This window comes from Acomys minous, assembly GCF_964271855.1.
Source record: "Acomys minous genome assembly, chromosome: 1".
In the NCBI taxonomy this organism is placed as follows: Eukaryota; Metazoa; Chordata; class Mammalia; order Rodentia; family Muridae; genus Acomys; species Acomys minous.
The window spans coordinates 142,549,237-142,804,207 of record NC_140483.1 but is presented as its reverse complement, the minus strand read 5'-3'; the positions used below and the strand labels follow the sequence as shown (position 1 = coordinate 142,804,207).

The 254,971-nt window shown below is 48.8% G+C and overlaps 2 protein-coding genes and 1 long non-coding RNA gene across 4 annotated transcripts; 1 reads left to right on the top strand and 2 right to left on the bottom strand.

Moving 5' to 3' along the window:
- Positions 1 to 23,217: 23,217 nt before the first annotated feature.
- On the bottom strand, positions 23,218 to 130,056 carry COL15A1 (collagen type XV alpha 1 chain). 2 transcript variants are annotated; one of them, XM_084791459.1, is made up of 40 exons: positions 129,656 to 130,056; positions 129,183 to 129,271; positions 93,175 to 93,722; positions 91,663 to 91,737; positions 90,028 to 90,108; positions 84,796 to 84,940; positions 81,626 to 81,735; positions 79,991 to 80,125; positions 78,862 to 78,999; positions 76,689 to 77,072; positions 76,178 to 76,306; positions 69,736 to 69,828; positions 68,311 to 68,436; positions 67,911 to 67,973; positions 59,475 to 59,510; positions 58,933 to 59,073; positions 58,681 to 58,749; positions 57,504 to 57,539; positions 57,325 to 57,408; positions 55,255 to 55,320; positions 52,856 to 52,891; positions 50,807 to 50,869; positions 48,371 to 48,439; positions 48,229 to 48,264; positions 45,275 to 45,328; positions 45,120 to 45,179; positions 44,456 to 44,524; positions 44,322 to 44,363; positions 40,929 to 40,974; positions 38,028 to 38,108; positions 37,521 to 37,570; positions 37,001 to 37,093; positions 36,252 to 36,396; positions 32,041 to 32,105; positions 29,505 to 29,633; positions 29,324 to 29,383; positions 28,633 to 28,692; positions 25,760 to 25,945; positions 25,425 to 25,540; positions 23,218 to 24,255 (listed from the first exon to the last, which is right to left on the bottom strand). In XM_084791459.1, coding segments are annotated over exons 1-40 (4,224 nt in total). In that variant the 5' UTR covers positions 129,658 to 130,056; the 3' UTR covers positions 23,218 to 24,041. The 2 variants fall into 2 exon arrangements, with proteins under 2 accessions (XP_084647585.1, XP_084647584.1); XM_084791458.1 differs by lacking the exon at positions 129,656 to 130,056 and adding an exon at positions 129,348 to 129,648.
- Positions 129,199 to 135,944, top strand: LOC311602849. The gene is made up of 3 exons (XR_014780877.1): positions 129,199 to 129,295; positions 132,046 to 132,170; positions 133,448 to 135,944. It is a non-coding gene; the product is annotated as an uncharacterized lncRNA (long non-coding RNA).
- Positions 135,945 to 206,819: 70,875 nt separating this feature from the next.
- On the bottom strand, positions 206,820 to 238,964 carry GALNT12 (polypeptide N-acetylgalactosaminyltransferase 12). The gene is made up of 12 exons (XM_084783881.1): positions 238,691 to 238,964; positions 233,585 to 233,773; positions 232,757 to 233,421; positions 225,570 to 225,739; positions 221,813 to 222,002; positions 218,557 to 218,742; positions 217,750 to 217,867; positions 216,271 to 216,447; positions 212,572 to 212,703; positions 210,992 to 211,105; positions 210,036 to 210,188; positions 206,820 to 207,406 (listed from the first exon to the last, which is right to left on the bottom strand). Exons 3-12 carry the CDS (start codon positions 233,140 to 233,142, stop codon positions 207,269 to 207,271), a joined length of 1,764 nt encoding a protein of 587 aa, XP_084640007.1. The 5' UTR covers positions 233,143 to 233,421; positions 233,585 to 233,773; positions 238,691 to 238,964; the 3' UTR covers positions 206,820 to 207,268.
- Between the last annotated feature and the right edge of the window lie 16,007 nt (positions 238,965 to 254,971).

Below are 254,971 nucleotides of genomic sequence, written 5' to 3'. Positions count from 1 at the left end.
CCTTTTGGTGTAGGGTGACTCCGTAGAGAATCTAATAACCTTTTGAATAGGGTAGATTATTGCTGGTATTTGACACTCCTGGTCACTAAACCCCAGAGACATCCAACACCTTTGTGACCAGTCACCAAAAACTGAAAACAGTCCCTCATTTGTAATGTCCACTAAGTAGAATGCCACACTGCTTCATTGAAAAGTACCACTGAGGCCAGGGGCTGAGGCAATGTGACTGGCTGAGCCCCAGGTGTCTGCCTTCTCTTGGGTGGAGTCAGGGCCAATGTTGTATTCGGTAACTTTCCAGACTCAGTGGCACCAGTGGCTGAGGAGTTAACTAAAGCTGTCCTCCAAGGAACTGTCACAGGGTTCCTATTACGGAAAGGACACTCTAGGGACAAAGACTGACAGCTGCTGATTGCCACTCTCTGGGGGAAAGCGAGTGCTCCCAAGAGAAAAGGACTGGACTACTCTCTCCTACCAACCACCTTCCAGCAACTAATCCATACACCTGGCTGAAAACCGACCATGTGTCCCCAGAGGTCCCTTGATCTCTGTTTTTCACCCTCCATGTGCTCCATGCTCTATAATCTCCAAGAGTATCTAGGAGTTCATTATGGGAGGGACTCAGCTTAGAAACTTGCTAGACCAAGCTAAAGCCGAAGGCAATATACATGGGCATACAGTATCTGGGGCACGTGAGTCCATCAGAACTAGGTCCTGTGGATTTCTGGGAAGGAGTGAAGAAGCCAGTAGCCTAGCCATCTTTGGATTCTGGGAGGGGCGGGTGAAGAGGAAGAAGGTAAGATCGCTGTTGAAGAGCTCCATCATCTTCGTGGGACCAAGGCTGAGCTACGCTAAGGTGTCCCACAGCCACAGAGCAAACGCCACGGCTGGGCTATCTTTCTGGGAGAGATTTCAGAGCATCTCTGTGTGAGATGAGCACACTGCTCAGGTGGGGCAGCTCATGTCAGCACCTCCAGCTCTGCTCCTGAGTCATCCTATCCTGTCCCCAAGGAACAGTTCGTGTCCTGTCTCTCAAGCTCTAAGAACGTAAGCAGCCCCCAGCCCTTCTTCCTTGCGATAAGGGAGTTGAGATGGTTAGGTACTTTCCAAAGGAATTTAGGCCAGAAGCTAAAGGAAATGGAAGAAAGTACCAGAGCTCCACCGATCTTATAGACTGAGTGTCCAAACTTCTAGAATGTTCTGCTCTGAATCATGTTTAAGAGTTCCATTTATTTATCTCTTAGATGAATTCCTCCCTCCTAAAAGAAAGAAAGAAAGAAAGAAAGAAAGAAAGAAAGAAAGAAAGAAAGAAAAGAAAAGAAAAGAATGCCCTGTGGAGGAGGCCAGCTTCCTGGGTGTACTTTTCTCTCTCTTCCTTGGTCTTCAAGAGCACCGGAGGGAAAGCTAAGGCAGGGCTCCTGCAGAGATAGGATCAAATAAACCAAATAACTCATCTATTCATCTCTTCCCTTCCTTTCTCCCTCCAGCATGCACAGCTCTCCCTTTCAGCCCATCTCTCCTATTTTAGTGAGGCAGATGGTCACATACAATTAATCACTCGTCCTACCCTTGTAACTCCAACATAGCCAGCTACCTCCTCACTCACTCATCCAAAAAAAAAAAAAAAAAAAAAAAAAGACAGACTCACTCACCCCCAAGCACTAAAGTCACTTGAGTTGTTGAGAACACGATTTTAGTGCTTCCAGAAGAGTTTATGTGTAAGACTTCTCTCCAGGTCTAGGTCAGGCCCTCCCCTTTCCTTTAGAGAGTAGAGCGCTCTGCACACTGGAGATAAAGCAGTGGACTTGGTGTTCTCCCTTCGCATCCCCACTACCAGGGTTCTGTGGAGAAGGCTCTGGGAGTCAGGCAGATGAGCCCATCTTGGTAGGTTAGTGTAGAACAGCAGTCAGGGGACTTTCCTGTTGTGCTTACGATGGAACAAGAGTTCAGGTGAGGTCACCTTTGTTCTTCCCTCTGGCCATCTTTAAGCACTGCTGCTTCTCACAAATCAGTCTGGGCCTTCTCTGGTCTATGTAGACCTCTCTCTGAATGATCAAATGCTTCCCTGCCTTATACCAGCATGGCCACGCTGGCTGATGACTCCCAAGTCTCTGTCTCCCTCCCTAGGAATTCAGCCCCCTACAGACATAAGACTTTCCAATATATGAGGTAATTTTTATGGGGTTAGAGCCTGAGAAGGTCCTGTGGTCACTAACAAAGCTTGCTTGCTTCTTGTTTGCTCCTTCCTTCCTTCCTTCCTTCCTTCCTTCCATTCTTTATTTTACTGTGATTTATTATTTGCTAAGCATACTTTCCCTAACAGTTTGTGCTTTCCTAAGATTTTTTCTCTTTGTACCCTTGACTGTCCTGGAACTTGCTCTGTAGAACCAACTAGATTCTCCTGTCTCTGCCTTCTAAACACTGGGATTAAAGACATGCACCAAGGCTGACACAGCTTTCTTGAGGGCAGCATACGTGGCTTTCTGATGATGTCACTTAGAAATTACTTTGTATCCTGTTTGTGACTGTTCTTGTCTCCTCTCCCAGAAGCCCTGCTTTCGGGTAGGAGTTGGGGGAATGGTGAACAGCCTTTTTGTGTCTCTGGCCACATATGGCTTCTCTAAAGCTCATGCTTGTATCATTCACAGGCCCATGAAGGGATTTGCTTGGCTTCCCAGAAAGATGGCTATCTCAATTAGCTGGTCGTGTGTATGTCCCGCTGTGGACAGGGAATGACATGTCCTAGTTGGTCTAGGCGAGGTTACTGCCCATTCCTGGGCCAGTCATGGTGCCCACTGAGTTAAGAATATTGTGCCTGGTTTAGGTCATCCATGGCTGCTCTTGGGGCCCATCCAAACCACAGACCATCCTTCAACGGTGGAGAGGGGAATAGACGGTAGGTGAGTAAGCAGCCACTGTCCTTGCAATGTTCCTCTTGAGCAATGGCTTGTGAAGAAGTTTTGAACATGGACCACAGAAACAAAAACATCTTACATTGTGACCTAGAATGATGGACACACACACACACACACACACACACACACACACACACACACACAAAATTGTCACAAAATATTATTTGCCTCTTGCTACTAGGAACACATTCTGGTGTTTTTGTAGTATTGGCTGCTTGGGAAAGTAATGCTCTTTTAAAAAATTCTATCCTGGACTCACTAAATTGACTCTGTAATTCATGATTGGGTCATCTGAGTATGCTTACCTCTCATCCCGTGTAGCTCTGGGAAGGGACCCCCGGGCACTGTGACTGTTGGGCAAGGTGGCCTCTCCCCTAACACCATTTTTTTTTAGCTTTTCAAAAACTGCTTCCTGTTGAAATTGTTGTGAAAATGTGGCATAAATTCTCCCGAAAATTGAGAGGGAAGTGTGTAAAGAAGTGGAAGCTGAGTTAATGGGCAGGAGTGGGTGGCACTTGTCACTGGCAGCTCAGAAGGAATATCATGCAGCAGAAGATGCCTGAATTCCACCACAGGGCTGTAGGGTCCAACAGCAAAGCTTTTCACTAGAACTTTCCTCCTGCTTAGACCAGATCTCTGGCTATGAAGGCTTCCTCTGTGGTGGCAAACTGGGCATGCACCACACCTGGGCATTCAAAGATGTTTTGTCACTCCGGTCATACATTTTTTCACATCTTGGAAGTGACATTGAACAAGGCAGTCTAGGGCCCTGTTAGACAAGACACTGTGTATATGGAAGGCATGGAAAGCTGATAAGAAAAACCAAGCCATGTACCTTTCATATAGAGTTCAGTGACACACGTGAACAAACGCTCTATTATTAACAACATATTCATGTGATAAAGACAAAATTCACAACAGAGGTTGGGAGTTTCAGAGAGAGAAAAAGCAAGAGACATAGAAGGGATTGAAAGAGTCTCGAAGTAAAGGACACCTTTTACGTCCTGATGTAAGAGGTCTTGGGCCTTGGGGTTAGCAATTTTGTGTACACAACCATTCACAGTACCTGGAATACATAGACATGAATCTCAGTGTACACAGAAAGAAATAAAGCGCCATAGACTCTATGCTTAAAGAGCTCACAGACATGAGTAGACAGACATCATCACAGCTGCTGTATTACACAACGAGACCATAAGGAATACCTAGAGGAATTCATTCTGCCTGCCTCCATGACCTTGGGTAAGTCACTTTCTTTCTTACGCTTTATTCTTTAGATACATTATGCATAGCATGCATATATCTGTATGTGTGTATATCATTTACATAGATGCATATATAATACACACATACACACATATATAGTAGGTTTATTATGAGAATCAACTAATATACATAATGCATGAGAAAATGTCTGACAAACTGTGAAACGCTGTAAAAAATGTGAGATAATATTATCACTCAGGGTAGCTTTGCCGCTAACCCTCTATTTCTTCTGTGAAACTGCTATCCACACAGTTTCATACTCAAGTGGCAGTCGGAAGGAAGCAGGTTGTAAGTGACTATAAATTATTCTCAATCTAACATATTTTGTGTCTAGCACGACGAGGGATGGAAATAAAGACCGTGGCTATTGCTGAATAGCTTGCCATTGTCAGAAATGGGGCTTGCTGCTTAAGAGAGCATGGGACGGGTAGACAAGAGGAGATGCGTTTGAGCTGGCAGCTTATGAGGGAGACGACTCTAGGTCAGCTTGCCAAGGGTCCTTTAATCCTGTCAGCAGCCCCTCACCATTAACCCCTGCACTCTCAGTGCCTGGGCCCAAGCACACACGAGGCACCCTCCCCAGCTCTGCGTGTTGCTGATGCTTTTGTTTTGAGACAGGGCCTCTTGTAGTGTGGGCCTGCCTCAAACTCACTACAGAGATGAAGAGGAGGATCGTGAGCTCCTGATCCTCCTGCCTCCACTCACCCATCATCTCCCCTGACTCTTTCTACCAGTTCTCTTCAAGCCAAGGAAGACGCGCACTCTGCCTCTGATGCAAACAGGGTAGACAGACACTCCTTCCGTATCACCAGACTTGCTCCTCTGCTGCGAGGGACACCTAATGCTGCCTCAGACAGACTCTGATTTCCTGGCCTTTGGCCATACCCATGCAAAGGCTCCACTTTGGTTCTTAGAGGCTCATTCTTAAGACTAAGATAGGAATTTGTGATTAGGGTGGAGGAGTCCAAGTTCAAGGGCCCTACAGTCACAGTGACTCTTTAAAGTGGTCCCTAGGGAGTCTTTCTCTTTGGGTTGACTGTGTCCCAGAGACTAGGAAAACGCTCTAGGTTGCAGTACGATCCAGCTGAACAGATGGCAGGTAATCTGTGACAAGTTTAATAAAGGGATTGTTTTTTAAAAAGGACCGGCAGGCTGAGAAGAAGCCACAGGGGAGACCACAGAACCCCAAAGGGCTCATCAAAGCACAAGCATCAGCAGCTCTAAACCCCCCTCTCCCCATGCCTGGACAGGGGAGGGGAAGGAGAGTTGCTCTGAGGCTGGGTTCTGTGCAGGGTGAGGCTGCATGATGACTGTGCTTTTCAACGCATGGGTGTGGCCTTCCCCTAAAGGTCCCACAGGTAACTGGGGCATATGTATCCTGAACACATGTCTTCCCCCTCTGACGCTCCAGGCAGGTGACTAAACTGATTTTTTTAAAAAAGTGAACAGACCAAGGAACCTGCTGTTATATTCTTGGGGAAGGAGATCAACTTGGAGGTACAGAGCCAATAACACTCTGACTCACACAGTTAAGGGGTGGGGGCAGGGGCAGCCTGCAAAGGCCAGGCTGGAGCGTCCCAGTACATCAGAAGAGATGGGTGGTGAGGTGAACCGAGATGGTGGAAAATACAGGAAAAGAAGACTCCCTGCCAAGACAAAGTTAGACCTCAGACGTTTAGGAACTGAAAAAGCCAGTGGAGGCAAGGTTACTTTGGGCAAAACCATGGCTTTAATAACTAAGCTCAAGGGCTCCACGTTTAAAGCCAAACAGCATCTGTATATTGCTGCCTCTCTGTAAGGCTATTTTGGCATGTAAGAATGGAACTCACCTAACCATTTCACTTGCAGCATCAGGTTGGAATTCTCCATCCATGTTGTCAAGGACATTTTGAAGTTCACAACAAACTCTCCATTGTTTACTTAGCCTGCATCACTGGTGGACAAGATGGCGGCAGTGTGGTGCAGCGATTTGAAAGACCTCTGAGCTAACTAGCCCATGTTCTACCTCTAGCTCACTGAGCCTGTAAGTCACCATAGGCCTGTTTCCGGCATCCGGTTTCTTTCTCTGGAGGGTGAGAGGGTTGATCTCGAGGTGCCTTCTGATTCTAGCACCTAGGGCTCTAACAAATGCCATGGCCAGGATGTGTCAGAACATTTAGCCCATTCTACTTGGCAGTGCGTGAGTCTGTGTTGCTCAGGTAACATCGCCTCTTTGAAATCGTCCTTTAAAAGTTTGTAATAGAGATACAAGGGAAACAAACTGCTTTCCAGGGGACTCATGCCCATTAAAACAAACCCAAGTGGACCGCGGCTAAAATGGCTCCGTCTGCCGCACTTCCTAATTTGTTTGGCTTTGGAGAATTAAATGGAGCAGGACTGAGGAAGGTGTGACACACCAGGATGAGTCACCACTTGATGAAGTTTCCTTCTCCAGGAGCCTCTGCGCTGGGTGACAAAGGTAGAGAGAGCCTGCCCTCCTCTCTTCATAGTTAGTAAAGCACTCCTCAGAGGAGGAGGGGGGGGGCGGGTGTCTGCACTTATTTCCTCATTACCAGCTTGGTCTCTTTAAGTTAGAAAAGAAAACAAAAACTAGTTTCCAAAAGCTCACTCGTCCTTGAAAGCCACTTTCTATCTGGCTTGTTCTAAGAGAGCTTTCTGCTGTCTGCCTGCACAGCCTCCCCTGCCCTTCCTCAGGGGAGGTGCAGTGGCCAGTTGTAGATTCTGGAGACCAGGCTGCAAAGACAACAGCAAGTTCCCAGACAACCCATCCCTGCTCTGTAGAACTGGTGGGAGACAAGAGAAAGGCTCAAACTCGGTTCCTTCTACCGTGCCCTTAGCATACAGATCACGCTGAGTGCTCAGCAGCTGGAGGTTTCTCCAAGCAGAAAGCAAGCATTGGACTGTTCAGCAGCCCCTTCAGCTGCTATCCTCTAACTCAATTGTTCTGGTGCTTTCTACCTGGAAATAGCATCACATCTCACAGGTTGAAGGACGGTCCACAAACTGACACCCCGTGGACCCCTTCCTGGCAGCTGTAAGCTGTAGGCAACATATGCTTCTCTCCCCATCCGTATAGACCCCAGTTTCCACGGCCACCTACTCGGCTTTGATTTGTTTGCTCGAGCATCTCACAAAACTCAAGGAAATACTTAGGCGTATTATAAAGGCTATTCCAAAGAGTGAGCATAAAAATCATGAAGGGAGTGGGGGAAGGGGCGCTGGAGAGATGGCTCAGTGGTTAAGAGCGCTGCCTGCTCTTCCAAAGGTCCTGGGTTCAATTCCCAGCAACCACATGGTGGCTCATGACCATCTATAATGTGATCTGGTGCCCTCTTCTGACCCCTGTAGGTGTACATGCAGGCAGAGCACTGTATACATAATAATAAAAAATAAATCTTAAAAAAAATCATGAAGGGTTTTTGGCTCTGTAGGACTCATGAGGAGACAAATGCAAGGTTCAAATTCAGATGTATGTAAAGGGGCATAGAGGGGAGACAGCAGAGACCAGAAATAGAGCATAGCGAGAGAGCAAGAGGACAGCAAGGGGGAGGGGATAGCTACCAAATTAGCAGGAATATTTGGGGTATAAGAAGGAGGAGTAGCTGGAGGGAGGGAAGTCCATGAGGAGGGTGTGGGGGGGGGGGAGGATATAGAAGAGGAGGTAAGAAGGGCTGGGATGCCAGTGTGGACTTTGAAATATGTACCAAGTACTTGTGGTGCTGAGGAACCCTGCAGGACTGACTGGGCTTCGATCTGCTGACAGCCACTCTAGCTATATGTCAGTAGGAGAACCAGATGACCCTTCTGTCAGAAGTAAGGGAAATGACTCCTTTGGGGTGGGGTTGGAGGGGGGAAAAACCTGTTTCACAAGTTCCTGAGTAATTCTGGTTTTTAACTCACCACCAGAAATCCTTCTTTAGTCTCGCTTGAGCCCATTTCTAGATATATGGACTGTTTGCGAGACCCAAACAGGAGATGCATGAGGCTTGAAATAGGAGAAAGATGCGGCGCTACCATGGCTGCAGCCTTGCCTAGCACCACCTTCCAGGATTCTCCATGTCTTTAGCTGTCTGGGAACTCTCTGAACTCTGTCCTGTTGGGTTTTCATGAAGACCTTATTGCATGGGTACTATTGAAGCAGAGAAAATTGGTGTAAAAACAGGGTTGGACAATAGGGTGTGTCTGACTATCCTGGGCGGGACAGCCCAGAAGGTTGCCTGTCAGATTCAATAGCATCTCTTGCTCAAGGCTACAGAGTAGGACCCATTCTCGAGTCCCGGTCTTATGAGCTGCTGTCAGGAGGGTAGATCAGAGAGTTCCTTTTCGCACACCCGCTCCCCATGGCCTGGAATTCAGGATCCTCCTACCTCCACTACTGAAATGCTGGCATTATGGGTATACATATTCCAAGATGCTTGGAAGAAGACGGGAGTATACGCCTTATCCTGAGGAAGAAAGATTACAGTTTCCAGAGAGGAGTATGAGGCAGGAACCACAGACACAATCCAAACACAACGTCACATACAGGCTCCAAGACTGGATGAAGACTGTGATCAAAGCGAGGCTGTTTGAAAGCAGGAAGTGAAAGCAGCTACCTGCAGCAACAAGTGCAGGGGTGTTGCTGATCTTTTTCCTTCCAGAACTGCAAAACTACTCTTCTGTGACAAGGGAGTGATGTGGTAGAGAGTAAGGAAGAAGTGCTTCGTTTTAAGCTGCCTGGGTCAGTGTGGGCCTTCCTAATGAGGCCAGCAAGCTGAGCTGATGGGAAATGGGTCCTCCTCTGTACCTATGCGGGGAAAGCAGGAGTCACACCAGAATGCAGGCCAGTTTGGGGTTGCCCAGTGGGTCCTCCCAATGTTCCCAAGAGCAGAGCAGATGGGTAGACCGGAAAAGCTTTCTCTCTCACGAGCAAAGTGAATCTTGGTCAAGTGGCCTGGAAAGCGGTTCTCAGTTACAACATCTTTTTCAGATGGCTTTGGCAAGCACAGGAGAGGTTCACCATGCATTGGTCTTAGGTGGCAAATGCATATGCCCAACAGACTACATCCTGATCAAATGATTGCTGCTTTTCAGTTACTCAGCATCTGTTTACTGAGCCATGACTAACTGGCAGATACTCTTCCAGACCCCAGGGATAGGATAATGAGCAAAACAAACAGAAGTATGAGCAAATTTCACCCTCATAGAGTCACTCCCATACCAGGAAATAGCATCACTATCCAGGCAGCCAGCCAGGCCCAGAGCCCAGGATTGTTGTTGTATCGTAACTAAGACTTTCCACCAAGCTTCCTTTTCTAATTTTATTCAAATCTATTTCTCTCACCTCCTCTGCTTTGGCCTAGTCCAAGACATCATCAGAAGCTCTTGGTGACATTACCACAACCATTTATCAGTTGTTTCATTCCTCCCCACAGTCCTGGCAGCACACAGAAGTCATACTGGTCACCCCAAACACACATCAGAGCATGTCCTACTAAAGCCAACAGATCTGCTAAGGTCCTATAGGCCAGATTGGTATATATGTCTCAGAAATAAAATTCATGTTATGGAAGGTAAAAGTGCCAAGGATTATTTTTGGGTTTTTCTTTTCTCCTTATAATAGACAATGTCAGAAGGAGCAGGGTGTGGTAGTGCGTGCTTGTCATCCTGGCACTTATAAGTGCAGGGGGAACAGGGGAGGTGCAGGGGCAGGAGTTCAGGGCTATCTTGGGCAACATGAGAGCCTGAAAAGAGACTGTGCTGGATAATTTAATGTCAACCTGATACAAGCTGAAGTGACCAGAGAAGCAAAAATCTCAATTAAATAAATGACTTGAGAAGAGTGGCCTGAGTGTAAGTCTATAGGGCATTTTCTTAATTAGTGATTGATGTGGAAGGGCCCAGTCCATTTTGAGTGGTGCCATCCCTGGGCTGGTGGTCCTGGGTCTATAAGAAGGCAGGTTGAACAGGCCAGGGGGAGCAAGCCAGTAAGCAGCACTCCTCCATGACCTCTGCATCAGCTCCTGCCTCCGGGTTCCAGCCCTGTTGGAGTTCCTGGCCTAACTTCCTTTAGGGATAGGATGTGGAAGTGTAAGCCAACTAAACCCTTGTCTTCCTGATTTGCTTTCTGGTCATGGGGTTTCATCATAGAAATAGTCACCCTAACTAGAACAAAGACCTAAATAAACCTAAATAAATAAATAATAAACAAAACAAAGCTGAGCCTGGTGATTCATTCCTGTAATCCTAGTCCCCTGAGAGGCTGAGGCAAAGGCTTCATAAGTTCAAAGCCTGCTTAGGCTACACGTCAAGTTCAAAGTTCAAGGGTAGTCTAGGAAGCATAAATTTGACCGTGTTTCAAATTAAAAAATAAAATAAAATAAAAAGAGGGCTAGGGATATATCCCAGTGGTAGAGTACTTGTCTAGCATGCATAAGGCCCTAAATCAATGCTCAACACTTCAAAAAATCAAAGGCTAGAGAGATGGCTAAGTGGTTAAGAATACATGCTGCTCTTCCAGAAAACCCTGCCTTAATTGCCAGCACCTTTATCAGGCCAAAGGTGAGCATCTGTAAATCTGGCTCCAGGGCATCTGGAGCTTTCTTCTGGCCTCTGCAGGTACCTAGACACCTGCCCCTCGCCCTGAAGTCCAGTTGTAAAAGCTATCAACAGCACCTTCTAAGAGCAACTATTGTGACCCTTCCCATTGTTCAAAAATAAAGATATTGCACAGTACATCTCCTGTAGTCTGGAAATACCAGCTGAAACTCAGTCGAGACAAAGAGGCTGTCAGTGAAACATCTTCTCAAGAGAGCTATCTGATGTGATGGCTAGGTCTGAAATGTCCCCCATAGGCTTGTGCATTTGAATACTTGGTCACCAGATGGTCACGCTGTTTGGGGAGGCTGCGATACCTTTGGGCCCTCTAGCCTAGCTAGCAGAAATGGGTCACTGAGGGTAGGTTCTGAAGGTGTTATGCACTTCTGCTTCTGGCTATGGCACCCTGCCTCCTGATGCGTCAAGGCGTGAGGAGCTGCCTTCCTGTGCTACCACCACTACAGTCGAGTCTTTCAAACCTCTCCACCTTTCCCCATCACGACAGACTTTATGTCCTGAAGCCATGAGCCAGAATAATTCTTTCCTCCCTTAGCTCATTTCTATTGGGTATTTGTTCACACCAACAAGAAACAGTTGTGAGAAAAATAATGAATACATCTGCCAGCTACAGCACCCCCTCCCACTCCCAGGGCTCACTGGCCCAGTCTTCATGAGATGCTCAGAACAGGATTAGAGGGAGAGACAGAGTCTTATCATTCATTTGCTTTGAGAATACTTCAGGATTCTTGATCAGAGGAGACCTTCCTCACAATGCCACTCTTGGTAAGATCTTGTCTTAGTTACTTTTTTTTTTTTTTTTACTGTTGTAAAGAGACACCATGACCTTTTAAAGGCAATTTATAAAGAAAGCATTTAATGGGGACTGCTTACAGTTTCAGGGGGTTAGAGTTCATGACTATTACGGCAGCAGGCAGGCAGGTGTGGCACATGAGCAGTGGCTCGGAGCTTGCATCTTATCCACAAGTTGGAGGCAGAGAGAGGAATAGTAACCTGGAATGGCAAGGACTTTTGAAACCTCAAAGCTCATGTCCTTCAGCAAGGCTGGCCACACCTCCTAGTCCTTACCAAATAGTTCCTCCAATTGGGGACCAAGTATTCAAAGATATGTACGTATTTAGATCATTCATTCAAGCCACCACAGAGCCCCCCAAATCTGGTGTGTAGGGGACCAGTCCTAGGAAGAAGGGCTAGTCTCGAAATGATATTCTATTGCCTTTGTGCTGAGGTAAGAAATAATTGGCTTTTTACATCAAGGTGAAAATGGGGGAAGAAGGGAGCTGATTGGAAAAGAGTCTGGCTAAACGTGGTTGATCAGTCAGGAAGTGGTCAGGTCTGAGCCTAGACGGTATTCCTCCCAGCATTTGAAGGCCCATCATGGGGAGGGCACTGGTGGTCTGGGCTAGTCAGAGAAGCAGCAACTGCTAACTTAGACAACCGGAGTTGTGGCTAAAAGAGTAGAGACTCTGGTCTTGTTTCCTTCCCTTTTTCTCCACCTCAGACACACAAGAAGAGCCTGGCACGAAGAAGGAAAGGGAGGGGACTCTTTCAGGCCCAGATCACACTCTCTCTAGACTATCTTCGTCCTTAAAAGGATGCCAGCTCATGAGAGCTGTGTGAGGATGGGACAAGGGATAAACACTGCAAGGAGATGGTAAGGTTGGGTCTCACAGGAGAATAGACAATAACCGGGAAGGTATGCAATCTTCCTGTGTCTGTCCTTTGTCTCTGGCCCATCCCCTTCCTCACCCTCTTTCCCTCAGGCTGAAATTTCCAAGATGCTGCCGCAACTGACTTCTAGCTTGGTGTAGATGAATCCTGTGAACAGGGAGGAAAAACACGAACTCAGTGTACTCTCCCTGCTTGCAGCAACACTTTTGTTGTGGGCTATCTCTCCCTTAAGACTCTGGGCCTAGCACAAGCAAAGTTTTATTTTCTGGTCCTAGCCTTCAAGCTCTGCAAACACATCCTTCTCTGTTCACCTGTCTTTTCGTAATGCCCGGACAGGCATTACTGTCCTCCATTCATTTCTTGTCTCTTCTACTATTCATATAATTAATTGTCCACATCAAATCCCTTTGGTTCAATTGGGCATGGTGGCATGTGCCTGTGATCCCAGCACTCAGGGAGGCAGAGGTAGGCTCTGTGAGTTTGAGGCCAGCCGGGTCTACAAAGGCAATCCAGAATAGCCAAGGCTACACAGAGACATCCTGTCTTGAAATCAAAGCAAAACAACAACAACAACAAAATCCCTTGGTTCAATTATTTAACATGCCATTTGTCTTTTGGGAGGACTTAACTAATGTCCTGGGGTCTTTAAAATCTATGCTGTAGGAGACTGTGCTGTAGAGGTCGAGGTGGAGAAGTCAGCCACTGCAAGAAATGACGTTGCTTTATATATACACCCGAATCAAGACACTTTAATAAGCTGACTGCAATCTTGTCTTAGACACCTTCCCTTCACACCAGCCTCTGCCTATGCCCCCTCTCCCTTTCCCCAGGCCCATTGCCTTGTCTTTTTAAAGTTTTCATGACTGTCTGAATTACTATACAATGTACTTGTTTACTTGTGTATTCTAGATACCACAAGGGACTACAGAGCCTCAAGGGAAGTTGTTCTTTTTCTCTCCTTCCATGTTTTAATTATTATTTATTAACTAATTAATAATCATTTAACCAGCACCAGGACCTGATTAAGAGAAATGGACCTCACCCGAGACCCTGGAGCTTCAGACAGACTGGATAGCTGGATGTCACTTTGGCTGTTGATCTTTAAGGAGGCAGTGAATATGTTTTATTGAGTTAGAATATCCCTGAAATTGTAAGCGAGGAACTACGTGTGTGTGTGTGTGTGTGTGTGTGTGTGTGTGTGTGTGTGCACGTATAAACTGTATATGTGTGTAGTGTTTAACACAAGGAATAGGATGCAAAAAGTGACTTTTCCTGAGAGAGAGAGATCTATGTAGCCAGATACCCTTGAGCTTCTGATTCTTCTGCCTCTGCCTCCCGACTTCTGGGATGGCAGGCCTGTGCTGCCACTCCTGGCTTATGTGGTGCTGGAGACTGAAGCCAGGGCCTTGTGTGTGGTAAGCAAGCTTTTCACCAACAAAGCTACACCCCCAGGCTCAGTGGCAGTTTTAACAGTCACTGTCATTTGCCCTTCATTTTTCTCATTTCTGAAGCATCTTTCTTTCCTTGAGGAACTGCCCCCAACACCGTCCATAAACACATATGCAGAGTATGGGGAGCTGAGATTGCTCAAATGTTCCTTTTGATTTAACTTATAACTAGAGAAATGTTCATATTGTCGGCATCAATTGTACTTGTGACATTTTCATAGCACATTATTCATTGTATCTGCATCTTAAAATTCAAATTTATAAATTGTATATAGGATCTTTTATAGTTTCACAGAACCTTTTATTTATTCGTTGAGAACTTCACATGTGTATATAATGCATCTTATTGGTACCCGCCTCCTACTTCCCCTAGAACCTTTTTTATTTTAAAAATGGCTTCTATGTCAGTAGTTTATATTTTCTCTATAATTATATTCATGTATGCTTTTCTTTCTTTTGCCATAAATATGCTTGCCAGACTTGCATGAGGTGTTTTTTGCCTTGGGCCAATAAACAAAATAAAAGCTAGTGAATGCTTTGACAGTCACTTTAATACTGGGATGGCCACTAAGTGACCAGTGGGAGTGTCCTGCTTTTATTTCTGTTGCTGTAATTAAATGTTCTCGACAAGAGCAACTTTAAGGAAGAAAGGATTTATATGGCTTATAGTTCCAGGTCACAGTCTGTCATTGCAGGGGAAACCAAGGACACTGAGGCAACTAGTCACCTCTACAGTCAAGAGAGAGGGAAATTCCTGCCTGCTTGCCTCGCCTTCTCCACTCACACAGCTCAAGGCTCAGCTTACAAAAAGGTGTAGCACATTTGGGGTGGGGCTTCTGACCTCAGTTAACCCAATTAAGAAATGTGGCTGCAGAGATGGCCTTGTTACATTTGTCAAGGACCCAAGTTCAGTTCCCAGCACCCCCACAGTGGCTCACAAACATCTATAACTCCAGGTTCAGGGACCTGACAACAACCTCTTGACTTCCAGGGGCTCCAGGCACGTACATGGTACACACACCTATCCACAGTCCAGACACTTCATACACATTATATGATAGGTAGATGGTAGACAGACGTGTGTGTGTGTGTGTGTGTGTGTGTGTGTGTGTGTGTGTGTGTGTGTGAAGCTCCCACAGACATGCCTACAACAGGCCAATCTGGTCTAGACAGTTCCTCAGCAATACTATTCTCAAATGATCCTAGAGTGTCTCAAGTTGACTGTTAAAAGCAGCCAGCACAGGGAGAAGAGCTACGCTGTACAGGATGGCGCACAATGTAAACCTTATGACTACTTCAGCCAGGGATTTTCTGTTTAATATTTCTGCATGGGGGGGTGACCATGGGTAATGGAAACTGCAGAAAACCAAACCCCTAGATCAGGAGGAATTAATGCATAGAACAAAATGGTGCCCAGGGCCCTGATGACGAGGGGTAGAAATGGCCTCCTGAGAGGTTGTTCCTATGTCAGCCTTCGCCCCCTTAGCCTTGCTGCAGCCACAGCTGCGATACGCGGTTCTGGTTTAAGTCCTGCTGCTCACATTCTACCTCAGGACACACCCACTTGCATTTTTCTGTGCCAGGAAGCTTAAGAGCAAACTCAGTCATTTTCCATTCCAACAATATATAGCCTAACACTATCCATCCTAACCATATACATTCTAACAACATCCTAGTAACATACACCCTAGCAACATACAGCCCATCTTGGTTCCTTCAACAAACACACTGTACATTTTTTTTATATATCCACTTTAGTTTCTTATTCAATGAAAATAAATGTGAAGTTATGGATTTAATATCTACTTACACTTTTCTAACACGTTAGAATAATAAAGTATAAGCCATCTCAGCTCAGATAACATACACACATTACACATCAGAAACCACTGCCTTGAACATAACTGTAATTTATTCTGGCTTTTTTCTTATTAGATTTCTATTATGGTTCCTTGTCCTCTACTGTCTGAGACTTCAGTTTCCTATCAATTTTCATTTTGTTATAATTTTCCAAAAGATTTTTCCATAGGTTGGATACCTAGATGGTGTAATTTTGAAATCCACCCCATCCCCCATGTGTGTGTATGCATGTGTGTGTATCTGCATATATATGTGTATATCTCTGTGTATATGTACATGTATGCATGTATCTCTGTGTTTGTGTGTGTGTATGTATCTGTGTATGTGTCTGTGTATGTATCTCTGTGCATGTGTGTGTATGTGTGTCTATATCTCTGTGTATGTGTATCTCTGTGTCTGTTTGTATGGGTGTATATATCTGTGTGTGTGTGTGTGTGTGTGTGTGTGTGTGTGTGTGTGTGTGCATCTGTCTGTCTGTGTGTCTGTATGTCTCTGTGTGTATCTCTGTGCATGTGTGTGTATGTGTGAGTATCTCTGTATGTGTATCTCTGTGTGTATGTGTATATGTATCTCTGTGTTTATGTGTGTGTCTATATCTCTGTGTATGTGTATCTCTGTGTCTGTATGGGTGTGTATATCTGTGTGTGTGTGTGTCTGTGCGTATATATCTCTGTGTCTGTGTATGTCTGTGTGTGTATCTCTGTGTGTATGTGTGTGTATATATCTCTGTAAATGTATCTCTGTATATGTATGTGTGAATCTCTCTCTTGTGTGTGTATGGAGATCAGAGGACAACCTTTTAGAATTGGTTCTTTCCTTCTACCATGGATATGAGGATGAAACTCAGATCCTCAGCAGCATTTTTACCCACTGAGCCATCTCACTGGCACCTTATTTTATCTCCAAGGACTGTTTCTGATTCTCCTAAATTTATCTAATTTATTATCCTCTAAAATTTCACTGAGAATACAAATTTGAATGTACAAAGTTGTCTCCTTTTTGTTATAACCACTCTTTTTAAATAGAAGCCATTGGTTCTGACCCATCTGCCAGTTCCTGCTTGAGAGCTGCTGGGAAGCCTCGGATGACTGACACGGCTGTTGCTGCTGCTGTTCATGAATATGAAAGTCTAGACATGAGCACCAGCGGGTCTGCTGAGGCTCTGCTCTGTGGCACAGGTGTCCAGGAGAGCCCCACCTCTTCCCAGCATGCCTCTGACTTCAGCTCCTGCTTGCATGGACTAGCAGTGAAAGAACAACTGGGGCCCAGGCCTGCTCTTTGCTGTAGTTGTTAGCTTTTTAGCCATGCCAGGTTCTGGCCTGACGGTGTGCTTCCCTTTCTACCAATGGCTTGCAAGTTGTCTCCTCACCCTTCTCCTCTTCCTCTTCCTCTTCCTCTTCCTTTTCTTCCTCCTTCCTCCACCTCCTCCTGTACCACATCTTCCTCCTCCTCCCTTCCTCCTCCTCCACCACTTTATTCCCTTCAGTCCTCTCATCTCAGTGAGGTTCTAAGAAGCTGTTGTGCTGGGCGTGGTGGTGCACGCCTTTAATCCTAGCACTCAGGAAGCAGAAGCAGAGGAATCTCTGAGTTCGAGGCCAGCTTGGTCTGCAGAGTGAGACAGCCGGGGCTACACAGAGAAACTCTGTCTTGCCTCCCCTCCCCCACCCAAAGGTATTATAATCTCAGATTGTTATCTCGAAATCAAACCTGAGTGGTTTCCTGTCAGACTGAACATGATATAACAAGGCTTCATGCACCACACATAAACCTTAAATTCCTGTAAGGGCAACTCTTGCCCTGAGAGTTGCCTGCTCTGCTTATGTGTGGCCAGCGAGAGTTTGACCCTGCGCCCTGTGCCCACTCTTTTCAGTAACAATTGGAGTTCCTCTGTTGTTCTGGAAAAGCCTAACCCTAGTATACTGACTGGTCCCTGTGTCACTTGAGACTGAAGGCAGGAAAGACAGACAGGTCAAGGATCAAAGAGAACACTTTATTAACCATTATGTTAATTATGGAAATATGGTCCTTGCTGGCAGCATGATCAGTTGGGTCCCCAAAATTTGGGTCAGAAAGAGGGTAGATTTGTGAGTGAGGTCAAAGTTGACTACATCCAGGATAGAACATACCCAGGTTTTCTTAAGACCTATGGAAGATTCAGGAATCTTTCTGGAAACAGGGTTCACTTGAAAAGCTCCATAAGTGGTTGGGGTGGAGCCATTCATTATAGTGTGCTGGCAAGTGATGCGGGGAAACACTGACTAGGGTAACCAGGGGCAACCACGGTGGCTATAACTCAAGATGGCTGCAGCCATTTTAAGCTGAATCCACAAATATGTAAATACCACAGCACCCTTGTTCTGTGGAAACCGAGGTTCTGGAAGACAAGTCTGAGTCCTGAGCAGAGAGTGGAAGCCAGCTACCCACAGTAACGGCTAGCTGTACTTTATGCCCTGCCATCCTTCCCTGTTTTGTTTCTTAAGGGGAGCCCTTCCCCTTTATAAGATGCTTACAAATGTGCCCCCTTAAAGGAGGGACCAGATCAGACTGATGTAGAATAGCTGGCTTTTTGGTAAACTGTCTCTTCCGGTATGAAGAATGTGCTAAGGAGGAAGCTAAAGTCCAGGAAGACATGATTCTGAGATAAGAGCAGCAATGCTGCAGAAGGTAAGAGCAAGCCAGCACAGCTCGAGCTCAAAGGAAGATAGCCACATGCATCAAACTCAGAAAGCCCAGGTAGTTAGACATTTAAAGATCAACATGAGGGGACAGAGAGATGGCTCCAGCCTTCAGAAAGCTTCCTGGTTTTGCAGAGGACTAGAGTTTAGATCCCACCTTGGGAACCACCTTGGCACCCACATTAGCACCCACATTGGGAAACTCATATCTGCCTGTAATTCCTGCTCCAGGGGATCCAACACTCTTCTGCCCTCCATGGTTGCTTGCATACACTTGCCCATATACAGAGAGATAAACACTCATATACAGAAATAAAAATTAAATAAATCTTTTTTTTTGAGACAAGGGTTCTCTGTGTAGCCTTGCCTGTCCTAGACTCTCTCTGTAGACCAGACTGACCTCGAACTCACAGCAATCTGACTGCTTCTGCCTCCCTGAGTCCTGGGATTACAGGCATGCACTATCATTTAAGAAGGTCCACTTGGTTTGATCCACTTGTCACTTTCCTTGGAAACACAACACCTTCCTTTCCCTCCCTTGCTCACACTCTTGGGGAGGTTTCAGTCCATTGTGGTGGGGAAGCATGGTGGTTAGACATGCTCCATCTGTGGCAGCAGAGGCACGAGACAGAGGCACATGGCTCAAAGGCCAACCCTCCAGCGACCTATCTGCCAGCCAGCCCCATCTCCTAAAGACTCTACAACCTTTAGAATAGTGCCACAGGCTGGGGACCAAGCATTCCCATCTTGATCCTTAGAGTTTCTTAATGTGATGGGTACTAAAGCGACAACCCGATCAACAACTGCTGAACAAAAGAGCTAGTCAAGAACATTTCAAAGGTTTACAACACAAAGAAATGATAAGTATCTGAGGAGATGTGAATGTCAATCATCCTGGTCTGACCTTTACACATGTAGTATTGAAATGTCACACTATATACACATCAAACGTATATATGATATCTTTGCATCAAGTGAAAATAATGCAAATATTTGTTGAACGAGAGAGTAAATAAATGACTTTCCAGGCCCCGGCTAGATGGTGGTGTCATTCACAGAGAGAGTGAGTAAATGTAGAAGGAGAAAAAAGAAGGGACTGGGCAAGCATGTTGTGTGTGTGGGTGGGTGGGGAGGGGGGATAGGAGGTCTGTTTCACAGTGTGACATGTGTCCCTGCTAACCCAAAGGAATCTAGCCCCAGTGTCAGCGATGAGTTCTAGAGGCTCTACAGAGAAAGATGACAAAAAACATTTTAGTTGCTGGATTGTGGGAAAAAGGAGTGACAAGCATGGCAGCTGGAGATTTAGGGTAAGGGACAGTGGATACTCACCAACAGCAGTCAGGAGAATACCAGTGAGGACAGGGTGAATCAGTCCTGGGCTTGAAGATGCACATAGGAGCTAGGTGAGTTGGAAGATACTGTCTAGCACCTCTGGGGGAAGAAAACTTGGCCCCTCCTGGAGACACCTGCACAGGCCACAGATGGCAGGCATACTGGTGAAGTGCTTGCTTGGGCTAAAACAGCACTCCCAGCATTCCCAGTGAGCTCATCCAGCAAAGGGTACTTCGTGTGCCTCCCTGTTGGTCAAAGCAAACCCTGAGTTGCAAGGAAGCATTAAGCGCAGGGATTATGTCCAGGAACTTGAAGAACTTGACAGTGATGCGTGGGCAGCAAATAGCAGAGGCGAAATTCAGACCCAGGCAAAGACTAGAGGACAATATGGAAGGCAAGACGGGGGAACCAGTCACTGGCCATTAAAGGGCTCTGAAGATGCTCTTTGGCTCCCTGGTGACTCAAGAGCTCAGAAGTAACCGGAAAAGTCTCTCTCCAGCTGCTAGGTTAAGGAAGATGGGGACAATACATTTGTCCCAACTGTCGGGTTCCTGAGAGCTGAGGGATGCAAATGGAATTCAGAACAGTCTGTGACATTAGAAATGGCTCGGTTGGGTTGTGTTTATCTCTTTATGCACACAACAACAATAAGAGAGGGGGAGGCCAGGAACTTGAGGGGGTTGTGGGAGGAGGTGGAGGAAGGAAAAGGGATGGGTGGTAATGATGTCATTATATTTTAAGTTTAAAATCTTGAAAAACAGGGGGCGGGGTTGGTGGACTTGAAAAATAGAGCCATCGTTTATGTTTGCGCCTCCATATTGAAACATGCCCATGGATATAAAATGGTTGTCCCAGATATTTTTGAGTGAATATGCAATTAACAAACATGGAGCTGATGCCATCTCTCCCTGTCTTCAGATCTTCTGGCTATGCTTAGCCCATTCGTTGTAGGATAAACGTTAGATGTTTCATCATAGAACTCAAGGCTGCCGTGGTATCACGACTGCCTGCTCTTCCACGCCCACACCACTCCATGCCTCTTACCAGGCCTGATGGATCTGTATTTTGATCTTCTCAATTCTCTGGTTATTTCAAAAAACCTTAGGCATTTTGGATGAAGGAAGTTTTTGTTGTTATTGTTGTTTGGGTTGGTTGGTTGGTTTTCTGTATGTATCACCTCCGACTGCCCATCACAACTCTGGACACCCAACTCAAGTGGGGCCAATAGCGGTCGTTTTTTAGGAGCTGATATAATCTCAGAGGGAGAGGAAGCCTTTCAGCTCTGCGGTTGTGCTCTTCGTTAGCAGAGGCGAATGCAAGCCTGAAGCTCTCTGCAGTCACCCCTGCCCCATGGAGGCAGCTTGTCTTTGCTTTGAAGGAAGGAGATGTAGACAGAGAAAAGCAGAAGCCAGCCAGCCAGCCAGCCAGATGGGTAGGTGACCCCAACCCAAGTGTTACATTGCCACGTTGAAGTCTGCATTCACCATCCCACTTTGTGGTTTCATGAACCACCTCGTTCCTCTTTTTATTTTTACTTTCTGTTTTCCTGAACCTTGACTAGTACTCAGCCAGGCTGAGTCCCCACCATTCTGTTTCTATCTTTTTCAGATTCAAGCGACACAGCACTCAGTCACGAATGGGACCCAGAGGATACTGGAAACCAGAGGGTGGTTCCTGTGACCCATTTTTTCATTTTACTAGATCTGTTCAGGCCACATATGATTCTGCAGATCTTCTTGGTACTGGCTGGAGCCCTATCACAGGAGCTGCCCAGTTATTTTGTTTCTTTGTCCCTCCCAAGTTGTTCTCCTCATGGGATCTGCTCTTTCCGATCCCCTCCCCCATCATGGGTTGGCAGCCTTTTCTGTCCCTCTGGCACTATTGCTGGATGGAAGATTCCAGAAGCCTGAAGCCATAGGCTTGATATCTGAAAGTCTTTGGTCCATACTTAGAGTACCCCCAAAGACCTCCAGTTTACAGAAGTTATTAGCAATGCCCAACAAATGTTCCCTCCCATGTTTGCCCTTAAATATGAGAGTTGGCTTAATAGCCTTCTAGTACCTCCAAGACTTCCAGGCAAACGAGTAGTGAAAGTTTGGAGACCCTTTGGCCACTATAATTTAGCCAGCTGAGTGTCAAATTTCAGATGTGAAGCTCACCAGCCATCCAGCAGGAGGGGTATGACACCAGGTAGGTAGGTCTAGGGAATGTCACAGTGGCATTGTGGAAAGGGAAGGGAAGGGAAGAGAAGGGAAAGAAAGGGAGGGGACACTTCATGATTAAGGCTTTCCTAAGATGGCACAGGCCATGACAGCATGGTCTATCAGAAGAGCCTGTGCAGCTTGCCTCAGAGACCATGAGGAAGACTAGACAGGTGGGCTTTGGCTTGTGACAGGAAAGACCAGGTGGAGGCTGATGTTCAGCCAAGAATCTTGACCAGCCAGCACTGGGTTGTATGGTTAGGCAGAGTGCATGGGGCTACATGTAACTCCAGGACTCCATCTGGAAGGGTAGGTGCTCCAGTGCGTGCAAGAGGGGCCAAGCCTCACCATCTTCTCCTAGGGTCAGGAGAGGTGGACGTCTCTTCCTGGCTTCTGTTCTCAGCTCTACTCTGCCTTGTCCTTTCTGTGGGCTCTGACTGAAGTGGGTGGCACCTCTGCCTCCTGACTCAGCATCGTCTTGTCCTCTTTCTCACGCCACTGCCATCTAAGCCACGCACTCCCTACCTGGAACTTGGCACTGTGTCCACCCTCACTCATCCACCCCTGGGGCTTTCCCCTGTAGCCATTTTCAGTTCGTGACTCAGTTAGAAAGATTCTAACTGCACTTCCTGCTGTGGATTCTGAAGTGGAGGCTCTGGGCTGCCAGTTTTATTTTGTTTTGTTTTTGTTCTTAATTTCCTTCCTACTTCGAGGATGTCGGAGGATGCAGTCACTATGGTGGCTTTCTGGGCCAGCCCCACTGAATGGGAGGAAATAGCTCTGCGTGCTTCTTGCCTACTAGTTATGTTTACAAAGTCATGCTTTTGGGGTGGAGAGGGGACCCAACAGGCAGCCACATCCAGTGGTGCCTTGGAAAGACTTTGGGCACCTGAGCCAGCCCTGCACATGCCAGCTATGTGACGGGACCCAGTAAGGCCCTGAGCCTCCTCTCTCTCTCTTTCTTTCTTCCTTCCTTCCTTCCTTTCTTTCTTCTTCCTTCATTTGTAAAGTGGAGGTTTAAAAGGATGCCCACTTTGCAGAGCTGGAGGACCTCGTTTCCTCGTGACTAACATTTACTAAATGTGTCCAACCCATTCTCCCTGGGGGAGACAGGAGAGCCCAAGGTCCTGCACTGTGACACCGGTGCAACCACAGCAGAGCTCAGGTCCCATTCAGATTCATCTGCTCCCACCTCATGCCCACCCAGGCCACTTTTGCCTCGGAAGGACCCAGAGGAAAGAAGAGAAACAGAAGAAAGCACCTGGAAAAGACGTCTTTATATTCTTACATGGAAAAGGATATCAAAGTCTGTAGCATAATGATACAGATTTGTCAGAAAACTCCCGACGAGCTCACTTCAGCTGCAGTCGTGATTCAAGACTGCCAAACGGAAATCACAAAATTGGGGTGGGGGTGGGAAGGAGGGCTAGCAAGGGGAAGGCAATGAATGATTCTGTGCTGTTTCTTCCCGAGAGTTTTAACTTTCCAGCAAGTCGGAGTTACATAAACAGATGCCACGCTCAGCTATGACTGGGTAAACATGCAAAGCTCTACAGCATGACGGGCAATAGTAGTTTAGGGGAGGGGACCGAATTAAAGCCTGGCAGAGGGTGAAAGTACAAGCGGGGCCTTTTGTTCTCTCTCTCGATGGACCGATGTGCGTGGACTCTCCAAGCTCTCAGTTCACACATAACTTAAGAAGGGGCCATGTGCCTAAAGCTGACCTTGTAAGCCAACACGAAGGCCATCTCATGCTCAACAGCCATGGTTGGAAGGAAGAAATTGCTCTCTGAGGAAAGCTCAGGGCAATTATGCGGGCCTCTGTTTTCAGACTGCCCTACTCTACGTCAGGGATTGTTCACACTGCGGGGGCTTCCTGCAGAACCTAGCACCAATATATGGACTGGATTTGACTTGTGTCTTTCCTTTTGAGTATATTGAGGTATGTTTTCTTTGGTTTCTCTTTTGACAAATGTGTAATATTAAAAACAACCTTGTAATATTTACAACATTTTAGACTTCAGTGTCAACTCTTCACATAAAGAAAAATTAGAAACTTCTTTAAGAATCATGGGAAGGTTATTACTTCCTAGTGTCTGTCATGAAACTGTTTTCGATACACAGAACGATTAGTCTATTAGCACAGCTATAAGCTTTCTGGTCCAGAATCTTCCCTGTGCTCAGCGGGGAGGCAAATCCCGTCACTGCCATGTCTGTGGTTCGCCAGGCTTCACAGTACTTGTCCACAAGACGGACGCCATGGAGGTTGGAGCCATGCCAAACAACCTTCTGGGGCCTAGAAAGGAATTTTATAGTGTCACCATTTAAACGGCATTTTAAATAACATGAAGCTCTTTATTTCTTTTTACTTTATTTTACAGTTGTGGGGAGAGGCGGGGGGGGGGTGGTCAGAGGTCAAACTGGATATCTTCCTCAATCGTCCCCCACCATAGGTTTAGAGGCAGAAAGTCTCTTAGTTAAATTGGGTGGCCAACAAACCTTAAGGACCCACCAGTTGCTACCACTCGGTGCAGGAGTTACAGATGCGTACCACTCTCTACTTGGCTATTGGATGAATAGTGGGGAGGTGACCCTAGGTATCATGCCTGTGCGGTAAGCCTTTACCCCTGAGCCATCACCCTAGTCCTTAAATAGTAACTCTTTGTGGCATAGCTTGGTGATTGAGTCAGCATACGCACAGTACACTGAGACCCATTCATCCTCACCCATAACCCATAGACCGATGCCAAACACGTCCTTTAGCCTTGTGGCTGTTACCAGCTCCCTATTTCCAGCCATACTCACTTGCAGTCATTTCCCAATGGCATCCTTCGTTTTTCACAAATCTGGACCATTGCTCCTGGGGCCACTTCTTCAGTAGCCTCTTTCACAGCCAGATCTATGGACTCCTTTACTTCCTAGGGGCCTCCTCCTCTTACAGGACTCTGGATTCCCAACCTCAAAAACAAATGTCTCTTCTATGCCCCAGCTATCTATTGCCCCTTAAAGTGTAGGTGCCATGTAGGTGTACTGCTGTGCGTCCACACATGTCTTGTGGCACAGGCACTGAAATTCTCAAACAATATATACTGTTTTCAAAGACTCAGGATGCCATTTATAGGACAAAGCTGTGGGGTCATGTGGAATGAGGTCACTGTCTACTGACTATTGTGTTTTTACCCACAGTCATGTGCACAACTGTCCTGTTGTATGTTTGTGATTTTCTACTCATCTGACCGGCAAGGGCACTGAGGCTTACAGCGTGAGATGCTTTGCCCAGGTCTTGTCATGATCTACCAGACCTGGGTCTTCTGGTTCCAAGGTCATGGCTTTCCTATGACTCAGCTACCTCACTGTGGCTTTTCATGGGCAGTATTCCAGGGGGGGCGTAGCTGATAAAAGATGTTAGAACACATCCTGAAAACACCTGTCATGCCACATAATAGGGCCCTTGCCTGCACTTACCAGGAGGGATCAGTCATCACGTCTCGGCCATCAAAGGAGTATATCGGAATGTGCGTATTGAACTGACCTCCATCACCGGAAAATATCGAGTCCCAGTTGTTAAAAAGCACTTGACCCTATGAAGACAAATGACACATTAGAATTTGTATGCCATTGGCCTACAACTAGGGTTTTGCTCATTCTTCAGGCTTCAGATGTCACCTCTGAAGTCCCCAGCTAAGAGGGAAGTGTGATTTGGAAAGAAGCAAGGTATGGCTTTGAGCTATGGTTGATGGTATGGAGTGGCAAACGCTCGGGTCACTTGGGGACACAGTGGCAACAGCATTTGTCTTTACCTTGAGGTTCACAATTGGAAGGCCGAATCTCTCTGCCTTCCTCACAACTGTGGAGAGATCCTGCAAGTGGGATGATCGGAAAGCTCGGAAGGTAGACAACATGCCCGCGGCCCTGGCCTGCTGGAAGCACTGGAAATCAGCTCGGATGTCCCCAGCCACTGGTGTGTTCAGAGCAACCAGGTGCAGCTAAAAGGAGTAAGACAGTGCAGTTAGCAGCCCCACCACCTTCTGTTCTGAGAAATAACTCCCGCTTCTGGCTGCAAGGTATAGCAGAGGCTTCTCAGGCAACTGTAATGACAGTGGAAATGCACGTCCCAGTGAAGACAGCCTCAGCACTTCAGCGAGCTCATTTCATCTCTGTGAACAGCCCTTGGGGTGGAGATGTCTTTCTTATATTTAAAAAGAAGGTGTAAAATTTTTCTTGGACCAAGTAAAGCCTTTTGGAGATCTGGTTCAAGCCTGCAGGCCACGCTTGAGCACTCTGGACGTGATCCCAGATCAGTCCTAGGCGTGGCTTCTAAGTCCTGGATCCCAAGCTTCCCACGGCTATCGCTGGCTGCCCTTTCTTCTTCCTGAGCAGATCAGGGGCTGATCATAGGAGCCACTCAGGGATGGACACACAGTCCATAGCCCAAGGATACTCAATGCCTCACTCCCTATCCCCATCTCAGGAAAGACAAGTTGGCACTGACCTCCAAATGCATGTCTCTTGCACTCCTCTTCCTAACCCCGGCCCCCCCAGAAAGTCACACATACCTCACACACAAATAGATATAATATGTTAAAATATTTTTTTAAAATCCAATACATAGCCAGGCGTGGTGGCACATGCCTTTAATCCTAGCACTCGGGAGGCAGAGGCAGGCAGATTGCTGTGAGTTCAAGGCCAGCATGGTCTACAAACGGAGTCCAGGACAGCCAAGGATACACAGAGAAACTCTGTCTCAAACCTCCCCCCCCCCCCGCCAAAATCTAATATATTGCTTTAAAACTCCATTAGCCACTTTACTAACTTCTTTTGGGGTTCATTGAAGGTTTACCTAAATTCACTTCTCTCTCCCTTGAGCATTTGCTCCTCAACTTCTTAGAACCTTCTTAGCCTGTGATCTCTCCTATAAATCCACCTTTCAGTCATTTTTGTGCCCTACCCCCAGTAGCCTTTGACTGCTAAGAACTTTGTCCTTTCTTTGTCTAGCCAGTGGCTTCTCCTTTGCCTCTCATGTTTTTTCCATCAGTTTCTCTTTGGTTCTGTCCTGCACAAATTCCCTTTGGGACTCCCACCATCCCCATTACAATGGCCATGGCTCTGCTGCAGGTCCCCAGGAAGGTTTCAGACATTCATAGCCTACCCCCTCATTCCCACTTTATCTTGGGTGTCCTGGGGCCACCTCAGACTTACTCTGCTGAACCCGAGGTCTTCTCTGGAGGTGTCAACATCCCACAAAGCATATGTCTGTGCTGTGTGGCTTGAGCCTTGCTCTTTGAAGGCCTTGGGCCTTTGACCCTATCCCCTGGATGCTCTCTTTTGGAGTGGAAATGAATAACTGGGCTAAGATACAGCATGGAGACTTTGAACTGACTTAGATGAATTGGGCTCTGCAGCCAGAAGGTAAGAGAGTTAGGACACAAGACGGTGCAGTGGCAACCGGGCGCTGTGTACAAGCTCATGTGTACTGTGTCTGCATGGCTGAGGCTAGACTGGGACAGGAAGAGAAACTCTTATACAAAGGGGTCGGTGGAAATAGCAAAGTGACTGAGAGCAGGGACCAAAGCTCCCAGGTTGGCTGTACATCCTCTGGTCAAGGTCTATGAAGTCCCCAGAGTGACAGGGACATGATCTTTATTTACACCAGTGAAAGAGTGGGGTGAGTCTGCAATCCCCGCTATGTCAGATGATGCCTGGTTTGGAGCCTGTGACCATTGGATCACCCCCAGTCTGACTTTGGGTGTCATCCTTAATCTCATTCTCATGACCGCACATGCAGCAGGTGACCAAACTGGCTTCTCCTATCTCTTCATGCTTCTCCAACTAGCCCTCTTCTCCAGTTTACTGCTTTGCACCCCTGCTTCTGCGCTTTCCAGTCCACTCGCGTGCTCAAACCAAAGTCGTTTCAAAACAGCACCACTTGCGTGCTCAAACCAAAGTCGTTTCAAAACCCCAATCTTACCACATACCCTTGTTCCACTTTCAACTTATCAGCAGCTCCCACCACTTGCAGGAAAGGGTGAAACTCCCTAGCTCTGGCTCTTGTTGACTTGTGCAGCCCAGATCTCTTCCTTTCTGTAAAATCTACTCCTCTGAGCAGGCTGAAGTGGGGCACAGGAAGGATCAGCGCACATACCCCACCCTCCCTTGATCCATCGTCCCTTCTGACCTCAATTCCTACTTTTCTTTTTCCTTGCCTGACTCACTCCTGAACTCCAGTGTCCTTTAGGTCCTCCAGAGTGACTTCCCTTGTCTTCCTGGTAACCCCAGCATCTTGGGGTTTGCCTCACTCAAACAGCTTAGAACGCTGTGATACAACTGTTTACTCTGGAAGTGTGCCTGGCTTCCTGGCTAGTTTTTAAGCAGTTGGGTGGTAAGCACTATAATATCAGGACTGGAGAGCACTGGCTGATCTTGCAAAGGACCGGCGTTCAGCAATTTCCAGCACTCACATCTTGGCTCACAATTGTTTGTAACTCCAGTTAGAAGGGATATGATTCCCTCTTCTGATGTGCACAAGCATCAGGCACACACATACACACACATAGACAAAAACCACTTATATGCATGAAATAAAATAAGTCCTAAAAAACAAAAAGAACTAGACACCAAGCACTTATGGGCACTCACTCATTATCTGCAAAGGAAGTGTATGAGTTGTACTTACAACAGGCCTCTCATAATTGGCACTTAAAATGGGGTTCAGTGGAGGCTGCGGCTGGTGCGGCTGTGACGTGAAAGAGGAAAGGTTAAAGTATGAACACACATTCAACCTGTTCCAGAGGACAACGAGGTATGAGTCTAATGCCCCCTGGCACGATGCTTTAAATATTTGGGCATTGCCTTTAACTGTGACTCTTAAGTGGGAGGCCTTTGATGGCCGAACACAAAAGTCATTAGGAAAAGAGGGAGCGTCCTCAAGATCTTTAAGATCTGTGCTGGGGAAGCAGAGGACCGCAGCTTAAAAGCCAACATGCTCACTTCTTCAAAGGTTCAGTTTGATAATCTGAAAATTGGGGTGATGGTAGTAGCCTTAAAGAGTTGCAATAGAATTCAATGACAGACTATGCTAGTTGCCTATGCTCTTTTACACCTGGCGGGTGTGGTGACACACACCTTTAACCTCAGCATTCAGGAGGTAGAGGAAGGTTGGTCTCTGTGAGTCACACACCAGCCAGGACTACTAGCGAGATCTTGTCTCAAAATAAGTAAGTGTGGGAGGAATGGGGGGGGGGGCGGGGGGGGCAGATGGAGAAAAGGATTCTGTCTCGAGGGTGGGGGGGAAGCTTGGTGCAGGGCCATCGGTGGGGGTGGGAGTCGGGGTGGGGGCTCAGGGAGCAGGCAGGGGAGCTACTCACATTTCTGGAAAGTGCCGGTGGTGGGGGACTGTCATCAGGAATGGGGATGAGTTCCCCCAACTGGAAGAGAAGGAGCACGCTGCAAATGAAACAGCTTCCAAGACAGAAAACTAATGGTGGGGGTTGTTTATGTTAGAGGGTGTTTGGAGGGGAAAGGGCTATAAGGAAGGTTAAGAATTACCTGTAATTTTTTCCAACCATCTCGGACACGAATGAAAAAGTCCCCACTGTCCCTCAGGTAGATGAATGTCCCTTCTATGACCAAGTGTGCTTTCTGCAGCATGTCATCCATGTTGCTGAGTGCCGTGACCTGTGCGATTATTTTACATTCCAAACCGTTACCAAGCAGTGGCAAAATGGGATGCACCCAGCCTTCTATACATAACCCCACATAGAGAAAAGGGGGCTGCTGCATTAGACAGTGCTATTTTACTAATAAACTTTGTTTTCTGGGTTTTGGCTCAAACCCAGGGCCAGCACATGCTAAGCAAGTGCCCTACCACAAGTGCTCTACCACTGAGCTACATCATCAGACCCTGGCTTCTCTCTCTCTCTCTCTCTCTCTCTCTCTCTCTCTCTCTCTCTCTCTCTCTCTCTCTCTCTCTGTGTGTGTGTGAATGTGTGTATATGTGTGTGAGCATATGCGAGTGTATGTATGTGTTAAGAGTGTGTGTTTGTGTGTAAGAGTGTGTGTGTATGTGTAAGGGTGCATGAGTATGTATATTTGTGTGTGTGTGAGTATGAGTGTTTGTGTGTGTGTGAGTGTGTGTGTGTATGTGTGTGTGTGTGTGTGTGTATGTGTGTGTGTGTGTGTGTGTAGGGAGGTGACAGAGGTAGACATGGTGTTTTCCATTATCACTTGTTCTTACCTTCTCTTTTGAGCCAGGGTCACTCACTGAGCCCGGCACTAACCGACTGGCTACCCTGGCCAGCCAGCAAGCTCTGGTGAACCACTTGTTTCTGATTCTACTCCCTTAGCACTAGGGTTACAGATGGTTTTAAAAGTGCATGCTGGCTGTCTGAACTGGGATCTCCACGCCTGTGTCACAGGCACTTTACGCACTCATCTGTCTCCTCAGCCCTAGGTTTTTTTGAGATGAGTTTTCACTATGGCCAGGACACGACTTGAACTCACAATCCATCTGCATCAAGCTGCCTGAGTGCTGGGATTTCAGGAGTAAGCTACCATGCTTGGCGAAGGGAGTGCTTTTCCATGAAACAAAAACATGCATTGCTTTGAACTACAAGTCTAAATGATTTTAAAAAAATGAATAAAAACACAAATGATAATTTTCTGTGAAGATAAAGATGTAACAACAGAGTTGTCTTTGCTGAGTTTTGGTTTTTAGCAAAATCATCAGTATATTGCTTTTTTTTTTTTTTTTTTTTTTTTTTTTTTTTTTTTGCCACTTGCATTGATTTCTAACACAGCTCTGTAGTAGCATCTACATTGCCTAATGGCATCATCTCACATTCCTTGGTGACTTTCAGATTCATTTCGGATACGAAATGCAAGCAAGTGGGCAATTACACTTAGCACACTTAGTCTTCAGTCTAGCTGGATGGCTGCAATATTAAATATGTGTTTAAAAACCGGGGGCGTACAGCGTCTCTGTCTCAAAAGTTGCCTAAAATAAGAATGGCAGCCGTTTAGCATATCTAGAAGCAGATTCAGGAAGCTGAAGCTGCAAAAATTATTCTGAATAGCACCAAGGCTCAAGGAACGATCAGCTGAGAGTTTCACTGAAACTGAGAAAAAAAATACAAAAAAACAAAAATAAAAACAAAAAAACCTAACAACAACAAAACCTTATCTCACTTTGATGATAATAATATCCATCAAAATGGCATAGAAACTCTCCCAAAGTAGCCGAATAGCCAAATTTTGTCATCTCCTAGACAGTTCTGTCTTTTGGAAGTCAATCTTTTTAAGAATGAAACCCAGTAACCACCAAAGAGTAGGACTGCTAACCGTCTGGTAGGCGTTGTCTGTCTCTCTGCACATTGTAACACCCCGGGCAGCCATACCCGCTGCAGTGCACAGCACCATGGGGCAATGAATGCACATGTGCCATGTTCCAGCTAGAGAGCCCAGGGCGAGTGCGACTAGCAAAGCACCTGTGCTGCTATTTACACACGTGTACATGCTGTTTACACATGTGCACATGCTATTTACACATGTGTGCATGCTGTTTTAAAAATAGAATACAACTGGGCTCATAGGCTCTATGAGTCATTTTGTTTTCTGTAGCTCTCTGGTGAACAAGTCATCTGAATAGGAAATAAATGATCATCTACTATTGGTGGAATGGCACATTCTATTATCATGGAACTTTCTTTCTTTCTTTCCTTATTTGCTTATTTATTTATTCATTCATTTAGACATAGGGTCTACTGTTATCCAAGACTGGCCTCTAATTTGTTGTATTTTCCAAGGTCAACCTTGCATTTCTGATTCTCCTGCCTCTACCTCCAAAGTGCTAGGGCAAGAGGCACGTGCCACCATGCCTGATTTTATGTGGTGCTAGAGGTCAAACCAAGGGCCTCTTCATGTTAGGCAAACAGTCTACCAACTGCAGTACATCTCCAGCCCCTGGCAGAGTTCTAACTTCAAAATAAAAGGGATCCCAGCACCCCCCCCCCCCCACCAAAACACTGTGGCCAGAGTCTGAAGTGAACTTATCCAACGTAGAATGGCTACTACCCAAGATACTGACCAAGTTTCTGGACCCAGGGAGTCCTGGCTGTCCTGGAGGGCCAGGTGGGCCTGGAAGAGCCACAGCTGGGACGAGACAAAAGAGAGAAGTTATATAAGGCATAGAGTCTGGTACAGGGGTCCCTGCTGACTCCAAGACGGGGCACTCAGAGTCTCTTCCATACTATGGCTATCCACCTGTGCAAGACATTACAGCTATACTGCCTGGCCTGGGGGAAGGGCTGAAATTCTTCACCATCACCCTGGATGAAGCTGTGGCCAGGACTTGTCAAGATTCTAAGTAAATCACATTGGTGGTTATTTGTCAAAGCCAGTTTGAGTCAAATTTTCTGTCACGTACCTGAAAATACCCTGACTCAACACTTATTCAAGAGACAAAGCATGAGGAAGTGGGCGACAAAGAGGAAAAGAAAGGGCTGGGCTGTGGGAAGAGACCAGGTTGGTGGTCCTAGGAGCACTGGTGTTGGGGCCAGGAAAAGACCAGGTTGCCAATAGCCAGCCGTACATTTAATGGAAGCAGCAAGCTCCCAAAAGTCATTTGTGTGACACCAGCAGACACCCCTTCTACTGCAGCATTCTCCCGGCATGCGAGTGACAACCAGGGCATCTCAGGCTAGGAGTGCACACTGCAAACTGCCCAGGGTTTCTCAGTTCTTGTAGTGTCAAAGGACCCCTAAAATCAGCTCAAGGCATCAGGCACAAGCCTGTAACCCCAACACTTGAGGAGGCAGAGGAGGGCGGATCTCTGTGAATTCAAGGTCAGCCTGGTCTACAAAACAAGTCCAAGACAGCCAAGGCTACACAGAGAAACTCTGTCTTAGAAAAATAAAAAATAAAACAGCTCAAGGGTGCCATACTGATCTCAAGGGGAAAAAAAATGAGGGAGCATGAGCCTCCAATTGAAAAGCCCCTGCCTCAGGCAAGCACATAAGTATTTGAATTTCCCCCCTTTGTTTTTCGTCTGCCTCTCTACGCCCATCCCCTTCAGCATCTGTAAAGCTCTTGGCAGATAAAAGGATGTCTCTGTAAGTCCTAGAAAACAGCTCCATTGAGTCTTCAGGACACTGCAGGCAAGTCTTTGGCTCCAACACAGGACTTGAATGTCCACACATAGGTGGTAAGTGGCCAGTGAAAACTGGGTCAGGGGACGACTTGGATTTGGGTTCCAGCCGTGTGTTTCCCAAGCATGAATGATCTTGACCAAGGCCTAAATCCTTTCTAAGCCTCTGTGTCTGCCTCCTTGGAGTTATGATAACATCCACTCCATCTCCCTGCAGCATTGCTGGGAAGACAATTTGGATTGTGTCTGTGCACGCGTTTTATAAATGGTGAGTTGTCATGCGTTATGTGAAAGGTGATCCCTGGCCAATGCAGCAAGGTGTCTGGATTGCCTGAGGTGGTGCTTCCGTGGACAACATTCTCTGCATCCTGCATTCGCCCTGCCAACCCTCTTTACCTCCTGCAGCGCCTAGTCATCCATCAAGGCCTTGTAGCCACATCTGGTTTTATCTCCCCAGCACCCTTCTTTGCAAGATCAAAGTCCTTATGGCCTTCTCTTGAAGTCTTTCCCTCCGCACCCACAACCATTCCCTTACAGAAATAGCTACTGTGTTCTCAAGTGGTGCTACCTCCTGACTACAGATGACTGGTCCAAAGTTAGCACCCAGCTCCAGACAGGCCAATGAGAATCTTTTCCTGGAACGGCCCTATCCTGAGACATTTCAGACTAAAGTGGAGAAAGAAGCTCATGATTTCCAGCTCACAGTGGAAGCACTAAGCTGTCAGCGATCATCTTCCCCTCTGTGCTGAGGGTGTGGTCTGTGCAGAGCTAGCATGAAGCTGGAACACAAAGAGAAGGCAAGAGACGGCCAGAGCATCCTTACATGGTGTAGTCTTAGGTTCCAGCTGGTCTTGGGTTCCAGTTGCTACAGGCTGATTGCAAAGCCCCTCCTTCCAGCCAGCAATCCCCCTGATCTGAGCCTTCTTTCTGTGTTCGGTCAGGAGAGCCAAGGCCATGTTAAAGCCAACCTCATGGCCACACTCTGCAAAGCTATCCCTGTTAGGCTCTGTGTGTCTTCACCAGGTGTGCTCCACTATACCTGGCTCATGCCAGTGCAACCAGCTAGGGACACCCCTGTACTTATTGCTGCCACTGGATGAAGGTGTGTTTCAGAGTTTTTTTTTTTAAGTTTTAGAATATTTACATATACCTGATTTATCTTGGGAATAAAGCTAATAAGTAATAAGCAAGTTTGTATTTTATTTATTAATTTTGGTGTGGCTCTGGGGCTTGACTTGAGGGCTTCTTGTATGCTAGAGAAGCACCTTACCATCAGAGAAAGCCTGGGCCCTCAATTTTTTAAATAATAATTTTAGACAATAAACATTTTTAAGATACAGAGTTTCCACCTGTGGCATCATGCTGATACTCATCAGGTTTTGGGTACCGGAGTACTTCCAACTTTGAGCTTTTGAGACTAGGGATGCTCAGCTTTATTGCCCATCATGGAATGTCCACAATATGCACATTAGGAAAAGCATAGGAGCTAAGGGTGTCTGGGCTCTGATCCTGAGGGCACCACTTACTAGCTATAAAATGATAATGAGGCTACTAGTCATCTTTGTGTGTGTGTGTGTGTGTGTGTGTGTGTGTGTGTGTGTGTGTGTGTGTGTGTGTTTGCACATGCACATATACCCAGGATATGTAGCGGCCAGAGGACAACCTCACGTGTTAGTCTCTCTCAGGTGCCACTTGTTTTTTGTTTTTAAGAAAGGGTCTCTCAGGAGCTTGCCAATTAGGCCTGGCTGGCTGACAGTGAGCCCCAGGGTTCTTCCTGTCCTCGACACTCCAGCACTGTGATTATAAGTGTGCACAACACCTGACTGTTTTGCATAAGTGTTGGAAAATTTGAATGCTCATGCTAGTACGATAAGCACTTCATGGGCTGAGTTTCCTCCCCAGGCCTCACTGTTAGTTTTTTTTTGAATTAGCAGGAAACTGCAGTAAAATGATCAGCAGACTCATTTTTTTGCACTTTCACCGTAGAAGTTCCAAGGGCTGAATGGAATTCTACCCCAAGAATGACAGTGAACCCTGGTCTTTCACTCAGTGAGCTCTATAGTTTTCTGTCAACCTGACACAAATTAAAGTCATCTGAGAGGAGAGAGCCTCAGTCAAGAAAATGCCTCCATAAGATCAGATTGTAAACAAGCTGGTAGGGCATTTTCTTAGTTAGCAAGTGATTGTGGGAGGGCTCACTCCATGGTGGGTGGTGCCAACCTTGGGCTGCTGGTCCTGGGTTCTATAAGAAAGCAGGCTGAGCAAGCCATGGGGAACAAGCCAGTTAGCAGCACCTCTGTATGACCTGTGCATCAGCTCCTGACTTCAGCTTCCTGCTCTGTTTGAGTTCCTGTCCTGGCTTCCTTCAATGATGGACTAGAGTGTGGAAGTGTAAGGCAAATAAACCCTTTCCTCTCCAACTAGAATATACGAAAAGATGCTCAGCATTATTACTCACAAGGGAAACTCAGAAAAACCAGAGTGAGCTAGCACCTCACAGCCATCAGGATGGAGACAGTGTAACCACAGGTGCTGGTGACAATGAGGGGAGGCTGGGACCCTTCCGTACCATGGAAGCAATGGAAACTGAGGCTGCTCTGGAGACTAGTCTGCCAGAGAGTTCCCAGTGACCCAGAGATTTCACTCTGTATGTGCCCCAGAGAACTGAGGCTGTATTTATACAAAACCTCAGACTCCAGTGTTCATGAGTAGCATTATACAAACAGCTGGAAAAATCAAAGCAACTCAAATACCACCAACAGATGGATAAATTATATATATATATATTATATATACATATACACACACACATAGGGTATATAACACACACAGTGTATATAACACACACACACACACACACACACACACACACACACACACACACGGGTATATTATTTGGCCAGAAAAAAAGGAGTGAAGAACTGAAACATACTACAACATGGATGAACCTTAACAACATCATCATGCTTCAGTACTGTGAGTGTTGTGTGTTATGATATCTGAATTATAGCCATCTTATAGAAGAAAGGAAGGCAGGCTCCACCCAGCACATAGCCATCCATTACACAGAGGCTTTAACGTGTGTCACCTAAGCGTGCCACCCTGAGCACAAACGTGGAGGCAGGAGGAACGAGGCGCCACTCAGTACTAACCTGCACCCAGGATGGCAGGAGGTCCTGGTGGCCCAGGGGGTCCTGGTGGTCCAGGAGCACCAGGTCTCCCAAAGCCAGGAGGACCAGGCAGGCCTGGAGTTCCCGGGGGTCCCTGGGGCCCGACAACAGCTTCTCCCTTCTGACCCTGTTAAGACAAGCACATAGTCATGGAGAAATCGCTCCTTTCATGAGGATGTTTGTAAAAGCCACTAATTCCAGGTGGTATCAGGCCCAGCGAGCAGCAGCCCAGATATGGGATCCAAAGACACCAGCGAGCCCAGGCATCCAGAGGACCTGGAGATATAGTCTGGCCTTCAGAGTGGAGAGGACTTGCCTCAAGCTTCAGTCAAGTTAGGTCAGAAACCTGGGGCAAACCTTGATCTCCTCTCATGGCTGGGTGACACTCCCATCTACAAAGACCAGGCCTGTGGGTAAGCTCTACCTTCAGTGAAACATCGGGAGAGCCAAAGAGTCCTTCTAAAGACATTGCTGGCACCTTCCATTCATCCCCTGAGATAGCCCCTCACTCTTGATAGCTCTGTTCATGGATGGTGCCTGGGGGTTCACTCAATGCACACAGCCTGAGCAGCTCTCAAGGCTGAGTCAATCAACCACATATGAGGGAAGCCTGCTCACCCCCAAGTCCTGCCTCCAGCACCTGTATCACCAATTTCAACTCTAAAATCACCTACTCACATTGGGGGCAGGCATAGGAAAAGCCAGAAGTCCCCCAAAGAATCACTACTCACAATCGAGCCTGGGTGTCCTGGGAGGCCTGGAGGCCCAGACACAAAGAGGTTGTTGCTGGGCTCTCCTCTGAAGGCTGCATCTCCACTCTCACCCTGAAAGAGAGACCATGGGAGGTTGCAGGAAGACTGGCCTGAGCCATTTCTTATGGAAACTGAGGCTGCTACAGGTTCAGTGGGGGGCACTGGAAACAGGACATTCCACCTGTTGGGAATGTCATTCCAGAACTCGTATGTTGCTGGCACCGGGAGGTGAAGTCTTTGGTTAAAGGAGTAATGTATGATCTAGTGAGTGTCCGTGCTACAGAAGCAAACCCTCTGCCATGTTTGTGCTGTCATGCTGTGTGGTCCCTGCACAGCCTCTTGTCTCTATAGAATCCCAAGCAGTATAGTTACTAGACCTCCAGAACCGTGTGCCGGAGAAACCGTTCTTCTCTCCAAGTTACCCAGCCTGTGGTAGTCAGTCATAGCAATGGCCAGCAGACTAGGCTAACAGACCAAATGTTCAGTAATGAATGTTCACCTTCAAGCTGTTGAGGAAATATCTCAGGTAAGCTGGATCAACCGGAGGGCCTGAAGAAGAAGAAATGCTTTGTAAGTTCACCGTCGTAATGGCACAGATTTCAAAGAGTTTCCAAGTTAGTAACTGTGGTTATCTCTTAATACAAGTGACACTGTGCTGGTATATTAGGGTTGAAACTAGGCACGGGGTATCTCCATCCTCATCAAGGTCTGACTACAAAGGGACTATAAGCTCCTGGGCAAGCCCCTGATTCTCTTTGTGCCATATGGACAACATTAGGAAGTCAGTCACCCTTGCACCCAGCCTATAGTTCTGGGTTAGGAAGCCAGCGTCCTGAGCACACTAGGCAAGTACTGCATCTTCAGCCTCAGCCCCTGGACTCCCCTTGACAACATTCTGCTTTGGACATGTCGAGCCTTCTCATCAGAACCCACAGCGCTTGTGGGCAGGGTGGCTGTGTAGTTAGCCTGACTTGGCAAAGCCTAGAGCGAGGGCAGGCGTACCTACCTGGTGGTCCTTGGGCTCCTTGGTCCCCCTTTTCTCCTTTTGACCCAGGAAGACCCCAGGACCCTTTCTCTCCTTTAACACCTGTCATTAAACATACACACATATGCACACGTTTAAGAAAAAAGAAAAATAGGTTGTGGAAAATCAACTTTTTGAACTAACCCCCTTAGCAAAATCCATCAGAGCAGGAGGCCACTGAGAAGCCAACAGGTAGACAAGAGAGGAGGACAGCAGGACCGTGCAGACAGGTCTCCAGAGCTTGACCCACTTCATGGTAATGTAGTGTTGCCACAGAGAAGAGGAACTAAGTGTTGAGCCCATCAGGGGCTGTTGTGACCAAGAAGGGACTGGCCTCACACTCCCTTGGGACCATTTGTGAATACCAATTGAGACCCAATGCCACCCCAGTCCCCAGTCTCATATCCCCTGGGCCTGTGCAGCCTGGTATCTTGAGGAGGAGATAAGTTTCCCAGGGGTGATGACACAGTGCAGCTAAGGGGGCTGAGTCATTCACTGGCTGGCTGAGGGAAAGAACACCCACAGCGGGTCACATGCCACCCGATGTGGCAGGAAGCAATGAGTCTGAGGGGCTGACCTTCTACACCCACCGTTTCCTCTACTCCTCATAGGATAGAGGCCTGTGGATAGAGGCTTAAAGAAAAGCAGTGTTTCCTTCCCCTTGGTGAGGGCTAACAGTGGATATGAGACCTCCTCATCCACGAACCCTAAAAAGTGAGGCAGATAAATCTTCCAGTGTTCTCTAGTCTAGAGACGGTGTCCTAAGGTTTGTAGGCGCAGGCTTCCTCAATGTAGGAGGAGGACCAAGAGCACCAAAGGTGTGATGGGACCCACTAGGGTCGCACACCACATGGCCCTTGGTGCCACTGATGCTGCAGAACCAGAGACTAAGGACAGAGGCAGAGGCCTGTAGGTTCCCACTGAGGCCACAGCCAGTAGCAAAGGAGAAGAACATGGCGAGAAGGCAACCACAGGTACTCCCTTGAGAGGCAAGAGCAACACCCTGAGTATTTATGGAATACCACCTCTCACCAGGCCTAGCGCCCCCAAGAAGTTCTGCTCCTGCCTGCCCCTCCTTCCATGGGAACCTCATAGGACAGGGAACACCTGATGACCTGATGATCTGAGAAGGCAAACCAAGCTCCCCTTCCTACCCAGGCCTACCACCACCACCACCACCACCAAATACCATAAATCATAATATAATAATAATAATAATAATAATAATAATAATAATAAGGAGGAGGAGGAGGAGGAGGAGGTGAAGAAGAAGAAGGAGAAAAAGAAGAAGAAGAAGAAGAAGAAGAAGAAGATGAAGAAGAAGAAGAAAAAGAAGAAGAAGAAGAAAAAGAAGAAGAAGAAGAAGAAGAAGAAGAAGAAGAAGAAGAAGAAGAAGAAGAAGAAGAAGAAGAAGAAGAAGAAGAAGAATTATTATAAAATAAGCCAAAGGCACAGTGGCAATCACCCCTTTAATCCCAGCTATCAGGTGTCAGAGGCAGGTGTATCTCTGAGTTTGAAGCCAGTCTTGTCTACATAGTGAGTTTCAGGCCAGCCAGAGCTACATAGGGAAATCTTGTATCAAATGACAACAAAATCCCATAGAAACAAGGTTCACCTGGCACCAAGGAGGAAGGGGCCTCGGAGCAAGTCTGAGCACTAAGTCAGAACATGGCCTGGACTTGGCAACCAAAGTGACAGAAAATGCAGAAAACACCATTAGGGAGACCTCTACCTAGCAGACTAGGTGACATGGCCAAGCTGCTAGGGGATTGCCGATAAAGTCTTTCTCTTGTTTAAATTGTGTTTCAATTCTCTGATCATAAACCAGATGTTGTGTGACAAGGCGGGGGGGGGGGTTGCTGCTTTCTTATGGCTGCCCCTCTCTGTATGCTCTTGGGAGGCTGAGCATGCTAACATTTGCTAAACCACCCCCAACCACCACTATCCCTGTCACACACACAGACATACACCGAACAAGGTTTCTCACTAGCTCCACCAGGAGGCTAGGAGAATGCAGGTTCTGGTGGACTGATGCAGGGCAGATGCCAACCTTGAACTTGTGATCTTTCTACCTCCACCTCTTGAGGGCTGGGATTATATGTGGGTATCACCATGCCCTGCCTCGCCCTCTCCTCATAGCACGGGGAATCAAATCTAAGTACTCACACATGCTAGGTGAGTGCTCTGCCACTGAGCTACACCCTGGCCTGGAGGTCTGCATTTCAAACATGCTTCCAGAAGATGCTTTTGTGAACACACTAATGGGAGGGTCTTCTGAGCTCTCGTAGTTCCTTCTTGGGTTAGCTGTGCAGGTGTGCACGTGTGTGTGTGTGTGTGTGTGTGTGTGTGTGTGTGTGTGTGTGTGTGCAATACCCATGAGTACAAATGTATGGGAAGACCAGAGGATGCCCTTAGCTAGCATTCCTTCAGTGTTGTTTACCTTGCTTTTAGAGATTCTGTAAGTAGGGTATTATGGTGACCAGTAAGCCCTTCTCTGTCTCCCAAGTTCTGAGATCACAAGAACAAACCACTAAGCCCAGTTGTCGTTATTGTTGTTGCTTGTAGGTTCTGGGGATTAAAGTCAGAACCTTGTGCCTTGCCTTTACCAGGCAAGCCATCCTTTCTGTCCTATAGTTAGATGTAATGGTCCTCTGAACAGATTAGCAACGAAATGAACAAAGGGAGCATTTCTTGCTCCCCAGGATGCACACAGGTACATGAGGAAACTAGACAGAGGTTTGCTCCTCAGCTCAGCTGCCACGTCTCCCACATGTCACCTTTCCTGACCACCTCATTTGTGGCCAGCACTAGACACATGTAAACATCTGCAGCCACTAGGTTAGCCATGTCCCAGAGAAATACAGTGAAGAAAAGAGTGTATACCGTGGAAAGTGACAAGCTCCGGGTCACCAGGGTGAGCAGTACCAACCTGGGGAGAGAGAAAGACCTGGTCAGACATGGGAAGTCACAATCCTGCAAACATCGTTTAGAGGAGGAAGCAACAACATAGGGCCAGGCTTGTATTTGGCCCCGGAGACCCAGGTCCCCCAGCATCCTCAACACAGACATCCCAGGCCTTCATTTGGGAAACCCATGGTGCAGCTGGACTAAAGTACACAGCACTGAGACTTCTGGCCAAAAAATCTCAGCAAAAAAGGAAGCCCAAGGCTTTCAGACAGCGTTTGTGAGAACACCTGCCAGTGCTGTGCATCTTGGCCTCCTTTCTTGTCAATTAGGATTGGCTTGTGCATGAAGCCAAGTGTCCAAGCCAACTCTGAGCCAGCAATGAAGCTGGGCCAGTGTTCTGCTTTGCTACTGACAGTAACCACAGACAGACATAGGCACAGGTCCTGGCAGAAGTGACAGTGATCAGTGACATTAGATTGTTACTGAGGTTGTCATTAGACTGGAGGCGCTATTATGGACTCCTCATTAGGTGACAGGGGTCTGGAATCCAAGTAGTTGCAGATAATATGATCCTCAGTTCTTTCCCATAGCCCTGTTGTTGTCTTCTTCTTCCTCTTCCCCCTCTTCTTCCTCTTCCTCCTCCTCTTCCTTTTCTTCCTCTTCTTCCTCTTCTGCTTCTTCCTCCTCCTTTTTCTTCTTTTCTTCTCTTCTTCCCCCCGACTCTGTATTGTGTCAATATTGTGTAGGTATGATTCATCTTTTTTTTTTTTTGACATTGGACTGGAGCTGGCCAGTGAGCCCAGGCATCCCCCTGTTTCCACCTCCCTGGCAATGGGATTACAAATGTGTAATAACATACTTGACTTTAAAAAACCAAACAACAACAAAAACAAAACAAAAAACAAAAACCCAAAACTCAGGTTCTGGGAATCAAACACAATTTTCTTACTTACACAACAAACACTTCACCAACTAAGCCATCTCCCCCAGGTCCCCATCTATTTGGGCAGAGCCACCTGCAAACTGAGTGTAATCCAAGAGAGGCATAAGGCACAGGTCCCGGCAGGAGTGACAGTGATCAGTGATCAGATCATTACTTAGGTTGTCATTAGATTGGAGGCACTGTTATGGACTCCTCATTAGGTGGCAGCGTCTGGAATCTAAGCACTTCTGGATAACACTCCTAGGCTTAGCTTCGTTTTTTGGTACTGTGATAGGAATCCCTAGCAGAGGCAACTTACGGAAGAAAGGATCTGTTTGCTTTACAACTCCGGGTTGCTGGGATGTCAAAGTGGCGTTGTAAGGAAGCAGATAGTCGCATGAAATCCAGAGTCAAGAGCAGAGAGCAAGGGATTCATGCATGCATGGAGTGCTCAGCTCACGGTCTCCACTCTCACATGGTTTAGAGTCTCTTGCCTGGGGTATGGCGCCACCCACAGTGGGCAGGTTTAGGAACTATTAGGTAATGCCCCATGGACAGGCCAAACCTATCTAGACAATCCCTCACTGAGACTCTCATCTCGGGCGATTCTTGCTTGTGCTCAGCCGACAATTAAAGGTGACCACCCCAGTCCACCTCCATCTTTTCGGCAGCTGGATGATGGTGTTCCGCCTGGATCCAGGATCTTTCTGTGCTTATGAGCAGAGATTGCAAGCTGCTTAGGGGTCATCATGAAAAGATGTTGGGAGGAGGAGGAAATCTTCCAGAAAAAAAAAAATATATAAGGACGGCCATAGCAGAGATTCTGGCTAAGCTGTATGGTGGGGGCGTAGACTGTCATGATGTTAAACAGCTGGAATCGGAAGGTGCTTGCAAAGTGCTAGGTGTGTTTCTGTTTGGTGATGTCCACTTTGAGGGCTGGGTAGGAAACATCCACGCCTCCGAATCCCATGCTGGCCCAGTGTGCCACAGAAATGAAAACAAAACAAAACTCACTCCAAACAGTCTGAGCCTAGCACTGACTTCACTCCATGACCTCGCCCCCTCCAGAGTGTGGCTATCACACAGGTCCCAGTATAGATCAGATAATTGCAGTAGCATTCCCACAATGCTATAAAGTCTGTGGTCGGCTGTCCCGTACTTGATGCACTGAGAGTGTTTGTGGGAGGTGGTGTTGAGGCTGAGCTCGGTGTTGGGAGGAGGGTCCAGCAGCGCTCACAGACAGTAGGATCCAGGCAGCCTACTGCCCCTGTGTGAGATGATGGGTGTACAGCTTCCTTGGAGTATTTTCAAAACCTGCGCTTGCGCCAGATGCCTCTCTACAGTTATCTGTGTAAACATGCCCTTGTGGTGTTGTCGGATTCACGTGGAGCTTCAGCACTGTACTCGGGTAGATCCCATGTTCTGCCTTCCGTCCGGGAAGGCTAGTGTGCTTGGCCCATGGGCTGCCCACTTGGATGCCTCAAAAGGTCAGACTTGAACATAAGCCTAGAGCAACACACAGCCAGCCAGCCTGCATCAATTAGAAGCATCAGAGACCATCCCTATCCCCACAGGAATCAATTCAAGCCCGCTTCAAAGAATATTTTGAAACGATAATTTGCAAACTTCAAAAAGCAGAGACCATGTCTGTTTCAGTCATCCCTGTGTCCCCAGGGCCTAGCAGAATCCTTGGCACTGGTGAGAGCTCAGTAAATATTTACTGAATGAATGAGAGAACGATTACTCACAGAGCCGTGACTCATGCCTGTCCCCGTATTTCCTCACAGAAATAAATGTCTCTCTATGATACTGGCAAAATCCTAGAGACAATGCTGCCAACTGCTGGAGGTCGGGGGGCGGGGGGGGGGGGGGGGAGGCATGCAACTGGGCAAGGGATCTCAGTGTCTGCACCTGCTTCCTGGTGACCAGGAGATCTGAGCTGTGGTCCAGCGGCCTCATGCCCTGTGACCTTGGCCTAGCCAGAGAGCTTCTGTGGGCAGCTTCTGTGTGCCTTTCCGTGATGGAGGGGAGAGATAACGCTTGCCTCTCCAAGTGGTATGGTGAGCAGTGACACAGGCCATGGGAAGGATGGAACAGAGTAGCTACAGACTTCAGCCACAAGTTCCCAGCACAGAGGCCATGAGTTGGCATGTTAAAAGGGGGTCTATTTTGCAATTTTATGCTCCTCCTGCCTATAGGGCCATGTGGTCTCACTAACAGAAGGCAAGTTAGCTGTACCAACCATATTCAAATAAGCCAGTGTGCAGATATTTCATTACCAGGGTCTATTTTCTAGAAATGTCTAGACCTTTAAAGGTCCACATGTGGATAGAAGATACCAGAGTGAACACACGGGGAAGGAAAGTGCTCAGGGCAAGATTGATCCGTTTCTCTGAATTGACACCGGTGCTCACCTCCTGCTGGAGACACACATGAGTGTTACTTACTGGTGTTTTGCAGTGTGGCCGGGCAGGTACAGGAAAAACAGCCTGTGGGAAGAGAATATGAGAAGTGAAGGCATCAGGAAACGATGGCCCCAGCTAAGGCCAGTCTGCTGCCCATTGCATGGTCCCTAACTTACACCTTTGATGTTGACCATAGCTCCAGGGGGTCCTGGGGGTCCTGGGGGTCCAGGTAGGCCAGGTGGACCCTGAAGGAAGAAAACAAAAGCTGCTACTGAGTTTGGGGATATGGGCATAAAAGGCAACTGCAGGATACAGTAGCCCATACACTCTGGGCTGGAAGGTGGGGGGGGAGGGGGCAGCATCTGAAGACAACCAACTTCTGCCCCATCCAGAGAACACGTCCACATCTGGGCCACACTGAAAGATGACAGTAAACCAGGAAGGAGACAGCAGAGCAGTGATGTCATCTTATGTTGACACCCACAAATAGTGAGGCCCAGAGAGGGGATACAACCTGCTCAAAGCCACACAACAGCTTGCAGAGGATAATAACTTGTAACCTAGATTCTGGTTCCCAGAGAAATGCTTGGTTAGGAGCTGCATTCCTGGGCCTGTGTGCAGGAGAGACAGACGCTCTCCAGCATGGAAGTGATCTGGGTGGCAAGGGACCCTCCTGAGAGTGAGATGGGGGCAGGGCCGACTGGGTAGACCTTGGGAGGAGATGCTGGAAGAAGGAAAATGGCACCCCTGAACGCGTATTCTGCAAAGCCCACTCACTGGGCCCTCTCTAACAGGGCCTCATGTGTCCTCCAGCGCCAGGGCAGGAGATGGGGGACTCACTGGCATCATGAGGCCGCGATCTCCTTTGGCACCCTTGAGGCCGTTCAGTCCTGGGCGACCCTGCAATGCACACAGACACCACAGTGAGCACTTGCTGTGGGCCAGCCCGGCTGCCACATGCCCCATCCTTTAGTGTGGGGAACACTAATACCTACAGGTCGTCCCGGGAAGCCAAATTCTCCTTTGTGTCCTGGTGGTCCTTTGGGTCCCTAGAAACAAAATAAACACCAGATGCCATAGCAGATGCTAGCAGATGCCATAACTCGGGGTCTGGAGATAATAGGAACGCCAGGCTTGCTCTCGCAGGAAGTGCGGCAGGGACTGGAGGCAGGAACCTGGGCAACAGTCCTGAAGTACCCACCTGGCCAGTTCCTGGACTCCTGCCTGTTCTTAGCCAGAAGTGTTTTTGCTCAGCCACTTCCGTTCCCCTGACTTTTCTGAAGGCTATACACCCAGGACCTAGCACCTCAGTCTGAGTGAAAGAAATAGCAAGAAACCAGTAGCTCCGTGCCTCATGTCTCAGGTGGCCACACGCTAGACTGGCTCAGAACGTGAAGCTTTGCCACTGGCCATACAACCTAGGGTCCCCATGTAATCCGTTCTGAATCCTGAAGCCCTGTCTCTCCATGTGCCAGTTTGCCCAAGAACTGGCTGCAGGATGGAGTTCCTGCCCAGCCCCTACCCATCTTGAAGCCCAACCTCAGCATGGTGCCTCAGTCCTCCTGCAGAGTCCCTGACCCATGGACCCTATTTCAGGGATGGTTTCCTGGGCCTATGTACTTCTTGAGGCCTGATCCAAGTTCCCGGCAGGAACTGTCTTGCCTACTGGGACCTGAAGAACGGCAGCTATAATTATGTCCGGGGAACCTCAAGCCCCTCTGCCCACCACCATTAACATAAAATCCCTGGCATATGACTCTTAGGGGAGGGAAAAGCAAAAATAGAGGGAGTTTCCAGGGCACGAGCCACTTGGTATGTGGTTTTTTGCAACACGTCCCAAGTGTGCATGTACACAGAGTATCCTGGCTCTCATTAAAGTGCAGATCAAGGGTGTCTGAACTGGTATCTGGGCTGGGGCCTGCAGCTCTGCATTTTTACCAAGCTCCCAGGTGATATTGGGGACGCTGGTCCACAGAGCACACTTTGAGTAAGAAGCCTTAGCGTATTTGTAAAAGAGTTGTAAGCTACAGTGGTCTCCAGGGCCATAGTTAGCCCAGATGGAAGCATTATGCAAATTAAAAGGTGCCCTTACTGCCTGTGTTTGGCAAGCTGTGCGCAAGCTGGCCTTCAGTGGGACACCCGCCATAGCCATCTGCAGCAGCCGGCTGGCCCCACCACTAACTGTTTGCATTTCCCATAGAACTGGAGGTTACTGGTGGTTAACCAGTTGGGAACAAGATTCTCCCACCTGCCTTCATGCTCAGTCCTTGTGCTCTATATTCGGTCTTTTCTGCCTGACTTCAGGGACCCAAAGCCTCAGGAGGCTTTCTGAAGGATGTACTGTGTTTGGAGCTCACAGGCATTCACTCAAGGGTGAACCTTTCTCCCCAGGCCTGAGGTTCAGCCTCTGTCAGACAGATACCCTGTGCAATTTGACAGTCCACTATGCTCCAACAAACAAACCCACAGATAGTAAAGAAATAAAAAGGGCAGCTTATCTTTTGAACGTTGTTTAGAGGGGTGGGGGGGGGGGTAAAGGAGGGAGTCTGGATACAAGGCCTACCAGGTTGGCCTCAAGTCTCCCGCCTGCCTCTTTCTTAAGTGTTACTTATCCTCTTTGAGCCCCCGTTTCCTTGTCTATAGACTGAGGGGTGGGAGGATGTCACGTGATCAGACCTGCAGGCTGTAAGCTGAAATGAGATGTCCCATAGGAAGCTTACACAGTACCCGACCGGATAATGGTGCTCCATACCATTTGGGGCGGGTGGGTGGGATCTGCATGATAGGGAAGTTGGGAGTTCCTCCTTGGGAGGAATAACTTATTAGTGTTCAGATGTGTGAATGTGCTACCTACTTCTAGACCAGCCAAGCCAATGGGCTAACTGTGGCCCTAGAGACCACTGTAGCTTACAACTCTTTTACAAATACGCTAAGGCTTCTTACTCAAAGTGCGCTCTGTGGACCAGCATCCCCAATATCACCTGGGAGCTTGGTAAAAATGCAGAGCTGAAGTACTATCTAGCATGAGTGCAATCCATTCAGTGTGCTGATGGGCAGAATGAAGCCGAGAGCGGGGGGGGGGGGGAGGGAGGGAGGGAGGGGGAGGCAGGGAAAGCAGGAGGGAGAGGGAGGGGTAGGGCATGCTCCAGTCCCATAGCAACAGAGCAGCAGACCCATCACTGCGTGACGTTCCTTCTGGGGCTCCCTGGCACCTGCCAAACTTCACCTGTTCTATTCTGCTTTCTGGACACAGAGCTATGCTGCATATCTGAGGCCCCCAAGAATCTGACCAGTGGAACATGGTCGCGTGGATGGTCATTACACGTTCTGGTCTCTTGCACTTTTTCCAGTCTTAGCCTGCCAGCTAGACAAAGTTCTTTCGACTCTGAATCTGGAACGCGTTGGAGTCGCTGCTTGAAGGGGAGAGGTCCAGCAGGAAGTAGCCACAGTGGGTTGTGTAAGAATGAGAAGTGAGATGCTCCTGTGTTTAACCACTAGGGGTTTGCTTGCTGTTGTTTAGGTTTATTTATTATTATATGTAAGAATGTTTTGCCTACATGTCTACATGTATGTATGTGTATCACGTGCATGCCTGGTGCCCACGGGAGCTAGAAGAGGGTGCCAGGTCCCCCTAGAACTGGAGTTATGAAATCTGGAAAGTAAGTCCGAGTCTTCTGCAAGAGCAGCAGGTGGTCTTAACCACTGAGCCGGCTCTCTTCTCCCCACACCCGCTTTGTTTGTTTTTGAGAAAGAGTCTCGTGTAGGCCTGGCAACCACTGAGAATTCTATGTCACTGTAGCTCACTTCCCACAAACATAGACACCTTGCTTTGCCACCTGTCACTGGATTACTCTTCATCAGTTCACAAGTAGAGCTCGATCTAAGTGAGCCAATGGATGATAAAGGTTTGAACCCTCGTCTCTCAACCCAGTGGAGAGACCCAGCTTACCATGGGTCCCGGGGCTCCGTGCATTCCAGGTTCACCCTAGAACAGGAGACAGATGCTTGTCATTCAGAAGACCTGCTTAAGATACAACCAGAGATGCAAGCCAAAGCTGACGTATGCCCTCAGGGTATGGTGCCAGGATTACCTTTCTCCCTTTCACCATTTCCAGAGGAATGTCCCCAGTCAGGATGGCACCGGGCTCTCCCTTCTCGCCCTGCAATGTAGAGAACCTTTTGAAATCCGGCCTCCTCCTGACACCTTGTTCAAGGGGTCATGAAGATTGTTCCATTCTGCCACTGTGACTTCTCACCTCCAGCCACACCCCTCCAGCCACACCCCTCCAGCACAGTCTCCGTACTAGATTATGACAGCCTCCTACATAGCGAAGTGTTTGCTCAGATCTTTCTTCCACGTTGTCCAAGGTACCTCTCCAAGCAGACCCTCAAGGTCTCTAACCAGGGACAGGTCTGGACCCTCATTCTCAGACCCCAGGATCCTGGCCCAGCATGGTTGTCTGCTTCTTGCCATAGGATGGCCTTCCAGGAACCTCTAGCTCATTAGATATTTGATAGTTTGCTTTCCTAATGACTTGAGATTTGTCCTCACTAAGAATCCTTATTGTTGTTTAAATGGCTGAAATGGGGGGGGGGGTATAATGCTATAAGCATGGAGCCTCTCTCCAACACAGGAGCCACCTGTTGTGATGTGCAGATGCCCTCTGTTCCCCAGGCCTCTCTGTAAGAAGCTTATTGGCTAGAGAGATCCTAGATGCTGGGAACAAGATGATGAGAGACTGCGATCGGGGTAAGGATACAGGATCCTGCTCCTAAATCCTGTCTTCAATAGGGTCATTTAGTATCCTGAGTCTTCCAGAGAGACATATGTGCAGAAAACAAGGCCACATGGAGAAACTGGCATCCTTCTAGGCCTCTACCTAGCCCTGGGCACCTGAGTTGGCCATAGAGCTAGCTCCTTTCCACAGTTGGAAGTAGCCAGGTAGGGAACCAAAGTGAGCAGAGAAGCCTCTCTCTCTGCATCCCCCAAAGCCTGCAGCTGACGTGTGGGTCTTACCGCTTTGCTGGCGAGGACAGGCAGTTCCGAACAGCAGGAAGAGGCAAGCACAAAAGCGTTAGAGGCAGAGTGACAGGAAGGGCAGTTGCTGGAAGGGCTGGAGTAGAGCCGCCTGGTGTCTGTCCCAGACATTCAGAGCAACAGTGGATTAGCAGGAGGAGCTATGGGACCTACAGTCTAGGTCCACCTATTTTTGCCACACAGAAAAAGGAGCATTGAAAGCAAGAACCGCCAGAGCCCACCCCTTCTCTGCAAGCTCGCAACAGCGAAAGCGCCCCAGACACCGCCACTCTCATGTGCTTCCAAACTTCGCCCACCATGTTGAGCTCTCTACTCCCCAGTGCTGAGGGCCTTAGGCTCCGGGGCCTCTTTCCATGTCCTGGGGCCGATGTGTCACATGGGGAAGAAGGACAAGAGAAAATTCCAATCCCCATTCCTCTTAAAGAAATTGCTCCTTCTAGATTTACCAGGGAGGCAGAGCCCCTACCCTGTGCAGCCTCCGAAACAGCAGGCTACTCTGCCTATCTGCACTTCTGCCCTATCTTTGTCTTCCTATAATACTTGGTATAAGAAACTGGCGCACCCCTTAGGACATCAAAAGATGAGAGAGGGAATCACAAACAGACGAGGGAACAAGTGAGCTTACTGAGGAGTCATTGCTGCCTATTTATGGATGTTCCTGTCCCCCGCAGCTATGAAAACTTACCAGGAAGTGGACTATAAGAGGCTGTGTGGGGGCTCAAAGGGAGGCCCTGAGCCCTGAGGTTCCCCAGAAGTGCCCCGCGTGACATTTACTCTAACTACGCAATGCCCCAACTTACAGTCGTCGAACATTGGGATTCATTTCATTCACTGAGTGTACATTGTTCCATCCAGCAAGTGTTTGGGGTGTCACTTGTGAACCAGACTCTGTACTAATCCCAGAATTCCAGAAAAGTCTGTTTCCGGGAAGCACATACAATAACCAGGAGACAGGACGTGTCACCCTGTGCGAACAGCATTCCTGAGGGTATTGAGCCATACTCTTTTTAGATGGGAGGAGGGCCAATCAACAACGCCAGCTGAGAGTGATGGCAAAAAGGCACAGGATTTCTTTGGGATGATTAAAGAAAAACATTCTATGGGCTGGAGAGATTGCTCAGAGGTTAAGAGCACTGGCTGCTCTTCCAGAGAACTCTCTATCCCCACCACCTACATAGCCCCCAAACAACCTCCATTATCTTCAGTTTCATGGGATTTTGTGCCCCTTTCTGTCCCCGGCAAGCACTGCATGCCTGTGGTACATAGACATACATGCAGACAAAATACTCATACATACAAAAAAAATAGAAAGAAAATAAATTTTAATTAAAGAAAGCATTCTAGAATTAGAGAGCAGCAATGGTTGTGAATCTTCTAAATGTCACTGAAACGCACTGTAGGAACTGTCTCCCCAAAAGGAAAACGTTGGCCGAATAGAAATGGCCAGCAAGTTACAATCCCATCCCCAGCCAGACACCTGGGCCCTTACCTGTTCTCCTTTTAGACCTGGGAAGCCGGGCACACCAGTGTCACCTTTCGGTCCTCTAGGGCCCTGCAAATAATCATTGGAGGGCACTGTGTTAGGGTTAGAAGGTTTTGCCCAAACAGCAAAAATATCTCTGTCTGTCTGTCTGTCTTTCCCTCCTTCTCTCTCTCTCTCTCTCCTCTCTTCCTCCTCCTCCTTTTCTTCCTCTCTCTCTGAAACTGTGGACGGGAGGCAACACTGAACACTGGTGGCCTGGAGAGCCCACACTGCTGCGGAGAATGAAACATACTCTAGGTGTTAGTCCAGTGGGACATGTTAGGGACCTGGCTAGGAAACCACTCCTCAGAAGCCTGGGCTTTTCCTTCCCAGGCCCTTGGTGCAGTTTCCACAGTGGGAGCTGAGGTTCCACTAGGTCAGCTCGCCTTTCCTCAGAAGGGTCTGACTATTTCTTTTTCTTCACTCCTTTGTTTTTTTCTTTTGGATGCTTTTAAAGTCTCCAGTCGAAGATGTCGCTTTCTTGCTCTTTTTCTAAAGCCTCTCTCCCGCTGGATGGCCACCTGCCACCAGATGGCTGACCTTCATGTTAGCTTCCCCTTTCTCCTCCTCCAGGCAGCTGTGAGATTTGTAGCTTGCCTCCTGAGTTTTCTTTCTAAATGCTAATAAAATGCCGTTGTTCTTCACTTGAATATGTTCTTAACTCTTTTGTTAATGAAAATGAGAATCCTGATTTCCACAGTGTATGATGGATCTGCTTCTGGAACTTCCCAAGACTTCCAGTACTGCTTCCTTCATGTCTTCTCCGAACGAGAGCTCGAACCTGTTCCTGCACCCTTAGGCAGCATCACTCCTTTGAACTTTGGTTTGCTCCAGGAGGGCAGACCGGGCCATGCTAATAGCTGGTCCATCTGGGCTAACTCACTCATTGCTGCCCTGGGTATCCTCTACCTCCCTGCCCAGCATTCACCCCACAGAGAGGGATCCAGCATTCTAGCCTGCCACTTACGGCTGGCTTTATATATATCATCTCCCACACCTTGCAGCTTTCCTTGACCTCCTCTGTAGTGTTAATGTTGGACTTTGAGTTTCTTTAAAAAACAAACAAACAAACAAACCACAGACATATTATGAGAATGTTTTTTGTCTTAATCCCAGGTGTGGGATATGGGGCTGCTTCAGACTGTCCACAGCAGTTGACTATGATTTGGCCCGTGCTCTAGCAGGGGTGTGATTCTTGCCACCAGCAGATAGTTCTGCTGTGATTGTGTGACATTTGGAATGCTGGGGACTTTTCAGAAGGTATATAAATGTTAGGGCCCTAAGAGACATGGTGGGTTGTTGGTTATTTGCTGTTGGTCACGGTTTGTTAAGTAGCCATGAGCAAAGAAGAAACAACAAGACCAAACTAGATATGGATGTGTGTGATGGTGCTGAAGCTCGGTCATACAGGAATGGATGTGTGTGATGGTGCTGAAGCTCGGTCATACAGGAATGGATGTGTGTGATGGTGCTGAAGCTCAGTCATATAGGAATGGATGTGTGTGATGGTGCTGAAGCTCGGTCATGCAGGAATGGATGTGTGTGATGGTGCTGAAGCTCGGTCATACAGGAATGGATGTGTGTGATGGTGCTGAAGCTTGGTCATACAGGAATGGATGTGTGTGATGGTGCTGAAGCTCAGTCATGCAGGAATGGATAAGTGTGATGGTGCTGAAGCTCAGTCATACAGGAATGGATGTGTGTGATGGTGCTGAAGCTCGGTCATGCAGGAATGGATGTGTGTGATGGTGCTGAAGCTTGGTCATACAGGAATGGCTGTGTGTGATGGTGCTGAAGCTCGGTCATACAGGAATGGATGTGTGTGATGGTGCTGAAGCTCAGTCATGCAGGAATGGATAAGTGTGATGGTGCTGAAGCTCAGTCATGCAGGAATGGATGTGTGTGATGGTACTGAAGCTCGGTCATGCAGGAATGGAGAAAACAACATACCAGCGAGAGGAACAGAATGAGCATAGTCGCTGAGCACAGATGGAAGCTAGCCACTGCAGTACTTACCGGAAATCCTGGCAGCCCCGGTATACCGTCTGGCCCCTGTAACACACCATAAATGGTTTTCAGAGTCAGTATTGTGCCTCAGGGGCCACAGACCCTTGGGAGGGCAAATGCCTAAGTCTGTTTTATCCAGTAGGGCCCACTGTTCCTCAGGGAACTGCCAAAAAGCTGAGCCTATTTCCACCCAGTGTGGATCACTGTCCCACTTTGTAGAAGGTAGTGCTGAGGCCTGGGAGGGAAAGTGCCACCCAGAGTCACACGGCTAGCTAACAGTAGAGGCAGGGATGGTCGTCAAGCACCCAGAGGTGCTTGCTGCTCCCCAGCCTGCCCCCATTCTTCACTGCTGCGTCCTCAGCAGGAAGTTCCTGGGGGTGATGGACAGTATAGGAACCTGGGCAAGTCAGCTCTGAAGATGGGCTTGAGGATAGGCTGAGAGGCTTGGGGAGAAGAGGTGCATGCCGGGAGCTTGACCTTTATTAAAGGGATGGGAGTCTTAAAGGGCCTGGCAAACAAGAATGTGCTTCATCACACTGGGTCACAACCCCCATTCCTGCCAACTCCAAGGACCAGATGGTATTAAAGGGACAGACAGGTCACATATAGATAGATGATAGATAGATAGATAGATAGATAGATAGATAGATAGATAGATAGATAGATAAACAGATAAACAAGAACTACATACAGGGGTTGGGAAGGTGGCTCAGCAGATAAAAGTGCTTGCTGCCAAACTTGATAATTTGAGTTCAATCCCTTGAACTTATATATTTAAAAAAAAAAAAAAAAGGTAGGAGTAGCAGGGCGGTGGTGGCACACTCCTTTAGTCCCAGCACTCTGGAGGCAGAGGCAGAGGCAGAGGCACAGGAAGGCAGACCTTTGTGAATTCGAGGCTAGCCTACTCTGCAAAGCAAGTCCAGGATATCCAGGGTTCTGTTACACAGAGAAACTCTGTCTCAAAGAAACAACAAAACAAAACAACAACAATAACAAAAAGGCAGGAGTGTACCAACTCTATCAATTTATCCTATGACCTTTATATGTACTCTGTGGCATGCACATGTCCCCTTTCATCACTCCTTCTTCACCACACACACAAATGCGCGCGCACACACACACACACACACACACACATTTTAATAAATTAAATTTTCGAAAGAACTAGTGCTCAAGGGCAGGGTTCAAGGGGATGAAGGTAATGACTTGAGTCCTCTCAGGAGGACGTTACCACAGAGTAAGCCTTAGGGATGAGGGGGACCTGGATTCACCCTCAGGGAGAAGACACTGAGCAGAAAGAAAGGAAGGATGGTGAAGCCTGGAATGCAGGTGCCAAGGGCCCAGGGCCCAGCAGCACAGAGATGCCACTCCTCATGTGTAGGCTGTCTCTCTTGGCTGCTGCCCACCCACTAGCACCCCAAGTCTCTCCCTAGCAGTTCCAGGGAGAACAAAGACCCCTATGAATGGGTTTTTGTCCAGGAGCTGCCCTGCCTTTGGATTATCCTTTTCAGAAGTAATCAATGGATGGGAGCCCTGTGGGACACAACACTGTAGACGGGGTGGAATGAGCTTCATGGCTGCTGCTCCACGGAAGAGAGCTGGGACAGAGGCATCGTCCAGAGAGCTGCAGTAATCTTGAGGTGTGTTCCAGGTCCTCCCCACCCCAACACGAATGGCCAGCATCCCTGGGGGCAGCAGGGTGGGCTGCCCCAGCGGGCATCTGCTATGCACAGTTGTGGGCTTGCCATGGTGTGACAAGCGCTTTCACCTCTCCTGCCTCATGTACGCTGTCCCAAAGCCTGGACAGAGAGCCAGGGGCTCTGAGCTGTCAGCAGAGAAGAGGCTAGACCCCAAGGTTCCTATGGCCAGCACTTTCCTCCTCCCTGGTGCCCATCAGATGGCATGGGAGTTTCCTGAACAGAGGGAAACCACTTCCGTCTTCTGGGAGCCTGTCAAGCATGGGTCGATGCTAAAGCCTCAAGGGGGACATGTGAGTTCCTTGTATATTGATTTCTTCATGTCTAAAATGATGTGAGAAAGGCTGAAGTGGGTCTCGTTCCTCCTGTGGCTCCAGTGTCCCATTAGCAGCAGCATTTTCTAAGAAATGAGACTGAGCAGATGCATGTAGGCCCACATTGCTCACACAACAGAGGCACCAGGTGCTTTCCAATCTCACACAGATGTCTGGTGCACCGGACTGAAAATTTCTGCTCCACTGTACACAACTCTGTGCACTGGAGTTAGTATTACAAAAGCCCCTAAAGATGCTGGCTCCCTTCCTTTCAACTTTGATAGTCTCTGGCTCTATGCTTCAGGAGCTAAAACGATTCCAGTCCAACCCAAGACTTTCCATGGGGGGCGTGGAATCTGGGTAAAAGCCTCACTCAAGAGCAGGCACAGATACAAACCGGAGGCCCCATGAGCTCAGGAATGTCCAAGAAATTCATGGATCCATTGGTGATGTTGATCAAAGACTGAAAGAGAAAAATTACCCAGTCAGGACAAAGGACAGCATGTGCTCCTCCTTGCTTCTGGCAAGGAGACCTTAGCTGAAGTCACCCAGCAGGGAGTACATTGATCACACCCCAAAGCCACTGCCAAACACACCCAACCCTCCCACTCCCCATCAAACAGTCCCAGCCTGCCTGTCACTTTCCCTTTTTAATTAACTTTAAAATTACCCAGGAGATGAATGCCTTCTCTCTTTTAAAATTGTAAGCATATGTATACATACATGCATACATACATACAAGTGTGTGCCCATATAAAGTGTGTGTGTGCATGTGCGTGTGTGTGTGTGTGTGTGTGTGCACATGTGTGTAAAATAACTCATGTATGTCATTATTTTATATAAATGGCATCAGGCCATGTGCTCCCCCCTTCAACGCATTCTTTTCTACTCAATCATCTTGTGTGGAGAGCTTTCCATGTGCAATTCTGGAAGACATCTATTTTTAGTTTGAGCAGACTGTCAGGGAGCCCTCCAAAGGGGCCGTGCAATTTACACTTCCCCCACAAATGCTCAAGAGTGTCAATTTCCCCACACACTTGGCGCTTTTAAATCATACTCTTTTTTTTTCCCCCCCCTCTTAACTCTGGTCAGTCTTTTTTCCAGGTCTTTGGGACTTTTCTTGGCCTTTCTCTTGTCTGCCTGCCTGGTTGGTATTCTCTTCGAAGTACCCATGGCTTTCCTCAAAGGCAGTGGCCTAGTATATGTGAATATCTGATGGGATAGAAGAAATGGATGGATGGGCAGGCAGGCGTACATCTGATCCAGCCACAGTTCACCTTCTCCCATTACTCCAGTCAGCCCCAAACCTGTCACCCACTGATAGTGAGTCCCTGGTGTGCTGGCATAGCCAGCACAGTCTGTCTCTTCCCTTGACTCGGGATGCTGCCGACACCCCTGCATCCTATCCTCTGTGCCCACCCAGGAAAACCCTTCTCCCCTGTGTAGGCCTGGCCTGAAGACACCTCCTCTGGGATGTCCTCCTTGATTTCTCATATCCCAACCCCCTTTCCTCCCCCTGCCCCCTCTCTATGGTCATGCTCCGTCCCACTCATCCTCTTAGTTGCCACGGGTACCTGCGTCTTAGTTATCTTTAAACCCTGGGCCTGAGGCAGACTGTATATGCACAAAGGTATGCATGAGCATATGCATGGAGGTAGGAACAGAGATTTAAATGACACTCAGGTGGGGACAGAAAGAAGACAAGGAGCACTTAGGAGGACAGGCATTACGAAGCCTTTGTTTCCAGATATGAATTAACAAAGACATCAAAATCACACATTACTACTTCTCTGGGATTGGAGGGTCAGAGCAGAGAGGGGCCTGGCTTGCTCACCTGTGTGGAGACCTTTCAGAGCGAAATTTTGTATCCGTTTATTATTAGTTTTTTGACACATTCCCAAAGAGCTATCCAATAAGCTCATCCAAAGATGCCCCCAACAAGAACTGGTTTTCAGGAGTATAACCCTGGCTTCTCTTGGTCCCTTTATATCCACCCTGGACAAAGGGGGATGCTGCCTGATGGCAGTTTGGGGGCATGCTCAGCACTGTCCTCCCCCTTGTCTGACTCTGGAGTTAGTGAGCTCCATATGTGGCTCCTCCACAGGGTTAAAGCCAGCGGGACTCTGCCAGCAGTGAAGGTGAACTCAGGCCAGTGACTCTGGCTTTAACTTCTCTTCTCAACTGGCTCAGAGTCTTTCTGGAGCACATATTTGGGCCTTCTTCAAGACCCCAGTACTTTCCAGGCTGCTGTCTGACCTCTGACCCTGCCAAACAGAAGAACAGACTCTGCAGGTCATATGTAGGAGAGTGGTGGCACGGAGAGGGTGGCAACAGATAGGTGAGCATGCTGGCAGGCCCAACACCCTGCATAGCCACCAACGCTGAAGTCCTGAAGGGACAGGTGACCTGCTGTCTCCTTAGGAAAGCAGAAAGCAATTGGCCAAGCTCCATCCTGGGTAATACTCACACTGGACAGGACCTCGACATGTCCAGGTGGCCCCCTGGGCCCAGGGGGACCCACAGTGCTGACTCCGTCAATTCCTGGTTCACCCTAGTTACAGCAGAGAGAAGTGAGAACTAAAGTAACAGCCCATGGATGACGCTCCTATAACCCGGAAAGACCCCGCCTCAGATGGGCTAACTCACCTTGAGGCCTTGCTCTCCTTTTTCTCCCTTGGGACCCTGACAAAAATAACCAAACAGATGAAGAAACAGTCTTTGGTTTTCTCTTGTTCACTGGCGCACTGCCTTCTTGCCATCTCTCCCTAAGATGGCCAGTGGATACTGTCCCAGGTGATGGGATCGAAGGGGGAGGGGAAAACTCCCATCTCCCAGCTCAGAAGAGAAGTCCCCACAGCGTCCCCCTGACCTTCCCCCCCCCCACCCCCATCCTCAGATCCTGTGTGTGCAGAAAGTTTTCTGTGCCAAAAGTTACTCTTTGGGCACTTGGCTCTGGGGTCCATGTGACAGAGATCATAATGTCCAGTGGAGTGTCCTCAGGCAGGCACACCACACAGGACAAGGGCGGTGCCTGCTGCCGATGAGTGAGTAGGCAGGGCACCTTCTGGGAGCACAGGGTTTTTTAAACGGGGCAAAGTGTATCTAACATGGTGGCAGGAAGCCATGAAACAGAGATGCTCCGTAGTGAGGAACTGGCCAGTGAAGACAGAGATGACTATCAAGTTCCCCTACATGACAGTCTGTGCAAAGCTTTCATGTGGCTCCCTGGAGAAAGAGCCCACTACGAGTACCTTACGCTATGAGTATCTTACATTATGAGCATTTTATACTGTGAGTACCTTACACTGTGAGTACCTTTGGTTTTTTGTTGGTTTGGTTTGGTTTGGTTTGGTTTGGTTTTTCAAGACAGGGTTTTTCTGTGTAGCCTTGACTGTCCTGGACTCACTTTGTAGACCAGGCTGGCCTCGAACTCATAGTGATCTGCTTGCCACTGCCTCCCAAGTGCTGGGATTAAAGGCATGTGCCACCACTGCCTGGCTTACACTGTGAGTACCTTATGCTGTGAGCATGTTATGCTATGAGTACCTTATGCTGTGAGCATCTTATGCTATGAGTATCTTACATTGTGAGTACCTGTGAGTATCTTACACTGTGATTACCTTACACTGTGAGCACCTTACTCTATGAGTACCTTACACTGTGAGTACCTTATGCTCTGAGCACCTTACGCTCTGAGCACCTTAAAGGCAGCACAGCTCGGGGGCAGAGTGAGTGCGAATCATCAAAAAGAGGCCCCAAGCCTCCTCCCCCAGGTGTGACAGCGGCACAGCCCTCATAAAAGCGTTCATAAAAGTCTACCTACACTCGGAGAAGTGGGTCCCAAGATTCTGGGTTTGTTCAACAGCTGGATGTCCCCAGAGCCTTCGATCTCCTGGGGGGAAGAAGACATAGCAAGGATTTCAGAGTTCATTGCCAGGCATCGGCTTGCATCAGGTGGGGACTTGGGGCTCACAGGGGACTCAGTAAAACCTCCACCCCGGGGTCAGTACCCAGTGCTCTATGGCTTCTAGCGGTCTTTACTATCTGTCACTCTTCAGCCGAAGGGCAAAAGTACCTCAAATCTGGTTTCTGTTGTACAACCCGGGCCTGGGGGCCCAGGGGGTCCAGGAGGCCCTGGCGGTCCCATGACCCCAGGAGTTCCAACTTCTCCATTCTTCCCTGGGGGCCCTGGTAAGCCTCGGTTGCCAGGATCACCCTGTGAGGAAAAACAGGTTAATTCCTAGCTGCAATCCCCCCACCCCCACCCCGGAGGGAACAGCAGGCACACCTGAGTCAGAAAGACGACTCCTTGAAGCTAATTAAGTTTAGAAATTCTCTGATGGGCGCCGCTTGGCGGCACAGAACAGCTGTCTCACTAATTGACAACCCCCTTGACTGCTGTGCTCACAGAGGAGTGAGGAAGGAGGAACATGGCAGCGGTTTGCTCCCCATCATCCCAGCTGACCTACCTCCCCCCCCCCGCCCCCCGCAACCCCAGCCTCCGCTCTGGGGAGGGCTTCTCTTTGCTCTGTGACATTTATGGGTTCACTCCACTAGCCCAGGGAGTACACTAATAGCAAAGGAAAGTGGAGGGAGGGAAGGGCTCCGCTCAATTACCTTCTCGCCAACCGAGCCATTAGGCCCTCTTGCTCCCTGAAACACAGGAACACAGGGGCCAATTAGGATGCAACACGCTAGGCTTGCTCAGAGAAAAATGCAGAATCCCAGACATGTGAGGAGCAGGATCCGACAACAGGATCGTTCTGTCTGGGTTTGGCTGACATCTCCAGGCTGAGCACATCACCACGGGTATCAGTCTACTGAACAAGTCAGGTCCAAACCTTGAGAAACCCATTCCTCAATAACTAACCAACCCCTCCTCCTTGAGGTTGAGCTAAGGCAGTTGGCACGAAGCTTGAGAGATCAAAGCAGTCTCCTGGAGACTCACAGCCTGGCAGCTGCCCCTGCCCCGCTCCTTGCCATGACAGGCATAAGGAGTGCTTCCAATTTTAAACCAAGGAAAGGAGAAGTGGTTCGTTTTGATTGTCAGCTTGGGTGGGTTGAGAAGCATGCTTCTGGGTGTGTTTGCAGGGCAGTCTCCAGAGAGCATCCACTAAGAGGAGAAGACCTGCCCTGACTGTGGGCAGCGCCATCCCATAAGCTTGGCGCCCTCGGGCCAAGTTGGAAGAAACAAGGAGCCAGCGCTAGCACAGCATCCACACCATCCTCTCTCCGCTGCCAGGAGAGTTCGCAGCTTTGTTCTGCCGTGTCATCTTGCTGCTGTGATTCTGCTTTACCATGGCCCAGATAGATGCAAATGATGGAGCTAGGCAGCTGGACTCGAACCTCTGGATAAAGCTGTTCTCCTGCAGGAGAAAGTCCAGCTATCATGTGGCCATGCAGATGCCGTGACATTGACTATGATGTGCCAGCCGCCAAAGACTATATCTTTCTTTGCCCATTTCCTGGGCTAGATCAAATCCATAGCAATAACCTACATAGGATGGGTGGGTGGTGAGTCTATGGTGGCTATCCTTAAATAAGACAGGAGTCACCTGGCCTTAAATAGGAATGTCAAGGTGAAAAAGACCGGAAGCTGAGAAGGCCTCAGCCACAGAGAGCGAAATGCACTGCATAGTAGTGAAGAAAGCAAAAGTGCACGTGGGGAGAGGGTGGGGGGGGGTGGGATGTGGTGCAGGAGGAAGCAGAGGTAGGGGTAACCCGGAAGGAAGCAGGAAGTAAGGATGCTCCAGGAGTCTCCAGCAAGGAGATAGGTTGAGTTTTTATATCAGGACAGCTGTGCAACCCTGGCCAGTTCCCTCACCTTCTAGGCGTAGCCCTGTCATAGAGCACCTGTGGCTGCCTTAAGACTATGAGAAGAAGAAGAGTTATTTTCAGGAGCAAAGAGAGGGCAGGGCCTACGATGTCCATGGGCACCAAAAATGAGATCAAGTTCTGAGGCACCCTGTCTGATGGACATTCCACCCTCCGTGCCCATTAGACACACAAAAGCATCAGAAGTGGCTACTTTCTGCTTCCTTAATGCTGTATGCCAACAGAGGCCTAAAAACTAAAACTGAGATGCCAATTTTGGAAGCAAACACATGGGAAGAATCACCGATCTGAGGAAAGGCAAGCCTATGAAGGAGACAAAGTCAACAAAAGAGCAAAGAAAGCAGTGCAACAAGATCTTTAATACTTTCAGAGAGAAAAAGGAAATATATAATATAATCACAAAACAAGAACAAACCATGATGAGATGAGAACAGTGGTTATGAAAAAGAACCAACTGGGGGCCATGGACATAAAAACATACCCTGGTTAAAAGGAAGAGCTCTAAGAGAAGAGACGTACCCTGAAAAGAAAATTAACAGAGAAGACCAGAGACCAGGCTACGTAATTGCTCACAAAAGAATAAAAGACCCGGAATAACTGACCAAATGGAGCTCAGAGGATAACCGGGAATTCCAAAAACTGATTAAACAGAATAAAGAAGAAAGAGACTAAAGAAAGCAGCATGTGGGCAAACAGCGATGGGCATTCCTCCACTTGACCTTAGCAGAAGCCCGAGGGGCTACGCGGAACATTTCTGAAAAAACAAAAAGCAGAAGTGCCACAATGCAGAGGTCTCCAGATCAAACAACACCACTCCACCCAAGGCTCTTTTAGTGCCAAGGGAATGAGAAAAGCCATCTTTCAAAGGGTCCATATCCAGTGACAATGCATGGGGGATCTCAATACTCCAAGCAGAGAAAAGCAACTCCTAAAATCTGCCAAAAGGAAAGGCAGATGGCTTTAGGTAGGCTGAGCCTGGGAGTGAAATCTGAGTTCATCCTCAATGCAGCAGAGATTACCTTCAAGTCCCAGGGGCAGATGGTTTTGAACCTACAATAGCACACAGCCCAATTAAGACAGGATATCATTATGTATGGTCTGGAATTCCCTATCTAGACCAGGCTGGCCTCAAACACATAGGCATCACCTGCCTCTGTCCACTGAGTGCTAGAACTAAAGACAGGCATCCTTTTAAACAGCTAAAATCTTGAAAGTTTGTGGTGGACAGACCTGCTCTGAAAACACTACAGGGATATGGTCCTGAGAGAACAGTTGAAGAAACACAGGACATAGGAAGCAAAGAAAGGTGGACAACTTGGCTACCTGTAGAACTACAAATTTACCCAAAAGACTGCCTAAGGCGGAATTGCTCTGTCCTCCTATCTGAGCCCAACACACTTCCTTGGCTCTGCCAAGACACAGGTCTAAAATCAGGGACAGAGTAATTATTCAGGTTCCTTCCAGCTGGCTCTGGGAACGCTTCCTAGGGATGCCTAAACAGCAAAGGTGAGAGCATGCCTGGGTAGCACGGCACAATGACAAGCCAGCCATAGGCCCACAGGCAGCCGTCCTTCCTCTCTTTCCAGGCTCTCTGCTCAGTGAAGGCTCAGGGTTCTGCTGGCGAGAGCTGTCCAACAGTGCGGGGAGGCAAGCATCTGGTGTGTGTGGAGCATGGGGGAGAGGCCCCACACCTCAGTAACAGCTCCTTGATTAAGAGCCCCCACTCAGTCCTTGGGCTAATGATGGGAACAGGGAAGGTGCTGTCAGGAAAAGTGTTGGGCCTGTTGGAGGCGGCCCCAGACTCCCAGGGCAGGGACAGCATGCTGGAGTGTACCGAATTGTCACATTCAGAAGCCTCTATAGCTGGACTTAGGCAATTTTTGAAGAAGCTCTGATGCCTACTAGCCTGAGGCACCAGGATGTCCTTGCTCTTTGGGGAGGTGGAAGGAAAAGGAATACTAATTTGAAGAAATAATCCATGGCCACAAATGGCCAACATGGGCAAACTGAGCAATTTCGTGTGACCTACCTGGGGCAGAAATGTGTCGCAAGTTACTGAGTCTCTATTTAGCTGCTAAATGTGGAGGCTGCAGTTTCTTATTTCTGTTCCTCTCTGGTGTGAGCAGTTACACATTGCACACTGCCTGCTTCAGTCCCATCTTAAGAAAAGGCCTTCCAGCCGTACATCAAACCACTAGCGGGGCTCTCATGAACCGTACTTAAAGTTGCCCGGTCTTTAAAATTTTTCAGCTGTGCTTCCAGTTGACCCCATTAAAATGAAGTATTATCATTAAGTGGAAAACTGTATTATTTCCAATTGCTTCCCCAAGTCCATTTAAGCCAAAATGCATCTTGCAGCAGAGCGGGAGGAAGGTTCTAGAAGCCACCGTAGTCCCTGGTCTGTCTCAGATTATTTTACTCTGCTTGAATAAGGTAGGGCTTGGGTCCAACCCACTGGCTCATAGGCATGATGGCCATCAGTTTGGAGCGTGAGCAGATTAGCCAAGAGGTGAAGTTAGGGTGAAAACTGAGACCTGTGATAAGTAGTTCAGGAACTACTCTGCACTTCTGAAATGGGACACACGCCACTCATTAGTGTAGTGTTTGAGTGTGTGTGTGTGTGTGTGTGTGTGTGTGTGTGTGTGTGTCTAAATTCCAACTAATAGAGCTATGTGGTTATAAGTGAGAAACTATAGATATCAACTCTGCAGCGGAATGAGTTACAACAGTGCCGTATGTCGTAAGATCAAAGTTTAGAATAAAAAAAAATGTTTTTTACTTTGAGACAAGGTCTCACTATGTAACCCTGGCTGGGGCTGGACTTCACCATGCAGGCCAGGCTAGCCTCAGACTCTTAGAGATCCTCCTGCCTCCACAGCACTAGGATTAAAGGCGTGAGCCACCGTATCTGTCCTGTAGTTTAGAATTCATGATGGTAAATAAATAAACAAGCTTGCTTAGCCTGAGAGTACTGAGACTGGTTAAGCACAGGTCTGGCCATGTCTATGGTGTTTCCAGAGAGGATTACATAAGGAAGGAGACCCCACCTTGAATCTGAGTGGCATGTCTCATACATAGTCTTGGGGTCCAGACAGAATAAAATTGGAAAAGGTAGAGCTCATAGCTCAAGCATGCATTCTGCTTTCTGGCCAGCAGGAGCTGCTCTGTACTGGCCCACCACAGATGCCCACCATGATGGCCCAGGCCTCTGACCCCTGACCCCTAACCCCTGTTCCACCATGGGCTCCTACTACGATGAGCTGAAATCTCTGAATATGAAAGCCAAAGTGAATTCTTCCGCCTTTTCTCAGGAGTTTTCTCACAGCAACAAGAAAGTTAACAGAATTCAGTATAAATTTTGGCTCCTTGTGGTAAACTGAATTATCAAGGGTACTACAAGAGACCAATACACAGGAACATGGAAGAAGCCAGCAGATGCATGGGCTTTTTTTTTTTTTTTTTCCTGCTGGGATTTCTTGCTGAGGTTCTTCAGGGTTTGATCATAGGTTTGGTAGCGACAATAATTTCAGCTCAGTCTCCCCTACAGACCGTTTTATGGACCCCCCTACCAGGCAAATGCTCTGCCAAAGCCACCTGATAACGAAAGAAAGAAGATGAGAAGCCAAGCCAAATGCTCTGACGTGCTGGACTCAAGCATGGTTGGTTTCTGGATTCTAGGCCAAAGCAGCTTGATGCTCAGAGTCTTCAGAGGACCCTGATGTTGTCATATGAGCTTCGCTCCAAAGCAGACTGGGGCAGCTATGAGAGAGGGGCGGAGGCGATGACGCCGTCCAGTTTCTCTTCTAATTTACGGGAAAGACAAGAGGTTGGGTCTACACTGACATTTCCAGCCCAGTGAGGTTATTCAAAGACAGCTCTTGGGAATTCAAGGTTGCCCAGCAATTCTGGGTAGTTGAGAAAACTTCAGAGCACAGACTCTTTGCTGTGTGGGTGTCTCAGAACCTTCTAAGGCTGAGGAATATCACGAATGCCCTGGATCCGAAGACCTCATGCTCTCAGTTCTGGCAGAATTGGAGGGAGAAGCTGCAGTGGATGTGATGTCCTGGGAGCTTGCTCTCTAGCAGGCTCCTCAGCTTCCCCAGCAGATGTTGTCTGCAGCTGGGGAAATAAGCCTTTATCACTGCCTTCTTCCTGGGATAACGGTGTCAGGGTTAGGTGTTCAGTTTAATATGGGGAAAATAAGAGATACTTCTGTTTATGCTAAACATCATAAATAATCTACTAGATACACTCTTAATGACCTTCTACACTTTGATGATAGGTTCATGCCTGAGGATAATGGTCATATAAACACATTAAATTTCCCAGACAAATATATTGAGTCTTATTCATTATGTGTGGTGGGAGGGTACCTCACTTTGAGCCAGGCATTGTAATGCACACATGTTAATTCCAGCACTTGGGAGGGAAAGGCTGGAGGATTAGAGGTGCGGGATACAAGGTCATCTTTAGCTCCTATGGAGTCTGAGGCCAGCCTGGGTGGCATGGGACCCATCCCCCAATTTGGATAATTCTCTGGGCTGTTCTGTGTGCCTGGCTAATAGCATGAGAAAAGGCTTCCTACGACTCAGTTTATCCAGCCGTGGGAGGTACTGTCTAGGCCTTGTCGGTAAGCATGTGTGGGCCAAAGATAGACACTGTGGCAAGGGTCAGGGGTCAAAAGTATCACTGGACCAATGTCTCATAAGGGCCCCGAGACACTCATTTCCTTTATGAATGAAGTCACATTTATGTGACTGTGTTCCAGACTGTGTGGTTTCCCTTCACTTCTCCAAATGCAAATATCCTGGTCCTTCTAGAATTGCTTTTGCTTAACCCAAAGGCTTCCGGTGTACTCAGTAAGCAGGAGGCCTCTTAACCAATCCCAGGAATAAGCCTGCAGAACAGGTCTCCAGCGGTTACCCAGGGCAAGGCCGGTCTTCCTGCCTGTGGCTCTGCTGAGCCAGCTGCAGCCAGCAGGGGTGTCAGTGTGCAGCACTTGCGTGTCTTCAAGTACAGACAGTGTGGGAGGTCTGGCTGCTGGTTTGTAGGAGCAGGCAAGGTAAGTGTGGGCTGGTAGGGGCTTCCTGCAGACCTAGATTTCTTATGAAACTGTTGGTTTGTATAAAACAAGTTTCCTAAAATTTCACAGTTGTTTCTTTTTCTGAGAAATTCATTTGCAACAAAAATCAGGTTACTCTTTCAGCTAAGCACACTCAAGGGCTAATGGAAACTGGGATTTGACTCAGTGACGGTGTCTTGGCAGGAAGCATTTGAACCGTGTTCATGTGGGTGATGCTCGGGGCCTCTGCCTGCTATCCAGTGGGTTCCTTGAACCTTCATTAATCCCATTAGCATATCACTAGTGCAATGTGTCTTGTTTTTATTTATTATCTCTCTTTGCAGAAAGAGCATGTCTTCACTGTGTCTGGGAAGGCTACAGGGCCATGAGTTGCCTTTCCCCAAGAGTACCAGCATGGACAGTAGGCAGACTGACAGGCCAAGGAAGACTAAAAGCAGGCTAACGAGAAATAACAGCTTAAAATGGAGCTTGAAGAATATTTCACTTATTCATGCAAGACTAACAGAAGCTGTGCAAGCTTGGAAGCATAGTCCCACTCTACGGTAGGATAAGGATGCGGGGTATGCAGTAGGACATGGGGTATGCAGTAGGACGTGGGGTGTGCAGTAGGACGTGGGGTATGCAGTAGGACGTGGGGTATGCAGTAGGACGTGGGGTATGCAGTAGGACGTGGGGTATGCAGTAGGACGTGGGGTGTGCAGGTAAGCTAGCACCTTCTATGTCATTGGCTAAGAATGACAGCAACATTAACTTTGTGGTCACAGAAAGAGGAAGAAAAAGAGGTCCTGGAAGAGTTGAGAGAAGTCAGGCATGATGGAATACTTCTATAATTCCAGCACTAGATGAGACCCTTCAGTGACGGGATCACAGGTTCGAGGCTAACCCAGGCTGTGTAGCATGACCTTATCTCCACAAACACCAGACAAAACACTAAACCCAAACAACAGAGTGAGGAGGGGGACACTGAGTATCTCCCTCACCTTATGCACAGCTACCCTCTCTGTGGTTTCAGCTCTCCAGTTAGCCACAGGCTAAAATTGTTAAATGGAAAATTCCAGAAATGAGCACTTCACAAGCTTTAGATTAAGCACCATTCTGAACAGCACAATGGAACCTTACAACTTCCTGCTCCATCTTTTCTAGGATATATGCAGTCCTGTGGTCCAGCATGTCCATGTTGTATCCCCTACCAGTCAGTAACTTAGCTGCCGTCTTGGTTATCAGACCTACTGCATAGTGTTATTCACCCACTCAGTAACTCTTGTTTTACTTAATAATAATGACTCCAAAGTGGTGATGCTAGTGATTTTATTATGGTATATTGTTATAATTGGTCTATTGTATCATTAATTCTTGCAGATAATATTTTACTGTGCTTAATTTGGAAACTAGATATGTATGTATGTGTGTATGTACAAGGAAAATAACAATATATATGTGCAGGGAAGGGTCTTGTAACATAACCCCTAGGATAAAGGAGGATCACTGTATCTGAACTGGGCCTTGACGACAAAAAGAAAGGGCATTCCAGGCAAGGCCGACACCACATGCAGAGGCTCAGAAGCTGGCAGAGATGAGCTTGCAGCAATGGGCTTATAGCTCAGAGCTGTACAAGTGAGCAGTGGGCCATGCATGCAGAGACAGATGGTACCAACCAAGAAGGGCATTAGGGCTTTACCCCACAGGGTGCCATGTTCTCAGGAGCTGGTGAGTGCCTGCTACATGAAGGGGGACAGGCACAGGTGGGGAGTGACTGTGGAGGAGAGGACATGAATTAGGGTCCTAACAGTACAGGGTGTGCAGGAAGAGAATGGGGTCAGGATGCACAGGAAGGCCATCGGTATGGAAGTTACTCTTGACAACTAGCCAGTGGTGACAGGGAAGCAAGGAGGAGAAGGGGAAGCCAGGAAAGGCCATTTAGACACAGGATGCAGGATGGATGGCAGCACTGCCATTCATGGAAGCCAGGGCACATAGGAGTGGGAAGGAGAAACAGATGAGGCAACTTTGAACCCGAATGGTGGGTCATCCAATAATGGTGACCAAAGGGAATAACAGAGGAAGCAATCCCAGGTTAGGGGCCAGAGAGTGGCCAGGCTGGCTCCCTGTCCTGGAGCCTCACGCCGTCTCCATACCTTCTCTCCTTTCATTCCAGGCTGGCCAGAGGCTCCAGTAAGTCCAGGCTGTCCCTCGGGGCCCTGGGGAATATCAGTGACTATCAGCTCACAGCAACTCTATCAAAAACCCATACAAAACTCCTACCTAGGAAGGACAGAAGATTAGGGAACTCAGGGCCATGAGCCCAAGACAAACATCCTCCTAGTATCCTGCGGTAGGTTCCAAAACCTCCATGGGCCGGCACACACCTCCACCCCCATATAAATCAGGAAAGCAGTGCATACAGTCCTTCCCTGGAGTCTCAGCAATGACATAGATGGGGCAGATTTTGGTCCCCAGCCTTGAGTAGGCCTGAGTCTGTAATCTGTGCGTGAAAGGAAGCCTATGGTCACAGGGGAGGAGGTTTCAGTTGCTCACCGGGGGTCCTGGCTCACCAGCGGCTCCATCCTCTCCAGGAGATCCAGGGGGTCCCATGAAAACATCAGTTCCTGGCTTTCCTGGAATCCCAGGTGATCCAGGTGGGCCTGGGGGGCCCGGAGGACCCTGAAAAACAGTGTGTTAGAAGTGATGAGGGAAGGTGAATATGCCAAGCATGCTTTCCGATCCTTTGCAACAATCTGATAAGGAAGAATTGGGGCTCCCATCTTGCACAGGGAGAAGCTGAGGGAGGCAAGATGACTCAGGGACACACACACACACACACACACGCACACACACACGCACACACACGCACACACACACGCACACACACACCTGAAAAGCAGGGGAGCTGGCATTTGAATATAAGACTTTCCAAGCAGACCACACCACTGTGCTTTCTCCCAAAGGGTATACATGATAAAGAGCCAATTATCTGGAATTCCAGAGGAGCCCTGGCTAATTCAGCTTTCTAACTGACCTTAAGGTCAGCCAAACAATCTGTGCTTGGCCTTGCCCTGAGATGCTTCCCAAAGTGGATTGTTCCCTCAGCCTCCGGCTGGGCTGTCAAATCTCACCAGCCCAGAATGTTCCTGGTAGATCCGCTGGACTTTTGCACCACCCATTCACTGAGCCCAGGGCCTTTCCAATCCTGGTCGTGAGTAACGGGCAGGGACAGCTAAGCGGCCCTTCAAGCTGGGACAGCACAGGCTCAGAGGAAGGGTTGGAGAGAGGGCTGGGCACAAGGACGGAGCAACAGCTGCATCTAAAACCAGCTTCATGCTGCTGTGGATCATTTAGAGAGGGCTGGTAGAACCTAGCCTTGGACAGTCCAGACGTGGCACAGGCACCAAGAAGGGGCCAAGAGCAGATGGGTGGGAGGAGGATTTCACACTGGAAACTGGGTGTTTAATGCTACCCAAACAGAGAAGAAACCAGGGAGATCCCTTCATAAATAGGGTAGGGTGGGAGGCATGGGTAGAGCGAAGGTCAATGAGCAAACTTGTTATGAAAGAGAAAGAAACAGATTCCAGACAAAGGAGGAAGGTGGAGAAGAGAGGCTCTCAAGACAAATCCAAGTTCATGCCAGGCATGGTGATACCCGCCTATAATCCCAACACTCAGGAGAAGAGGCAGGTGGATCGAGTTCGAGGCCAGCCTGGTCTACGAAGTGAATCCAGGACAGCCAAGGCTACACAGAGAAACCCTGACTCAAAACAAGCAAACAAAGAAAAATCCAAGTTCATACATGTTTAACATGAGGTGGAAATTTCAAACACGTACAAAGTTAAGGGGAATGTGTGATGGTTTCCATATACTCTGGCCAATAGTTCCCAAGGGGCCACTCTACTTTCACCAGCTCCTGTCCCCACAACCTTCCCTCTCAGGTCCCCAACACCAGCCCGTAGCATCCCTGATACTCACTCTCAACAGATCCTCCTTCTCCATAATGTCTCCAGAGCCCGAGCCCGCTTCCATGCCCCAAATGGGGCCAGAGCCCTCAGCCTCCACGCCTACCTGCAGAAAGAAGACATCTTGCATGTGGACTCAGGCATCCGCCTCCACGGACAACCACACCGCCCCAAGGGGTCCCATATTCTGTAGCCTAAAAAAGCCTATGGCCATCTGCCTTTCCAGCTGAGTCCTGCATCAGCTTCTCTGTGCTTCAGACGGCAGATGGCCCAGTCTCAACCTCCCTTCAACCCCTCTGTTTTCTCTCCAGACTTCCAGTGTGAAGCTATCCTAAAGGTAAGGACATGGGCATGTGTGTGTGTATATATATATACACATATATATGTGTGTGTGTGTGTGTGTGTGTGTGTGTATACACACATATATTGTGTATCCTGAGCTCTGACTGAGAGGTCCAAGGATGATGAGATTTGCAGGTTACAGCTAGGAACAGGAAAGTCACTTGCTATCAGAAGGGAGCTGTGGAGGTTTGAATGACAGCAGCCTCCATAGGCTCATATGTTTGAGCTCATAGATTCCTTTGTTCCCCTATATGGTTAGGGGAACCATTTGGGAAGGATTAGGAGGTGTGGCCTGTTGGAGGAGGTGTGTCATTGGGGGGTGGACTTCGAGGTTTCAAATGCCCACACTAGACCTAACCTGGATCCCTCTTGGCATGCAATTTGAGGATCAGATGTAAGCTCTCCTCTTCTCTGGCTCCATGCCTGCATGCCTACCACCGTGCTTCTCGACATAGTGATAATAGACTAACCCTCTGGAACTGTAAGCAAGAACCCCAATTAAATGCCTTCCTTTATAAGTTGCATTGGTCATGGCGTTTCCTTATAGCAATAGAACAGTACATAAGACAGTGGTAGTCATAGAGGGAAGGAGACCCATTGAAGGTTGTTGCTTTCATCTCATGGAGGAGGGATTACCACACAGCTAAACCCAGGGAGCTTGAGATGGCCAAGACAGGAAGCAGAGAGGGGCCCAGAGTGTTGTTTCCAGAGTGTCGTTCCTAGAGGTGGGAATCCCAGAAAGGGAGCAGGTCTTGAGTCAGGGTCTAGTTGGGAGTCCCTTCTTGGTCCCTCAGGGTCCAGGAAATATAATAAGTTAAATATGGAGCTGAGCCCTACAGGGCTTCAGAACAGTGGAAACCTGAATACTCACTGAAATAAACTCTGGGAAGTCTCCCTCCCCACAGCGTCATCCTAAAGAGACCCACAGGGTCAGTGAGGCATCTCCTCCCACTGCTCCCTTCCTCCCTATAGAAACTGCTCACCTTTGAGCTCTGAACCCAAACTGAAGAAAGCCATGATCTTCTATAAAGATGACCCAAGTCACCTGCCCCGTTACCCTGCCCTCTGCAACCGCCACTCCCCTGCTTCTCCGGGCTCAGTGGCCCTTTGTTCCCACATCACACTGGTAAGAGAAGGGGCATGGGTAAGCTGCACATGCAGATGCACATGGCATGACCCCTGGTGCTGCCTGAGGATTCCCCCAGCCCTTGTTTGGGCTCTTCCAGAGGCTTGGCATCCGGAACTGGTGAACTGTTCACCCCCACCCAGGCCTCTCTGGCTCGTGAGTCCTCCCGGATCTGCCTTCCTAAAGCCATGGGCTTCTCCAGGGAGCACCTCTAGCACCACAGCCTGGCATAACTGGTGTTCAGGAAATGTCTTCACGTAGCAGAAGTATCCAAGTGGGGAGGGGGGAAAGGTGGGGAGAATGAGAAAAGGGAGCCTATGGGATGTCAGCTGCCAAAAAGCCCCCCAGAGAAATGGCTGTCCTGACAAATCAGGTTAAAGGATGGATAGATGGATGAACAAAACAGAAGGAGGTGGAGAGGGACAGAATGTGGGTTCTGTGCGGCTTCTTCTTAGGGCTTCCTGCACCGCCCTTAGAGCCCTGCTGCCCTGACGTGGGGACCAAGGAGGACCCCAACACACACAGGTCACTGGCTTCCCTAAGGACTGATCTCCAAGAGAGTTGAAATCAAAGGCCTAGGGCCAGAGCAACAAAGGGGGGGGGCAGCCAAGCTGTCACCTGGGCCCAGAGCAGGAGGCCTGGGGGAATCACAGTGAGGTGGGAGTAGCTTGCCTTAGCAGTTCTTTCAGAACACAAGGTGTTGTCTGCAGTGATGGGCTGAGGCTGCATGGCCTTAGCAGCCCTTCATCCTGGCTGCTGCAACACAGGTTACCCCGATCACCCCAGCCTACAGATCTCCTGAGGTCCTCCAGCTGCAGAGAGACCCACCTAGGACCAGGGTCCTCTTCCTCATCAACTTCCTCCCAAGAGGAAACCCAGGGGCAGAGCATGTGACTCAGAAGGACCTTCCGTAAGAGATAGGGAAACTGAGGCCCGTAGAGACCAGTGGGCTTTGCTCACTAATTTCTGGGTCATGTCTGAAGATGGTGGTCTGGCTGTAGACAGCACAAAAACCCAGGCACAAAGTCCAAAGACCATGTTCTTGTCCCTCCTTCCGGGAGCTCTGTGACCACACGCGGTGTTTTAACCCTCTCTGAGCCCCATGTGATAAATAATTGCATGTAGCTAATTTATTTGAGCAAGTATGATGTGACAGGCAAAGTTTCCCACTCGTGAGCCATTTGAATCTCACAGCAGACCAAGAGGTAGGAACCACAGCTGTGGTCCTTGAGCTTTGCAGGAGTATGAAACAAGCAGGCATGAAGAAATTGGTTGCAGGTGAGCAGCCGAGTCCGGCTTGCCACTCAACTGTATCGCCTCTGTGATTCAAAATGATTCTGAGAATATTCCAGGGCAGGTGCTCTCGTGGCTGTCCTAACTGTGCTTTTAAGCTCCCTGCACAGGCACTGGGGCATCAGTTTCTGCTCATAGCGGGTGCCTGACACAGGTGCCTGTCAGTTATCTGTCTTCATGACTTCCATGCCAGGGTGTGGTGCTCTGGTAGTCATTGATTCACCTACCCCCTCTCCTCCCGCTTGTCTTCCTCTCCTTCCCTAACTCCTCCCCCTCCCCCCTCCTCCTTACACCCCTGCCTCCTCCATCCTCTTCTTAAAGATTTACAAAAGTCTGGGGCTAGAGAGATGTCTCAGCAGGTAAGACCAGCTGTTGCACAATCAGGTGGGTCAGAGTTTGGATCCCAGCACCCACTAACAATCTGGGTATCCTTTGCATGTCCGTAACTGTAGTTTGGGGAGGGGGGAGGTGGAGACAGAAGGGTTGATAGGGCTTGTTGGCCTTGAGTCTAGTTGAGAAAATGGGGAGCCACTCAGGTTCAGAGACGGACATTGCCTCAGAAGAACAGCTAAAGAGTGATGGAGGGACAGCTGGCGCCGCACTCTGGCCTCTACTCATGTGCATGCCACGCCCCTGGAATAAATACATTGATTAAAATACTTTTAAAAATGATGTTATAAAGCCTAGGCATGTAGCTCAGTGGCAGAAAGCTGGACTAGCATCAACAGGGATTTATGTTCACCTCTTAGCACTACAAAAACAAAACAAACACCAGTGTAAAAAAAAAAAACAAAACTATAAGTCCCAAAGCAAAGAGTAACAAAACACACTGGGAAGCTACCACACCCCTACAGTCCCCCGACTCTGAAGCAACGCTGCTAGAGCATGTATTTCCAAACAGTTAAGACCACACAGCACACTCAAGTTTAAAACCATCTTCTTTCACTTAGCAGGATGCGGTAAGCATTTTCCTCGGCGCTGAGTACAAATGAGAATAATTTTAATAACGTCTAATGTTCCGTTATTTGAATAGAATTTAATTCAATTAATCTCCTTTTGCTAGCTAATTAAATCAGACCCAAGTTCCCTCTATTATGGACAGATGTTAAGGTTAATATCCTAGTTAACAAATCCTTTGTTACGTATCAGGCTATCTCCATTGAGGGGGATTCTGGAAACCAAATTCCTGGTTGCAATTGTGTGGTGGTTAATTTCTGGTCGTTAATATGCAGTTTTATGGTCACTAATATGTGTGGACAGAGTTTCCCAGAAGCACTAGGCCCCACCCCCGGCCCACCAGTGTGACTGACCCCGCCAGTCCTGCCTTCTCAGAACAGAAGTCAAGACTATAAGGACGATTGGCCCAGTTTCTCCAAACCAATCAATGGCAAACAGAAAAAAGGAAGGTGGGGAAACAGATAAAACAACACCTGAGATAAATCTGTTAGGTCCAAAGGAGACTCCAATCCCTGAACTCCAAAAGGCAGCCCAAATATCCAAAAGGAGCTCAGCCTGACTAAGAGGATTTCTGGCAGTTACATGAAAGCCAGCAACCCTCAGGACCGTGTGAAGCTGGCTCCCCTCTAGCAAAAGGAATCATTTTCCTTACTTTGGACAGAAGGCACCTATGGCTACCTGTGGTGCCTGTTAGCATATCAAAGTGCATGCTGGCCTAGCCAATCACAGGCACCTGTTACACGCGGCAATCTCCCTCTCCACCTTCTCCCCTACCCTAAATTCCCTCCACCTTATGGGTTTCCATGCCGGGCCCCCACAGTTACTCATTCAATTTATAATGCTGCTCTTCTCAATCTCTGTCTCTGTCTCTGTCTCTGTCTCTGTCTCTGTCTCTGTCTCTGTCTCTGTCTCTCTCTCTCTCTCTGTCTCTCTCTGTCTCTCTCTCTCTCTCTCTCTCTCTCTCTCTCTCAACAAAAACATTCCCCTTAACCATACCATGGGGCAGTTATATCATCAACAGTATCAACAGCCATAATGTGCAGATAGAGGAGGTTTCACAGCCAAACTAAGTGCCAAGAGGAGTTGAGAAGTCAACCCGAGTGTTAGAGACCATGAAAAGGCTACTGTTGGTTTTGTTAGATGGGTCATATGTGATTACAATAAAAGCAAAACCGAACAGACAACACAAAGTTCCCAAGTTGGCAATGTGCAGTGAACTCTGCACGCGTTAAGTGACATGATGCTTAGGATTTCCCAGCAATGCCCCAGGCTTCTCCGAGTGGTAGGATGGAGGAGAGCTAAGGCTGATCAGCACAGGTTGGTGACTATGGGAGGTGACCATGCTGTTCTGAGTCCCTTTGTGAAGTCTCTAGATTTTCAATAAGAATGTTTTCAGCCAAGAGCAGGCTCTGCCTCTGCCTGATGTGGCACGCCAGGGAGCACTGGGGTTGACATTGCACAGACTGTGGAGTAAGGAGCAGAGGGGCCGGGGAAAGTGTTAGGGAGTCACAGTGCTCAGGGCATCTCAGGCAGCTGGGGACTCTCTGAGAGAGCCACCTTGAGGACAGACCTCTGGGAGTGCCAACCCAAGTCTCACTCCATCAAATGACTCCAGGCCTGTGGGCTTTGAGCTGCCTGGCTGTGTCTAACGGACTCTGGGGTTTGAATCCAGAGTCCTCATTCTTCTTTCTCTGCCAATGATGATGAGGAGACCTGGAGCCCTCACAATCAGGGCGTCTCTTGAAGTGGCCCCTCATCTCCTGCCTCTGTCAGGCTCAGGGTTTGTAGGAGGGTAACATTGCACAGGAGGAGCTGCCCAGGCCAGAGGGCCCAGGGTGAGCCCAGCCCTGTCTCTCAGATGGAACAGCCACCGCGTACCTCCTTCTCATCACACCTCATTGCTATCACTCAGAGTGGAGACCACACATCCCACAGGAGTCAAGGGCAACTCCAACCCCGAGACAGGAAGCCACACGGGCACCGGCTAGTCAGGGGAAGACGTTCTTGGGTAAGGGCCATTCAGGAGTCTCAGGGAGCTCTCGTGACCTCTGCAGCCCCTATCACAGGCCACTGCAGCACTGCGGCTGTGGGGCCACGTGGCTGGAGTGGTGGCTTTCAGAGTGTCACTCTATGAGCTGACACACCGAGGTGGGTCACCAGCAGGAGGTTCTCCTTGAGAACCATCTTCCCCCTGAAGGGCAGTTCATTCCCCAATTCATGCAGGCCTGAGTCTGAGTTGCCTGCTTTTTTGAGTCAGTGACAGTCCCTAAGCTGGCCACCGCAGGTACATATAGACGGTTCTGAACATCTTTTGACCTGACTCCACAACTGTCCTGTGCTGACCAGAGCTAGCCTGCAGACACCAAAGGAAGGACCAAGGTCAGGAGTAGCAGCCTACAGCCTCGGGCCCTCTGTTAGAAGGCCCCAGTGGGTCCACACACCATTCTGGCTCCATGCCTCTATAGTAGGCCCTGCTGTGGCCTACACTCAGTGTATATGCCCTAACATTGCTAATCTTGGTGCAATTACAAAGGCAACTGAAGACCTAATCAAGGTCCCTCTATCTTTACTTTTTGTCTTTTCTTACCCAAACTGCAGCCTCCTGGGGCTCATCAGGCCATAGGCCCTCAATACTGTCTTTAGAAACCAAGGCAAGAAGTGACCCTGAGAAGGTCAAGGTGGCCTTTCTTCACACTAAAACACCTACCAGCTCAGCCTAAACGCCCAGGACACTTACCAGAGTGACCTGCCTCTCAGGACCCACTGTGGGTGTGGGGAGTGGAGGCCCACTGGGGGGCGTGCTGCCAGATCCCTCCTCTTCGGTTCCCTCTGTGGAGGCCATCAAATCTTCCTCATCGGTGGGTGCCTGTGAAGGACATGAACCAGAGAGGTCATTGTGACCCCAGCCCATGAGGCTGGAGGATTGGAACTGTCACTTCTGTAGCAGCAGTCTGATGTCAAAACACTTTCTTAACTACCAGCTAAGCTCAGTCACAGAAGTGACTCCCTGAAACCCTTCCCACCCTTGGGACATTGATCTCTAGGAAAAGTCTTAGTCAAAGTTAGGTGGTAGCTGATTGGGACAAAACCCAGCAACCTGGCCCCTTTATCCCCTTTGTCACTGTCCCCCTCTCCTGTGCAGCTCTCACAACAGAGCTGAAGTTGTGTGTGCCTCTGCAGAGGGCCTTAACAGCTCCTGGCTCCGAATGTCTACATTTCTGTCAGAGAGGGTGCTAAATAGGACTTACAGTAGTAAACACTTGCTCAAGGACCACTGTGGGTGTCAGAGTGGCCTGGATGTCTGTAGGGCTCCCACTGGCTTGCTCAAGGACCATTGTGGGTGTCAGAGTGGCCTGGGTGTCTGTAGGGTCCCCACTGGCTTGCTCAAGGGCCACTGTGGGTGTCAGAGTGGCCTGGGTGTGTGTAGGGTCTCCGCTGGCTTGCTCAAGGGCCACTGTGGGTGTCAGAGTGGCCTGAGTGTCTGTAGCGTCCCCGCTGGCTTGCTCAAAGGCCATTGTGGGCGTGAAGCTATCCAGGCTGTCGTTGGCAGTCCCACTGGCTTCCTCTTCCTCGAAGGCACCGGGGGGCGCTTTGGACACAGCTGGGGATAACCATCCTTCACCTTTTGGACCCTGGAACAGAACTGGCATGAGATGTTGCCATGTGATCCCCACCCCCATTTCAGTGGCAGTGCACATGTGATAGAAGGAAAACCACTGGGCCAATCAGCTCTCAGCAGCTCCTCTGTCGTCCTCCCTGTACTCCCTGAGGGAGGACTGCACCGCGGTGTACAGGCCTCTGGGGCTGGGGCAGAACACACCTGGGCATCTTCAGCCCACCTCTGCAATCCATCTAGTATCTGGGCTTAGTTTGTATACTTCCAGTCACGGGGAGCTCATCGCCTCTCAGGCAGCCCTCATACTTCCAAACAGCTCTGCGAGCTGAGCTCCAGCTTCTGTTAAGCTAAGACTAGGTGGAGCTGGTCTCTGGTTTTCTCCTGCTGTGACATACACTATCCTTTAAGGAGGAAAACGGAACAAGAGAGGAAAAGGAAGGGCAAGGAGACACTTTGTTCTTTGAACTCCTCTGTGTAACAGTCCGGTGGCCTGGAGAACTCTGTCTCCAGCCTGTGTGGGTGCGAGAGCAGAGCACAAGGTCGCCTGCCCACTGTGCTGCAGACAGGAGAGCGAGCATGCCAGGAGCTTGGAGGTGGGTTGTTAACCTAGGCAGAGGCCCTGCTGCCTTCATGCACTCCCTCAGCAAATTAGTGTAGCACATACCACTTGAGAAAGGTAAAGCAGATCTGGGAAGTGGGGACTGCTAAGCCCTGTCCCCCCCCCCCCACCAGGCTCTGCTAGGGAGCCAGGCATGCACAACGGATGAAGCTTTTGACCAAATACAATTATGAAGAGGTCTTCCAAGGACAAGAACCTCCACAGCCCATGCCAGCACCTTCCTGTGAAAGTGCTGCTGGGCTGACTCTGCAGGTGAAGGGAGGGGAGGGACAAGCTCTCTGCAGCAAGGAGGGGCGTGGGAAGAGGCCACAAAGCAAGAAGAAACGGAGATAAGCTTGGAGTGGGAAGCTATGGCTCCGGTCTGGAACACTGAAGCCCCAGGTGCAGCTGAGAAGAAAGCCAGTGACCGGACCCTGCTAGGCTTCTCAAGGGAACTGGGTCAGTAGGTCAAGGTCAGGGAAACCTCCCAGAAAAGCAGGGGAATGGCTGGGGAAGGAGGTGGCTCAGGGGCGGGGCTAAGCTGGTGAATTACAGATTCAGGTAGAAAATCATGAGGGACCCTATTCCCATGGGACATGGGACAGAAGGAAGAGGGGGAAAAAATTCCAAATGAGGCAACTGGGGCAGGACTGTGCAATTGACATGAGGTGGGAACACAGGAGTGGCCGTGAGGAGGAGGGTTTGAATCTGATAGATAAAGAGCCTCTGTGCGGATGGTCACAGGGACAGACTGGTCCAACGTCCAGCTGGGCTGTGTATGTCCAGTTTTCTCTGCACTTCAGGCAGTATGACCTAGCCTAACCCTCACCCTGTTGTGCCTGCCTCTCTGCACCCTGCCAGCTCACAGCAGTGCCATCACCTCTTTCCCTCACAGGCAGACCATACCCTTGGCCGCTGGCCTCGGCTGGTGGGGACAATAGGCTCTGCACACAGCTCTGAGGCTCCTCCCTGTTCCTCTAATCACACAACTTGCCCCCTCTACCTCCACACCCTGCTAGAAAGTCCTGCCAGGCAAAGTCCCACCTCTGAACTAGCGTTGGTCAGAGAGGTGCTCCCCACCTCCCGCCCCTACACCCACACTCACCCCCCCAACACACACATACACACCCTAGACAGGAGCATCTGAGTCTACTGAGTGTAAGACAGACACTCCAACCAGGCTATTTCAGCTCTTTATATTCCTTACCAGACTGGCTTCTTCTCTTGGCTCCAGGGTTGGCCCTCCAGTGGGCACGCTGCCAGCCTCTGCATCCCCAGCAGTGCCGGTGGGCACCTCACCATCCCCTGATGCCGTTGCTGCTAGATTTTCTTCAGTCTCTGGATCCTGAATGGAAAGATATCCCAAAGGTCCAGGTTAGTGGACTACCACTGTGATCCATGTCTGCGGCTTTAGGGGACGGACAGCCAAGGACCCTCTTACACCTGTGTCCTGTCCCTCCCTCACCTTCAAAGTGCAGGCACATCTAAGACCAGGCCTTAGCCTCTGCCCTTACTAGTCTACAACTGCCAATCACCTGACTGCTTCCTGCCTCCTGCTGTAGCTCAGTACCTCCCGCATTTAAAGTTGCCCTCTCCAGCTGTCACTTAGAGTCATGCTCACAAAATCAAAAGATGCTTTTCAGCGCCCCCCACTCACTGAAACTTTTAAAAAGGGCTGACATCTTCATGGTCACCCCTGCTCTCCTGGATCTGGATTCAGTGCGCACACAATCCCTGTGTACCAGGTCAGCTTCCTCCATGCTTTCTCCACTTAGATGCCAGGGAGATCTTTCTAGAATTCTAAGCCTACTAAGATCTCTTCACCCTCTCTTATGCGTCAGTGGCCACTACCTCACTGAATGTTGCCGGACTCCTAAGCAGAAGCCTTCATGATCTGGGCCTCTCCAGCCGCACCTTCTCAGCTTCAGCTGACATCAGGGGGCCCCTGCTGACCCCACAGGCACCCCGTGTTCCTTCAGTTCCTGTGTGGGCCCTGGGCCTTTGTTCCTCTGGCTCCTGCCTATAACATCTATCTGCTTGGGCACTTTTCTCCAACTCCCAGGCTCACCTTCTACCTTTCTGACCTGCAAGATGGGCTATGGGCCTCTTTTCTATACTCACAGGGTATTTTGGGAATCCTTTGTCCCTTCACCACCGTATCTTGGGAACTCAGCCTCTCCTAATGACCATCATCCCTGGCAAGTGGGACTGGTGCCTGGTGTGGCATAGCACTCTGCAAACCTCTGCCAGTGAGTGAATAGCCCTGCAGACAGTGCCTGCTTCGACCAGGGATAAGCCCCAGCAGGGGAAGTGAAATGTATGCTCAAGCTACTCACTGGAGTGGCCACTTCCCTGGAGTTCTGGGTAGACATGGCCATGGTGGGCCCCCCAGTAGGCACACTGCTGATCTCTGCTTCCAGCGTAGTGGTGACAGGCACTCCGGCCTCCCCAGTTGCTGTTGCTGATAACCCCTGAAAATGAGGACATGGTGAGAGTCCCTGCCATTGGTCCCTTAGCTCTGATCAACGCGCTCATGGCTGGAGAGAACTGAGTGCCTGGGTCTCCCCTACATGCACCCTGACATCTGACATTCCAGCAGCCTCCTGACTTCAGGCTCATCTATCTTTGCGACTCTACCCCAGTCCCAGACCTTCAAAATCCAGGGGACAGAGGACATCTCCGAGCCATTGATTTCATGCAACATCTGTTTACACACTCAGTGACCACAGGTCACTGATGATTCCTGAGTCAGCTGGCTTCAGCTCTGGACAGTCTGTTTGGACACACAGCTCTACTGTGAGCACTCCTTCACACCCACCCAGACATAAGGATAATGACACAGCTCTCCTTGGTGCTTCTGCCGTGTGCAGGCAGAACTCGGTCTTCCTCAGGCCACTCCAGCCCTAACACACTTTTCTCTCTTTCTTTGTAATTTAGTTTCCTCTGGGCCATGAAAAGATTTCTACAAGGTCTCACAACAAATGGGGGAAATAGAAAGCTATGGCTACCAGTGTCATAAAGGGGGACATGTTTGCCAAGGATGATGGTGCACACCTTTAACCCCAGCACTCAGGAGACAGAGGCAGGTAGATCTCTGTAGATTTGAAGCCAGCCTGGTCTATATAGTGAATTTCAGGCCAGCCAGAGTTACATGGTGAGACCCTGGTTCAAAGCAAGGGGGTGGGGATGGCATGCTATTTTGGTTTTCTAGGGTTTTTTCGTGTGTGAGTATGTGTGTGTGTGTGTGTGTGTGTGTGTGTGTGTGTATGTGTGTGAGTGTGCGTATTGGAGCAGGTATGAGTGCATACGTGTGTGGAGGTGCATTTATACATAGGGGAACCCGTGGAGACCAGCGGTCAATCCTGGGAGTATCTTCCCATGGCTCCCCACCTTATTTTTGAGACAGAGTCTCTCACTAAATCCGGAGCTAGGGCCGAATGGCTACCAAGTTCCTAGGATCCTCTTGTCTGTCTCCCTGCTATCCATCCTGGGGTTACAGACATTCATCGCTGCACCCAGCTTTTACATGGTGTCCTGAGGACCCAAACTCGGGTCTTCACACTTGTGCACAAACTCTGGAGTTGAGAAGATGGCTCAGTGCCCCTACCAGACCAAGCATTTCTCAAATTGGCTTTATAGCTATGAAAGACAGTTGCTAAGAATACTGTGATCGTGCCTGTGCCTAACACTGTGGCTAACAGTCCTGATGGGACTGTGGTCTTTATAAGGATCCAGTACAAGATGATCACCACCGTGAGCACGCTGCACTCATCACCAAGCTGAGGTTGTTTCTCCTCCACCTATGCCTATGTAGCCCTGGTGCTTGACCACTGTGCATTCTCCATACCACAGGGACATCAGTCTTGATGACATTCAGCTAAAACCCCTTGGTGCCCCAGTCACCATCAAATGGGAAATAAGCAAACAAGCCTCCTTATTAGGCTATTAAATCAAATTTACCACTCACTCACCTGACTGTCAGTGACATTCAACAAGGTGCCATCCCCTGAGCCATCCTCAGTCCTGGGGTCCCCACTCACAACGTTGACCTCCAGTGTATCATTCAGAATTTCACCAGACCCTGCAGGAAGCAGAGATTGTGATGTCAACAACTCTGCTTTGCTGTCTTGGAGGAGAATGAGGCAACTCTGTACCTAGTGAGGTGTCCATGGTGCCACTACACAGGACAAATGAGGAAGAGGCAGCCTTGAAACCCCGGCAAGGCCCTAGGGTGAGGTGGCTTCCACCACGGGCTCTGTCACCTCCTGCTGCCTGGAATCCTGCTTTGCCACATCCCAGCATGTGATTCAGGACAAACGTTTAATCTGTGCCTCAAGTTCCTTCATCTACGAGTGAAGATCACGATTCCTACCTCAGAGAGCAGAAACTGTCCTGATGATTACATATTATCCAACCTAGCTGACAGAGGAAAGTGTTGGGGACAGCTCCTAGCGCATAGCAAGCCACTCACAGATGTTCACTAGCATTGGGGTTTTCTAGTCAAGGAACAGAAAGAGGACTACATATGAGTGCACATGTTTTACCATCATCCCGTGTGATTATTCTATTACATATCCATGTTGTGCACTTGTTATTATCCTAGCGCACATAGTACTTGTGTAGGTGTCTATATGTTTATGTGTTTATGCAGCTAAATCGCTGCCATGCTGAGTGTTGGCTTCTTCCAGATTACAGGAGGGCAAAGAGAAGAGATCATTACTTTGTTGTTTTTGTTGTCACTGCCATCCCCACAATTCTACATTGGTTGAATCATTACCACACACACTGGGGGCAGGGGGCGGGCCTCAAAAGATAAATGGAACCTTAAAGCAAAGGAGAGATGTCACTAAAATGAACGCATGCCCTTTATCCTGTAAGTCAAGCTGTCTCTTCTCTAGGAACTAGTCCACCAAGCTCCTGCCAGACCAGAATTCCTTATCACCCCAGGGCAGGAATCTTGCTCTAATCACAACTCTAAAATAATAATGATTATTATTAATTAGCTAGTATTGTTAGGAGTAGTGTTAAACACCGAGCCGAGGGTCTCACACAAGCTCAGTAAGAACTCTATCACTGAGCTGTATCTCTGGCCCTCTTTTTACACCTATATTTTGAGAAAGGGTCTCACTAAGTTCCCTAAGCTGTCCTTGAACTTGTTCTCTGTAGGCCTTGGGCTGGGATTACAGGCCTGTCTCAAAATTATTCCCCTTCTGACGAGGAGTAAAAGGGTAGTGTTTGGAGAGGCTTGTAAGCCAGGCAAGCTTGTCTCCAGACCAGACTTTCTCCATATGTGTAGCATTTACATATGCCCTAATGTCTCCAGCTGACTCTGCAATGTCACCTTTGACGCCCAAGGCTCCAGGCATTGGCCCTTGCCTGGGTCCTCCCTACTCTGACCACCAGAGGGCGCTGTGCAAACAGCTGCTGGCCCCCAGTGTCGCCCTGGATGGAGCTGGCCCACAAGCTGTCAGAAAGCATGACATAAACATGCCTCAAATATTGGAAGATTTTCCCCATACAGTCTTGGGGGTACAGTCTCGCTTCTCCCCATCATCCGGGATGTCTATTCATCAGGAGAAGGAGCACTTGAACCAGCTCTAGGGTTTCCCTTCGGTCTTTTGTCAGCTAGATGAGGAGCAAAGCTGTTCCTGGGTGAGAAGCTTAGTTCCGAGTCTTGGCCTCCATTCGCATCTTGCCTTCTTGGATGGAAAATCCACCCTATGCATTGCTGTACTCAGAGGTCCCAGTCCACCCCACAGTATCCACAAGTGATGATGCTTCTGTGTTGCCAGGAACATAGAAATCACATTGCATCCCACCCTCCCGTTTACCAGGAGGCAAGATGGTTACAACACCCCCATGGAGGATTAAGAAGGTTTGCAATCTCAGCCATGCCCCAGGCCCACAGCAAATAGACAGCCATGCAGGACTTCCTTCAAAGCTGGATCAGGCCCCTCCTGCCCTCCAGGCTTCCCACTGCCACCAGGACTCCTTAGTTTCATTGTGACTTTATTAAATTACTTACAATTTTCCCGTCTAGTACTCTCAGTGCCCTACCCACAGACTCCCCAAGTTAAGCTGTTAAACTCACACTCGTTGGCTGATGGCAAAAGCGAAGAAAAGAAGGATAATATTACTGGAAAAGATGTTTTGAAACACAAAAGTTCAACAGCAAGAATCAAAGCCACCTGCAGTCCTACCACACATTGGATGTTGTACCAAATGGGTAATGTATCCCACACACATGCAAATTACATGTATTCAAAGTGATGGCTGTCTCAGTTTTGAAATCTGCTTGTGTGGTGAAGTCTCTATAAGCATGTCTCTAAGTCATTAGAGCATCCTCACCACGTGGATGAAGGAGTTTGTACAACCAATCCCTGCCACAGGAAACTTGGATGAACAGTGCTGCTGGGAATGACCTTGCCCCTATAGCATAGAGCTCTGGCCCTGACTGCAGGGCTACAAATGGCCACCCTCTGAGAAAGGGTGTTCTCAGGCCTTGGGTGTGTGTTAATCTGCTGCTTAGGGGACCAGTGATGTTCTCTGGGCATTGCTTGTGCACCTTAGTATGGGTGGCAGAGGCAGAGGAGCAGCAGGTAGGGGCCTGAAGCTCACTCTCCTCTTTAGGTGGCCATTGACCTGCTGGGTGACCATGTCAGTCTCTGGCCATCGGTCAGCTGACCAGATCCTCTGAGACCCAGAGAGCTTGTGGCAGAGGTCAGAAGAACGGAGATGCTGAGATGAGGCTGGGAGCTCATGAGCATGTCGCCTACCCTTTTTCAGGGGCTGGCTTCTTCTACCTGTAAAATCATAGCAAGTCATATTGACTAGACTGCATAGTGGAACTGGAGACGTATGTACGCACTTGGCACACAGTAGGTGCTCAGTTAGCAGCAATGATTCCTTTAAGCCTTCCTACAGGGAAAACAGAGGGGATTCCAAAAGTCATAAGCTCAGATATTTGGAGAGAGATGAGAACAAGCGACAGCTCTGCCACACGGTCTTGGCTGGGTTACCTAATTTCCCTGTGACTCAGTTTCCCCATGCTGGGAAGAAGGGGAAAGGGAGGGTGACATGGTATGTCGCATGCATGTTGACTACGTGGTGACAGACCCAATTCTCACATGTCAGGACTTGCCTTGCTCAGGGATGCTGTACCCAATGACGCTCAGGTTGGTTTCCGGGGTGCCTTCTGGTGCCAGTTCACCAGAAAGCTCCGTGTCCTCAGCAGAGGAAAATGAAGTAGGAGGCACACTTATGGGATCAACATGCACTTCTTTAGGCTGAAGAGAGAAACATGTTTACTTTAAAATCATTTAAGTAAAAAAAAAAAAAAAGCGTTTACCTAACAGTGAAGCAAAAAACAAAACAAAACAAAAAACCAAACATCAAAAACAAAATAAAACAAAACAAAAGCAAAGTAATTTATCCACAGAATCCTGAATAATCCCAAATGCCTACACTGGTTATGTCTCTAGACAGCATCACACCTCCCAGGCCTGAAAGAGGTAGGTTCTGGGTGTAACTCCATCTCACTCACTTCCAGGGAGTCACTGCTGATCTCAGACTAAGGTCTCTAAGCTGGGAGACCACACTCCCATGATGCCTGGGTCTCAGGTCAGCACAGAGCAACACAGGATTCAGGGTGCAGGAGTAGTTATCTGGGTGAGTCAGGCTGTCTGGGGTTGAGGGGACCCAACAGCTGGAAATAAAGCAATTCAGAAATCCAGGCAGGAAACTTAATGCCGGCCCTAAATGTCTGGACGTCAGCCATGGATGATGGGAGCAGTTTGTGAGACCCGCGGTTGCCCGCTTTCAGTCTCTTTGTGTTTCTAAGCTATGGGTTACTGAGGTTTCAGGGACCAATTGTTACTATAGCACTCCTTGTGCATCCTCACAAAATCAGGGTCTTCTACTGTTAGACTCTACTGTGCAAACAGTGTATGTTTGGTCCATCACAGCAGGGAGGACTGTTAAGAGCCCTGTGACTTCAGAGTTCCAAGTTCTGTCCTTCCAGTGAGACTTGGATCAAATACCTGGCTTCTATTTAGTTGACTGACCTATTTCATATAAACCATATGGCCTCACTGGGCCTAAGCTTTCTCCTCTGTACGACGGAGACAAGAAGAGATGTTCTAAAGAGCGTGGAGGGATGGTTCAGTGGTTAAGACCACCAGCTGCTCATCCGGAGGACGCAGGTTCAAGTCCCAGAACCCGGTTGGTATCTTACAACTGGCTGTTAATTCAGGGGAGCTGATGCCCTCTCTGGCCTCTGTGGGCACTGCACACATATGATGCACACACTTAAATGTAGGCGGAACACCCATACACATAAAATAAAAATAAGTAGACCTGAAAAAAGAAAAAAAAAAGAAATGTCCTACAAATGCATAGGACTGTTTTCATAGTTTTAGTAGCAAAATATTCCGTATTACTAGAGAGCTGCATTGAGAGGAGCAAAGCCATGAAACAACGATTACGAGCACCAAGCCAGAGACGCTGCCAGCGATTTACTGCTGTGCCATCTCCAAGGCAATGGTGAAAGAAGGCTGTAAGGAACGGGCCTTGAAAGGGGGCAGAATTCCAGAAAACAGTATAGAGGGAATGTTGGAGGCATCAGGTCTTAGCCATCTGAGCTAGGTCAGAGCCATGGCTGAAGAAAAACTGTAGGCCAGAGCCTGTAGGAGCAGCACAATGGAGAATGGGCGTGGCCTCAAGGACAAGGACAGTGCTGAGGGCAGCTGGAAGAGTACAGACTAGGGACACTGGGGCCCAGCCCAGGAGCCTTGGGTGGAGCACTGAAAAAGCCAAAAAGGTAGGAGCTAGGTAGGGGTGCTGAAAGAGTGGGAACCCCCAGAAAAGGCAGCAAACCCGAGCTAGGACTGACCCACCCTGGGACGTGTATCTTCTTTCTCTATGGGGTTATAGGAGGAAGCTGTTTTCCATGGGTTCCTGGTGGAACTAGGAAAGCCCGTGGAAGGCCACCTGTAGCCTCCAGGAGGGCCAATGGCTGGAAGCAAGGGGACTTTGTAAGACAGGTGGGCCTAGGGATGGATACTTGGAGCAGGTGAGGCTGAGGCAATCAGGAAGGCAAGCCTGAAGCAGGTTGAGCTGTTACTCAAGGAGACCTCAGAGTCCTTGAGTAGCCTTTCAGCCAAACTCTAACTGGAGCTGAGCCAGGCAGCCATGGCCACCTGGGCCCTGCTTTGGGGAAAAGGGAGACTCGAGGGAGCTGACTCTGTGGAGAAAGTGATGTATCTCATCTTGAGCACAGGACTGTGCGCTTCAGAGGTAAGGTGGATGAGGAACCAAATATGGGCTGTGACAACTTAAGGTATTACAGAGGTATTTCTGTTTGCTTTTTCTTTTTTTTTTCTTTCTTTCTTTCTTTTTTTTTTTTTTTGTCCACCCTCACAGTCACAATAATATGTACCCATTCCACAGATAGGTTCCGGTGGACCCACTGTGTGCCAGGTTGTTGGCTGAACCCTGGGGCTGGAGAAAGGAATAGAGGACACAGTGTGTCTACCCTCCCCCGGCCAGGGCACTGAATGGACACAGACCAGCCCCTAGCACTGATTTCACGGACCACACAGGATAGCAGAAGCAAGAACCAAGCTGGGGAGGGGACATGGCAGTGAGTGGCCTCACAGGAGAGGATCTGGCCCGGATCCTGAGGTAGATAGGAATTTGCCAGAAGGAAGGAAGGAAGGGCGGGGTGGAGGTGGAGGTTCCAGGCGAACAGAACAGCACGGGGCTGTTGGGATTGGAAGTCCCAGATGGTATGTCTGGGAAGCCGGGAGCTCTTAGGTGTGGCTGGAAGAGGTCCTGGCTGTGGCTGGGAATTACCCTCGGAGCTCTCTGCCAACGCACGTTCTCGTTCTTCGCTCCAGACACACTGAGCATCCAGGGAAGGAGCCCAGGAGCCTTTTCGTTAAAGCCCTCACATTCACAACCAGGGCTGAGAAATAGGAGTTGATTGTAACTTAGCCGAAGATAAGTTTTCCTGGAATGCACAGGTGTGTGAGCAGCAGGAGAGGAGGCAGGTGCCCAGCCCTAACTGACAAGTGGGAGAGGGAGGGCTTGCAGGCGGCCTCTGGTTCTGTTTGCTGTTTAGGCCTGTGTCCTGGAGGGTAGCAAGCTACAAAGGCCGACCCGTGGGGAAGTGAGAGTCTGATCAAGAAGGAAGCCAGACAGAGAAAGAAGGGACTGTCTGAGACCGAGAGGGAAATTCCCCATGCTGTACGGGTAACTGCCAAAAAGAGCTGTGACTCCCTTCAGAGCAGAGTGACTGAGAGCACTCCAGGTCAAAAGCCTTAGATCTGGCTCTTTCATCTTCAGGTCATGTGGCCCCAATAACAACATAGTTGTTTCATGCCCGGTCCTGTGGAGAGACTTCAGAAGCTATCTCTGTGATCACACTGTAGGCAGAGTGCTCTCAGAGAGCGACCTCTGAGAGTGAGCGCATGCGTGGGTGGAGGGAACACCTGTAGAAGGACAGGAGAGCCCTGAGGATGGATCTGGCATGTAGGGTGCTGGGGACCAGCGGGGCTGGGCCTAGGGGAATCCTCCTAAAGCTGAACACAGCCATAGGGGATTTGCATAACAAGACCCCAGGAAGCAGGTGTGAAGGGGGTCCCCAAAAGAAACAGGAAACTCACAGTAATGCTGCATTGAGTCTGGCCATGAGCTCCCTGGCCAGGAATCCTCACCAGCTAGTTTGCAGTGCCTACCACAAGTTCCCACCCATCACTTCTGTGTGCCAAGGGCTACCTGAGTGTCTGGACCAGGCTTGCTCTGCTCTAACAGGGCAAGTGGTCTTGGAAAGGTCAGGTCTCCTGCTGAAGGCCAGTGGCCGGGAGCAGCACAGCTAAGACCTGCTCTGGGTAAGACTTGGATGTATAGCACTTCTCCCAAGTCCCTGAGACTTGGCCTTGAGACACAGCCTTGAGAAAGAAAAGAATGGGCTGCCCCAGAGACCCCCCCCAAGTGCACCACACCACCAGCCACTTTTCTTCCATCACTCCTCCCAGGTCCTCAGAGTTCGATGTCACACCCTCTCTGGGCTGATGCTGCCCCCCATCGCATATAAGTCCCTGTACCTGCAGTGTTGTTGTCATCATGTGCCATCTTCCTTGCAGGGTGTATGGAAGGAGTGACTTCCTATCCACAGAAACACTAGCTCTCTTCCCTTCTGCCTCCCCTATGCTTGTCCCAAGCTGGCTGTATCCACTTTCCCTTCCTAAATTCCTTCCCCACTCTCACTTTGTGACCGTCACACCCCTTAAACACTACTATCCTCTTCTGGCCCTCTCTGGGAACTGCTAGGTTGTTAGCACCTCTGTCTGAGTCAGCCTCCCTCTACATTGTCGATCTGGATGCCACAAAGTGGCATCAAGCTCAGATCCCTGAGCATGTGGCTGCTCACCTGTGCCCAGGATGTGCCCATGGGTGGCTAAGCACAATGGGCACACGGGACTCCAACATTGCCCCCAAGCAATGCATGGACTTCTGGATCCTTGGATTCCTCATCTCAGCCATGACTGGGTAAGGTCACAACCCCTCCTAGACCATAAACCCATGGGTAGGGGTCAGGAGACCTGTGTTCCAGCCTAGCCTGACCAGGTTCCCTCTCTGGATCTGCCTGCCCATTTGTAATATAGGCAGTTTGATATAGACATCTAAGTCTAAGTTCTTCTAGCTTTAGCAGACTATGGTTCTGTTCCACCACACCCATATCCCTGCTGCCCAAGGTCTATAAGGTACAGTCTCTGCCTCGTTTCTGCCTCTCTCCTTTCTATCAGAAGTGCCTTCACAGAGTGATGAAACCAGCCTGGGACCTTTCTCTGCTTGCAGCTCAGATGCTCTCTGCTAGTCTCAAAAAGTGCGGAGAAGGGTCCTTGCCATCCCATGGCCTGACTAAACACTTTGGAAACCCTTTCTCCTTCAGCTGCAGGACACAGTCCCAGGAGAAATGTGGACACCAGCATGAGGGCTGCTTTCCCATGGCTCCAAGGCAACACTGAGTACCATTCAGGGCTGTTTCCCTCAAGCCTGGCACTTTCTGAGAGTCAGCCCTGACTGCCTCACCTAGTTCTCCAGCGACTGATTGTATCATCACTCTGTAGAAGAGAGCTGAAGCTCAGAGGGTCTGAAAAAGTTCTCCAAAGCCGCAGAGCACATCTGTCTCTGCATGCCTTTCACAGTCATACGTGCCGGTGGCCCTGAGTAATTGGTGGCTTGCTTGCGTGTGGGTGTGAGGTAGCAAAGGACCCTCTTGACTCCCCCAGAGGATCTGGTACTCAGCCTCACATATCTGACAACAGCCTGGGACAGTTAACCCACTCACAAGAGCAGCACCCATGCTCACCGGGGCTTGAGTGTAGGTGACAGCTTCCATGATTTCAGCGACTTCATCCATCTCCTGAAGCCCACTGGCTTCTCCAGATGCCTATGAGGAGATAAGTCACACCACACACAAGTCAGGAGAGCAGGTTATATAGGAGTGGGGTAGTTGGGAAGGTCAGAGTCTGACAAGGAGACTCCTGTGGAGGAACTGTGTTCATGTATGTACATTTGCATGTGCGTGTATGTGTGCATTGCATACATGTATGTGTGTGACTGCATCTGTGTACATGCCTATGTACGTGGTATGCATGCATGTGTATATATATGCAAACGCTTGTATGCATGTGTATATATGTTTGTGTGATGCACATGCATACATGAATGGATACATGAGTACATGTACATGTGGTGTTTGTGCCTGTGTATATATGTGTGTACATGTATACAAACATGGGCATCAGAGACAGGGTAGGAAATGCAGTTCTATTTCTGCCCACACTATCGCTACAATCTGTGTTACTTCACCTTCCAAGCACGCCCAGGCCTCCTTTGCTCTCAGTTTGTGCAAGATGCTCACTGGAACCCATTCAGGGAACACTCATCCTAGGTGGCTTCCTACTGTGGCCTAACCCTCACAGCTAGCCCCCTCGTCATCCTAGGGGCCTGCGCTGTGGCTCCTAACCCTCACAGCTAGCCCCCTCGTCATCCTAGGGGCCTGCGCTGTGGCTCCTAACCCTCACAGCTAGCCCCCTCGTCATCCTAGGGGCCTGTGCTGTGGGTCCTGTGTTCTGGGACTTCTGGCTTGTTTATACATGAATGCAGAGCAGAGACAAAAGACAGCTCTCTTATTCTTCTCCCAGCTCCCCATAAATATGACTGACTCAGGAGTTCAGAAATTCAAGCAGGCCCAAATGCTACTTCTTGGGCACAGATTTTTTTTTTTTAACATTAAATTAATGAAACCAGCTTCCAATTTGTTCAGAAGTTGACATCACTTAAAGAGCAACGGTCTCAGGAAACACCACTCTGCATCTGGCTTTGGCACAAGGCTCCTGTCTTCCTGGAAGGCCCTTCAGACAGTGCCTCTCTCTGCCTGGCTTCCAGCTCCTCCTGCCCCTCCCGTTCCCTGACCTGCTGAGTTGGGTCTGAGGCTCTGTCACTAAGTTGTGTCTCCAAGTGTGTCAGATGTTGGAGGGAGAGAAAGATGGAAGGAAGGAAGGAGCCATCTTTCCTCCCGGGTCCCTACCCCCACCTCCATCTTAGGAATTGATTCACTTGCCAAGCATAAAATGAACCTAAATTTAGGTTCATTTTTATAGGACTTTACACCCAGAATATCTTAGCATTTTAGCTCTGATTTTAGAATCTTGACACCCTTCTTGGCAGGAAGGCTGGAAACCAGGCCATTGACTGCCACAGCCACAGGAACACCTTATAAGACACACAGCCCCCACTGCAAGGAGACGGCTGAAGAGCTTTAAAAAGTGAAAGAAAGCCAAAAGCCCAAAATAGGACTTGGGGCCCACGCTGGCCACGATGAGAGGCTTTTAGACTGCATGACGCTAAGGGGGAAGAATGGCTGGGCACCCAGCCTTCCCCTGGCTGGCTGGGGGATGGGCACACAGAGCCCTGGGTGGGGTGGGGAAGGAAGGCTCACCGAGGACTCCTGTGCTTCACACAGCTCTTCAGGGGTCCTGGGATCCGTATAGATGGTAAGGTGCTGTATGGAGCCCTGGGGAAGAGAGAGATCAGAGGCGCGCATCAGTTATGTGTGTACATCAGGATACGGGGAGTGAGGGAGGGCACTGTCTATGGAGGTGACAGGAATGCTGGCAGCCCCAGCTCCAGAACAGAGATAGTCACAGCGGCCCCCTCAAGTCTCCAGGGCCCCTCAGCTCAGCAGTAGGCCCGGAAGTGCGTCTTCCCTCTCCCACAGAGTTCAAGCCTTCCTCGCTAGTCATTCTTGTCACATGGAGACCTGCCAGCTGCCTCCCTGTCCCACTCCCACTGGCCCCCCCCCCCCCCCCCCGATCTGGTGCTCACTGGTCAAAAGCCAGCAAGTACACCTGTGACATGCGCACACAGCCTCTGGCATCTCCACTGTGCTGCAAATAAATTCAATTTCTGCCCTCTAGTGGTGTCTTTTTCTTTTTTTTTCTTTTTGGCCAGTTGCTTGGGGGTTTTGCTATTTTATTATTTTTATTTTATTGAGATAGGGTCTCGCTATGTAGCCCCGGCTGTCCTGAAACTCACTATGTAGACCAAGCTGGCCTTGAACTCACAGAGATCCACACGTTTCTAGAGCGCTGAGATTAAAGGTATGCTCTACCACACCTGGTTTTGAGACAGAATCTCAATCTGTAAGCTAACCTGGAACTCTCTCTGTAGCTCAGGCTGGCCTGGAACTCATGACACAAGGCAATCTGAGTAGTGGGATTTCAGGGATGAGCCATGGCTCTCATTTCCCTGGTGTGTCTGATCACCCTAGGGCCTAGGGGCATCCTGGCTCAGTATACATGTGCATTAAATGAAAACCCCTGACCACTTAGTTACTTTCTTTAGAATGTGCCAGTTATGGTAGTAAAGTCAGTCTTTGAGTATGTTTGTTTTAGGACACATTGTTCAAAAAAGGAAAGAAAAAAAAGGAAATGCTTCATTCCAGTCATTCAGATTCATCCATCTTTATAGAATTTATTTAAGCACCTTGCCATCCACATCCGGAAATTAGATTGTTTGAGATTAGCAAGCTTTACTCTTTTAAATCATGGCTTTCAATGAACAAAGTGCTTCTTACTATTTTCCCAGACAGGCGCCTATGACTTACTATGTAAGCCAGGCTGGCCAGGAATTCATGATCCTCCTGCTACAGTGTCCTGAGTGCTGAGATTGCACGATGCACCAGAAAGCCCAGCCTCAGGTTAAGTGGCCTTTATGTCCACACGCAGACAATACAACAGATCACAGGATACAGGACTGCCTACAGCCTGTAGCCTCCGTTTATTGCAGAGTACTGGGATCACTGGCTTCCTGGCCTAGGTCCCTTCCCTCTGTGTGTACATGTCTTTCGGGGGTATAAAAATAAAATAACAATGATCATTGCTCCTGCTTAGGGTGTAGGACTTCAGGTCCACAAGTTTCTCTGGTCTGAGGGGAGGGGACCGAAACTCACCGTAAATCTCTCCAGCCCCGTGGCTCCTGCATTGCCCACAAAGATTCCGGCGCTGGGCTCAAACGTCAGAGGCTGGGAAGACCTCTGGAAGAGGACGTGGCTGTGTTCCTCACAGTCCACGAGAAGAACCACTTCCTCGCCCTGGATGGTCACAGCAAAATGATTCCACCTGTTGGTCATCACTGGCATTGAGAAGACAGCAGCTTCCTGGGACACCTGGGAGCCCGGTTCAGTGTAGTAGAGGATAATGCGCTGGCGGCCGTCCTCCACACCGGAAAGCCGAAGGCCCAGGTAGATGACTTTCTGGAAAGCATCGGTGATGGCAAAGAGCATGCCTCCACGGGCGCTGTTAGGCTTCACCGCCACACCAATGGCGAAGTCCCTGAAGAAGGTATGTGGGATGAGGGTCCTGGCTGGGCGGCCGACATTGGCACCAGGTCCAAAGCTGTAGGCCGGAAAACCGCCGTAGCCGGTGACAAAGGACACAGATGAGGGTAATGGGACGCCGATGAGCTCTGTGAGGTCCAGGTGGTCCTGGGAAGCTGCCCCTGCAGGGAGGGAGAGAGGCTATGATTCCATTATGCTGGAACACGGAGGTGGGAGTCACAGCACAGCTGGATCCCATGGGAATCCACTGAAACAAGACTTTCTATCTGCCCGTGTGCCGGCAGTCCAGAAGAGGACGCTAGCCACTGCGTGGTTGCTGGGAATTGAACTCAGGACCTCTGGAAGAGCAGCCAGTGCTCTTAACTTCTGAGATATCTCTCCAGCCCCAAAACAAGAATTTCTAAATGACAGTTTCTCAAACTTCCAAAACAATCCCCCCAATAATATGTGATGTGCACTGTGCACAAAAACACGAATATAACTCAGAAACACCATTGCAGAAGGCACTGTGTTGACTGAATGCTCAGCAGGCCCTTGACTAGTTCCTCCTCCCTTTTAATTATTGTTTTTCCTCTTTTTAAAATTAAAACCATGCTGGAAAGACTCACTAATTGATTTGATTACTCACGAATGGGCGGTGAACTAAAGCTTGGGAAAAAAACATTTATAAATCACTTCTAGAATCTATTGTGCTTGCCCCCACCCCCACCCCCCATTAACTTGGAGATTTCTTTCGTTACTTAACAAAGTGAAATCAGATTGGATTGCTTTGCTTTAAATGAGGTCTTCTGTTTATGTGCCTCAGAGCATAGGGGAAAAGCAGGCACAGAGGGGAATGTTCCTGGGGGTCCAGCACAAGTGAACTTTGCATCATAGCGGTAACCACCACCACCACCACCAGCCGCAGCAGCAGTAACAGCAGGATCCACACACCTCTCTCTCTCTCTCTCTCTCTCTCCCCCTTTGTACCAGGCACTGCTCTTAGCTCTTTACACAATTAAGCTCATTTCATCCTCACAAAGAGCCCCATGAGGTTACATACTGTTATTTCCATTTACTTCTGAGACAATCAAGGCTGCTAGAAGCTAACAGATTTGCAAGCAAGATTCACATGCAGAGTTCAAACCTAGGGCCCCTGACCAGAGCTTGTGCTCTTCACCAGCACCCTTGGTAGGGTGACAGATCTCCATTGCAGTGGCCTGAAAAGGTCCTCAGATCTGACCACTGTCCCTGGACAAAAGCTCCAGGCTGGTCTAGTGACCTACACACATATTCCTGAGGTGATGCAGAAGTGACAGCAGCAAAGTGAGAGAGGAATGAGGTCTCTCCGGGAGAGGGGACTCATTCGGTGCCACTGGGCCAGCGGACAAGGCCTCAGAAACAAAGCTAGGGCCTGAGGATTTGACCAAGGCAGAGGACCCGAAGTGATGAGCCTCAGAATGAAGCGGCAGCAGAGGGCACGGCAGATCTCCTAGTGGCCACCTGGGTTCTAGCCAAAGGTCAGAGGCCCCTAGTCCATGGCTAAGAGTCTCCTGCTATCATATGAAGAAGTCAAAGGGCGACCCAAATCAATGATTAAGGCCACCACTCCTAGTTAGCTTCAACCGTCAACTTGACACAGCCCCGAGTTATCCGAGGGAGTCTCAATCGAAGGGTTCGCTCACTGTGGTCTGTGGGAGCATTTTCTTGACTGCTGATTGAGGCAGCGGGGTGAGCGTCTCACTGTGGGTGGTGTCAGCTCAAGGCAGGAGGTCCTGGACTGTATAAGCAAGCTAGCTGAGTCGGGCTCAGGGATCACTGAGTAAGCACCATTCCTCTGTGGTTTCCGCTTCAGGCTCCTGCCTTGCGCTCTTGCCCCAACTTTCCTCAATGACGAATAGTGTCTTGGGAGTGTTAAGATGACACAAACGCTTCACTCCTCCTTGAGATGCTTTTGGTCACGGAGTTTGTTACAGCAACAGAAAAGTAAAGTAGTCTACAAAACAAGTGTCAGGACAGCCAGGGCTACACAGAGAAACCCTGATTGAAAAACCAGAAGAAAGAAATAAAGAGGAAAGAGGGAGGTAAAAGGCAGGGAAGAGGGGGGAGAATGAATTAAAACTCCCTGGCTCAATACTTGCCTAACAAGACCCCCACGGCCCTCCTCTCTTCCAGTCCCAGTACTGAAAAAATATAAAAAGTAAAGGGTGATAGGCAGAAGTTGCACATGGCCGGAACTCAACAGAAGAGCCACCCCCAAGCTCTAGTAACCCTCGCTAGGCCACTTTCTCTGCCCTTCTTGGGATGCCAGGGTCATCATTTCTGTGCGTCTGTTGCATTTACTGGGTAAGCTGTGTCTGTAACAGAGAACAGAGCCACCCTGGATGCCTGTGACCCTCATATCAACGCCGGCACGCTGCCTATTTCTGTCTCTCAAGTCTCTCCCCACCCTCGACATTGTAATTTTTGGATTAATCCTTGTTGAAGCTGTGGTCCTGCACTTAGTACAGTACTCACGGGGTAGCTGAGTTGCAATGGGCAGAGTAGCTCTTCCAGTGATGGAGAGGAAAGTGTTTGTGGCTTTCCAGACCATGTTTCTATAGATTCCTTTATATCCACCTCCTGTGCTTATGAGTATAGGCCATCCCATCAAGCAGATGACAGGGACTTGTGGGTTACATAGGTCTGTTCACTTGCAATTTTACTGACTGCTGCTAAAGTGCTCTTTGACGATTCTGTATCACTGAGTGGCCTATTGTGCCCATGTTGAAGGTAGGCAGAGAGATTCAGTTGAAAGAGGTCCATAGGGCTTTTCAAATACTTATGCTTAATTTTTAACATTAGATCCAAAGAAGTATTCATTGTATTATTGTGTGTGTGTGTGTGTGTGTGTGTGTGTGTGTGTGTGTGTGTGTGTGTATTAAGGGACTCACTAGGTAGCCCTGGCTGGCGTGGTATTCACTGTAGACAAGGCTAGCCCAAAGTCAAAGACGTCTGACTGCCTCTGGTCCCCAGTGTCAGGACTAATAATGTGTGCCACCATGACTACAAGTATCCTCCAGAACAAACTTCACTGGAAACATGTCACAATCAAAGAGAGAAAATGATCATGTAGATTCCTCACTTAGGAGTCTTTTATGGACATCCATGGTCCTTAGCGTCAAGTTTCCATCCAGGGATTGAGAGGCCTTTTCAGTCTGAGCCCAGCCATGCTCCCTGCCCCCTAAAATAATGTACAATGGCTCCGAAAGTGTTCCTCTATTGTCACAGACCTACATCTACCTCTAGTCACTTGCTCCATCTGACCCAGTTATCTTTAGAATAACTCCTCCTGCTCCTGCTCCTCCTCCTCCTCCTCCTCCTCCTCCTCCTCCTCCTCCTAGAGGCTCAGCCCAGGCCTCCCTCCCCTACAGCCATTTCACCTCCAAAAGCCATAAGCTCTTCTTGATGGAACTGCACTGCAGGCCCCCTGCGTGCACACTGAGGTCCCACAGCAAAGCCCTTTCCCCATGTCCCCATTGGCTACTTGTTTCTACCCACAATGGATGATGAGGACAAGGGTTTCATCATTCATTGTTCCCAGGACCAAGCCCAGTGAACATGAGCGAATAAATGAGCAAACTGATGAGTCGACAGAAGGATGGACAGATGGATGGATGAATGGATGGATGAAAACTTCCAACCTTCTCATTTTACAGAACATGAACCCAAGGTTAATAACAGCGGGAAAGTGTCAATGGCCACAAAACCAAACTTAATTCACAAGTGAATGCTATCCTCTCCAGTTCACAGCTTGCTTTAAAACAGACAGACATCCATTGGAAGTAAATTGGGTTTGAGGCTTAAACTCCACAAGACATAAGTTAAAACAACAATAAGTCTGGTTACATTTAACTAGACAGAAAAAAATTTCTACAGAACAAAACTCATAATAGTGAATTGTTTGATAATTTAAAGACATAAATTTGGTTAAATTTGACTCTTAAAAATAAAGATCTGAGGACCAAAACATTTTTTTAGATCATAATAATATTAATCCCCAAAGTATCAGCTAAAAACCAAAAGCTTCAGAAAGAGCAGAATCTTGATATCACAGACAACAAGCTCACTTCTTTAACATGCAAAGTGAATGGGTAATGCCACACACTAACAGAAACATGAGCAAAGACTAGGAGGTTCTATCCACAGCAGAAGAAGCAAAAGCAGCTCCTATGTAAGTATGCAGAAAATATTTGACCTCATAATGAAAGAAGTGCAGGGGCTACAAGGCGAAGCCATTTTCCTTATCAGATTGGCAGCGATCAGAATGCTGGCTAATTGAAAATGCTGGCAAGCGGCCGAGGCAGCATGAGGCCCTCTCATGAACTTCTGGTGAGATCCTAAATTCTGTCACATCCATGAGATGCAGCCTGACATTTCTCAAAAGTTACAAATTCATATGAATTCTTTGACCCAGTATCAATAATAAAACATATTCATGAAAGGAAATCCAGTGTAGCCTTCCAAATAGTACGAGCAGTAATCAGAGCACAGGCAGTAAAAAGACAAAAATAATAAAGCACAGAATGCATAAGTATATAAAGGATATTGAAGCCCATAGTTATGTTCTACATAAGGTTCCATTCAATGATGAGTTACACGTGTAAGGTAGCCTAAGAGACTTTCCTGTCTAGAGGCCCCAAAGCTCTTGGTTCAAGAACACCCATGAAATTCTCAGTGCATAATCAATGTATGACTGTGCATGTATTAGAATATATTAGGATGTCCTCGGAAGGATATCCAAAAAGCTAGGGCTAGAGACTGTGTCCAGAGAAGGGAGCAGAGGCTGGAAGAGAAGAGCTATTCCTCTTTTCTGGGTACCTTTGTGACATTACACCACTCACTTGGTGTGAAAAATAAAGATATTTATTTACATATTCGAAACGGTTTGAATCCGTTTTTAGACATTTAACAACTCATGCCAGGCATAGTGGCATCTACCTTTAATCTCAGCATTCAGGAGACAGAGGCAGGGGGATTTCTGTGAATTTGAGGCCAGCCTGGTCTTCATCATGGGTTGCAGGATAGCCAGAGATACACAGAGAGAGTCTGTCTTGAAAGAAAGAAAGAAAGAAAGAAAGAAAGAAAGAAAGAAAGAAAGAAAGAAAGAAAGAAAGAAAGGGAAGGAAAGAAATTTAAAGGCATGCTTTTTGTTTTTTTTAATTGGGATGTAGCCATCTTTGTAAGAAAGAACAGAGGGAGAAGGAAGAGAAAGGACTTGAACACCCCACTTAGGTCTCCTCCCTCCCCACCACAGCACTAGATAAAATGAAGACCAAGCCCAGATAGCATGACTCCCCTTCTTTGTCTCATCCCCCCACTTACTGGGAGGGGGAAGCTTTCTGGTGGGGTGCTTTAGAATCTGCAGAACCTGTGGTTCCGTTGGGTAAATGGACTGGCTCACATCCAGTGGTCTATTTCCGAGTGGAGTTCCGGCGTCAGATGAGGGATGCGGGACACGGAGCAAGGGGTCATTTAAGCCAGCCCAGGCTTGCCCAGCTCAGACACTTCTAGACTTGCATGTGGCCGTCTTGTGAATTCCTATGTCCAGGCATCAGTTTAATGATTTTTTTTTCATAACCCTATCCAAAAACCTCCTTGTTTTATGGGCCAGGAGACTGATAGTAAAGAGGAAGAGGCATGGCCAGGAGGCCTAGCGACAGAATCTGAGGTTCCCCTGACTCCAAACCACAAGTCCCCAAGATCGCTGGCTCTGCAGCCTTTCCAGGCTCTGGCTGCTGGTGGGCCAGCTGGAGAGGATTAGGAAGGCTGCAGTGGAGGACGCCCTCAGCTTTGGTCAGAGCTGGCTTCCTCTCCAGCCTCTACCCTCTACCAAACATGCATTCTTTGGGTAGTGACCAGGGTGACAAGGGGACGTCCTACCCACTTCCCTTATGGAGATCCTATGAGGTGGTGACACGAAGTCCAAGTGACCAGCAAACTTGTACGTGCATGGTACACAGACGTAAGTGTAAGCAAAACACTCATACTAATAATAATAATAATAATAATAATAATAATAATAATAATAATAATAATAATAATGGTAACTTAGCAAACAGCATGTACAGCTTGCAAGGAAGGTGTGAAGCTAGCAAAAGCCATAGCCTGCAGCCACCTACCCTCCTCCTACCCTCATGCTAAGGTCTCAGACCTGCCAGAGAGGACAAGTGTGTAGGCTCTGGGCCGTAGGTCCTATTTCCACTGACTCTGGCCTCAGAGAGAGCCACAGAGTCTACTGCAAGCCCCAGCGTTCCAGCTTTGCTCTCAGCAGCCCCGCCTTCCTCCACATGCATGGTCCCATGGCGTGGTATGGCGGGGAACGACCCCTGGCCTGGAGTGACCCATGCTCAGGGCTGGGCCTGCGCCTGCTGGCTCGTTTTTCTCTGGCTTCCAGCGGAAAGGCCACCTGCTCAGGCAGCCACGAGGAGCCTGGGAGCCAAGAGAAACAAGCTTAGCAGTTTGGTCCATGTCTTGTCCTGGGATGGCTTTGTGCTGGGGGCAAAGGAGAGAGGGAGGTCACAGCTGGTGGGAAGAGATCTCTCCATCTTGGAGGGACAAGGCCTGGAAGGCTGGGAACACTGCTGGTGGGGGCTGTTAATAGGACTTCTGGCCTGGGGTCATTGAAGTGGCTCACACTTCTCACAGGGCAGCGTCATGTCTTGAGCAAAACCGTGTACTTAGAACAGTGAGCATACACTTCTCTCACTATTATAATTATCTTGTTATTTTCCCATACAGCTGTTACATTGGGCATCCAACTGGCATGCATGGGTCCCATCTGTGTCTGTGTCCATGCTCATATGTGTGTGTGTGTGTGTGTGTGTGTGTGTGTGTGTGTGTTCGTGAGCATGTTTGTATGAATGCATACGCATGTGCAGAAATCAGGGGTTAACCTGTCATTTCTCAGGAACCATCATCTCACTTTCTGAGCCTGGGTTTCTCACTGACACTTGCTGATTTGGCCAGGTTGGAGTGGACAAGGAGCTCCGAGGATCCATCTGTCTCTCCTGGGATTGCAAGCATTCTGCTTTGTTTTTGTTTGTTTGTTTGTTTTCTGTTTATTCATTTTGGTTTGGTTTGGTTCTGGGAATTGAACTCAGCACCTCATGCTTGTGTAGCAAGCTCTCTACCGACTGAGCTAACTCCCTAGCCCATCCTCTTTTTAAATTTTGAGCCAGGGTGTCATGATGTCATTCGGCCAGTGTGGATCTCATGACCCTCCCACTCCCATGGGCTGAGTGCTGACGTCATCGGCAACGCCGCCACAGCTGGTGGGTCCCATTCTTTCTAGCCTGCTCCTTCCGTCTGAGGTAATGCTCCACAGGTCTCCAAGCTTCTCAGGATACCACTCTTACTTCTTCCATGAAGCCTCCCGAGATTTCCAGACTGGCAAGGCCAGGCTCTCTCCTCTCTGTACTTGGCCCACACTCCAGGCAGCATGCATCTTTTCATTTCACATATGTCTCCACCATCTTGGGAGAGCCTTGAGTATCGGAGCTGGCGCCTACCCTCCCTGTTGACCCAGAAGGAATCCTCGCCTTCAGCTCAGGATGGCATTGCTGGCTGAGCCAACATCCAGGCTCCGAGTCTGAAGCCCCAGTGAGAGTCAGTAGGGCCAGGCTCCAGCCCCAAACCCTACAACCACCTGGATGCTCGCCCGTCATCTAGGCATGCAAGCTCCTTCCATCTCCCAGGGAGCCTCTTCGGAAGCCACACAGCCTCAGAGTGAGCCAAGCAGGAGAGATGGTGCTCAAGTGCATGTCCCAGCTGTGCTCGTGGGCAAACCGTTCCGCTTCTCTGACCTCAGTTTCCCTCTCTGCACAGGGTTGAACGAGATGGGCTGTCTGTGCATTGCTGCTGTTGGGCTTGCCGATACGGGAATCGAACTTCAGTGCTGCTCCTTTGCTTCTTTAATGCAAAGGAGTTGTTTCATTTCCCAGGGGCCACGTTCACATAAAGCCCTCCTCGCGCTGTGCCTCGTATAGTGCTGAAGATACAGAGGGATGCAAGCTATCTTGATGAAGCCTGTGGTCAGATGGTAGGGGAGGAGGGCTCCCCCTGTCAGAGGTCTAGGGGAGAGGAATAGGGCAGAAGAGGAATGAAGGGATAGTAATTGGGATGTAATGTAAAATAAATTACAATAAATAAAAAATTAAAAGAGAAAAAAGAAGCTCAGAGTCAGGGTAATGGAAAGCAGTTATCCATTCATGTTTCTTGCAAGCTCCAAAGCTCTCAATGGTATCTGGTAACCTGGTACCTTCGACCACTGAGTCAAAGTTCTATTCCAGACCCTTCTGGGACTAGGGATAGAAGCTAACATACATGGTGCTCGCTCTGTCTACAGTAGAGTGAGAGAGACACACACCGATTATCATCTTCTCTCCCCTCATGTCTTTCCTCCTCCTACTCTGCCTTCCTCTTTTTTCATGCTGTTTGCTAAGTTACCATTTTTTTTTTTTTACTTTTTTTTTTTTTGAGTGTTTTGCTTGCACTTATATTTGTGTACCACGCACGTGCAATTTCTGCAGAGGTCAGAAGAGGGCATCCCAGAATGACAAATGACAAATGGTTATGAGCCACCATGTGGATGCTGGGAGTTGAACCCAGGTCTTTTGCAGAGCAGTGGGTGCTCTTAACCACTGAGCCATCTCTCCAGGCCCTAATATTCTATTTTGCATCTTCTTGCCAGTATTTCCAGGCTCAGTTTGTTGTACCCCAAGACAACGAGCTCCTCTCTCGCCCTATAAACAGAGTCCCAGGTTACACACTCACAGGGTTTGGCAGAGCTGGCAGTCTGCAACGTGGCCTGGGGAAAAAAAGGACAGACAGAAACAGCCTGGGCCTTTTGCCCCTGGAAAATTCAGTTTAGTCTCCTCAGCGATTTCAGGGTGGCCCCTCCCCAGGGCGCAGGGAGGAGCCATCAGAAGGCTTTAGAGAAGGACCTTGCAGAGGAAAATCTGAGCAGTCCCCACAGGGTGCCACTTTCTTCCCAAGGGTCCAGTGCCAGTTTCTATGGAAACCAGAAAAGAATCCTAGCAGTGAAGAAACAAACTGGACTGGGCTCAGCATTTGGAGGAGATGAGAAGCAAAAATCCCTCTCCTCTCCTTCTCTCTGCCACAGGCTCCTGGGCACCTGCACCTTCCTTTGCTCTCCAGCCTCAGTTTCCCTTTCTGTGTATTGGACTAGATCAGCCTTTCATGTGTAGGGTTCTAAAGCGGTGCCCGGGGCTGGGCTGGGCTTTGGAGCCTGACGTCCCCAGGGAACTGTATCTGGCTTTGCAAAGCTTGATCCCACAGATGACCATCTGGGACCTGAGCCCAGGGCTCGCGCTCGTCAGCATTTAAGGCCCCTAGAGACTAAAGTGCTTTTCCTCTGGCACTGGGTCAAGGCTAGTCGCAGAGAAGTCCCAAGAGCCTTTCAATACAGCCAGGAACTCTCCACCACGGGCCCGACAGCGGCCCCTAGCGGCCTTACAAGGATCTGCGTCTTCTCCGAACTTCGGTCTGGGATCTGAGGGATATTGGGTGTGGCCTGAGGGATATTGGGTGTGCCCCGGGAACTGAGGTGAGGAGAACCTAGATGGCAACCACAAAGTGGTGTCCAGAGATATGAAAGTGGCTCAGGAGAGGATGCATGGTGCCAGGCCATACTCGGTGGCCATGCCGAGCCTAGAACCCAGAGACATAGCTCTTATCCTCTTTTCTGATTCAACGTGGATTGTCTAGGGAGGCAAAAATGTTCTTCCCCCCATATGGCCGCCCTTCCCACCCATGCTCAGGAAGCAGACAGAGCACTTTGCTGGCCTTCATACATGGTATATGTAGCCGCTCTGGTCAAGGACTCCCCGTGGTGGTTGTAGCCTGGGCTGGAGCCAGCAAACAGTCTGGGGGGTATGCAGGGGTGACTTTCCTTAGGAGCCTATCATCCTTAGGACCATGGGAGACCACCCTTCCAGGCCAGAACTCCTTGTGCTTACCTCAGCCACGCCCTCCAAACATAATGGAGTGGCCCTGTATCCTCTTCGTCCCTCCCAGCGATGCCCACCTTTCTTAGGATTGCTAATATATTTGGTTTTTCAGTTCTGAGTTCTGAATCTAGGGCTTCACACTAGGCAAAGCCTGCACTGCTGAGCTAACCCTCAGCTTTCTTCCCATTTTGAGACATGGTTTCACTAATGTGCCCAGTAGGCCTTGAACTTGTAAACCTCAGCCTCCCCATAGCTGAGACCGCATACATGCCTGTGAGACAGTAGGCCTATCTCACACTTTGCCCTGTCCTTCTGGACAACCATGCAGAAAGGTGGCCCCAGGGACTGTGGTGTGCCTAAAGCACCCCCTGGCCTGCAGTTTCTCTTGCTGTCACCCTCCGGAAAGACAAGACATGAGGAGTTTAGCAAGCTGCAGATTTCTGACAAAGAAAGCTCCCTCTCTGGGGAGAGTCTCCTCCAGTGCACACCCATCAAAGGCCACCCGGTCCCCGCTTGCTCACCTCCATGTGGAAGAGCTCACTCCTTTTCAACAGCTATAAGGAAGTTCTAAGTCTTCAAGGGCCTTTCTCATGCTGAGCTCACTGTGACTGCCTCACCCCAGCCCCACCAGCTGGCAGCGCTCTGCCCCCCTGGGACCACAGAAAGCCAACTTCCATATGGTGGTCTCTCAGCTGTCACAAGGATAACAGAAAGGGCATAAGCCTGAGAGACAGCTTCCATCACCAACTCCACACATGGGGTCAAGAGTCTCTTGCTTCTTCCAAGTCTCTGGCTCAGTATCTGCGAACTCGAGTCTGGGCTAAATGTTTTCCCAAGGCCCTTGCCAGGTCGGAGTGCCTCCAATCTCTCAGCCTCCTCATCTGTCTTCCAGTTTTTCTAACCACCCTAGACAGTCGTTGCTTCAGGCCTGGAAGAAATGACTCCTACGAGGACCAGAAGAACACAGTTCTCCCCTACAGACTTTCTGGTCTCTGGACAGTGTGGCCCGGCTAGCATTGGAAAGCCATCACGCCCTCAATAACGTCAGCACACTCTGCTGTGAGGGGTCTCAGACCCACCCTGAAGGGAAACTACAAGGACCCTCCAGTCTCAAGGGGCCCTGGTGCTCCCTGATGCCCTTCATGAGGGATGTGAACCCAACGCAGTCCAGGCCACACAGCATCAGTCTGCATCCAGCAAAGTGCAAGACAAACCTACCTCCCAAAGCATTTCTTAGAAGAATGTTTTCCTGTCAGGGAAAAGTCCTGGACCCACTTAGAAAGGAGACCTGGCCATGCAATGATCAAAGACCCCATTTTTCTGAGTTACAGAAGAGCATTTTTCTCCAAGTAAACTGAGAACGCCTCTTCCTTTTTCCGGTTTTCATATATAGCAAAAGAATTTTCCTTCTCAATGAAGTTACTGTGTCTATGTAAGCACTCCCCCAAGCAAGTGCGTTCTCTCTCTCTCTCTCTCTCTCTCTCTCTCTCTCTCTCTCTCTCTCTCTCTCTCTCCTTTTCTCCCTCCTTCTCCTCTGCTCTCGGCCTTTCCCTCCCTCTCCCCTTCTCCCCTCCCCCCATCTCCCGCTCTCTCTTCTGTTCTAATCCAAAGAGAGGACAGCTAATAAGGGTCTAGGGTCTGGGGTTTACAGCTACAGTTTGTTTCTCTTGTCTTATCTGGGAAGCTGCAGAAGTTACCTGCCCAGTAGTGCCCTCTCTGGCCTCCCAGTCACCCCTCACTTGCTCCTCCCATACTAGGGTAGCAAGGTGGGAACATTCCTTCCCTTCTCACCGAGAGACTCCTAGAGGATGAGGGGACAGCTGGCTCAAGAGAGGATCAGCAATGAGACAGGAAGAGGGCTCTGCATGCTTCATCCCTCTACCTCCAGTTCCCATGGGAACGCCATCTATGGCTCCCAGCACCTCACTCTCCTTCCATCTATGCACCCTCTTCCTGTGCACTTGCTATATCTTTTCTTGGGCCCACATGGACCACTCCAGATTATCTCTCAGTCCCCAGCAAAGGCTTAATGGAGGTGACCTGCAAATGAACTGAATGACAAAAAGCACTAGCATCCATGATGCTTTGCTATGGACTTGTTCCATACCCAGAACTCTTCAGCAGTTTGCTAGAGCAGCTCCTCTTTGTGCTTGACTCTATGAGGCAGAAGGTCCTATTAGCCCCCTTTACATTACATTTAGAAACCAGGATATACACGGCAGGATGATAAGGGCAGATGGGTCCAGCTTGTTCCCCTCCTGATCGGTCTCAAGGAAGTAGAATTGTTTGGGGATCTAGCTTAAGTAGGTTTGATGCCTTGTCCCAGGTGACAGCCACAGGCAAGGGCCAGTTTCAACACCAGACAGATATGGACTGGGTCCTGGGTCCGTCACTACCCAGTTGTGGACGGGCCACTTTGCCTCTCTGGCCTGGGATCTTCTGGTTTGTATAGTGTGGCTATTCTCACCCAAGGGCTGAGAATGTGAGCAGCATACCCTCAGTGAGGATTGCGCTAAACGTGGCCTGGCATGCATGGATCACTTGGTTTATAGTCAGGGGCCCAGATAAGTTGTTTTCTTGTTGACCCATTAACTCAACATATCGTGTCCCCGACTGGCTTTACAAGCATCTTACGGCTGTGAGCCACAAAAGAAAGAATGTGATTGGCCAGATAGAGCCAGAAAGAAATGAACTGCAGACATTAAGCTTGCAGAGCATGATCTTGCTCCTTCATTCTGAGGCTGGGCTTGTTTACGTTACCTAACATGTGCATTTGCATGTGTGAGTGTGTGCGCATGCACACACACACACACACACACACACACACACACACACACAGCAGAAACCGGGTCCCCACAAGATCCATATATGAGCCCCAGCAAGTGTGCAGTGAGCTCTGGGGTGACAGCCTTTGATCCTTCCTTCCCCAGCCTTCCCATACCTGATTAATGTGATGTCAAGTAGTCCAGAGACTGTGGAACAAGTGGCACAGTGGACCAGAACGATGTTGCCAAGGGCATCAGGGAAGAGCCTGCAGGCAACTTCTCTTAGTCTGAGGACTTTGCTTTTCCATTTGGGGAACAAAGGCTCTTTGAGTATGAGCAGGGCCTTGACTCCTGAAGATGACATCATCTATAATGAGTCATATGCCCCGCCCCCAACATACACACACAGGCTGCTCTGGAGGGCTTAGCTTGGGGCTCTTGGGGCAAAACAACCTCAGAGGAGAAGGGCCCTGCACATGTTAACTTCAGATTTCTGGCTTCTACAAACTGCATAATAAATTATTGCTGTTTTAGCCTAGTCACCTTGTGGTGTTTTGTGATAAGAGCTCTAGGTAACTCACACATCTCCCCACGCATGCCAAGCGCTATTCAATAGTCAATGCTCACAAGAGCCCAGCGAAGAAGTATTACAATGAACCCTGCTTTATCAACACAGAGATGGAATTGCAGAAGGATCCAGCCGCATACGTAAGGCTGAACCTGGACCTTTGTGGCCCGAACTCACAGCCCATCTGATATCCTAGGATACTAGAGGCCACAGGGGAGAAGTGTGACTCTGGACTGGGAATTTACTAGGTCTCAGGATCTACACTAAATGCCACAGATTTGGGGGATGGAGCCCTGCATACCACGCATTTACCAACCCTGAAAGTGTCTATGGCTCACACTCAAACTTGAGGTTGGCTCTGCCGCTGAGGCTAACATGGCATCCTACAGCCAGTCTTAAGGAGTCACGGAGCAGAGAGCAAGCAGTGCAGGCATCTGCTACAGGGAAGACCCAGACTCACAGTAGGAATCCAACTGCTGGGGAATCCAGCTGCCATAACGGAGAGATAGATACAGGAAGTGCCCCAGGACTATATGCGAAAGCTGAGCCTCCCTGTCACATAACAACACAGCAGCTGAGTAGCTTCCCAGCCAGGTTGACTGTGTGAATCACCAGATTTCACAGATAGGAAGCAGTGATGTCTCAGGGCCGGTGGGTGGGGGTGGGGGTGTGGAAGTGGGGGGGAGGGGGATGCCACATGTTCTGCACTGAGGAAAGGAGGCTGGCTGGCAAGAAGCTTATGTAGGGATGTCCCTGGAGGTATGTGGGTAGAGGAGGGACTTTAGCACACCTAGGCAATGTTGGGCAAGGGTTCTGGAGCCAGCCACGAGGAGTTGGTGGTTTCTCTGTGTTGCCCCAGGGAAGGGCTATCCAGTCTAGAGCAGAACAGATCCATTCCTCCTGAGGGGTCTGAGGCACCTGTTCCCTCAGCTTTGTCCCAGTTTGTCCTGTCTCACACAGAGTTAGAGATGGACAGACATCCGGGGAGGCCACTCCAGCTACAAGAGGAAGTGGGCCTAGTAGTCTCCCATTCTTCACGGAACCCCTTCTGCTCATCCACAAATGTATCACCCCGTTGTCCCCTGGCCTCCCGGAAGCCCCAGATTTTCACTTTCTGTTACTGTCTTTTTACTGGTCCATGTCTCCCATTGGCTTAAAGGTGCTGCAGAGGATGGTGATACCCTCTGTCTCTCCTGTAAAGCCTCCAGACTACCCTTACATATTCCCAACACAGGGCTTGTCTGAGAGTTGGCAAAAATCAAACAGCTGGTGGATGAATACATGGATGGATGGATGAAAAAATAACGTATAATAGAATCATCTTAGTGAATTCTGGACAAGAACAGCTGCATACCCACCTTAGCTCTGTCTATTTATTATCATTGATCATAAAGAACTCTCATGAAAGCCAAGCATTGTTCACCAACACCGACATTTACTTAACATGTACTTTATAACTACACCCCCATCTGACCCCTACTGTTTAGACATATTACAGTAACAATTAATATAGTTAATATCATATCAACAGCCACACATAGGCCAGCTGTTGACTCACTGGAGGGATGCAATCACACATTTGCAGCTGACCCTTAAGCAGGAGGCCTTGGAAAACATAGCCTTCTGCAAGATGGCAGCCAAGGGTTCTTTCTCCCTCTCCAGCTGGGCTGGGAGTGCCTCTGAGACACACTAACTTCTCAGACTTCAGATGACATTCCAGCCGCCTCCACCTTCCCTCCCCCTGGAACAATGTTCTGGGTGAGGCTTGTGACTAGCAGACACTTCCCCTTCTCCGTGCCTCTGTTGGGAAGGATGTTCATGGCCCATCCTAGTCCTGGACATCAGCTCAGGCCACTGGAAAAGATCAGCTGAGACTGTCTAGCCCTCCAGGCGCCAGGAGCAGAACTCTGAGATTCCCCGCTGCTCCTCTTGTATGGATAGAGCCCAACCTCATTAAAGAGATGACCATTGGATGGGTGTGGCATGGAGAGATGGGGGCGGGGTGAGAAAGTCATTATTGCGGAGCCTTCGTGACCTTAACTGTAAATGAAGCATGTCTTAGGGTGTCCCTAAGTGGTCAGCAAACCTCTCCAAGGTGGCCACCCACGGGGCTCAGCCCCTTTGGAACACAGACCCAGGGAGATCGGAGCACCAAGGAGGATGCAAAAGCAGCCCTCTCACCAATCACTTTATCCCAGTCAATGCCTGTGTCTATCCACAACCAGCATCCCTCGCCCAACCCTGCAAGGACTTGGCCTAGGCAGGGCTTGAAGGAATGGAGAAGAGAACTGGAGATTTTTCTCTCCAGTTAGTTCTCAGCCTAGTCATCAGTACCTCTAGCCCTGATGTAGAAGGCCTGAGTCTGGAGACCATGTGTCAAGGACAGGAAGGGACCTGCAGGACTCTCCACTTACTGAAAGTTCTAGGGAGTGGCCTGAAAGAGAGGCTAATTGAGACAGATCTAGAAGGAAGGCCAACTGAGGAAAGCTAAGATTTGAGTGGCCCAGGGAAGGAGAAAAAGAGATCGGCAAAGAACTGCCAGGAGTTATGGGACCAGAAAATATCAGGCCACCCACAGGCCAAGCACAGGCTAAACATATGAATACATTAAATCTGATGGGGCGAGGCCAGGTTCCCTGCTTTGGGTGAGGGAGGTTGAGGGTGAAGGAGATGGAGCCCGTTCGCCTTCTCTCTTCAGAGCAGAGGCCCTTGAACATCAGATCCGGGAGACTTTACATGACAGGCTTCCTCAGGGGGCTTCTGAAGAAAGCACCCCTGACCATTTTAGGAGGAATCCCTCCTCCTCCAGAGGTTTCGCTGGCAGTCAGCCCCCTTTCCTTTCCCTTGCCAAGGAGAGGGTGGGACTGGGTGACTTGGAATGCAGAGTGCAGGCGGGATTTTGGCAGTGGCAGGAGACACACTTGCCTGCAGTCTCTCAGCACTTGGCATGTATGCCCTGGGCAAATCAAGCTGTCCTGGGAACAGCCTAGGGCGTCCCGACAGATGCGCTAGTGTGGATCCAGGCAGGGCAGGCAAGCCGCTATAGCGGAACGAGCTCACAGCTGTAGCAGGCAGTGTGAAATCATGCTTACACTCTCTAAAGAAAAGAAAAGGGGGGGGGTCACCTTGAAATCTAGGAAGGATCTTGGAAAAATAGGGTCCAGGTCCCTAAGATGAGCAAAACATGGCCCAGGCTGATGGCATGATGGAGGCAAATATTTACAATGTCAAATTCCCAAACTACCCAGGCCACGCCCACCTGTGGCTCCAAAGAGAGGAGGGTTGGCAAAAAAAACGCCTTGTAAGGTGCTTGTAAGATGATCGCTGGAGAGATGTGTGCATTGAACCTGTCCAGGGGCTTGTGGTCCTCATGTAATGATTTGCATGTGTTGGTGAGGGGATAATCAGCAATTCTCATTAAAAAAAAAAACAAAAACAAAAAGTGTTCAGTGGTTGTTATCAAAGACACTACATCTTTGTAGAAATTTTCTGGCCCAATCATGCAGAGACCTGCCCTTAGCTGCTGGAGGAGAGCTTGGCTCTGAAATGGGATTTGAGTTTAAGGGAACAGCCAGGACAGATGGTGACCCTGAAGTCATATTTTGAAACAGGCTGACTCTTGTTTAACTCACATGAAAGGGCAGCTTGACAGTCTCCAAATGTTTGCCGGAGGAAGAGCTTGTGGTCTCTAGGATGCTGTGAGGGTATCCACAAGGTGCGAGAGGGGCCAGAAACTGAGTGAAGAGACAGGGACCTTGGAGGATGACCAGCCTCCCCCAGCAGGGTGCAGAGAAAAAGATACAGAAGTGGATGCCAGAGTGATCTGCCAGCAAGACCCTGCCCAATTGCTTCCTAAACAGGAACCTTGGGTTCACTCTCTAACTTCTCGGAATTTAAGTCTCTTTATGCAGGCACTGAGATGGTGCCATGTCTAGCTCTAAGGACTGCAGGGCAAGGTGAGTGCCAGGATTAGATGGTACCTACCACTGCTGGCTCCGGACACTCAGAAAGAGCAGGTTGGATGTAAGCCTGCTCCATAGCACAGGTGTCTACATTGAGCTCCTCACTTTGTCTGGGGAGCCCCAGGGCTTTGACATTTCAAGAGGCTCCCAGGCCTGCGGCTGCCCAGCACAGTGAGGTCCAAGGTCTCAGGAACACCCAGTGCTGGCTAGACACATTCCCCCACTGACTACCTCACACAGTCTGAAAGGTAGGATTTCTCCTCCTCTTCCTCCTCCTCTGTCCAGATGTGGATCCCACATCTGAGTAAGGTGCTCAGGTCACAGCACTAGTAAGTGATAGAGCTGGGATCTGAAGTTCATCTGCTGAACGGCCGCAGAACTCAGTGCAAGCCATGCTCCTGAGAGGAGGCAGACAGACAACTCACCTGTGCTCAAGTGTTCTTGAAAACTTCAAGAAAGGGGCTGCACTCACCCAGACATCAGAAGACACTTCTAGGCTAAGTTCTGACCATGGCTGTTCTCTCTGGGCCTTCTTTTTCCCATCTAAAATTTGGAAAAGCCTAAGTAAACAATCCCTAGCACCCAGCATATCCTGTCTTCTAGTTCCCCGTGGGGTCAAATGGTTGCTAGAGACGGACAGGACCCACAAGAAAGGAGGCCCAGACAGGCAAGGTACATCAATGGTAAACTGTGCTTTCGCCCACAAGGAGCCAGTGTGTGGCACAGACCACACTGGGTAGGAGGCTGCCTCCAAAGGGTGATTCTTCGAAATCTTGAGCTCGGGGCAGGACTGGCTGGATTCCTGCATGCATATTCATGAGATGGATTTTTCACATTCCACCCAAGCTTCCCATGTGAGAGCAGCCCCACTCACTTATTCCTGGAAAGGTAAACACAGATTGAGAAGGCAAGCTTCTGGAAGCCATCAACACACACACACACACACACACACACACACGCACACACACGTGTACACGCATACACACACACATGCACACACACGTGTACACGCATACACACACATACACACACACACACACACACACACACACACACACACACACACGCACACACACGTGTACACGCATACACACACACATGCACACACACGTGTACACGCATACACACACATACACACACACACACACACACACACACACACACACACACACACACACACGCACACACACGTGTACACGCATACACACACACATGCACACACACGTGTACACACATACACACACACATGCACACATACACACACACACATGCACACACACATGCACACACACGTGTACACGCATACACACACACACACACACACACACATACACATACACACACGCGCGCGCACATACTGCTGTTCAAGCAGCAAGCATTTATGGAGCACCTGCTGTATGGCAGGCACCAGTCCAGATGCTGGTGTCCAGAGACAAGGCCTTTGGAACTGAGAGTTCTCTTACCAGAGCTTTGGGCTCCACTGACCTCCAGGTCATCACAAAAAACATTAGTACATTTCCCTAAAACACATGTGTGCTATGAATGGAGAAAAAATTACACGAATAGGCTCCTATCAGTCCGGAACAATAACCTGTGCTTCTTCCGCAGTTCGGAAGCCTTAGTGCCACATAACACATCGAGCTTCCATATAGCTGCCCAAGCGTCTCATCGTCAAAGGGTGGGGGACACAACACCTGTGGGTCTCACTTAGCCAACGAGCCACAGGAGCTTGGAAACTCCGTGAGGGCCTCCCGCTTCAAAGCCCTTAGCTTTCACTTCATCACACACGCGTGTTTGTTTCTCTTAGAGATGCTCTGGATTATTCCCCGGTTGTGACTGGTCTCTTGTCCCAACTTCCCAACCGCTGAGTAAAGTACATGCTCCAGGAAATAAACAATGTGGCTCTTTGCAGGCCTTTGTCACCAGGCCAGGAACCACTGCACAGCAGTCTGAGAAGCCCTGTGGCCGAGGGAGCGCTGCAGGACTCTCTCCCCACAGGTGCAACTGTCTCAGAAGAACAAATTGCTCTTTCGGTCTTCCCACCCAGACACTCCCTGGAGGACCCAGCTCCCTTCTCTGTCTCAACAAAAAGACCTCAAGTCTCATTCTTGCTGCATGTTTCCATTCTCAACATCCTCCACAGAGGGAGGAACGGGATGGCATCTGGTACCCGCACTGTGCCCTGTGTCCCTCTCCTCTTCTCAGCCTTCAGTGGGCCTGGCCTGTGAGGAGCTCTTGCTCCTGGCTCGCGGCTGTAGCTCTGGCCCAGCTTCTTTAATGTTTTCTTTAAGTCTCTTAAGTTTGTCCATTTCCAGGCGCACAGGTGGGCACCCCATCCTCCACTGGAATCAGTACTTTTGTTGGCAGATAAGTGGCCCGTTTCTAGGTTGCTTAGCAACTTCTGACATCATCATCTGCAGCCCGTCAGGTGCTTACCAGTGGCAGCAGATATAGAAGGACCATCCGGTCTTCTCTCTCTCTCTCTCTCTCTCTCTCTCTCTCTCTCTCTCTCTCTCTCTCTCTCTCTCTCTCTCTCTCTGTGTGTGTGTGTGTGTGTGTGTGTGTGTGTGTGTGTGTGTGTGTGTGTCTTTCTCTCCTCTCTCTCTCACCTCTTTCTTGCACTCTCTCTAGGGGGCACCACCTTTCCCTTTCTCTCTCCTACTGTCTCTCTGTCTCTGTCTCTTTCTACCCTCACGGCCCACACAGGCCCTAACTCCTCTCCCCTTTTCCTCTCCCAAATAAATCTCTCCATATCAGGTCTGTTGCCTCTCACTCTATTTATTTATAATGATAACACCTTTCTCCTGTAGGCAGAGGTAGAAACATGGCAGGTAGACAAACTCGGAGTCCCACTTCTCCAGAACCCGAAGTCTTCAACCTATGCCAACCCCTGAGCTGTAAGCTCTGTATGGGACCTGAGGGAGTATGATACCGAGGCCAGGCTATTGATGGTCACTTCCTCTCAGGGACCCCCCACCCCACCCCGTATCCTTTTCCTTCATGTGCACTGGCCAAGGCAGGATGCTCTTTAAAACATTTCAAATTTTTATTTTATGTGCATGGGTATTTTGTCTGCCTGTGTGCCTATGTGCCACGTGAAGGCCACTAGAAGAGGCACTAGATCCCCTGGGGCTGGAGTTACAAACAGTAGTGATATGATTTGTGGGTGCCAGGAATTGAACCTGGTTCTCTAGAAGAACACCCAGTGCTCTTAAACACTGAGCTGTCTCTCCAGCCCCAGGAGGCTGCTTCTTAACTCTTCCTCCCTACTTGAATCCCTTCTACTGGAAATCTGCGCTGCTCAGCTCTACCCACCCAGCAGCCTTCCCTGACTAAATCTGTTCACCTTTCTTTCAGACCACATCTTACAAGTCACACTTTGGGGAGAGTTCCCCAATGCCCTTCATACAGACGAGGGTACCCAGGTGTGTGTTTTCTTGGGGAGCTGTACTTTTTTTTGAGACTAGGTCTTGCCATGTAGCCCAAGACTGCTTGAAACTTGTAAGCCTTCTGTCTTCTCTTCCTCCTGAGTACTAAGCTAAACGCATTCACTATCATGCCTGGCTCCTATTCTTCAGAATCCTGTTTGCCATTATCAGCATCAAAGGATTGTTTTTTTCAGAAATCGTTAGTGTGGGCATCCCCCACTGGAACCAGGTCTGCCTTGCCCATCATTTTATATCTGGCACATCATACATCACCTGGAATGCAGTAAGCAGACCAGAAATGTTTAAGAGAAAGTGAAGGAACGAATGAATGAGTTTGAAAAAACCTACCAGGCCTCCACAGATAGGATGGTCTTTTCTACCACAGTCTAGAACTTCGCATTTCTGTCCACCCAGCCAAACCTGACAAGTCTTTGCTTAGCAGCCTCAATTCTCCCACATATAATTCCAGCTGTTGCTCTCCCTGTCCCCGAGGGCTCAGCAATCCTAACCTCCACAGGCGAGTGACACTGACCTGGTCCTCAAGGTCCTTGGTGAAGTAGGCTTGCAGATGAATTCTGTCCCCTGACAGAATGAGCTAGTGTGAAATGAAGCCACATGAGAGCCTATGGGTGACACTGGGCCTGGACCTCGGCTCTGTTATCTGTAAGAATGTCATTAGATCATGCTGGTGCCCAGGCCACAATGCCTGCAGCAGCCTTTTCCCTCTCAAAGTTATCTAAAAGCAAGGCTTTGGGCTGGGCCTTGGGAGTCACTAGCTGACTGGCTTCCTGGTGCTAGGACCGCTCACCTGGAAAGTAACTTTACATCAACGGCGGTATTGGTAGTCACACATCCTGATCCCCACTCCCTTCCCTGATCCTACCTGGGAATCAAACCACCAGGCTTGTGCTGTGAAACCTCCCCACCCTTAGAGAGTTGTAAGAAGGGACCCTTACTTCTGCCTCGTGACTCTGATTTCCTCCTTTCGTGCTCTTGCCTGTCTGTCCATGGTATTAATAAGTATTCTAATAAACTCCATACTCCCAGAAGTTGTCTGTTTCACCCTCAACCCCCTTACGTGAGACTTTTCACCCTTTATTGAGTGTGTAGCACAATTACTGTCCTAAGACCTTGTGTGTGTGTGGAGGGGGCTGCATTTACTGATCACAGTAGCCTGAGATAAATCTTCTTCTTTGTTTGTTTGTTTGTTGTTTATTTGTTGTTGTTGTTTTGGTTTGGTTTTGGTTTTGGTTTTTTTGTTTTTGTTTTGGGGTTTTGTTGTTTTTTTTTTTTTTTTTTTTTTGAGACAGTGTTTCTCTATGTAGTCTTGGCTGTCCTGGACTCACTTTGTAGACCAGGCTGGCCTTGAGCTCACTGATATCCACTGGCCTCTGCTTTTCTGAGTGCTGGGATTAAAGTGTCCAGTTAATAAAATCCTATTCTTGTCTCTACTGTTATAGATAAAGAAACTAAGGTTTGGAGAGAATTATCCAGCCAGTACTTGTGGAGCCTGGAACCAAACCAGCTCTGCCAGACTCCTCACTGCCCAGCACTCACCCTTCCCTAGCCACAGAGCTCCGTGGATCACACTCTGGCCTCAAATGCATTGCCTAGGGGCATCTATAGCACAAAGCCTGATGCTGTTGCTCTGGGGCAGGATCCAGGACCCTGCGTTTCTAACAAGCTTGCTGGGATGCCCTTGCAGCTGCCTAAGGGACCACAGTTCAAGGGGGCAAATCTGTGAAAAGCGTAAGACTAGTAGGAATAAGAATGAGCATTTTATATCAGAGACCAGCAAGGAGTTCAGCAGGGCTGGAGCCGGAAGCCAGGAGAGATGGGACAGGAGCGGGTTTGGCTGTAGCCCAGGCAGTGTGCCGCTCAGCGCTGTGATGGAAAGCACAGAAGGGTTTGAAGAAGGGACACGCTAGGACATGTGCTTTGGACAAGCCTCTCTGCTTGCACAGAAATGAACCAGAGGTCAGAGAGAGGGGACGCCTGACTGTCAGAGACACGTGACCCCATGGGTGGCAAAGGGGGGAGTGGAACACAGTGGAGACATGCAGCAAATGTCACACAGGCAGAAGTCATGTCTCTCAAACACAGCCACCATTCTCTCCCCCACGCCAGAAGTGTCCCCGTTGTCCCTCAAACACAGACCCATAGCTGGCAGCAGGTGTGAACTCCCATTCCAACTGTCTGAACAGAACCAACCGCCCTTAAAAACATGCCCAGGAATCACTCTTTCCCACCCAGCCACATAGGCTTCGTCTCAGCCAGCTTTTCCCTGCTTCCACAGAGTGAACGGGACTTGGCCAGGCCTGGAACCAAGCAACTGGACCAAGAAGCCATTGCTGGGCCTCAGAGCAAAGCAGATGACATTCAGTCACAAATCTGATATTAGTTCACACTTGCAAAACCAACAAAACCAATTGTGTTTTTTAATCAGGAAACTTGAGTCCCAAAAGGGGTCAGGAGACTCTGAAATGGGGCCATCAGCTGGAGTCGGTTTAACTTGAGGTAAAATTAGAAAATTTGTCACATGGAAAAACTGTACAGAGAGAAATGATTCGTTTCTCCCTGTGCTTTCTGCAGGAGAATGAGTAATTTGGCATTTGGACTCGGCAGCCCGAGCAGCTGAAGTCTCTGTTTGGTACCAAATATACACAGTGGTCCGGCAGATTTGGGCCCTGCTCATGAATGGACCATCAGTGAGAGACAACGTGCTTGGGACCAGACGTCTGGGCTGGGCCCAGTTCAGTCACATGGATGCCTTCATTTGTCACGAAGTTGGGCCAAACTGAACACAGACATGCCAGAATGTTCTTGCTAATGGTGATGTAGGGTTCACCTGGTCTGACCGCTTCATTTCCCAGATGGGGAAACTGAGACCCAGGGAGGTATGGAGCTTGTCTGGGTAGAGAAAGAGCAAGAGAATGCCAGTACAGGCTCAGGCTGGTCTCTGATACAACCCTCCTGCTGGCCATAACTGCCTCCTGCATGTAGCGGGTGGCTGGGAAGTGTGTGTGTGTGTGTATGTGTGTGTGTGTGTGTGTGTGTGTGTGTGTGTGTGTGTGTGTGCACGCGCATGCGCTGGGGTGGGGGGAGGGTTCCATGAGGCAAGGTAGCATGAATGACTCCTTCAACAGGGTAGGTAGCCAAAATGCAGCCCCCAGGCCAGGCACAGGGCTAGGTGCTGGGGGTGTAACCCTCTGGGTCCTTGAGGAGTCCCACCTCACATTCCAAGCCTGAAGGCATGAGATTAGGGTGAGGAAAGCGACAGGCTGAGAAACCAGGCCAGAGCAGCACTTAGTAGGTTCACAGAGAGAGGAGGAATAATTGTATTCCCAGTCTAGTCCTGCTTTATCTATCATAAATTCATTGGCTCACATGAGCAAAGACTTAGCGTCATACAGCTCTGGAAGTTACACAGCCAACCCAGATCTTACTGTAATAAGACACAAGGTAGCACTTTTGGCCGTGGCAGCCATCTTCCAATAATTCACCCAAATGACATGCAAATCTACAAAGAGGGTGATATCATAGACATCAAGGGAATGGGCCCTGTTCAAAAAGGGATGCCCCATAAGTGTTACCATGGCAAAACTGGAAGAGTCTACAACGTCACCCAGCATGCTGTAGGCCTCATTGTGAACAAACAGGTTAAGGGCAAGATTCTCGCCAAGAGAATCAATGTACAGATTGAGCACATCAAGCACTCTAAGAGCAGGGCCATCTTCCTGAGTGTGTACAGGAAAATGGCCAGAAGGAGAAGGGCACCTGGCTTCAGCTGAAGCGCCAGCCTGCTCCACCCAGAGAAGCACTGTGTGAGGGCTGATGGGAAGGAGCCTAAGCTGCTGGAGCCTGTTCCGTATGAATTCACGGCCTGATGTGCACAAGGAAATAAAGGACCTGAACAGATAGGAAGAAAGAAAGAAAGAAAGAAAGAAAGAAAGAAAGAAAGAAAGAAAGAAAGAAAGAAAGAAAGAAGAAGGAAGGAAGGAAGAAGAAGGAAGGAAGGAAGAAGAAACAAGGTAGTACAAAATAGGGGTTTTTTCTAGAGGCTTTAAGGGAAAATCTGTGCCCTTGCTGTGTCCAGTCCCGTCAGCTGCCCACATTCTTTGGCTTGTGACTCATTCCTCAAACTCCAGGAGCAAAGAAGAAGGCTGGCCAGGTCTCCCTGATGCTGGTCACCACGCCTGCGTCTCCTCACTTCTACCTCTCTCTTCCACTAGGAGGACGCCATGGATCTCCTGGGTCCAACCAGATAATCCAGGGTGATGTCCCTTCACCTGTAACCTTAATTCCTCTTTGCCACATCACCTGCCTGATGCAGGGCTAGGGTGGGACATGGAGTCCTTTGGAAGGTTGTCACTCTGCCTGCTATAGTGACTATTGTGGGAGAGGTTTTAGATGGCCAGCTTAGTCAGAAACAATAGGCTACACTTCCCTTTGAGATCAGTTAAATGCAGGTTCTGATGTTCTGGGTTCCAAACGGGCCTGGAGAACCCTGACTTTCTGTGGAGTCTCCAGCTGGTGCTGGCTCATGGACCACACAGAATAGAAAGGTGCCAGAGACTGCAAAGGCTGCACTGTAGAGAGGAACACCAGGCTAGACACTGGATATAGGACAAACATGGGTGCTCTCCATTGAGCTGTGACTGAACTCTTTCCCACCAAAGGGCAACGGGGAGAGTTGGGTGCGTTTTATACACACACACACACACACACACACACACACACACACACACACTCATAATGCCACATATACGTACACTACACATACCTAAATGCGAGACACACACATGGACTCTTACTATATAGAAGCTTATATATATAAAAAATTTTATATATGAAACTCAGATGCATATAGGCATTGATATGCATATAATTTGCATACATTACATGTATATTTCTGTAACCAAAGTATTATTTAAACCATAGAACCTCATCAAACCCTTTCCCTCACTGATCAGGGATCTATTCAGAAGAGGAGGCAGATTTTAAGAGCCAGAGATGGTTGATTAGTCCAAGGACTCAGTGTCTTCCAGACACAACAGGGCTAGTGCTCATATGAGCTCATAGAGCCTGTGGCGGCACACACAAGACCTGCAGAGACTCACACCGGCAAAATCCCAGCACTGAGAGGGGAAGTGGGCACAAAGTCCCGCTCGTAACCAAAAAGCTGTTTGCAATCGATACCCACTGGAAAGGGGGAAATGCATTTTCTCCAGTGGAGTGTCACTGGGTTTATCAACCACACTCCAGGACAGACCCCATGCCCAGGAGCAGCTGGCCAACACAAGACCAGCTGTGCTGGGGATAGAGAGGCCACATCATAAGGTGCCAGAATTGTTTTTTTTTTTTCTCTCTCTCTCTCTCTTGTTGGTTTTCTTCTTGCTTTGACTTTTTTTTTTCCAAAAAGGGGGCCGGGGAGTTGAGGGAGGTGGGAAGGAGTTGGTAGGAATGTGATTAAAATATCTTGTATGAAATTTTTAATTAAAATACATAGAAAGCGCCATGTAATTGTGAGTCCACGAGAAGTCCTGTAAGTCCCAGAGTGCTGACCTAGAAGCCAGATCACCCTGTTTGTAGACGTGGCTCTGTTCTCAGTACAGCAGCTGAGCTCATCACTGTACCTCTCTGGGCTGGGCAAAAGGCTACTGCTAAGCAACCACAAGCCCATGTAACTGGAGGTGGAGAACCAGAGGGTACTGACGAGATGGTTAGTCATCAGCTGGATCCCAGAATCTCTATCCAGTGGATGGAACAGTTATAATTTCCCAGCAGGGAAAAACAAACATGGCTGGTTCTTCGGACAACACCTCCTTTAGCGGAGGCTGGTCTCAGACTCACTATGTAGCTAAGGATACTTTGAACTTCTATTCAGTACACCACCAGGTGGTTTATGCAGTACTGAGGAAATCCAGGTAAATAAAAAAAAAGTCCTACCTCCAAGAAACGTAGAGTAAGGTGGGATGGGGGTTAAGGAGGCATTGAACTTTGCCCTCAGTGTTAGACTCCTGACTCAACTCTGATCCTGTCCTAACTTACAGAGAAGAAAGACTGACATAGGTCACTCAAAGGGAAGGAGCAGAGCTAAGATTTGAACCCAGAACTCTGGAGACCAGAGGCATGAACATCATACCCTAAACCTCTCCCTGGGCACCACCTCTGCCACCTGGGTTGTGGTCAAATATAGACTCTCTCTGGGACTCAGGACCAGCTCCTTCTAAAGGAAACTGTGGGACTGAAGGATTTGCTTGCTCGTGTGTGTGTGTGTGTGTGTGTGTGTGTGTGTGTGTGTGTGTGTGTGTGTACGGGGTATGGGGCTGGGGAGAGGGGAGAGAGGGGGAATCTCACTATATAGCCTAGGCTGGTCTTGAACTCCTAGCAATTCTCCTGCCTCAGCCTCATAAGCGCAGAGATCACAGGTATTAGCTACCATGCCCAGCTTAGACTGGTTGTTGTTAATGCTGCTGCCCCTTGGCATTGATTGAACCTAAACCCCTCGGGTGTCTGGACCTCACCTCGGATGAGGGAGAATACTGGACATCAGTTCTTTTGGACTCTCTAGGGTGTTTCTAGGGGTTGTAGGTACCAAGTTTGTGACCTGCACATTGACATTCCAATTTTCTGAAAAATCTTCTAGCATTTACCACAGGCTTCTGCAAAATGGGTGAATGAATGAAGGGGCCCCATCTCCATTTGACTGAGGCAGAGACATGAGGAAGCAGTGTAGACCCTGGCCCCTTGGCTGTTGCTATTTTTTCATTTGAGCTTGAAGAGGCAGCAGGCCAGGTCAAAGGCAGGAGCCAGAGGCTTTCTCATTGGCTGTGGCCTGATGGTAAATTACCATGGCCCGGTGAAAGACCTCAACAAAACCTCCAGTGATTTGTTTTAGGAATTTTTGGTCACTAATAATCACAGTAGTGATCAAACAGAGATGTCATTGTAGTCACCACAGTAGAATTTATAATGAGCCAGCAGCAGCAGCTAGAGGCCTACAAGAGAACGCATTTCCCTGTGGCATCCGCACTGTGAAATGCTAGTTCAATCACGAAGACTATTAGAGAATGTTTAATGCTCCTGGGGAAGCATCTAGGTGATTATTAAGTGAAGAAATCTATCAACAAAAATATAATGTGCCAATGAGCTATTCACACTCTAACATATGTGCATGTTCATGTGCGGAAAACAAGTGTGAGAGTCCACCCAGTGTAAGCAGGCTTTCTTTCCTACTGAGTCACAAGATAACATGTGATCTTTATTTTAAAAAGGAATTTTCTTTTTTCTCTGGGTTTATATAATGACTGTGTCTTACTTTAAATCACTTTTATGGTATTTAAAAGAGTGTCTCTATTAAAGGTAATTGGGCATGGTACTGTGGTCCAACTCCAGTACTGGGGAAACAGGGATAGGGGGATCCTAGGACTCCCTGGCTAGATAGTACAGTCTACTTGGTGACTTCCAGGCCAGTGAGATAGTCTGTCTCAAACAAAACAAATAGAAAGACGTGGATGGCACCTGGGGATGACACTCAAGATTTTTCCTTTGAGAGAGAGAGAGAGAGAGAGAGAGAGAGAGAGAGAGAGAGAGAGACAGAGACAGACAGACAGACAGACAGACAGACAGGGAGAGAGAGACAGAGAGACAGAGAGATCACACTCTTCCATCTCCCCCATTTTCAGTGGAAATGGATGTCCCTAGTTTGGGAGTGCACAAGCTTACTGTCAATCTATGGGGACACTCAGAACAAGCCCTCAGCACATAAGCCACCTGTGACACTCAAGCTTCTGCTGCTGGCTTGTGAGCCTCTCCCAAGAGGAGCAGTGGCTCTGATGCTGCTCTGTAGCTACCCCATCTCCACTCAGCCCAGAGAGTTTCTGAGAGAGCAGGGGAGCTAGGAAATAGGGGAAGGAGAACAGCATCTCTAAGAGAAGCTGCAACAGAAAGGCAGACCATTTGAAGACATTGTCAGGAGAGCCCTTGTGGAGGAAGCTAGTTTAAAGAGGATATGGTCTTTTATCTGGGCTTTCTCTGAGTCCCTCATCAATAGGAAGGTCAACTCCTATGGAGGCCTAAGGCCAGCCTACTATCTGCAATCCAGACTCCAGCCAAGCTTTCCAAACCCAGAAAGGGAGCTCCCTAAATCCTAAAGCTAGAGTGCTGGTCAGTTAAGAACAGTGCTTTCACAACAGTCTTCTTCTGTCCTCATAGCACTATGGATACAAAAAGACTGAACTGGATTATAATGAACTGAGCTGAGTTTGTTGAGTTGGGTAGGGATAAGTTTGCTTGAGTTAGGTTGCATTCAGTAGAACCCAGTTGAGTTGGTTTGAGCTACACTGAGTTAGGTTGAACTGGATTGACCTAGATTGTGTTAAATTGAAATGAGAAGACTTGGACTGAACTTGGATGGATTGGTTTGGGCTGGACTGAGTTGGGTTGAATTGAATTTGGCTGGATTGGTTTGGGCTGGGCTGAGTTGGGACCAGTTATGCCATGCTGGTTAGCTGGACTACAGAATTGATTAGTTTTATTGGGTGGGGTTGGGTTGAGTTGAGTAGAACTGAGTGAGCTCTGATGGCATGTGGGCTGCACTCATTGAATTCCATTGACCCTCTTAACCTCTCATTATATCTTGCTCAGGAAGAGGTCTGGTTCTTCTTGTAGGCTCTCCTCTTATCCTAAACTGATTGTCCTTTCATACATGAGGAGCAGAAGCTGGTAATCCAGCAAACCCAACTCCTCTGAAGACCCCCGACACCATCTCAGCTTTCCTGGGCTTTGTTGGCAACAGCAGCTCCCTGGCCACCAACAACTGTGTGCTCAGACTACAAAGCACCACATGTTTATCCATTCTCCTCAGCCATTCATGTCTTTCACTCCCTTTGTCTACCCTCACTTACCCACACCAGTGTACTCCACGAGGCCAATCATATGCTGAGGCAATTATTCAACAAGCAACCTACTAAAGAATTCATGACTTGGACCGTTGTGACGGCTCAGGAGTCAAGGTGCTTGCTCCCAAGCCTGATGGCCTGGACCATCCCTAGGACCCCCATGATGGAAGGAAAACCAATTCAAGGAAGCTGTCTTCTGATCTCCACATATGCTCTGTGGCATGTGTGCATGCACAGACACACAATGAATGAATGAATGAATGAATGAATGAATGAATGGTGGTTCACACCTGCAATCCCAGAACTCTGGGAGGCAGAGGCAGGCAGATCACTTTGAATTTGAGGCCAGCCTGGTCTACAAAGTGAGTCCAGGCTAGCCAAATCTACACAGAGAAACCTTGTCTTTAAAGAAAACACACAAATTAACTAATTAATTAAATCAGAGAGTGGCATGACTGGCTTTCTGTCTAAGAAAGAGCCATATGCATATACAAAAAGCATCTGCTTCGTTCTGTTCTCAGACAAGCGAGAACTCCATGTCATTTAGACACTCCATAGTCAGGTTTCATGCTTTGTCACTCACATACACCGTAGTCGGGTACCATCCATGTCGCTCACACACACCACAGTGGGGTTCTACTTCATGACACCCTGGTCATTCAGACACCTTGAAGTTCCACTTCACAACGCTCAGATGGCTACCAATAGAAATAGACAGGAAGAAGTGTTGCTGATCTGTGCAAGCCCAATGTATGTTGCTAGCAGGAACCTAAAAGGGTGAAGCCACCATGGAGAATAATTTGAGATGCTCAAAATCACTTTACGTGGTCTTTGAGGCAGGGTCTTGCTGTGCAACCTGGGCTTCCCTTCACAGTCTGATGCCTCAGACCCATGTAAAAGTAAGGCACAGCCATGTGCATCTGTGATCTCAGTGCTGGGAGTGGAGGCAGGAGGGTCCCTGGGGCTTGCTGGACAGTAACTTTAGACTAATCTGTGGGCACCAGATTCAGTGAGAGACCCCATCTCCAGTATTTTAAAATGGTCAGTTCCACATCAGTGTTTAAAAGTCAGCCATGATGTCCAAATGGTTCATAAAATACAAAATGTTGATTAACCCAGACTGGAGAGATGTATCCATGGGTAAAGTGTCTGCCACGTAGGCATGAGGACCTGAGTCTCATCTGCAGCATCCATGTTAAGAACTGCGCATGGTGTGTGCTTGTAACACTAGCACTGGGCAGGTGGAGACAGGAAGATCCCTAGCGCTACCAGGGGAGACAGACTACATTAATAAGTGTGAGACCTTGCCTTAGAAAAAAAGCGATGCCTCTGCATGTGCATACAAACACAGATCCTCACACTCACACACAGAGATCCTCACACTCACACCCCTCAGACACACTCATACTCATTCTCTCTCTCTCTCTCTCTCTCTCTCTCTCTCTCTCTCTCTCTCTCTCTCACACACACACACACACACACACACACACACACACACACACACACGCACGCATAAAGAAAATACAAATTAAGGCTTCATTAAGATTCTAACTGGTGCCTGTTAGAAATGTTGACATTAAATGCAGTGATGAGTCTGGATGCCTGCCAGGATGCCGGTGTGGTTTGGTACAAACCCAGAGGAAGGCATGCCAGCAATACCTAGTTATCTAGAGAAAATCCACCCCTGTGACCCAGCACTACATCTATGTAGGAAACCAAAGGAAAATGCCTGCACATGTGTCCTGATATGCACATGAGAACAGTCACGCCACACTGTGAGATTCCACAGGTACATGGCAGCCTACGTGATGTTGGAGAGAAATGGAAAACCACAGTAGGTAGGTATAGTCACTGTGGAAATTATTACCCTACAGCGAAAATAAACTACTTGTCCAATGCCTGAATCTCAAAACCTTAATGTTCAGAGAAAGAATTAGAAAGGGCAAAATACATTCTTCATGGAAAAGGCTCCAAGTCAAGGAAGATAGAGCCTGGGTATTTAAGGATGCGTGTTTAGGTCATCAACGTCTCCTCCTCCTCCTCCTCCTCCTCCTCCTCCTCCTCCTCCTCCTCCTCCTCCTTCTTAATGAAGAGACGTGACAACTATAAAAGTCCAGGTGTCGATCACCCCAGAGAGGTGGGGAGCCACCTACTCCCAACCAAGGCAGAGCAAAGCTGGGCTGTCTGCTGGGCTGCATTTTCGGGGCACACTCTCCTAAATGGAGGTGTTCCCTAAGGAGAAAGCAAGAGAAGCAGAAGGCTTGCACACACCAGCACTCTATAAACAGGGACAACAGCGCCTGCTCGAGGAGCGGCGCTCAGCCTCCAGAACAGCAGCCATTTCAGCTCAGCTAACTTCACCAGGAGAGGAGCCTACAGTGCTGGCTTGCACCCTAGCCCTGACCCTTCCGAGACACAAGGAGCCATGGTAGCTACTCTCCACCGATGCAAGAAGAAGAGGAGGGTAGATGTAGGGTTGGATGTGACTTTTTCTCTCTACCTGTGAACTTGGAGCCCCTTGGGGGAAGTCTGAACCTGGCTCCTTCCTGTCCCCAGTTTGCAGGAGGCCTGGCTGACTGACTGGGTACTTGGTTTGTTTGCTGAACCAGATAATGTGAGTAAATAAGTCTCAAGCTGGGTAAATGCCATTTTGTTCCCCCAGTGTTCAAAACGAGAAGAAATACAGAGCTGAGCAGACCTTGCCCTCCTATCTCAAAGATGGAAAAACTGAGGCTCAGAAGAAGTCAGTCGTCTCGGCCTGAGTTTTCCAACACTCAAAACTCGAGAGTGGAGGGGCAACTAGGAAACTCACGAAGATCTACTTTCTAGTCAATCTACTCTCTGCAGATTTCCTGTGCACCTGTGTTCCATCCCCACCAGAGAAACTTTGTCCGCGGTGGCTTTCAGGGACAGCAAAGACAGCCAGCACCCAGAACATCTTTCCTGGGACATCCAGCACTGGATGGGGCAGGCGGGTAGCCTGTAAATGGCCAGGCTTTCTGGAAACCAGATAAGGAGTTGTCACCCATCTGACTCTAGATTCCTGCAAAGTGGGGGGGGGGGTTGTTCTTCCTAAAGCTCTCTTATTGAGGCCTGGTGGGCACCCCGGGCTGAAGGCAGTTAGATGAGTTAACGCATCCGTGTGGCCTCACAGCCACCACAGGCCAGTCTCGGATCATTCCACACAAAGTCCCCAGGAGCCCATTTTAGTCTCCCTTGCTTCTCTTCCTAGGCCTAAACAATGATGGGTAGCATCCATCTCTGTGGCTTTTCCTATTTAGAGATTGTGTTTAAATGGTCTCTGCTAGCGTGCACATTTTTGTCTGGCCACCTTCACTTACCACGGCGTGGCACGGATCCGTGCCTCCTCCCTTTTTATTGTTGGACAGTATTCCATGGAAAAGGATAGACCATGAATTACTCATTTAGCAGCTGATGAATCAGTTTGTTTCCACATTTTGCCTTTATGTATAATGCCGTTATGAATGGTCGCATAAAAGTTTTTGCGTGGGCGTATGATTTTTTTTCCCCCTTCACTTGAGTGGGCATTTAAGGAGTAGAATCACTTGATAGTAGTGCAATGAATGCTTAGTATTTAGGAAGTTGCCTGGGGAACACTGGGGAAATGAAACAACCTTACACAGTTTAGTGGTCAAGAGCATAAATCCTTCCAGTTGTACTCCCACCAATGACAGCCGTGTTCTCTTGGACAAAGGATTTTGCCTTGGTATCCTCGTCTGTGAGACTGCATCTGTGGATCTGGAGTCAACTCTGCTGGCTCCTGTAAAGCTATAAAGTCTTGGGGGTTGACTGAAATATAGTCTAGCTATGTAGCCCAGGCCTTAGCATTCCAGGTCCTGGGATTACAAGCATGTGCCTTCACATCTGGAAGGACCGCCCCCGCCCCCTCCCTCTTCCTAACAGCCAGCTGAGCAGTGGCCCTGTAAGAAGACTCTTTCCCAGGGTTCACAGACACGTGCAGGTTATCACAGATGTACCTTGGAACCACTGAGTGGCTTTAGGCAAACTGCATGCCCCTTCTGGGCCTCCTGTCTTAGGATGGAGATGACCCACAAAGCAGCAGCCTGTAAGAGCTTAAGTGATGCCCTGGGCTCCAGCCATGAGTAGGGCACTCCCATAGTTCATAGTTACAGCATTCACTGGAGAGTTTCTGCCTGGGAAACTTTCTTGATTGAATCCTAGGGTTGTTGACAGCAAAGTTTCTGGAGTAAGGGTCCTTGGATCAAATCCTGCCCTGGACACATAGAAAACTCTGGCTTGGGGCTTGGATTCGGTGTGCCCAGAACAGGATAGCTACCTACACTCCTCGGTCCCCAGCTCCTGGACTGATGACCCAGATGAAGACCCATTCAGAACTCATTTGATACAGGGCTAGGCAAGAGTTAGCCGTGTAAATTGCATGCAAGACCTATAGAGCTCAGGGCTCCAGGAGCCCTCTTCAGATCTCAGAGGGGCACTGAATGTAATCAGCTGCCCTCTGCCTCTGGCTTGGCAAAGCCTTATGTCATGTGGGAAATTGCAAGGTTTCCACACTGGCCATCCTTGAGAGAAGCCAGAACTCTGCTCCAAGTGCCCTTTGATCTGCAAGGAATGGCAGGCCCTGGCAGGAAAGGCTATCATTGTATCTGGGCCTCACTCCCTTGCAGGCCACAGGAGGGGTGGTACCAAGCTTCAAGTACCTAAGGAGTTAACAAGGCCACCAATCGCAGCCCAGCTTCCTCAGAACCAGGAGGTGCTTCCCAGCCTTGGCTTTTTTTTTTAATGGACTATGTGCTGATCTTCTAAGTCCAAAGGGGTGAGAGGCTGCTGTTCCAAAAGCCTAGTTCTGCTTAGTTCATAGTGCAAAGGCTGAGCAGGACAGAAACCTGCTCAATTGGGTTTGAGTTCTGGCTTTCAGAGTTGCCACTTTTTTCTCTTTTCTCCAAAATATCTCTCTCTCTCTCTCTCTCTCTCTCTCTCTCTCTCTCTCTCTCTCTCTCTCTCTCTCTCTCTCTCTCTCTCTCTCTCGTTTTTTGAGACAGGATTTCTCTGTGTAGCCTTGGCTGTCCTAGACTCATTTTGTAGACTAGCCTGGCCTCGAACTCACGTCGATCCGCTTGCCTCTACCTCCTGAGTGCTGGGATTTAAAGGCGCAGGTGCAGTGTACCGCCACGCCTGGCCTGGAGTTGCCACTTTCTAAGCCTCCCAGCCAAGGCTTCCCAACACACAAGTTCCTGCGAAGAGTAAGGCATCTTTCTGTCACTCATTTTCGCCTGCTAAGTACCCAGATGCATGGAAAGGGTGTTACTTAACATCTGTCCATCAGTCTTCACAACATCTCTGGGAAGTAAGAGGGTCTAGTTAATCCTCCGTTTCAGATGAGGAAACTGAGGCACTCAGAGTGAAAAGCATTGCTCACAGTCACCCAACAGAAGTGCGATTCATACCCAGATAGCTTTAATTCAGACTTTAACTCAGACCCTCTTTAATTCAACAGCTTCTGAGTCCTGGTCGGGGTGGGTGGGTAGGGGACTTCAACCCAGAGGGAGGGATCACTTGTCCTAGGCTTAGTTCATTCACAGAGCCTATGTCCCGCAGGGATGGGGACCTCTCTGAACCAAGCGCGCAATCGACTCCGTTATGTCAGGGGCGACCAGGGCGTCAGGGTGTCCTTGTCGGTGACCATGCTTTCTTTGGACCGAGTAGACATCTGACCTGCTCAACCCGGAGTCCGGAACGCAGGACCTCAGCGCGAAAGCCCAGAGCGCTTTAGGACTGTCCCTCTGACAATGTGGTGTCACTGTGCAGCCAAAGCCTGGGGAACCGCGTCCAACTCAGACACTCAGCATTCAGTGGCTGAGGAGATCGCCCCGGATCCCAGGAACCCGGGGCCGGGAGGATCCGAGACAAGACTGCCTGCGCGCCGCGCCAAGCAAGCACTCCCTTTTATGTCCAGGAATGAGGCGCCCGCGGCACCCAGGCGCGCAACCCGCGGCGGCGGCTTACCTGTCGCGGAGCGCGTCTGCAGGACAGCGAAGAGCAGCGCGGAGATGATGGAGAGCAGCCACCCCGGGCGCCGTCCCTGCGCAGTCCTCCTGCAAGAAGCGGTGACAGAGAAGGTGAGGTGACATCCGGGCAGCGAGACCAGGGTGCATAGGGCACGAGTCCTACCTGGGTATCATCGTGCAGCCGCCGGACCCCAGCTCCGCTTAGCCCGCGGAACAAAGGCGGCTCTCTGCCGCGACGGCGGGATCGGGTCTGCCGCCCTCGCCTGAGTCACCGCGCTCTGAAACCCGACTCCGCCGCGCCCTGCGCTCCCCCACGCGCGGTGCCCCACCTCGCCGCGGGTCCGCGCCGCGCCTTCCCACGCCCCCTTCTTCCCGCCACCTCAGGGCCTTATGTAACCCGCGAGGAAAGGTCCGCATGCAGACACAGGGGTCCGCAACCCGGGCCGGCTGTTATCGCTGGGGTTTCCTTACATGACAGAGCAGGCTACTGAAGCTCAAAGAGGAGAGGCAGTGTCCCAAAGCTACACAGCTGAAGTCGCTCCGGACTGCTGTGCCACACCCACAAGCCAGCCAGGATCCAGCTTGCATGCCCCAGAGTAGCGACAGGACTTTGGAGGCCTCGTGGTGTGTGCTCTGAACATTTTGGAATCCCAAATCCTTGACCAAGGCGCCTAGCCCTAAGAAACCTGATCTACCCTCCTCCCGCCTGTCCCCAAGTTAATGATGGAGGAACTGAAGTCCAGAGAAGGCAAGCAATTTCCCAAAGTATCCACCCAGAGAGCGGCACAGGGCAGGAAAAGCAATATAAAACAAACGGCAGAGTCTCAGGGCTGACCAGAGTACATAGAGTCAGGCGTGTGTGCCTGCTGGAGAGGAGTGACCAGTTAATTAACAAGCAACACAAAAGGCAGCTTAGCTCTTGGACACACTATCCCCAGGATTCCTTGCAGTTACTAGTGCACTGTGTGGAAAGTGGGGGTGAGGACACTTCCCTTCTCAAGCCAGGAAGGCCAGCACAGGACAGTGCTCACTGCATGTCCACCCTTTTGTTGGCACTGTGCTTATCATATGCTCGGAAGGCAAGGGCCAGGACAAGCAGGGCCATAGGTTTTTTTTTTCCTTTTCTTTTAATTAATTTATTCATATTATATCTTGATTGTTAGCCCTTCCCCTATTTCCTCCCATTCTTCCATCCCTCCCACTTCCCCCCTTCTCCCCTCCCCTATGTCTGTGATTGAGGGAGACCTCCTCCCCCTATATATGCTCTTAGAATATCGAGTCTCTTCTTGGTAACTTGCTATCCTTCCTCTGAGTGCCGCCAGGCCTCCCCATCTAGGGGATGTGGTCAGAAAAGGGGCACCAGAGTTCGTGTGAGAGTCAGATCTCACTCTCCACTCAACGGTGGAGAATATCATGTTCGTCGGCTAGGTCTTGGTAGGGGTTCGAAGTTTACTGCCTATTTCTCCTTGGCTGGTGCCTTGGTTTGAGGAGGACCCCAGGACCCAGATCTGCCTGTCATAAAGTTCTTCTTGTAGGTTTCCAGGACCCTGTGGGTCCTACTATTTCCCCATTCTTCCATGCTACTCTCGCCTAAAGTCTCAAATGGATGTCCTCTCCTCTGACCCACTTTCTTGGTAAGTAAAGTTTTTCATGGTACATATCCCTTGGACTAGTGTTAATAGGGCTTCCTCAAGACCCAGCTATCCCACTCCTTGGCATATCCCCAGAAAATGCCCTACCACACAACAGGGACATATGCTCAACCATGTTCATAGCTGCTTTATACATAATAGCCAGAACCATAGGTTTTTAAGGGACTGAGGTTATCAGGGGCCAAAATGACCCAAGAGCCAGGAGGGCCCCATGAAACTAGCAAGGAAGATAGGGCATTCTAAGGACACTGCCCACGTCAGGTGGCTTTGACATCTCACACTGTCTATGGGTTGACTCCCTTTGCAGCCTGGTGTGATGGGCATAACCTTTGTTTCAAATCGCCAACCTCAGGGAGCTGGCTTTCTCCAGTCTGTATTTCTCTATTATGTGCAAGGCAATCAGCTGGATCTGCAACCGACTTCCCAAATACATTTCACCTAAGGAGACTGCAGTACCCACGACTGTTCTGTCTGACAGAGCTGGCAGCTATGAACTGGTGGTCAGCGTTCCGTGTGGCCCGCAGACATATTTGGATGATTTGCTGGACAGTAGCCTCCAAGTTTTAAAAAAAAATGTTAATAATAACAATATATTTATAAATTATCAAATGTCCATTAAGACCCAGATTCTGAGGGGTTAGTGGGATGGCTCCGAGGTTAAGAGCATGTGCTGCTCTTGAAGATGAAGTTCCAGGTACCCGTATACAGTAGCCCACAACCATCTGTAACTCTAGGGACCTAACACCCTCCTCTAGCCCCTGTGGGCATGCCTTCACACATGTACATGCAGACACACACACAAATTGATAAATCCTTACTTAAAACCCTGATGTATGGATTTTTAAAATTCAGGCAAGCCTGCTGACATGGGGTCTGTATTCTCCAGGCCAAATTTTATTGGAATAAAATCAGTTAAGGCAATACTCTCCATAGACACCACAATGTCTCGTTTCTCCCAACAACAAGACAACGAGTCGGTCAGTATCACACTTCAAGTCTGTCTTTGCTCTTAGTACGTAAGAGTGGGACTGAGTTGAGAGCTCACCAACCTGTTCCAACAGGGCAAAGAAAAGATCTGTGGAGAAAGGAGGCCTGTTTAAGGGCAGATGGAGAAAAGCATATGTTTACTACAGAGATGAGGTTTACGTACACAGATAAGATGGGGTTACGCAACAAGCCTGGCCTGCCCCAGCTCTGTGTCGCCTGCAGGATGAAGGTATACCTGCATTCAATTGACTGGCTTGACTTGGTTCAACCGATCAGTGTTGGAGAATGCAGCAGATTCCTTTACAACTCTCTCAGAGAAGTCCTGGGGACACCTTTGTTGATTCTAGGTAAGTGCCCAGGATCCCAACTGCTCAGAATCTGAAGACCAAGGTCGCTGCAGTCCGTTCCCCGCATGGTAACTGAAAACAGACCCACGCCAACAGCACTCATCCGGCGCCTAATTCACCTGGGAAGCCAGACCACATTCATTGACAAGAAGACTATATGTTGGAATTTGGCCTGAAGGTGGGAGTTAAGGCCTAAGATTGATGAGGGGACAAGGTATATCTGAGTCCTAAGAGCTGAAGGGGGCGGGGGCTGGAGTTGGGGGTTGAGGGGTGGGGTCAGCTGTGGGTGTGGGACGGATGGGGCAGGAAGCCAAGCAAGGCATTCCACCTCCTGCCAGACAGTGCTGTGAGGGCTTAAGTGATTTCCTTCAATTCAATGTGAAGTTGTAGAAATAGCCAAAAGGAAGCGTCATGTCATAGCCAAGCTAGTCTAAATTGTTTACCATGGTGCAGACCAATCTGCAAGACTGGGACGTGTAGAGGCCAGGGATTTAATGTCCCCAGTTCTCCAGAGCACGACTAAATGAGCAGGCTGTCCATTTTCCTATAATCCAGCCAAATGTTCCAGCAGGCTTTGAATCCAAGGGCATTCCTCAGAATCTCTCCAGCAGCCGGAAGGGCACAGGAACCTGGGAGGAGCATCCCAGACCTGGTTCAGAAAGGATACCAAGAGCCAGCCAGTGCACGCCATTCTCAACTGGACTTTCTTCAGTATGTGGGTACGACATATCTTTCGTATCTCACAGGAGATATACATAAAGCCCGCCTTGTGTGTCTGATTAATGAGAAGAAGAAGCAGACTTCGCCAGCCTGCCAGAAGACAACTTAATAAAATAATCAGAGAAGAGGGCTGCCTCCTGGAGAACCATGACTGTTGTACACACAGCTGCTCCCCGGGAGCGGCTTGTATTCCATTGAGACCTTGGCTGTGTCTATGTCGAGGAGACTGAGACAACTTGTTTTTTCAGCCTGCCACACAGTGATGGATTTGAAAATTCTGACAAGCCAGGAGTGAGGAGAGCAAGAGAAAACAAGAGAGAGGATGTGGCAGACGGTTCCTAAGCCTGCCCCAGTGCCCTACCAGTGTGTCCCTTACCTCCTCTCTTTTGTCATTTACCTGCATAGTAGCCATTGGTCCCTGCCCGTACCCACATTCCCTTCACCTGAATGCTTCCTCTGGTCCTGGAGCCTGTCCTGTTTACAAGTATGACAGAATTAAATTCCTCCTCCAATTTTATAGCCAATGGAACCTGACTAATACTTATTCTTTCTTCCAGATGCTGTGTTCTGAGAAAGTGATGTCTAAACCTCACTCTCACTCTTGGTCTCTCTCTTCCTCCATCCCTGCAAGGCCTGGCACACAGCCGGTGAGCGCTCTTCCCCTGAGCTATACCTCCAGCCCCATTTTGAGAAACTTCTTAAGGCATTTGGAATGTGCTCTCACAGTCCCCACTCAGCCACAGCTAATGCCCCTCAGGGCCTCTTCCTCCTTCCCTGCCTCATGCCCCCTTCCTTCACCCCTGTTCCCTAGGATGATACTCACTGTACAACAGAGGAACATCAGATACTATTGTCTAGGTAGCCTAGAGTGAGAGTAGGGAATTTCTCTTCCACACTTTCACACATTCATGTTCCCTGACCCTGTACCTGAGATACCTGTCACTGCTCACAGGCTCCTGATGTCACCAACATAGAGAAAGGACAAACATTACAGATGTGCGTTCTTAGGGGTTGCGTGATAATGAACACTGAAGAGTTTGTGTAGATACAGGACAAAACCGTATAATGTGTTCTCATCCTTGCCATGTGAAAGTTTACTTTTTGAAGCCTTCCCTGAGCCCCCACTTGCTGGATTATACTGCAAAACAGTGCCAAAGGCTGAGTCGATCGGAGCCAGTAAATACACTGCATCTGTCCTAGCAGCTGCCGTTGATGCTACCATCTGGCCAGGCTCGGGACAAGCTGCTGTCATATGCCACAGTCCACTTGGCTTTTGGCAGGAGCCAGGCACACCTTTGCCTTGTAAGCCCTGGTGCTGTCTCCGATGTCCACAGTATTTCCTGGGGTCTTGATCGCTTCTGCCTTGCTATCTCAAAGTGGGGAAGCAGTCTCAAGAATGCCCACTTGACTTTTCCTGCAAGAAGTCAAGGTGCTGATGTCAAGGCTCTGCCGGAAGCTCAGTGGTCTATGCCAGGGAGGTGCTTGAGACTAGGACCAGAAGGTTCAGATAACACAGATAAACTATGGAAACAGGTAGACAGCCTCCCCACGTCATCAACTGCTTTACACCAAGGCCCCTTCTTCACCTCACATCTACAGCTTCGTGGGTGGTTTACTGCAACCAATAAATGAGAGAAGGGAAGGGAGGAACTGTGTCACAGATAAACCAGGGTGCAGTGCAGGCATTCAGGGAGCGTAGACACAGAGTCCTGCATCTCCTTCCATAGTGACCCTCAAGGACAAAGGTAAAGAGAACCCTCTCTCTAGGTGCAGCCTTAAGCTGTGCAGCCGTCCCACCTCTCTGAAGGAGGGAAGGGTGGCTTTAGAGGCACAGAGAGGCCTGAGAAGTGGGTGCAAGTCTTGGGTGATGGGCAGAAGTCTGAGCGACAAGGTCGGCTAACTCAGGACGGGAAGTCCCAGGGAGAGCCAAGGAGATGTTAGCAGCTCACGTATCTGATGTAGAAGCACAAAGACCCGAATTTAGAAACCATGTAGAAGCCCGGCGTGGTATGAGCACCTATAAGCCTAGCACAGAGACTGGTGGACCTGGGGGCTTGTGGGTCAGCCAGACTACATGAAATGGCAAATGGTGAGATCTATGTTCAGTGAGAGAGCCTGTCTCAAAAAAAAAAAAAAAAGGTAGAGAGTGATAAAGACACCCAACATTGATCTCTGGTCTCCACACATGCGGACCCCACCATCCCCTCGCCCCCACCATACACACAACAAAACATAGGAAGGAGGAGGAATGTGGACTGACCTACATAAGCGCAAAGGCTATGCTCACTGTGCAACTCACCCTGCTCACTGGAGACTGTCCACCATGGAGAAGCCTCTGCAACCTGGAGAGATCGGTCAACCTTCCTTCTTGTCCAACAGCATGGACTGCTCCCCTCTAAAGCAGATCTAGTCACTGATGAGGCTGACGGCTATCCCACCAGCTGAAAACGAACACACTGAGATCTCCATGATGCAGCCCAGAAAGGCCGGCCAACAACCTGGTAACAGACAGATTGAGCAAGTCTTCCTCACCAGCACCAGAACATCTAGTGTTGGTTTACCTTCCCTGGCTGAGGGCCTTTGCCAGCTCCACCAGATCCCCAAATAGACAATAACTGCTTTGACCATCTTGTGCCCACAGGATGTTGTTCAAATGAAAATAAGCATTTTATGACGGAAGAAGAGTGACAGTGGGTGGGCAGCCATTCAAGGAGGCCAACAGTGTGAGCGAGTGCCACGGCACCAGAACCCAGCTGGCTATTGGAATGGTAGAAAAGCCTGTTAAAGGCTCAGCAGGGGCACCAGCTTAGGGACAGCCTGGTGCGGAGCTGTGGCAGTCACCTGCAGAATGTAGCAGACACAGTCACTGACAGGCCACATGCTGGACTGTGTCTCCTGAGTCTAGGATACAGATGTTCCTCAGTGTCCACAGATGACTCGCCGTCTAACACCTAAATCCAAAAAAAATGCTCAAGTTTCTCATATTAAATGGCATCGCATTTGCATGTCAATGCATACCTTCCCATACATTTATTTTTTAATTAAAATAAAATTACTTTATTTTCCTCCATTCCTTTTCCTTCCACCTCCTCGCATGACCCTTCCTCATGTTTTTTCAAATTCATGACCTTTAATTATTGTTACTGCATGTGCGTGTGTGTGTGCATGCATGCACGCACACACACACACACACACACACACACACACACACACAAAATACTGCTTGCATGTACATGACTTCAGGACTGGTCACTTAGTATTAGATGACTAACTAGGAGCTCCTCACTGGGAAAGACTGCTTCTCCTGCTCTCAGCATCCCTTAATTGCCTATAGTTCTTTGTCTAGGGGTGGAGGTCCATGAGATTTTTTTTCTTCCTTGTTAGCATATCTATTAGTGTTGTCCTCATTCAGGTCTTGCTGAGGCACCCATATGACCCTAACCTCTGTCATTCCTAGAAGGCACAGCTGGCTTCCTGGCCCTCTGGCTCTTAGAGTCTTTCTGCTCCATCTTCTATGATGTTCCTGAGCCTTAGGAGAGAAGTTGTGTTGTAGACATCTCACCCCCCACAGATCTTAAATCATCTCTAGGTTACTTATACCACAGACTTAACATCCACAGTTACTATATGGCATTGCTCATGGAATATTGGCAAGAAAAGTCTGCACATAGTACAGTCAGACTATCTGGTTTTGACCTGCATTTGGTTGAATATACCTGGGTCTGGAAATCAAAGGATTGACATTGGGATTAAGGCTTTTTCCTCCCTTGTCCAGAGAAGCACTGAAGCCCTGGACTATCACTGGTCAGAGAGGTTGGATCCAGCAGAAAAACTTTTCCAATGGAGCGGTAAGTCTGTGAAATTTGAGGCTGTCACCATGACTGGATCACTTTGCGTTCCTCATGACAGTGGACAAGCTGGCGAAAAGGAGTAATATAAGTAAGAGGAGTGAGCCTCCGTGTGCACCAGGAGCCAGAGTAGCTCCCGCTCCTGGGAGGGGGCACACATAGATAGAGAACAACCTAGAACGTTTCTGGTGCTTCTGGGTCCCAGGGTGATGGCGAGGAGGTCCAAGAACAGTCGAAGCAAGCCTGAGACCAGACTTCAAAAGGATGAAGTCTGGACCATCTTCCCAGGAAAGCCAGCCAGAGCATCTGAAGTGTGGGCTGAGAACAAAGGAAATATAGGACGGGCGGTAGAGGAGGAGACAGGAGTGGCTCAACTGGGGATGGAGTTTCCTTTACTCTCTTGCTTTTCAGAGATGTCAGTTGGCCGTGATCTCACAAGGGACTCTGACCACCAGTCTTTCATCTCTTTTCTTAAGATATGTGAAGAACATTGTGTTCCCACAAAATACAACCATCTCTTCTCATCCCTAGGGCACATTCCAAGAGCCCCCATGGATGCCTGAAATTGCAGATGGCTCTGAACACTACAAGTGGCATGGTTTTTTCCCCTATACATGATTTTGGTTAAATGTACTTTATGAAGTGGGCACAGTAAGAGAGTCACAACCACAAAATAAAAACAAATGGGAGTAGTTATATCATTATACCTAATAGAAGCCTATGGATGTAAACTTCCCTCTCCTCCTCTATCCTTGCCCCCTTCCTTCTCCCTTCCTCTCTCTCCCACTTCCCTCCCTCTCCCTCCTCCTTATCCTCTCGTTAGACCATATTCTATCTTTCGCTTGTGATGGTGTAAGATGATGCAATGCCTAGTTATGAGAGGAAGTGAGGTAGAAGGCATGGCAGCGCAGGGAATCGTGAAATGGAAACCAAGGAATTATCCATTTACATTTCTGGGCTATGGCTAACTCATGGGCTATGGGAAACTGTGGGAATCAAAACCACAGAGAGCTGGGGACTTCTGCCCAGGAGTGGGGTTTGTTCCTGTCTAGAACAACTCTGCACAGCCCACTGATGGAGTACACAGCCCAGTGCACAGCTCACGGATGGAGTGCACACCCCAGTGCACAGCTCACTCATAGGGTACAGAGCCCAGTGCACAGCTCACCAGTGGAGTGCACAGCTCACCGACAGAGTGCACAGCTCACTAGTAGAGTACAGAGCCCAATGCACAGCTCACCAGCAGAGTGCACAGCCCACTGACGGAGTGCACAGCCCAGTGCACAGCTCACCAGTGGAGTGCACAGCTCACTGATGGAGTGCACAGCCCAGTGCACAGCTCACTGGTAGGGTACAGAGCCCAGTGCACAGCTCACCAGCGGAGTGCACAGCCCACTGACGGAGTGCACAGCCCAGTGCACAGCTCACTAGCGGAGTGCACAGCCCACTGACAGAGTGCACAGCTCACTGGTAGAGTACAGAGCCCAGTGCACAGCTCATCAGTAGAATGCACAGCCCATTGCACAACTCCAGCCTCTCGGGCTTCACTGAGCACCTTCTCTTCTGGTCTCCTGCCTCCAGGTGGCCGTTTGCTCCTGCCACAGTGCAGCCATGGCTACCGAGCTCACCTCAGTGCCCACCATCTGCACAAGCTGACAATTCCTTAACCCTCAGCCACCACACTCACTTCTCCCTCCTGCTGTAGGGCTTCATGGAGCCGGAAGCCTGAGATGCTGTGGAGCTCACTTGCTGTGCACATACAAGCCCCTTGCAAAGGCACAGGAAATAATATGTGGCCAACCTTGAACAATGGCAAATAGAAACAATGGAGGAATAAATATTTCCCCTTCCTCTCCCGGATGAGACCCCGAGGCGTGGCTTCTCCAATGGCACAAGGAAGACAATCTTATTTGTACCAGGGGCTCGTTTTCTTTTCTTATTTCCCTCTTTACTGCCCCTCCACTCCCAAGAATACTTCAGAATCAACAACCTTGTGACTTTGCTCAGTCTACCAAATGCATGGACATGTTAGGGTAATGGATGAGTTCTGTATCTTGGTCAAAGAAACAGAGCAAAGTCTGCACACACTGTGATGAGCCATAACCAGGACACAGAAGCAAGAAGACTCTTCTCTCAGGGACCATTTCTATATTTTGTTACCAGACACAGGAGGTAAACACAAGGATACTGGCCTTCCGGAAATGTGATTAAACATTGGAGATGACTTTGGGCTTCCAAAAGCCACAAAATGGAGGGAGGTATCGGTCATTTTCAAGAGGATAGTGGGGATTCTATCCCTCACATATGAGCAGTGTGGAGTATCCAAAAATAGGCTACCAGGCTTTTAAATCCAGACATTGTCCCTTACAGGCTGTGTGACCTTAGCAAAGTTATTTATTCTCTCTGCTCATCTTTCCAATTTATGAAAAATTTCCAATTTTATGAATTGGAAAAATAGTCATCCTACTACAAAGTGCCTGGGGCCCCGAGTTAAATGACTCAAACGCATCGCACTTCAGTAAGTATTTTAGTCTCTTAGACCTATCACTGAATGCTTTGGTCTGTTCTAGCTAAATAATAGGGTTGGGTTCAGAGTCATAGAATAGCGACTCTAGCAGGAGACCCAGAGACCTTCAAGGCCAGATCCACTTGCATCCAGAGGGAGAAAGGGCTTGCCCAGCATCACAGTTAATCTGAAGTGCTGACTCCTTCCCACTGCCCTTCCCTCTGCCTCTGGGGCTGCGTCCCAGGTCTCTCACATATGGAGTCAAAGCGGTTGCAAATCAGGAGACCTGAAAATGCAGGCTTTGTGCTTTTAAAAAGTCCTATGGTTCTATGTGCTCTGCTGAACAGGATCTGAGACAGCTCCGCTCCACCAAACAGCACTTGACAGACACGGTTGATTCGTTCTCTAACCTGTGCCCCCACCTGCCTCAGAACCACTTTGTGGGGGGGAAATGTAAGGAGTAGAGGTTCCCAGTCTCTGTGTAGTCGGAACGGGAGCGTCATTCCAGGCTATCTCTGAGTCCTCACGTGCATTGTCGCCGCCAGACTAGAGTCAGGTCTTCTGTGGCACCTGGTCGCTGAACTCTGTCCTAGAATCTCTTGCATTAGAATACATTTATGTTTCAAAACTTGTCCCTGCAATGGTGCTTTTACTGTTTCCAGGCCAGACCTGCTGCTATTACCTCTCTAAGATGGAGCTCATCACCCACCTCACCTTGGAAAGAGCAAGAAAAAACAAACAAACAAACAAAACAAAACACATTCTGTTGAGTTAAGCCTTTTAGGATTCAAGAAACCTACCTGGAACTAAAAGAGACCTCATACCTGATCGCAAGCCCGTCAGAGGCTCTGCTGTGCAGGTCTGCCTAACAGAGAACTAGGCTAACTGAAGAATGTCCCAGCGTCATTGGACAGCAGCCTGTGCAATAGAATGCAAACAGAGCCCCATAGCTTCAGGGTGCCCACTCTCTCTTCTACCCGACTCTCCCATACACAGACAATGGCCGCCACTCCTGGAATACTATACAAAAAAAAGTGGCAAATGTGAATGTGCCAGGTGGGGCTGCTATTTTTGTGTCAAGTGTAAGTGTTGGTAACTGTGTCCTTGAACTAAGCCAGAGGGGGAAACAGGACATGGGTCCGAAGTGATGGGTGATTTATAAATGACATGGCCTCACCTTGCTTTTGAGTAGACAGTGTCGTGTCATCTCTCTGTCCACACCGTGTCTGACACGTTGCCTCCTGCCCCTGCCTATTAGAACCTTGCTCCTCTGGGTACCACTGGAAAAGGTGAATGGTTCCTGGGAATGGCAGCAGGCTGTGCCTTCCTCTTCCCTCAGCTTTGCAGGTTCAAAGGTTTACAGTTGCTTGGTAGTGCTCTGGGGACACTTGGAAGTAGGAAAAGAGGTGCTAAACAAAAAGTGGATGCTGTGGGCACTTTGAAGGCCGAGGGTGCCATGTTCTGCAATGTGAGAGGTGGTCTACCCAATAAGAAATAGTCCAGCAAAACAGTGTCCGTGGTGTCCTCTGAGAGACACCAGCAGACTGTAGCTGTCAATCTTTCTTGATTGAGACCATCAGGCTCAAGAGCCAACCTGCATACACAATGTAGCCACACTTCTCCTTACTACGTGTGACACCCTCAGGTGTCTTCTGCCTTATTCTGTTCTGTTTTATTAAAGGGGAAAATCAACTGATCAAACACACCCCTTAAGTTGTTTTCATGATCAGACAATGACACGTGTCATGTTGCCAAAATCTTTAATCAGCTGCTGGATAGGACTGTTGGGCAATTCTCAAGACAAGAATCATTTTTCTGCTCTCATGTCTGACTTTTAAAAAGCACAGGGCTTCAACCAGGAAACATGGTACAACACTTGAGAGCATGCACTGCCCTTACAGAGGGTGTGAGGCTTTGATTCTCAGCATCCACACCCAGCAGCTAGCAACCACGTGTAGCTCCAGCTCCAGAGGAACTGATGCCCTCTATTGGCCCCATGTGCACCTACACTCATGTATGTACACACACACACATACATACACACCCAAACACACACACATACACACACCATATTTGAAACATAAATGAATAAATAAAGAAACCATGAAACCATCTTGGGCCAGTGTGGCCAACAAAGAGTCCCACTAACCTCCCCTTTGCCTCATTATAATAGTATCTCTATGTCATCAGCCTTGCGAACTGTGTGTTCCTTTTGTGCCACTGACACCATGCCACTTCCAAAAAAATCCTCTCTCTCACTCCTGGGATTCCCCACCTTAACACATGAAAAACTACCCTCCTACATGACAGTCTCTGCTCCCTGCCACCCTGAGAGTATGTATCTTGCTCTGAGGTAAACTTGCTTCCAGTTCTTTACTTTGTCTTTTCTGAATCCTTTCCCCTAACAGTGATAAGAGCCGGGACACACTGGGTGGAGATCTCCGTCAGCTCTCTGCGCCTAAGATCTCCCCAGTCCTTTGCCACTATTCTATTTACTACCAAGACCCCTGCCACAAATCATCCCATCCCCTCTTCCACTGTTTCTGTAACAATGGTCTCGATAACCATTCCAGCAACAGGTTACCCCTAAGTGGTTTGAAGATACCTCCTTAGGAAAATGTAGCCCAGTTTCTCACCCTGGACTCCCTCCACATCCTGGATCATGGCTTCCTGCATCCTCACTTTTGTGACTCTGTGTTTCCATACAGATAGCCCACTCTAAAATGCTGCCTATCCCCTGGGCCCGTACCTGGGTAGATAGGTACTTGCGGACCCTCACACCCCCTCCTGGCCTGGGGAACCCTGCCCTAGACAAGTGCCCCCTACTTCATGTCTTGTCCACAAACGAGCTAATAAAAAGAAAGCATTGGCTCGGCTGTGCCCTCTGTTCTTAGAACCTAATTGAGAAGGTGCTGGCTCACGTGGTCAGGGCCTTCATGGCATCCTTCGCTCTTAGCTCAAAGAGTCAGCACTGCACTGAGGCCGGGACCGTGCCCCTTCCTCATTACAGGGAGGAGGAAGCCAATAGCACTAACTCCCCCAAAGTCCATAGGTGAATAAAAGGCAGAGCCCCCCGCCCCTCCTGCTTCCCATTCACGTTCCATTCCACTTCACTGTCCTTCTCAGAAGAAGAACAGAACGGACTGACTAGTGTGAGTAAGAGCCCCCAGTCTGAGCTCCAGCACTGGAAAATGAAAGCAAACTAAAACAAGTTAAGTCCACCTCACTGTCCACACGGCACAAGAAAAGACAACTTGGAAGTTTTGCCCACCAACACGGTGGGTCCAAAGAAGCCCACAAGGGCTGAGACAGACACAGTATCTTGTGACTGGGTTGGGGTCAGCCCCAGGGGCCCCCACGCCCAAAGCTACCTGTGGTCTGTGAGACCCTAGGGAAAAACAAGGCTTCTTGGACTCCAGAAAAACTCAGACGCTCAAAGTGTCTCGGAAAAGACTGTCCCCAGAAATGAATAAAATAAGACATGACTTTTTTGTTTGTTTCATTGGAAAAGGCAAGTTTTAATTACTCAGAAAATTATCAGAACAGCCTTTTGCCAAAATGCTAACATGCACGTGTAATGAGGGATTTTTTTTTTTTTTGTAAGCCAAATTTCCTCTCTCATGTTTGGGGACCTCATGAAATGGAACACCTACCTTCTTCAAAAGATACTTTGAAGCCATAAAAATGTTCATAGGCTTTGACTCAATAATCCCATTCTGGGAAGCTAGCCTAAGAAAATACTCTGAAATATGGCAAACGCCATATGCAGAAAAATATCTATCAAAGAGTCACTCAGTTAAAAACTGGAATCAGCCCAAATAGTCAATGAAGGGGAAGGAAAGCAGTTAAGTCTAAGCCTTGAAGAAATATTCTATAGCCATTAAAAATGAGAGGTATAAAATTTATGAAGGGTCATAGAGAATGTTTATGATAAAATATTAGGTGGAAACGCCTGGAAAAATATTTAAATGCACACAAGTTGTAAAAGCAATAAGGAAATGTAAAAATGTAGTTGTCGCTATGTCAAAATGGTAGGCTTAATGGATTTGTACCTTGTTTTCAATTTTCTATTTTGTTATTTTATCTCTACTTTTTCAAAAACAGTTGAAAATATCGCTAAGAAAAATCAATTGATATTATTAGTGATTTAGGCAAGGAAGAAATATCAATAATAAAGATTAGGAACTGGGAGGAAAAACTTCCTGTTCCATCATTAATTGTCATTTAGAAAGTAACTGATTTTTAATTAGGTAAATACAAATGCATGCAAAAAATTTTAATGCAGTTTTGTTCCAGGCACAAAAGTGCCAGATTCTATTACTGTGGAAAGCATCCCATGTTTTGGCCAATCTCTTATTTCTGTGTTTTCTTGGTTGCTATGGAGATATGTACAAGGCCGTTCTTGTCAAGGAGCTTTGGAGTGATGCTGAGTGTCTCAGGGTTTCTGTTTGATCCAATCACCCTCTGTGCCTTGATCAGTTGGATGTGGATTCTGAATTTAGGCAACAAATCCCAGTTCTCAGCCAAGAAATTTGAAGATGGGAGAATTGGAAGGGAGCTCTGGAGTAAAAATTCCTTTCATAGCAGATACAGTTTTATTGAGGCAGACATACAGGGTCTTCCAGGTGTGAGTCAGGCAAAGATCTACCCCAGGACCCCAAACAATGCTGATCCACACCAGAGCTGGAGATGGGAGGACCCACAAGTCGGCTCAACAGGCAAAGGTACTTGTTGCCAAATCTGATGACTTGAGCTCAAGTCAGGACCCACAAGGTAGAAGGAGGAAAATGATTCTTCCAAATTTTCCTCTGACTTCCACACATGTGCCGCAATTAATCAGCCAACCAGCGTATTTTTTTTTAAGAAAAGAAAAACAAAGGTCTCCATCCTGGCTCTGCCACTGCGTTAACAAAAGCATCCTAAAATTTCAGAGTATTAGGATACATTTGATGTAGGCCATGGTGTCAGGGGTCAGGAAGTTAGACAGTGCTCGGCTACGAGGTTCTCTTGCTCTCTGTGGCATCTGAGGACACTCCGTGACACTCAGCAGGAAACTGAGGCTTTGCTGGAGCATTTTCAGGTTGGCTGTGACCCTCTCGTGGTGGCTGTCACCCCCAGAGTGATCACGCCGACAGCGCTGACAGTCCCAAGCAGAAGGTTCTAGGCTTCTTGTTGCTTACTCAGCTGAGGTATCTCACACGTCTGCTTCCACCCCACACCATAGCCAAGAAGGATACTAAAGGCAGCCCAGGTTCAAAGCAAAAGAGATTAAAACTCTGCCTTTCAAAGAGAGAGGCAGCAAAGACTTGGCGGTCATCTTGGGCATACCACAGCATCACTTGACACGTGCTCAGTTGCGGGGAAAGGTGGAAACAGGAGGGATGTGGTCAGGAGACCGATTGCAGAGCATGAAGTTCTTGCCCCTGTTGTTGGTGCTGGGAACTGACAGAGCACTTGTTTATTTATTTGTCTGTTTATTTATTTACATAGTCTCAATACTGTAGTCTCACTGAGGATTCTGGGATTACAGAAACGAGGCACCACCTTCGCTGATGTATCATTTGAGAAGTCTTCTCAGTATGATCATAGCACATGAAATTACTCATCCACTCGGGTCCCTGTCTCCCCCCCACTAGGCATCCATCTGTGATGGTCAGGGTCCATTGTCAACTGAAAACACTCTAGGATCACCCGGGAAGTTGGGGGTCTGGATATACCCTCCAGGAGTTATCTTGATTGATTTTACAATGTCTGACTAAGATCCCTTTAAAAAAAAACAACATCCGAGCATGTCTAGTCATCATTTTCCTAATCCTGCAGTCACTTCAGGACTCTAGGAGGAGCAGGGCCTCCCAGACCTATCACACCCTGGTGCAGTCCTGGGGAACAGGCTCCCCAAGACCCCCCACCCCACCCAGCACAAGCAATAATCTTATGAAAACAAATCTCTCCCTCCAGCAATATAGACTTCTCCCTGGGTCATCTTGAGACCAGAACCAAGATAAAGATCAACCACACCACAGCTGGCTCCAGACTGCCTAGCTGTGCAGCCCTTTCCCCCTGCCCCACTCCTCCACCCCCCTTCTCTTTGTAAGCCTAAGGCTCGCACCAACACCCAGAGACAGCTATGATGCACAGTGCCCATCTTCCCAGGTGGCTGCCTCAATGGAGTTCCTTTCCCATCCCTTCACCACAACTTTTATTTGCCTTCTTTGGGGTGAGTGGTTGGACCTGACATGTTGGAACCCCCAGAGACTGGCCTCTGGTTTAAGATTCATGCTACAGCAAACCCCATCTTTGTCAAATATGTAAGGTGACCGTGAGTGACCAAGTCCATACCCACCAGCTCTTCAGCTTGTGACAGAGCTGAGACAGAAGCAAGGGTTCCATTTTCATGCCCAGAACTGCCAACTTCTTTGTAAAACACTCTGCTTTCTGGTGACTTCTCCTGGTGTTCTGTTTGCAATGGGGGATTTGAGGACCTACAGCGAATCCTCCCTCCATTTCCCTTCCTGACATCCAGATGTGGCAGGACCAGCAAACACAGCACTGTCCAGGTCCATGGATCCAAGGGTCTGGGACCCCCAGACAACATAAAAGGGTGATGCCTCAGTTTCTGCCCAGGGCAAGTAACTTGAACAACCCTCCCTTCACCAGGACATTTCTTTCTTAGAGGAGGAGGAGGCAGACCCAAGAAGTTCAAGTCTAAAACCTGCTCACAGCTGGGTGGGAGCACAAAGCATTTGTCCACCCAGAATACTTGAGAGAGCAGCTGTGCAGAACTCAGTGTTGGAACCTAGGGCTGGAGGCTGAAGCTGGATGTGGAATGGGTGGAGGGGCAGTCGGGGGAGGTGTCTGAAGGAAGAGCAAGCTCCCTTGAGAGAAGGAAAGGGTTCCCTGTGCCTGCAGACAGCAAATGTTATAACGAGGACACATTCCCAAAGGGAGAGATGGAGACTAGTCTAGCTCTGCTTCACCTCTCTGTTGACTTCTCTACAAAGCCAATGCTGATCTCCTAGGACGATGGAGATGACAAAAGCTGCTGGCCCCAGGAAGACCTCTAACAGATAAGGCTTCTCCTCCCCCCTCACCCATTCGAAGCTGAGCCCCAAGCGCAGTTGCGTCCGTCCATGGGTCTCACTCCAAGAGGGATGTGCAGTCTCTGCACAAAGACCAGCGAAGGCAGTGGGAGTCACCAAGAACTTGGTCCTGAAAGAAGAGGAGGTCCACCCCGACTTGGCACTCTAGTTCCCACAAGGCTGCCTCTGCCCCCAAGGGCTCTGTTGGACTTGCTCTGGACCGGGGGAGATGGTTGCAAAAGGCTTCCCAATGTGCCTCCTCCAAATCCTAGCAGAGTGAGGATTCTGTGCCATGGGCTTTGCCACTGCCAGGAAAGAGTAAGTGAATGAACAAACGTCAGCTTTTCTGATAACACTTTTGGGGGGGATACTAAAAACAAAGATTTGGAAGGTTAAAGAAAACTTCAACCCCTCAGACGCCTGGCAACATCCTCACATCTCTACTACTAGGGTGTTTCCTCAAGCCAGACTTCATTTTATTTCTTGCAATGAAGTGCTGAGTAGCTAAGTGTTCCACCCTCCTCCCCCCCCCACCCCAATCCTGAGTCTGTTGCTTTGTAGGAAAGTTTACTGAAAAATTTTCAGAATCTCATGTCCCTGGTCCTTCTGATAGACGTCGCAGGGTGAATTAGGGACCCCCTGACACATCAAGCTATATTTAGGGGGTACCATTTTGAGCTACAAGGATTGAGAGACAGACATCTTTCAGAATGAGTGTCAGGCATTCTTTTTTAGATGAGTATTTTCAGATTAGAACAAAAGTTCCCACTGCTGGTCAATCCATCCCTAATTCAAACTGCAGCTGCTGGCTGTTTCTGGGTGAGGATTCCGGGTGATTCCGTGACTACTCTGCCCAACCCTGGGAAGCAGATGCTCTCATCTGTTCAAGAGCCAGAGGGATCTGACCCATCTTCTAGGAGTTTTTTTCATGTGCTTCTAGAATCTTCATGTGGCCATGGATGCACAGGAGTCTGGGGGGGGTGGGTGTCCTCGGAGTATGTTCCTGGACCAGCAACTCTAGGAGGCTGGTCACTTTCCCACCATGCACCTCGGGTTCCTCACAATGCAATGAGTGGAAACAACCTCTACCACTGCAGGGCTATCTGAGGACTAGGAGAGTGAATTCAAGGATTCTTTCTGTGTGTGAGGCAAGGATTTGACTTTACTCCGTTGCATGTGGACATGTCCCAAAGCCATAGTTGAAGATTGCCCCCCTCCTGAATTAAGTCACCTTGCAGAAAGTCTTTCCACAAAATATGTGAGATCTTAGATCTCTCAAGGTCTATCCCCTTGGGCCATGTTTCTAACTCTGTCAGGACCACACAATGTTGGTTTCTGTAGACATGTGGTAAAACCTATAATCATGAGGTGGGGGTCCTCCTATAGCGTTCTTTCTCAACACTGCAACACATAGATCTGCACCGTGGACTTTTGGTGAAGATATTCAAGGGATTTAGTGGAGGAAGCACAGACTTTCCAACACACATTGTCCCTTTCGTGTTCCGTGACAACAGAGGCAACTTAGGAAAAGAACAGGTTTACTTTGGCTCACAGACAAATCGAACACAGTGCCCTGCGGTGGGAAGGATGCTGACGGACGTGTGTGGTGACTGGGCATCATTGCACTGCAGGGAGAAGAACGCTCCTGCCGGCTCACTTCCTCCTTTCCTCCTTCCCATTCGGTCTGAGACACCAGGCTGCATGGTGCTATTCATGTGCCAGGAGGTGTGTCTCCCAGGTGATTCCAAACCTAAGATCAGCCATCACAAAATACCTCAGGACAAGGTGGATGGCTAACGAGCCTTTGAACCCTTAGAACACTGCTCTCCTTGGCCTGTCTGTGGTTACTGTGTTTGGCCAAATGCTTGCTTCCTGAAATGCTTCTGTCCCAGAGCCATCTGTTAATTGTGTCCCCAATACATAAATTTAATTGTTTAATTAAGTTTATATACCCTTGGCTTGGGCGCTCTGTTTTCAAAAGTGGGGCCTTATCTCTCCATCCACAGACCATTTCCTGTGCTCTGGGAGCCTGAGAACCTTAGGGGCCCACAACTGATGCAAGCTAAGGAACGATGCTATGAGTCTCTTCTCTGAGTTCCAGACAAGTGGCCTTCCTCTTCTGACTGTTTTGAGGGGCCTGGGCTCCTACAGGGACTTGGCCACCTGCAGGGTTTCAGATACAAGTAGACAGATAGAGTCTCTTGCCCCAAAAGGAAGGAAAAAGAACTTCACCGCCTCCCCTACCCTGCCCTCTTCTTCAGCATCGCCTATAGCCACAGGACATAAGAGAGCATTGGTGTGTCCAGACAACCTGGGCAAATGTTCCTCGGAGGGCCTGGGTCAGACCACTAGTGGGAGGGAGAGGGCAGGGCTTCTCAAAGTGTGGTCCATTCAAGAGTAGCATTACCTGGGAGCTGGGTCCCGTCATCAACCTGTTGAGTCAGAACCTCTGGGCTGTGCCCAGCAATGTGCTTAACCAGCTTTTTGGTGACTCTGATGCACCACGCTTGCCTGTTGGTGCCTGACTACCAAAATCTGACAGCCTGCTTCTGCTAAAACCCATTACTCAAGCCTCTGGGTCTCGCTCCCTTCCATAATTAGGATGATGTTACCCCTTTCCTGAGGCTTACTTGGTTACTTTTCTTGTTGACATGACACAACTCACAGCAGAAACAACCTTAGCAGTGGGAGGGAGGGCTTTCTTTCGAGCTTTCCGGGCTCAAAGAGAGCTCAGCCCACAACAGTCTTTGTGGCCCTGAGGCACCAAAACACATGGTGTGGCTGCTCAGACCACAACGGCAGAGAGCACAGCTGTATAACCTCCAAATGCTCTCCCCTGGTGGCCCACCTCCAGCAACCAGGCCCACCCCCTAAAGGTTCCGTCGCCTTTAACTCCACAAGCTGGGGACCAAGCTCTCCTAACATGAGCCTGTGGGGCAAGAGCACTTCAGATCCAAACCATAACGAAGCTTTTGTTCGCATGAATACGGGGAGCCGTGTACATTATTTGAGAATTACTTCATCATTAGCATGCAAGGCTCCCTTGTCTCAGCTGCTTGTAAACTCTCGACGGCATGTGTGACAGTTGAATTACAGTCCTCAGATTTCCTCAGAGACACTTGGAAATGACATCCCTGCTTGTTTTCATAACAGGCAAGTACTTCACATTACCCTCAGCGCACAAGGAGAATGGAGTTCTGAGGTGGTTCGGGTCCTTCCAAGGCTGTTGTAAGACAAAGGGTCTGGGACCTGAGCCGCTTTTGGGCTAAGCATCTGCACTGTGAGTCTTCCCTGCAGGGTGCAGGCCTGAGGTCATGATTAACATGGGGCTCTGGATTCATCTACTCTGGTAAGGAGAGGCGTGGTTAACTGTGACAGAGTTAGTGTCATAGGATGTTCCCCTGGCTCATGGCTGCTCTCTAATTCTTTTGGTGAGGTAAAACAGGTGCTGGACTACAGGGGCAAATGGACAGACGGAGCCAGTTCCCACTTCTGACTCCTGTATTTCTTATCTGGGTGCATAAACTTGAACTAGGTGCTTCACCCCTTAGAAATGCCTTCTCTTCTCTGGTAATTTCATTTTTGTTATTGGCTTTTTTTTTTGTCTGGCAAGGTTTTGTTAAACTGCCCACGCTGGCCTTGAACACACTTTTCCATCTTTCTGTCTCCACCCCTTTGAGCACTGAGGTTGAACCATCCCAGGGCTCAGCTTACATAATGTCAATGATGTGGAAGCCCCCTACAAACTGTAAAGTGCACGTACCAGTGTAGGATAGGAAGTCGTAGATGAGGTAAAGAGCGAGCTTGCTGAAGATGCACACTGCTGGTCCTGCCAACTCCACAGACCTCTGTGGTCTGGCAAGGCCGGCTGAGGCACTGTGCAGCTGGTGGGTGGGAGGTGGGGACTGGAGGAAAAGCAGGCAGGATGTGTGGTCTGACCCTTGCTGGGTCATGGCCAAGAGGCCCAGGGACTCATAGACCCTTCAGACAGGCACATGCCATCGGCTCAGTGTGGTCTACCTCTGCCCTGCTTCCTGGCTCACCACAGGCCCTCTGGAAACAGGCCCAAGGAGACCACTTGCAATGAGCAAGGCTCCCTATCTGGGCTTGTTCTCCCAAGCAGGTAGAGATCCCACCATAGTTCTATCACACGTGCCCCCTACTCCACCCCACCCCCCACCCCCCCACCCCCGCGCACCCACACCCACACACAAGTCCTAGAATTTCCCTAGAAGGTTCCCTTTCCTGAACAATGGCAAATGTGCCTACCCCGATGGGGCATCCAGACCCCAGGCTTAGCTTCCAGGAGACTGATTTCTGGGGGGGAGGATGGGAGCTGGGGTTCAGGTGGCTAGATGTGTGACTTTGCGCCATGGGCCTCTCACCCTTTGAGCCTCAGTGTCCCCAACTGCAAATGAAAAATCATGAATGTCTACATTGTCTGGGGCCCTAGATCAGTGAGCTGATATGGGCCAGTTTAAACAAGATGCTCCACTGTTGCCAGAGACCCCACCCTGAGGAAAGTAGAGCTATCTGAGACTGTTAAGGGCCTGTGAGCATCACATGGGAGCTACATACTTTTCTCTTCGGCTTGTGAAAGCACTGGGGAGAGTCTGAGAACACCCCCCTGCCCTGAGGCAGAGGATGGGGCTTGTGGGAGGGAGCAAGGGTGTCAGGGAAGCACGTATCTTACAGCTTCCAGTGGCAGACACTCCAGGTCCTGGGACACCTCCGCTGTGCTGAAAGCCAGCCAGGCCTCTTAAAAGAAGCTGCTGCATGGCCAGAGGCAGCTGGGCGTGTGGTGAATCCAAGGTAGACCACAGGCAGGGCCGCTACAATGAGTGAGGCCTACTGCCCAGAGCCTAGGCGGCAACATCAGAGGGAAGCTAGTAACTCCAGTTCAGAGTCTCTGGGCCGGAACCTCAGCACCCCTCCCGGCTCTCTGATGTCCAGCATGCCAGGAGGACAGGAAATGGGTTTTTCAAAGGCTGGGCCCGCCACTGGCAAAGGGGTCAGAGTCAGAGGTCCCAGCACTAGAAGGACCTGTGGAGAAAGCCTGGCCATCTCCTTTTCCACATCCTCTCTTTACTGGCCTGTCTGACATAGACAGACATATCTTAGAGGTCAAGACCAAGGAAGAGAGGCCTAGGTACCAGAGGGAGAGAAGACTGAGGGTTTAGGTAGGGTAGAGGGATGTGGGATGAGGAATCCTGCAGCAAAAAGCCACACTGATGGGAATGCCCAGAGCCCCTCACCTCTGCCACTGCCCCTGTTTCTGCCTCTGCACACCTACACTCTATGACACCCAGGCAAAGCTTCCTGCTCATTGCACAGACAAGGCAACAGAGCTGCAGAAAGATGACCATACCATAGTCCACCATTGGCTTTCACTGAGCATGTATGGCTTTGCCAAACAAGGCATTAAGAATATTTCACGTGTCTTTCTGTACCCCATAAGAACCATGAGACAGTGATCCAGTGATATTCTCATTCTGCAGACATGGTGTGGAGGTGCGCAGATGTCAAGAACACCAGACTCCACCCTTGTAATAATGACACCTCCTTGCCCAAGGACAGTGACAAGGTCAGCCTACATCCTCAGAGTTCAAGTCCAGGGCCTTTTCCTGCTACCCTTTTGCTTATATGTTATTACTCTAGGGCTGGCTACTCCCCTGATGGGAAGGGGCACCCCATCACTAAGAGATTACTCAGCCCAAACTATAGGTTCATGTAGTAGAGTGCTGCAGAGGTGATGGGCGTGGAAAGAAACAATGAACTGGGGAAGGTTACTAAAGGTTGCTAAGCAACAACCCCCACATAGTTTCTAGGTCCTGGCTTCTCTTTTTATTTGCAAGGCATCCCTTCTTCTTCTCTAATTTTTTGTTTGTTTGATTGATTAAAACACGGTCTCATATATCCCAGGCTGGCCTCACTGAGGACCAGTTTGAACTTCTAATCCTCCTCCATCACCTCTTGGGGGCTGGGGTTGTAGCCAGTACCACCATGCCTAGTTTACACGACGTCCATTATCATAGCCAGTGCAAACACTCTACCAACCAAACTCCCTTCCCAGCTCCCCACTCTACAGCTTACTAAGAGCCTTTCCTGCGCCTCATGCCAAGCTGTCTACACTGAGGATGAGGTAGACGCCATGCCTGCTCTAAGGGAGCTGGTACTCCAGCGGCCCGCACAGCCAGGCTGCTCTGCTTGAACCTATTTTCTCCGACTTGTCTCATCCATGTCCCTTCCTCCGACTCTTCCCAACCAGGTCACGTGTCACCTCATCTACAGTGCGGTTGTTGTGCTCCCAGTGGGCTGTCACCCCTCCTGCCAGGCTCCTGTGACCACTGGGGAGTGTTTATCAAGCTCCCTCCCGGGCAGCCGGATTGGTCTGGTATGAGTTTCAGGTGGATGTCGGGAGACAGCAATGGAATGAGGGTGTTCTAGACCACACGGTTGTGAACAGCCAAGGCTGTGTCTGACTCTGCATCATTTGTTCAACTCATCACTCATTCACTCAACAAATATGTCCTGAGCCCTTACCGTGTGACACACAGTGTTCCAGCAATGAATTTGCAGGAGTGAACCAAACAGTGGCAGAACCTGGCCTATGTGACATTTTGAGGGAAACAACCAGGTGACTAAGTCAATGATCAAATGCAAATACGGAGAGTCCTGATGCTCAGAGCCTAGGAAAAGTGCCTGATTGCTATGTCCACCCATAGGCCAAATGTTTGTCTAAACTAAGTGACCTCTTGAAGCCAGCCCCCCTTTCCTCTGTGCAGCGAGGGCTTCAAAGAACCGGAAGGAGATTGTGTTGGGGTTAGTCTTCCCTGCATTGGGAGCCCAGGGCCACTGAAGTGTCAGCCTGAGGTTTGGATTAACTAAAATAAACTAAACTTTAGAGTCACCGAAATGATTCAATTTCAGGAAACACCAGGCCCAGGACAGCAATAACAAAAATAATCAGAACAAACATTTACACAGCACACACTGTGAGGCAGCCCCACGAGAAGCCCCCGGCTCCCGACAGATGGCAAGGCCACATAGGAAGGAAGAGGAGGCTGGTGGAGGGGTGACCCTGATTGGAGCTGTCCCCTGGGATTGCCATTGTTCACTCAGGCTCCGCTGTTGCCTGAACTACAGCAAGCCGTCATGCCAGGTGCCTTCGAAATTCCCAGGGACTTAATGGCAGAAAAGACAGGGCCTCCCAGCAAAGAGAAAAATCTTACTCTCTAAACAGAAAAACTGTGCCCAGGGCAGGGATTTCCTAGAATCCCCTGAGGAGCCTTTACACCCTGAAAAGAGAGCTGGACCATCTATGGAGCATGTAATATATCCCAGGCACAGTGCTAAGCCTCTCTTTATACCGTCATTCGCCAAATACTATTTCAACATAAAGCTACTCCTGGGCATGGAGTGCCCCTATACACCTGGGCATGGAGTGCCCCTATACACCTGGGCATGGAGTGCCCCTATACACCTGGGCATGGAGTGCCCCTATACACCTGGGCATGGAGTGCCCCCTAAACACCTGTCTCACTTGATGCAATAGTTAATGCTTTTATTCTACTTGCACTCCTGCATCTCTGAGCATCCTCACCCACACCTCCACTACCCTGGCCTTTTGTTGTCATCTCACTCCCCTGTGATCAAGAGCTCAAGAATTAACACTGCACAGCTGGGAGTCCAAGAACACAAGGCTCAGCAAGACCCGACTGGCCAATGCCTTCTCCGGGCTCTGAATCACCCCTGTCTGAGCCTCCTGGGCTACCAGGCATGTGGACACCTCCAGTTCCCAGCAGCCCTGGGCCCTTCTCAGACTCTTGCAGTTTCCCTAAGCCTTTTTCCCAGCCGCTGCCCTCCTAGTCCTCACCTTGTCCTCTAGTGATCTGATCATTGCCTCTTTACTGGGGCCTCTCTACTGAGCCTTCCATCTCCCTCTGTGTCCCTCTCTCACCCCTGAATCTCTTGCTCTAGCCTAGCTGGCTCAGGGCCACAGCCTGCTGGATGCTGAAGTCCTGCAGTTACCCCAAACTACCCCAAATAGCTGAGGCCAGCTCCTTCTAGGCTTCTCCACCTCTCCTTTTCCTTCTCCTCCTGTTCCCATATCTCTTACACACACACACACACACACACACACACACACACACACACACACACACACACACACTTATGCCATAAATACCCCAGAATGTCTGTTACAGGTCACCTATAGTGCTGGGGAAAGTCCGGGCTCCCTGGTCGCAGCCCATCTTTTTACTCCAAGAACTTGGCCTGACAGGAGATGAGTTAGGGATGGTGGGGCTTTTGGCTCTATCTGCTGACTCCTTATCAGCCAGGTACAGGATGAGCACACAAACTTCTGTACACAGAGATATTTGACACAAATATATACACTCAAGAACCCAGGGATGCTGACATTGACACACTTGCAGGCAAGGAAGCTGGTTACAACTGACTTGCAGGTTGGTGTTTTGTTTTTTGGGTTTTTTTAGTATAAGGATGTTTCATAGGACACCTGGGGCTTACTGTTAAGTCTACAGCCTAGGACCAATGGCTGGAGTATCTATTTAACATATCAGAGCAGACTCAAGCCAGCAGGTTCTCCCAGCATCCCCCAGTCCCTACCTGTTACAGGGGCCTCCAGGCTGGCATACACTGCCTCTTGCCCTGAATTTCTCCAGCCTAGGGACTCACTTTGTAGACCAGGCTGGTCTCGAACTCACAGTGATCCCCCTGCCTCGGCCTCCCAGAGTACTGGGATTAAAGGTGTGCGCCACAATGCCCAGCTGTCTTTTCCTATATAATCCAGCCATTTTGATTACTTGGTCTTTTGGGTCTACTCTCCTTTGGACCTCCTGGTGGACCCTGCACCTGGTTCCCCTCTCTCCCCTCCTCCCCTCCCCGTCTCCACACATGGCTCAGGGTCTTGTCCACTCTCGACTCTCCCAGATGTGTCTGCCTCTGCCTCTGCTCTCCCACATCTCTACAAAACACTTTCTCCTCCACCATACCTAGGAACAGTCACGCCCTTTCCTTTTTATTTATTTTTTCATTCACTTACCCTAAAAACTAATTCATTATTCATCTGAAATTCAAATATGATTGAGCATCCTGTATTTTATCTGGTGATGGTCTAACAGGAAAGGGCTAAACAATCATGGATCTGGCACAGAAAAGGACATAGCTCACATACTTGCACACATCATACCTCCACACAAGCAGTTCACGCGTGAATACACATCTTACCTTGGCATGTTTGCACACTGATGAGGAGCCTGTGGTCTGGGGCCAAGCTGGGGCAGGCTATGACACTGGCCAACTGCTGACAGTGCTCTGGGGAATGTGGATTCATGAATAAAAGCCTCATTAACTCAAAATTCTGGCTTTCTGGCTCCTCAAATGTGTGCCCAAAGTCAACCCTGCCAGAGCCAGATACAGCAAGCTCCACGTCCTGGCTGGCAGGGATGACAGTGCGGAGCGGAGCCTCTGGGGCCAGAGCCTCTTCTTCTCTCTTGCGTTTTCCACAGATTTCCAGAGCAGAGTTCACTCTCTTTCCAAATAAGACCTCTTTGTCCAAAACCACAGTCAACCTGAGGTAAAGAAACAGCCACAGCATCTGACACCAGACAGAAATCAGTTCAAAACCCGACTTCGCTATGTGTATGCTGCATCCTTAGACAGGTCAATAAACATCTCTGAATAACATAACTGTTCCATCTGTAGCTGTGGGGATGGAGTGAGGATTGCTAAGTAAGAAAAGGCTGTAGAGTTTGAATAAAATGGGTTATTACACTGAAATGGGGAGCTAGCTCAGTCAGTGAAGTGCTTGCCTCACAAGGAGGAGGACCTAACTTCGATCCTCAGATGCCACATAAAAATGCCAGAGATGGCAGCTTGAAACCCCACACTGCAGAGGCAGGGACAAGAGGGTGCTTTGGGTGTAATAGGCAACCAATGTAGTCTAATTGGTGAGCTTCTAGCCAATGAGGAACCCTCTTCAAAGGAGGTGGACAGTGCTTCTGGGACTGGAACCTGAGGCTGTCCTACACACACACACACACACACACACACACACACACACACACACACACACACAAGTTACAATGGGTTCTTATGGCCAATAATCAGTCATTTCATAATTTTGAGTCCATATGAAGAAAAATCAAGCAAATATCATTGCAATTGAGTTGAGCAACCAACTGGCCTCTCGGGCTGGAAGTAGAAAGCACAGAAGAGAAGATGGAAAATCACTGGAACAATTTACTGTTATCGATTAAATATAGGAGTTGTGGGGCTGGAGCATGGCTCCGTGTGAAGAGCAAAAACTTCTGCTGCAGAGAACCCTTGTTCAGTTCTCAGAACCCTTGTCAGATACCTCACAACTGCCTGTGACTCCAGCTTCAGGGACCTGGCACCGTCTTCTAGCTGCCTAGGCCACCTACTCTCAGAAACACATACCCCACACACACACACACACACAGAGATAAAGAGAGAGAGAGAGAGAGAGAGAGAGAGAGAGAGAGAGAGAGAGAGAGAGAGAGAGAGAATTAAAAATACATCTTTAAAGAAAATAAGATGCTTGGATTTAAAAAAAAAAAAAAGGAAAGGAAAGGAAATGTTTCAAATCTAAAGCAAACCAAAAAACCTTCTTTAAACACAGTAGTCACCCCTGAAGTAGATTTAGTGCTAACCTGAGCACATATAAGGCTTAGCACGTGTGTTCAAAATCCTTTGTAACTGTTTAGAATAGGTCAGCAGTGCTGTGTACATATCCCAGGCACGCTGGCAACTGAGGCTCACTGAAGCAGACTGAAGAGAAGGGCAAACGGTTTTGTGTTTAAGCCATCTGGTAAACCCTTGTTGGTGAATGTCAGGGTAGAAGATTCCAGAGTTCTGTTTTCCACAGGTTTCCTTCACTCTTGTTGAGATAGAGCCTCAGTGGGGTTGAGACCAGAGATGCTTGTTAGTGTTTCTGAATAGTCTCCACCTGAGCTCTAGGTGCCTGCTTGGGCCAACGGAATGGGCAGGGGCAGTGGCGACTGGCTGTGTAGCTTCTTCGTGTCCCCCTCTGACATTCTAGAAGGTGAACACTGAGTTTCTAAGGAAGGCCAGTGCCAGCAGAGTCCTGGCAACCTAGTAGCATGGAAACGCTTTTGCTGGAGAACCTGTTCACAGTGAGGAGTCATCAGAGCCCAAACCCCAGCCTATCCCGACAAACGCAACCGGAAGCTTCGTGCAGGTTAATAGATGTAGTCTGGTTATAAGTGGTTTTTTTGAAAGTGGCTTTATGTCTTACAAGGAAAGTTTTCAAAGCCAGCTGGCGGGCCAGAGAAGCCTGATGCAACTTTGCTGTAATCACACCCTGCCTTGTTGGCTTCCAAACAGAGTCCGCAGCTGGTCAGTGAGTCCAACTACACACTGGAGAACTGAGTAGCTAAAATTTGACAGATATGGGGATCTGATCAGGGAAAACAGGAAAGAATTGTACCTGGAAGTGTGGCCAACAGCAAAGATTGGGTCATGGTTCATTGAAGGCTTTTATGGGCTAGGTCTGATTCTTAGTACCAGAGGCTTTGGACCAGGAGGTAGGAGGTAGGAAACCAATGTTTATGCTGTCTACCGCAACCAGATACTGTACTACGTGCACTGAAAATGCAATCTACTATAATCATTGAAGCACAGTGAAATAGGAACTGAGGCTCACAGGGGTCAAATAAGTTGTCTGTGGAACACAGCAAGGATTCAAATCCACAGTGGCCTTGATCTTACACCATGGCTCTCCTTAGAGCCATGAGGTGGCTTAATACTAGCTACATCTGCTCCAGGCACAGCTCCAATTTCAAATGACAACACTGGCATTGCGTCCTAGTAGAGCAACCCTGAAGGAAAGACCCAGAGGGTCTGCCCTCATGCAGGGTGGCCTTGCTTATGACTTCCTGTTCTAGACCACAAGGGTCTGGGGCTCCTTGGGAGTGTCTTTGTCCCAGCATTCCAGGCCCAGATGTGGACAGCTGTGTGATCCCTTCCGCTCATGGTGATTCATGCTGGGACAAGGAAGCTGCTTCTTTGTCCAGTTCCCTGTCCCCAAATTTTAATCTGTGGAAAACTGCCTTAATCTCCCTGAGCACAAGACACTATCTGGATGGTTGGGTCACTGAAGGGTGGGGGCACCCCACTGACATCCTGGAAAAGCCAGGTCTAGAACAAAGAAGAAATTCAGGGCAGGGGAGGTTTTTTCTCTCTGGCAAGGCTCCTGCAAGCCATCTGGTGGAGAGGCTATTATTCAGCCCTCCGGATCAAGCTCTGTTTGTCTTGTGGGAGTTTGCAGCTGATAGTGTTTGTCAAATTCCCTGTAGCCAACTGTGCTTGCTGACCCCTTCCAATAGGCAGACCTGGGCACCCTGGGCATCCCCTTGTGGGAACCAGCTGCTTCATTCTGCTGCCATCAAGGGGCCAAGATCTTTCATTCTGGACACCTGGGTCAGCCCACCAGATGCTCAAATTGACGTCACCTAGGGACCTTCCTTGAGGCAAAAGATGGGCAAGGGGAAGACCAGGAAGTCCCTGAAGTGAGGACATCTCTGGCAATCTTTGCAGGACAGCTCTGAGAAGGCCCGGGCCAATGCTCTGTGGAGTTTTCTGCTGTGCAAGAACAGAGCGCCCAGACCACCGAGAGGACCGTCCAAGTCTCCAGTGACAGCTTTGGCAACCTGGGGTGCACTGCCTTACCTCAGGCTGTCTATGCACACATGGCAATAGCTACACACAACCACATAGTCAAGAGACCTGAGGCCACGTCTGTGCACAGCAGGGTCTCAATACAGGTCAGTTGCTTTGCCCTTCATTCCCTCAAGCATACAGAACACAGACCGTTTAGCTCCTCGCTTGTAGGATAAATGAGAGGCTGGTGCCCCTGACTACGGAAAGAAGAAGTCATGACACTTCCTTTCCTATCTCTCACTGCGGTTTAACCCACTTCTTCAACGGGCAGTGTAGGAGAGAGCACCCGGCTTGCAGTCTGAAGACTATGGTACAGAGCTGGTTTCACATGGATCAAGTGTGTGGCTCCAGACGATGTCACAGACCTCACTGAGCCTCAGCTCCCTTACCTGAATATTGAAGTTACGAATGCCACTGGATGACTCTCTCTTCAGTCACCACCTGTTCCCATTATCCCGTCTTGCATGGGACAAGGTGCAAGGGACAGCAAGGAACTGATGAAAGGACAGACACACGTGCAAAAAAGCTGGGATCAGGTGGCTGTGGCTGCTCTGATGGAGCCGCACTGACCACAAAGCAATCCAGAACTTCAGCACAGGGGAGGGGTTAGCTTTTTCTAGGTAGAAGGTCTCCATCGATGAGCAGTCTGTAGCCACAACTATCTGGAAGGAGGGAACTACAGTCTCTAGTTTTTGGACACACACTGGCCAACATTCACACTTGGACCAGAGGAAGGCTCTGCCATTCCTCTGAGCCTGACCCAGCGGGAAGATTTTGCCGGTTTCCCATGGGTCTAAGGCATTGGCATTGACATGGCTGTGCTGATATCAGCACTACTCAGGGCTTCATCTGGTCATTACCCATTCACTCTAGGCTTCCTCCACCGCCCACACCTCACCTTACTGCCACTGGTGCATCTAGACTCCTTTCTTCCCTGCTGACTACTGAACGCATTCATTCCACGAATGCTAGATGCACTGTACGGGCCCCACACTGAGGGAGCTCAGGGTTTAGTGAATCAGGAAGCTATACTCCAGGACGGTGTCCTGAGAACCATGTACTGTGAGCAGAGAGCGGGGCAGTGTGGGGAAGGAAGGGGTGCTTACTGACCCTGTCCCGGGAGATGTCAGCTGAGAGCAGAGGGATGGTGGGAAAGAGAGAGGAGGAGTCTAGGAGAAGGGGAAGCCAGTCGGCTTCAGAGCTCAACAAGGAAAGAGGACATGTGGGAGGAAAGGGCATACATGTCAACACCTGTGTGGGTGTCTGTCTTTCTGTCTAAATCAGTTTGTGGGAGACAGGAGAGACCCTGAGTAGATGAGCACAGCTTTATAAGTCTGATAGAGAGGACCCACAGGAGGGCTTATATACAGGGACAGGAAAAAGTCAAATGTCCATGGTAAACAGGCTTCTCTATCTGCACAGGAAGAAAATGAGAGGGAGAGAGAGAGGGAGAGAGACAGACAGACAGACAGACAGACACAGAGAGAGACACAGAGAGACAGAGAGACAGAGAGAATACGAAAGTATTAGTTTAAAAAAAAAAAAAGAGGGCTGGAGAAATGGCTCACTGGTTAAGAGCACCGGTTGCTCTTGCAAAGAGCCTGGCTTCAGTTCCCAGCACCTTTATGGTGGCTCACAACCATCCTTAGCTCCCATACCAGGGGATCTAGGGCCTCTTCTGGCTTCTTTGAGCACCAGGCAAGCTTGAGGCTCACATACCTATATGCAGGCAAAGCACTCATAAAATAAAAGTAAATAAATCGTTTAAAATTTTTACTGTAAAGAAGAAAGAAAGGAAAAAGAAAACTGCTGGCAATACCAAGCAGCTATGAGAATTCAGAGCCACTTTAACGCTCATAAGCTCAGAACCGAGGTGTGGGCTAGGTGCCTTAAGTATGGCACTTCTGTGTTAAATGCCGTTGGCAGTTTTGGTAATACATAGTGAAACTAAAAAGTCTGTGTATTTTTTACCCAATGTCTTAAAAAATAAAAAATTATTTGTAATGTTCCTAGAGACTAGAAAATGAAGATCAAATGTGAGTACATGCCCTGTCTGGTGAGGGGCTCTCCGGGGTTTGCACCTTCTTGCTAAATCCTCACTCTTCAGAAAAGGCAAATGAGGTCCCAGAGACCACTTTATAAGGCACCGATCCCATTCCTAGGGTGGATCCCTATGACCTAATCACCTCCCAAAGTCCCTGTTTCCTAATGCCATTGCCTTAAGGGTTGTTTGTGGGGGGATACAAACATTCAGAATAGAACACCCCAAAATTCCACTTGCTGGTGTTTCCATTTGCTCTGGTTTCTACTGCCCTGATAAAATAAAGCAACATGGGGAAGCCCAGCTATATTTCTTCTGAGGGCTGCAGTCCATGGTGAAGGGAAGTCAGAACAGGAACTTAAGGCAGGAACTGAAGCAAAGGCCACTGAGGAAAGTCGCTTACTGGCTCGCTCAGTCTGCTTTGTTTGTTTGGTTGGTTGGTTGGTTGGTTTTGTTTGTTTGTTTTTGTTTTTCAAGAAAAGGCTTCTCTGTGTAGATTTGGCTGTCCTGGACTCACTTTGTAGACCAGGCTGGCCTCGAACTCACAGCAATCCACCCGCCTCTGCCTCAGCCTGCTTTCTTATACTCCCCAAGGCCACCTGCTATCCTCTATCAATTGGCAATCAAGAAAAACATCTCTCAGAATGCCCATAGGCAATCAGATGCACTGGTTTCTCAATTGAGGTTCCTCTTCCCATCTGACTCTAGCTTGCGTCAAGTTGATTTAAAGAACAAAAACCTAGCTGGACTATTGGCCTCTATGACATAAAACTGCACATACACGTATACAAAGAGATGTCTGAAGACATTTGCTGAAGTGCTGTTTATAGGGGTATAAAAAGCCTAGCCAAGCATCCGTGGGGAGCAGAGTGTAATATTTTATCTGTTTCTGTGATAGACTACTCTAAAGCAGACAAGTTCATGAACTAGAGCTCCATATGTTGGTGATAAGGTGGGGGAAAAACTACCACAGAGGAGAAAAACCAAATTGGGAAAAGATATGAAGCTGGCGGATCTGTGTGAATGCAATTAAAATAGACACAATGCCACATGTGGGCTGCGGAGGCAGCATCAGCATAATGTTCACCCAATGTTCCCAGATTGTATAGGAATTTGAATAGGAGATTGAATAGGAGTTCAGCTGAAATCATGATCCTGAATTCCTGTAGAAGACAGAGAGAAGCAGGGCCTGGTGGTGCGAACCCATAATCCCAGGTGCTTGGGAGACTGAGGCAGGAACATAGCCAATTAAAAGCCTGTCTGGAGTATAGTGAGTTCAAAAGTGTCCTTCTGCATCTCCTGGAAGGCCCCGACACAAAATAAGACTCCCGTGTCACAAGATCTCCGTTCCAGCTGCGGTGCGGGAGAAAAGGATTTTCTCTGTCGCAAGCATTATAGCTCTTTTTGAATGGCCATGCTCGGAGGAGAAGGTTACAGCTCTTTTAGCTAAGCCACCAGGCCCAGGCCAGGCAGCAAGCAGCAGGGAGCTTCAGGAGCCCGACTTAGCACAGGTAAATCTGGTGGCTGTGTTAGGAACAGCCAGTAATGGAGAGATACAAGCCTGTCCAGCAGCAACAGCGAGGCAGGAGCTTGAGAAGGGAGCAAGCCTGGCTAGGCAGGCAATTCGAAGGTTCAGCGACAAAGCAGGGAGTCTCGGATGCTCATGGGGGAGGAATGGAGTGAAAGAGCATTTATTTCCTGAATCAGGGGCATTATAAACCTTGGGAAGTGGGAGGGGCTTCAGGGGTGAATGTGTTTGATTCGCTGGGGCTAGGAGTGCCAGGGATACTTCATTTACATGCAGCAGCAGTCCTAACATAAGAAGGGGAATGCAGTGCTTAATTATCCTATGGGCAGCTGGGGCAGGAGGGAAGAACTCCATGTACAGAAGAGGGTCACTGATTGAAAGCTAATCAATTGTAATCTCCCTGAGAGCTATGTGATACTCCTTAGAGGATCTGGGGTTTCCCAGATGAGACGGAGAGGAGGGAACCCAGATGAGGAAGGGAGTCCACCATTTTAGCACCGTGCTCAGGACCTATCCAGTAATTCCGGACTTGAACGTTAACAGCAGAGTCCAACCCAATGGCATTCTGGGCAACTTTGTGAGAACTTGTCTCCAAGTGAAAAGAGGCTGGAGAGGTGGCCCAGATGGTAACATGGGTAAAGACTCAGGAGGACCTACATTCGGATTCCCAACACCCATATAAAAGCCAGGCCTGGGGTACACATCTGTTACCTCAGTGCTGGGGTGTAGAGTGGGAGACAATCACATCACTGGGGCTTGTTTTCCCACCAGTTTAGCAGAACTGGTGAGCTCTAAGGTCAGTGAAGGACCCTGTCTTTCAAAATAAGATAAAGAGTGATTGACACTTGAGGTTGACCCCTGGTCCCTACATACACACGCCCAGGTGAGCATACACCTGCACATACAAACACATCACTCTTCTATGACACCCTACTCCCACACATGAATTCATTAGTTTGTTTGTAAAAGGTCTATGAAGGAGCTGGAGAAATGGCTTAGAGGTTAAGAGCACTTGTTGCTTTTCCAGAGGACCCAAGTTGAGTTCCTAGCACACAAACCAGGGGCTCATGTCCCACTCATACCTACAGCCCCAAGGGATTTAACACCATCTTCTGACCTCCAAGGGTACCTGCCCTCCTGGGAAAGATGTTTTCTTCAAGGTTGTCAAATACAATACCCCAAACAGTATGAATGTAACATCTATATAAGTCCTGATTGTTTCATGGTTCTTCTTACTGTGTGTATTATATATGCATGTAATAATATAAATGTATATGAAAAAAAAAGAAACTCTGCCATTAACAAGTAGAAACCTTGGGAAATCCACTCGGCCTTCCTGAATGTTTCCCAAAAGCAGAGATAATGCCCACATTTCAGGATTAATGTTGATGGATTTTGTAGTTAACTTTGGCTGTCAAACTGACACACACTTGGAGACACTTGGGAAGAGGGGACCAACTGTAGAACTGCCTCCATCAGATTGGCCTATAAGTATGTATGTCTGAATTATTTATCATATTATTGTTGGTAGTAGTAGTAGTAGTGCTGTTGCTGCTGCTGCTGCTAGTTGTTGCAGGAAGGCCTAATGCACTATGAACAGTTCCATCCCTAGGCAGGTTGGCCCAGCTGTGTAAGAAAGGTAGCCGGGTCTGTCTCTGCACCTGCACAAGTTGAGAGTCTCTTCTTCTTGAACTCTGAGAGCACCTGCTCCTGATGGAAGCCTAGAGCAGAGTGGCGAGATGACAGACTGGTGCACCACCCACAGCCAGCTGGAGCACCTGCAGTCCAACTCCATAGGCGCGGGCTACGTATGGACACCACCATGTGGGAACGGCTTGTGACAGCACCGGGACTCCTCTTGCTCCTACATGGGTCACTTCCACTTCATAATTGCTGAGAATGAGAGATGTAGAAGATGCCTCAGCCCAGCAGGCCACCAGCAAACAAGCCAGAGAAGAGCTGAGGCAAGCCCCTCCCTGTCTTCCCCATCTGCCAGCAACGGGCAGACACTCCTGCTCCAGTTTCTTGATCATTCCATGTGGGGTGTCTCACCTGACCTGCTTGCCTGTGAACAGTTTTGGACAAGTCATCAAGAGACTGTCTCGACCCTTGGGAAGTGGGCAGAAGGAGCGATCCCAGAGTCACCAAGCGAGGGTGAAGATGGCCCGGGAGTGATGACATATTTCAAGTCTGTTGTTCAATCGCTGATGTTGTTCTTGCTTCTATTTTTTTTTTTAATGAAGCTTAGTATTTATCAGAAGGAAGGAAGGAAGGAAGTTGAATATGAACCTAGAAGCAAGCCAGTAAGCAGTGTTTCTCATGGTCTCTGCTCCCATTCCTGCCTCCTGGTTCCTGTTTTGAGTTCCTGCTCTGGCTACCCTTGAGGATGGGGTGCAAATTGTAAGCTGAAATAAACCCTTGCTTCTCCAAGTTGCTTTTGAGCATGGGGTTTATTACAGCAACAGAAAGGGAACTAAGACATTCTGTATCAAGTTCTTTTCTTGCCATGTGTTCCAGTTTCATTTCTGGTGCTCTAACAAAACAGCCCGACAGGCATCTGAGGGGAGAAAGGGCTTGTTTGGTTTGCAGTTCCAGGTTGCAATACTTCATTGTGGGGTAGACACAGAGGCAAGAGCTTGACACAGCTGGTCACACCAGATTCACAGGCAAGAGCATAGAAACCAACGCACCCATGCTGCCAGTTTGCTCACTTACATTTTTGCTCAGCTTCTTTATACAGGTCAGGGCCCAACCGAAAGAAACTGTGATGAGCCACCACTGGCAGCTTCTGCAGCCACGAACTGGCTCACTCCGGCTGCCATGCCTTCCCAGCCAAGATGGGCATACCCTCTGAACCATGAACCAAAAGAACTCCCTCCTTCTCTGACCATGTCCCCTGGATGGGGAGGCCTGGTGGCACTCAGAGGATGGATAGCAGGCTACCAAGAAGAGACTTGATATCCTATGATCATATACAAGGAGAGAAGGTCCCTCTCAGTCATAGTCATAGGGGAGGAGAGTAGGGGAAAGCGGGAGGGAGGGAAGAATGGGAAGATACAAGGGATGGGATAACAATTGAGATGTAATATGAATAAATTAATAAAATATTAAAAAAGAAGAACTACCTCCTTTAAGCTGATTTTCTTATGCATCTTGTCTGACAATGAGAAAAACAATTAATACTGGATGTTTAAAGCAATTAGAGCTGTTTTGGCTCACTGCCCAAAAGACGACCAGCAAAGGCAGTCTGACATTCTGGGGCTGTTGCTCACGCTCTGGGTCAGGACTGCTCAGACCAGCCCTGGACTGTGTTCCGAAGGTTCCTGCTGCTGCGAGAGATCCACAGGCGATCGATCCAGCGGCCGTGCTCAGCTCCGTGAAAGATGGGCTAGATGACCTGGAAGATCCCTGGGAGGCTGTCGGTGGACATGTTTATTTATTTGTGCACCCTCGATGAAGTGGTGTGAGCCAAAGTTTTAGTTGTTTGCGGCAGCTCTCTGAAACCTTGGCTGCGTGTTCTGACATAAATACAAGGTACAGACAGAGCATGCAAGGAACAACTGTTTGGGTTTGTCATTTCAGTTTTGACTGTGACATTTTATTACCCTTGGATAGAGTTTCAAGAAAACCTTTTTTTTTTCTCCTAAAACTGTTAATGGGCTGCCTGTGTGCCTCAGAGAGGCAAGGCCACCAACAAGGAAAATGTGTGGCTCCAGTGTCACTCCAGGAGGAGAAAGGAAAGGGTAAGTTCCCTAGAGCACATACTTTATGCTCAGCACATGCGAGTGTCCTTTTTACTCTTCCTTTTTTTTTCTTTTTCCAAGACAGGGTTTCTCTGTGTAGCTTTGGCTGTCCTGGACTTGCTTTGTGCACCAGGCTGGCCTCGAACTCACAGAGATCCACCTGCTCTGCCTCCCGAGTGCTGAGATTAAAGGCGTGCACCACCACACCAGGCTGCTCTTCCTTTTTTACTGCACCTCAAAGTCAACAGGATCAAAATGTGGATTGGACCAGGCCAGCTTCTAGAATCCAGTGGAACTCCAGCATGAGCCTAGCTGACTCAAGAGGATCAGACTAGCTCCCAGAACTACAGATGCACCAGGGATGCCTGCTGCTCCAGAGAGACCCCCACTTTTCTCACTCTCCCTTCAATTTTCTTTACTCTGACCACCACAAAACCCACTCCATGAATACGTGGGGCCATTCTCAGTAGTGGCATAGCGGAGCACTATAGGGGCTCCTTGGGGGAATCCACCTTACTCCTATCTTCTTGGGCCTTTTGGTATCTCAGTACATGCCAATTAGCCAATTGATTGATGCCAGCATTAAGCAAGAATGCAATCCACATGGCAGAGAAGCATCTGTGTGGCAGACAGGAGGGGCGTGGCTTACCTGATAAACACCTCTCTCAGTGGCCCTTCACCTAGGCTACCTTAGCTTATACAAAGAAAGAATTAGCATCATAAGCCCAGGCATCAGCCAGCCTCTGCCCTTTCTGTTTCCCCAACCCCTCTGTATGTGCTTCATCCTGGCCTTGAACTCTCTAGCCCAGATAGACTTTCAACTCTTGGTAGTCTTCCTGTCTCACAGCCTTCCAAGATGTGTGAGCCACGGCACCTTCTTAACCATCTCTTTAAAGATCAGGTACCTGTTGTATATCTTAGAAATTGTGAGGTTTTTTTAAAGTATACATCTCGATGTGTTTTGACAAAAGCACTCATTTTTTTGGGCCACACAGGACACTTCTGTCCCTTTAGGGAGTCCCAAGATCCTGTCTCAGACCTCAGTGCTCAGAATGCAGCCACCGCTCTGGCTTTTCTGCAATAGTCAGGCCCGCTGCGTTAGAATCACACATAAACAGATGACAGATGGAGTCTTCTGTGTCTGGACCCTTTCCCTTGCAGACTTCTCCACATTTATGTGAGGCAGTCCTGGGAGCCGCCTTGCCCAGCTAGCTTGTTCTTTTTTATTACATTCCAATATATGTCTACATGCAATGTGCTGACCCACTCAGCAGCTGATGGACATTCTGGATGCTTCCAGTCTGTGATGATTGTGTGTAAAGCACGTACAAACATTCCCATAAAGTCCTTGTGGGGAAATACGTTTTTATTGCTTTTGGTTACAAGATGGTTCTATGTTTGACATCCCAGAGAGTTTTCAAACTGTCTGCCAGACTATTCTGTTTTGTATTCCTTCCAACGGTGAGCACTCAAGTTGCCCACACATTTGACAGAGTTGACGATGTACATTAATCTCCGTACAGGCCTTATTTTAAACCAGCTTTACACTTACAGAAAGGGTAAGAACAGACAAGGCTAGGACATCCCATGCCCAGATGCCCTCATTAACTTCTTTCGTCGCAGTACAGTCTGTTACAGCTGATGAACGGGATTTTAAGTACAGCCCATTCTTCATTGGGACGGCTTATCTCCTAGCTCGTGTGCTCTTCCATTGCCAGAATGCCACTCCACAATGCCACATTTTATTTAGCTGTCATGCCTCCTGTTTCCTTAACAACATCAAGGAGTGCTTACTGGGTGTTTCATAAGGCATACCTCAGTTGGGATCTTCTGAGGGTTTGCCTGAGATTAGACTGGCTCCTGGCTTCGGAGAGGAAGACAACAGAGGTGATGTATATCATTATTACTGCATCCAGGCTGCACACTGTCACCGCGACCCACAACTACTGAAGAAGGGCTGAGGAGAAACTCTGTGGGGGTGCCCTGTATTTACCTTCTCTGTTGTACATCTTTCTTCTGCAGTATCTACTCTGTTGTTGCCAATATGGCGAAAATGTTTTAATTAAAACGTTTTCTATTTTTAGGTCCTGATTTTTATTTTGGTTTGTTTTTATTCCTTCCATCTTTCTGCCAAGAGTCCCTGCCTGTTCGCTCACTGTGTTTACCTTTCCCTTGAAATAAATAGACATCTTGATAGAGCCATTTGAAAATCTTTACAGTCTAACTCGGTCTTCTTTGTCTATTTTTACTGTTATTTCTTCTAGTTGGCTCCACATTTCCCTCGTTCTTTCTACTTCTAGTCATCTCTGTTTGTGGGCATGGCGGAGACTATGCTGAGACTCTGCTTTTTCATTACAATTTCCTAGTTTCTTTGTGAGAGGGAGGGAGCTTATTCCAAAGATAAGAAGGGGCCAGCAAGATGGCTCAACTAGTACAGGAAATTAGCATCAAGTCTGGTGACCTGAGTTCAATTCCTGGACCCATTTGATATAAGCAGAGAACCAACTCCTAAAAGTTGCCCTATGGCTTCTGCTCATGTACCATGGTACCAGCACACACACACACACACTACACATAAGCAAAAATAAAACACATATTGTTCTTTTAAACTATGATTCTCATCTCAGAGGACTAAGAGAGTTTACTCTGGATGTAATATGAGCGGCTATGGCCCAGGAACAAGATTTAGATGACAGCAGATTCATATGCCAATGATATCAATGTAACCATTTGGTGGCATTATATAGTCATTAATCAAGGTACTTTTCAGATACATTGGTAGAAAGACTAAGTAGGTGGGTTAAAGCAAAGCAGGGAGTCTTTGCTGTTGGCCTCAGACATGCTCTGAGGACCACCTTAGCCTCTTGGCTGGTGGAAGTGTTACAGTAAAGAATGGAGCCTACCTCTGGGTGCAGACATACCATTGTCCCTCTAATAAGGATTAAGCCAGTTGGACTGGTCAATCACCTGGCTAAGGTAGCACTGCTCAGTAAGGTGGGACCACCCAAAGCCAGGCTAAAGAGATAGGAGGAATACTTAGATACTTAGGCAATACTTGGATAATGTGCTTTCCCTTCCCAGAACTTCTGCCTTTGGTGCAGTCACTCTAGAGACATCATGGGGTTCCATGGCTCTGCCCACCTTTCTGTCTCTTTTTCTTCTCACCTTTCTTTTGGATGCTAGCTTCTTTAAAGCACCCCCTCCCCACCACGATGCTGCTTGTCTGCGGTGTGGCTGACCTCCATGCCAGCTTAACCCAGAGCCCCACCTGACCCTCTGCTCCATCCTCTTCCTCCAGGCAGCTGCCACCTGGGGGTTTTCTCTTAAACTCCAAGAAAATTATTACCCTTGAGCATCCTTCGGAGTCCATTCTTACGTTATCTTTGTCAGAGACACTAAGGACCCCCTAGAGGGGACCCTGACATCCTGGGTAACATGTGGCAACTCTGGAAGGACTCCTCAAATTTTCTGTGTACATTCCTAAAGGTTTTTGTCTCCTCACTACAAGGAGAGACTCCCACCTGCCGTTTCTGCACTCCATGACTCCCCTGCAGCGACAGTGCCACAGTCTACGAAACGGGCATGTTCGTGCCGGCTCACCCTGTTTGACTTGCTGCAGCACAGTCAGGAAAGACCCAGTGTGTGTGGAAAGGCTTTGTCAAGGTCTGGAGCGGCCGTGTGAAGAGCTATTATTACTAATAATAAACAAGAATGCGTGACAATGGCTAGAATTTCCTGTTGAGACAACAACTTCACCAAGCCATTAAGAAAGGTAGGATGTTTTCCAGTCCACCATGAGAGCCAGGCGCTGGTATTGTTTCGACAACTCTCCAGGGAGCAGAGGGTCTGGCAACAATAAAGAATGAGCCAATTTGTCCGGCAGACTCTTTGCTCTTTGAATCATTTCCATAGTGTTTTGTGCCTTCCCGGTATTTTTCTCCTCTCGTGTCTGATGAGAACTGAACATATTCAATTTCATTTTTCCCCTTTAAAAATGCATCTTTCTATATGTGCTGGGCTTATAACGCAGGTCCGTGTCTGCTCTCCTCTTTAGCACAAGGCCTTGGAGTAGACATATGCCCACTTCCCCTGAAGACCTCAGACATTCTTCTCAGACACTGAACTCTAACAGAATCTCTTTATTCCTCTTTATCTGGCCAGGGCCAGTGCTTCCTTGTAGACACCGGTTGATCTTACTTTTGTCTTCTTGTTCAAGCTAAGACCTCAAGCACTGTGACAAGAGAGGAGAGAATGACCACCGGTGTCTTAAAATTTCTCCCCATTTCCCCCAGGCAATATAATGTTGGCTATAGGTCTGTCTTACCCAACCTTTGTTACTTGAAGGTACAAATCTCTAATTTCTTTAGGACTCTCATCATGAAGACACACTGGACTCTGCCAAAGGCTTTTCCGCATTTATTGTGATTATTACATGTTTGCTGCCCCTGAGTATGGTTACATGGTACACAACGAGTGTTGATTTGTGTAGGCTGAATCAGCCTCCCATCTTTGGCATGAAAACAATTTAGCTCTGGTGTATGATTTTCTTAACGTGTTATTAATTTTTTCAGAGAGGGTGCATGGAGACAGGGTCTCACTATGTGGTTCTTGTTGTCCTGAAACTCATGATGTAGACCAGGCTGGCCTGGGACTTGTAATGTATACTTGAATTTTATTTGTAAGCATTTCATCAAGAATATTTGTATCTATAACCTTTAGGGAAGTTGGTCTGTAGTTCTATTTGTGTGTGTGTGTGTGTGTGTGTGTGTGTGTGTGTGTGTGTGTGTGTGTTGGTATCAGTACAATACTGGCTTCACAGAATGTCTTTGGAAGTGTTTCTTCCTGCTCTGTTACTTCAAAGACATTTTGGTAGTAAATCTTCCTTAGAGGCCAGCGAAGCTGGCCAGTGGTGGCTTCGACTTCGTGAGACTTTTAATTACTGCTTCAATTTCTTTGGGGTCATGAGTCTGTGAGGATGGTTTCTATCCTCTGGGTTTAATTTGGGAGGTCATATGAGTTTTTGCATTCTACCCATTTCTTTTTGGCTTTCCAACTTTGGAGGAACATAAGTGCTCAAAGCCTTCCCTCCCAACCTTCTGGATTGCACTGCAGTCTGTCGTAATGACTCTCTTTTATCTATAATTTATTAATTTGGATCTTCGCTCTCTTTGTTAGTTGGGATTTGTCTGTCTTGTTTGTATTTTTAAAGAAAATGGTTGATTTTGTACAAAATTCTTTTAGTCTCTATATTATTAACTTCTGCCCTGATACTTATGATTTCTTGCTGTCTATGGGCTTTGATTTTGGCTTCGTGTTTATTTAGAGCTTTGAAGTATACTTGTTTGTTCTCTCTCTCTCTCTCTCTCTCTCTCTCTCTCTCTCTCTCTCTCTCTCTCTCTCATTCTTTAATATGAACCCTTATAGCTACAAACATTGCTCTTAGGATTTCGTCTTTCTTTGCTTTCTATTCCTGCAATAAAACACTGACCAACGGTAACTTGAGGAGGAAAGATTTATTTGGCTTACATGACCTGATCCCATTCTGTCATTGAGGGAAGTCAAAGCAGAAATTCAAGCAAGACAGAAACCTGATGGCAGTAGATACTACATAGGCCATGGAGGAGTTCCGCTTACTGGCTTCCTCTCCATGGCTTGTTCAACCTGGTTTTTCATGCAGCCCAGGTCCACCTGTCCAAAGGTAGCACTATTCCCAGTGGCCTGGGTCCTTGTCGAAAAACCCTGCTGCTAAGTCTCAGTCTGCCATTACCAGAAAGCCCTGAGCTCGTTGTAAACTGGAGAATTCCCTTTGCCATCAAAACTTCCTTTTTTCTGCCTGGGGAGCCCAGACCCCCAGACCCTCTTCCTGGAAAATGTCATGTAGTCCTTAGGGAAATTACAGGTCCAATTCCCTTTCTCCCAATAACAACCCATTCAGCAAGCACCTGGATTCCTGGAGAATGCCTCTCCAAGTTAATGAGGCATCTCAGTACCTCAGCCCTTCAGGCAATAGCATTCACCTATCCTACCCCATCCCCAAAGTCCTATATAGCCCTCATTCACTCCAAATAAAATTGATCTGCCTCCCTGCAGCTGGTCCATTGTGCTCACAGGCCAACAAACCCCCAGTTCCTCACTTCTGCTCCTTTGTTCCTGAGGACTGGTGGCCAACGACTCCAGGAATGAGAGAGAGCCACAGGTCCTTCCACATCAATCACTAATCAAGAATTTGATTAGTGGCCAGAAGCCAATCTCTTGGGGGTGTTTTCTCGATTGAACATCCCTCTGCCCAGATGACCCTAGTTTGTGTCAAGTTGACTAGGATAACGGCTTTCACTGTAGCCCAGAGGGTCTGATAGGCTGAATATAATTTCCATGTCATTCCAGAAAGTTTTACTCTCCTTCGTGGTTTCTTTGGTGATCCACTGTTCATTCCCCAAAATGCATGGCTCAGTCCCCATTTTTCTGGGGTTTTCATAACCTTATTCTGAGGTGGCTTCATGAGATACAAGGAATTATTTTCTTCTTTTAATGTGTTAAATCTTGCTTTGTGACTTACAATATGATCAATGTTTATAGACGAATGTGTGTTCCCTACAGAGTATTCCCAGACAGAATATTCTATAGCTAGCTGTCAAACCCTGTCATCAATGCACAGTATAGTCCTGTAGTTGGTAGATTTTTAGTCTGAAAGACCAACATAAATATTAGAGTGAGGTCTGGAAGCCTTTCACTATTATTGTGTGGACCTTTTGTGCCTTTTATTATCTGTGTTGGGACCTTGGGACACTCAATAATTTGATGCAGAAATATTCACAAGCCTTACACTTTCTTAATGAACTGTTTCCTTAATCATCTACTCTGACTTGCTTTGACTTGCAGTCTACTTTGTTGGTTTGTTTGGTTTTTGTTTGGTTTCTTGAGATAGGGTTTCTCTGTGTAGCTTTGGCTGTCCTGGACTCACTTTGTAGACCAGGCTGGCCTCGAACTCACAGAGATCGACCTGCCTCTGCCTCCCCCAGTGCTGGATTTAAAGGTGTGCGCCACCACACCCAGCTGTTTCTGACTTTTTGTTCATCTGCATCTTTCGATATGTGTTCTTCTTTCCTGTGCCCTCACAGCTGAAACGATCTCTTTTCCTCCTCCCTATATAAAACTCCTTTAAGGCTTGTCTTCGGTGTCAGCTTAGTTGTCGTGAATTAAATTCATGTTTGTACTATCTCTACAGTGTGTGCGGGGAGGACAGCTAGTTTTAGTAGTTCAGACATGTTAAATCGGTGTGTTCTGAAGAGAAGGACTTCTTGCTACAGACTGCTTTCTACCAGAAATTCCTGGCCGACTCTCCACTTCTAGCCGAAGGAAGTTAGGATCCTGGCCCTAAGGAATAAAGGATGGAAGTTCCTGTTCCTCATAGGGTGCGCTAATGGGCCACACAAAGCTCAGTGTGGGGTTTGCCTGTATATTACTTGAAGGTGGGCATTGAGAGAAGGGAGGAAGCTGTATCCTATAGCCCAGGATAGCCTCAAACTTACTATGTGGCTGAGTCTGACCTTGGACTCTGGACCCTCCTGCTTCTACCTTCTAAGTGCTGGGACTATAGGTGCGGGCCACCACACCGTGACATTCATGCTGGGATTATAGGTGTGGGCCACCCCACCACCACCACACCCCTACCTCCCCACACCCCCATGATATACATGACTTTTAATTGTTATATACTGGCCAACATGCACGAACCTTGAAAACTTGGTGCTAAATGAAAAAAAAAAAGCCAACCGTACTTGTCCACATGTTTAACCATATGGAAAGCAAACCCACAGGGACAGATGATGGATCTGTGGCTGGGAGGTAGAGGTTGAGATTAGAACAAGACTGATTGCTGACATACAGAGGATTTCTCTGGAAGTGATGAAAATACTCAAGAATTTGGTGATGATGGCACAGCAGAACCGTAAAATTAAAAATGTCAAAGCAGCAAAATTTGCAAATTATCTCCCCCCCCCACACACACACACCTTTTTGAGACATGGTCTCTCTCTGTATGTGGCTCTGGCTGACTTGAAACTCACTTTTTTTTTAAATGATTTGTTTATTTTTATTTTATGTTCACTGGTGTTTTGTTTGTCTGTGAGAGAGTGTGGGATCCCCCTGGAGCTGGAGTTACACACGTCCTCTGGAAAAGCAGCCAATGCTTTTAACCACTGAGCCACTTCCAACCCCTCATAAGTCACCCTTAGCCCAGGCTGGCCTTGAACTCGCAGTATCTTCTTACCTCGGCCTCTCAAGGGTTGGCATTAGCAGCACGAGGCGCCACGTCTCAGTTCTGTTTAAACCGAACAGTCTCAGTCACTAGGGTGGATGGGTTTCATCTCTTCTCAGTGGACCCTGCCATTATGTCTTTGAAACAATGAGTTACAAGAACCCTATAGTGTATCATTAAGCGATAGTATCGGGACAAACCCACCCCAGAGACCTTTGCACACTGAGGGCTAGGGCGGGCGGGCTGGGCACATGGCCTGTTTGTCTGGAAGCCACCCAATACACCCACCATGGGTTAGATCTGATCACCCATGTCTGCTTTCTCTTCACACTTTCAGCAGGAATGTGCTGAGCACCTTTCCCCACTGTGGGTGGATCTCACTCTGGAGCTTCAGGGTTTGCCTGAGCTCTTGGCTCCTAAGCCACGACCTTGAGTTCACACAGCTGGACCTTCTCCCAGAACCCCATCTCCACATCACTTTCCAGCAACTCTGAGTCAGCTGGCTTTCCATCAATCTGATACGAGGAAGAAAGATAGAGGAGTCAGTCATATCAGACCAGGAAGGAACCTTCTAGATTAATCAGCAGCTATCCACAACTCCCCTCGATAGTCACCATTCCTTGGGTGAGGTCCAGAGGCGAGAAGGAGCCATCCCTGACTCACCCACCAAGTAAATGAGGAAACTGAAAAATCAGATCTCCGCGTCCCAGTCCCTGGAGCACACGGAGCCTTAGAGTCAATTATTCTTTTGCAACCTCGGCCCCAGAAACTCCACTTCCCATTAAAGCGTCTCCCACACAATGAAAAGCAAATGCACTGGCCCTTGGCCAGCCCCAGGACAACGGGCTCACTCTCCCAAGACAGTGCTGACAAAGTTACACTCTAAAGCCGTGTTGAGAACAAATCCCTCAGGCAGGCACTTTCTCTGTGATGGAAACTCAGCCTCACTCATGGCTGCAGCGGGTTAGGAGGGGCTGCAGCTATGTGCCTGCTGAGCAAGATTCAGGGTCTCATAACATATCATGGAAGAAAGGGATATTCTCTCTCTCTCTCTCTCTCTCTCTCTCTCTCTCTCTCTCTCGCTCTCGCTCTCGCTCTCGCTCTCTCGCTCTCTCGCTCTCTCGCTCTCTCTTGTCAGTGCAGCAATGTCCTGTGTGATGGCTGACTCCCCCTCAGTTAGTCGGTCCACAACTACTTGTTACGCACCTACGGTGTGCTACCCATGCTGGGCACTGGGGCCTGGGGGCAAATCAAGCAGAAAACCTTTCCTCAAAGGCTCTCTGTGTCTCTAAAGGAAGCTGAGGTCGACAGCTTCAGCAGGACACCATGGTGACAGCAAAGCTCTACTTGCTCTGGGGGTCAGAGAAGGCTCGCGTGTCCAACAGACGGTGGTTGAGCTGCATTTTGAAAGTTTCCGGTGGTCTAGGAGATGGGATCGATCCTGATCCCTCTGCCTCCACCTCTGAGCCATAATGAGCAAAGGTGCCTGGTGTACCTGAGGAGGGGAGGAAGCGAGGGGTGCCAGGACAGGCCCCCTGAGATGTGTCCTGTTGGGTAGTTCCCACTGGAATCTCGTTCCTAAAAAACTGGGGTTCATGAGATTGAACCCCAGGGTCTACGTATTATCCCATCTGAGGTTCCAGCTCCTGGTACACTGCTCACTCAGCTCAGTGACTTTCCTTCAGGCCCTGAGAGAGCGGAAAGAAGAGTTGATGATGCAGTAGACTCCAAGCTGTAGCAAGCACTGTGCTATGTGCTTACCATCCACCAAAATAAAGGACGACTCCCGTGAACTCTGTCAGTGGCTCACTAACACCAATACCACTCCCCTCCCCGACAGATGAGAAGGCTGGACAGAGAGACAGGAGATTATGGTCCAAGACCACATGGCTAAGATGTTCACCAGGGTTCAAACCAGACCGCTGCCACTTCTGTGCCAACTCTCCTCTGTGTGTGCTTCGCTCCTGATGTTCCCACATAGAACCCATGCCTGCAACAATCCCCCTGCAGCGGGATTTGAACCAATCCGGAGGGGTTTGGGTTACCACATCCAACACCCTAGACTCAATGTAGAGAGGATGAACACTTCCTCGGGGGCAGCCAACATCCCTGAACGGATGTGCCCAGGCTCCTCTCAACACAGAGCACAAACAGGAGCATCTCTGTGGACACGGACTGTAATGGGTACCCAAGAAGGCAGGCCTTGAAGTCTTCTCTGCTCTGTACTCCTATGGGCAAAGCTAGACTTCCACCAAGTGGGAAGAAAGGCAAAGCCACGGGGGATAATGTCTGCCATGGTCTCAAACATCTGGCTCTTCTCTGCGCTCTAAATTTGGATCAAGGAGACGTCCACTTCCTCCTAATCAAGATCAGCCCAGAGCAACATAGCCCTACACAATCGTGCTGGGTCACTTAATTGCCTTCCTCTTGGGAATCTCAAGCCAGCGACAGGGAAATTTTCAGCTGAGACAAAGAATGGAGGTCAATGCCACGTCACATCCTGATGCCTTTTACAGGCCAATGAGCCACAGGAGGATCAATTCCAGTCAAAGGACCTGTGGGTTTCTCTCTTCTTTTCTTTTTTGTTTTGTTTTGTTTTAGAGAAGAGCTGGTATTTTAAGGTTTTCTAGGTCATGGAAAAATAGACGCTAAGGACATGAGAACAACAGTGTCTGGCGATCCTGCATTTTGTTCTATTGTTGTCTAAATAAAGCCAGGTCAAGTCCACAAACGGGCTGCTCTTTAACCAACTGGAAAGTGATCTCTGAGAGCAGCAATGGGAAAGATGGCACCTTGAAATTAGTCCATGTAACGATAATTAGTCCACCAACCAGTCCAGCTGGTCAGTTATTGGGGGATCGAGGGGGGTCGCAACCTGTACATAAAGACATGGGCGGGAGAGAGACAGTAGCTCAAGCGAACAATTGCTTGTCAAGAGCTCGTTTATTAAAGGTAAGGGCAGGCTTTTTAAAACCTGCTTTAGGGCGGGCGGGGTACGCAAGGGAGTAGTGGAAAAGTACAAAATCTTCTGGGTTGAGCCCCGGGAACATTAGCAAGGGGAGGGGTCTTTCAGGTGAGACAAAGCAGGATGTCTCTGTGAATATCAGATCGCTGTCTTCTCAGGACTAAGCCGGATGCCTTGCATACCTAATGAGTGGCCCAGCAGGATGTTGGCTGCAAATACTGAATGGGTGGAGGTCGGCCTCAGGCCTTTTGGTCCCTGGCAGTTTCACCCCTTTTGTTTACTTTGGCCTGAGGGAGACCTTACAGCCCAGCGAATGACCTTTAGGAGGTCACCAGTCATTGTTACAGGATGGCGGTATATTTAAGAATCACTAATGTCCAATGTTTCAGGACAACAGTTATTCTGGACCGGCCAAATTCCCAAGGAGAGGGGGCCTCGCGATGGCCTGAGCCTGCTAGAGGATCGATGCTCAATCTTACCACGCCTATGGTCTGTCCTCCCACCAAGGACCGACCGACGTCTGATAACCGAGACTTATTCGATCGCTCCGTCTCTGACTTACCAGGCACTATCGCGGGTCAGGTCAAGGTGGGCTCAGGCCAAAAGATATAGGGGAGGGCTTGCACAGGTTTATCAAAGGCACCGAGGGCACAACCAATCTCACCATCCAGCATTCTGCATCCTCGGGAACTGCAAAGGCCGCCCATAGGAACTGCAAAGGCCGCCCGTAGTTAACCGACTGAGGCGTAGGTGAAATCTCCTGGATGGAAATAGAAGTCTCATTTGAGTCCTCAGTCTCCAGGCTGCGGTAGTGAACCTGGATATTCTTGGTGGCAGCTTCAACCTGACTTTTAACAAACCCTGTAAGACGGTTTAAAGTCCATGGGCCAAAGGATAATAGAAGGAGAACACCAACGAGGGGCCCGAGCAGGGTGAGGAGAAGGGTAGTAAGCCAGGGGGAGGCAAGGTTAGGGTTGGGGAAATTCCCCCTTTCAGAAAATTTAAAAATGAGTCGGGGTCATGAATAGTAAAACGGGGAAGAAGAATAACAAGGACACACCAGTCTTTGGAGGAAAGGAAGGTAGGGGCATAGACGATCGAGGTTAAACCAGAGGAACAAGCAAAATGGGTGTTATTTGGCGCGAGAAAGTAGGGGAGGGAGAGGTCGGGAATGACAGTCTGGGCGCGAACGTCGCTGAGGGGAAGAGGTTGGGGGAGGGAGCATATGGGGACCCAGGAGGCAAGTACCTATGCCGGAAACAGGCTGGAGGGTAATGCGATTGTCGGGAGCTAAGCCGGTGAGGGTGGGGTAACATTAGTAAAGAGCAAGGTGGAAAGAAGAGCAATACCCTCGTAAAAGGGCGAGGAGGGGGAGAAACACATCCAACATTCAGGAAATGACAAGGAGGAGTCATTCATTTTTTTTTTTTTTTTTTTTTTTTTTTTTTAAGGCCCATATGGAGGCATTTGTCAACTGGGGAATGACATCAGCCGAACTGGGGGGGGGGGCCCACGGGGAGGGTAGGTCGGAAGGGAGGGGGTGGGAGGGGAGGGAGGCATGGGGGTGGCGGGTTTAGGCGGGGGGGGGGGGGGGCGGGTCAGGAGCAGGAACGGGAACAGGATGATGGAAAATATGATTAGGCCCAACCACTGCAGCGCCCTTACTGGGTACCTTTTTCAGGAGGTGTAACCAAAACGTAAGTCCAAAATAGTACTCTGATTTATAAACATGGAGGCCCCATTTAAATCCACGACCCGTCCAAATGGCACGTTTACCGGGCTCAGTGAAGCGAATGGTCAGGGGGTTGCACCAGCCATTGGTGACTGAACGAGCTACATTGCAAAGGTCTTTAAGGGTCCCAAGAAGAGGATGGCTTCCAGTACGTGTCGCCAGTGGTCTCACACCCCCAAGAGGCACAGTAAAAATCTTGGGCCCCACCACAGCGATGAGAGGGTCCCGGGAAAACATAGAGCCCTCCGGCCCAAGCAATCCCATCTTGGTGTAAGGTTTTGTGGAGCATGATGCGCTCCAGGTCATTACAGCAGCCGGGACTGGGACCACCAACCGAGCGAGAGAAAAAAAAATGTCTTCCACGCCCCAAGAAGAGGGGCCTCCCAGGGCCAGGGCACAGAGGTCAACCTGTAAATCGAGCCACTGGGGATTAATGCCCTGAGAGGAGGAGGAACTAACAATATCTCCCGCTTGGTTAATAATGACCCAGATAAAATTATAGATTGTATAAGGCTGAGGTTGGCGCAGAAATGCGGCGAGAATCACTTCAGGGAGGCAGAGGCAAAGGAGCGACGTGGTGAGTAGCAACGTGATGCATCGGCGGTATCTTTTTTATCCTAAAAAAGAGCACAATTACATCTTTTCCTCAGGGGAGTTCCCTGGGAGAGGGGGGTTAAAAGGTTTGACTAGGCGCTCAGGTAACCAGCGCGCATTTTGTTCTTTCTGATCATAAATGCAGGCATGACCTTTGCCCCAAATAAGGACTGGGTCGGGTCCATGCCATCGGTGGGTCAGTGGATCCTTCCACAGAGCCTTGGCATAGGTGGAGGAGGTGGAGGAGTGCCAAAGGCGATCGGCCGCCGAATGGCCAAGATCATCCTTTTGTAGAAAATTTAGGATGAACAATGCATGATTGAGAAGCAGGCGAGGCCCTGCTGTAGAGGGATATAGGATTCCTTTGGAAAACTGTAATTTATTAAGCATTGCTTTAAGTGTCTGATGGGCCCTCTCGACAATTCCTTGTCCTTGGGGATTGTAAGGTATCCCCGTAACATGTTCAATCTGCAGTTGGGCACAAAAGGACTTGAAGGCAGAGCTTGTATACCCAGGGCCGTTATCAGTCTTTAATGTAAAGGGTTTGGGGGCAACAGTAAGGCAATACAAAACATGATCAATAACATCTCTAGTAGCCTCTCCAGCGTGCGGAGAGGCGCAAATAAATCCACTAAAAGTATCTATAGACACATGAATATACTTAAGTTTCCTAAAAGAGGAGAAATGAGTAACATCCATTTGCCAGACCTGTCCAGGCATGAGGCCACGAGGGTTGACTCCCGTATGTGGCTCGGGAAGAAAGGTGACACATGCCTGGCATTCTTTAACAATAGCCCGGGCTTGTTCCCGAGTGATAGAGAACATGTGGCGGAGGCTTTGGGAATTAAGGTGGTGGAGGGCGTGAGCCTCCCTGGCCATAGCAACGGGGTCACTGGCGGATGGAACGGCCAGCCCTGAAAGCAGGGGGCGCGTGGCTGAGTCCACCTGGGCATTAAGTGTAGTCAGAGGCCCTGGCAGGGTAGAGTGAGCGCGAATATGACCAACGAAAAAAGGCTGAGAGCGCAAAAGAATAAGCTGTTGGATACGGGAGAAGAGAGGAGAGGCATTAGTAGCAGGCTTAATACGAGGAACCGTCTCGAGGAGTGGAACAGAGGATGCTACATAGGCACTATCAGTATATAGATTAAAGGGAGTATGGGGAAGCAATGTAAAGGCGTGTGCAACAGCTTCCAGCTCAACAAGCTGAGCAGAGGTATGGGGGGTTTGTTTTTGCAGGATAGCTCCGTCCACAGAAAGGGCAGCAACCCCGGTAGAGGAGCCATCAGTAAAAACCAGGGAAGCTTGGGGGAGGGGTCTGGAGCGGGTGACTCTCGGGAAGATGACAGGTTGTCGCTGCAGGAATTGAATTAGTTTATCTGGGGGATAATGATTATCTAATAGGCCGCAAAAAGAAATACAGGAGACCGCCCAATCATCTGAATTTTGAAAAAGCCACCTTATTTGTGTGGCCGAGTAAGGCGTGATAATAGAGTGAGGGTCCCTTCCGAAGAGCCTGGTGGCCGCTTCCCGCCCCTGCCGAATGAGAGACGCAACCAGAGTAGGATAAGTAGGAAGGACCTTAGTGGAGGAGGAGGGGAGATGGAGCCAAAAAAGAGGGGTCCGTTGCCAGAGCAGTCCTGTGGGGGCAAAGAGGGAAGGAAAAATTATGAGCGCGAAAGGCTGGGTAGGGTCATAATAGGAGATGGACTGGTGGAAGATGGCGTCTTCGACCTTTTGTAGGGCCACTGAAGCTTCAGCAGTGAGACTGCGTGGTGAAGAAGGGTCAGAGTTGCCTTTTAAAATATCAAAAAGGGGTTTAAGCTCTCCAGTAGTGAGCTTAAGGTAGGGGCGCAGCCAGTTTATGTCCCCCAAAAGCTGCTGGAAGTCATGAAGTGTTTTAAGGGTGTCTCGGCGGAGCTGGACCTTTTGGGTCCTGACTGAAGAGGTCCCAAGTTCATAGCCCAGAAAAAGAAAAGGGGGGTGTAGTTGTATTTTGTCTGGGGCAATTTTAAGTCCCAGATGACCCAAACTCTTAACAAGTTCCTGGGTGACGAGAGAGAGCTCAGCCGTGTTAGGGCCAGCAAGTAAGATGTCATCCATATAATGAATAATATATAAATGTGGGTACCTAAGGCGTAGCGGGTCGATGGCCTGGGCTACATATTTTTGACAAAGAGTGGGACTGTTGGCCATGCCCTGAGGAAGTACCCGCCATTGAAATCTGGGTGAGGGCCCAACATGATTAACAACAGGGAGGCTAAAGGCAAAACGTTTGGAATCGTCAGGGTGTAGGGGAATGCAAAAGAAGCAATCTTTAAGGTCGAGAACAAGTTTATGAAATCCTTTAGGGATAGCTACAGGAGAGGGGAGACCAGGCTGCAGAGCTCCCATGGGCATCATGGTCTTGTTAATTTCCCTGAGGTCCTGGAGGAGTCGCCAGGCACCATTCTTTTTTTGGATGACAAAAATGGGGGTGTTCCAGGGGGAAGTAGAGGGCTCAACATGGCCTGCATCAAGTTGCTCCTGCACCAGCCTTGAGGCTGCGGCCAGTTTACGGGAAGGAAGGGGCCACTGATCGATCCAGACAGGAGAATCAGTTCTCCAAGTAATTTTATCGGCCTGGAGTGCAGGGGGAGAAGTGGCCCTTATAAAAAATTTTGTTCATATCCCAGCCCTTGGCGACTAATCCTAGGCATAGGGACAATGGGCTCGAGACGCCCCTGTCCCAGCTTGCCGAGGCCCTGGCCTGGCAAATAGCCTTGATCCAAAAGCTGATGCGTGACAGGAGAGGAGGGGCTATAGATAAAGACCCCCATCTGAGAGAGTATGTCCCGGCCCCACAGATTAACGGGTAACCCTGGGACAATGAACGGTTGCACCGTCCCTGTCTGGCCATCAGGGTCAGTCCAGCGAAGGACCTTAGAACTTTGAAGGGTATTGGTAGATATTCCGATGCCCTGAAGGTGAGTAAGGGAGGGTTGACAGGGCCAAGACGAGGGCCAAGAAGATTGGGACAGGACCGTCGAATCTGCCCCGGAATCAATGATGCCTTCAAAGGGGCGGCCATCAAGCCTTAGTGTAAGATGGGGTCTATCAGAAGTTAAGCGTTGGACCCAAAAAGCGGAGGGGGGCAGGGAGGGAGTCGGGGTGGCGGGAGGAGAGACAACAGAGTCAGCCAGGGTTAACGGAAGGGCCCAGGCCAGAATCTGACCAGGAGAGATGGAGAGAGGGCCCTGGGTAGCGGCGGCAAGGAGGAGCGTAGGAGAAGGGAGCGGGTGTTTTAAAACGAGGGGATAGATGAGTAGCCCGATAAGGGCAGAAGAGGCACGGCCGAGGACCAGGAGGGGAAGAGGGGGAGGGTTTCCAAAGAGGGCGACAGGCAAGGACAAGGTTCCATCCTCGGGCATCAGTATTGTAGAGGTGGTGGCACGGAAGTCCAATCCTGTGGGGGAGGGCAAGGGGCCGCCGCTGGAATGGGAGGAGGTTGGGTTTGGGAGGTGGGGTAGGAGGTCTGTGGATGGAAGCGGGTCTGTAAATTGGGGGGAGCCTGTGACACCGGTCCCGACGCAGGCTGGAATTGGATAGGGTGAGGGGCCCGGGACTGGCCCCCAGAGGAGTTTCCCGAACGCGGGGGGAGAGGGTTACCCATGGCATCAACAGTGGAACGGCAGGTGTTGGCCCAATGACGACCTCTACGGCAACGAGGGCAGAGCGTAGTAGGGGGGGGCCGGGCCACAGGTCCCCGGGATCCAGTGGGTGGCGGAACGACCGGCGGCTGTCCAGCCTGTGAGGGTGGGCGGTTACGCTCATTTGGGCAGGCGCGGGCAAAATGTCCCGGTTGGCCGCACCGGTAACAGGAGGCCCCGCTAGGGAGGGCTCCGACGGCCATAATGGCCTTGGTAAACTTATCAGTTAGGGGATCAACCTCTCGGCAAAGCTGAATCATCTCATCAAGATCCCTGCCCTTATATTTGTGTCTAAGAACTGCCTTACAGGCTGAGTTGGCATTTTCAAAGGCCAATTGTGTAAGAAATTTACTGTCTGTCTGGCCAGGACCAAGGGATCTTTCTGAAGCCTCCAGGAGGCGCGCAGCGAAGTCGCTGAAGGGCTCCTGAGGTCCCTGAAGAATCTTGGTAATAGGGGACAGGGCGGAGCCCGTGGAAGCAATAGTTCTCCAAGCAGCGAGAGCGGCAGAACTAGAATGTGAAAGTAAGGAAAAGGGGAGTGCACGCTGTTTTTCGTCAGTGGCATATTTGCCCTGGCCAAGGAGTTTGTCAAGAGACCATTCACGGGTCTCGAGATGTCCCTGCTGTACGTTTTTTCGGATAAGGTCACGGCAACGATCAGCCCAGTCTGCCCTCCAAGAAAGGAACTGTCCTCGAGTGAGGACAGTCTGTGCAGTGGTGATCCACTCGTTGGGCGTTAGATGACCTCCATCTGCCAAATCATCAAGGAGGGAGAGTGTGAACGGCGCATTAGGTCCGTAACTACGGACAGCCGTGTTAAGTTTTTCTAGCTTTTTAAATTTGAGTTTATGATAAGCAGTGGGGGTAGGGTCAGGAGCCGTTCCACCACCTTTCTGTTCTCCCTCCGAACCTGAGGAATCATGCTCACTATCAGAATCTACAAGGGCCGCGGACGACTGGGAGGGTGTAGGGGCAGGTGGGTCTCCCAAAGCAGCGCCTGAATCAATGGCCTCAGTTTTCGCCCCGCTCAGGGCGGGCTGGCTCTGGGAACGGGTGACAGGGAAAATAAACGGAGCTGTGGAGGAAATGCGCGTTGTTAAAAGCGAAAGCCGTTGTTGAAGCTGAAGAATCTTCGTCGCATGGGAGATCTGGTGTTGGAGATGAGCCTCCGTCTGGCAAAAGCAGTTTGGGAGGGAGCAAGGTGGCGGGAGCCGGGAGGCAGGGTAGGGCTTAGTAAGGGGAGGGGGAAGAGTGAGCAAGGTAGAGGAGGGAAAGGTTGGCGCCGCGCGGAGGAGGCCATCATCGGAATGATGTCGAGCAGCCTCCTCCTCAAGGGTGGCAGCAGCATCCGGATCCAAGGGCTCATCTGGGGCCTGAGAAAGGAAAATGGCGGAATGGCGGGAGGCGCGTGAAGGGGGAACAGGAGAGGCTGGCGGACCGGATCGGACAGAGGGTGCCCTTTTTGGAGGAAAAACAGGGGCACAAAGTGGTGAACACCCGCGTTCCATAGCGGAAATGGGGTCCTCATGGGTGGGAGGAAGCGACGGATAGAGACGGCGGGAGGAAGGAGAAGGCTTGGACACAGGCGCAGGGGAAAGATTTTTTAAGGGCTCCGAGGATGTAGGAAGAGAGGAACCCTGCAAAGAGGAACAGGAAGGAACACGAGAAGGAGGGAGAGATTCGCGCAGGCAGAGTTCAGCCACGGAGAGGAGCTGCCTCTCTCCGCTTTCGTTTTCGCCGGACTCAATTATGTCCCGTATAAGGCCCCAATAAGAAAAAATATTGTTCGACACCGCTGTATTACCATCTTTTTTAATAAGTGCATTAAGCTCACGCCCCACCTTCTGCCACTTTTCAGAATGAATAGTAGGTCCATCAATCATGAACCAGGGACAGGTCTGGTCAATAAAAACAAAAAACTCAATCAAATGTTTCTTTTTTACCCTAATACCTCTCTCTCTGAGTACGTCCTTTAAGCCTTTTATGAACTTTGCTTCCTTGGACAGCGAATGGCCCATTCTTGAGATATGCGAACGGATGACTCACCTAATGACGAAGCCGGCCGGGCGAGCTCGGCTGGTCATGAAAACTCCTGTGGACCGGTCCCTTAATCCGTTCGGGGAGAAACCCGCACCTCGAGTCCCTTCGTGGTCGCCAGATGAAATTAGTCCATGTAACGATAATTAGTCCACCAACCAGTCCAGCTGGTCAGTTATTGGGGGATCGAGGGGGGTCGCAACCTGTACATAAAGACATGGGCGGGAGAGAGACAGTAGCTCAAGCGAACAATTGCTTGTCAAGAGCTCGTTTATTAAAGGTAAGGGCAGGCTTTTTAAAACCTGCTTTAGGGCGGGCGGGGTACGCAAGGGAGTAGTGGAAAAGTACAAAATCTTCTGGGTTGAGCCCCGGGAACATTAGCAAGGGGAGGGGTCTTTCAGGTGAGACAAAGCAGGATGTCTCTGTGAATATCAGATCGCTGTCTTCTCAGGACTAAGCCGGATGCCTTGCATACCTAATGAGTGGCCCAGCAGGATGTTGGCTGCAAATACTGAATGGGTGGAGGTCGGCCTCAGGCCTTTTGGTCCCTGGCAGCACCTCGGGTACCATATGCCACTGCCTTCTCGTGGCTGCTCACAAGTTTGGAATTAACTGTACTTTCCGTTTCAAAACTTTTTTATTCTGGCAATAAAAGTAATAGATGGTTACTGTTAAAACTTTGGAAAATTAAGGGAAAACAAAGAAATGCATAATACAAAAAAAATCCTTCAACCATTAACAAATGTGATTTTCTAAAACAAAAATCAATATGACAGTTTTTGTTACTGTGATAAAATATCCTGGAAAACTCAGCATGGGGAAGAAACTGTTTATTCAGCATACTGTTTCAGGTTCAGCCTATCCTTGTGGGGAAACCAAGGCATCAGAGTCTTGAAGCAGCTGGCCCATCACACCCCCAGTCAAGAACAGAGGAATGCCATGATGCATGCACATTTGGTTTCCCTCTATACTCTTACACAGTTCGGAATCCCCTGCCTGGGGAATGGTGCCGCCTGCAGTGGTTAGGCCTTCCTGCTGGAATTCATGAAATCCAGGTAGTCCCTTCCAGACAAACCCACAGGCCAATGAAATCCACACTGTCCCTCACAGAGGCCCTCTTCCTAGGTGATTCTACACTGTACCAAATTGATGATTGAAACAAAACATCACACTTATTAACTTCCCCCTTTTTTAGCCATCTGGAGCTTGAATCAGACCCAGCAGTCCAGCAGGAGACAGAAATGGACATGGTCCACACAGCATTGTTGGTCACTTGATCGGACACTCCCAGCCAGGAGCTGAGGACGGTTGGAAGAATGGAAGGCAAAGGTGTGGCAGACAGCATGGGAAGGTCCCTCTGTGGCTAGAAGCACAGCACGTGTCCTGGGCACAGGCAGGGACACAGAAATGTCCTTATGGAAAAGTCTCCAGGGGATGCATGAGGGTAGAGCGTAGCAGAAGAAAGGAAGAAGGTTCTACAAGCACACAGTCTCCTAGAAAGCCTGTTCCCAGGCAAAGCTGGGCCCATGTCAAAAACTGCATGGTTCTGCTACAAATGGGGGGGGCGGGGAGATGGGGGAGGCAATGCTGCGGAGGGGCAGCCGTGAACCCAGAAGGGACAGAATTGGTTTTCAAGAGAAAGTTCCAAAAGAGTGAATTCACTTGACATCTCCAGATGGGGTCAGAGCCCAAGAAATGCTCTCAAAGCAGGACAGAAAAGCAGCAAGCCTGTCACCAAACAATGAATGCTGAATGGCTCCCCTCACTGCCAGACCCAGGAAGACAAAAAGCAGAACCCAGGCTGCGGAGCTTGGAGGGAAGGAGTCGGGAGCTGCTGTTTGGTGGGTTCGGGACTTTGAATTTTCAAGATTAAGATGAAAGTCAGTGATGTTTGTACAGCATAAGCATGCTTGTGCTTAGCTCTGCTGAGCTGTCCAATTAGAGGTGACCAGCAAGGGACTGGAGAGATCGCTCAGCCACTGAAGTGCTTGCTGTGCAAGCTCAAGGCCTGAGTATCTTTCCTAGAACCCATGGAACCCAAGCTTAGCATGTGCTTGGATCCTAGCGCTGGGGAGGCAAGAGGGCTTATCTCTGGGCTCACTGGCCTGCCAGCCTCACCTGTTTAGGGGGTTTCAGACCAGTGACTGACTCTGTCAAGAAGGGCACAGATGGCTCCCGAAGAACAACACCTAAGGTTGTCTCTGGCCTCCAGACATGAGTGCACTCACGCACTGCACCAGCACATATGAACATGCACATATAGAGAAACAGACACACACATACAGAGGGGGAGGGAGGGGGAGAGAGAGAGAGAGGGAGGAGAGAGAGAGAGAGAGAGGAGAGAGAGGGAGGAGAGAGAGAGAGAGGAGAGAGAGGGGGGAGAGAGAGAGGAGAGAGGGAGGGAGGGAGGGAGAGAGAGGGAAAGAAAGAGAGAAAGAGAGAGAGAGAGAGAGAGAGAGAGAGAGAGAGAGAGAGAGAGAGAGAACGACAAGCAATGACTGCTGAGCCCAGTCATGTGGGCCAACTGGGGCTTACTCCGGAGCTTTAAATATTCAAAGGCATCTTTGTTTCCCCGCAAAGCCATTTATCATTCATTTTTGCTGTTACATAAGACATAATTTTGGTTCTGATATATAAGGAAGAAAAACCCTCTACCCATTTTATTCATTTTTAAAAAAAAAAAACCCTAAAAATAACCAAATAAGATGCTTTCCATTTCCTGTAGCCTATAAGGAGTCTTCAGAAAGGACAAAGGAAAGAAAAATATGCAATATGGGAAAAGAGCTCCAGGCCAGACGCACAGGAGCCTGAGATCTAGCGGGACTCCGCTTCAATGGCTGTGTGACCGTGGGTGAGTCCCTCCTTTCTGGGGCCTCAGGCTCCTCATTCAGTGAAAGAGAGAAGAGAGAAGTGTGTTAGAATCCTTGGCCTTCAGAGTCCCTCCAACTCTGACATCTTACTTTCCAGTGACCAATAAAACAAGGAACTGACAGCCTTACATATGAATTGGTTTTTACTATCAGAAACATTTCCAATGTCATCTCTCTCCTCAGAGGCCTTTAGAAACAGCACCTCCTACACTCCAGTTCACCCCCTGAAGCATGGCCTCTTCCACTTTCCAGGCCTTTGAAACTGTTGTCAAGGTAACCATAACCTCCCAAGACTGAGTCCCACACACACCTCCATCCCTCTCAAACAGTTCCACCTTGTGATCTGTGTAGCCCTGCCTGTCCTGGAATTCAGTCTGTAGACCAGGCTGGCCTCGAACTCACAGAGATCGGTCTTCCTCTGCCTCCCAAGTGTTGGGACTAAAGGCGTGCGCCACCACCGGCCAGCTATGATCATGCTCTTTTGAAGACACTATCCCAGCCTTTGAGGTTATGGGTTGGGACTTAAGGGAAACGCCTTGAGTGTCTGGATAGACCTGGACCCACAATGCTGGCCTGAGCCTCTGTGCACCACACATGCCTTGTGGTGACTCCTCTTCCTGTTGTGGTCCTTTTGCTACCAAACTCTAGATTCCCCGGTGAGGCATCCATTTAAACAGTCAACAATTATTTGCGGAGAGCCAACGAATTCCCAAACTTGGTACTTACTTGACAATAGGAACACAGCTAAGGCCAGCATGGCCTCTGCCCTCCTCATTGCCAAAGTCGAATGTCGGTGAAACGAGGGAGTACATGATGCAGTTACAAACCCAAGGAACCAGGAGCTCTGAGAGGTGAGACAGGGACAGAGATCAGCTGGGCAGCAGGGCCCCTGAATGCTCAGAGATGCTTGGATATGAAAGTAGGAGGAGCCAGGAGAGGACTGAAGAGAGGCTGGGAGTGCTCCAGACCCAGAGAACAGCCTCAGGCAGAGCTGCAGGCAGAAGACCTCCCCAAGAGGCACCTGGTAGATTAACACTATCCTTTCTCTGGATGGAGAACCTGGGTAATCAGACTGAAAGACCCTGCCTATATGCCCACCCACATCAGCCCCTCACCTCTTAGGATCCAGAGGGGACCAGAGTGAGCATGAGGAGAGGGTAGGAGTGAGGTGACAGCTGGCACAGACCCACAGGGCAAAGGACACACTAAGCAGTCAACCTGTCACTCATCTGTCGTGCTTTAGGGGAATTCTGTCATCTTCATAGACTCAGCCAGGGTTGCTCAGTCACATCACAGAAGGTGGTTCCTTTGTGCTAACTTGCTAACTTACTTCCTATATATACATAGATATCTATATGGATATATGTATATGGATATATATATATATAATTTTAAAATTTGCATTGGTGTTTTGCCTGCATGTATGTCTGTGAGAGGTTGTCTGGTCCTCCGGAACTGGAGTTACAGACAGTTGCGAGCTGCTATGTGGGTACCAGGAATTGAACTCGAGACCTCTGGAAGAGCAGGCAGTCCTGTTAACCTCTGAACCATCTCTCCAGCCCCAACTAACTTAGTTCTTAAATAGATAGATTTAAAACTATCTTTGCATGGAGAAGGAAATTAGACCATTTCCTCAGGTGTCTGTCACCTTCACCAGGTCTGGCCCCTCATCCTCACATAAAACCATGATGGCTAGCAAAGCTAAGGACCTGCCAAGGGCCACACAGCCACAAGCTGGCCCAGGGAGGACTTGTCAATGTGATTTCAATGCTCACAGCTGGCCCCTGCACACCTCAGAGTCCTCCAGGGACTGTATTTCAGCCAAGGGAGGCTCAGAGAGAGAGAGAGAGAGGCACCTTCTCCAGGTCCCCAGGACAGAAACCTGCTCCCTCTACCGGTTCCATGCGGGTCCCTGAGAGTCACAGGAGAGAGTGTCCCCTAAACAAATACATGCTTGTGCAGTTGCAAACAAAATAATGACAGTGGGCTGAGGCCAGTGTTTCGGACTGTGAAACTCCCAGGCAGGAGCAGCTGCTAGGGTACTAAAGCACTTGCTGGCCACACCCTCCCCTCTTCCCCCCTGGCCCCCCTCCCCAGGAACCTCAGCAGCATTGGAGTGCTGGGCAGGAGCCCATGGGAACAAGCCTTCACTGGCCTCCCTCCCTCCCCCACCCGCAGCTGGTCTCCCTTCCAGGGAAGCCCTTCTGAACATCTGCATCCTGCCAGGAGCTGGCATAGGGATGCTGCTATCACCTACAGTCAGTCAGCATAAACCCACCAATCCCAGGACGACGGTCACCCCTAACCTCACAGAGACCCTCCCTCTCTGACCCTGGAAATCTGGAGTGAGTGTGGGGGGAATTTAGACGGATGCTACTCTTGCCAGCTTCCTGTGGAAATTAAGCGAAGCCAGGCAGCAACTCATTCAGGAGCGAGGCAAGATCTTGACTTGAAAACAGCAGGGGACATGAAGGCAGGAGGTGTTTGTTTGCGAAGCTGTTGGTCCTGCTGTGCTGGGCCCTCCAGTGGAGGAAGAAGAGCTCTGGCAGGGCTTGTGAAGCAAAGCAAGTGCCTGTCCAGCCAGCCTTCCATTCCTGAGTCCCACCCTGGATTCTCCCAGAGTGCCCATGGCTCGGAGCCCACCGGGTCTCCACACTCCTGGCTCTTGCAGGCTTCTGAGCCCAACACAAGCGGCTTCCACTGCTTGGAAGAGCCTTCCTTGTTTTGGAAAACCGCTACTCAACTCTCAGTGCATCTCCCCCATCCTTGACGGTGCTTTAATCACCTCTATATCCACCATGCCAGGAACTGAGGGAAATGGGAAGAAGGATCTGGGCTGGACACGACCACGATGCTGTGTGCATGTGTAGGAAACCATCAGAATAAATAAAAGGTATTCTAAAAGATAAAAGGAAAATGAAGTCAGTGACTACCTGAAGATGGTACGGGATGAACAGGAAGAACAGAAAGGAGGAAACAGAAAGGAGCGAGAAGCAGGTATAGTGTCTCTGAGATCTCGCAAATACTGCTCTTTACTGTCAATGGACCCCTCTCTGAAGAGAAATGCACAGATTAAGCTGCTACAGCGCTAAACTGAGCCATACTGAGTCAGGAGAGGCTGCCTTGAGCCGGTCAGAGGCTGCTGACTCTTCCTTCTGGCACGCTGTTCTGCCCTCTAGCAGGGTCGTGCTTGTGTATCTGGTGCCCAGTGTGCCATCCACATCACTGGTTCTCTACTCCAGCCACAGACGGGCACAGGACAAGGGAAGGAGAGCTGCTCCCCTTGTGGACACAACTGAAATGTGGGGACAGATGGCCTTGACTTCTTCCTGGCCATGGCTGCTAGACAAAATGCTGCCAACGTGTACTGACCTCACTTCCTTCCCACACCTTGATGACAAGGAACCAGCCTGCTTTGCTGCTACGAGGTCCCAGGACCCAGTGCTGAGCTGGTTCATGACTTGTGACACAGATCTATATGTGCCTCCTCTTCCTATGGATGGAAGTGGATAGACAGACAGTGAAAGAGAGCAAGGCCTGTGTTCACATCTGGATACAGTTGTGCTTGAAGCCCTTGGCCTGCTCTATGTACGGAAGTACTTGAAGAATTTACCTGTGCGTGGTAGGCATGAGCTTGAGTGACGTCCTCTTATATAAGGAAAGGGGCAAAAGGTCCCTTCTCATGGGACTTGTCCCCTGCCTCTCACGTTTGCAGTAGCCACAGCTGAATCATTTTTTGCTGGATACTGCAGTGACTGCTCTTCTCAAGCCGCGCTTTTGGGAGTGGTTACCCAGCTAGAACATGGAAGTCCACAGGAGGGTCCAACAGGACCCTGGGAAATGCGGCTCAAGAAGGAAGGAAGGAAATGTCCACAGAGATAATGGGGAGGAAGCCTCGGGCAACGGGGTCTACGTGGCGTCTGTGAGGAGAAGGAAGTAAGGCAGAGATGGGGATAGACAGGGTCAACCAGAGCAAGGGGGTATGGGGACATGAGAAAGAAACGTGTTTAAGGGCTCAAGCAAATGAAAGGCCTATGACGTTGGCAGGAAGGTCCAGGTCAGGGTTGGGGACAGAAGCCAAACCACATGGTAATGATCAAATGCCAGCTTTGTGCAGCTCACTAAGGAAGGAGTGGGACACACGTGCTCAAGGAAGCGCGATGCAGTGTAGAAACAGTTCCACAGCCAGCTGCAGCCGTATTCCCCTTGCAAGCCCACTGCTCCCCACCCCTACGAGAACTTTCAGCTCATCGGGCACAAGGCATGGTCCTGACACAGATGTGGCTCCCTCTGTAAGTCCCATCTTCACAATTCAGAAACTCAGTGTAGATTAAGGCCTACCACAGGTCTTTCCTGGTACCCCAACACCCCCTGTCAGACAAGGATCGGACCACACCTTCCTCCAGTCCCCTCTTTTGACCATGCTGTATCGTCCAGTGCCCCAATGTGTCATCCATATTACTGTCTCTTTACTGTAGCCGCTACTGCAGCCCCAGATAGGTGCAGGGCAAGGGAGGGAATATTGCTCCCCTCAAGGATACAACCAGTACTTGGGGACAGATGGCCTCGACTTCCTCCTTGGCCAAAACTACTAGACAAAATGGTGCCAAAATGTGCCACCCTCCCCTGGAATTATAATCTGGAATCCTAATTGGTGGGAAAAGTGTGGCTGCTCAGGATAGGGTCAGTGTCGGCACATGTGTTGCCAGGGGGCAGAGCCTACTGCTCTGGTACATCTGAAAGTGTTAGCAGCCATGATGAGTTCCTAAGCCTAGGAGACTGGGTTCTGCCAGGTCCTTTCATTCCTCAGAGTTGGCCTCAGACATTCAGGAAGGAAGCAGAAGGCAGAGTGGCCTGTAGTGCACCCCATCCCCCAGAGCCACTCCCTGTAGGGCCTTCCCAGAGGACAGCTGCTTCCTTTTACTCATTTTAGAACCAAAAGACACGATTATGACCAAATTTAGCAAACAACCAAAAATGAAAATCCAACCCATATTTTAAAGTATGCTTCTGCAACTCCACCCCACGGAAGAGAAGTCTCTTCTGGGCCATGTGGGAGGGGAGTGGACAGCTGAAGAGGCAGAGCCAGGCTGTGTCATGATTCTAAGGGCAGTGGACATGGGCGGGGTCTCCTCACCAACCATAGAGAGTTGGAAAGAGCAGGACCAGGCATGGGGCCCAATGGCCCATAGTCAAGAAGGCATCTCTTGATTCTTACCATAGCCAGGGAGAAAAGGTACTTCTACAAGCTACGTCAGACGTACAGCGAGGCACAAGCTACATCAGACACACAGCATAGCACAAGCTACGTCAGACACACAGCGTGGCGGAATGCCCCCTTTCAGTTGACCTCTACTCTGAGAATGCTCTTCTACTCTGCTTGCTGAGAAGCACAGGGAAACCCAGGGTACCAAACAGTGTGGTCCACCTTATACTAGCCCAGCAGCCAGACGTGAGGTGCTGCACCTGACAGGCACACTGGACTAGGAGGATTGAATGTTATTATTTCCAGAAATTCTAGCTGAGTGGAGCTGTCCCCAGGAGATTTTTTTTTTCATAGGGAGAAGAGGGTGTTAGGGAGCCAGAATGGCTCAGAGCCCTGGGCACAGGTGCAAAGGTTTGCCTCACAGTGTACAGCATTCGAGAGGCAGGCTGGACAAGGCTGTCCCAAGAGCCGTTGTGTCCTCCAGCTACATTAATAGACAGAGTGACCAGATTACAGGAGGCTGTGGCCTCACTGGACTCAGCGCCCCTCAGTCCAAATGGGACCCAAGACTCAGTTTCTCCTCCTAAAATTTACAGCTAGAAAAACACCACGGGGCCAGCTAGATGGCGCTGTGGGTAAAAGCTGTCCAACTGGATGGCATGAGTTACATCCCTAAGACCCACATGGTAGAAGGAGAGGAGTGGCTCCTCCAAGTAGTCCTCTGGCCTTCACACACACACACACACACACACACACACACACATACACACACACACACATACACACACACGATAAAAGCATATATCTATAATGTAAGCCACTTCCATTGTGAGGTCACCATGAAAACTCAACAAAATCAGGTATGAAAATCAGGCATCATGGTGTCCCATACACAGCGCACACAGTAAATGGTGTTGGTCATTGTAGTTGTTAGAAATGCTGGTATTTATAGCAAAGTTCACAGCCGGATGTGGTGACACACACCTATAATCTCAGCCCTCAGAGGGTAGGTGGGAGGATCAGGAATTTGTTCACAGGCAGCCTGTCTCAAAAAACCAAAAACAACAGCAAAAAAAAAAAAAAAAAAAAAAAAAAAAAAAGCAAGCAAAGGTAAGGCAGTTCCCAGGAGTGAGCAGAATTCAGAGGTGCAGGGTGACTTCCCTCATCTAAACCCTGGGCATGTGGGAGCCTAATGTTGCATACCCTGAGGGACAGAGTGCTTGCTGGGCATGAAGGTTTTGTTTTGGTTTGTTTTGATTTTGGTCTTTTGAGACAGGGTCTCTCTACAATGGATGCCCTGACTGGCCTGGAACTCACTCTATAGACCAGGCTGACCTCAAACTCAAAGAAATTTGCCTGCCTCTGCCTCCTGAGTGCTAGGATCACCTGGCTGAGCAGTCAAATGAAAGGAACTGTGGTCAAGTAAAGGCTGGCAGGATCCACTCTCATCCAGTCACACCACACTTGGGCACTTGGACCTGAAAGTCTCCAAGTCGCACACCTCAGAGATGCTCGCACATGCAATTCCACTGCAGCATCCGAGTTCACAGACCAGATTATGGAGCCAGTTTAGATCACCATCAGTAGACAGATGGCTGAGGAAAATGTGGTGCATCTGTAGGATGGCATTTTACTCAAATGTAAAGAGGACTAGAATTTTTCATTTGTAGGAAAATGAATGAACTGGAGATCATCACGTCAAACAAAATAAACCAGATTCGGAAAGACAAATGTTTCTCTCATATATAGAATCTAGATCATGTACATAATCTGTCTATTATCTGTGAATATGACACAAAAGTAGAAAGACACTACTTGGGTTCAGGAAGGAGGCCAGTGGGGCATGAGGAAAAGAGAGTAAGAAAAGGGTACTTTTTTAAAAAATTAAGACATATTCATTCTCTCTCTCTCTCTCTCTCTCTCTCTCTCTCTCTCTCTCTCTCTCTCTCTCACACACACACACACACACACACACACACACACACACACACACTAAATGGAATGGATTTAGTTAAGTGGCTCCTTCAATAATGCAGCAAAAAAAAAAAGCAGAAAATAAAAATAAACAAAAGACTGGAAGGAAATACTTCAGCGGTGCTGCCTGTGGACGCCGAGAACTCAAGTGCTTTCTTAATATGTTTTTTGTAGTTTTTAACTTTTCAGCAATGAGCTTACATTTTTTACTTTTAGTATTATATTTTACTTATTATTTTAAAAACTTGGAAATAAAAACATCATACACTAAAATTAAATTCAAAGATCATGCAATTTAATGAAATTACATACTGTTAGACTTGGCCTAATGTTTCGTAATAATTTGGAGAACACCGGAACAGACATCAGGAAAGCCACCCTGAGCTGAGACTCCATTGGGTGTGGACTCGGTTCCTAAGCTCCCAAGCCAAAATCTATTCCTAACACAGACACAGCAGTTAGCATGAGTCCTGGCCCCTGTATCAGACTCACTCCCTCTGTCCTTGGAAGAGAGACCAGACGCCCAGACCATGAGGACAGTTCCAATGTGTGAGGCCCAAGGAAGTGTCACTGAGGGCCTAGCGGTTCAGTGGCATGGTGGAGACGGGGCTGTTTAGCTCAGACCTAGTGTCGGCAAGGCTTCAGGTTAACTGTTGCATGGCTCTTTATGATAGAGCTAGCCTTACCATCGTCAATCGTTAGTGCTTATTACCAACAGTCACCAGAGAGCTAAGCCTCTATAGGACCATGCTTGGGGGCGAGGATGCTCTTAGGGTCACTGATGTTAATTGTGGGAGGAGCCGCTCCCTGGGCAAGGCAATCTGGATTGCTTTCACCCCTGTTTCTTGATCACGCATGCTACTTCAGGCTCTTCAACCCTGACTTACCAACCACAACGGACTGTGAGCTAAAATAAACTTTCTCTCTCTTAAGTCATTTCTGTCGGACTATTTTTAACACAGCAACAGGATAAGAACCAAAGGCACCATCAGAAGGTGGCAGAGTCACGCCTGCTCAGCTCTTAATCGAAGACAGCGCTGAGTGGGAAAAGACCCTGGGCCAGGCGCAGAAAATGAGAGTCTTGGTGCTGTGTGACACTGAGCTGGTGCCTTCCCTCTCTGGGCCTCTGGTTCTCCATCTGTAGTTGCTACAGTTGGACAGAGTGAGTTCTCAGCAGCGTGCCACCACAGGCCACTGGCCACCCTGTGTTCATGGCCCACTAGACTGAGGATGCCTTTGGGTCCTATTGTTCTAGCCCTGCCTTTAATGAGGCCACATCTGGAGTGTATCTCTGCTGAGCCCTATTGTGTACAGTTCCTCACAGCTGGGTCCCCATAAATCAAGTTGTTCTGTGGACAAGTTCCCAGAATCATCCAGATTCTGACCCAGAAAAGGCAGTTTTTTTATTTCCTTGCAGTTTCTGGTTCCAAAGGCTGTGAAATGAACTCCATTCACATTGGGACAAGCTCCCAGCTCCTCCAAATTCCAGTGGAAAGGGGTTCAGAGGGATGAGAGAGGCACCCGCACTCCACAGTGCGGAGACTGGGCAGAAATGGCTCCACCAGACTTCCTATGGCTCTAGGACTCTGAAGTAATTATAGAGTAGAAGAGTTAAAAAAAAAAAAAAACAACTTAATATCCCGGCAGAGGGAGGGGAAGCCTGTACAATGTATTCTCCTTGCTGCTCCTGACACCACTCTGCCCCCAGCGCTAACCGGGTCCAAGACACTGGAGTCTGCTGGCAAAGACTGCATCCCTCCCACAGGGAGTGCTCCATGAGCACCACCAAATTGGCTTGGGAGTTGGGGATGGGGTGGGGATGGTATTTCACCCTAACTCGTATAATGCTCAGCGCCCCCTCCTAGCCCTCACCCTGTTCTTATTATACTTGGGGGTGAGTGGCTCAACAGTGAGGTGACTTGGCCTGTGTCCAGGCAGCCAAAGCAAAGGCAGCACCAGTCACATCTACTGCAACCCTTGGCTTCATCTCTCCTGCTGAGCCAAGACCAACCTTGGTCCTCAGTTGGTTCTCTAGCTTAGAGATAGTCTTAAACATGAACTTTCGTCTTGTTTTTATTCCTTTTCAGACAGCATCTTACTATGTATCTCAGGCTGGTCTTGAACTTACTCTGTAGACAAGGATGGCCTCAAACTCATGGCAATCCTTCTGCCTTAGTTTCCCTAAAAAGGAATCCATGTGTGGCTTAGAAGGCAGAGAGCTCAGGAGGCTTTTGAGAAATAGCAAACCCCCTGTCCCATTGCTCCTTGCTCGTGGACTGAAATGACCCCTGAACTTTCTGCAACTCTTGGATTCTAATTTTTTTTCCAGAGAGAAAAAGTAATTATGGGCGAGAAGAACTGAAACATTAAAATCCCTGTGTTGGAGGGTTGAGGCTTGGCCGGCTTTGAAGGTCTATGCTTTTCTGTTCTGCCCATAGCAGACATCCCAGGACCCTGGCGAAGAGCAGCAACAGGGATTCTCTTTGCTGACACCTCCATCCTCCGGGAATAAGCCGTTTAGAGTGCCACTGCTAGGCCTCTGCTCCCCCTCAGTGAGTGCTCCCACTCCAGACTGAAGACCTGCTCTCAACGCTTGCATACTTCTTCCTGGATTTATCTCCACATATCCAATATTATACTGTCCAGCTTTCTTGTGAGGTTTCAATCCTAAACTGTTGTTGTTGTTGTTGTTGTTGTTGTTGTTGTTGTTATTATTATTATTATTATTATTATTATTATTATTATTATTATTTATTTCTGGTAGGGAAAACAAGGGGTTTGTTTCCTTATACCACCAGCTCTCTCCACCTTTGGAGGTGAGGGATGATGATGATGAAGATGATGATGATATTATTGCCTTTCTGGTAGGGAAAACAGGGGGTTTGTTCTCTTACACCACCAGCTCTCTCTGCCTGTGGAAGTGGAGGATGATGAAGATGATGGAGATGATGATGATGAAGATGAAGATGATGATGATGATGATGATGATGAAGATGATGATGATATTATTGCCCTTCTGGTAGGGAAAACAGGAGGGTTATTCTCTCACACCACCATCTCTCTCCATATTTGGGGGTGGGGAGGTGGTTCTTACATAGCCCAGGCTAGCCCCTCATCCTCCCAGGTGTCTCCGCCTCCCAGGTGCTAGGCTTCCAGGTAGGTAGACCACCATACCCAGGTATTTCCTTCTTGGGACACACACACACACACACACACACACACACACACACACACACACACACACACACTGCCCTGCCCACACCATTGCCTAGCAACATCACTTTCATCACCTTGAGGCATCTGAACAGCCTGGACTGGTCAGCAGTGGGGCAGAACCACATCCAGATCTCCAGTGAAATGTAGAAGTAATGCTGGCACTTGCTTCTTTCCCTCCTGGAAACACATGAAACCCCACCCACCAGGATGGTGGAGGAAGCAAGACTGGCTGGCTGTCCTGGGGCAGAGAAGACTCAGGGCCATCTCCTCTCTAGAGGGCCATCCAGTGGCTGAGAGCAGACACACTGGTGGCCTCTGAGGAGACCTAGAGCAAGAACGGATGCCCCATGGAGACCCATGTCAGCGTCACCAGGATGTGTCTTGTGAGGGCTCCTGCTCACTGGCAGGAGAGAGGCTATGGCTGGCCGACCACATGAGCTGGAGACACAGACTGGGGTTCTTGCAGTGATGGAGCAGTGAGCACTTGACTTCCGGAAGTGCCTGCAGAGTCTACAACAGTTACTTGCTTTCTTTGCTCACAGTTTTCTCTGAGACTCCAGTGGTGCTCTGCAGTTTTTCTGAACTTTGTACCAGGACTGCATCAATGGGCATCCACAGCTGGTAATTCCTTTGTGGGGTGCTGAAATCTCTCTTAAGGCTCTCATGTGCACACGTGCGCACACACACACACACACACACACACACACACACACACACACACACACACACACACACACCCCTTGTCAAAAGTTCAAGATGATCCAGAGATGTTTCATGATTCAGCAGTTGGATACACCTCCCCCAGCCCGTGCCCTGTTTTAAAGAGAAAGAGGGTGGACAGTGAGGTCCCAGATGGAATTCTATTGCTAAGTGCACTCCCATGAGGAGCAGTCTGGCCCCTAACTGGCTCTGTATATGGGGCACAGTCCCTGGCTCTTCTCATTGGCTTGGCACTTTCTACAGAAAAATAAAATCAGCCACAAAATCTCCTGCGCTCCCCAAGTGGGACAGGCTCATTCACTCAGGCTGTCGATGACAGTGTTGTGTAAGTGGGTTAAGAGTGGAAAGCATGGCCCTACATCAGGGTGTGGGAGCTGTGGGACCCTTGGGACCTATGAGTCACCTCTCCTCCCCTCTGAGAAGCAGGACAGAGCAGCAGATAGTGAACTCTGGAGCAAGTCCAGAATATCATGTGACCTATGACCAGGTCCTTGGCCCCAGCCCCACCCCCATATTTTTGTCTACAACAGGGCCAGGGTTTGTGTGGACTGGCATCTTGGCAGGTATTCTGAGAGCCTAGTGAGCTGGCTGCTTAGAACACTGCCTTGCCTGTGGTAATCATCATTATCATCATGGGTAAAGACTGCATACGGGAGGCCGCCCCCCAGCACACCTGACAAGATCAGAAATAAGCCCCGTAGAAAGCAAGTCTTTGAAGCTATACATAAAGAAGAAATTAAAGATAGAGCTTATTTTTTATTTTAATTTCATTCTATGTGTATGGGTGTTTTGCCTGCATGCTTATCTGTGTACCACATTCATGCCTGGTGTTTGCGGGGTCCAGAAGAGGGAGTTGGACCTCTTGGAAATGGAGTTACAGATGGCTGTGAGCTGCCACGTGGATTCTGGGAGTCAAACTCAGCTCCTCTGGAAGAGCAGTCAGTGCTCTTAACCACTCAGCCATCTCTCCAGCCCACCAGCAAACAGGCCAGTGCGCCCAGGCACACTTATCAAGTAAATGCTGCAGCTGTGATGTGCCAGGCCAGATGGTAAAGCCTTCAAAACTTATTCTCAAGACTGGAACTTAATACAAGCTAATATAGCACAGGCAGCTTGTGAAGGCGCAGCGTAAAATGAGGCCCCGTTGACACTTCCAGAACTTCAACACAACCGAATTCAGACACCGGTTATAAAACAGAACGTGAAGTGCTAACGAGGAGAATTTGGCTCTAGTTCGCTGTGTCCACAAATGTACCCTTTCCTCGACAGCCTCCGTTTCCCCTATCAACTGTATTTGGCACAGGGTGGCCTCTGGGTGCCTCCCAGGTATCCATGCATCCCATGGATCTCAGATTCACAGTATTTAAAAAACCAATTGTCTTTTCTACCACAAAAGCACTGTCCTATTTCCGAGCTGACACCACCACCTAGTGTGTCGCTCCAGGAAGGCATGCCTGTGGTGGCTGCCTGTCTTTCTTTTCACGCAGGATCCCACCCCAAACGTGCGCCCTCTTAAGCTTCATTTCTTCAGGTCTCGCTTCTGGAAACACAGCCCATGCTGAGACAGTGTAAACTGAGCACCTGCTGGGGGTGGGGGAGTTGCCAGTTGCAAGGAAAAAGGCAAAAGATGAAGGAAGGAGTGGGGAGAAGGAAGAAATAGAAGGGAAAAAGAAAACGGAAGGTGGGAGAAGCCTACAACCCAGAAGCTTTAAGTAAGGCACAAAGGCCCGCAAGGCTCACCCTAGAACGGCTGAGCCCAAATGTGCCTCTTCTCAGCTCAGGTGAATGTGTAAAGAGTTGTTCTAACAGGAAGGGAAAGAGAGGCTGCTAGGACAGGACACAGCTGGAGAGATGGCCCAGCCGTTAGAGGCTAGGCTCACAACCAAAAATTATATATATGTAAATAACATATTATATGTAATTATATAAGATATAAACACAATATATATAAGATATAAACACAATAATTAACTTTAAAAGTAAAGCTAATCCTTCTTGAGCAACAAGATGTTTATCATGTGAGGAAATTTTACTTCTTGGGAATTTTTAACCAGTCTACAAAATGGAATCTTCTAGAATGGTCAGTAGGGGTAACAGAGGCAGAGGCAGCAGGTCCCTGACACCCCAATCCCACTTTTCATACGGTGTCTACGTTCCTACAGATGGAAGAAATCCACCAATGGGATGGGTCTCTGGTCCTAGACATTCAATATCTGAAATTGGCTCCTAGAGGCCATCTTAGGTCCTAGCCACACACCACCACAACATGGCAGCTTCTTCAACAGCAGCTTATTCTCAGCATTACCCTTGGGGAGCTGAGCTTCAGTCCCACATCCACAGGGATTCCTGCCACCAGTGAGAAGCAGAGTTCAACTCAGGGAAGGCAGAGGCAGGGCTAAGAAACAAAGAAGGCTGAGCAACCCTGCCCTTTGACCTACAGGGGCTGTGAGAAAGTGGGTGAGTGCCAGTTTCACCTGCTAACCTCTCGGCTACAACAGGAAGAACCACCAGACACCTTGAAGGAAGACACTATTGTAACATAAATGGACAACTGCGGGGGCGGGTGGTGAGAAGCCTGACAGAGAAAGTATGTGCTTCCTTAAATAGACCTTTGGTGAAGATGTGGATGCCGAAGCTGCTGGCAGCAAGAGTACAGAAGGGAGGGAGGGCAGTGTAGTGGAAACTGGAGGGTGGGCATCCTCGTCATAGCAGAACGTTCCGAAAAACTAACTTGTGAAGTTACAGGGAGCTCAGTCCTGGAGCAAACAACCAGGCCTGCCAAGGATGGTCCTATTCCCAGCTAAACTAGCTCACAAACATGAAAGGCAGGATTAAAAAAAATCCCAAATAAGAAAAAAAGGCGCAGTGCAAATGGATCTATCCCTCGGAGAAGCACTAACGTCCTTACAATGCAAGCAAACAACGCATGGAACCTCAGAAAGTACAACTGAGGAACTGGTACACATGCCAGGTTACCAAAGGAGCCTGTGAGTATACGCATGTACACAGCCTTTTACTGTTTGAAGCAGCAGTTGTGCCATTCCACAGCTGGCTTTATAAGACTTGGAATGTCCATAATACAGAAGAGGGGAGAAATGGGGCTGCACTGATACAGCTAGATTCTACTGGAATTAACCCAGCAATAAGCTGGAGACTGTGAAAGCACGTTGTAATCTCTGAGACATGTGCTAGACAGATAACTAAAGACGATGGCTAAGAGGGCTAGGGCTCCGTGGTTGAGTACTTGTCTAGCGTGCACAGGCAGTGGGTTTGATCTTCAGCACGTGTGTGTGTGTGTGTGTGTGTGTGTGTGTGTGTGTGTGTGTGTGACATCAACAGAAGACATACTTGTGGCATCATGCAGTCGGGCAATGAATAAGTAGTATATTCTCATCATTTTATAAGAACTGGTACCCAAGTTAGGTAATGACTTATATCTATTGTCTCAGCCTCTAGTGAGTACAGGGTTAACCGGCTCATAGCAGAGATAGGTGTGGTCACACTCTTAGCATCCCTTCTGGTTCTCCTCCCCCTCCCCAGTTCCTCAGTCTGAACTATACACCCACTTCCTAAAGGACTCACCTCACTGACCCCCACACCCTGTGTAGACAGCAGATCTGCCATGAGGACCACCTGTTTCCTGTGGCACTACAGAAGAGGCTCAACTCTGAACTCACCTGTCCGAACCCTACCGGGAAGTGCTAAGGTAACATCCTGAAGGCCAGTGAAGGCTTTGCTCACTTGTGCCCCAACACCACACTTCCCTCCCAGTCCTTGGTTGACTGTGTGCGTCCTGAACAGCTCCCTCTTCCTGCTGGCACCATGAGGCCTGTAGAGGAGGTGGTGGCTATTCTTGATTGTCAATTTGAACTCATGTGGAATTAACTAAAATTCAAATGCCTGGGCACGCCTATGAGGGTCGTTTTGTTTTGGTTTTGTTTTCTTAACTAAATAATTTGAAGTGGGAAGACCCACTTTTAATCCAGGTCTCTGGAAGTGGGAAGACACACTCTTAATCTGGGCCACACCTTCTGCTGGCAGTTGTGGTTAATTTATCAGGACTGCCTAATAATGTTTATTATTAGGCCCAGAATTATTACGTCAGTATTTTCTAACCTGCTAGCAATCAATGGAACACAGACACCTGTTATATTTTAAAATAGCCTTGATTAACCTGGGGCAGGGCAGATATTAATCCCCTAAAGTACATCCCATATTGGGACAGGTATCCCACACCCTGCCCCAACCCCAGCCATCTGCTTTTAATAATTTCTATGGAGCTACCTCCCATCCATAATCCCAAATACCCTCCATCCACGCTGGCCATGTACTTCTCCTCCACTTAACTCATGTCACTGGCCTCCTGCCTTCCTGCTCTTCCTCTCCCATCTCTCCTTTCCAAGATATTCTCTCTCTCTCTCTCTCTCTCTCTCTCTCTCTCTCTCTCTCTCTCTCTCTCTCTCTCTCTCTCTCTCTCTCTCTCTTTCTCTCCCAAAGCCCAGGAACCTTGCCCAGGAACCTTACCCACGCCTATCCCATTTGCCCTGCCCAAGTGTGATGGCTTTTTATTGGTCAAACAGAAATAAGCTCTTGGGCATGGCACACACAATCTTCATCAAAGTATATAGACCAACCTCCAACAGACAGTCTACATACAGAACACAAAAGATGGAACTTGCTCTGTTGGCCTGTTTGCCCTCACTCTCGCTGGCAAGTCTATTCCTTCACTGGCATTAGAGCCTATTTCATTGAGGTCCCGGTGTATGCTGAAACCCAGTGGAGACATCCTACCTGTGGACTGAACAGCTACTGGGCTCTTGGAGCTTCCATTTGTAGACATCCATTGTTGGACTAGCTGGACCACAGCCTGTACGCCATCAATAAATTCCCTTTTGCTTATGTATAGATTCATCCCCCTCGGTTCTGTTCCTCTAGAGAACCCCCGACGAACACAAAGCCCGTCTCACTCCTCTCTGGATCTGTGGTACACTGCTACTTGCTTTCCATGTGGTTTTCCCTTCCTCCCTGTGGCACACAGGCTGACACTCCCAGCCCTAACATGTTTCTTTCCAGGTGGGTGCTCCCGTAGAGAATGGTGATCTTGGTAGGTTACATTAGACCTAAAGGACAGAAGCGCCACAGCCACCTGACAGTATAAACAAATTCCTGTGAAAGAGACACTTGTTCACAGGTCAGACACTTGGGCCCTCATGCTGTCCTCTAGGATTCAGAAGTCACCTATGCAAAGCACACTGTAAACACCCAGGTCCCCAGCAAGGCTAGGCTGGGGTTGACACTCCCTGAGAGCCCCAAACAGGAAAGCAAAAAGGAATCCTAGGACCCAAAGCAATCTGCCTCTGCAATTCTGTACATTAGCACTGCATCCACACCTTGGGGATAAGGGAAGCCACAGGCAAGACAGCTGGAGATGCCTCCTCATGTCCATGTGGCCTTTTCAGACCCTTCACCCATCACTAAAGGGAAAGCCTCATAAAATATTAAAGAGTGTTCCCCAAACCAGAGAAGATTGTTTTCTGATCTTCTCACACCCTAAAGTTTACTGCTCCTGGTGGAGGAGTTAAGTGTCAGTTCCTCAAGCCAAGCCAGTTGGCTGCCATGCCTATGATGCACAAAGACACAGGTGCAGCCTCCCACACTCTGGGTGCAGTTGAGGATGCCGCCTGCATGTCTGGCCCACCCAGGCTGTTTTCTTATTGTGGGGAGGGGCTCCCCCACAACACCAGGCACACGTGACCCTACCCTACAGAAGGCAGGAGGAAGCAGAACGACAGTCCCTCTCCGGATCCACCAATCTCCACAACCGGTCAAGGTTTGGGAAGGCCAGGCCCACCCTGCTTCAGCATGAGAGCTGAGCCGTGCGGGAGCCGCCCCCCCTATAGTCACGCCTGCACAAGAGCTGCATCATCCATACAGAGAAAACAACCGCATTACTTTGTATTTGCTTCTGACGTTCCCTGTGCTTTGCATTCTACCCAGGATCTTTATGAGGATCTAAAGGGGTGGGATGGCTCAGTGGGTAAGGTGCTTGACTTGAAAGAGTGAGGACCAGAGAACCGGTCTGCAGTATCCACAGAAAAGCCTGGCCGACTTGGAGGTCTGCAGAGGAGGATCAAGGATGACACCTTAATTCAAACTCTGACCTCTACACACATGTGCCCCAGACGTGTAAACATGCATAGGCATGCACTACATACACAGGGGAGAATGGCAGCAGGTAGGGGGGATCAAAGCTAATACCTCCGAGCCCCTCCCACATACCCCAAAGCAGGCTAAGCCCTCCCCTGCTCCTGCCCCCAAACTTGGTTATACAATGCCCATCTCACCCACAGGAACAGAAGTACAGAGCAGTTGAGGGAGGCAGGCCAACCTGTTCCTGAGGAGCCATTGGTACCATTCCAGAAGGATCTCTCCACATAGGACCTTTGAGAGAAGAGCTAGACGCATGAGGTGACACTTTTTAATCAATCATATATGTGCTTCCACAACTGACTGGGACAAAAACAAGATCCACAGTCCACCTTCTCACCGACGTTTGCTCGAGACAGGGTCTCATGTAGCCCAGGCTAACCTCAAATTCTCTGTGTAGTCAGTGATAACCCTGAACTTCTGACCCTCCTGACTCCACTTTCCAAGCGCAGGCATTAGAGGTGGGCCACCAAGCCTTTTTTTTTTAATGTAGTGCTAAGGATTGAACACAGGGCGTCTGCACACTAGGCTCTACCGACTGACTTACACCCCCTCTCCCCCGTTCCCGGGTAGTATGTTTAATTGTTCCTATTAGCTTTCACAAGTTGGCAAGCTACTGGTCCAGGATCAGACAGACATCTGGATCACTGAGTAATGTCCACAACAGCTGCTCGTCACAAACTCTCCCGCCGATTTAAATAATCAAATGCTGTTTAAGAGCAAACTCGGAAACTGAGTTTCATGTAGAACATTCCATTTCTCCCTGGCACCATCTTGTGATAGCAGTTAAGAGTGATATAAACATGTTTTAAAATCACAGTGGCTAAGTACTGCTAAAAGCCGCCAGCCGCCCTCCCACTAGGCATTGCTGGAAATACGCTCTCAAGTTTGTACGTTCTCAGTAAATCATACTGTTTCTTTGAGCTTAAGGAGTTGGTTCGTCTGCTTTGGTCAGGATGAACATGGTAAGAGCTGTGACTGTGGCAGCAACACATAAGCAAAAAGCATTCTTTATTGTATACACCTAGACCGTCCATCTCACTCACACCTAACGGAATCAACTCGATGCTTTTAGTGTCCCAGCAAGGAAACTCTAACTCAACACTTGAGGTATTTCCAGTCTGTGCAAAGTACACTGCAAACACCGGCGAGCTCTGTAAGTATCGAGATAAAATAATTACCTTTTTTTTTTTTTTTTTTTTTTGCTAACGAGAATAAAAGGCACCATTGTAAAATGCACATCTCGATAGAAAAACATCCTAATTAACCTTTCCAAATACCAAAAGGCAACATCTCAGGATTGCCCTCAGAGATCAGATACCGGGAGACGTTTTTAAAGTTTTCAAAACCTGTACAAAGCTTATTCACATTCTTGTAAAACCCAGTCTCGTTGGGCACCAAGTCCACAGCCATGACGGGCTCCTTCCTTGACAAGGTGATGTGCTATGACACGTGCTCCCTGAAGAACCATCTCTGTTTGTCTGAGTTGGTGCAGTCCCGCAAGAGTGGAGCAAAGCCATGGTCAGACTCCTTCGTGGCCTGGACACATTTCCTGGTCTGCTTGTGAACTAAAGTGCCGTCCTACAAACGATAACAGACATTGTGTGCTCAAGACGGTGTTTAGTGGCTCCCCAGAAAAGCCCCATTTCCCTCGTGGCTGATTTTTGAAAACCCTAGGAAGTGATGTTTTAGCATTTCAGAAATGTGTATCAACCATGCAAAACAGCGCCACCTGCTGACTACTTAAGAGGATGGGTCAATGCCTCCTCTCTCCTTCCTGGAAATCACAGCCTATCCTTTGTCTGCATCCCTCATGTCTCTTATCACCCGACTCCATCCCTGATGACTTTCTTCTCCTGAGCATTTTAACAGTCAGGAGACCTGGCCGTTCTCCTAACTTAGCTGCAGGGAAGCCCAGTGAGGGAGCTGAGTCCCCTGGTCACCTGTTCTCAGCCTGAGTGAGAGACAGTGGGGTGTCTACAGGTGCCAGTCTCACACCGCACGGTATGGCTATCTTTAATGGTGCTGCTTCTTTCTCCTACCTTTGTAGTAGGCGCGAGGACCCTCTCTTTACTGGGTATCTTGTGTCTCCCTCTCTCTGTGGTCTAAGCTGTACCCCTGTAAGGAGTGTCACAAAGGCCTAGCCGCCAAGGGTCAGTTCTGTGGGAGAGGCCTTTGCCATCGGCTAGGTGCTGCTAAACCCAACCCTTCCGGGCCCCACCCGCCCACCAAAGCTGCCTCCTCCCGAGGAAGCGAAAAGTGACTCATACTGTATCTCTCTGCCCAGCCTTCTACACAAACTTACTTCTCCTTAAACGATCATTGTATTTTAAGGTGCATTTCTTTGTGTGGGGCTATGTACACTCATGTGTGTGTTTACATATATGTGTATGTGCATGCAGAGGCCAGAGGATAATGCCATGATGCCACCTCCTCCTCCTCTGCTTGAGACAGGGTCTCTTCTGACTCTCAAGCTCAGCATTTTAGCTGGCCAGCTTGTCCTGGGGATCCCTGCCTCTGCCTGCCAGGCAGCTACCACACCTGTCCGGTCTTTACAAGGGGGCTGGAAATCCGAACTCCTGTGCTTGAGCTCCTCTGGCAAGAGCTTTATTCACTGAGCCATCTCTCCAGGCCTTTGGTGAAATTCTTACTGCAGCACAGACCCATGCCGTCTCTGGACTGCGCTATCGCTCTCTGGGGTTAGAAGGGAGATGCAAAGGGAAGAGAACAGCAGACCGTGGGGGGGGGGGTGTGGATCATTTCCCCCAAACTTTAAATGTTTGCTTTAATACAGGGTCTCGCTGGCCTGGAACTCACAATCCTCCTGCCTCAGCCTCCTGAGTGCTGGGACTATAGGAGTCTATTGGGGGATGGTTTGATGTATTTTGATGCTAATTAATAAAAAGCCATCTCACCTGGGCAGGGCAACTAAGCTAGGTGTGGCTAAGGTTCCCGGGCTTAGAGAAAGAAAGGAATCCTGGGAAGAAGAAGAAAGAAGAAGACCCGAGGGTCCCGAGAGGGACGAAAGAAGGCCGCCATGGGGTAGATGGAAGAGAAGCACGTGGCAGGTGTGGATGGAGATCCGGTCCAGATGAAGAACATTAGCAAATTTTTGGGATTACGAATGGGAGGTAGCTTGTTAGAAGTTATTAGGAGCAGATGGCGTGGGATTGGGGCTTGGATCCCATGCCTGTCCCACTATGGGAGGCAGTTTAGAGGATTGCTACCTGCCCTGCCCCAGGGTAACTGAGGCTATTTTAAAACATAATAAGTGTCTGTGTCTTAACTGATTGCTAGCAGGGCATACTGATAATACAGATGATGTAAATGACTAAAAACAACAAGTGTGCGCTGCCACACTGGGCTCTTATTGTCCGTCAAACAGGTAACACCGAAGGGCTTGACTCTTCCAGGGAGCCTGAAAATTTCACTCACTGCTTATTATTACATTTTTCGACAGCAAAACATATTTCAACTCTGATTGGGACTTGGGATTAGCCCATTTGTGAGCAGTGCTAAAAAATCTCTGTCTATCCCTGATGCCAGCTGGGAACGAATAATGAAAGACGGCTCGTTTTTGTTGGGAGTCAGCTCTTCCTGTGCTCTGTAAGGTCCTGCCACAGGCCTGCTGCAGGTGGGCAAGTGGGCTCGTGCCTTCTAGATGTGCCATGACATCACACTCTCAACCGACAGTATCTGGAAAGCCAGCTCCACCCCAGGGTGTCTGCTGGGTTACATCCCAAGCAGCCATGACTCTCCATAGGGCCATATGGCTCCCACGGGGAGGCCTAAGAACCCACTAAGTCCTTGCTGGAACAGGACAAGGCTGATAAACCAAGCCTGTGTGAGAGCCAGGGCTAAATGAGCCTCAGAGAAGCAAGGTGGCGTATGCTTGGGTCTAACCTCATGGTCTGGCACGGGGGCCATTCACCACAGTGGTATAACCCATCTCTCACACCACCACGCATTTGTGACAACTCTATTTTCTGTTCTAACTCGCTGCAGCTCATGGTGTAAGAGAAAAGACTGAAAGGGAAGAAAGCCCCCACTGCCACCAGAAGCTACAGACTGTGACCTACAGTCGCCGCCCAGGGTCACGGTCAGCTTCCGGTGTCTGAGATCCACCGGGACCAGGCTAGAGGGCACACGTGGCTCCCACACCGTCTTACGCGGAGCTGGGTAGACGGCAGAGAAAGCTGCAGCCACTGACCTCATGTAGGATGAACTCCTGATTCTCCGGGACCGGGACCCTGTCTCCGCAGATGTGCATGACAAGGACGTCCTTCCCTTCCTCCACTGCGACGCAGGCCTCGGGCTGGCGGGTGTTGTAGCGGATTTCTTTCTGGGATGTATACTCGAAGAACTAACGACAGTGTGACCAACATGTGTCAGTTTCCCTGGTGATGTGACAGAAGACACCCTGGACAGGAGGATCTAGGGCAGCAGTTTCTCAACTTGCATGTTTATGTCACGATTTACAACAGTAGCAAAGCTATGGCTAATTTTATGGTTGGGGCTCCTCACCACACCCGGCTGAGGAACTGCCTTAAAAGGTCACAGCACCAGGAAGGTTAAGAACCCCGGACCTAAGAGAAGTAGGACGGATGGATTGGAGCACCACCCCACCTCACAGTACTGCTATGACCCTGTGTTGGGGCTCCATGTGTCTTGGGGCACGGAGCTGGCCTTACTCCCTTGGATTCTTTCTGTCATAGTGACTCTGAAGTCACAGACACCAGGAGTCCCACATGCTAGGCTAATGCTCTGCCACTGAGTTATACTCCAACAGGGGGTGGAAAAAAACAAAATATTTAATTTTCTAAAGAACAAACAGAGGGCCAGTGAGATGGGTCAGTTGACAAAGGCTCTGATGACAGGACCTGAGGTCCATCCTTGGGACCGGCAGGGTGGAACGAGAGAACTGACCCCTGCATTTGTCCTCTGACTTACACACACACACACACACACACACACACACTCTCTCTCTCTCTCTCTCTCTCTCTCTCTCTCTCTCTCACACACACACACACACACACACACACACACACACACACACACACGCACATGTGCACACACACTCACAGGCAAGTAAGTAAATAAATGTAATAAAAAATTGTTAAGTAAGAGTAACAAAGCATACCCCCTCCCCATGGGGCCCACACCTACCTGGTTCTGACCCATCCCATGGCAGAGGTACAGAAGGACCTGGTGGCCTTCGACTTGGTTTTCACTGGGAGGATTATAGTCAAGGCAGTATCCTCTTAACCCTTTGTTCTGGAGCTAGACAAGACACAAAGGTGGCACGTGGGTCTGGATGTCCACGCACCAGAAGACTCCACAGAAGGTTCAGTGGGGAGAACGCAGTGAGGACAGGGGTCCCAAGGGGGTGGGCCCCGTCCCTCTGTCCAGCTCTTCCTCGTCACTATAACGCTTTCCCACACGGACAACCGGTGGGAACCTGGCTCCACTTCAAGATGACAGACCTAAAAGCTCACATTTCTATTTCTTGGTTACAGCTTTATTGCTGCCCCAGCCCAAACATCGCTGGGCCACGGCCTCCCTTCCACGGTAAAGAAATACAGAGCAGAGAGGTGCAACTTACAGACAGAGTGAAACATTCCACAGACAACCACGCCTCATTTTTTTCTCAACATGGTAAAAGCTGTTCCAGAGGAGAACATGTGGAGATGTAACCTGGGCTGCAGGAGCCTTCTGAAGCGAGCTCTGACAGCCCACACAGGATCCCACCCACTAGAACCCGCAGCCACCCCAAGGGCAACCTGAGAAATAGTGTGCACTGAACGGCAGAGAACAGCTGCAAGGCTTAGTGGTCACGTGTCGGACCATGGCAATGGTCTGATTCCTAAGATAACGCCACATTTACAAAGACGCACACTCAAGTGCACAGGAGAGGATGACATGGCATGTGGGGTTTGCCCCAAAAGACAAAAGCACCAAGGGTGGGGCAGGGGAGAGGAAGCAAGAAGAGAATGGTGAATATTCTAGAATCACAAACACAAGACTCACACTGTTTCCTGTGTTTCGGTACATTTGGACATTTTCACATTGAAAACATAATTTAACACTAAATCCTAGCTTTGTAGTTTTCCCAAACGGGACAGCAGTACTCAGATGAGCAACAACGGAGCAGCCAACAGGAAGCTGGTGCAGCTCCTAGCAAAAGCAAGACCCTCTTCTTAGTTGGCCTCATTCTACTTTTTTTTTTTTAGGTTTTCTGGAGGCTGGAAGTGAGTCTTCTGCCTCCAGTATTGTTTCTGTGGATTCTAAGGGCTGGAATCACTAACTGGTCAGGCCATTAAGACTAAAAGTAAAAAAAAAAAAAAAAACCCACCACCTACTCCTTATTCCCCGCCCTCAGAACAGTAATTAATTAACTGGTGGGATGCCTGATGGGCACAAACACTTCCACACAGGCCTAATGGTCTGAATTCGATGCCCGGGTCCCACAAAATGAGAGACGCGAACCCACTCCTGCGAGCTGTTCTCTGATCTCCACATGACAGCCCACATAAACAATAACAAACAGTAGCTCGGCCTTGACCACTGGTGCCTTCCAGTCGTGACATTCCGGACCCAGTGCCCAGACGCCCAAGGGGAGAGGAAAAGACAAGAGGGGTGAAAGTGGGGGAGGTCTGTAGTCCTCACAAATGAGGGTTTTCTTCCCCAGGATTGTTCTTTGGGGCCAAGTTCTAGCAACATCCATTCCACTATGACCCACCACTCACCATCCCAAAGAAGCCAGGCCTGTCCTCTGGCACGTGCAGTTCTGGGTACACCGTCTCCAGGAACCACTTGAAGTCTTTACACTGGAGTTTGGCCCTGAGGTTCTTCCTCTCCGTCACATCCCCAAAGGGTTCCTGAGGAAACACCGGAATGTTGAGCCCCTACAGGCCCGGGTGCTGCCCATCCACACCCGTCCTTGCTGAAGTCACTAGCTAATATATGATCCACATGCTTACATTGAGCTGGGTGCAGGGCATAGAATATTCAAGCAGCCAGTGTTATAGCTTGTGTGGAGAGACATGGACACCACAGACTGTCCCCTAACCTCCATATGTGCACTACATGGACACTCACATAAAGCCAATCAAATGGAATTGATTTTTAAAAGAAAGAGCTGGGTAACTGAAGTTTAAAGTGACCCAGATGTTTACTTATTACCTTCTTGGGGATTGTGGCGGGGGAGGGGGGTCACTTGTCAGTCTTCAACAGAGTAACACATTAGAGCAGGGACAGTCACATCGCAGGCAATAGACAGAATAGACTGTCACACTGGCAGAGCTATAGGGAGTCCAGGTAGGAGAACGGGGTTAGGAGACAAGGCATCTGCAGACAGGGCCTGGGGGCCAAACATGAAGCCCGCATCAGCATCCCGGCCCCGTGTGCCGTTGTGGGCTCTGTGACCACAGGCCATCCTTACGCTCACCCAAAGGAGCAGCATGACTTAGGCTGCACCCTTCTTACTGCTGATACCTGAGGATTCACTCTCAAACACAGACAAGCGACCTAGACGTTATCACAAGTGACTTGCATGTTCAATGTAGTGAAACACAAATATATGCTGTGACGTTTAACCTATGAATATGAGCCCAAGGCTGCAGTAAGCAAGCTTCTGGAGGTCTGAGCTCACAGGAACACCCCGAGGACTATTGAGTAACTAAACGAAGCCTGCCACCATGCAGCACAGCAGGTGCTCACCCAGGAACAGCGGGCCTTACTGACATGTGACTGTCCTTGCTCTAATGTGTTAATCTGCTGACGACTGAAGAGCAACACGAAAGCATGGGAATAAGTAAATATCTGGGTTGCACTTCAAAACTTCTATCCCCCAGTACTTTTTAAAAAATAACATGAATTTATTTTGCGTGAGTGTGTGTGTGGGGGTGCACGCGTGTGCACATGCCATGTGCGCATATAGAGAGCAGAGGACAATTTGTGATGTCCAGTTCTCTCCTTCCACCATGCGGATCCCAGGACTGCACGCGGGTCTTCTGACTTGGTGGAAAGTCCCTTTATCCACCGAGCCATCTCCCTGGCCTCAGATGTCCTTTGGGTTTCCGAGACAGGGTTTCTCTGTGTAGCCTTGGCTGTCCTGGACTCACTTTGTAGAACAGGCTGGCCTCGAACTCACAGCGATCCATCTGCCTCTGTCTCCCGAGGGCTGGGATTGAAGGCGTGTGCCACCACGCCCGGCCAGATGTCCTTCTTTAATGAGTCACTGTGCCCTATCTTTGACCAAAGCCCATCTTCAAACAACCAACACTGAGCCTACAGGTACATTCAACACCCTCTCACATGTTCTGGGGAGAGGGTTACACTTCGAGAACAGCAACTCAGGGTTCCAGGCTGGGGGCAGTGGGGAGTACGTGTCGTAGTCTGTTGCACTAGGGAAGATAGAGGAAGCTGAGGCAAATGACTGTGGAGACTCTGAGGCACAGGGCCATGCAGTGCACCAGGCTGTTGGCTCCTGGGTTCAGTAGAGCTGAGAGAGAGAGGCACTCTGCAGCATGCAGGCCCTAGGTCGGCTGCTACCTCCCATGAGCTACCAGGCCTTGACTAGCTCCTTCAGCTTCTCAGTCTTCTCTTCCTCCTACTAGCTCGCCTCCAGGGCTGCTGGGAAGGCCTCAAGAGAAATTTCCATCAAGGGCCATGGCGGATGTCTTGGAGAAGATCTCCTTGTGTCACCAAGTGGCTCTCAGGTGTGCAAAGCTGGCATCTGACGCATAGAGCTTGCTGGTATAGAGGCCACGGGCCAAAATCTTGTGGCAGGGGCTGGGGTTGGACATGTCCATAGGTCCCTGAGGCAGGGGCAGAATGAGGCAGAAGCATACGCAACCCCTCGGCTATGGGCCTGAGGAGAGGCGCGGCTTGCTCTTACAGGGCCTTAGCCATCACCTGGTGTATGGGCTCAGCTCAGTGTGTGCCCGGATTCAACGAAGGCAGCAATCTAGCTGTGAAAGAATGGGGCTCCAGGGTTTGTGAACCATTGGAGGGTTGGAAGGGAAAGCCTAGGATGAAGCCTCTGAAAGGACACAAGAGACTTCTGGGTAAGAAGGGAGGTGTGCTCTGGGCAGTAACTTCAGACAAGAAACCGCTTAACGTCCACCTCGTGTACATGGACCCCACCAAGAGGAAAAGCCAGGACACCTGCACTATTGCCAACAGATAGATGGTGCTACACAGGCCAGGCTGGCTATGCGGGCACAGACAAGCCTGGCTATGCTCTGGTTTTGTACTTGCAAATTCACTCCGTGCTGTGTGGCTTCGACCCTACATCAGCACTCATGGTATATCCACACTGTCACGGGCGTCCACAAACAATACCTTCAAGTTACTCAACACATGTGCGGGTCTAACAAGGCCATGGTCTGCCTTCCTGTTCTGCACTCACATTGTAAATGTGTGTCTTTCCCACAATCTACTGGGATCTTGTTCTTCAACACATGTTCCTGATTTTACCACCATTTAAAGTGACCCCCGCCCCCATCGGTGTTTTTTGCATTTCTGAATGTTAACAAAGTGATGCGGGGCCAACAGTATGGTTCAGCTGTTAAGGGAACTTGCCACAAAGCCTGACTACATGAGTTCAAATCCTAGAACCCAAATGGTAGTAGGAGAAGCAACTCCCCAGAGTTGTCCTCTGACCCTCAACACATGTGCCACGCATGCAAGTACCTAACCATAAACACACACGTGCGTACACATATGTACACACACACACACACCAATAAATAAAAAGAAAAACAGAAGGTTGTGATGTGCCTTAGAGAGAAATATTTTTAGATAAGAGCTGCTCAGATATAGGTTGCAGTGCCCTTGGCCATGAGGTCAGTGCTGATGTGCCAACTATGTATGCATATGTGTGTATGTGTGTGTGTATACATATATGTATGTATGTATGTATGTATGTATGTATATAGTATGTATGTATGTATATGAGTGCTCTATCTGCATGTACACCTGCACACCAGAAGAGGGCACCAGCTCTCATTATAGATGGTTGTGAGCCACCATGTGGTTTCTGGAATTGAACTCAGGACTTCTGGAAGAACAGCCAGTGCTCTTAACCTCTGAGTCATCTCTCCAATCCCCCAACAATATATACTCAATAAAGTTTCCTAAAATAGAAATACACACAAGCACAGTCCCAGCTGGCTGCCAAAGCTGTTGTAACTGAGTCTCACAGGAACCTAATATTGCTAGAAGCAATGTCATGAAGATCACTAATTCAATATTTGCGTGGCTGTATGAAACATGGCTCTGTGGAGAGTGAGGAAGAATAGGTTTTCCCATGATGTGTCAGGAAGGCCCAGTTTGCCCCCTGCTCTTAGAACCAGATCTACTTTGCTGGGAGAGCCAGGCTATGGGGCTTGGTTCCCACAAGGCTGATGGCACTGATAGCATACACATAGGGAGAGACTCACCAGGCGGGCCCGGGGGTTGCGGTGGTAGTAGAGTTCTTTAAATTCATCCATCCACACTTCAGCAGCCCGGACACTGTTGGCCAGGGCCTTACTGCGCGAATAGGGAGCTTGCTTAGGGAAAACATGGCCCACGTGGGAACAGGGGTGTGTTTCCAGAGTGCCGCCACACTGCCAGATCTGCAATGGAGGAAGAGAGGTGAGCAAGGAACCGCTGTTGGGTCCGCAGGGAGTGCAGGCAGGAGGGCACCTGCTGAGGCTCTGACCCTCCACAGAGATGGAGGCCATCTGCCAGCATGCACCTGACATAAAGACAAAGAGCAAGAGAGCAGCCCAAAGACAGGCAACACACGGGAGCGAAGAACCCCAAAGCCAGGCAACACGGCTCATGCACTTAGCTGGGAGGGCCCTAGAGACCTCACCAGCAGCCCACTTCCTCAGTGGACCACCTGTGTCTTCATTACCTGATGCCACAGAGAAGAGAGCAGCAAGGAAGAAGGGAGGTTTGAAAGGTAGAGAGGAAGCTTCTAGAAGAGGCAGAGTATCCTGACACCTAGGGAAGAGGTAGAAAAACTGTTAGGGTTACACCTCAAACGCGGTGGGCAGGGTCATTTGGGGCTTCGTTTCCCCAAAGACACTGAATGGGCCTAGCATCTGGTGTTTATAATGTCGGATATCAGTGCTGTGGAGTAGGGAGGCCAAATTCTTCTACAGTAACTGTTTTTTGTTTGTTTGTTTGTCTGTTTGTTTAAGGTTTCAAGACAGGGTTTCTCTGTCTCAGGGTTTGGCTGTCCTGGACTCACTCCGTAGACGAGGATAGCCTGGAACTCACAGAGATCCACCTGCCTCTGCCTCCTGAGCACTGGGATTAAAGGTGTGCACCACCACCACCCGACTCCGTTAACTAGAAACTTAAGTTTTGATCCTTTAACATGTAAGATGCTGCTGCTGAGGAAATCACTAAGCCAGTAAGGCTCTGCAGAGGGCAGCATTGAGGCTGCTGCAGGGGGCCAAATTCCAGACCTCAGACCAAATCTATCACATCTGACTTTGTACCAACGAACCTATGAGCCTGTCCTTTAAAAAGACCATTCCCCACAGTTACCAGGGGTGCCACATGTGGAGGCCACCTCCTAAGCAGCTGGTCTGACAGCTGCTCCAGGTGGGCTCAGGACTTCAGTCCAGTCTCTGTCACTAACTCTGAGTGACCATGCACAAGTCATGTACCCAACTCAGTTCCTCCCGTCTGTAGAATGAGAAACTAGACGTGGGATGGCGCCTCCAGCCCAAGTCTTACGTTAATGTAAAAGTACATTTCCAAAACGGTTAAATCACACATCAAGCATGTTGATAAGATGTGCATGTCACTGTCTGACAGGATAACGGATATACTGCCAACACTGAGGGGGCAGGGAGGGCAGGAGGGAGAAAGAGAGAACAGGGAACACAGAGTGAGTCTACAGAGAAGACCAAACTACTCACCCTAAAGGAGAACTCGAGGTTCTCTCCTCCCCAGACTTCCATTCCTGTGTCATAAGACCCCAGATATTCAAAATATCTCTTACTCACAGCAAACAGACCCCCGGCCATTGTTGGAGACCTAGAAAAAAGGGGGTGCCCACATTTTAGTGGAAGAGGCACAAAGCCTTCATGGATGGCTGAACTGCTTCCCCACCTGGCATCTATGTGCCATGAAGCCAAGCCCTGTCATGAATTTACGCATTCGCAGGCACACCTGAACGCACGCTCTGTGCTGTGCAGAGCCTGGAGGCACACACAGACACGCCTCACAGTCTCTGCCTTGAAGTTCACAGAGAGCTCAACAGGCAAGTCCTCTGTGTGTGGCACACACCAACAAATGCCACCCAGAGCCCTCTAAGGCAGGGACAAGGGCAAAGGGCAGGGTGGGTAGAACCAAGTTTCCTGCTGAAGAAGGGGGGGCGGAGGGCACTGCCACCCTACCCCTGACACAAACAACGGTCCAGGGGCAGGAGAACACCTTCCCCCTCCTTGAGATCAGAGGCTGGGGAGCCAGGGCCTGGCATGCATCAGCCCCAGAATTCAACCCTCAGCACCACCAGGGAAAAACTTGCAAACTTTAGCTTATGCATATTTCTCCTTGTTAAATTAATTAGCTGAAACACAGCAATATAAAATCTATTTGTGTAGCAAAGATATTTAATAAGATAAATGCTCTGGGGAAACAATGCAGTAGGGAGTGGAAGTGGACAGCCGGCCAGCCCCATTGGGATGCGCTCTGAGATGAGTGACCAGAAGAGCAGGCCTGACCTGATAACGTCGATAGGAGACCGCATCAACTCCCGCTCCCGCTGGGGAACCACATGCCACGTGAACACCAGCCGCCAGTCAAAGCCTCCGATCTGGGGCTCCCCGGAGTTGCCCAGGTACTCGAAGGTGTTCCAGTCAATCACGTCAATAACGGGGCACACCACGGCCGACTCCTTTTCGTGGATCCTGCAAACACCCAATGCACCCCGACTGCAGGCGGACAGCGGGAGCTCCAGAATCAACTGTCACTCTTCCAGCAGAGCTGAACCTCGGATGGGTAAGAAGACCTGCCTCCCTTATGCAGGTGTCTGGGCCATGTCAGGGGCCACCACGGGGCATGCTAAGAAAATCCCCCTCAGTCACAGTCATAGGGGAGAGGAGTAAGGGGAAAATGGGAGGGAGGGAGGGAGGAATGGGAGGATACAAGGGATGGGATAATAATTGAGATGTAATAGGAATAAATTAATAAAAATATATTTAAAAACAAAGAAGGTGGAGGGAGGCTGAAACAGGAACACACACACACACACACACACACACACACACACACACACACACACACACACACACACAGTTTCCATCTTCTCAGCTCCTGTCAGTGGACCTTCCGGCTAAACTCGAATCCCTTTCAGAGGGTCAAGGTGTGTGAAAAGCAAAGGTGACTTTTAAACCAAAGCATACACTCAGTTTCTCGGGAGTGTAAAGAGGTTCCATTACAATGAAACACCTTAACACCAAGGAATAATTATCTCTGTCCAGTGAGATGGCTCAACGAATAAAGGAGACTGCCACCAAGGCTGACTACCTGAGTTCAAGCCCCGAGATCCATGAGGTGGGAAGATAGACTGACCCCTCCAAAGTGTCCTCTCACGTGCATTATGGAGGGCCCACGCGCAAGCATATATGCGCACACACTCTCTCAATACAACGTAATTAGCTTTTTAGATTAAAAGAACTGTCTTAAGAACAAAAGATGTACCAGGCACGGCAGTGCATGCTTCACCTCAGCACTTACGAGACAGAGACTTCAACACTGCTCCTTATGTGCATCAGCCAAGTCACCTAATGTCCCGAAATGTACTGCCTCTATGGTAACAAGATGGAGAAGAGCTCTCATAAGACTAAAATGAGGGCTCCAGAGGACAGGTGCAAGCTCACTAGCAGACATCTGGAACCATTGCTTTTCTCTCCTTGTTACTATGAAGTATGAAGTTGTACTTCTGCTCGTGCATATCAGCCTGCGTGCATCGTGGCTTTGCTATCCGCAGACACTATCCAAACCTAACTGTCCATCAGCATGTTCCTCCATGACGTCCTTACCTTTGACACTGTGACGTAGGAAGAAACGAACTGAAAGAGAACTCCCTCCTGGGGACTCATATGTCTTTGGGTTATGGCTGGGGGGGGGAGGGGTTGCAGCTTAGAGGACCATGCAAGAGGGGAGCAGACTGGAGCCATCCATATCTTAGACCAAAGAAAGAAAGTCAGAGAGACAGCAGATGCTAGACTCAGGTGGGACTAGCAGGGCCAGGCCAGCCAGGTTAGACACAGGATCAAATCTGGGAGCTCACCAAAATGACAGATCTGCAGATGGGGCACCTGTCAACACACACCTCCTCAAACAAACTGAGGGACCATTAGAAGGGTGGAGCAGGCCAAGGCCAGACCTGCTCAGCTGCTGGCCACTGGCAAGTCCTAAGTCCCCCAGGAACTCATGACCTGCCATCCAGCAGGCAGGAACCGCAGAGAGCCCAATTTCAGACAAAGGGGAACCTGAGCAAGAGCCACCTAGGGGCAACCCTTAGCCTGGGGAGTAGAGGATGTATTCATGGAGAAGTTTCTAGATTAAGAACAGAACCCTCAATTTGTACAACATGGATTAGTCATCCTTGGCCTGCAACAAGCCAAGAACAGTCTCTGACATGGCAGCCCAGACACCTCGACTTCCAGAGGCCCCTGGAGGAAAGGGGCCCTGATACAGCTGAGACTGCCTAGGCACAGTCTGCAGCCCTATGGGTCTCACTCCAGTGTGTGCCAAAGTCTTAGTGAGCTTAGAAAACATCCAGCAGCCCAGCAAAACCCCACGAGCCAGATGCAAATGTCCGCTGGGTATCCCCAATGGACCTGCGCGTGGAGAGCCACTCACTGATTGTGGCTTTGCTCACAGGGATGGGCTTTCCTGTTATTCTAAGATTCTGCCATTCTGATGCTCTGTCATCTCATCAGCTCAGGAGGAAGGGTGGCACCCTCAGATTTCACGTTGGCCCACGGGGAGACGTCTATGTGCACGGGGAGGGGAACGAGGGAGCCCACTGGCCAGATTCCAGATAGCACACCATATTCCAACCTCAACCTCTAGCTCAGCCCTAGAGAAACCCCAAGGCTGTCGCTGGTGACACCTTTGACCTTCTGTCTGCCTGCAGGGGGAAAGCCGGACAGAGCTCCCTCTGGGGTTCCTGGCTCAGTAGCCAACTCCTGCCTTCTACAGTAGGCAGTGGGGAAGACCTGAAGAGGCCAGAGACTGGGAGAGGGAGACACAGAGAACTACAGGCAGACCCACAGTATAGGGAGCTAGCTGGGTAGGAGGCTGAGGGCGGCAAAGGAATTGACTTGAAGATTGTGTGTGTGTGTGTGTGTGTGTGTGTGTGTGTGTGTGTGTGTTTACTAAAAAGGAGACTTTACAACTAAACTAGCATGAAGATGAAAATAATACAGGCTAGGTTCATTATACTCATGTACACCTGCATTTTAGTTCTGATATTTAAAGAAATTAATTTTTTTTAAATTGTGAAAAAATTGTGGGTTCTAGGGATATGCCTTGTATACAGAAGGCTCTTGGTTCTATCTCCAGTACTATATACAAATACACACACACACACACACACACACACACACACACACACACACCTCTCTTTTAGCACCTCTGAGTTTCAAGGACCCCCAAGTGTTGCACATAACAGATCCTAAGTAACTCCAATATCCGTAGCTACGTGAGCCATGCTTGAAATGAATACATCCAAATGCATATCCCCATGAAGTGTGGTTCATACCCTCTCTGTGACCCTGGGGTTGATGACGCTTTCTAGGTCTGTTATAAGCAGCTGGCATGGAAGCACCTTCCACACTGCATTTACTGTTATCCCGTCACAGAGGTCCTGCTAAAGGGCAGTGATGCAGGCGCTGACATCCCTCCAGCCAAGAGGAATCTGTCCCCACCTCCACCCAAGCACCCCTGCCCCGTGGGTGGCTCACACACCTCTTCAGCAGAGGTTCTAGCCAGCCCTCGTGGCATTCACAGTGGCAGTCCAAGAAGGTCAGCACTTCTCCCCTGGCCACAGAGGCGCCCAGCAGCCGGGCTCGCACTAGGCCCTCTCTCTTGTTAGCACGGATCAGGCGCACCTTGGGCAGCTGTGACAGCTCGTTGGTCAAGCGATCCTTCAGGTGCTCTGTGAACACAAACAGGATGGCAGTCACGGTCTCACACCCTCAGCAGGGTGCACATCCCAGCCCCACATCCAGCGTCTCCCTGATCCCCTCAAATGATGTGTACAGAAGTCTCTTTTTCTTTGTCACTCAGGATGCCCGGGACCAAGGGCAGGCTGGAGGAGACCTGGCTGCAGACACACTCAATCATATGCTTTAAATAGGTCAGTGTTATGGTACCCAAATATGTCTCAGTAAAACTGATGCTAAAAAGTACTTCATAGGGGACTGGAGAGATGGCTCAGTGGTTAAAAATACTAGCTGCCCTTCCAGAGGATGCACACCAGGCTGCTTATAACCAGCTATAACTCTTCATTCCAGAGGCTCCAGCACCTTTTTCTGGCCTCCAAGGGTAATGCACACACATGATGCACATACATACACTCAGGCTCACACAATCACACACAAATAAACTTACTGATTAATTTTTAATGTTATATATATAGGGGCTTTGCCTACATATATTCAAGCATGTCTAGTACCTTCAGAGGCCAGAGGAGGGTGTCAGATCCCCCTGGAACTGTTGTTACAGGTGCTGGGAACCAAACCCAGGTCCTCTGATAGAACAGCAAGTGATGGCTATCAATCACTGAGCCTGCTCTCCAGCCACCTAACAAACCTTTATTTAAATCCTTCCTGGGTTGACTTGTGCACATTTAAAACTTGTGATTAGACCTTCATCATCTGGGTGGGGCTCTTGGGAGCTGATGGCACCTGTTGGAGGTGGAGCCTAGGGGAAGTCCTGAGGCCAGATGAGAGTGCACTCCTGGGGACACCGGACTCCTGTCCCTCTCTTTGCTCCTGGCTCCAGGTACAATCACTGGCTCTCGCACAACTTCCCATCGATGCCTTCTGCTATAATATGCTGAAGCTAAGAAACTGAACTCCTAAAACTGTAAGGCAAAGAAACCTCTTCTTCCTTCTAAGAGGCCCAGATCAGGCACTGTGTTATAAAGACAGAAAGCTGACTAAGACGTAATTTTTATTAAAACAGTAATTATGTTAGTAGCCATTTTCTTTATTTGGAAGCAGCACTCTATAGGGCAGCAGCAGCAGCAGCTTGTCAGTGGATGCGCACATCTCAGTCTGCAGAGGAGGCCATATACGAAGATGACAGGACACACCTAGTCTCTGGTTCTCCTAACTCTGGGACAAGGAGTTACAGCCTCAGAGGGTCAGGTGGAGGGAGGTGAGAACCTCCCTTGGGAAGAAAGAGCACTTCCCTCACTTCCCAAAGTTCTCACTGATCAGAGAACGGTCTAAGTGGTTTCATAATTAATCCCTTACTTATTAAGTAATTAATATTAATTACTAATTAATTAATAGAGCTTTAAAAGCCAACAAGAAATGCTTCTAAGTGTCAAGAATATTTTTATTATTATATATGTTTATTCATTTATATTAAAATATATATATTTATCCTTGACACTTAGAAGCATTCCTCATTGGCTTTCTTTTTAAGCTCTAAGTGACTGCCTGTGAGCTGATGGCAGAAATGAAGAAAGTGACTTTGCAAGCCACGCCAGTTAACTACAGTGTGGTGTGACATTGAGACACGGGTGTGACTGGCTATGCTCAGGTGGGTTTGACAGAACTGACTTTGGGTGGGCCCATGCTGTCCTCCAAGGCTAAGGAGCCATCTCCCCTCCCAATCACTTCTGATAAACACAGAGGAGGCAAATGGAGCTGCCAAAGGCATCTCAGGTCCCATGGCTCCTCTCCTGCTAAGTGGCCACAACGGGATTGGGGGGGGGGGTGGCTCACCCTCCCCACTGGGAAGGAGGGCACACTGCCCTATAATTCTGCTTGTTCAGGAACTGTCTAATTCCAAAGAGAAAATATATATAAGCAATCTGATATTTACTTTTTAGTCCATATGTTGGTGTTGGTCCATTTGGTTCTTCAGCGATGTTGGTGTGGCAGACAAAAGCTAAGTTTACAATTCTGACACCATCTCATACAAACGGAAGTTATCATTTAACAAGATTTAAGCATTTGCCAGGCACTAACAGGACACACATCCCCAGGCTCACCTCATTTAACCCTCGCCAGGAGGGATCCTACAGCATAGGAACTGTTACTGCCCCATTTATAGAGGCTGAACTGGTTAAGGCCAGAGCTCAACGCTGTCGGGTCCCTGGGCAGGGGGTATGGATTAATGTCCACTCAGTGTGACACAGGAACGGGGTGTACGTGACCTCATTTATTACTCACTATAATTCCTTGACAAAGGTGTAGATAAACCCATGCTCAGGTAAGAAATTGAGGCTCAGAAAATATGAGTGATCTGCCCAAGGTACCATGATGGTGGGACCAGATCATGGCAGAGCTTGCCTCAGACCCAAGGACCCTCATCCTGGAGTTCTGTGGCCCCAGGTTCCACTCAGAACCAAACTCCAAGCCGACTCCCAAGGACACTTGCTTGTTCCCTGCTCTCCTCCCTGCCTGGGGATTCCAGCTGAGCTCACAGCCACCAGAATAAAGACCATTATTTCTAGTTTCCCTTACAGCTGGGTGTGGCTGTCACCTCAAGTTCTAGCTGACGGAAGCAGGTAGGGAACTTCCAGAAAATGGAATTGGAGAGATGGCTCAGTGGTTAAAAGCACTGACTTCTCTTCCAGAGGACCAGGGTTCAATTCCCAGCACCCACATGGCAGCATCTAACTGTCTGTAGCTCCAAGATCTGACACCCTCACACAGACATATGTGCAGGCAAAACTGCAAGCACATAAGTAAATAAATTATTTTTAAGGGAGGGTACGGCCCTTGCCCCCTTTAGCTTTTCTGGCAGACTGCAATGGGCGGGAGGTGAGGTACCAACCCGGGCCAGGCAGGCTGGAGCTGCAGAATCCCCCAGAGAGGTGAAAACAGGTGTTGGATGGAGACAAGCCCAGACAGCATCTTGACCTACCATACCAAACTACTGTCACAGGAGAGCTCGATTGCTACCCCGGGCGAATCTCTGTAATTCAAAATGTTTGTGAGAATAGCCCAACACATAGGCAGTCAGAGCCCACTTGCTACCCTGCAGTCGGAGAGCCCGGAGCCCAGCCAGCAGCTGCTGAGCACACGACGGCCCAGGATAACATGGTTGGAAACGGCCTGGAGCAATGAAGCTCACAGTTAGCTCTGCTGCTGCGTTCTTGACATTTCCCTTCAGTTGGGCCCAACAGTCCCTACCTTAGCCAGTCACCCAAGATCTACTGGCTAAAGACACTCCATGGATTTACTAGGCCCAGCTAAAGCAAGGCTGTCCTGTGTCTGGGTGAGAGACAGTCCTCCCTTCCCTCATGTCCGGCCTCGCCCCCTGCCCTTGGCACTGACCTCTTAGACTGATCTAGACCCACCCGTCCCTCTAAAGCTCCCCTGTGTGGCTCCCACCAGGTTCTTGAAATCCCAATGCCTTACAGTGACCTCTAAGGGCAAAGCCCCCTTACAGCCTCCCCTCCCCACTGGCCAACAGCTGACCCCAGAGTATGCCCGTCCTTCCTCACCCTAGGGCTCTCACCCAAGCCCGACGTAGGACTTACCTCTGTCACTGTAGTCATCTACCAGAATGACCTCCTCCAGCAGGATGTCAGGGGAGGTCTCCAGGACACTGTACACTGTCCGAAGGAGGGTGGACCAGGCTTCATTATAAAATGCGATGACAACAGAAGTCTTGGGCAGATTATCATAATCGTATTTCTCCTTTCTGCACCTGTAAATGGAACGTAACTTCAACACCGGAGAAGGGGTTATCGCCCCGGGGATGGGGTGATGATGAGGACGTGGGTCACAGTCTTTAGGTTTTTCCCGGGAAATAATTACTGGAGGATCTCCCACACAGAGCCCCAGAGGACTCCTAGGAAAACATTGTAACCACAACAGCGCCTGCTTATGGGATATTGAACTGTGCAGCAATGTGCAGATTTGAACAACACGCAAGCTAGACAGAGTCCAAGGGAGGGAGACTGTCCTATCTGTCCACCCCACTGGAACACAGGCTTGGCTCACCCTGCTCCCTCCTCCCGGCAGGCCCGGCTTCCCTCCCTTCTCTACTCGGCAAATTCCCTTTGCTCTCCAAGAGTAGCTCAGCCCTGATCATCCTCTAGGAAGGAAAATGTCCATGCTGGAGAGTTGGTGGCCACACAGTGCTCCTCCAGCAACTGCTCCTCCAGCAACTGGTCTCCTCCATGTCAGCAGGTGCATTTCACAGTAGTCCTGTCAACCAAGGAGACTGTGCTGCATCCCCCAGCCTGCAGAAGTCACCGTGCCACGCAAAGGTAAGAAGCTGAGCACAGCAGCTGGCTGTGTGGCTAGGCTCTTAGGTGGATGGAACCCCCCAGACAGGGGGTGGAACTGAGCCTGTCTGATCCCAGGGTGGGTCCATGACTTGCTCAGGTGTCAGCTGTCACTTTGTACTGAAGGCTCCCTGGTCAACGCGGTGATCTACCCTTAGAATGACAGAACAACCTCAGTGCTGTGGGACTGACTGTGGGACAGTGCCTGGAAATTACCCACAGGAAGTGCTGATGGCAAAATGGAAGGATGCCAGAGCCACCAGATTTTAGACACTGGTGATAGGTTATCTCCGCCGATGAAATGAGCCAATTCAAGCCAAATTAGAAGTAAAAGTGAAGGTTTATTGGGGGGGGGGGGGCGGAGGCAGCTCTCAGGTAGGTTCACCGACCTCACAGGAGAGGGTCAGTGAAGTCACCATACAGAGAGAGACAGAAAAGCTGGGAGTAGAGAAAGTGCATGCAGGGAGGGAGGGGGTGTGGGGGAGGGGGAACCGAAATGTCTGAATTCTATAGTGAAGAGCCTCTGGGAGAAAGGAAGCCCCACCCCTGGGCTGGAAAGTTCAGGGTAGAGGGCTGGGTATGCCAGCTACATTCTATAACAGGCAGGGACTGAGGGATGCTGGGAGAACCTGGAGGCTAGGTCAGCTTTGGTTAAAAGGCACCTGGGCCACTTGTCCCAGGTCTGAATCCCAACAGCTGGGACCAAGCCAAGGGATGAGCTTATCTTCTGATAAGCTTTGAAGAACAGCCAAGCTATCGGTTTCCTGTCAGCCAAGGGAAAACCTCAAAAGACAGGTGAGTGACAGTCTAGAGAGACATAGGGCTACAGAAACAGGAGCACAAGTCACAACTTCCTCACACCTATAGTCCCAAGGCAGGGAGATGGTGAGCATTGGAGAAGCCTGAGCTACATAGAGAGAAAGTCCTATGTTGTAAAACAAAAACAAATAAACAAGTAGCAAAAGACAGAGAACATAGCAAATACACTCATGCATAAACGGCATAATAGCAATCCAAAGGTATCGACAAGAACAATAAATATAAATGGATATAAACATCTGCTTAAACGTCAACGACTCTGTGTGTGTGTGTGTGTGTGTGTGTATGTGTGCGTGTGCATGCGTGCGTGCGTGTGCACAGGCATCTGTGTACATGCATGTAAAGGGCAGAAGCTAATTTGGATGTCTTCCACTCTATTTTTTGAGACAGTCTCTCACCGAACCTATAACTTGGGGATTCAACTAGACTGGTTGGTTGGCTAGCAGGGTCTCTGGTTCCACCTGTCTTCCCCCCTTCCCAGCCCCAGTGCTAGCACCGCAGGCTGTTATAACATTTCTTTCTCTAGGGAAATGAAAATAAACATCTACCCCTTCCTTATTGAGCACTAAAAACAGACCAAAGTTTGGTTTAATCAAAGTCCAACTTGTTGAACAGTAAGTTTATTGCGCTTCCTACAGAACACAGGCGAGGGGTGGCTTAAGGGGCTCGGATGACTCCAGCCATACCAGCCAAAAAGTCTTAGCACAGCATAAACGATGACACCCCAAAGCAGCATAGATGGGGTCCCCCCTTCAGTCAACCTTCCTTGAACTAGTACTTCTGGAGACCGTGAGGCCACATGCTACTAGGGCAGAATTGCATACAGTCCAGGAGATGCAGTGGAGAGCAACAGGGATCTCAGGTGAGGGACCAAGGATCCTGCGTACCCCGTCCTCCTCCTTTGAAGGAAAGTCCTCAGTCAACAGGCCTCACCTTAAGGGTCTCTTACAAGTAATCACAACTGTTCCAATGAAGATGATGAATGTTAGACTCAGTAGATACAGCTTTCTACACCACAGGTACATGCTATGTGGTGCTTTGAACGAGAATGGCCCCCATAGGGTCATATTTGAATGTTTAGTCTCCTGTCCTCCTGTCTCCAGCCTCCTCCTGCCCGCCCCCCATAGGTAGGAGGACCTGTTTGGGGAAGGATTAGAGGGTGTGGCCTTGACGGAGGAGGTGTGTCCCTGGGGGTAGGCTTAGAGGTTTCAAAAATCCAAGTCAGGTTCAGTCTCTCTGCCTCCAATTCAGTTAATATGTGAGCTCTCAGCTACTGCCCCAGCACCAAGCTGCCTGCCAACTACCACGCTCCCTGCCACAGTGGTCAGGGACTCACCCTCTGAAATGGTAAGCAAGGTTTCTTTTATAAGTTAAATGCTTTCTTTTATAAGTTGCCTTGGCCATGGTGTTTCTTCACAGCAATAGGACAGTAAAACACCCGACGATGCACAGCTTTTACGTGGGGATTCAGACTCAGAGCCTCATCTTGTATGGCATGCACGCAGTTCACCGACTGAGCCATCTTCCCAGGCACCGTGCTTTTCAATGATATAACTGAAACGTATAGATGCAGAACAAGTGAAAGAAAAAGGGCAAGAAAACAGGTCCAGAGCTAAGAGGCTCTATGGATCTGAAGTGCTGACTAAATTAAGAAGCCCACAGCTGCGTCTGACAAAGATTACAATCCTTTTTGGAAAGTCTAATGTCCACTTGATATGGGATGCTTTACAAAGGTAATTTTTCGAGAGCAGGTAAGTTAGCTATCTCTCCGCACAAAAAAGACAAATCTGGCCAGCTTCCTCCTGCCAGCTCAGCAGGGCACTCTTGCACTCTTGGTCGTGTGGATAACTATGTGGAATTACTCTGAGACCCTTTGACACCCCAAGTCCTGACCCCTGAACTCAGACACATGCATAGCTACAGCAGTCAAGGTCAAAAAAAAATATATATATATATAATATAATATATATATAAATAAAAGCAAGGTCAAGAAGCACCTTTCTTCTAGCCAGCAATGCACAGCACCCCCATATATGTGGGTCAGGGGACACCACAACACAGCCGCTCCACTTTGCTTCTTGCCAACTAGGTCAGGAAGTGAGTGGCAACAGCCTCACAGCCACTGCCTCGTTCCTGTATTCAGCGGACACTGTTTTTTAGTGTAATGTTATCGACTCCCGGCTTGTGATGGACACCCTTGCTCGGTCCCACTGCACTTACTCATCACTACTTCCTCTAACTCTCACCATGTCACGGCTCCTCTGAGCCAGCAACCCAGTGACTATGTCAGCAGCTTTCCGCCAGGTCACATGTCAGAGTCAGGCTCGGACCCAGCCACCCAAATTCTGATTTCATTGTTGTGAAGAAGGTCCCTGGCACTGACAGGTTTTTTTTATAGCTCCCTAGGGCTGCAGAGGCAGCCAGGTGGCTCCCCACTTTGGCCTGGAACCTAGGAGTGGGACTTCTCCCTCCTCACTAGCATGGAATGGGAGGCACTGGTGAAGGGACTGTGGACCCCACACTCACGGCGCTGCTATCAAGAACTTCCATTTCCTGTACCGCTATCCAATGGCTCCTCCCTCAGCACTGAACTAGTGAAGCAAAGCTGTGCCTGCAACTGTCAGATCCTCCACCACATCTCAAGGAAGTAAAGGCCCCCTTCCCAAGTCTCTTTACTGACCTGACCTTGTCCAAAGTCAGAGAGACCTGTTGCTGGACCTTGCACTTGCCAGCAAGAGCCGAGGCAGATGCGTCCCTGGGTTGACCCGCGCTCTGTCTCCTGCAGCATGTATACGCAAAGTGATGCAAAGACAGCAAAAGCCTGGGAGTTTACATGCACACTCATGTTCTCACCCACACATCTGTGTGTACATTTTCCAAAGTCTGTTTCCATACTTGGAAAACGTCTAGACAGATACACAGCAAAATGTTAATAACAGTTTTCCCAGAGTCGTAAGCTGATTTTTTTTCCTCCTTTTACTTTTTGAGACCGTCTTGTTGTATAGCCCTGGCTGAGCTGGTCCCAGGCATGCACTACCATGCCTGGCTTAATGCTTTCTTGTTGGCTTTTTCATTTGTTTGGATTTTTTTTTTTTTTTTTTTTTTTTGCTTCTTCTATGGTCAAATTTCTGAAACAAGAGTGTCTTGCTTTTATAATAAAAACAAGCAGGTAAGTAAGTGTTCCCACTCAAAAAAGAAAATAGAACAGCTCTACCCCAGACCTTTTGGATGACCTGAGGGCATAGGCTTTTGTTTCCTTTGTTTTTTCTGGGAGTCCTCTTACAAGTTCTCCCTCCCTGACAGTCAGGGACCTTGAGTACCTGTCTGCTTATTAACTGGACTCCCAAGTACCCTACACTGTGAAACGTAATACTATCTGAATCCCCAACAAAAAAAATATCAAGACCCTGACTAGTGCATGACTGCTGTAGAAATTCCTGTAGGGCCCTCTTGTATGGGAGTTTGCTTTCTGTAGCGTTGGCTACTCAATCAACCACATTCAAAAAAAAAAAAAAACTAAATGGGAAATCCCAGAAACAATTTACAAGCTTAAGATTGCATACCTTCTCAGATAGTGTAATAAAAAGCTTGCCCTGTCTACGCTATGAGTCACTCACTCCTCTGTCCAGCGCAAGCACCCTGAACACCAGCAACCGATTAGCCACCCAGCAATCCTTGTGTTACCAGACTGTCATGGCATAGTTCATATAAGGTTTAGTACCATGTGAGAATTCTGGGATCAGGAACCTGTTCCCTGAGGATAAGGGCGGCAGACTATTATGTGGTACAAGGGAGACTCCCTCACAAGGCCCTAGCACTCCTGACCACCTGGATGCTGCTGTGTCTCAGAGACTGCCCTGGCCGAGACATACACAGCTCGCGCTCCTCGCTCAGGCTAGTCAAAAAGACCGGGCAGGGCAGGCTCCGCTGCAGGAGTGGGAGGCAAGGCAGGCCCATGCTGCTGGACTGGATTAACTCCTAGGTCAATGGCACAGCAGGAACTATTCTCAAATCCTGATAGGACACAAGGCGGCTGCATCACCATGGAGACAGGATACTATAAGCCCCACAGGTCATCTGAAGTGTTTCAAAGAGAGATTCAGAACTCCTAACAATAAAGGACATTGGATCTGGAGAAGGGAAACTTTTTGACCAATCCCAGATGACCGGAAGAGCAGAGCAGCCTCCTAGGTACACTCAGGGCAACCGAGGAAGGAAGGGGTTAGAAGGATCGCAGTGTGCTCCCAGGTGTGAGCTGATTATCGAAGTTGCACACTTCCTCCCCACTTACGTCGAGTGTGCAGACTAACTCTCATCTGTTCCCTAGCTCGCAAATGAGGAAACTGAGGCAAAATCAACAGAAGGCTGGACCCACTCTCTGAGATCACAGAACTAGTGAGCAAAAGACCTGGGCTTGGAGCTTCCAGGGCTTGGGCGTTGTGGATCCTGGGTCTAACCTGAAGTCAGCTCCCCTGCCCCGCCTCCTTAGACCTAGGAGAACAACTAGGAGCTAACAGTCTGCCTTGAGGCATTTGGTAGAAGTGTAGAATTGCTGCCAAACCCAGCAGCTTTTACTGGGAAAGATTAGCAGTTGAAAAGGGCCTTGGGCAGAAGCATAGCGCTAGGCAAGAACAAATCCTAGTCAAGGTGAATGAAGGCGGAAGGGGAGAGGGGAGATCACAGCAGCTCCTAGGAGGTCACTGGCCCAGACCGCCAATTTCATCCTCTTGCAGCGCTGTGTTGTTACCTATGCCCTCCGAGTCGAAAGGAGCCTGCATGGCCTGGGGAGAAGAAGGTGGCAGGCACCCATGGCGCCTAATGGTTACAGGAGGCTGGCCCTCAACCAGGTCCCTTTCTGAGCCCTGCTTTCCAGGAAATCGGTATGCGGGGCTCAAGTGGGGACTAAGAAATTATCTGACAAATTTAAAGGACAGAGGAGGCCGTGAGGCCCAGGGTCAAAGGTGGTAGCAGCTGCTAAGGCTGTTTGTTTCCTTGTCCCTCACCTGCTGAAAAGCCAGCCACTCCAACAGGAACTAGGTTCTGCCTACACAGGATCTGCCCTGCACCACCTACTAGCTAGAGTGAGCTGGGCTGGACTGCAGCCAAAGGCGCCCTTCCCACCAACCTCTCCTTCTCACCGCCCTCCACCCAAAACTAGAAATTCAACAGCCAGAGAGAGGAAGGCAGTTTCCGGCCTGGGATATGACCACTGGACATCTCCACGGTTTTTCTCTACCCCTGGGCATGTGCACACCCATACCAAGGATGGGGCTGGCCCTGTGCTAGTCGCTGTCTGCTCCCAGGTGTCACAGCCACACCTACACAGTCCCCATTGCACCACAGGCACGGACTAGACGTCTCTTTGCCTGTCTGCTTCATTTGAATCTCACTCTCTCGGAACAGGACAGCTTTGAGGCGTCGGATTCAAGGGTCTACCCAGTTACCAGCCTTTCAGTTTCTGAGGCTTTCTTAGGTTCGTTTTTAATTTCTTTCCAACTTTTTTTTTTTAACTTTCCCGCCTCCCCACCCCGTGGATAACCTCTCTCCCCGGCACCGCCTCCTCCCGAGCAGGATGCAGCCAGCATCCCACGCACCGGTGCTTCGCTACTACTCACAGAGGGTTCCAGCGCTCAGGCAGGCGTCGGTGCAACGAGATGCGGTCACTCAGGTAGATGTTGATCTGGTGCAGCTTCACGCTCTCCTCCTGCAGCCGCAGCTCCTCGCCTTGTAGCTGCAGCCGCACCGCTTCCCCCTGCGCGCCCAGAGCATCGGCAGCCAGCGACGGTCTAGGAAGCACGGGCTCGCGGCGCCCAGGGCGAGGAGTGCTCGGGAGTCCACGGTCTACCGGCCCCGCCCCGGTCTCCACCGTCCCGGACCCACTTCGAGCCCGCAGCACGGCGCCCAGCCCAGCCAGCGCCAACAGCGCCAACAGTACCAGCAGCACCTCCCGGCCGCGCCGCAGCCCCCGCGGGCAGCGCCTCCGCACCGCACGCCCCCACATGCACCCGCTCGCTGCTCCCCGCGGCCTCCGGCCGAGGCTGGACCCGGATCCCGGAACCGTACTCGCCCCGCCCCTGGCCCGCCCCACCTGAGCTCCGCCCCCTTCCTCGCTTCAGCCACGGGCGCCCACCTGCGGGTACCCACGTGGGTAAGCGCTGAGAGTGGCGACCCTGCCGCACGAATGTAGCCTGAGCGCACCACTCAGGGCGCTGTGGGGCCATTTCCTTGAACTTACGTGATCCTAGCACAGACGCAAATGGAGGGTCCTGAACCTTAAAAACTGCAAGTACATGATGTGCTGGCTTGAACGCTGCAGGCGGCCCTGGTTCCGCCCTCAATGAACCCACTTTCGTTTGGATCCTGTTTTTTCAAGCTGTGTTTTTTTTTAGTCTCCCCTTTAGGAACAAATACACAGCTCAGGCCCATACCCGACTCCACCATACCTGTGAAGTATCCCAGGTCTTGGCTCTGGCTTTGTTTTAGGAGAAAAAGAGGGAGCCACAGGGCCCTCGCTTCCAAGTTTGAAGGACAGAGTTCCATCCATCAAGTTGTCCTCTGACCTCCACATGTGAGATATATATATATTTGCACTTGTGCATACCCAGACAGACATATATGTAAAAGTTTTAAAACTGGAACAACAAAAAAAAAAAAAGAGGTTACCACTGGGGTGTTAGAAACATTTTGTTTATGTGTTACAGTCAGAGTCTCAAGTAACCTAGGCTGGCCTCCCAACTCCTGATCCTCCTGCCTGGAATTATGGGTATGCGGCACCAAACTTAGCTAAATAGTGCCCTCCCACCCCTCGCGATGTTCTTTTGAAATATCTCACTTTGTAGTCCTGGTTGACTCTGAACTTGCTATGTAGTCCAGGCTGGCTTCTAACTTCTAGGGATAAAAGATCCTCAGTAATTTACACAAACCTCAACTCTTTCTTACCTTTAGCTGTGGGGAAGGAGGGAACACAGGCTTGCCTACTGCCTGCAGCCTTTACAAATCCTGTTCCCTGTGTTCAAAATAGGCCGCTCCACATGACAAACTCTCTTTCTGAAGCTTTCAGCAACTGCAGCATTTTCAGGAGAGCCTCCCCCCCCCCATTGATCCTTTTTCACTGGAGAAGTTTTTGTGTAATCTTGGGTGTATATGTATATAAAACCAGTATAAAAATCAAATATCAAATATTTACTTGTGGTAAGTCATAAACTCATTTTAAAACAAGCTTTTCGACTGCATATAATCTTACTATTTGTTAAAACCGCATGCTGAGATGGGTGGCTTGCTTGTTTTTAACGTAAAGAAATTATGGCTAGCCATTTGCTACAACAGGACATAATTTTCAGAGTTGGTTGATATTTTTATTTTATAATCACCAATGCTGAGAACGCCATTTCACATAAATATGTGGTGTTGAAGGACAGAACTATATTTTGGACCTTTAAAAAAAATTCTGTCCCAATACTAAGCCAAAGTTGATTTTAAAGAATTATGTTGGGCCTGTAGAGATGACTCAGCCATTAAGAGCACGGGGTGCTCTAGAAGAGCAACAGGTTCTATTCCTAGCACCTACATGGCAGCTCACAACCCGCTGTAAATCCAGTCCTTGGGGATCTGGTGCCATCTTCTGGCTTCCCCAGACACTGTATATACATATCACGCACTCAGGCACGCACGTACGCATGCACACACAAATATACATATAAGATAATAAAATCCCTAATTTTTTAAAGTGTGTGTGTATGTGTGTGTGTGTGTGTGTGTGTGAGAGAGAGAGAGAGAGAGAGAGAGAGAATATATACTACACATGTGGTAGTGTCAGTAGAGGCCAAAAGCACTGGATCCCCTGGTGCTGGAGTTGCATGTAGTTGTGAACTGCCCCATGTAGGTACTGGGGACCCAACTCTAGTCCTCTGCAAAAGCAACAAGGACCATGGACTACTGAGCCATCTCTCTAGTCTTCAAAGCCAAAATCTATATAATGATTTTTTTCCCTATAAGTCAATAACTTAAATGACTATTTTTAAAATCAAACACCCTAACACAAGGCAGTCCACCTAATCCTTCCACACTGAGGAGTGGCAGTCAGAGACTTTGTTTTCCTTAAGGAACTTTTGTTTCTGTAAGAGTGAAAACTGTATGTTGAGCAAAACAAACAACAACGAAAACACTACAGTTCTAATCACACAAGAGTCTCAAATCTGAGTTGAGATGGTTCAGGCAGTGTCACCAGCATTGCAAGTTATGATGGCTCATGCAGCGCAAAGCATGTACCATGTGCGCTCAGAACCGAGCACGGTGAAGTCACACAACACAACACGGGCTGCCAGAAACGCTCGGGATTCCTTACATTGTATTTTGAGTTGATTTTGGCCTTTGTATATTCAAAAGCATTTTACTGTTGCTAAATTTTTCTTGATGCTCACATTTAGATATGTCACCCCATATGGGGTGCAGACCCACATTTTAGGGAGCTGAGTGTTAGGCAGTTGTATTTTATGATGGCATCACCCCCTTGTGTCAGGGTTCTATGAGAGAAACAGAACTCAGAAGAGAGAGAGACTAAGTCATTCACTACAAGGAATGACAGACTGTGGCAGGGGCTGGCTGGTCGATCTGAAACCCATGAGGTAGGTCATTAGGAAGAGCAGACTGGACTGCTGGGCACCAGCCATCTGCAGTAGAGAAATTGAATTCCTTTCCTTCTTCTCCAAGGCAAGTTCAGACCGGCTCAGGATCACCTGGATGGCCTCCATATCCCTTCCCACAGAAGTAGGCATAATCTAACACCTCCTGACACAACCTTGCTATGGCACCTGATACACGGGACTATGTCTTATTCACACCTGCCCTTACAACACAAAGAACGGGCCACGGAGGGCACTTGGAGTTCTAGAACTCCAGATTGACTCTGATGCCCACTTGGGATCCCAGCACTAAGGAGCCCGGAGCAGGAGCATCACAAGTTCCAGGCCAGCCTGGGAGCATGGGTACATCATGCTACCCCATGTCAAAGCAGTGACGACAACAAAGCTAGAACATGGGATGGAGACAGTCAGTGCTTCGTTGCTGGCTGGCTCCCAAGGGTGTTCTCAAGCATGACAGGCAGCCAGGCATGGTGAAGCGAGCCTAGGACCCCAGCACTTGGGAAGCTGAGTCAAGAGAATCCGTTTAAAGTCGTTCTTGGCTGTATAGAGAGTTTGAGAGGCCAGCCTGGGCTACATAGAAGGCCTTATCTCCGCAGGAAGGTGACAAGCAGGTCACTTGGGCAGGTTCCTGAAACTAGAGCACTGGTATTTACTGTGTCATACTTGGAGCTTCCTGGTTAAACATCAGTGCCTCCCTGGGAACTGGTAATACAACAACTGATCACCAAGGACAGTGTGTGACACAACAGGAAGAAGGATAGAGTGAGGTATGATGGGAGCCTCGGTTGGCCAGAACTAATCCTTCTCTTCTCTGCTCTTCCCTTCTCCTCCTCCTCCTCCTCTTCCTCCACTTCCTCCTCCTCCTCCTCCTTCTTCTCTCTCTCTCTTTCTCTCTCTCTCTCTCTCTCTCTCTCTCTCTCTCTCTCTCTCTCCTTATTTAACAATAGAACCTTTTTAAAAATCTTATAAAAATATATAGTCTCACTCTTTGACCTAAGCTGGTCTCAGACTTGAGGCCCTCCTGCCTCAGCCTCCAGAGTTATGATTACTAGTATATGACCGCCTGCCATATAGAACCTTTACTGGCTAATTTGTTTGATCGTTTGTTCCTCTGAAAAGACTAGAGAATGGATTGTCTAGCTTCTCTTGCAGCTAGGTCTGGCCATGTGGCCATTCATGCCATGCGTGGATGACAAGAGCTGGTGTCTATGCAACTCTCAATACAGTATTGAGCAACCTCTAGCTTTTACCCCTGTGGTTTCAGTTACTTGAATTCATCTACAGTTTGAAAATATTAAGGTGAATTTTCATCCAGATGTAAACAATTCATAATTTTCCAAGTTAAGATCCTTCTGAGTAAAATGATGAACTCTATCTTTCTCTGTACTGTCCTGTGCATGAATCTTCTTCTTGTCTGGAGAGTCCACACTGTATGTGCTACCCACATGGCTTGCTTACTGGATCAATAGCTATGGTATTGAGTGCTGATGCTGGTATCCAGGTCACTCTGGTGCACTTAATGATGGCTCCACATGCAACAGTAGTGATGCTACAGTTCAGATAGGTCAAAGAGAAATCATGAACTTCATCTTACATTTCAGTTCTCAGCTAAATCCAGAAAGAAAGAAAGAAAGAAAGAAAGAAAGAAAGAAAGAAAGAAAGAAGAGCTACTTTGATACACAATGGAATAAAATATTTCAAAAGCAAGAGACCATGTTTATTTAACATACATTCATATAACTGTTCTTTTATTATTTATTGTTAGTCTTAAGCTTTATCATAAATAGTTCAGATGATAAATATAGCATATATACTATTCACTATTGTGGCAGTTATCTTCATTGTCAGCTTGACTTGGTTTAGAATCACACAGGAGACACACTTGTGGATATGACTTTGAGAGTGTTTCCAGAGAAGTTTGAGTGAGGTGGGAGGACCCGCCCTGGCTGTGGCCGACAGCATCCCATGGGCTGGGGTTCCAGACTGAGTAAACAGGTATGAAGGAGAATGTAGGCTTTGAACTTATCCAAACCTACTTTATTTGGGGTTCTTTAATGCTTACACCTCCCTCCAAACCCACCTACCCTAAATAGAAAAGAGGTTAGTAGGAACAGGAGAAGTGGACCTTTTTTATACTCAGCTCCTTGGAGCAATTCCACTGGCATAGTTCGCAGGATTCCAATAGACCAGCTAAACAGTAAACTAGCAGTTCAGCAAAGGTGACTGTAACTGCAGCCTATGGAACCTGGAGCAGCAGCCAGAGTCCTGAGCCCCAAAGCCTTCACTGGAGGAGTTCTCTCTAGGAGCATCTTGAAGTGGAGTGATGAACAGCCAAGACCAAAAAAGTCCCGCCTCTTGTTTTGTGTGTGTGTGTGTGTGTGTGTGTGTGTGTGTGTGTTTGTGTGTGTGTGTGTGTGTCCTCTCAGAGTCCATACTAGAATGTTTATCAGTTGGCAAAGACCATGTGCCCACAGAGGTGGTTCCTCTTCCAGTAGACAAACATCACCTGTTCTCTCACAAGTCCCACACTTGGGATCAAAACAAAAACATGGTTGCATCCACTACAGGAGAAAGCTGAGTGAGCACCAGTACTCCCCTCTCTGGGGCCTGACTGAGGTACAATGTGACCCTCTGGTTTCCATTCTACTGCCTTGTGTTTCCTGCCATGACCCACTGTGATCTTCTGAACTGTGAGCCAAGATAAACCCTTTCTCCCTTAGATCGCTTTTTCACAACTATGAGAATAGAAACTAAAATAATTACTATCTAAGATTTCAGGGATCTACTGGAGATTGATAATAATGAGGGAACAGCAATGTCCTTTAAAAAAATAAACCCTACAACTTAATCCATTTTCAAGATGGCAGACAATATAGGGCACTATCACTAAGTGAAGTCAGGAAGTACCTTTCTCTCATTTGACCAGATACAGTGCTCTGCATGTGGATTGACTTAATCAGTTGACTTGAGTTGAAAGCTAACCACAAAGAATCTTCTAGTCTTCCTAATGCGAGTCTTCCATGAGTATCCTCACTCTCTGCCAGGAGCACCAAAGTGGTATCTGTCAATCCCTTGAAGCTTTCACTTGTTAACCCGGCAACTCTCCCTTAAGGCTGTCTTCCACCAGCCCCCAGCAATCAAAACTCACAGTTGCATATAAAGATAGAACTGGCTCCCAAGCATTGATTCTGCCCAGATCCTTTCTCAGAGCAGAGGGCCCTTGAGAGGAACAAAGGAAAGAGAGAAAAACAGGGAAACTTAGAAGGACATGAAAAAGGGAAAAGAAGACCCTGTGGTAGTTTAAGCCCCCACAGGCTCATCTGTTTGGAAGCTCACCATTCCCCCCACCCCCCATTGGTGAAACTGTTTTGGGAAGGATTAGGTGGTGTGACCTTGTTGGAGGGGGTGTGTCACTGGCCATGGGCTTCTGCCTCCAACTTTCAGATAAGATGTAAGCTCTCAGCTACTGGTCAAGTGCCCTGCCTGACTGCCTGCCTGCTGCCATGCTGGTCAGGGTCTAACCCTTGGAAATTGTAAACAAGGCCCCAGTTAAACGTTATCTTTTCTAAGTTGCCTTGATTATGGTGTCTCTTCATAGCATTAGAACATCTGAGTCTATGGGAGTAAGCACCTGTTAAGTCTGATAGAGCTTTTCCAGAAAGCCAGTGGAAAATTCGTTGGATCCTTGAATAACCTGACCCACCTCAGGTGAACTGGCAGGTTTTCTGACTGCCGCTTTTAATCTTCTCAATGTTTGGTGAAAAGTTGCCCAATGCCCTCTTACCTTAAAATTAGTTTCCAACAGGCTGATCCAGGGCTGGAGCTTTCCTAAAGAAAAAGAAGGATTTTGGGTCTTCCAGCTATACAAGTTGCAGGTAGACAAGGGAATGTGAACAATGAAGGAATTGAATTTTCATACCCACACACTGCCCTGTGATCTGGAGGGAACTACTTTCCCCTGCCCCAGGCCCACCCAGCTGCTTAGAGTAGGCAGAGAAGGAAGAAGAGAAAGAGGGTACAAGTAACTATTTTCTCCTCTCTGCCATGGGCCAGGAGATAAGGCAGGGGTTTCAAGTTTCACCAGGCACCCTTAGCCAGGTCAAAGATTTGGATCTCCCAAAGGAGAGGTCACAGGTCTTAAGCCTTGGTTGGGGGATAACCAGAGAAGCCCATTGGTTACTACAAGGAAAATGGTGGCTGCAACACTCACCACCAGCACTCACTTGGGAGCCACCAACATTGCCATTGCAACAGCAGTAGCTGTCAGCCGGCCTAGCCTGTCCCTGTCAGAAGGGGTGTGTGTCACAGTGTGAGCAGGCAGCTGTGGTCTTGAGATGGCTCATTCCTCCATCCATTTTAGATCTGTTTCTTCAACTAGAAGATCCGAAAGAAACACACAGGGAGACACAGTCATATAGAGAGACACATGGTAGAGACAGCCAGGGGTGGCCACCTCACATTCATATACCAGAACTGATCACAGGAGTCAGTCCAATGACATCTCACACACATCCCAGACAGGATTTACAGCCGGCCCCACCTCTGCTCTTGAGTCCTAACCAGAGGCTGTCTCCTACAGATCAAACTTACCTCTGGAGGTGTTCAGACCAGATGCCTTTCGATTTACCCATTTTTCTTTTGGTTGTTGGGGCACATCCACAGTTTTGGGTAGCTATCTATTAGAGAAGATTTACCCCCAAGCCCTGGAAAATCCCAGAGCCACCTCCAGCTAGCACAGTCTTTCTCTGCTACTGGGGTGGGGCATGGGTCCTGAGACCCCTAAGTATTGGGGTCTGATTTCTGGGGATCTCACTGGGAACCTCCAAAGTGTTATAGGGAGGTCACCAATAATAAGCACTCAGACACAGTTTGTAACTAGGCTTTATCCCAGCCAACTGAGACTACACTCAGGTATTCAGAGCCCAAGTGGAGCCCTGAGAGTTTAGGGTAAGAGGTTTAAAAAAAAAAAGGCCATAATCTTGTATCTTGCTTGGCAGCTGCTACAGGGGTATGCAGGCTGGGTGGGGGTGGGTGGTGGGGTGGGGGATGGGGACAGGGGCAGTTTGCACAAGCAAGCAGTTTAACAGAAGCTATGATAAGTTAGCTGGGGCATTTGTCCTCAGGTTCCTAGGATAGAGTTGGGTAATTTTCCATGGGATGCTCCATCACTGACTAGCCATCTCACCGGCCCATGCTTGCCTTTTACTTGGGTATTGGAGATCTGAGTTTAGGTCCTTGCATCACCAGAGTTAGAGGCTGTGCCTCCAGCTGCCTTAACAAGCCAGGCTCACACCACTTCTTCTCAATAGCTAAGTGCAAAGAACCAAATTAATGGTCAAAGGCAGAAAATAGAGATTTTTCAATATGACCACATTTAGGAAAAGGGGCAAAGAGATCCAGTGACTCGCCCAAAGCTATCTTCTAGCACACGGTTCTTAATTGCAGAAAAAAAAATTGATGTGATCTGGATGAAGAAAGGAGCCCCCTGGGGGACGTCTGCATTTGAAATACAAAGTGTCCTCCTACCCCAACCTGTGCTTCCCAGCGTGCTTTCTGGTCTGGGCATTGTCTCCTAAGCAGAGCCCCGCTGCAGGAGAGCCTATGCCAGGAAAATCCATACTCCTGCACTTTCTCCTCTGACCTCAATATTCTACCAGTGACATCTAGTGGCAAAGTGTCACTCAATGTCAAGACAGCAGAATTTAAAATATGACATCATTGCCTCAGCTCCCAAAGTCAAGCTGTCCCAAAAGGTCCCTGATGTAATAAATCTCCCAAAAGAGACAAATTTGTCCTCTGGTTGCCCTCAGACCTTCTGCCTTCTCTCCTCCCCCCCCCCCGCCCCCCACCCCCCGCAGCCCCCTCTACCAGTCCAGGGAAAATTCTCATTTCTTGGAGTCTGTTGTGTCAATAGTCTGACGGCCAAAGGGAGGGGCTTGAATTAGCCAGTTGTGTTCATGCAGTCATGCCCCCCTCCCAGTGAGTCATCCCCTCCCTATCCCGCAGTCCTAGAGAGCCAGAGAGAGCAGCCCCACACTCTGATAGCAGGAGGAACTGGGCCAGGCTGCTAGGCCAGGCAGGCAGCTGGTCAGAGTGGGGTCGCGCTGACTATTAAATGTGGGCTCTTGCTGGTGCCTGATAATTATTCCATTTGGGGACAGTTTTGCTTCTCATCTGAGACAGTCACCCACAGGAAGCGCTGCTCCAGGAACCCTAAAGAAGCTGGAGAGAAGAAATAGAAACAGAGGAATTTTCAAAATTCCAGACCCAGAACCTAAAAGCCTGAGATGACGGTGGGTGTGAAGTTCAGAAATGGCTTGTTATACAGTAGCTAATGGGAATGAATGGGATGTTTTTAAAAAGCAACATTTTCAGAGTCAGGAAAACCTTCCTATCGGCCCTGCTCCTGGCACCAAGCTAGGATCTAAGCACATAAGAAGCAAATGTCAGAGTCTCAGAGTGTCACCACAGTGCGCCATGGCAGCAGGAGGGGCTGGTGTGAACTGAACCTAACTGGGGTTTGTACAAAAGGGGCCTTATGTTTAAAGGGAGCTGAAGGAGTGGGGAGGGTGGGTGGGATTTAGTAGAAGTGCATTGCAGAAGGCGGATACAATGGTGAAAACTTCCATCTTCCCAGAGGCTGAGAGAGAGACCCAGCCTCTAACTGTGAGTGCCCCGTCTCTCTCTTTGTCTCCTTCCTTCCCTCCTCTGTCTCTCTGTCTCTGTCTCTGTCTCTGTCTCCGTCTCTGTCTCTGTCTTTCTCTCTCTGTCTCTGTCTCTGTCTTTCTCTGTCTCTGTCTCTCTGTCTCTCTGTCTCTGTCTCTCTGTCTCTCTGTCTGTCTGTCTCTGTCTCTCTGTCTCTCTGTCTGTCTGTCTGTCTGTCTCTCTCTCTCTCTCTCTCTCTCTCTCTCTCTCTCTCTCTCTGTGTGTGTGTGTGTGTGTGTGTGTGTGTGTGTGTGTCTGAGTTTACCTTGAATTCGCAATCCTCCATGCTCAGCTTCCTGAGTGCTGGGGTTGCAGCTAGGAGCCGCCACACCCATCTTGATAATAATGCTTTGAATGTATAGTTTTCAGTCAGTGGAGAAAGCTCTTCTAAGTGGTGGGAGGCAAAAAGACATCTCAAAAGGACAGAGGAAGAATTCAGGCCTGTGAAACCTTTTGCAGTAAATGCTGAAAAAGTCTTGCTGGGGACCTGGGTCTGAGTGGCTATGGCATTGCACACTAGGCAGGCACTTGGCGAGGTGCTCCTCCTGTTATCCTAGGGATTACCCGTTGAACACCATGCTAATGCTGACTTGAGTCATTTAACTTTGGGGGAGACAGGGAGACCAAGCACTGAGTGTTCCCAGAACACAGTGATGCTCTCAGCCAGGAAGAAGGAGCTGTGGGGTATGATGATACATACTTGTGGCCCCCACTTGGGAGAGTCAACACAATTGGCCCCCTCTACCCTGGGGAGAGGAATTAAAAAAGAACACTCAGAGGAGCTTGTGATGAACCAGCCTGCCTCCATCTTAGACTTGAAAACCATTCTATAGTAAAGACAAACTAGGTTCATTCCTGCTTATGATTAAGCCTCTGTTTCTCAAGGTGGGGCATAGCCTGTATTGCCATTGTCCCAGGAGTGGCAAGTGTCTGTATTTCAAAAACTTGTTTATAACCATCTTGCAACCCTACTTTTGACCACCTATGACTACCTTGTTACGCCCGCCTTGCAGCCATGTCCGTGTTTCAGGAGGGACTGACTTGCTATACTTGTGTTCTATTCCTGTAACCCCGACTGCTCTGCCCACCAAACCCCCATTTGGGAAAGTCCTACCCCTGAGCTGTGAAAGCTTCGTCTTTCCTTCTGTCCATTGCCAACCTCTGAGACTCCTGTGTGCACCTGTCCACTGCCAACCTCTGGAGCCCCTGTGTGCACCTGTCCACTGCCAACCTCTGGGACCCCTGTGTACACCTGTCCACTGCTGACCTCTGAAGCCCCTGTGTACACCTGTCCACTGCCGACCTCTGGAGCCCCTGTGTGCACCTGTCCACTGCCAACCTCTGGGACTCCTGTGTACACCTGTCCACTGCCGACCTCTGGGACCCCTGTGTGCACCTGTCCACTGCCGACCTCTGGAGCCCCTGTGTGCACCTGTCCACTGCCAACCTCTGGGACTCCTGTGTACACCTGTCCACTGCCGACCTCTGGGACCCCTGTGTGCACCTGTCCACTGCCGACCTCTGGAGCCCCTGTGTGCACCTGTCCACTGCCAACCTCTGGGACTCCTGTGTACACCTGTCCACTGCCGACCTCTGGGACCCCTGTGTGCACCTGTCCACTGCCGACCTCTGGGACCCCTGTGTGCACCTGTCCACTGCCGACCTCTGGAACCCCTGTGCATACGAATAAAAGAGCTCACTTTAATTTCTTGCTCAATTTAATTTCATGATGATTTGTGTCTGTGGTTTTCACCTCTCATCTTTGGGGTTAACACCTGTCTAAAGATATGTCAGAGGGAGAAGCTGACACAGCCCAGGGGTCTTCATAGCGTTGGTATTCTCTGCCGGTAAAGAATTAAAAGACAGAGGAAAAATCTCAATTGCAAGAAGTGGCAGCAGAGAAATCTCAAACATCGCAGGTGGCAGCAGACAGGATCAGCTGCTGAAGAAAGGCCTTCCTTCACTGGGAGTGAGGTCACACACATGCAACAGGCACTCAGAGAAAGACCCTCTGCACAGCAGAGGGGGCACTTGGACAGCCAAAAACAAAACAACAACAATAAAAACAAACAAATGAAAAAACCCTAATTTAGGGTTGGTCAATTTGAAGACAGATGAAGTAGTTGACTGACCAGAGCTGCTCTGTGATGCATCCTTGAGCTAAGCCCATCAGCAGGAGCCTGCCTGTAGCAAACAAAAGCCTACAAGGCCTTTGTTTTAAGCTGTCAAGCTTTTGTCTCAAGTCAGGAGGGTGAGAAAGAAGCCGGCCATCTTGGAAATCGACCAGTCTGCTCCCAGGCTGTCTGCCTATCAGGGAGTTTGCCTCCTAGTCTCTCAAAGCTTTGTCACAAGACTGTGAACTGAAGTTCCTGGAAAAAAGCTGTACTTCCAGCAAATACTTGTTGCGGAGTTTTTGACCTCTGGGAAAAGACCGTAGGCTCAATTCAATAAAAATTAAAATATTTATTGATTAGCTGCTAGCAGGCTGACCAATGTCTGAGCCAAATTTGAGATTGCAGAGAAAGAGGGGCACGGGCAAGGACTTTTAAAGGGGGGACCACACGAAGACCTTCAGTATCTATACAAGCTATCTTCTGCCAAGCTTAGTGGTTAAGGCAACTCAGAACAATCTTTGGGTATCTGTGGAAGCACGTTACAAAAAAAGGAAAAGAGCAGTTAGTCATATAACAGCAAAGTAGACAGTTAGGGCTGTACATTTTGGGGTGGAGGTTATTGAGTTAGGGTTACTGGGAACTTATCTTCCAGGGGCTGGAGTCAGAAACAAATGGCTGAGGGGTACCAAGATACATGCCTAACATAAGATGGAGTTTTCTTTAGCCATGACATGTTCTCCACAACTGACTGAAGAATTTCAATGATTACAAAGTTGGAATGTTACAGGTCCAGAGACAAACTATCTTAGGCTTTCTTAGCCTCTTAAATATCCATTTGTTACCCACTTCTGTGTGTGATCTAAAATCCTTGTGATTATTAGGTAAATCATTTTTTAACATATCAAAAGAGCCTTTGTTCCTTGTTTCCACCAACCCAAAAGCTAAGGATAGCATCACATAGCATCTCAGGCCTACAGCTGGGGTTTTCCCACTTCACTGTAAACCACCCATCTGATGTACACACCAATGGTGTACGTGCCAGTGTGTTTGAAAGTGTTTTGACTTAGGGCTTTCTTTGTTCTATTACTATAAAAAATTTCATGAACAGCTATTGAGGAGGTTTCAACAGATAAAGTCACTGGCCACCAAGCCTGATGATGTGAGTTTGAACCCTGGAATCCACACGGCAGAAAGAGAGAACTAACACCCCCAAGTTGTTCTCTGACTTCCACATACATGTCATCACACACACACACACACACACACACACACACACCTGTAGGATGAGTGCATATGTCTGAGCATACACAACTACATACACTCACCGTAAGTAAATGTGATGAAAAGATTTAAAGAAAAAAAAAAACAACAACATGGCATCTTTACTTCATTGGAACATAGAATTTGGCATCACTTACATCTATGATCACTCAGATTGGCTCCAGAATATCGTGTGGTAGCTTGAATAAGGATGTCCCCCTATAGACTCATAATGCTTGTTCACTAGGGAGTGACACTATTTGAAAGGATTAGAAGGATTAGAAGGTGTGGCCTTGTTGGAGAAAGTGTTTTCAGAAGTCTACGGCAGGCCCAGTGGCCTTCTCACGTCCTGCTGCCTGGGGATCCAGTGTAGAAGTCACAGATACTTCTCCAGCACCATGCTCCATGCTCCATGCTCCATGCTCCTTGCCATGATGATGATGATGATGATGGGCTAAACTTCTGAACTGTAAGCCAAGCCCAATGAAATGCGTTCCTTTATAAGAAGAGCTGCTGTGGTCATGCTGTCTCTTCACAGCAAGGGGACGCTGACTGAGACAAACTACTTCTTATTCCACTTGAGGTGACAGCTGTGTTCCTTGCATTGACAGGACATCATTCCTTGGCTTGTGTTTTTCATTTTTTTCATTTTAAGACTTTTGGCTTTATTTTGTGTGTTTGTGCCTGAGAGGATGTCTACATGCCACTTGCATTCAGGAGTCCACGGAGGTCAGGAGCAGGGTTGGAGCTTCTCAGATTGGGGTTTCACACAGTTACGGGCCACCACGTGGGTGCGGGGAATTAAACCTGGGTCCTCTGGAACAGCAGCCCGTGCTCTTAACTGATGAGCTATCTCTTCATCCCCTGTTTTACAGTTCTTGAGACAGAGTCTCATGTAGTCTGGCCTCAAACTTGCTGTGTAGCAGAGGATGACCTTGAACTTTTGGGCCTCCTGCCTCTGCATCTACTTCCAGAGAGCTAAGATCCTATTTAGTGTTGCTTGTTTATGCATATGCTTAGGGCTGACCTTTGGGACTGGATAATCCGTGTGGACGCTAATTCCTAGAGAAGATGGCTTCCTGTCTTAGCACCCATTGATTGCCTATTAGGGGTGGGTGGGTTTCTTGTTTGGTTTGGTTTTTTAACCTGTTTTTTGGTGATTAAGCCTTGTGTGCTAGGCAAACACTCTGCCACCTGAGCCATGTCCCCAGCCCAAGACATAGTTTTGACATCATGACACTAAGGAGATCTGGTTAGTATGGTGGTATTTTGAAGATGAATTCTGGAAAGGTAAACCAGAGGTTATTGGAGAGCTCTTTGGGTTTCTGGGTTGGGTGGCCTCTGTGTGAAAGCAGTTCACAGGCAGACATGTGGGAGACAGCCATCAGTTGGGTCAACCTGGAATCCTTGTGCTGATGGCAGTGCAGCAACAGTCCCACCCTATGTGCCCCTCAGAAAGACAGTATGGGCGTGATTTGGTTGTTTCCCTCACCCAGGAAGCAGCCCAAGGCCTTTTATCAATTACTTTCATGGGGATCCCAAGACAAACAGTCCAGATCGCACCAGTCTGTCTGATCCAGTTTCTGATTTCACAGATCGGGTGAGAAGATGCTCTCCAACTACCTGCAGGCTCTGGGAGAAAGTCTGAGGAAGACGTCTCCCCAGGATCCAGGAGGGCACAAGGCTTCCATGCACCTGGCTCCCTGCTGCCTCCAGTATGGGGGCATCAGCTGTGCAGGGAGTCTTGTGCTATCCAAGAGCCCGGAGCCCCACCTTTGGGCCAGTCTCCATACAGTTAAGATCTGCTCTGCGGTTAGATTGGAAAACAGACAAGGATTACAATTCAAAAGGGCTTGGATCGGCTGCCAGATTGGAATGCTTCTCCACTGAGAAGCGGAAAAATGAGGTTGGAGCCCAGATAACAGGCAGAAAGAAGCGGTGGTTATCGGCCCTCAGCGTGGGCTGTTATCGCTGGGCTTGACTTTTCCCACATTGCTCCACTTCATCCTAATAGTGACTTTACAAAGTCAGAGACAAGGAAATAGCCTCCTAGGGGTAAAGTGGATGGGAAAGGAGGGAAGGAGGAAGCGAATGGGAAAAGAGTTTGGAAAGGAGAAAGACTGAGTGGGAAAGAGAAATTAAGTAGAAGAGAATGCCAGCAAAATGGCTCAGCAGGTAACTGTACTTGCTGTCAATCCTGTGGACCCCAGCTCTACCCCCAGGACTCACACGGGTGGAAAAGAGCGCTCACTCCCACACGTTGCCCTCTGCTTCCACACACACATTGTGGCACGTAAGTACTCGCCCACCCAGCCACACAAAATATGTAGTTCAATAAACATTTTAAAGAAAAGAGCGGATAGTCAGGCATGGTGGTACACATGCCCAGCACATAGGAGACAGAGGTAGGCTGAGCTCTGTGAATTGGAGATCAGTCTGGTTTATACAGCCAGTTCTAGGTCAGCCAGAGCTACAGAGTGAGACCCTGTCTGAGGAAAAAACGAGGTATATAAAAGAGTGAAGAGAGGGTCAGGGTCGGGGCAAGGTGGCAGGGAGAAAAAGAGGATTGAAATTTAACAATAAAATTATTGGGTGAAAGAACCTAAAATCCATCACCTAAATTATTTATAAATTTATTAAAATGTATATAACACGTAAGGTTTCCAAGATAACACGAAGCCGGGTGACAAATCAGGAAATGGTTTCTTCAGGTGACCTTTACCCAGTACGTGAATCAACAGGGAAATTATAAAACAAACAGAAATAAAAATGGTCAAACAATTCGAATAGCCAATTCCTCCCCCCAAAGGATAGAAATAGTTTAAGAAAGAAAGAAGATTAGGCTCAATCCACTTGCTCAACATGCACACAAATTAAACTTCCTAGCAACTAATTTTTCACATATCAGATTGGCAGCGATTTCAAAAGGCTGTTATAGTAACTCTATTGTTGGCGAGGCTCTACATACGCACGCCCTGGGGAGGAGGACAAACTGGTGTAAGCTTTGGAGAACGATTAGGCAACGTTTATTTCACTGCTAACTTTACAAGCCTTCTGACTCTGTGAGTCCACAACTAGGAATTTGGCCATCCAAAAATAAGCTAAGAAAATTTCTCCAAAGAGGCACACTAGAAGCTTAAGGCAGCATTGTACATAAACGCAAACAGGGGTTGGAGAGACGGCTCAGTGCTTAAGAGCACCTGTTGCTCTTGCAGAGATCCTGAGTTTGGTTCCCAACATCCACATCCAGTGGTTCACAGCTGTGGGTAGCTCCAGCCTATTGGGGAGCAGAGATTGTGAGCTTCCAGCTGCCGCACCTGCCCAGCCTTCATGGTGTCCTCTACTTTCCCAACAGGAGACCAGTATGATGGGAATGCTAACTGGGAGTTCAGGTAGACCTGGCTGAGTCTCCCCGGACCTAGGCTGTGGGCTGAAACATGTGGGCTGCCTCTCTTTCTCCTCTCAGAATCACATGTGCAGCTCCCATCTTATCTCCTACACACACACACACACACACACACACACACACACACACACACACACACACACACACCTTGTTATCCTTAGGAGACATTTCCTCCAGAAGGCAAATGAACAAATATTTAAGCATTTGATTTTCTTTTTTTAATTTAGGGGACCCAAACCAACACAGTGAGAACAATGAAAAAAAAAATCTGAAAGATAGGTCATAAAAAATAAGTAAGATGGTAGCTACCTGGCATAGGAGATGCTGGCCTCTACCCTACTGACTTTAATATGTGTCTGAATTACCTGGGGACTGTGTTAACTTGCAGATTCTGGCTGAGTAGAGCTGGCACAAGCCCAAGACTCCCAGCTGGTGTCTCTGCTCTGCCCCATGGACCACATGCTGAGCAGCAAGGCTTCCCGCTGCTTGGAGGCTAAGTGTGTGTGTTGGGGTAGGGGAAACAACACCAGTGGGCTTCTAGACTCTGGCTTCCTGCTGGGTTCTAAAGAGGAGAACAGCAGGAGACCAGGGAGAGTGAGACTAGAGGTGTTTGTTCCGGCTTGGAGGAATTGCTTGTTGTACTGCAGTGGGCTGTCAACTTTCCTCGATGCCACAGCTCTATCAAATGAGCCTTTGCTCTTTTGCAGAACTTTGTAACTGCCTTACCCTTCTTCATCCTTCAGGCCTGGGGTGATAATTGCTCTGAGGTTAGCAGCTCTGGCATCTGTACCATTTTTAAATGTGATTAATGCCTCAGTTCTGGCGGGGGGTGGGGGGGTGGGGGTGGGACATTATCTATCTATCTACTTAGTTTCTTTCTCTCTCTCTCTCTCTCTCTCTCTCTCTCTCTCTCTCTCTCTCTCTCTCTCTGTGTGTGTGTGTCCGTCCATTGTAGCCAGTAGAGGGTGCCCCAAACCCTGGAACTGGAGTTGTAGGTGTTTGTGAATGCTTATCACTTGCCCTATATGGTGCTGGAACCAAACAAACATCCTTTGCTCTTAATTGCTGAGCCATCTCTCTACCCTCTTGTCCATTCTTTAGTAAACATTTAGTAAATGTATGTCAGCCAAGTGTGCCATATGTCCTCTGTCAGGACCCTGACGGCAGCCATAAACACTGCTAATTGTAAGATTTGGTAATGGCCTTTTGGAAAAAGGGTCTCACTGCATAGCCCAAGCTAGCCCTGGAACTCATGATTCTCCTGCTTTCACATCCTCCTGAGTGCTGGGATTACAGGTGCACTCCAGCATACCTGACAAATACAACTAATTATATACATATATATACATATATATGTGTGTATGTATCTGTGTCTATGTACATATATGTGTATCTATAATGTATTATAATATAGTTATATATTCAACATAATCTAAAATTGAATTATATATTATAATGTATTATATTATATAATGCATATATATGTATAATGTTATATAATGTATTTATATCACATATAACTATATGCATGATTATATATTATTATACATAATATATAGATATATATTACTAGAAACAAACCAGCTATGCCTCATTACAAAATGACTAACTGGCCAGGTATAAGGGCACACCATTAAATGGCAGAGGCCAGTTTGATCTACAGATCACATTACAGGACAGCTGGGGCTACACAGAGAAACCCTGTCTAGAAAAATAAATAAACAAACAAAAAGTATTAAACGATGTTACATTTTTCCACCTGGTGATGTCAAATGCACCACTGGAAACGTTGTCCCTGAACTATATTCACCTACACGGAAAAGCGTCTAAGACATTTGCCAAATGGAAAGGCAAACCAAAAACCAGGTAAAACAGAACAGTCTGTGTTGCACAAGCCTACTCATTAAAACAACAACAACAACAACAACAACAAAAATATGGGTTTGATGCAGCTCAGTGAGAGAGTGCTTGCCTAGCAGGCACAAGGCCCTGGAGCCAATGCCCAGTACCACAAAAGAGAGAAAGTAAATACAAATCTATGCATTTAAAGTGGTAAATGCTGTCCTTGCAAGGTCTGGATTGACTATGATGATGGCCTTGCTCAAAACAAACATCACCAGAAATCCTGTCTAGAAAACTAAATAAACAAACAAAAAGTATTAAACCAGAAAGGCAGGGCAGGGCTTCCTGCCAACAGCTCCGCTGCTCTTTGTGGCAGCCTTGCTGGCAAAGAGTTGGGTGTCAGGTACTGGCAGAGTAATTCCAGCGAGACAACTGACAACCTTATGAGGAGGTGCCTTTTTGCTTCAGTAAGCACCTCAGGCTAAGCCATCTACTAACCACGGAGCCCCAGGGATTGAGTCGGTCAGGAAGACTCCCTGAGAAAGCCTAGAAGGCATAGAGTGCAATGGACTTTTGTTAGCCAATGTGTCAAAGCCTCTAAAACATTTTCCCATGCTGGGGAGGCCCCTCCCTTGTGGACTGGAGGCTGTCTCCCTCCATAGATGCTGAAAAACTGCAACTTGCCTTCCTACCCTCCTTGTTTTGTCAAGCATGGCACGTGACCCAGGATGAGATACTACCATGTCAGGCTGTCAGCCTGAAGCCGGTGACACCAAAAGGGACCTACCTGAGCAGATTCCATTCCAGTATGACACAGCTGAGGTCTCCAAAACCGGGGCCCTTCTAGGGTCTGTGAAAAGAGCCTTGGACTAAACCCCATTTCTGCCTCAGTGACCCCAGGGTTGGTTCTGTTGTTTGCAAATGAGATTCTTGATTGGCATCTACACATGTGTGCCAATGTTCATGGCTTTAATTGGGAGTGTTCCCCCACAGCTTTGTGATTTGAATATTTGTTTCCCAGTGCATGGCAATATTTAAGGATGCTGTGGACTTTTAGATGAGCCCTGGCTGAAGGAACTAGGCCACTAGGGCCCTTGGCTACAAACTTTCTATCTAGCTAATGATGACCTTGAACTCCTAATCCTTCTTCCTCTGTCACTCCAGGGCTGAGAGTATACGCTCATGTACCACCACATCTAGCTATGGGCTGGCACTATTGTGTGTGTGTGTGTGTGTGTGTGTGTGTGTGTGTATGTGTGTGTGTTGTTGTATGTACCATGTGCTGGGATTATGTGAGTGTGTGATAGCCAGAGGTCAATGTTGGATATCTTCCTACATGGCTCTCCACTTTGTTTAATTATATTTATTATTGTTGTTATTATTTTGTTGTTTTTGAGACTGGGTCTCACTATATAGTCTTGGCTGTCCTGGAGCTCACTATGTAGACCAGGCTGGCTTCAAATTCACAGAGATCTGTCTGTCTCTGCCTCCTCCCCAGTGCTGGGATTAAAGGCATATCTCACCATAACTGACATATTCATTTATTTTGTGTGTATGTGTGTGTGCATATGCATTCTACAGTACACATGTAGAGGCCAGAGGACACTTTTATAGTTGGTTCTCTTCTTTCATTATGTGGGTCACAGGGATTGGACTCAGGTCATCAGGCATGGCAGCAGGGATGGTTAGTTACTGAGCCATCTCAGAAGCCCTCCACTTTATGTTTCTGAGACAGGGTCTCTCATTGGAGCAGGAGCCCACCAATGGACTACACTAGATAGCCAGCAAGCCCCTGGGGCTCACGTCTCCATTGGTCTAGCACTGGAATTACCATCGTGCACTGCTACACTCAGCTTTTTATGTGGGTTCTGAGAATCCAAATCCAGAACCTCATGTTTGAGCAGCAAGCACTTTTTACCCACTGTGCCATCTTCATAGCCCACCGAGGCAAGTTTTGGAAGGTGACCATCTAGACCCTGAATCTGCCTACTGTAAAATAATAGAAGTGATTTTTTCCTACTAGCAGTTCTAGCTCCCAAATAATGACATGGAGACCTATTAAATTTATTAATAAGCTTTAAAGCACTATAGCTGAGCAAATATTCAAGTATTCTAACCAGTCTATACTAGCCTGGCTACTTCCCAGCCACATGCCCCATATGCTACTTGCCATCTTAGTCTCACCTTGGACAATTCTGCTTCATCTTTGTCCTCTTGGTGACTTTCTCCTTGACCTTTTTCTCCTCTCCTCAGGGTCCCACCTGAGACCGACTCCCCACCCCTTACCCCCGATCCCTGCCTCCTGTACTCTCTTGCCCAGCTTTAGGCTGATCAGCTTCTTTATTAACCAATCAGAGATGACGAAGAACAATTTTTTTTACACAACATTGAGACAGGAGATTCTTCATAGACAACACCCACATCAGCACTGCAACCAGATCTTGTGCACAGCAATGAGCATCTGAATACAGAGTGCACAACACCATCCCCCAACACCCTCTCTCTTGGCCCACCATGATGTGGACAGCCACCACCACACACTCCTGCTGTGACAGAGCCACTCGACCTTGTCTTCCACACTGTGAGGGACTGTAAAACCTCTGAAATCATGATCTCACAACCCCTTTTTCTTCCCATAAGTCATCTCTCACAGGTATCACAGTAACATAAAACAGTACAACAGGAAATACTTTTGGAATGATAACATGAACGTGTATACTGGTGACTTGGGCTGAATAGCCCTGGGAGGATAAGGCATTTTACTGTTTGCCTTTCACTTTCATATACTGTTGGAATTGATTATCATTCACTTATTACTATTATTTGCTTATATTAAAAATAGTGTTTGCATGTGGCATGTATATTTATTTGTCTGTGTACATGTGCCCATGGAGACCAGAGTTCAACTTTGGTTGCCTTCCTCGGTCTCTTTTCCCCCTTATTTATTGAGACACGGTCTCTCACTAAACCTGGAGCTTGCTGATTACACTAGCCTGGCTGGCTGATGAGCTTCCGGGATCTGCCTGTCTCTCCAACTCTGTTCCCAAGTGCTGCAGTTGCACACACTTGCCACGACTGACTCCCAGCTTTTACCATGGGTGCCGGGCACTTCGCCAGCTGGGAGGGGTCTCCCAGCTATTTATTTGCTTTTGGAGACAGGATCTCATTCAGTTACTCAGCCTGGCCTTGAACTTGTGATCTTCCTCCCTCTGTCACCCAAGTTCTGGGATTATAGGAATGTACTGCTGGGCTTAGGCTTATCTTTTACTTGTAGACTGCTTTCATAACAAGAAACAATGGTGAAAATGTAAGAAAGACAAGAGGGAAAACAAGACAGAGGCATTATTATTCAGATCTTCAAGGAAATAAATATCTTCCTTAGAAAGTCCAGTGGTGGTTGGTCTCTACCCTCGCCCTACCTCCGTAACTGGGTTTGAATGTGGAAGTGAATAAAGATGCTCAGCTGTGCATGCACCGTGGTGCTCTAGCTCTTGATGCCGCAGTTGCCCACACACTTCTCCAGGCTCCCCACTCACAGGATAAACCCCACAGTCTGCAACAGGCCATTGAAGCCTTTTGCATCCCGAGCAACGAAAACCTTCCAGGTACTTTCTCATCTTCATATATCATCAGGTTTTTTTTTTTTTTCATCTTCCAGCCCTGATTCCTCACCCCCAACCTCTCTGACCTGCCCCTGTGACTCAGGCCTGCCCTAACAGTTACACTGTTATCAAGATACATTGAGGGGATTGGTGTGTAATGGTCATGCCTGACTTTATGTCTGGCTTCTTGCTGGGCTTTCGGGGCACTGATGACCATCTATGGAAACCAGTTGTCTCCCAGGCCTGGTCCTTAGACTCT

Bases quoted from the DNA above. Each gene is read 5' to 3' on its own strand.
- GALNT12 (XM_084783881.1), bottom strand. From the start codon at position 233,142: ATGTGGGGGCGTGCGGTGCGGAGGCGCTGCCCGCGGGGGCTGCGGCGC. The intron at 218,743-221,812 runs GTGTGTGAGCCA...GGGTGTTTGCAG, and splicing joins CTAGAACCTCTGCTGAAGAG to GATCCACGAAAAGGAGTCGG. The intron at 210,189-210,991 runs GTAGGTGTGGGC...CACTGTCGTTAG, and splicing joins ATGGGATGGGTCAGAACCAG to TTCTTCGAGTATACATCCCA.
- COL15A1 (XM_084791458.1), bottom strand. The intron at 81,736-84,795 runs GCAAGTCCTGAC...TGCTTCCTGCAG, and splicing joins GTACAGCATCCCTGAGCAAG to GGTCTGGTGAAATTCTGAAT. The intron at 58,750-58,932 runs GTACTTTTGCCC...TCTTCCCCCCAG, and splicing joins CAACAGAAACCAGATTTGAG to GAGATCGAAGGCTCTGGGGA.